At 35.8% G+C, this 288,358-nt stretch overlaps 1 protein-coding gene across 1 annotated transcript; it reads left to right on the top strand.

Annotated features, from left to right (window-relative positions):
• The first annotated feature begins 25,292 nt into the window (after nucleotides 1-25,292).
• LOC149529410 (DUF1365 family protein) lies at nucleotides 25,293-165,984 on the top strand. Its single transcript, XM_089810694.1, has 5 exons — nucleotides 25,293-25,758; nucleotides 31,932-32,043; nucleotides 99,787-99,879; nucleotides 124,213-124,410; nucleotides 165,393-165,984. The coding sequence occupies exons 1-5, from the start codon at nucleotides 25,436-25,438 to the stop codon at nucleotides 165,642-165,644; spliced, it is 978 nt and encodes a 325-aa protein (XP_089666820.1). The 5' UTR covers nucleotides 25,293-25,435; the 3' UTR covers nucleotides 165,645-165,984.
• Nucleotides 165,985-288,358: the final 122,374 nt, after the last annotated feature.

The raw sequence follows: 288,358 nt of genomic DNA on the forward strand, positions 1-288,358 counted from the left end.
AAGAAACTAGAAAGGTATAGAAAACATCACTGATCCAAATCACAGATTTCACCAATACGATCATCCTAAAAGGACTGATCCAAAATCAAGTAAACATAAACCAAACCATATCATAATATGACATCACCAAAAAAAATTCATTTAATCACATCAGTCCTATTTAAGCAACTAGGAAGCCATCAATGATAATTAATCAAAGACTCAAAGGTTATATCAAGAAAGACACATCATCCACCTCAACTTCACACAAAAACACTAGAAAGCAATAATCATCATTATATTAAACTCATCGTAGAAACACATGACACATCACCAATGTTGCGTATAAAAGATCATATACAAACACCAGCATGACATCACAGAACAAACTCCCAAGCCTTTGGTAAACATCTTGACTGGTCAAAGCTAAGTCAATGTCGAAACCCATAACAGTAAACCACATGTCATAAAGAGTACATACACAAGTCATTTTCATAATTCATTAGGTTTTGGAAAAAACACAAGTTTAATTTTCACTATGGGTTTTCAAGCTTTTCATTCCCATTTCCAAGTGTCATAAATACTAAGTTAAACTCGAAACCCAACACAAGATACATCATACATTTCATCAGAAGTTTAACAACTATTTTCATAGATCATTTGGTTTTCAAAACACAAAAGTTCGATATACTTGTATCAAAGTTTTAGTTTTTATTATCATTTTCAAATAATATAGTACCTAATGTTTTCGATCTCAATCAAGGTCTTAGTTTCTATTTCTCTAGTTGCCAGATTCACTAAGGTTTTCGAGTTCACTAGAATATTAGATGATTTAATGATTCATATAAAGTTGTTTAAACATTGTTTCATAGTTCAATTCGTCATCAAAACATAAGAATTAATTGTTAAAGTGTGTTAATTACTAAGGTTTTTCGAATTATCAAAAGATATAATATATCTTCCCTTAGTAATGGAAATCATTCCCATAATTACATCATCAAGTAAAATCCGAGTTTACTAAAATTATCATGTTCCCAATTGTAAACCTCAAATTTACTTTCCCAAAAATATCTTAACAATAAAAGAAAACTTTAATTTAAACATAATAAGAGACAACAATAATTATTAAATTACTAAAGATAATGATCATTTATTTATTAATAAAATAAAAAATATATATATATATATATATTAAATTATTAATAAAAATAATCATTAATCTCTACATAAAATAATAATTATTAATAATATAAAAATATCATAAAAATTTAATATTAATAATTTATTAACATTTAATATATTAAAAATTATTAATATTTAATATATAATAACTACCAGTCATTACAATTAACATTAATTAAAATATTAATAAAACATTAAATAAAAAATAAAAAATAAAAACAAACTTACCTTGCCACGTTTATAGCTTGCCGACTTTAAGGCAAGCTGTCAATGGCAGCTCTAGCTATGATGACAGCCTTGGCTGTCGTAGCAGCTAAGTTGTTGACAATAGCCCTGGCTACCTTCACAGTTAGTGGCTTGCACAAGGAGGAAGGAAGAAAGGTGGGTGGGGGGTTGGTGGCCCCTGTCCACCAAAATAATTATTTTTAAATTATTATTAAGAAATAAATTCGCCACCTAAAAAGAAGAAAGGAGGAGGAGGTAAGGGGGGTAGGGTTAGGGTCTCGCCTCCCCATAACAATTTAATTTTATTTATTTTTAATAAACAAAACCAATCACATCCCCCGTACGATTTCAGAAGGTAAAGTGTGATACAAACTATCATATATATATATATATATATATATATATATATATATATATATATATATATATATATATATATATATATAACCAAATTACATAATAGATCAAATAGGAAGAACACAAACAGTCAAATGAATTTATATATTAAATTCTGATTCATTTTCCAAACCCTTCCTGAAAACACGAATTTCTTAATTGATTCAATCTACGAATTACCAAATTAATCAAACGAGGGTATCAAATTAACAGTCCATATATAGATGATTTCAAAATGAAGAACAATAATATCACGAACAAGGGTTTCAGATTCAATTCATATACAAAGGTTTCTAAATCAAAGAATGATAAAATCACATACAAGGGTTTCAACCCAGAGGAATTCTGAAAAAAGATTTGAAAACATAGAAAAATCAAAGAGCAAGCAACTACTGCACAAAACCACAAGATCCTACCTAGATCTGACGCTAAACGATGAATGCACAAAACTCGCGAACAATTCCTTTTCCTTTCGAAAACCTTTTTTTATAGAAATTTCTCCTTTGAATCTGTGTTATTACAAAATGAGCTCTAGATCTTTGATAAATAGTTCTCCCCTAAATTTAGGGCTTCGACTGTGCAATCACGCGAGAAGACTTGTTGATCTTTATCTTTAATTATATCTTAATTTTAATGCACAACCTTTTTTCCATTAATTAAAATATCTTTATTAAATAATTATCTTTCTCTCTTTAATTAATTTATTATATTTAAATTTCATACATAAGCTTTATGCAATTTAATTATAATAAACTTTATAAAATTTATGTTTTCTCTCTCTAGTTAATTACGAGATGTTTTAATAATATATTTATTAATTCAACTAATAATATTATTTAGAGTTTATTATCAAAAATAAAACTCCTAACTAATTATTATTAAATTAAATAAATATAAATATGCCTAAATTAGAACTTTAATAAAATATTTTAAATTTAATTCTTTTATTTAATTAATTTCTCAATTAATTAAACATAATTAAATATTGAATTTCTTTATAATATTTTCATTAAATTAAATCATTAAAACTCATTTGATTTGATTTAATTATAACATAAAATCATCACAGACCCATAAGACTAAATATGAAAACCCAACATAAATTACAGAATACCAAAACAAACTCTAGGGTCAAAATCACGAATTCATGTCACCTAACGAATTCATATGGTTGAAACTAACTCAGATACTTGTCCCACTTTCTAGGACAATTGGCTTAGGGTTTAGGATTCAGACTTAAGAATTATCTCCCCACTTATACCATTGAGATACTGCAATAGGGTACGCTCATCCTAACAATTCAGGGAAGTTGATACCTGGTACCTACAATCTACATAAAATCCACGCATACACATATATTCTAAACTAAACAAGCAATGGCACGAAGTGGTCATCGTGTAGCTCCTAACTAGTAGGTGACTACAACTCCCTTCCTCAACCACATTAGAAATGTTATATATAAAGTAAAACAAACAAGTACACCATACACATGAAAGTATGGGGTAAGCTACCATAAAACTGCATATAAATAATCCATCTACTAATCATCATGAAATAACTAAAATCACTGAATGAACATACATCTATCATTATCAAAATAATCATGAAATAACTGAAATAACTAAGTAACTCATCACATATATCAACTGAGTATAAAATAACATTTAATCAAATCCGGTAACCAAGCACCAATAATCATAAAACATAATCAAAAAATTGATCTAAAAGAATCTGGCACTACAATAGAAAAGTCAAGTAGTGGTAGGCTTTACACATTTTTGAAAAATATGTGTTTATTTGCGCACAAAAATGATTTTTCATTAAAATGAACAATAAAAAATTATAAAAATACAAATTACCTCAAAAAAATATGAATTTTTAACCGAAGTTTCTTTGATATATCACAACCTACAAAAATAATTTCAAATTAAAAAGCCAAGTTGTTTCAGACATATGATTAGATCTTTAAGATCTAGGAGTTTTTTTGTCTCCAAACAAATCCACATAAGCGGGTTAGCTCCAAAAATAGCCAAAACTAGCATGTAAAGGTGAGTTGCCCCACAGTGGATGCCAAAAAATGTGTGCTAAAATATTGACACACTTCTATGAGTCGTTATATCCAAGATTGCTCAAGAATGAGATCTCAAATGATGACTAATAACTCACTATTCATGGATTGCAAGGGTTTGTAATGGAGGCCCTCAGTTTGACCTAGTTTATACCCATGCAAGTACACCATAAAATAAGAGATTCAAAGAGGAAAAGCAAGAGTGCTAGTCTCCATGATCATCAAATATGCATGCAAATGAAGATGCAAGATAATCTAAATGATAACAATGCAAAGCAATGCAAAAAAGAAAATCTAATCTATGAAAGGAAATAACAATGCAAGATTAATCTATGAAAGCAAATATGACTCTAAGTTGATATGAAAATGCAAGGATGAAGTATGATGATATAAGCCATGGATGCATGAGAGAAGAAGACAAGAAGAGAGAAGTTTCAATGAAGCTACAATGTCCAAACCCTAATGCTCAAACTCCTCCAAAATTGCTTTCCAAACCTCCAACATAACAATACTATATCTATGAACATCCATCCAAATGAGAAGGAGAGTGCTCCTTATAAAGGAAAGTGTGGAGGTGGGAGGCTTCTCACAAGAACAATGTAGGATAAATCCCTAAAAAGGCAAGTAAGACGAAAAAGTCCACCACTTAGATATATGTGCAAAAAAAGGAATCTTATAAGATTTTATTTGATTTATTTGAATTATTACTTTTTTCATAAAAAAGAGAGCTTTAAGTGGGGATTTATTTATTTAATTAAAAGAGGGATTTTCTTTTAATTAAATAAGATAAGATTATTTAATTAAAAGAGAGATTTTAATTAAATAAGGTAAAATTATTTAAATAAAAGAATGATTTTCTTTTAATTGAATAAGATTATTTTATTTATTTAAAAGAGATATTTTCTTTTAATTAAATAAGATAAGATTATTTAATTAAAAGAGAGATTTTAATTAAATAAGATAAAATTATTTAATTAAAAGAGATATTTTCTTTTAATTAAATAAAATTATTTTATTTATTTAAAAGGAATTTTTTCTATTAATTAAATAAGGTAAGATTATTTAATTAAAAAATATAAATTTATTTAATTAAAAAAGAGATTTTCTTTTAATTAAATACGATTATTTATTTATTTAAAAGGGATGTTTTCTATTAATTAAATAAGGTAAGATTATTTAATTGAAAGAGAGATTTTAATTAAATATTATAAAATTATTCAATTAAAAGAGAGATTTTCTTTTAATTAAGTAATATTATTTTATTTTTTAAAATGGATGTTTTCTTTTAATTAAATAAGATTATTGATGGAATGATTTAACCTTAGGAAATATTGAAATAATTAAATTAATTGCAATTTGATCAAGGAAAATGATTTGAATTGATTCAATAAAATATTGTGATGCATTGATTCAAGAAATTGATGAATTGATTCGGGAAATTGATAAATTGAAGAATGGGGGCCCATAGTCTAGGTGACCATTTTAGGGTGCATACAGTCTCTACAACATAGGATCCTCCAATGACCACTTATGTGTCCCAACACCTATGTTGAGCCACTCACCTAGAACCTTGAAACCCTACTCCACATCATTTTACCAAAAATATTAAACATGGAACCTATTAAGTAACACATTCTTTGGTTCACCCCAAAATCTCCACATTATCATCTAGATATTCAAGACACAATTACTAGACAACAACTCGTTACAAAAATTCAAGATTTGAAAATACCACAAAATGGTAAAGACATCACATAACAATGTACACTTCCATCATCAATAAATATAAAAATACTCAAATAAACATATAACATCACTTGAAGACTAACACATAGAATCGAGGAGCCTCTAGCGACCATGGGAAGTCCTAAGGCTTACAAGGATACTTGACATAAAAACCACTATGATCAATACTTACAAAAAGGAAAATCTAAGGGTTCCATCAATAAATCGACTTACTTATCAACTCAAGTAAACCATTAACCATTAAAATTGATGGAGGTACGCTCTGATACCACTGACGAAAGGCCACACCACCCTTACCAACTCACAACCAATAATGCAACAATATGAAGACAATTTTATTATACCTGAAAATTCAATAGCAATTACAATAACATTCTTCCAAGATCTCTCAAGATCCAATCCAAACCCAAGCTAGTCCAGATCCACACTCTGGTAGAAACCTCTGAGATCTCAACTTGTGCTCGCAAACCACCAAGCAACCTCCTTGTTTCTAAACCGCAGTCACTAGCTCTTCTTCAACTTTATCCAAGATCCAAGTGTAAACTGCCTCACATTCGGCGCTCTGTCTACACACTCACAACTCCATCACAATCCTGTTGTAAACTGACTCACATTCGGCGCTCTGTCCACAAACTCAGGAAAAATCACTCTTCACTTCCTCTTTCTCTTTCACACCTTGAAGCTTTCCAAGCTTCTACTTCCCAAGCTACTCCTTTTCGAGCTTCTCCTTGAGCTTCCACTCTTCAAACTTCTCTTTGAGCTTCTACTCCTCAAGCTTCTCCTTGAGCTTGATTTAGAAATGCTCATATGCCTTGCTTAAATAGACACTTACCACCCCATGCATGACTTATCCACAACCTTCTAGAATTCCTCCACAACCTTCTACAACTTCCACAACCTTCTACAACTTCCAAAACTTTCTACAATATTCATAACTTTCTAGAATTCTACCCACTCACCTCGATAAATGGAATGACAACCATTTATTTTTTATTTTTTTCTATTATGCCACCTATGCACCTCGAAAATAAAAATCCTCTTTTCCTTTCTTTTCTCCTTTTTATTTTTTATTATTTCTCATCTAATTTTTGTCACTTTTCTCTCTCCAAATTTTTTTTTTTTTTTTCCAACTTTTTTTTTTTTTTTTCCAATAATTTTTCAATGCAAGATGCTCCTGAATCAAAAATTTAATACACATTTAGTGGGAATTTTACTCAATATAAAGTATTTATTCATTAATGCTTACTATGGTACAAAAAACACAAGTAGATTTCCCTTGTTTAACTAACAATCTTTATTAAATTTTAGTTAATAAGCAATATCAACTATCTATGTATTAATCCATAACCATAACAAAAATCTTCATATATATATATATATATATATATATATATATATATATATATATATATATATATATATATATACATGTATATATGTATATATACATGTATATATGTATATATATGTATATACATGTATATATACGTGTATATATGTATTTATACATATATATACGTATATACATGTATATATACATGTATATATGTATATATACGTATAAATACATATATACATGTATACACATATATATACATATATACGTATATATACATGTATACACGTATATATACATATATACATGTATATATATACATGTATATATATACATGTATATATACATATATATATGTATGTATATACATATATATATATATATATATATATATATATATATATATATATATATATATATATATATATATACATATATATGTATATATATATATGTATATGTATAGATATGTATATGTATACATATATATATACATATACATGTATACATATATATATGTATACATATATGTATACATATACATATCTATACATACATATATATATATATGTATACATATATGTATATGTATACATGTATATATATGTATATATATATATATATGTATACATATATGTATACATACATACATACATATATATATATATATATATATATATATATATATATATATATGTATACATATATGTATGTATATATGTGTATATATATATGTATGTATATATGTATATATATATATATAGATAAAATTTATTATATATTATTATATATAAATTTAAAATATATGAAGCATTGACTCTTATATAAATATCCCAAGTCAGGTGGAATACAAAATGAATTAATTTACTCCAATGTTATCTTGGGCCCCACTAATTACTAGGCGATCTTAAGTTCCAATCTATAAACTAACACAATAAGAAAGTAAGTATAGTGGGAGAGAGAAAGTAGGAGTACTTTTAGGAATGGATTTTAGATTTTATAAGTTTTATAATTTATTTATGAATTTTAATTTTATAATATTTAACTTATAAATTAACTTTTTACTACAACTTATCATTAAGATGGTAAAATCTCATTATTAAGAAATATTCTTAATTATAACATATCACATATTATTTTTATTTAATATTAAAAACTTTTAATATTAATAGTATCTATTAAAAAGTCAACTATAAATTAACTTTTTACTACAACTTATCATTAAGATGGTCAAATCTCATTATTAAGAAATATTCTTAATTATAACATATCACATATTATTTTTATTTAATATTAAAAACTTTTAATATTAATAGTATCTATTAAATAGTTAAAATTATTTAATTTAATGTTATTAGATATTAAAAATTGAATAGTATTATAAATAAATAGTAATATTTTTATTTAAGTCTGAATTTAATATTGTTAATTTTCTTTTGTCGTTCAAATGTCCCCTTACAAATGATACGATTAATCTTAATGGTGAATTCATAGGTTCTATCTACTAGCACTTGCACCATAGGAGGTGCAAGGGAATAACTGATATACAATTTTGTACATGTTTTAACTTAATTACCTATATGTCCAACTATGTAAAATTGAATAGATTATCTTGGCAATTCCCATTGTGTGCATCATTTGCCTCAATTAAAGAGCTTTCTTGGCTCATGAGTCATTGCATGAAAAATATAGTTGTCTAATAGATAGGTTACTCTGCCACAAATTTGTGTCATGGAAGATGGACCCAATAAATCAAGAAACAAGAAAATGGAAGGTATCTCAATCTTCTCGATTGGTGAAAATTTTAGGGAAAACCATCATGCATTATCTTGCTTCTCAAATTTATAGGGAGTATCAAGCCCATTCTCCTTCAGTGTGACATTGAAGGATGCCTCTAAGAAAATGTTGTTTTGTCTCTCTTGCCATTTGTCATGGTTGTATTGAGACAAGAGTGATTTTCCTTTTAAGCTTCAATACTCTTTACTTTATTCATAGGAAATCTGATGATTAAAAGTGACAAACTATTGAGTTCAAAAATAATTATTTAGAGCATAACCCCAAGCATCCGTTAATGTTGTGTAGTTTGTTTGCTTGATGGTTCAATATTTTGAGAATTATTGAGTGAACCCTTCACCCGTGTTGTTATCCAATCTTGGACATCTAACTCCCATTCATCCCATAGGAAGTATGGAAAACATTTTGACGACCAACTGTGAGAATCTCTTCACATAATTGCAAACATGCAGATGTAATAAGAAGATAAATTTAGAGTAACACTACTTAAAGACTCTCATTTGTAGGAAAATAATTCTTATCAAAGTTAGCTCAAAAAAACCAAGTGTTTATCACGGTCTACTTTTGATATCAATCATAGAGATGCTAATGAAACATTATGCATACAAAGTCATTAAATCCTGATCAAAAGGTTCAAAAAGAAAGCAAAGTAAATGCCAATACACCCAAAAAAAAAACCATCCATGTAATAGTTGCTTATTAAAAATGAATTCAAATCAATTGCAAGATTCTCTAGAAAACTAATTTGAACCTAAAATCATATCACATAGTAAACCAAAAAATTATTACAATCTATAACACAAGTAGATATTACCAAGTGACAATTTATCTTTGACAAAATATTTTGGGTCCATTCAAAGGGCCTTGAAACACATACTCACAAATCCTAAATATCAATGCTTGCAACAATTGTTCCATTTTAGCAGTAATCAATATATTAAATGGACAATTGATACTTAACACTATACAAAATAGACAACTACTAACATATTGACAGTTAAAAATCCAATTTGAATTTCATTCATACAAATATGTCAAATACTTTTCAATATGCGAGTCTTCTCAAATTTGTGGTTATTTGAAATACTCCAACCCTATATTTATAAGCAGAAGTTCTAGATATTCATTTTTTTTTATTGTTTATTTTAATAGTGATAGTTTTATTTAATAAAAAAAACTTTATTTTGTTTATTTTATTTATTAACAAATAGAAAAAAATTGTATATTGAGAAAAAAATATTGAAAAAATATTGATATAATTTTTAGTATAAAAATATATTAAATTTAAGTTTGTTAAAATTAATTAAATAGATGATAGTTCTTTTATTATGAAAATAAAATATTGAAAAAACTATTTATTTAATTGTTCATATACAAAAAAATTCTTGAATTTAGTGTATAAAGTTTTTCAAATATTATTATAATTTTTATTTTTAAAGTGAAGATATTATCATTGCATTTAGATTTTTTCTATTTTTAAGTTTGTTTAAATTAATTAAATAGATGATAGTTATTTTTATTATGAAACTAAATTCATATAAAAAGTAATCTTAAATATAGTATATTAAATTTTTCAAATATTATTATAATTTTTATTTTTAAAGTAAAGATATTAGCATTGCATTTGAGTTTTTTCTATTTTATTCATTCAAGAATATTATTTCAATTAGAATGAGATTTTTTATACTTTATTTGATTAATACATATATTTTTTAACCTTAAAACATAAATTTTAAGGTGTATACAATTAATTTTTATCTATTTTTTTATTATTTTATACAATCTTATTATTTATTTTAATTTTTAAAATGATTAATAAAAAAGATAAAGTTAAAAAAATATATATTTCCTATTAATGAAATTTTGATTGAGGTTTTTTTAATTAATTAAATACATGATAATTATTTTTTATGATAATAAAAATATTGACAAGATTTTTATTAATTTTTTATAACACATTAATCTTAACTTTAGTATACTAAGTTTGTTTAAATTAATTATATATATATATATATATATATATATATATATATATATATATATATATATATATATATATATATATATATATATATATATATTTATATGAATAAACATTTAGAGAAAGTATTTATTTAATTCTTAATATAAAAAGTAATTTTAAATTTACGATTTAGAATTTTGAAGATATTATTAAAATTTGTTTTCTTTAAAATGTTATCATTGCATTTATATTTTTTATTTTATTCACTCAAAAATATTATTATTTTTAATTAATAAAAAAATATAATAATTATTTTAATTAATTAAGTTTTTTTTTCTCTTTCTTTTTTAAATTTTTGAAAGAAAATTTAAATTAAAGAATAAATAAACTTGTTATACTATAGTTTACCAAAAAAAAATACATATCTTTTTAACCAATTTTTTTTTTATAAAAAAAGTATTTATTTAATTCTTAATAGAAAAAGTAATCTTAAATTTACTATTTAGAGTTTTGAAGATATTATTAAAATCTGTTTTCTTTAAAATTTTATCATTGCATTTATATTTTTGAATTTTATTCACTCAAGAATATTATTATTTTTAATTAATAAAAAAATTGTAATAATTATTTTAATTATTTTTTTTTTTCTTGTATTGTTAAAAGAAAATTTAAATTAAAGAATAAATAAACTTGTTATACTATAATTTATCAAAAAAAATACATATCTTTTTTACCAAAAATTTATAATTTTCAGAAAGTATTTATTTAATTCTTAATATAAAAAGTAATCTTAAATTTAATATTTGGAGTTTTGAAGATATTATTAAAATTTTTTTTCTTTAAAATGTTATCATTGCATCTATATTTTTTTATTTTATTCACTCAAGAATATTATTATTTTTAATCAGTAAAATGATTAAATTTGTAATAATTATTCTAATTAATTAGATTTTTTCTTTTTCTTTTATTGTTAAAAGAAAATTTAAATTAAAGAATAAATAAACTTGTTATACTATAATTTATCAAAAAAAAATGCATATCTTTTTCACCAAAAAATAAATAAATTTTAGAAAGTATTTATTTAATTCTTAATATAAAAAGTAATCTTAAATTTACTATTTAGATTTTTGAAGATATTATTAAAATTTATTTTCTTTAAAATGTTATCATTGCATTTATATTTTTAATTTTATTCACTCAAGAATATTATTATTTTTAATTAATAAAAAAAATAAAAATTGTAATAATTATTTTAATTAATTAAGTTTTTTTCTTTTATTGTTAAAATAACATTTAAATTAAAGATCCATTTGGTGGAATCTTCACCTAAATGGTAAACCTTTGGCCCTTATCCAAGGGTGCTCTGCCAGACTATGGGCCAAGAAAGGCATTAAAGCTTTTATGGACTTATTTGAATGTGATAGTATTATGACATGGGAGGAGCTGAAGGTTAAATTTGCCATCCCTGACTCTCATAAAAGAACCTATAACATGATTGTGCAAGCTATTATTGGTATTCCTACTGTTTGTCATGATGATTCTCATAGGTACCTTAAGTGTAAATGGTCGGATGGTATCATTACTACTCTTCTTAAGGCCAAGAATATTTATAAAATCATTGAGAACAATACTGATATTTTAGATCATATCAATGCTGTTTGGTATTCCTCTTTTGATGCTGATGTTTTAAAGAAGTATTTTGATATCTTATGGAAGAACCCTGTGGAACCCAAGATTAGATGCTTTAAATGGTTACTTCTGTTAGATAAGCTGTCTATGAAAAGAGATTTTACGAATTCTGATATTTGTAATTTATGTAAAGTCCCTGAAACTAGCAGACACATATTTCTTGACTGTATTTTTGCTAAGGAGATATGGAATATGTTTGACATTGTTTATCCTATTAATGTCACTGTTTTTGATATTATTTCTAGTTATATTAATGGTCTTCCTAAAAACACCAATCTTTTTTGGAATATTTTGTCGTCTAACATTCTTTGGCAGCTCTGGAAGTGCAGGAACAAGGAAAGGTATCAAGATAAGCATAGGGATCTTACTGAGTTTTTTCAAAAACTCACTTATTTTAAAATATCCTTGCAGGTGAAAGCTACTATGGTGATTGAGCGGGTTAAGATGCGGAGGTTCCTCCATGATGGGCATGCTACCTTTTACTACTGTGAGCTCAAACATGGATACCAGTGGCGAAGAACGTTGGATAACTTTCGTATCTTTGAGCTTGTGTGCAACCAGCTGAACAAAGAAGTCAGAGATAAGGGAAATGCCAGGAATGAAGAGCTTGCTATGCTGATGCAGATACAAGAGCACAAAAGTATTGTTTGGATGGAAGGTCCCTTAGGCTGGACGGCCTGGGTCGACATTCACCATGATATTCTTAGTTAGATAGTTCTGTCTTGTCTCTCTTTTTGTTTTGATGTACAACTGTTTCGGTTCCTTAGTTGTGAGGCTTGGCCTCTTTGTATGCTCTCGTGATGCTCTCATGATGTAACTCTGGTGACCTTTGGTCCTCTTTTTGATTCTCTTATATCTAATAAAAAAAAAAGAATAAATAAATTTGTTATACTATAATTTATTTAAAAAAATCATATCTTTTTACCAAAAAAATTAATTTTTAGGTTTTATACAATTAATTTTAACCATTCTACTATTATTTTATACAATGATATTTTTAATTTAAAATTTTCAAATTGATTAATAGAAAATGATAATTAGTAATAATAATTTTACTCATTAAAAAATAGATAAGAATGATTTTTTTAAATAAAATAAAATATATATAATGTTGGACATCGTTTTCTTAACATGAACAAATTTTTTGACCGCAACAAAATGGTTTTGCAAGTTTGTAAATGTTGTTTTGTGATTGTTACAATAGTTTCCCATCGTGAGATAAATTTTACTGGCAAAAAGTACAAGGGCGATCCCACATTAAAAACCTATTGACTAAATATATTAATTTGTATAACATTAGTTTTAGATTAAGGTAAAAGCAGGTTTTGAAGGGGTCCCGAAACCCATTACAACAAAAAGAAAGATAAACCATTAAGCACACCCAAGTTTTAAGAGGACATGAAACTAACCAAATAGCTAAACCAGGTTTTATAGGGACCTGAGACCGACAGATGTGACCAGAAAAAACAACCATAAGAACACTGGAACCTGGAAAGTCGATAGACTGGAACAAAGCAACCTGATACACCTCCCACACCAATTACCAACAAACCAGAAACTCGGCCAGTTCACCATCACTAAAAAACTAGTCAGCATAAGGGAGCATAAGATTTTCCTTTTGATTTGAATTTTTCCTTACGCGACTGAAGGATCATATCTAAAGGGGGAGCAGAAGACTTGGTCTTCTTCCTTTTAACTGCAATCCAACCATCCTCAAACATCGCTGCCTCAGCAACCCAATCCTCAGAAGATGACCCGAGGAATCCAGGGGACACAAAAGCCACATCATTAGACAAAAAATGGTCCCTATGAGGATCAACCGAAGCAGGGGAAGAGACCAAAGCATCCTCTTCAACCACCGACGTGGAAAGAAAACGATCCACAACCACAACATCCACAGGAGCATCTAGGGAAATCGCCAAAGCATCCACCTCAACCACTGGCTTAGAATGAATGCTAGCCACAGCCTCAAAATCCACAGGAGTAGCTTGAGATTTTTTTACTGTGTAGTGCTCAGAGGAGGCCCCAGACCACCAAGAAGGTGGTCGTCTAGACTTGGATTTCCCAACACCACAACGGGCAATAATGTGCCCCGTCAAGTGGCAGTTCCTATAACGAAAAGGGATACCCTCGAAATCCAACATTTGTGTCCAAGAACCCCTTGGGGAGTCCAAGAAAATTGCCTCAAGAAGGCCCTTAGAAACATCCAAGTCTACAAGAAAGCATGCATAGGTCGAATGGAGAATATCTGAAGTGTCAGCATCCACATATAAGAAATTACCAATAGCATTACCAATAGTTTCAAAAATTGAATCCTGCCAAAGATGAATTCGAAGATTAGGAAGCCGGACCCAGATAGGGAACTTATTAAAAGATTCCAAGAGTGGATCAAAATCTATTTGCCACGGTTTGGCCATAAGAGGAAATCTGCCCTGCCAAGAAAAATCATTGTGACACAAAATAATCTTCTTGTCATCAGAACTTTGAAACTTAGCTATAAAAAATTTTTTGCACAAGGGAAGATGTGGACATTATTTTCTATAAGTGGCATCTAGTTCTTGGAGATCCAAACATGTAGATCAGCAAGAGAGGGCCAGTAACCTCGAAAGGGAAAAATGGCAGCAAGAGAGGAAAGCTCTTCTGCCATATGAAAAATCTCTTGTATAACATTAGTTTTGATTAAGTAAAAACAGGTTTTAAAGGACCCAAAACTTTTACAAAATAACAAAAGTCTAGAGATAAAAAAGAGATGTAAACATCAAAGAAAAGGAGCATAGGACAACATGAGACAGACCTCCAAAAAGAACAGTAATGAGGTCACCCAAGACAAAGTTGGAAAAGACAGTAAAAGAACAACAACCAACCACCTAAGAAATTTTTATGACATTAGTTATTCAATTTGATTTATTTATTTTATTCTTTGCTAGAGGTAATTTTTTACTTATTATTTGACCCTACATGTATGTCAAGTATTTCCATTTATTAACATGCACCTATATATTTTAGTATAAGCTAAGGCTTTATTTCCATATTATATTTGTGCAAAGACTATGTTTAGTTTATTTCTAATTTACACAAAAGACAAAGAACATAAGGTCAATTACACTAAAGTTTACTATTTGATTGTAAAATAACTAATAAGATTGTATGTTGTTAATTACACTAATAAGATAGTATGAGAAAACTTACTATTATGAGAACACTCAAATAGCAAGAGACATAGAACAATCAAATAGTCAACTTTTTCTAAGATAGTATGTTGTATTTCTCTAAGTATGTTGATTGTCAAATAAATTCATTCTCTAAGTATATTGTTCTTTTCCAATTCATAAGGAAAATATTTTAGTAAATTTTGATTTTGTCTCTTAAAAGATTCCAACTCTTGTCGACTGGTTGTGACTTTAGTGCCACTGAGTAGAGTAAAGACTCTGTTATATTATGAATTGAGAGATTATGACAAATCTTTATAGAAATTTTAATTTAGGACTAGCAGTTGAGCAAGCGTGTAGTGCCTGCCCTCGTTCACATCTTTTTGGACACATTGTTGTTATTATTGTCGAACTATGTTAGACTAGTTTTATGTTGATGGATTAGTAGCATTGTTCGAGACTATCAGACATTATGTTATTGATTTAGTTGATGTATGATGAGATTATTTAGACTCTACATTTCATGTATGCATGATGATTATTACATTGCTTTCAGTTATTGATGATGATTAGTTAGATGGTTTATTATCACATGTGTTTTCTTATGGATACTTACCCCATACTTGCATGTGTATGGTGTGTGTGTTTTTTCTTATGTATGGCATTTCTGATGTGGTTAATGAAGGGAGTCGTAGTCACTTGCTAGTCGGGATCTACACGATGCACCACTTCCTACCATTGCCTGTTTAGTTTAGCATATATATATATATATATATATATATATATATATATATATATATATATATATATATATATATATATATATATATATATATATATATATATATATATATATATTGTATGTACATGCATGGTTTTTATGCAGGTTGCAGGTACCAGGTATCGACTTCCCTGAATTGCCAGGATGAGCATACCCTATCGCACTATCTCAATGGTAAGAGAGGGGAGATAAATTCTCAAGTCCAAATCCTAAACCCTTAAACCTTTTTGTCCTAGTGAGGTAGGACAAGTATTTGGATATTTTACCTTCTGAATGTGTTGGATGACATAATTTGTGACTTTTATCCCTTTGGACTGATTTTATGTGGATTGTTCTATGATGGGTTTTCATATTTTATCTTGGAGGTCTATGGTGAATTTTCCATTAATTAAGTCTTAAATAAATAGATTTAATTAATAAATTAATTATTTGGAAAAAATTAATATAATATCATGACCTTTAGATATTTTGATTTTAATTAATTAAAAGAGAATTAATTAAGAAAAGAATTAAATAAAAGAAATTAGAAATTAAAATTAATAATAATAAAAATAACAATAAAGTAATAAATAAATAATAATAATAAAAGTAATAAAAGAATTAAAATAAAAGTTATAAGCTTACCTAGGAGTAAACGCACCTCTTGTTGCACATATGTTAACAACATAGAGGTTAGCGCACAAATTAAGCACATGGTGTCTACAACCTTGTGACTCATTTAGAAGGTTGGAAAAGGCTCATGTTTAGTTGTCAACACCTTCTGGTTGTTTCTATGACATTTTTGCTTCTTGCACTTCATGTCTTCTTCGTGTCTTCTGAATGCTTTCTAAGGATTTTTATATCTTGATTGCATGAAACTTTCATATGCATAGATCCGATGAAATTATGGAGCTAGGGTTGAAATTTATAGTCAAACCTATTAGAAGAATTAATGGGTAAATTTAGGGAACAAATAATTTATAGAAAAATTCTTAAAATTGGAAGCCCTTTTTAAAAAAAAATTGTGTATATGTTCTGTAGAAATATACATGTTTATATATTTTTCAAATCTGCATACATACATATACATATATATATATGTATATATATATGTATGTATATATATATGTATATGTATGTATATATATATATGTATATATACATATATATATACATACATATATATATATATATACATACATATATATATATATATACATACATATATATATATATATATATATATATACACACACATATATACACATATATATATACATATATACATTTTAAATATATTTATATACATACATATATTTATTTATTTATTGAAAGATCGAATGTTAAATTGCAGTGATAAACTTTATATATAAAAATTGAATCGCGATTCATATTTGAGAAAAGCATTTTAAAAACGCTATAAAAAAATAGATAAAAATAAAGGGAGGGGCAAGTTTACCCACCCCCGACCCCACTTCCATCATAAGTTAATGGCCGACAGTCGCCGTACTGCTGTCGCAGGTACTACGACTGCCGTCGCAGGCCCTGCGACAGGGTACCGACTGCACAACCCTTTTAAATATATGAACGACAATGAAGTTATTCTGTTGTTTTTTTTTTTGAAAGAAACACATTGCCTTTGTTCTTTAATACATTGCGCAGTAAGATACATGGAATGTTTTTAAAATATTAAATGTTTATAATTATATATATATATATATATATATATGTATGTATGTATGTATGTATGTATGTATGTATGTATGTATGTATGCATGTATGTATATGTATATATGTAAGTATGTATATATATTATTAATTATTAAAAATTATATTTGATAAACGATTTAAGTTAATAGATCATTCTTTTTAACAATAAATTATTTGTAATATTATACTATAGGTTTAATTTAATTATTTAATTGACTTGAATTATGAAAGGAAGATGTCAATGAAAAGAATTGATAAATTCTCATGTTAAAATTACAATGTAAATTCGATGGGGGTCATTTTCAAATAACATTATATAAACAATATATCATTAGAATAATTGGTAAAATCAATTCTAGAGTTATGGGAAATTTTAAACTAGTACATGGGTTAGATATCAATGTACGAATTTTTCCACTCAATATCTAAATTGGAAAAAAAGAAAACTGAGACCTCCACATTTTATTCAACAATGTAATTTTAGCAAACCAAAACATGTGCTTGCATTGTGTTTTCTCTATGCTATTTATTTTGGATTTTTGGGTTGACTAGTGTTGACCAGTTATAGGACGTCTACCAGAGACTCGGGGGGGTTATGATTGTGATGGCATGATGATGTTTATTGATTCTGATCTTTATAAACCCAACCATGGTTATGTGATTGTATGCTCTATGAGATGTTTGTATTTATTGATTGTTGTTGCTTTCCAATCTTCTTGTGTGAAGCTGAGATTCATATGTATGAGACATTTGACTTAACCATTTTGAGTCATCGATCAATTATACTTGATTTACTTTCCAGTCATTTGATGGAATTAAAATTGTTATCTGATCTTGATGATGTCATGTTGTGACATGTTTTAACTCAACCATCTTGGAGTCATTCGATCAATATTATTTTGAGATGCTTTTTGGTTACTTATTAAGAACCAATGATTATTGTGATTATCAGGGATACCTTCAGTTGCCAATAGAGAATTGTTGTGGTCATGATTATCTATGGATGCTTTTTAGTTGACTCATGGAGATTTGATGTTTATATTGTGAATTATATTTTGGTATTTTGTGATTTATGATTCCATGAGCTTAGGGTAGGTTATCTGCTTGTAGTGTTGGGAAGTGGCTTGCAATGGGGGCTGAGGCCCTAAGAGGCTGCCAGGGTAACTCATTGTAAGTTGTCTTAATAAGTGAAACTATTTACACCTAATACAAACCTAATACTAACTAAATGGACCTAAATTTATTTTTTTTTGCTTCAAGTGCTAGTACAGACTAGGATGGGAGTAGAGAGAACGCTTGGTTGCAACTTTGCATTCCGTAGTATGCCTCGTTTGTATGAGAGCATACTAGTGGCCGCATAGGGATCACTAGGGGGCTGGGGTCTATTGGGAGACTACCAGGGTAACTCTAGCGTGATGCATGCAATGACACTTTCTCGCTTGCATAGTAGGTTTCCTACATGTCATTGTGTGCCTTTGGGTTTAGATGTCAATTTTTGATTGGAACCTTTGAGTTAGTATACTTTTAGGATTCCTGGACTTAGAGAGTATTTGTGCTTTGTGAATTAATAACTTGTTTGGGACTTGAGATTATCTCCTCAGCGTAGTGGGAGTGGACCATTTAGGTTCCACGTGGTCGGGTGGTAGTGCTTATCACTCTTATCATTTGAGTTCCGTTTGAGACACTGTGGCTGATGCATTCTTTATGATGGTGGACACGTATTCTTACATTGATGATTAGCATGTAGATGATGTTGTTTACTTATCTTATGCTTAACTTTTCATGTTAGATTACTTTCTGCATATGATGTAGTATGATTTAGGAGTGACATTCCTACTATGTTAATACTGATAATCTCCTCAGTGATTTGGAATGTTACGCATAGAGGGATGGCTAGGACCCACGATGGTCCAATGATGCTATTTACGATTGGGAGGAACCATGCACTTAGTTAATTATGTTTGATTATTTATGGTTATCTCTTGTGAGGATGTATCATGTATGATGTATGGTTTCATTTATATTATTGCACTATGGATTAGAATAGGATGATATACTTTATTTCACATATGTATATTCTTTTAAGCCTTTCATAGCTTGTGACATGTACAGTGGATGATTGAGAAATCTGAAATGTAATTACTTAAAGGACACTTGAATATTGTTTAAGTACGTTGGATGTATCATTATTATTTCACGAGGATGTGATGTTAGATGAATAGTTAATTTAGATGTAATTCAACGTTAAGGGATCCATGAAGAAAGTAACCTGTTATGTATGCTATGTTTACTTTCACTTGTACTATTGTTATTGCTTCCGTTACTATGTATATGTTGTAAATGGTTTTACTTTCATGTTTAAAAAAAAAATGTTACCAAACTTAGTGAAACTTTAGTTTATTTCTTTGGATCCCTTGGCGGGGCATTACAAAGCGTGATAAATTTATGGAAAAACTTCATAAGTTTTTTTTGCTACAATTACAAATGTAAGTTATAAATACTCTTTCTTTAAAAAAAATAAATCTGGTACAAATATGAGGGAAAGAAAAATGACTAAAGATGTCACAAATTCTATTTAAGGAAAAACTAGAATTTCTTTAGAGATTTGTCATATTTTTTCAAACATTCTTCCTAAATTTTTTGTTGGCATTCATCAAAATTTCTCTTACTTTAATCATAAATAAAAAATTTCTCCAAAGATTTGTTCTATTTTTTCAAACATTCTCCCTAAATTGAAGTTTTTCAACAAATTTGTCACGCTTGCTCAACCATTAGTCCTAAATCAAAATTTCTACAAAGATTTGTCATAATTTCTCAATTCATAATATAACACAGTCCTTACGCTACTCAGTGGCACTAAAGCCATAGCTAATCAACAAGAGTTCAAATATTTCAAGAGGTAGAAATCAAATTTGCTAAATTTTTTTCCTTATGAATTGGAATAGAACAACATACTCTGAAATTGTTTCCGATATTAACGCAATCAACAATATCAAAAGCAAGATCGAACTCAAGATTTTCATTTTACAAGGTGTGTTATGAGGGGGCTTAAGTTTCTTAGAAAATAAGGATTGTTGTTGCAATTGACTGGTAGTATAGGGAACCACACTCCTATTTGGGAAAAATATGAGAAAATCCTCAACAAATAGTAAAAAATTATGTGTTGTGGCCTCCAGCTAGGGCCTAGCCATTGATGGTGTGAATCTTAGGAGCAAGCTAAGACCTAGAGTTTGGAAATGGGAAAATGTAATAGCTAGCCTTCATGAGGAGTGTTCAACCCTGGTCTGTGGTGGAGCCTGTTGAGCTTTGCATGGAACTCCGTCCTCCTTCATACCTAGTGAGATGAGGGGCTTATGAGCACAGAGAGGGATTTCTTCATCTATTCTCCTTCTTCCATGCTCTAGTTTCTCACAAGCAAGTTCTTCATGGACAATCTGCACATACTGAGTTGCGAATTAGAAGATGTAAAGCAACAAGAAGAAGAAGAAGTGGTGCAAATTTTATGGATTTTGCAATAGGAGGTGTTTGGATGAAGGTGATGACAATCATGTCTTCCTCATTAAACTAGACAGAATGACACAACAACAAAATGAGACTTTTTACATTATGGTTTCTTACTCTTCCGAATTGTTGTTTTAACTTCCATATTTAATGTTTGATTTATTAAATGATCCATTTAGTAAATTAAACTTGATTACTATTATATATAATGATGATGATAATAATAATAATATATTTGTTTATGTATAATAGAGTTTACTACTTATGAAGATATCATAGGGGTATATATTTCAATGAATACACTTAACTCAATGGCCAAGATCAACCCCTCTTTACCTAAAGGTTAAAGGTTCAAAAATCATGACTTAGCTAAAGAGAGGTCTAGAGATTGAGTCAAGAGGTGAGATGTTTTAAATTTTACCTTTAGTCTTTCATTTACTTATTTTCTATTTTATTTTTGATTAGTTATTTATTTTAAATGTTGCATAATTATTTTATACAAGCACATGATGAAGAATAATAAATGCATACTCAAAACTTGAAATTTCTCTTCATTATTACCAAAGCACCTGTAGTTTAAAAGAAAATTATTAATAATTCCTCCCAACAACTACATTTATTAACTCTTTAAGCTCCACTTACGTGAGCTAACTGCCACATTGGCAGTCCAATCCACCACCCTATTAGTTTCCCCATAACTATGAGGTGTGAACTTTATTAAAGTTTTTTAGGAGCTCCTTAATTTCCAAGATAATAGATTCAATAGATTAGGTTATTGCATTATTATTATTTAATATATTAATTATATTAAGAAAGTCTCCTTCCACCTAGAGGTTCCCATATCCAACTTTTACTATCATTCTAACCACATACACAATACTAGATGCGTCAACTATATGGCTCGGAGTAATACCTAGGGGAATTGCAATAACATCCACAACTCTACCATAATAATCTCTTAAAACTCCATATAATATTTGCTGATTCCCCTTCACCCCACTCAAAACCAAAAACAAATAATTATGAGGAATGTATTGTGAAAGGGGATGTCAATAGTGAGATTGATAAAATTAGAACAAATATTGTAGGTATTGGTAAAGGGATGTACGAGGTTGTCTGTGTCATTACATGTATTGACAAAAGGCTACAAGAGGTTGCTTGTTTCTCTCTCAGAGTAATTTGCATAATTTGATGAATACTCTTTGCTTGTTAGAGTAGAAGGTAAATGGAGTGAAGTTTAGTAAGGCGGAAGATTTCAAGTTCGTCATTAAAGATTTGGCCCATATACTATTGCCCAAGCTTGGAAATTGAAAGAAGACATATAATTCTAGCCTTAATTTTTTTTGTAATTTTATGACTTTTGTGGTCTGGTCGATTTGTGATAGTCTTAATTTAAAAAAAAAAAAGATTAAAAACTCTATGTGAAAGAGCACTTCATGGTTTTGTTTTACAACTTTGAATACTCTTTATGCTCGTGATGGTTTGATAAGTATAACACTGTGGAATACTGTATATTTTATCACTATTATAGTCTTCTTTTTAATAGAGGGAAGTTTTCTCGATTATTTCTTTTTTCTTCTAATATCAAAACTATCAAGCACACTTTTTTCAACTATAATTGAAATCCGAAACATAGTCATATAATTATTACCAAGCATTATTTAATAACAATCTTAATTTTAGTTCCATCTTTACTATAGTTAATAATTTTTTTATTTGAACTATTTAGTTTAATGAAAAAACTAAATAGTTGCACCGATTCTTGCAGTCTAAAAAAAAAAAAGAAAAAAGAAAAAACTGAATAGTTGCATTCCTTTGTGATCAATATATATAATACACATTTGTGAATCTTTCAACATAAATATCAATATCTACAATAAAAAAATACTTTACAATTATAATAGTTCTATATTAAATTATTTTTATCTCTTATAGTAAATTACTATTAATTATAATTCATTTAAATATTCAATTTTTTTTTATTAAAAAAGACTCAAATTTTCTTAACTAATATAGTACATATTTTTAAAAATAAATAATTAAAAAATAAATGTGAACTATAAAAAGAAATTGACAATTTAAAATACTATAATTAATAAAATAAGTACATGAGTGCACTCATTTTTTTATACTAGTAGTTGCAAGCTTGCAACATGATAAGCCAATAGATGCTCGATAATAAAATTATTTTTTAAAATGTAGTCTTATGTGAACAAATTAGATTATTAATAATTATTAATTTAAATAATATAATATTTAATAAATATTATTTATTTAAATTTATTTTATCAAATATAAAACAATAATCATTTAAAAAATCCCATCAAAAAATCTATTATGAAAAATTAATAAGAGAAATAAAAAAATAAAATGAAAAAATAACAGTATTTCTAACAAATACTCTATTGACTAAATAAATTGTAGAAACTAAAACCTAAATCAATTTTAAAAATAAAAAATTAAATAAATAGAGATTACAACATGATGAGGTAATGTTGAGATCATAGGTAATTATTTTTTAAATAAGTGAGAAAAGAAAAATAATAGTTAAAAGTGAATATTTAAAATATAATCTTATGTGAACAAATTAGATTATTAATAATTTTTAATTTAAGTATCATAATATTACTAAAATCTTTTCAATAGATTAATAAATATTATTTATTTAAACTCAATTTATCAAATATGAAATAAATAATCATTTAAAAAAATCCCATCAAAAGATCTATTATGAAAAATTAATAAGAGAAATACAAAAAATAATATGAAAAAATAACAATGTCTCTAACAAATATTCTATTGACTAAATAAATCATAGAAACTAAAAACTAATATTCAAAGAAAAACTAAACTAATATAAAAAATAAATTGAAATAATTTAAAAACTAACATCTATATCAATTTTAAAAATCAAAACTTAAATAAATAGAGATCACAAAATGAGCTAATGTGGAGATCAAAGTAATTTTTTAAAAAAATAAATAGAAAAAGAAAAAGAATAGTTAAAAGTAGAGATAACAACTAATAAATATAAAACAAGAGTTAAAAGTGGAGTGAGATAAAAAAGTAAATAATTAACGGGAAGGATTTGCAATTTGCCAGTCAAGCTAACAACTTTTCTCCCAATTGACAACCAACTGACAACGTTTCCATAAAAAATTCAACAAATAGCCTATCGGTTAGTAATAATAAGTATTTTTATTATAATTATTTAAATACTAAAATATTTTAATTATAATCTATTTAAAATCTTAGTCTTAGTTTATTTTATTGATAGGACAATTATAAATTTCTATTGATTTAATATTATAAGAACAATACTAGCCTATAAATCTATATCAGTCCATTCTTAAATTTTAAAAATAAAAGCGTACCAAATATATATTGATCTTTTAAATTTTTAATTAAAAACAATGACAAAATAATATAACATTTTAAAAATAAAAATATTGTATAAGATGAGCCCTACAATTTGAAAAGAAAATGCCATTCAATTTGGTCAACTAAATAGACAATGAAATAAATAAGATTTATAAAGTAATTTTAAAATAAATAAAATAAATAAAATAAATAATAAAATTTAGATTACATTTTAATTAATAAAATTAAAATTATTATGATATTTTTATTAATATTAATTATGTAATTTTTTGAGACAAATTTATTGACTCATATTGTAATGGTTCATAGAACCCATCTCTTATTTAAGAAAAAAAAACAAAACTAACAAAACGCATCTTTGATGGAAACAATTTATTTTAATACTTAACCTGCTAATAAAGTAAATATTACTCATCAAATCACCGTTTATTATTATCCCACATATCGGCAACGTCTGAACCAATTGTAAATTTGGCCCCGGGGATATCCATGTATAAAGAAATTGGCAGAGCTGTAGCGACTGGTAAATTTGAGCTCTCCTGGTTTAGCAGCTGACATGGAGCTTGTCTATTTACTGGGTAGCATGATTAAAACCACAGTAATTTCATTATTACTCACATTGAATCTGCTATGGAGGAGATTAGTATTGAGTGAGAAAACCAGCTGCTCTGGAAATGAGGAAGACGAAGATTCACTGATATTGTACGAGGGGAAGGTGTGGCACGAGCGGAGGCAACCTATTGTTCACAGCTTTGAGTACACTGTGAGATATGCTCTCATCAATTTGAACAACCCACCTCCTTGGATTTTGCCTATCATCAGCAGCAACCACATGAATGCCAGCCAAGTGCAGGCCATTGCAGGGACTAATGGACCAGTGTGAGTTTTCAATTTTCATTAGGAGAAGTTGGTGTCAGGAAAGACTTTTCACTTCTGAGATAAATTTTCCAATCATCTGATTGTCTTGATTTAAGCAGTTCTGTGATAGGCCACCAGACTGTGACTGCAAAATATATAAATTGAGCTTGATATCAGTATGTGGTGGGTTGTAAAAAAGGAAATGTAACCTAATTCATGAACCTTATAGGATTTTTTGTCATCGAGATGGGCTCATTTACCACTATCTCTATTCCCCTGTCTAGGCGTCCAATGGAAGTTTCCCCCCTTTGACGAAAAGAAGGGAAGATTCATGTTTATTCGTTCTTTAGCTAGTTCTATAAACATCAGGTCTTTCAAAGCTATATAATTCCTAGCTAAGAAAAGCAGCAATGATATGCATCTCTTTAGATTTCTTGGTGGGGAAAATTGTACTCGAGGTGTGCACATCTAGTAGGGTATTAATGGATGCCTTCTTTTAACCTATTGAATCTGTAAACAAATCCGGTGGGGAGTGTGCTGTCTAGCTTATCTCCTACCATTAAGCGTTCTTTATGGTTTGTCCAAAAGTCTGTTCCATGGACTTATATTCTATCAAATAATTTGAATGGAACTTGCCACTAGTCTCATTGGTTAGGCAGGACCGTATCATATCTATTCCGTCACGGAGGAAAATCTTAATTCCTGTGTATCTATCATAGAAATATTCTTGGTGAACTTGAGCGTTGCTTTTCAATTAGAAGCTTTGCAAGATGGCTGTTTATTCTGCTTAAGTTTTCTTTTCATTATCATGTATTCTCGATTGTTTGATGGAGCTTGATTAAGAAGCTCTTCTTAACTGGCTTCCATTCCGCCAAAATATGCGCGGAACTTGAAGTCCCATCTAGGAGTTTTAGTCCGCACTATCATTAGCATTTTCTCATGAAGAGCATGGCCAATGGGTTAAATGCTTCATGTGATGTGTAATAATCTCTGCATGAAATTAGTTCAAATCTCAATGCTTTTTTTTGCAATCAACTCAAGTTTACTCTTGATCACCCACTTCCTAGAATGGGCAAGATGAGAACATACATAGTAAGAATGAGGAGAGAGAAATTATTTGAGAAATGTTTGTGGCAAGCTGACTGTTGATGTGAGTTTTGTGAACACTCCAACATGCAAAATAAAATTGTAAAGTATCCTATCTTCTCTTGAACAAGGAAACTTTAAATATTAAACAATGTAACAAATAAGTGATCAAATGAAGCAACCCCAAGGTTTACAATTCGTACTTGCAACTCTGTGCTGGATATAACTCAATTGAAATGATTTGATATTGCTAGTATCACGAGGGGACTTGCACTATTCTTCTTGGATTTTATCAATTCTTTTCTTCAAAGTAGATGGAATCTTGAATTAAACTGACTTGAACTCCAAATAAATGAAAAAGGATAAGTGTTTAGATAATCTAATCTAATTCTATGGACAATTATGATAATAAATAGTGCTTGGACAGAAAAATTCCTTATGGAACCTCTTTCTGCTCAATTGGAGATAGCTCACAACGCCATAGAAAGACTGTCATCTTCCAAGGTAGTGAAGGATTTTCATATTGTAAATAATTCATCCAAATACCCAATACTGGTGCAATCCCAATGAATATCCACAATCGAACAATGCCCAAAGTGAGGTTCAAACTATCCATGCACTACAATTTGTAGTCAACAAATTGAATGAACTGAGAAATTCATCACATATCTCCACATTTCTCCATTAAAATCAATGGACTTCAACTAAACTTTGAGAATAAAAAACATGCAATATGTATAAACAACACAAAAATCCACCATATCTTCAATGAAAGTTGTATATTAACTTCAACATGGTCCTGGCAACAATCTGATCTCCTCCTATTGCTTCTTCTTCTCTCATACTAATAAGTAATCCTCATTTACAAATGAGAAGGCCAAGCCTTTATAGATCTCTCAATTACAATGAAGGAATTAGATTGATTCTAAATCAAGGACCAATATAATTTAGAGAAACCCTAATTAAGATTAGTTACAACCACTGCTTACAAATAATGAGATGATTACATTGCTTTGAAGTATGTGCTTTTCAAGGATCAACCAATAATAAAATTCATTGTGGTAATAGATTAAATGCTTTCCACATGTCTATTTGTGAATGGGTCAATTTGGATGAACTTGGACGTGTTGACTTGGAATCATTTGATTGGTTGAAGATGAGTACGTGCCACCTCGCAATGTGTATCTTGTTATCTATGTTTCAACTTCATCGTCATAAAGTCTTTAATCTCTAGGAATATCTCCTAATACTCGACATTATTCAGCCTCTAGTTGATTGTAATGACTCATATTCCCAAATTGCTTCATCTTCACAATTGTTCTTTTTCTTTGTAGCAATCTGTCATTGCTTTGGGTTTCTTCCTTGGATGACTTGATATCTTCTTGTCAACTTCATGTCTTTCCTTGATCTTCTTTAATGACTTGGACATTAGTGATATTGTTATCAAGATTCAACTGTGTAGTTTTCAAGTCAAACTCATTGACTAATGCATCAAGAGTAGTAATTCACAATTACCCATCTCTCATGGGAACGAATGGAACACTTGCCATTCATTGCATCTAGGTGATGCTCACAGGAATTAAGGACTGGGCCTTTTTGGGAGGTCACTCATCTCAGTATTCCTCCAACTCACTCATAAGGGTTATGGTTTTTGAGTCAAACATGGGTCAATGAGTTTGACTTGAAAACCACATAGTTGGTTCCTGATAACAATATCACTATTTTACCTGCTATGCAAATCTCCTACTTATCGACTTGGACGTTATCGACCTTCGTGTTGATCTTGGATATCCAAAGGAAATCCAAGATCGAGATAAAATTCCCCATTTGTAGATTTATCCTTTATACATCTTGTATTCTATCCTCTAGGTGTGAATCTTGTCTTGAGATCCTTTCCTTGAACTTACTTTGAATCTTCTAAGTCGCCTGCTTCTTGTGTTAATCTCTTCCTTCACATTGGTTATTCTTCCTTATTGTGAAGTCTCCATATTTTTCTCACATTCCTCATGCTCCCTTCGCATTCATTGCATCAATCCTGAAAGAGCAAACAATTTGGAATCAAAATTATGAACAAAAAAATCAAATGCAAAATTGAAGAGCTCAATATATTTCATGATAATGGATTCTTCAAAGAGATTTTGATGTGGAACGTTTTTTATGGATATTGAATTGGGAAATCTATTGTGGTAATTCAATGTATTAAACAAAGGAGATGAAGGGTCCTAAAGTAGATTGACAATGACAATGTTTTTGTGTGGAGCAATTGTGAACTGAAGATAGAAAAGGAAACTTCCTAAAGAAACTAAGCTGACCATTAAAGAAACATTGCAATATTCTAATATTCTCCCTTAATGGTCATCGTTCTAACTACCCTACAAAAGACAGTTTGCAGGTCTTTTGGTCACAAACGCATAGAAGGCTGCTCCCTTCTAGTCTTGAGTGCATAGAGGAATGTTCTACAAAATGAGCCTTCGACTGAGACCTTCCCTGAAACTACACAACTTTTGGAAATGACCAAGATAACCAAAATCCTCCCAACCTGATGTTGGGAAACAAAACCGTATCTCCTTGCGGCCGAAGACAATGAGTTCAACTTGTTAAAGGGAAACCATGATTTTAAGGAAAAAACAGCAGCCCTTTTGCAGACGAGCACTACGACCAAAATAGATTGCTAGAGTATATTGAGATAACTCAAAAAAATTAAAATTTTGAGGAAAAAATTTAAAAAATAAAAAATGATTTCTTAAGGAAAAAATTGAAAAAGCCATACATGATTTTTGAGGAGAAAAATCATTCAAAACCTAGACATTGAAACATCAAAGAGTAGTTGACACAAAATCCGAGACAAAAATCAACATACAAACCTTCATTTTTTACAAAAGACGGTAAAACGCTTCTACAAAATAATTTATGTGGAAAACTTTGTGCAAAAATTGAAGTTTCCAGTTTGGATTTCGATATGGATGCCGGTTTGAGATTTGGATTTGAAAATCGTCCAATTTTTTTTGGTTGGATTCAGATTCGTTTTGTGTTCATCCATACAATATTTTTTTCTAATATATATATATATATATATATATATATATATATATATATATGCGGTAACAAATAAGCTCATACACAAATGGAGGCAAGAAAATTCTGTTTTCATCCAAAAATGCACAAATAACATATAAACCAATTCTTTTGTTCTTTTTAGTGGTCACCTTTAGAGTTGGAGGGTCGAATATGTTTTCGACATATTTGCGTTTGTCATGAATGGGTTAAGTTGTTAGTGAGTCGGTTAGTGGCTGAGTGGTAAGTCGTTATGAGGCAATAGTTGAGTTGCACCCCTTCGGATGGTATATGTACACTCTCTCTGTAGATAAGAGACGACAGTGTTATGATATGATGTGATGTCCATTGATGTAAACTTGGAAGAATAGTAATGAAATACTTGGTGGTTTCCTAGTACTCAATTGCATTTACTTTCTCTGCTATAACTTTCACAATATAGTAGTATGCATCAAACTAGTTTATCGTATGTACTCTCTCGTCCAGGTTACATATACCATCTGAAGGAGTGTGACTCAACCATTGCCTCATAATGACTTATCCCTCGACCACTAACCGACTCACTAACAACTTACTCAATCCATTCTTGACAATTACAATTATGCCAACAACAAAATAGACCTAAGTTGGCAAAAACTCTTTAGGAAAAAGTCAATAACATTGACGTTTTCAGTCAAATTCCCCCCAAATTCGTTTTGGGTTCTTCTATCCAAATCAGAAGTCTTTCAAATTTATCCAAAATTCTTATAGGGTTCTTCTAAGAGAATTTTGAGTGAATTTACCTGACTGGCAGAATTTTGAGCAAATTCAAACTGAATCTGACTTTGCAGTGAATCGACTTCCGAAATCCACCTTCCAAGAGCAAATCTGGTACATTAGATCATAAACCAGCAATACAGTAACATAACATAGAATCCAATCTTACAAACAGAAATAACAGTCAAATTGGAAAGTACATAGAAATGAACATGTAACTCCAATTGAACTCCGTCAAGAATTCACCTCCAATGTTGAACTAGGTTTGCATCCAATTCACTGAAAAGAGCCTGAAGGTTTCTGTCCTTAGGTTTAGAAAATGAAAGTTGCATGCTTCAAAGTTTCTCCAAGAGAAAACTGATGTGAAATCCAATAACCAAGCAGTCAAATGAGTCTCTAATCCTTCCTTTAATGCATCCAGCTGTGACTCTTCAGCTTCCCTTTCCTGTTTCTTTGTCTTGTTACCATTTCATCTCTTATTAACCCCCTTTAAAGTATAAAACTAAATTTTTCTTAATTTGCATTAAGCTCCCATAAGCCAATTGTCAATTTTAATATTTCATGAATTTGACTTTAAATTTCCTAATGTCCCCCAAAAAGGGACATTACTATACAAAAAGTTCCAGGATTGACCGTGAACTATAATTTTATAATGTCATAATGGAACTTGAAATACTAACATCATTCAGCCTATAGTTAATGTACTGGAACATAATTAAATGCCTTCTTAAAGTTTTCAAAAGAACAGAATTCTTTAGAAGATTGACATGGAGTTTCCTCAGACCTTTACAATTACAAAGTGCATAAATGTGGTTGGTAATCTGGAAGTGTCTTTTAAATCTTGCCTCCTCCGTCTTTGAGAGATCAGTTGAAATTGCACAATGGAGGCAGCTAGTAATGCTATTTTTAATCATTATTCTCATGCCAGTCAATTAGATAGACCACACTAAGTTCAGCTTGGTCACCATTTCAAAAATATTATTTTCAGAGTGTGGGACTTGCCTCTTTATGGTACCTTTTCTCTCTTCAATGTTTTTAGCTAAAAGACAAAATTAAATCTTGATCAATGTATTTAAATAAAAGAAAATATTGAACGTCCAGTTGTCACTTTAAGACAGATCCAGTAATATTAATCTGGTTCCATAGCTTCTATTTGTTTCAAGGGACTGAATATTTTCATTTGAACCAACCTCATGCCTGCATAACTGTTATGCTTTCTTCATATTTCAATTAAAAATTTGCAAGATTTCATGAAAAAAGTTCTGTAATCATAGTGAAAACCAAAAATTATCTTGCAGATATCTCCTTACAATGCCTACAAGTGTTGGCTATGAACAGAATCCTCTAAGTGTTTATTACTGCTGCGATGTAGAAGGACCTATTAAATTTCTCAGAAAATGCATTGCTGAGGTGAGCTTAAAAACTTTGTTGTAGTTTATGGTTCATTGATTTTAGGTACAATTGAAAACTCGCCTTGAAATATTGGAATATTCCATGTCAGCCAGTTTTGTCATCCTCTTTATAGATCTTCTTGTTGGGCTCTGCTTTATTCTTGTTTAGTACTTCATTCTGAGTTAGAATTCTTAAATGGTCCTTGGTTTCTAATAAAGTGCTGATTAGTAAAAGATGCTAAACAAAGTTTTTAAAAGTGAGCTTCTCTGAGCCATAAATAAAGTGCGATAAGTCATTGCTTGATTTTGCAGATATTGATATGACTGAATACAACAATTAGCATGTCCAATTTGAAAGTAGTAATTCACTTTATCACAAATCTTCTTCTTGGATCATCTTGAGTACTTGCCTTTATTAGGGATGGAGACAATAAGGGACTAACTTGCATGAAGACCAAGTAAAAACTTTCCATTTTTTTCAATTGTATTTGTTAATGGATGAAATATACAGATTTTTGCATAAATTACACTAGATTTAATATTTTCTCTAAAACACTTTTGGATATTCTACAATTTTAGTACACACTTGAATTTGGTATTTGCCTTTCCTATTTTAGGAAATGGAAATGTCCATATTTATTGAAGAAGAAGTTTTGCATGCTTGAAGCAGTCTTTATTATAAAACATCTCATATCAGAAAGTCCATTTAGAGTTGTTGCAAATTAGATTCAAGTCATAACATTTAACAAGCCTGCCTAGCATTGTTTGTGAATTGGAACCTTGAAAGTGTGAATAAATACATAGATAGCATGGTCTTTTAAACAATATAAAGTGAACAGATCCAAGGAAAAAAAATGAGAATATCACTTTGGAAAAATGAGGGCATTCAAAAAGCCATATCATATTCAAGGAGAACAGCTCGACTGGTTTATTAGACATGTACAACTCACTTTTGCATTATAGCTTGCACCATGGATTAGATAAAGTCTAGAGTTCTGTAACTGTATGGCCCCAAATTACCATTTGATCCATTAATCATCTGTATCTGCTGAATGGTTAACACTAACGATATCACCAGAGACTGGAGTGGTAATTAATTGAGGTCATATTGACAAGAGTGTTAGTGGTTGAAGTGTGGCTTTATGTGCTAGGTGTCCCTTGTTACCCATTTTTCACCTACTGGCTCAAATAAGTAGAGCACTTGCTTGCTAGACTGATTGCTGATTTGAATGTTTATGACCATGCATTTGGTAATGTAAAAACTTGTTTTTCCATGCATATACATTACATTTTATGAGGAAAAGTAAAGCCATCACATAGAGCAAACAAATATCACATATCTTTTCTGAAAATTTAAACCTTATTCATCAAGGGTTCATTATGTTTCACATAGGTCGTGAAACTAACTGAAAGAAAATAAACTAAAGCGTGATCTATGAACATAAATACAAATGCAGAAAAACAAATAAAAGTAAGAGGTTCATAGGTGCCAACCTTTGCCTGGAATGACTGGCTGTGTTGCTGTTTGTCTGCATCCTTATTTGTAATGACCCTCTCTATAAAGGCCACAGAAACCCTCAAACTGAACTTAGGAATTTTGTCAAACACTTGGCGTGTAACAGTAACAATATTCAGAATATGGTAATTTCAGATTTGATACTTTCAGAATATAATCACAGAATTACAATATATATAAAGCCATTGAACTATATTTCAATTACAATGCAATAAATTCTGAAATTATTTTATTACCAATTCTGGACTGATTATTACAATGACTGTATGACAACAAATTTACCCAAAAATTGACATATATTTCAGAATGCAAGAACCTAGTTTGAAGAACTATGGAAGAACACCACGTTTTGCTGCAGATCGTTGATGAAGACCTCCAACCGCACCCCCAAACTGTCCTTAATTTGCTGCTGCTGCCCAAACTAGCAGGGCCGTACCTGTACGGCTGCTGAAATAAAATAATATTAGGGTTTTGGGACCCCCAAAATGCAAGGAAAATGGGCGCCTAGGGTTAGGTAGTAACCCTGTAAAACCATAAAAAAATAACTCCAAGGGGTTGAGGAGATATGAGCAATTATGTGGTTCCGAACCCTGCTTTGCCAATTCTGAAAATGCACTTATTCTGTCTTCAAACTCTTGTCAAATGCTTCTCCAATGATAGGGCAAATCTGAAATCCTTATTCCAACCAAAAACAAACCCTAACAACGAATTCTCAATACGCTCCAATGAGATGGCTGAATACCAACTCCAATTATGCAACAATTCAGGTGATATTTCACACCCTCAAAGTCGCCAATCCAAGGGAGTGATTCGTTCCCAAAGATCGAATAATTTGCAGATCCAAAGTCCGCAAATGTCTTCACAATGAAGAAGTAGAAGAGTTCTCCAATCCAAGCATGTCCAAATGAGAGGCCCAGCCCTCTATTTATTCACTTTTCTAAGAAGTTGCTAGAACTTCTAGAAACATCCTTTATAATTTCTCATTATAATGCACTTTTTTATAATAAAGTAATTTTATAAAATAAAAAGTGCAACTCAAATTAAAATTATAACATGTGGGCCCCAATATCACATAATGATAAAATATAACCTCTTAACACTTCTTCAAGAGCAAGATGTGACTATCTGATCCGCAGAATTGACTCTCTTTCCACACCATTTGCCTACGAGAGTCTGGAATAGGCAAATCCATGATCAATGCCATGTCGAACTAAGAGGGGACATTACAGTCCGCCCCTCCTGAAATTGCTTGGCCTCAAGCAATCTCAACGCCGGGTGCTGCAAAATAGCCTCCCCCTCCCAAGTAGCATCCTCAACAGGTAAATCTTTCCACTTAACCAAGTATTCTCTGATCACCCTTCTACGAAGCTGCTTTTCTCTGCTCTCCAGGATGGATTTTGGTACTAAAATCAATTTTCCCTCATCGTCTAAAGGAGGTAATACTGCAGAAGGCACCACATTCTGACCCAACGCCTTCTTGAGGCGTGACACATGAAACACATTGTGCACTCTGCTGTCTGCGGGAAGCTCCAACTCATAAGCCACTTCACCAACTCGCCTGATAATTCTGAATGGTCCATAATAGCGTGGCTTAAGTTTCTCTGCCCCACTCTTCTTAAGAGTAGATTGCCTGTATGGCTGCAACATGAGGTAAACCATATCATCTACCTCAAAACTACGCTCAGTTCTCTTCTGGTCTGCATATTGCTTCTGCTGGTTCTGAGCTCTTGCAATATTGTCTTTGAGGGTAGCAACTATATCCTTACTCTCCTGTAATAATTCACCTGCACTGGGTACCCGGCTGTCGCTCAACAACAAATCCAAGAAACTAGGTGCTTCATAACCGTAAAGTGCCATGAAGGGTGTCATCTGTATAGTCATATGATATGTAGTATTGTAACAATACTCGCAGAGATATATCCATTTGACCCAAGCTCGCTGCTGAGCTGCCACATAATTCCTTAAATACCCTTCCACCCATTTGTTCACAATTTCTGTCTGACCATCGGTTTGTGGGTGATAGCTAGTGCTGGGTGTAAGCTCCGTGCCACATAACCGGAATACCTCCTGCCAAAAGTGACTCATGAAACGGCTATCCCTATCACTCACAATGTTCTGAGGCAAGCCGTGCAATCTGAAAACCTCCCGAAAGAAAACCTCTGCCACCTGAGCTGCTGAATGTGTAGTGGTGATAGGAAAGAAATGAGCATATTTCGTTAATCTATCTACCACCACATAAATACAATCTCGTCTTTGTACCTTGGGCAAACCTGTGATAAAGTCCATGGAGATGCATTCCCACTTCCTGTCGGGAATCGGAAGTGGCTGTAGGAGCCCTGCCGGATAGCTGTGTTCTTGTTTGTTTTGCTGGCAAACAAGACACTCTCGAACATACTGCAAAACATCAGCTTTCAGCCCTTTCCAAGTGAACCGCTCTCGAACTGACTTGTAAGTCTTGAAGTACTCGGGATGGCCTGCTGTCGGTGAGTCGTGAAGTGCTCTCATAATCAGTTGCTTAACCTTCGATCCTGGGACCAGGTAAATCCTGTTCTTGTAAATGATCAAATCATCCACAAGTGTGTATCTGGTATCAATCACTGTTCCCTCTACTATATCGGAGGCCCATGTATCCCTGGCATACTCTGCTATAATCAAGTGTCGCCAATCCTCTGATATCTGAACCATAAGAGTGAGGTGTGGCCTTCGAGATAGAGCATCTGCAACAACATTCTGAGTTCCCTTGACATATGAGATGTCAAAATCATATGCCTGCAACTTACTTACCCACTTTTGTTGGCGATCATTCAGGTCCTGCTGTCCCAAGAAATGCCTCAGACTGTTATGATCAGTTTTAATACAAAACTTGCTACCCACAAGATATTGTCTGAATTTGGCCAAAGCATGCATGATGGCCAACGTCTCCTTATCATATATACTGAATGAACGCTCAGGGCCTCTGAGCTTCCTGCTCTCATAAGCTATGGGGTGCTTATTCTGCATAAGTACAGCACCTACTCCCTCTCCAGATGCATCACATTGAAGCTCAAATGGCTTTGTGAAATCAGGTAATGCTAGAACTGGGCACGTAGTCATTATCTCCTTAAATCTCATAAAACAGTCCTGTGCCTTCTGAGTCCACACAAATTCCCCTTTTTTCAGTAAATCTGTCATGGGAGCTGCGTGTCGTGAGTAGCCACTGACAAACCTGCGATAAAAACCACATAAACCAAGGAACCCCCTCAACTGTGTAAAGTTCTCTGGTGGAGGCCAATCAACAATAGCGCGAATCTTTTCAGGATCCATCCGCACTCCCTCTGCACTAATGATGTGTCCTAAGTATAACAGCTCGGTCATCCCTAAGTCACATTTGGACTCCTTTGCATACAAGGACTCCTTCTGTAGAATGCTCAACACCGTCTCCAAATGCTCTAGATGCTCCTGCCATGATCGGCTATAGATCAAAATGTCATCAAAAAACACCAGCACGAATTTCCTCAACTGATGGTGGAAAACTCTGTTCATAGTGGACTGGAAAGTGGCAGGTGCATTGGTCAGACCGAAAGGCATGACTACAAACTCAAAGTGCCCACAATGACATCTGAAAGCAGTTTTCTCAATATCCTGTTTACGGACTCTGATCTGGTGATATCCTGATCTCAAATCAATTTTCGTGAAATAACAGGCCCCATGCAATTCATCTATCAACTCATCAATGCGAGGAATAGGATACCTGTTCTTAATGGTTCTCTTATTTAATGCCCTGTAATCAATACACATCCGAAGCGTTCCATCCTTCTTTTTTACCAAAACAACAGAAGATGCAAAAGGTGACTTACTAGGTCGGATGTGCCCCATAGCTAGCAACTCCTCAATGGTCCTTTCGATCTCATCCTTGAGTCGCTTTGGATGTCGATATGGTGTGATCATGATAGGTTTAGCACCTTCCTCCAGTTCAATAATATGCTCAATACCTCTGTCCGGTGGCCTGCCTGGTGGAATCTCAGTGAATACCTTTTCGTACTTAATCCTCAACTTCTGAATATCAGGATGATATTCCGCCTTATGTTGCTCCTCCTGTGTAGGTATCAAAGTACAAACTGCTGCCCACTCTATATCATTATGCCTAGTTAATCTCTCCAGCCGCCTAAATGAGATAGTCCTGATGTCTCCATTACGGATAGCCTTTAGCACATGAATCCTACCATTCATTTCGAATTGTATCCCCATATCCTCTAATCTCAGGGTAACCACCTTCAATGAATGTAGCCACTGCATCCCAAGTACTATGTCCATGTCACCCATGTTGACCACATGATAATCCGCCTTAAACTCATAGTTGTTCAAGCGCCAAGGTAAGTCTTGTACCATCCTGTTACAACGAAGAGTGTATCCATCAGCTACCTTGACTCTTAGTCCTTCGAACTCCTCAGTAATGAGTCCACGCTTCTCTACAAATCGTGCATCAATGAAATTATGCGTGGCACCTGTGTCCAACAATGTAATAACCTTCTGTCCAGCCAAGACTCCCCGAAGTCTGAAAGATCCCTCTCTCTGGATACTAGACAGTCGTGCTTCCTGTAAATGTAGCTTTGTTTCCTGCCTTTGCCCTGCACTGTCTATCTCCTGCTCTCCCTCTGCTTCATCAGGATCCTCATCATGATGTTCTGAACCATCTGAATCTGAGCCTTCATAATAAGCCCACATTGCCCGGTTGGCCTTCCCTTTTGGCCTCATAGGACAGTCATGGCCGTACTCATACGGGCCTTTGCAATATAAGCATAGCTTCTTCCTACGCAAGTCATTAAGTGTCTCCTTGTCCAGCCTCTTACTTTCTTCCTTAGGTAGCTGTGCCTCTCTATGAAAGGGTTTCCTATCCCTATCTTTTCCTGAAGGGAAACTCTTTGCTTGAAATTTATTTTTAGAAGCTGAAGAGGAATCCATGTCACGAGCTTTCTTAATGGCTTCCTGCAAAGTGGGAGGGTTGAGAGCTTTAATCCACCCTCTCAACGGATCAACTAACCCATCCATAAATAAAACCAATAGCCTTCGTTCAGATACATCTGTTACTAACACTGCAAGTTTCTGAAACTCTGAAATGTATGTTTCCAATGAGCCCCATTGTTTAAGCTGGGCTAATTCCTTGAAATGGAGTTCTGGATCTTTCTTATCAAAACGTTCAATCAGTCTCTCCGTAAACTCCACATATGAGGTAATGTGTGCATGACCCATAGTAATCATACCATGATGCCACCATTCGTGTGCTAACCCATCCAGGTGAATTGCTGCATACTTAATAGCTTCTTCCTCAGACATAGGATTCAATTGAAAGTATGTGTCAAGCTTTTGAACCCAAGCTCTTGCTGTAGACTTCTCCGAGCCATCATAATATGGTAACTGTAGTTTTCCTACTTTCTTTTGTAGCTCATAGTTCTGAGTCCTGTCTTGTCCACGGGGCATATGCTTCATCCGCACATCCATATACTCTCTAAAGGTGATTGCAGCTGTAAAATCTGGTCCTCCTGCTTCCCAATCTCTCCTCAGCTGATCCTGTATGTCAGTGATCTGGGGTTCTGGTACCGGCTGCTCTGGAGCTCTAGGAAGGAACGTAGGAATCATAGGCCTCGAACTTACTGTCCGAGCTTGCTGGGGGGCATGACCGAAATTGTTCCCAATTTGTTCGCCTCCATTGTGTCTCTCATCCTGATTATTCTCATTCTGATTGTGACCATTCTGATTATTTCTTCCACCTATGTTAGCGTTCAACCCCATTTGTCGAGCCATCATCTGCATCATAAGCTCCATTCTCTGATTCTGTTCTTGTGCTCTTTGTTCGGCTAATCGCTGTCCCTGTGCCAGGGTGTCTAATAACTGTAAAAATCTTTCCTCTTGGGGATCTGGACCGGCATTCCCGCCTCTATCCATATTGTAGTCGTAGTCTTGATCAAAAAATACCTCCCCTGTGTCTGTATGACTGGATTCTATGTCCACCTGGATAGATGAGCTAGACTGTTCGCTCTGCAGGTCAGAAATCCTATCTTGTCTTGCTTTGGTATTGCGGAAATTATAAGGCCTTTGTCGCATGCTCTGATTTTAGTGTTTTGACATTTCGTCAAACACTTTCCCTCCTATCCAGCTGTTCCAAATTCCCTATAAGACCTCCACAGGATGGCAGGACTTATAGCTCTGATACCACTGTAATGACCCTCTCTATAAAGGCCACAGAAACCCTCAAACTGAACTTAGGAATTTTGTCAAACACTTGGCGTGTAACAGTAACAATATTCAGAATATGGTAATTTCAGATTTGATACTTTCAGAATATAATCACAGAATTACAATATATATAAAGCCATTGAACTATATTTCAATTACAATGCAATAAATTCTGAAATTATTTTATTACCAATTCTGGACTGATTATTACAATGACTGTATGACAACAAATTTACCCAAAAATTGACATATATTTCAGAATGCAAGAACCTGGTTTGAAGAACTATGGAAGAACACCACGTTTTGCTGCAGATCGTTGATGAAGACCTCCAACCGCACCCCCAAATTGTCCTTAATTTGCTGCTGCTGCCCAAACTAGCAGGGCCGTACCTGTACGGCTGCTGAAATAAAATAATATTAGGGTTTTGGGACCCCCAAAATGCAAGGAAAATGGGCGCCTAGGGTTAGGTAGTAACCCTGTAAAACCATAAAAAAATAACTCCAAGGGGTTGAGGAGATATGAGCAATTATGTGGTTCCGAACCCTGCTTTGCCAATTCTGAAAATGCACTTATTCTGTCTTCAAACTCTTGTCAAATGCTTCTCCAATGATAGGGCAAATCTGAAATCCTTATTCCAACCAAAAACAAACCCTAGCAACGAATTCTCAATACGCTCCAATGAGATGGCTGAATACCAACTCCAATTATGCAACAATTCAGGTGATATTTCACACCCTCAAAGTCGCCAATCCAAGGGAGTGATTTGTTCCCAAAGATCGAATAATTTGCAGATCCAAAGTCCGCAAATGTCTTCACAATGAAGAAGTAGAAGAGTTCTCCAATCCAAGCATGTCCAAATGAGAGGCCCAACCCTCTATTTATTCACTTTTCTAAGAAGTTGCTAGAACTTCTAGAAACATCCTTTATAATTTCTCATTATAATGCACTTTTTTATAATAAAGTAATTTTATAAAATAAAAAGTGCAACTCAAATTAAAATTATAACATGTGGGCCCCAATATCACATAATGATAAAATATAACCTCTTAACACTTCTTCAAGAGCAAGATGTGACTATCTGATCCGCAGAATTGACTCTCTTTCCACACCATTTGCCTACGAGAGTCTGGAATAGGCAAATCCATGATCAATGCCATGTCGAACTAAAGAGGGGACATTACATTATTTCCACTGTCCCGCTTCCCATGCTTCTGCGCCATATCCTGCATATTAAACATAAAGAAGTTAGATCGAAATGATCTAAGAAATAGCTAGTAATCTCACCATCCTACCCCCCTCGCATATGCATTCATATCCAAAATTGTAACACCTGATTTATTTTCTAACTGGTTTGTGTCATGTGCAACAAATGAATTAATGACACATGGATGTAATATGTGGCTCCCACAAGGGTTCGAGCCCAACGTGTCATTAATCAATAGATACCAGATAAAAAAAAGAAAAAAAGAAGCATATAACATCAAAGGGACATGTGTTATTATGCATGAAACCTTTTATTATTCATATTGCAGATTGTGAGGAAAACAGATCAGCTAGATGTTTAAGGGACAAGTTAACATCAATTTGAAATCTTACTATTAACATTATCCAAACAATATGCAATAAGCTACAATAACTTTTTGTTAGATAACTGGGAGGGGGGGTGAATCAGTTATCCACAGTCCCTTTAAACAATTTTAGTACCAACTAACATTCATAAACATCACAAACTTTCACTGGGTGTATTCATTTAACATCACAATTAACTCATTCAACCACTTTACTCAAAACTTAGTTATTACCGACCATAAACTTAGTTGTAATCTTCAGGTTCCTTCTTGCTTTCCACATTATTCTTCTCTGCAAAATTATCAAATCTCCCATTTGCATTTTCAACCATCTTGTTAATAGCTTTGTTCAAACACTTACAAGCTTTGCTCTTAGATAAATAACCAAGAAATATACCTTCATCTCCTTTAAAATCAAATTTACCATTCCTTGCATCCTTGTGAATATAACACCTACTTCCAAAGGTTTTGAAATAACTTACATTAGGTGTATGACCATACCAAAATTCATTGGGTGTCTTGTTTGTTCCTTTCTTCAATTGAAATCGGTTGAGAGTATAAACAATAGTGCTAATTGCTTCTCTCTAGAATATTTGAGAAACTTTCTTTTTAGTCATCAATGTTCTTGCACAATTCACAACTGATCTATTTCTCCTTTCAACAATCTCATTTTGTTGTGGTGTTCTAGATGCAGATAACTGTCTTTTAATACCATTCTTAGCACAAAAGTTAGTGAATTCAACAAACATAAGTTCACCACCTCTATCAAATCTTAAACATTTCAAGGATTTGTCAGTTTTCTTTTCAACTCTAGCTTTATACCATTTGACCATATCAAAAGCATGTGATTTTACCTTCATGAACATAACAATCATCATTCTTGAATATTAATCAACAAACAATATGAAATACTTATCACCATAATAATTGTCAACACCAATTGGACCACATAAATTAGTATGCACCAATTCCAGGATATCATTTGAAGTGTGTCTTACTTGAAAAACTAGACTTTGTCATTTTACCGAGTTGACATTCTTTACACAACATTCTTTGGTTTTGCAGATTATAGCATTCTTTGGTTTTTGCAGATTCTGCAAACCTCTTACTCTTCTATTTCTACTAACTTTCACCATATTCTCAAAGTTTACATGACACAACCTTTTATGCCATTACCACACATCCTCAACTTTAACAAATAAGCATGTCTCAACAGTAGGATCAAGATAGAATAAATTACCTTTTGTTTGCATTCCAATTCCAATCAAATTACTTTCATCATCAAAGATTTTGACTTTTCTATTTTGAAACTCCAGCTTGTGACCTGAGTTATTCAATTGTGCAACACTCAAAAGATTGTACTTTAGTCTTTGTACCCAATATGCGTCATCACATCTGATCTTATCATTCAACATTAGTGATCCTTTACCTTTCATTGGACATGGAACATCATTACCTAGCTTAATAGTTCCACCATCATCAATTTCTTCAAATTTATCAAACTTACTTAGATCACCAATCATGTGATGTGAGCATCCACTATCAATAATCCATGAGTCATTCTTGCTAACATGTGAAATAAGGGCAGTTTCCTTTCATACCTTTCTCCATTTGGATCTTCTTTGATTGCAACATATACTATCTCAACTATTTCCTTGTCATCATCAAAAATGGACTCGATTTGCTCTTTTTCAGCAATGTAGCATGACTTATTCCCTTTGTCTTTGTAATCTTTGTTCTTCCTGTACTTGAAATCTTTCTTGTCTTTTTTGTCATTCTTACTTTTTTAGGACATTTAGCAGCAAAGTGACCAACCTCATTACATTTGAAACAAATCAGGGGCAGTTTACCTTTATATGTACCTTTTCCTCTTGACAATCTACTTGCAAGCAACGGTTCAAGTTCCTCTATATCATCCTTAAATTCAGATTCATTTTCTTCTTTACTTTTCTTCTCTTTCTTGGAATTTCCAATGGTTAGTGAAGATTTGAAAGAATTTCCAATTGTTACCATACTATTGTCCTAATTGCTCAATTCAAATGCAGTCAACTGACCAACTAAACTATCAAGTGTCAATACATTACTAGGCATAACTCTCACTTCTTGAATAGCAGAAACTTTGATAGCATAAACAGGCGGAAGAGTCCTGAGAACTTTACTTACAATTTCAGAATTAGTGATAACTTCTCTAGCAACTTTGATTGCGCACACAACTTCTTTGATTCGGTTTACATATTAAGCAACATTCTCACCTTCTTTCATTCTCATATCATCATGCTTTCCTCTAAGACTTAAAGCTTTGGCTCTCCTCACATTATCATCTCCTCCATGTACAAGTGTCAGTGTATCCCACATCTGTTTAATAGTAATGCAGTTCTTGAGATCATCAAACTTGGCATCATTGAGTACAAAAGCAATCTCAATCATCAGGCTATTGTGATTTCTCTTTTCATTCATTTGCTCCATAGTCAGAGGACCAAGAGGGGTAGTGTATTCATGTTCCAACCAATGTGTGACATTATCTCCAATTCGAGATAGATGCAGCTTTGTTCTGTCCTTCCATGATGAGAAGTTCGCTGTGTTCAGTATTGTTACTTCTCTCTTATACATCTTGTGATCTATAGCTCAAGTTTCTTTAAACTTCTTCCTCCAAGCACTTGTGCTCTAATACCAGTTGTTAGATAACTAGGGGAGGTAGTCCCTTCAAACGATTTCAGTACCAACTAACATTCATAAGCATCATAAACTTTCTTTCAATGTATTCATTCAACATTACAGTTAACTTAGTCAATCACTTTACTCAAAACTATTCATTCTTTGTACAACAATAAAACTTAGTTATTACTGACCATAAACTTAGTTGTTACCAAGTTGCAATAAAATGAAAATAACATGAAAAATAACTTGCAACATAACATTCACACAATTAACACCAAGATTTTTTAACTTGAAAATCCTGTTATGGGAAAAACCACGTGGGACCGACAACCCATAAATTTCATTCTTCTGAAGTGAGTTCTGCTAGGAGCCAACCTTGTTAAAGGTTACAATACATTGTTAATGTGACCTTGTTAGAGGATTTAACCAAAAGATCATCTGGAGCTTATCACTTCTTGATCTTGTCTAAAGAGTGGCCTACTCTAAAGGACTTACAAATACTATTAATCGACATTACCATATAGGATTTCACAGACTTGTTAGGTCCACTCGGTCTATGAGATTTTTTGCTACAATGATTAGAAAGTAACAATGTAAAACTGATCTGTTTGGGTATAACACTACCTTGTTTGTTCAGATCTCCTTTTTGTTCTTGTCTTTGTCTGATCTCTGTCTTTTGATCTTCTTTCTCTGTTCTCTTGACTGACTGATTCACTCCAATTCTTTGTACTTCCTCAACTCTACTTGATTTACTTGGTTCAACAATCTTCTTTCACCTTCTTCAATAGTTTGCACAATCACCACCTTAACCATAAAAATAGCAGCATGAAAACTGCCTCATCCTCCTTAAATAGTTGTTCTTGTGCTTCCATATTCTTCCATCTATTGCCACTTAATCACAATCGTCAATCTCAGATTCAATGTACTCAACCACATAGAAGATAGAACTTCGTGCTCATTTGTTGATCTTGCAACAAACTTTGACTCGCGTCTTTGACCATCTCGAACTTTCATATTTCCATCAGAAGTTGGCTTTAGATTCCATTTCTTTTAGCTTGTTCTTCTTGCTATTAGCTGGTGAATATAACATTTCACTCGGGTAATATAGTTCTCGGATAATACTAGACTCGCTCGGGCAATATTGAGTTCCCTATTACTTTGCCAACTACTCGGTGAATACCGTAGTCACTTGGCGAATACAATCTTCCTATTTTAACCTTGTCACTTGGTTAAGCTTGTGTAGCTCAATACATTACAATATTACATGATTATAATACAATCAAACCAACATTAGATTATCATTGTCCAACTCCTTCAAGTGCTCATTGTATACCATACTTATCAACTTCCTCTCCAAGATACTTCTTCAAATCCTCTTCATGAATCATAATGATATATCACTCTACTGAGTTAGCATAATGTCTAGCCAATTAAGACTTTGACATCAGTGACAACATAACAACTAATATGACTATTTTACATATATTCATAGCATTACCAATTACATTATCAGTTGGGGCCAACACTTTTTCAGAATTATGAAGTTCATTTTATGTGCAATCAACTCTAAATTGACATCAACGAGAAGATCAAGCAAATAGAGCAACAAAAGATTGGATAATACAACAGCTTGAAGACAATTGTTAATAATGTTGGCATTCAGCAGGTAGATGGCAGTTTCTTAGGTTCCTGAGTGTGCATCGGATACAGGGGAAGAAATGAAGTGCTGAAAGAGGCAGTTTTGGGCACACAGTAGAGTATACAAATATCATCATGGAGTGTAGCTGCCATAACTGAAAGTTTGTTTTAGCCGGTATCCCAAATAGCAGAGATAATTGTAACACTAATAACAATGACAAACTGTGAAGCTGCAAGAGTTCATCCCTAGTCAAGCAAAAATGAGAATGCACTTTCTTTTCAGCAAACAGTTATGTAGTTTATTTTAAGTGTCTAAGAGACAACTCATCAACAGGAATGCTGAATGCATCACAAGGAAATAAAATATATACAAAAATTTGAATGCATATGAGCAAGAGCTTACAGTACTATAAAAAAAGGGTGCTCAAAATTAGAAGAGATGCTGAAATCTTAAACACTATCGAATGCTATACCAAATGGTGGAACAGAGAAACACAATATTGCATACATATCTTGAATAAATACTAGTTTGAACCAAACAATAGAAGTCGAATGTGTATACTATTGATGTGGCATGCTTCAGAAAGTGCATAACAGCTACATGGGTTTTCTTTTCAGTGCAAAATCTCAGGTCACAAGGAGTGGGTGAAAAAGTGCAGATTTATAAAAGAACATCTTCCGTACCTGTTATATGGATTGTGAAAAGAAAAATCCAGATCACACTACATTATGATAGCCAATAAAGATGCAAAGAAATGAAAATCGAAAGTGAGAAGAAATATGGCTCTAATGAATAGGTAAAAAATAAGACAGCAGTGCTGCTTGGACCTTGCATAAGTACAGGAAAGGTACACAGTATTCATATTATCATTGGATAGGTTACTGTAGTTATGATAGTTATAGAGGTAACATATGCATAAAGCAAATCATCACAGTGAGCTGATAGCTTGGCAAAATTCAGAATTAATGGAACAGAGAAGAGAATTAGAAGTTTTAATGGAGCAAATCAGCAATGTTGCATTTAGCAGATGTTTGAGCTATGTTTTAAACATATACATTCCAACAGAAACATACAAGACAAATGCATAGTTGTCATGAAGATGGGTAAAAAACTAAACAGGAGAGGACAATAGTAATGCTTGGGTCAGAGATGTGAGATATCCACAAGTATTTTGGCCAGAAGCAGTAATAACGTTCAGATGTGAAGTTTTCTGTCCAACATGCCAGGCAGAAAATCTTCACAAAACCAAATGAGAATTAAACTAGAAAAGGTGATTTTTTAGTTGAAAGAGCACAAACCATTATTCACTGCATACTGTGAGCTTAAAATAGATACCCAAATATAAGGAGAATATTCTGTGCTAAAATGGACAAACTCATTGCTATGGCCCCATAGCCTCCCATAGAAGTCTCAATAGAGGAATGCCAGGTTTTGCAAATAGAAAGACTGAGCTGGTCAATTTTGTCAGAGGCAAGGAAGTTTTATTTCATATGAATGCTTGTATTTAAAGTAAGAAATGGAAGCTCCTTGTTTCTAACGCAACAACAGTAAGGGTTTAGTCCTGCAAGTAGTATTAGTATAACGAAATCCTCGGCAAATCAAAGGTAAAAGAGCAAAATTCGCTGGGATAATGTCACATCCCTATTTTAAGATAGAATTTTAATAATAATAATTAGATAATACAATGTTATTAAATAAATAATGATAGTAAAGTTATATTGAAATTAATACTTAAATATAAAAATAGGAAATAATAATAATTTAATCTATATTATCAATGAAATTATATTTAGTATGATATTTTGAATAATTTAAAAATAATAAAATTTCAATGAGTAAAGAAAGAAAGCAAATAGTACAAGAGACAATACTGTAGAAAGTATGTTAACTTTTTAAATAGAATTTAATAAAAAATAATAATAAACACAAATAAGTAAGTAAATAAATAATATAATATAGAATAATGTAAAATAATTAAATCTAATGAAAAGTCAAGAGATGCTTAGCAAATAGACACAACTCCTTAAAATTAAGATATAAAAGGGAGGAGAGTTTATTTTAGAGGGGGGAAAAAAAGAGGAGAATATAGAAGTTCAAAAAGGAAAAATGGAAGAGGAAAGTAATATAAAGAAAATAAGGAAGTGACTTTCTGAAAAGGTATCAATGATATTGAAAGGATGTGAACCTTCGAAAGGGTCATAATTATGAATAGTTGCGACTCTTGAAAAATATTGTGATTATAAAGTATTGAGACTTTTCCAAAAGATTTTAGCTATGAAGTGTTGTGACTTTTCGAAAGGATTATAACTATGAAGTGTTGTGACTTCTCAAGGGATTTGTATTATGAAAGGTTGTGATTCTTGGAAAAGAAGAAACAAAAAATAATAGTTTATCCTTTCCTTATAATTAGAAAAGGAAGAATTTTAGATAGTAATCATAGAGTTGAGATAATCTAGAAGGAATAATTCATTAAAGGGCCGACTAAGGATAGAGCCACATGGACCCAGAAAAGAAGGTAAGAAAGGTATGTTTATAGATTATAGTTGTTTAATTATGTTTATGAATTTATTTATATTAATGAATAATACTTCTGGATAATACTGTGAAAGCTCATGGGGTTAACACAATGGATATTAATGAGACTCGAAGCATGGGGTATGTAAGATGTTAAGATCTCCATTTGACCACCATGGCCGAGAATCAATGGATAATCTCCACGTGCTAGAATATTCTAATGATGTCAACATATGCATATGTGATTAGCTTTGGATAGAGGATGTCCCATCCAAGAATAATTTTAAGGGGTGCGCTCTTGAGAAGACGATGAGGTAGCTATGAGCTAGGAAGCCTGATCTGGAGACGTCCTTAAGATTGGGGTTAAATTAGAGGGTAGAATTATATAGTTAGTTTTTCTATTGTTGTGATTCTAACCATTATTTTGTAGGTATTACTTATCCCAAACTAACCCTTAATAGTGCGGACATTACAATGGTATCAAAGCATGATCTTGCCAGGGTTAAAGAGGATCTAGAAAAATAATTTATATAAAAGACTAATGTAGAAATTTAATGACTATTAAAAAGGATTCAAACATATCTATGATTGCAACCTAAGAATTTGGACTAAAAGAAATATATATTTCAACTCAATAGAAGAAATTATCTAATTGCTTGAGGACAAGCAATTTAAAGAAGGATGGACTGTCATATCCCCATTTTAAGATAGAATTTTAATAATAATAATTAGATAATACAGTATTATTAAATAAATAATGATAATAAAGTTATATTAAAACTAATATTAAAATATAAAAATAGGAAATAATAATAATTTGATCTATATTATCAATGAAATAATATTTAGTATGATATTCTAAATAATTTAAAAATAATAAAATTTCAATGAGTAAAGAAAGAAAATTAAATACAAGAGGCAATATTGTAGAAAGTATGTTAACTTTATAAATAGAATTTATTAATAAATAATTAAAAATACAAATAAGTAAGTAAATAAATAATATAATATAGAATAATATAAATTAACTAAATCTAATGAAAAGTCAAGAGATGCTTGTATTTAAAGTAAGAAATAGAAGCTCCTTGTTTCTAACACAACAACAGTAAGGGTTTAATCGTGGGGTTTCCAACAAATTCATATGTAACAAACCCATATCAAGAAATGAGGCAAGTAATGAATTTCTATAGCTGAAAACCATCTATTCTCACAAGTCGAATGTCGTGGAATAGGTGTAGAGGTTTAAAAAGAATAACAATGATTCTTTCCTAGCTAATAGAAAAAATGTAGAAGACCCAGTAAATCTGTGAATCTACGATGGGCTGTTAGATTGAGCAAAATTTTCATTTTTTAGCTTCTTATCTGTAATAATAAAGCTTCCAAGGTAGTGATGTAGTCATCTCTAGCAGAAATGTGGGTGTAAAGATAAGAAAAGGAAGAATCAAGCCATGTTTTCGTAAGGAGCAGAAAACCCTGCAAGATGTTGTGGAAGTATGCAAGTGACAAAGAAATTCACAAGGGTATTGCTTTAAAATTGTAGAAGATTTAGAGAAAATTGCCAAAAGACAGACAACATTGCATCTACCTTGTAGCGAATAAGAAGATTTCTTCATAAATGATGGCTCATCTGCATTCTAAAAGCTACTAGGAAGGTGAAAATCCTTGTAAGTTTCTTTCCCAAAAGGTTAGCCATTTTTTCTTACAGCCTCTATGTGGCATACTTGTGAAGATGAGAGAAGGTCGATTCCTATGAGTTGCCATAGATTAGTGAGAAAAATCATATAAATTAGAAAACACTGCAAAAAGTGCCAGGAAAAATATTTTGTTGCGTGTTTGAGAAGATCTCACCTCTACGTGCCATGATACTGGCAAAAATAACAGAGTAATTCTCAAGAAATTGCATGGAGGCTGAATATAAGAACCAAAGGATAGCTCAAACCCTAGAAAGAGTAGTTCCATATTCTCAAACTCTCTAGATCCTCACAATGAAAATGAAATGAGAGATTTTTAGGGTGGAATGCATAATGTTTGCGTCTCATAACTAAAGCCTAATATTTATGGAGTCCATAGAGCATTATAGTGGGATTTTATTCTTTTTTCCTAAAGTGTGTTGTGAACATGGATAGGTTTAGGGTTTTTTTTAAAGACTTTTGAATAATATGTATTTGCACAGTCCTTATGATGTAAGTAAAACTATTTAATGGTATTTATAAACCATTTTATACTTTTATTATCTTTAATGAAAACCTTTATTCCAAATGCAAAATGTGTCATGGTGAGGAGTCAGATAGAATTATCATTATGTGTTAACCAAATAAATGAATCTATTTGGTAACATCTAGAGAGAATATAGGATTCAGGGGGTCGAATTTGACTTGTCTAAGGCAGTTAGGGGGGTCTTTATTGCCAGTTGGAGTGTTTTATAGACAATTTTTGATGAGTCATGGGTGTGTTTATGACTTAGTGGGGTTTAGTGAGTGGTTTGAGTTCATTTTGGAGGTTCCAAACCCCTCTTTTGCTTGCTTTTTTCATGGATCCGACCTAGCTGTTTGAAAGAGGGTACTTAGTGTATTTTTGAACTGATTTATTGTTGAGTTCTGATTATTGGAGAGAACACTTAGTGGTTTCGACTATCCTTTTATCTTCTAGTCTTTTTCGGTAACTTAGTTTTGAAAGTGAATGCATGAAGGCCTATCTTTTTCCAGAACAACAATTTTGTCCTACTTATTATTTCAACTTAGTATGCTTTAGTGATTGATAAGATGGAAATTTGGAGTTTTGTCAAACCTTCTTGTTCAACCCTTTGTCTCATGTCTTTGCATCTTTCTGTAAGTGATCATTGTGCAGGTTATTATCCGTGTTAATATTTTGAATGCTCAAGTATTGTCTTGTCAAAGTCATCTTTTCCTTTTCAATTTTCTGTCATTTGCAACTAATTAATGAAATATTTATGTGCAAAAGGTTCATAATAAGTTGTGATTTTGGAATTATTTCTGCACTTAGATCAGTGTCTGCAGGTGTTCATTTCTTTAAAGTTGTTTCACTATAGGTTTGTTCATGTTGTAGGTTTTAGTTCATCCTGTTGTTTCCATATCTGTTGTTTAAATTCAGGTTTTTCTCTATCCCTTTTGCTGGAAATTTCAGTAGTTTAGAACTTTAGAGTGTAAACCAACTAGGAGTTGGCCTCATCTAGAGATTCACACCTGTTTATAAGTAACCCATGACTTAAGAGTGTTTCCATGTTTCTTTGAAACGCTAATTTTTTTAGTCAAATTTAACAAGGGTGCTGTTTTAAGCGATAATAGTTTTTGGCATGCTCGGTGGGACTGTCAAACAGATAGTGTTCAAGTTTTTCATATTTGCTAGTTTTACTGTGCAACCTGCAAAATATCAGGCCTTTTAGAGGTGTCCTTAGCATAGTTGGCGACTAAATTGGTGCAGAATTGACAAAAGCAGTGGTGATAAGTTTATATGAGAAGAGTACATACAAGAAGTTTTGAAAACTTTCAGTACAGAGAGTTGTCTCCGCATATTAGAGGAAAAAGAACAACTGAAAAGGTTTAAGAAACTCTTGTTTACACTAGGAGAGCAAGGTCACCACCTCTTGTAGCAAGAGCTAGTGCAACAAGAAGTAGTTCGATTTCTTAAATCCAAATACCAAGAAAATGGAGAACTTTACCAGCTCAAATGGCTAGAGCTTTTGTTGCATTTAATTAAGGCAGCCCTTTGAACTTGACCCAACATGATGACATACCAGTGGCAGCCCTCAAAAGCTTTCCTTGTTTCTTAGGAGAGGACCAAGTTACCCTTGTTGAGCACATTCAAGATCTAGCAAATCTATGTGCATTGCATCATATCGCAGAAGATAACGTTGTTGTGAGGTTGTTAGCAGCATCTTTTAAAGGGAAGACCCTAGAATGGTATAGGAGACTGGTTGCAATATCAATTTCAGACTCGGACCAACTTGGTACAGCTTTGTGTGACTTTTTTAAAGACGATTCAGATCATTTTTCGTTGGTTCAACAACTAGCCATTATTCAGAGAGCACTGTATGAACAAGTCTTTGATTTTTATTTCAAATTCCAAAAGACTCGGGAACAAATTCCTACAATAGTAAGGCCAACAATTCAACATGCATTTTTGTATTTGGGAACAAATTCTTGCAATAGTAAGGCCAACAACTGAACATGCATTTTTTTAGTATTTGAGAGCCTTTAACAATAGTATTGCTGTTATGATTTAAATGCTGGGAGGCAATATGCTACCTGCAACTTACCGGCTAGCTATTAGAGAAGAAAATAATTTAATACAAGTTGGTCAAATAGTTCCAAGGCCACCCATGCCCATTTTTCTTGTAGCACCAGTTATACAGCCTGTTGTGCCATTACAAGAGGTTCCATTGGCATTGATACTGCCAGCACTAGTGCTTCTAGCACCAAGTACACAACAAGAAGTAGTTACAAGTAGTGTTTCAGCCCAAGCAAATGATTTACAAGAAATCAAATGTATTTTACAGTGTAACACCAGTATTGGGGTACGTCGGGATGGTGGGACGAGTTTCCAGGACGCGGGGAAACTGGGTCTCATTTTCAGGACAATGGAGGGACGACCAAGAGGCAATGGGAAGGGGAGGACGGGGTAGAGAGGGATGTTGTATCATATACATATAAAACTTGAAATGCTAGTTATGAAATGATGTTTCAATAGAACATACCAAATCAAAATACTTGAACACAACAAGATTACAACATGAATTAGAACCATTGAACATTCAACATAGTAACATATTACATACCCAATAGTAACATTCAAAAATCAAAATTCAAATAGGAATTCAAGTACCCATCTCAATGGCATCATGGTTGCAGAATGGCGGAGGTGGGGGTACTTGGAGACTCAAGTACTGAGTGCGGGGACGTCTTAGGGACAAGTACTTCGAGGGTTGGGAGGGGGGTTCGAGTCCCTGCATAACACTGGTATTTTACAAACATTTGGTAATGAGTTGACAAGTATCAAGAAGTAGCAATTCCAAACTACAAGGCATCACTAGCTGAATAATAATTTTCAACAGCAAGGTCAAGGTGCTTATCAAGGTAATAGGCAGAATTTTCAAGGTGGTTACCAAGGAAATAGGAAAAATGTGAACCCAAGGCCATTTCAAGCATACAATCCTACCATAGTTAGCACTACTAAAGATTTAGTACTTGCACAAAGTAACCTCCTTGTTGACTACGAATGGGGTTTTCCATGCAATCAGCCACATGACCAGAATATATGTTCAAATGGAGTGATTAATCAAGCGTTGATGGTTCAAAGTATACCAACGACACAACAAGATCCACCTCATTATGAGGCTTCCCAACAACATAACCAACTTCCAAATTAGACTGGCCTTCTTAATTGGCAAGGGGAGGAATTTTGTGGTGTGAAAATGGTAATCCTCCTACTACTGTCTATACTAAAGAAAATAAGAGAGCTTTTGTGCTTGATCAAGCAATTTATAAAACTCAAGCAGCCGATAAGTCACAAACACTAGATAAGATACAAGCAACTTATAAAGGCAAAGCAATTGCACAATCATCCATGCCACGCACTACACAAATACATGTACTACAAAGAAATCCACCCGTTGCATTTAAAGGACATCCCCATGTACAAGTTGACTGTGATGTGGGGAAAGCTCATCAGAAGGTGAACTCTACTGCGCCATTTAACATTGTGGACAACATGAAAAGGTTGAATGTAAAAATGTCAATATGGGACACCTTGTTAATTCCGAGGCAAAAGGATATGCTACAAGTCGCTTTGGAGGATTTGAAAAGCGAAAATGAGTCTACAACAGGTGTAAGTGGCAGTGTGCTTACAATGTGATGTTTCTAACCTCCGAAATAGTTGTTGGATGCACCTTAAGACAACAATGTACAGTATGCAAGATGTATGACAATGACTAGGTTGGGGTCTATATGGTGGAGGAGAGAACTAGCACCGTACGGTGATAGCAAGGTCGTATGGTATATATTATTGGTCGTATGGTAGATGGAAGGCAAGGGCCATATGGTATAATGGTCTTACGGATGGGAGATGTGGGGTGGTCATACGGTGGGTGTATACAAGACAGTTGTATGGTGGAATAATGGAGGTTGTATGGTTATAGACTAAGCAACTTGCCGAATGGAGGGGCTGTACGGGGTGATGTACTGAGCTTGGAGTGTACAACGATGTAGATAACAAAAAGTATACAATATGCAAAGAAAACACAAAATGATTGCCAAAGATTTTATTCATTCAACATCAAAAGAGTTTGATCAAATTAAACATAATGATTTCTCCAATTCGCAATATGATGGTGCTCCGATTTGCAGATCCGAGTGAAGTATCATAGGTGACGGAATAGGGTGAGGGTTGATTCCCACCAAGACCGAAAAGCCAAATAGGGAAGCTCTTTCACTTTCGAAATGGTGAACAACAAAGAATCCCAATAGGAATTCGCAGTACAAAGAAAATAATCCAGGATGCATACCTAACGACTACCTATAAGCCGTGCTTGAATACCCGTCGGGAAAACTTTCTGAGGGTGTACAAAGCTAGCCGACGGCTACACATACCTACAGAAACAAAAATAAAAAATGAGTTTGCGATATACTAAATCAATTGGCCTATTAACAATAGTTTGATTAATAATTTATTTTATGTCGGGAACATTACAGTCCTTCCATCTCAGATTTTGCTCGTCCTCAAACAAATGCAATGCCAAATGTTGTAGAATGTGCTCGCCCTCCCACATTGCGTTGTCCAACGACAAGTGTCACTAGTGTATCAAATATTCCTTCATCGTGCAGTTCCGCATGGTCTTTTCACATGCTTCGATGATCTCGACCAGTTCCAATATGAGCTTCCCTTCATTGAATGACAAAAGGTTTGCAGCTACTGTAACGTTCTGTCCCACGACTTTCTTCAGGCAAGAGACATGAAAAACATTATGAATACAGGCCCCTCCAAAAGTTCCAGCTCATAGGCAACTGCATCCATCTGGTGAACTACACAATAAGGGCCATAGGGTTGTGGTTTCAATTTTTCTTTTCCCTTTTCCTTCAATGAGGATTGCTGGTATGGTTGAAATTTGAGATAGACCAAGTCTCCCAATTTGAAACTTATTGTGATTTGGTGTTTGTTGGCGTACATCTTTTGTTGATTCTGTGCCCATTGTAAGTTTTCCTTCAAGCATCTCAGGATGTCCTATCCCTCTTGTAGCTAGTCCCTCGCCCTTGGTGCACGACTGTCACCCAGAACTGTGTCGATGAAGGAAAGGGGTTCGTACCCATATAGTGCTTTGAACATGTGGTAAGTGGTATTGTAACAATATTCCCCTAGGTGCATCCATTTGATCCACGCCCATTGTTGTGCCGAAATGTAGTTCCAAAGTTAGCCTTCAAGCCACTTGTTCGCAATCTCCATTTGTCCATTTGTTTGAGGGTGGTGACTAGTACTTGGCGACAATTCTGTTCTTGCTAGCCGAAACAGTTTTGTCCAAAATATACTGATAAATCGTTCATCCCGACCACTAACAATTTTTCGGATTAAACCATGTAGATGAAAGACTTCTCTGAAGAACAGATCGACCACTTGTACGGCCTAAAAATCTGAGGGGATAGCGAAGAAATGTGCGTACTTTGTTAGTTTGTCTACCACCACGAAGATACAATCCTTTCCACTCACCTTGGGAAGTCAAGTAATGAAGTCCCTCAAGATGCTTTCCCGCTTCTGTTCTGGAATAGGCAGAGGTTGTAGTAATCCGATGGGTAGAGTATGTTTTGATTTTTTTTGCTAACAGATGACACATTCTCTTACATGCTGCAATACGTCTCTTTTAAGACCTTTCCATGAAAATCTCTCCCTAAGACGTCTGTAAGTTTTGAGCCTCCTTCAAGTTTTTCTACTTCAGTTTGGATTTTGGCACTAAGTATATCCAATTCTTAGAGTAAATGATGTCATTCACCACCTTGTATTGATCATCCTGAGTGTTGCCATCCATTAGCTCACAGGCAAATGTGTTTTTAGAATATTCCACCAACAAATGTGCTTTCTAGTCGGTTGAAATCTGTGTTAGTAAGTAGCTAGCGGGTTTCCTGGACAAAGCATCTGCAACCACATTGTTTTTCCCTTCACATATTCAATGTCAAAATTAAAAGCCTGAACCTCGCTTACCCATTTTTGTTGCCTTTTGTTCAAGTCCCGTTGCTCCAGGAATTATCTCAAGCTATTATGATCAGTACAGACGACAAACTTGGCATTGACCAGATACTGCCGAAACTTGGTCAGTGCATGTACGATGACCAAAATCTCTATCATAAATAGAATATAAGTGTTTGGTTTGTATAAGCTTCCGACTTCATAGGCTACGGGGTGTTTATCTTGCATTAGTATTGCACCAATGCCTTCTTCAAATGTGTGGCACTCTTGAATGAAAGGTTGATTGAAGTTAGGTAAGGCGAGTACTGGACAAGTGCTCATTGCTTCTTTCAACTTATCAAAAGTGAGTTGCGCCTTTTCATTCCATTGGAAGGAGCCCTTTCTTGTCAGATCTGTTAATGGAGTGCTAAGCTGAGAGAATCCTTTTACAAACCTCTGGTAGTAATTGCACAGTCCGAAAAACCCTCGCAACTCAGATTGATTTTGGGGGAGGCCAATCAAGGATAGCTTGAATCTTCTCCTAATGAACCTAAACTCCATATTTACTGACAATGTGCCCTAGGTACAATATTTCTGTCATACCGAATTCACACTTGGATTGCTTGGCAAACAAGGACTGATCCTTCATGATCCGTAGGACTTCATCTAGATGCTTCAGGTGCTCTTCCCATGTCTTGCTATAAATAAGAATATCATCAAAGAATACCAGTAAGTACTTACACAATTGTTTGTTGAAGATGCGATTCACGCATGACTAGAATGTAGCGGGAGCATTCGTTAATTCGAACGACATGACCAAGAGCTCAAAATGCCCACAGTGACAACAAAAGGCCATCTTTTCCATGTCTTCTTCCCTCGTGCAGATCTGATGGTATCTAGAGCGGAGATCTATTTCCAAAAAATAAACCGTGCCATGTAATTCATCCAACAACTCATCGATCCTTAGAATAGGATATATATTCTTTATCGTCTTTTTATTCAATGCATGGTAGTCCACACACATGCATCATCCTGTCCTTTTTAACCAATACCACTGATGATGCAAAAGGGCTGTAATTGGGATGGATGCATCCTTTCTCAAGTAGTTCCTGAATTGTCTTTTCAATCTCATCTTTGAATTTCTTAGGATGGCAATAGGGTGTGGTTATGACAGGTTTGGTGCCTGCTTCCAGCTTAATAGTATGTTCGAACCCACGATGGGGAGGTATGCCTAGAGGAATGTCCAAAAAACTTCATCATGAGCACTCAAGATATTCTAAAGATTGTCATCCTGGGGAGGTGTCCGTTGTCCTTTTATGGGTTCTGCAAAGACAAAATAGTGTGCAACCCAAGTAATGTCATCATGCTGGAAAATTGCCTCCATCTGATGTGCTAAAACTTCCTTCGGTCCCTCATTGGCCATTCCGTAGAGAACAACCTTCTTCCCATCGACAACAAAAGTGAAGTCCATTTGTTTGAAGCTCTGAGTGTATTCATCAAGTGTCTCCATCCACTGTATGCCCAGAATAACCTCCATATCCTCTAGCTCCACTATGAAGAAATCGTCTTTCACTGTGTGATTAGCTGTTGTGATACTTAGTTGAGGAACATGGTGTGTGTAGCGCAGAAGAGTCCCTTCGGCAACCTTGACTTGAAATCCTGTGTGCGTCTCTATAGGTAGACCTCTTCCTTTCACCAGAGATGAGTTTACGGAGTTCAGAGTGGGTCTGGTATCTAGCATCACCATAACCCTTTGTCCTTGAAGGGTTCCCTGTACACGAAACACCATGCACCTTGGGCTCCCGGCTAGGGCAATAGTTCCTCCATGCCGTACCAATGCTGCAATTCTTTTCGTACGGTTCAAACTAACCATTTTGGTGTCCTCATGGGGTTGGTTGTCTTCAGAGGGTATATCTTCCTGTTTGTCCTCATCACTAGACACAACCTCAATGTAGTGGATTTTTCCTTTCCTGAGGCATCTGTGCCCAGGTTCCCATGCTCCCTTGCAGTTGAAACATAGTTTCTTCCTTTGGAGCTCCTGTTTGGTAGCTTTGTCCAACGACGGCTTCCTTGGCGGAGGTTTATTATCTTTGTCCCTCGGAAACATCAGTGGTTTGGAATGTGAGTAACCTCGAGAGAATGACGTCGACAATGATGCCATACTCTATGCCTTCCTGATGGCCTCTGACAGGGTGGCAGGATTGAACCCTTTTATCCAACCTTTTAGTGGTTCTATTAGTCTGTCCATGAAGAGCACTATCCGTGTTCTTTCAGAAATGTCTGTGACCAAAATAAAGAGTTTCTGAAATTTCACAATGTACTGGTTAAGATCTAGTTTGCCTCAGCTGTGCCAAATCTTTGAAATTGAGTTCTGGATCTTTACCATCAAATCGATCTATCAATCTCTCATTGAATTCCGCATAGGTATTTATTTGATGTCATGCCCAAAACTCGAGGGCATAAACACACACTAATTTTTTTTTTTTTTAAAGTTAATAATTAAAGATACTCTAAGTTTGATATAAACATTTGTTTCACTATTTAATTTCTGACTTGTAAAAATAATTTGCAACAAACATTCAATCAATGTTTATAAAACATTTAAATATACCAAAAACCTAAACATATTAATTAAGTTACCAATAAATTAAAACTAATTCATAATTAAAATTACAACTAAAACTTAACATATATATTAACAAACTAAACAAGATAATAAATAAACATAAACACTAATATCTAATGATCTCTAACTTTTAACCTTTTATTAATCTATCATACTTAAACCTAATATGTAAAACATCTTTCAAATCAAGACTAATATTAAGTAATTCAATATAGTTAATTAAAAACACAAAACAACAATGATGCTCCATTTAATTAAATCTATTTCATTCTCTTTTATATTAGTCAAATTGATAATCAAATAACATAAACTATTATAACACAATAAAATGTTAATCTTAATTTACTTAGTTAATAAATCATACATTTAACTATAACTAATAGTCATCAAAACTCAACTTACATAATTATAATAAAATCATAAACAATCAATATTAACATTTCTCACAAACTTCTAATCTAAATCTTTTGACATTTAATCAATTAAAGAACGTACTAAATAAATTATCATTTATCGACTAATCACTCGACTGACTTAATAATACATCTACCAACTATTTTATCATTCTCTAATTTATACTAAGATTGAAAGAATGAATTTTAAACTAGAACATACTAAGACACTAATATTATAACGTTCATGCTAACCCAACTTATACTTACAAGATTTCAAACCTAAACTAACATTTCAACACTTATGTTGAATCTAAAATTAATCATAAATTTTAAACCGACTAATCTTTAATATATACTAACTAAATTTAACATATACTATCTAGCTTTAATATAAACTAATTAACTAAAACTTAAACTAACTTTCTAACTAATCTATAATCTAAAACTAACAATACAATCTAACATACTAACTACACATAATATACAAACTAACAATCAATTACATACTAACTTAAATAACTAACACACTAATTAAACTATAAAACAAACTATCCTAATTACTAACTATACTTACTAACCTAATCTACAATTAATAAATTTAACTAACAATAAAATAAACTAAAACAATACTAATCCCGCCCCCCCCATAAACTAACCTAGACCTTCTAACTCCCCCCCCAACCTTATCCTACCCTATCCCCATGACAAGAGGCCTGTGCTCAAGGACAGAGCATTGCCCCACGCACCTGCGTGCTGACACAGGCCTGTCCAAGCGCAGACCTGCTCCCTCAAGAAGGTGGCGACCAAGTTAAGATGGACCCAAAAAAAACTTAAAGCAAGTCAACAAAGGTGGGTTAGATTAAAGTAAAATTTAATACAATCCTTCACTCAACCAAAAGCAACGTCCAAAAAGAGACTTGGCAGGTGACGTCATCACATCATGATGACACTTGACTTTGGTCAAAAAGAAACTTTTTTTAAAACATATCCAAAACTGACGCCCACCATGGAGGAGTTAATGCTAAAGTTAAATAGGTAAGAAATAGATTTTTAGTTTAGTTAAAATTTCTTTTCTTGTTTGATGTTTATTTATTTATTTTTTTTACTATTTTTAATTTTAAATACAATATACAATAAAGTAAAAAGGATAATAGGGGAATCCTTTAGATTCTCTGTCACCAAAGGGAGAATAAATTTATCTCCCATACAAAAACCAGAGAGTTTTTTAACTCTCTTGTGACATTTTTTTTTTTGCCTTTATTTTTCTAAGTAAAGATTTACAAAGCAATGTATTTTTTTTCAAGGTGTATATTTTTGAATAGATTTAAAACATAGATTCAATAGTTGTGTCACAATAATACCAGATTTATTTGATCTCCTAAACAAACTTGAATTGAAATATATCAACCATAACCATTTTTCTTTCCTTAACATAATTTTCATTTTTAACATATAAGGAAACTTGAAAATTTTGCTTAACTAAACCATCATCATTTCATCCTATTTTTGATGTGCATCCATCTAATTGAAAATTACGATTAAATCTCATGATAAGCAATATTACTCAATCACCATTTTATTGGCAAACATGATTCAAAGGCTTAGTCGGGAAAGAACCAGGAAGAAATCCCGGCGTCGTTGCCATTACACCAAGGTTTTGAAATGCAAATTACATAGGATTCCAATTCCAAAATTTCAACAATTTAATTGAATTTCCTTCATGACCCTCATCAAGGGTTCCATATCATTTCTGCAACACATTTCTAAGAACCATGGAGGGAACAGAATCTGATCAGGTATCAACAAGCATGACCAAGAGACAATTCAAACATGCATATTCATACAAGGTTTTCACAATAGGATTCACAAAGAATCAAAACTAGGGAAAGGTGGATTTTTCCAATAGGAGATGTCAGACACAACACCAAACCAAGTGCCCAATCGGGGCTATAAATCAAGAACTTCCGTTCTTCCATTCTTACATGCCAAAACTCATATGTGGTTTGTGCTGACAGGTAGGGGCCCATAACACCCTACCCTCTCTCTCTCTTCTCATCTTGAGAAGAGACTCTACACTGTTGGAGTCCAACTAAAAGGACCTTTCCCAAAATTGGTCACTTCTGCCCTATCCAAGGGTGAGTAATACCAAAACACCCATACAAGAAAACTTCAAGATTCAACATAAACATGAAAGGAAAACATTCAAGAAACATGGTTGCAATCCTTCCCAACATACCCAACATAAATACAAGCATCCAAATAACAACACCATAGCTCAAGCATGAAACAGGCATGAAAATCTGAACAAGGGAGATGAAGAACTCCTACCTTCACAAAGAGGTAATGGCAAATGAACAAATTTGAGTATAGCTTTTCCCTTCCTTCCTTCACTCTTCCAAGACTCGTCTATAGAAGTAGAGATTGGGTAACAACCTAACCTACTCCAAGAAGGGCCTCTAAATAAGCCTCAAACTCAACCACCAAAAGACAATAACTTCTCCTCACCCACCTACAAATCTAGAAGTTCCTAACTCAACCCATACTATGGTTAACCACTAAGTGGAGTTGAGGTGATGCAATTCATGATAGCCATAGTCAATTTTCGCACAAAGGAAAAAAGAGACTTTTTGAGTGATCTCAAAAGTCAATAAAAGGGGCTTAGGGGTTGGAAAAGACCCCCAACCCATACCCATACCCTTTGGGTATAAATATTTCATGTTTTAAAGCCTTAGGAATAGGTTTGGAAGCAAACAAAAGCTAAGAAATATTTAGGACCATCTAACAACTCTAGAAATGCAGATTAAGCACTAATCCGGATTAGGGTGACTAAACTCGATTAAGAACCAAAGTAGCGAAAAGACACTAACTTAATCCGACTTAGGTCCAAAGGTTACACAGTTAACCCAATCTAGCATGCTGAAATGCATATGCAAACTCATGAGTGTCAAGCGACACTAAGAACACAGTTACGAACATTAACATTTACTGATCACGGAAAGATACATTTATACATCTCACAATAAAATTAAGTTACGAACAACAAGGTTTCCACAATTAGCACATAGGGATCAGTTCTGTTCCTCTGTCGGGTTTCTCGGCTAAATATCTTGCACACTCATTGCACACATCAGTAGTCCCATAAAATCACATGCACATATGTATATACGCATCAGGAACTCACATAAATTAAAACATACATCTATAAAACAATCAGGGTTTCTCTCATCCTATTCAATTCTTAACCATTCAAATCTCTTAAATCAAAGTGTTAATCCTTCATTTACTTATTTCATCAACATATATATACATAAAACATTAAATGACAAACATCAAATATCTGAAAGTAACATCACACAACATAAAATAATATAATATGTTCAAAGCATCAGATAATGTCTCGACATCTCTAGTCGTGAGTAACAAAATAATAATGTATTAACTATGGCTACGAAGGGTCGGGGCAAGGTCTCACATTTGATCATGCCTTATTGTGATGGTGTCGTGATGTCACCATTCATACACTACACCCTCCAAGTGTAATGCCACAAATTTAATTGCTTCTTCTTCTGGCATAGGATTACTTCACTACCCACACTTGTGCAGATATGGACCCAGATTTGTCAAATGGAGACAAATTTACTTTACTCAACTTCCTTTTGAGGTCGTTGTTAAAATATCCTCGGTTTCCGCCTCCGGAATATCTCATTCTTAGATCTGCATAGTCTTTGTAAGATATATTTTCCTCAAAATACGCATTCTTCCAGTCCTCTCTCAACTGTTCTTGAACTTCCTCAAAAATTGGCTGCTTCCATCCATGTGGTGCCTCTGTTCATGGGGGAAAAGATGACATGGAAGGTTGTGAGCGTGCTGGATGAGGGTTTTCTTTACCTGACACAGAGTCTGCACTGTGATTATTCTATTCACCAGATACTTTACTGTCTGCCAATTTCTTGAGAGTTTCTTCCATGAGTTGCTGAGTATGATTGATCTGTGCCTAATTCCTTGCAAGTTCTCTTAGTAGCACTACATGTTCGGCAGCCGTGGGTTTTGGTTTTGCTGCCATTCTATCAATCGAATGGGATCTTCTTCTCTTCCAACTATAAACTCTCATTCACTATCCACAGGTTGGTAGGATTGAAGCTCTGATACCACTATGATGTTCCTGACCTTCGGAATACTTGTTGGATGCACCTTAAGACAAATATATGCGTTATGCAAGATGTACGACAATGATTGGGTTGGGGTCTATATGGTGGAGGAGAGAATTGGTACCGTACGATGAAAGCAAGTCTGTATGGTAGATGGAAGGCAAGGGCCGTATGGAATAATGGCCATATGGTAGAAGGAAGCCAAGAAGGCCGTACAGATGGAAGATGTGGGCTGGCCGTACAGTGGGTGTATACAAGATAGGCATATGGTGGAATAATGGAGGCCATATGGTTATAGACCAAGCAACTTGTTGAATGGAGGGGTTGTACAAGGTGATGTACTGAGCTTCAAGTGTATAGTGATGCAGACAATGGAAAGTATAGAATATGCAAAGAAAACACAAAATGATTGCCAAAGATTTTATTCATTCAACACCAAGAGAGTTTGATCAAATTGAACATAATGATTTCTCCAATTCGCAATATGATGGCGCTCCGATTTGCCAGATCCAAGTGAAGTATCACAGGCGATGGTATAGGGTGAGGTTTGATTCCCATCGAAACCGAAAAGCCAAATAGGGAAGGTCTTTCACTTTCAAAATAGCGAACAACACAGAATCCCAACGGGAGTTCGCAGTACAAAGAAAATAATCCAGAATGCATACCTAACGACTACCTATAAGTTGTGCTTAAATACCCGTCGGAAAAACTTTTCGAGGGTGTACAAAGCTAGCCAATGGCTATACATACCTACGAAAAAAAAAAAAAAAAAGGGGTCCGAGATATACTAAATTAATCGGCCCATTAACAGTAGTTTGATCAATAATTTATTTTATGATGGGAACATTAAATACGAATAATCCACAAGACAACAATGTCGTATCGAACAAAGAGGTAGCTAAAGACCCTAAGCCTCCTTTGTATTTGATGCTAATTGTAGGTGATAAGTTAATTCACAATTGCATGGTAGAGAGTGGTGCTAGTAGTTCCGTCATGCCCAGGTAAGTAGCTGATCAACTAGGCCTTAAATACTAGCCATTAGAGAAGGGAGTTGTTCAGTTGGATGGGACAACAGTTGACACCTTAGGTATCATTAAGGGTTTAAAACTTTAAACTTTTCTTTTCATGCTTTCCCAAATTTTGCTGTTCCTAAAGACATCTATGTCATTGACTTGCCTCCATAATTCACCATGTGTCTTTCGAGAGCCTTCACAGCCAAAATAGGTGGTTATTTGTTTGCTGATTGGTCACACATGCTGTTTAGGACCAGGTATGGGACAAAAGTCACCATCAAATCTGAAAGGTAGCCAAGGATCACATATAGCCAAGGATCACATATAGCCTTATCATCCTAGTGCAGTTAATATTGTTTCAGACACATCTGTAATTAACCAAGCTGGTATAGATAGTCCAACTGTTGTTACAAATGACAACCAAGAGGATGCTGATATTGCAAATATTCTATCACGTGAATGGGCTGAATAGAACATTGTAGACAACCCAAATGATCTAATTGTTGATACCAGCATGGGGAATTATGTCATTCATGAGATTGATGCCGTCATTCCAAACCTAGAGAAAAGCCAAGAAGAGCTCTTTCGTTAGCAAAATGAACTTGGGAACTGTTTTTTGATGGGTCTCGTAGTAGGAATAGTGCTGGTGGAGGGGCCATGCTTGTGTCACCTCAAGGTGAGAAGTATTTTTCAACTTTCTGTTTTGCCTTTTCTTGCACAAATAATATTGTAGAGTATGAAGGGTTGATAGTAGGCCTTGAATGGACAAGAAAGTGGGGAATCAAATGTGTAAAGGTTTGTGGGGATAGTGAATCAAGTTAGAGGCCTGAATGTTGCAAAGAACAATATTTTTTAAGTGCTACATGAACAAAATGTAGGACTTGATTAAAATTTTGAATACCTTCAATATTGTTTTGATTCTGAGAAGTCAGAATAAACATGCAAACCGACTAGCTGCCATTGGAGCCCAGTTTGATCCAGTGGAGGATATTAAGAGAGAGAAAGTACAACATCACGTCAAGCTAGTTATCCGACCCTCTATTTGCGATAATGACTAGCAGGTTTTTAGCAACGATGAGTAGATTTTGACATTTTTGTTGGGAGAGGAGCATTTTGCTGTCACAAATCAGAATAAGATAAAGCAACAATATGATGGCCAGATTATTTAGTTGAAAACTAATAAGGTTTCTAAGGGTCTGGTTGCATTAGAGTTTACTTTTAATAGTGATGACCAACTCAAGAAAGTAAAGGTTGGATTACAAGTTAAAGAAGATCATTACGAAGAACTGAAAATAGTAGAAGGGAAGTTCCTTAAGGTAGGGAAAGTGTGTTCAGCCGAAGACAAACAACTGTTTGAAGAGTTGTGTCAAGAGTTTCCTGATGTATTTGCTTGGCTGTATGCTGATCTGAAGGGGTTTGACCCCAGTGTTGCTAAACATGCTATTGATCTAGATTCAAGCTCCAAACCTGTAAGGCCAGGTGAAGGTATTACCATTTGCAATCTATTCCATATGTTTTGTTGAATGATGTCCTGTTTAAGAAAGACATTAATGGTATGTTGCTATGGTGTATCGATTCTGATCAAGTGGAAAGAGTGTTGAAAGAGTTTCATGATGGGGATTCAGGTGATCATTTTGCCCCTAGAACTACAACATGGAAAATCATGCATGCTGGTTACTACTGGCTAGATTTGTTTAAGGAATACTATGCTTGATCTAAGAAGTGTGTCAAATGTGTGTTATTTGCTGGTAAGGAGAAGCTTCCAACCATGCCCTTGCAGCCAGTTCAGGTTGATTAACCTCTAATGAAATGGGGCATTGATTTTATAGGACCAATTAACCCGCCATCTAGCACTGGTCATAATTGGATACTTACAACAACGAATTATTTGACAAGATGGGCAGAAGTTGTTGTCTTAAAAGATTCAAATGAGTCTACAATCCTAAGTTTATATGACGACATAATAATCATGTTTGGCATTCCGGAATCCATAGTATCTAATAATGCTTTGGTGGTTGTTGGTTTGAAGATAATTGAAAGGCTTGTTAAGCATGGTATCTACTTGAGTACACATTCAAACTACTACCCTCAGGGAAATGGTTTGGTTGAGAGCACTAATAAAAACCTGATAAGGATAATCAAGAGGACTATGGAAGAGAACCAAAGAATTTGGCATTCCCGCTTAAAAGCTACATTGTGGGCAGACCTCATAACTCCTAAAAGGTCAATAGGTGACTCTTCCTATATGTTGGTTTATGTTAAAGAAGCAAGATTGCCATTATCGGTTGAGCTTCCAGCTCTTGATATTATACATCAAGCTGCAAATGTTTGAAGAAGAGGACCCTATGGTAGTTAGGTATGCTGAATTAATGGAATTTGAGGAAGCTAGGAGAAGGGTTATGGACATATTGGAGTATCATCAAATTCAAACAAAGAGAAGATTTGACAAGAAATCCACTCCTAAGGTTTTTAGTGAAGGAGATGTGTTGAAATAGGACATGTTGAAGAGTAGGCCAGGTAAGCATATGAAGTTTGACAACTTCTGGAGTGGTCCTTTTGTGATTACCCAATGCAAGGAGCATAATGTGATTCAGTTATCTACTATGGAGGGTGATGTTCTACCTATTCCAGTCTATGGAATACACCTCAAGCATTGTTTTGAGGTTTGATCTTTTTGTAAAGTTGATTTCACTTTTCAATAAGGTGTTCTTGCACCATGTTTTGTGTGCTATTTTTTTCGTAAGTGCTGCTACGCAGTTTTCCTGCTTTCAATAAAAGTTTCCAAGTTTTTTGAGGAGTTAAGTGAAGAAAACAATGCTACATGAATGCACCTACCTTAGCCACCTAATCACACTCATACCTATGCTCACAAGACAATCATTAAGAAGAAAGCTCACAATTTCCTATGCAACATATATACCAACATGATCACCTAAGATACCTGCACACATCTAACACTGCTCTTCTTTGCCTATCCATGTTGTTAAAGTGTTTCATAGATGCGAGAATACACCATTATTCCCTCCAACTCAATGTCATGAACACAACTCATATTGATGAGCGGGAGCCTACTTCATCATTACAACCCATGCAAACCACATTGAGTTGAAAGTAACCATCACATATTTCCGCATAGCTGACTTGACTCCTAGTCCAATGGAATGATAAAGCTACTGCTTTTCATGTCTAGCAGGCAAACACCCATCGGAGGTCACCTAAAATGTTACCCATTTTTCACCTACTTGCTCGAATAGGTAGAGCCATTGTTGGTTAGAGTGGTTGCTGATTAGAATGTTCATGATCATGCATTTGGTAATGTAAACACTTGTTTTTCCATGCATATAAGTTCCATTTTATGAAGAAAAGTAAAGCCATCACATAGAGCAAATAGATATTACATATCTTTTCTAAAAATGTAAACTTTATTCATCGAGTGTTCATTATGTTTCACAAAAGCCATGAAAGTAACCAAAAGAAAATAAACTAAAGCCTTCTTATATGAACATAAATACAAATGCGAAAAACCAATCAAAGTAAGAGGTTCATGGGTGTCAGCTATTGCTTGGAGGTTGGAATGACTGGCCGTGTTGCTGTTTGTCCGCATCCTTGTTCTTGCTGTTCTGCTTCCCATGTTCTTGTGCCATATCCTACAAATGAAACATAGAGGAGTTAGATCAAAACGATCTAAGCAATAGCTATCAATCTCACCATCCTACCCCCCTACATATGCATTCATATCCAAAATCGTAAGCCCTAATTTATTTTCTAACTGGTTTGTGTCATGTGCAGCAAATGAATTGACATGTAGACGTAATTTGTGGCTCCCACAAGGGTTCGAGCCCAGCGTGTCATTAATCAACAAATACCAGATTAACAAGAAGAAGAAAGAAGCATATAATATCAAAGGGACATGCATGGTTATGAATTAAACATTTTATTCTTCATATTGCAGATTGTGAGGAAAATAAATCAGCTAGCTATTTAAGGGACAAGTTAACATCAATTTGAAACCTAAGTAGCTGAATCGCTCGGTCCAGGGCATCGATTCTAGGTACGAGTCGATTCAGAATCTGAAACTGAGTCAAATCGACTGTGGGCACACACAGGGTACAGATTTCATCGTCGTTTTGTTTGCCTTCGTTTTGCTGATGACATGGGGATTCCACATCACCCCATTTGACTTTGACCATCGACTTTAACCTAATTTTTTTGCCTAACTTTATGCGGCCGCCGATTTTCCTTTATCATTTTTTCGTTTGCGCGTGTTTGTAGCAGCATTTCAGTGAGTTTGCAGCTTTGGGCGGCGTTTGTATCTGCGCGTTTGGAATTACGACCTCCATCATCTAGTGTGAGTTTGCAGACGGCCGAGGAACTCCATCATCCAACAGACGATAGACGACCTCCTTCAACTAGTGTTTGTGGCGACCTTCAAACCTCCTTCTCCTACTTGCGTTTGTGGCTAGCGACGGAAGTTGCAGGTTTTTGCCGTTTTTCATTGCGATTGTTTTAATTATTTTTTTATTTTGGTTATTTTTAACAAAGCTATAGTTTATAGTATTGTCTACCTTATTTAGATTTTATTAATAAGGTTTTAATATTTATAATAAAATATTACTATAGGTTAAATTTATTAATTTTACTTAGATTTTATTTATTAAGGTTGTATTACAAAAATAAAATCTAAGTATTAAGATTATATTATAAAATATTAATATAGTCTAAGTAGTATTAAGGTTAAATGATGAAACGTTAATATAGCTATGTAAACTTATATTTGAATGTTCAAACTTCATATTTATAATTTTGTTTGTCATATTATTATATATTTAAATTATTTAGATTTTATTTATGTTTTAAATTTTTCAACGTAAAGTTTAAAGTTTATTTAATAAGCTATTGTAATTACTATTAGTAAATCTAAAATACTAAATACAATTATTAGCTGTTTTTTATTTCAATTTATTATTTTAGTAGTGATATTAAAATTTATTTGTTTTAATTTTTAAAACTAAAAGTTATATTTGTATGAATTACAGGTGTTAGCAGCTATAACAATTCATCATGGCAGGCACGACTCCTCCCTTCACTATTGACCCAGCTTCACCATTATGGAGGCATGTGCAAATATTAGAGCATGTTCCTGGTGGAGGGACATGTATTTGAATATGTCTTGGGTGTGGCGTATGGTATACAAGTTCCTATAGTCGAGTGAAAGGGCATTTGTGTGCAATTCCTGGAAAGGGAATCAAATCTTGTCCAGGAAAAGATCATGTGCCTATACCAGTTTCTAAAGTAGAAGCATACATTAAGGAACAAGAGGAAGCAGATGCAAGGGTTCAAAGTAGGTCGGGACATCCATTGCTTAAAGGAAGGGGCTCACAGAAGTCACATGCTTCATCATCTCACAGTCATACACCTAGTGCTGCTCCTGACATTGTGGTAGAAAGCCATCCATTTATGAGGACAAATGAAGATGAGGGTATAAATCCGAAGAGAGAAAGAGGACCATTGGAGATGGCATGTAATATTGATGCTAAAGATATTGCGGATGAAGTAATTGCTAGGTGCCTCTATGCAAACGGTTTATCATTCAATGTTGTCAGATCATCCTATTGGCAAGACATGATAAGAAAAATAAATGAAGCTCCAAAGGGGTACACAGGCCCAAGTTATGAGAAGGTTTGTACCACTTTATTGACAAAGGAGGTCAAGCATATAAAAACTTCATTGGCTCCTATTAAAGCCTCATGGAAAGAAACAGGGGTGTCCATTATTTCTGATGGGTGGAAGGATGTAAAAAATAGACCCTTAATTAATGTGATTGCAATGTCTTCTAAAGGGGCAATGCTTCTAAAAACTGTTGATTGTGAGGGCGAAGTAAAGGATCCACAATTCATTGCTAACATTCTCATAGAATGCATTAATGAAGTAGGCCCTCAAAATGTTGTTAAAGTTGTAACAGACAATGCAAAGAACTATAGAGCAGCTGGTATGTTAGTTGAGAAACAATTCTCACATATATTTTGGATACCTTGTGCTGTGCATTCACTCAACCTCATGCTACAAAAGTTGGGTACTAAAATAGCTTGGATCAAACAAGTTTATGATGAAGCTCAAGATATCCAAATGTTCATAACGAACCACCACTTCTCCCAAGCTATTTTTAGATCATTCTCATGACTGGAGCTATTGAAGGTAATCCAAAATTCAAATACTACAATTTTATGTTTTACGTTAGTTATAACTTATTATCTTATTTATTTCAGCAAAACTATATATGTACATATTCTTTATTTTTAATTACTTGTTTTTTAAATTTTCAAATAGGTTGCTGAGACTAGATTCGCATCAAATACAATTGTCTTGAGACGGCTTGTGAATGTTTGAGAGGCGCTTTCTAGTATGGTGATCAAGCACCAATGGAACACATGGAGGCAATCCAATAGTGAGAGGGCAACTGATATCAGGAGAAGGATTTTGGATGAAACTTGGTGGAGTCATGCAGAATACCTTATTAGTTTCACAGAGCCCATCCTACGTATGATACGCTTTACTGACATGGATAAGCCATGCTTGGGGGAGGTTTATGATGGAATAGATTCAATAATTGAGAATATGAGATCTGTCATAAAGGCAAAAGAGCAAGACCCTAAAGAAACCTTCTTCAAGGAGGTGCAATTAATATGTGTTGAGCGATGGAACAAAATGACCACCCCACTCCATCGTCTTGCCTTCTCATTGAGTCCCAAATATTATAGTGAAGAGATTCTTGCTTTGCCAACAAGGGTGCCACCATATCGTGATGCAAAAGTAGGTGAAGGGGCTAGGAAAGCTATTGCTAAACTCTTCCCTAATATTGAAATGGAGGATGCAGTTACAAATGAATTTGCTGATTTTGTATCATCCACTGGTCATAGTCTTGCTGCTGTTCATGACAAGTATAGGAAGGATGCTCACTCTTGGTGGTACCTCAATGGCCACAAATCGCCAAACTTCCAAATTCTGGCAATCAAAGTTCTATCATAGGTAAGTTTGTATATACTGTAAACTCTAAATCTGGTTGTCATTTTGAAATTAACAAACTCATTTGATTTACTTAAATTTTAGAGACTCCAATGAGATCTTCCTTTGCTTCATTAGGTTGCTAGTTCATCTTCAGCTGAATGAAATTGGAGTACATACTCCTTCATCCATTCAGTGAAGCGCAATCGGTTGGCATCAAGCAAAGCTGAGGATTTAGTCTATGTGCATTCAAACTTGTGCCTTCTTACTCACAAATCTGATGAGTACAAGGAAGGGGCAGAAAAATTATGGAATGTAGAACCGGAGTCTACTGACTTTGATCTTCCTATTGGTGCACCAACTTTACCAATGGAGGATTTAAGTAGCCAGCATATTTTTAGTGCAAATACCAGTGGGATTCAATCATCTAATGTCAATGTTGATGACAATCTTTCTATTGATGATGACCCATATGGTTCTGATTAGTGAGCTGATCAGTGATACTGATTTCTAGTATTATTTCTATTGCAAACAATAATTATATTTCATGACACTAGCTCGATCTTTTTTGATATCGAAAACTGAATTTCAAATAAAATGCTTATACTAATTAGTACTTATGTTTCAAAATCTGAAATTTATAATGGTTTTGTTTAGCTGCTAGCATGTGTGTTAGTATTTGAATTCTAAATTTAATTTGCTTTTGATATTGGTATGTTTTCTAGCAGCACACACACACACACATATGTATATATACATATATACATATATAAGTATATATACATATATAAGTATATATACATATATATGTATATATGTATATATAATATATGTATATATGTATATATGTATATATACATATATACATAGATATGTATATATACATATATACATATATTATATATGTATATATGTATATATACATATTTTTTGTATATATATGTGAACATATCCGTACCTGTACCCAACACCTAAAAAAAATTCTGCCGTACCAGCATTTCGTACCCACGTACCCATACCCGATTCAGCTACTTAGTTTGAAACCTTACAGTTAACATTATCCAACCAATATGCAAAATGCTACAGGAACTTTTCAGAATTATGAAGTTTATTGTATGTGCAATCAGTTTTAAATTGACATCAATGAGAAGATCAAGCAAATATAGCAACAGAAGATTGGATAATACAGCAGCTTGAAGACAGTTGCTAATAATGTTGGCGTTCAGCAGGTAGATGGGAGTTTTCCAGGTTCCTGAATGTGCATCAGATACAGGGGAAGAAGTGAAGTGCTGAAAGACGCAGCTTTGGGCACAGAGTAGAGTATAAAAATATCAGCATGGAGTGTAGTTGGTATGACTGAAAGTTTATTTCAGCTGGTATCCCAAATAGCAGAGATAAATGTAACATTCATAACAATGGCAAACTGTGAAGCTGCAAGAGTTCATCCCCAGTCAAGCAAAGAAGTGAATGCACTTTCTTTTCAGCAAACAGTTATGAAGTTCATTTAAGTGCATAAGAGATAAACTCATCAACGGGAATGTTGAATGCATCACAAGAAAATAAAACAAATACAACAATTTGAATGCATATGAGCAAGAGCTTACAGTACTATCAAAAAAATGGTGCTCAAAATTAAAAGAGATGCTTAAATCTTAAACACTATTGAATGCTATACCAAATTGTGGAACAGAGAAACACAATATTGCATATATATCTTGGATCAAATACTAGTTTCAAACAGACAATAGAAGTCAAATATGTCTACTACTAATGTGGCATTCTTCAAAAAGAACATGACAGCTATAGGGGTTTTCTTTTCAGTACAAAATCTCAGGTCACAAGGAGTGGATGAAAAAGTGCAGATTTATAAAAGAATATCTTCAGAACTTGTTATCTAGATTGTGCAAAGAAAAAGTCCAGAGCACCCTACATTATGATAGCCAATAAAGATGCAAAGAAGTGAAAATCGAAAGTGAGAAGAAATATGGTTCTAATGAACAGGTGACAAATAAGACAACAGTGCTGCTTGAAGCTTGCATAAGTACAGGAAAGGTACACATTATTCATAGCATAATTGGATAGCTGACTGTTGTTATGACAGTTACAGAGATAACATACGCATAAAGGGAATCATTATAATGTGCTGATAGCTTGGCAAAATTCTGAATTAATTCTACAGAGAAGAGAATTAGAAGTTTTCGTGGAGCAAGTCAGCAATGTTGCATTCAGCAGATGTTCGAGCTATGTTTTAAACATATACATTCCAACAGAAGCATACAAGACAAATGCATAGTTGTCATGAAGATGGGTAAAAAACTAAACAAGAGAGGACAACAATGATGTTTGGGTCTGAGATGTGAGATACACACAAGTGTTTTGTCCAGCAACAGTAATAATGTTTAGATGTGAAGTTTTGTGTCCAACATGCCAGAAAGGAATTTTTCACAAAACCATGTGTGTATTAAACTGGAAAATGTGACTTTTGGCTGAAAGAGCACAAACCATTATTCACTGCATACTGTGAGCTTAAAATAGATACCCAGATATAAGGAGAATATTGTCTGTGCTAAAGTAGACAAACTTGTTGCTACGACCACATAGCTTCCTATATAAATCTCAACAGAGGAATGGTAGGTTATGCAAATAGAAAGAATCAGCTGGTCAATTTTTTCAGAGGCTAGGAAGTATTATTTCATATGAATGCCTGTATTTAAAGTAAGAAATAGAAGCTCCTTGTTTCTAACGCAACAACAGTAAGGGTTTAATCCTGCAAGCATAATTAGTATAACAAAATCCTTGGCAAATCAAAGGTAAAATAAAAAGGAAAATTTGCTGGTATAAAGATAGAAAAATAACCATTCTAGGTGATGTTCTTTTTTCTAACAAATTCATATCTAACAAACCCATATCAAGAAATGAGGAGAGTTGCGAATTTCCATAGCTGAAAATAATTTTTTCTCACAAGTTGAATGCCACAGGTTAGGTGTAGAGGTTTAAAAAGAATGAACTATGATTCTTTCGTAGCTAATAGAAAAAATGCAGAAGATCCAGTAAATCTGTGAACTTGCGATGGGATGTCAGATTAAGTGGAACTTTCATTTTTCAGCTTGTTATCTGTAATAATAAAGCTTCCAGGGCAGTGATATATTAATCTCCAGCAGAAATGCGGGGTGTAAAGTTAAGGAGGAATCAAGCCACGTTTTCATAAGGAGCAGAAAACCTTGCAATATGTTGTGGAAGTATGTAGGCGACAGAAATTTGCAAGGGCATTGCTTTAATATTATAGAAGATTTAGAGAAAATTGCCAAAAGGCAGACAACATTGCATCTACCTTGTAGCAAATAAGAGGATTTCTTTAGCAATGATGGCTCATTTGCATTCTAAAAGCTGCCAGGAAGGGGAAAAATCTTTTAAGTTTCTTTCACAGCCTCTAGGTGGCATGCGTATGAAGATGAGAGAAGGTTGACTCCCGTGAGTTGCCATAGATTGGCGAGAAAAATCATATAAATTAGAAAACGCTGCAAAAAGTGCAAGGAAACACATTTTGTTGCGTATTTGAGAAGATCTCACCTTTGAGCGGCCATGATACTAGTAAAAATGATGTTTAGGGTGGAATGCATAATGTATGCATCTCATAACTAAAGCCATATATTTTTGGAGTCCTCAGAGCATTATGGGGGGATTTTTTTCTTTTCATAAAGTGTGTCGTGACCATGGATAGGCTTGGGGTTTTTTTTAAAGACTTTTTGATATTAAGTATTTGCAGTCCTTATGATGTAAAATAAAAGTATTTAATGATATGTATAAACCATTTTATACTTTTATTATCTTTAATGCAAACCTTTATTCCAAAGGCTACACATGTCATAGTGAGGAGTCAGATAGATAGAGTTGTCATTATGTGATAACCAAATAGTTGAATCAGTTTGGTAACATCTAGAGAGAATATAGGATTCAGGGGGGTCGAATTTGACTTGTTTGAGGCAGTTTGGGGGGTCTTTATTGCCAGTTGGAATGTTTTATGGACATTTTTTGATGAGTCATGGGTGTGTTTATGACTTAGTGGGGTTTAGTGAGTGGCTTGACTTCATTTTGGAGGTTCCAAACCCCTCTTTTGCTGGATTTTTTCATGGATCCGACCCAGGTGGTTGAAAGATGGTACTTAGTATATTTTTGGACTAATTTATTGTTGAGTTTTGATTATTGGAGAGAAGACTTAGTGATTTCGGCCATCCTTTGTTCTTCTAGTCTTTTTCTGTAACTCTGTTTTGAAAGTGAATGCATTGAAGGCCTATCATTTGCAGAACATCAATTTTGTCTTACTTATTATTGTAGTTCAGTATGCTTCAGTAATTGATAAAGTGGAAAGTTGGACTTTTGTTGCAGTTTAGTATGCTTCAGTGATTGATAAAGTGGAAATTTGGAGTATTGTCAAACCTACTTGTTCAAACCTTTGTCTCATTTCTTTGCATCTTTCTATAAATGATCATTGTGTACGTTGTTAGCCGTGTTAATTTTTTGAATGTGTTGTCCTCAACTTTGACTTCATGAAATTGAGGCAATCCTACGCAATTTTTGTAATAACCCCCAACAGGTTATAACTTCTTCAAACACCAAAAATCTTTATAGTTCAGTTGTTTGACATTTCGTCAAACACTTTGCAAGCAAGGGTCCTCTGACTGATGTAACTTTTCAGATTGCTGCAGTGATTCTTGTTTGGATTTGCCTCAAAGAGAATGCTTACAAAAGACTCCAAATTGTCTAAACAATGACCTAACATAAATATGCAACTAATTTTGGCAATAGTGAATGCATATATGAGTTCTAATCATGAAAATGATCACCTACAGCCAACTGGTATTTTAACAAACAGTTGGTATGCAAGCTAACTGGCTGATAAAAAAAATGATATATTAACGCTCAAAGACAACTATTAATGACCAGCTATTGTATCTCCTTAATTGAGAATGAGTATCCAAAACAATATTCATACTAAGTTAGCCAAGACTCTTGGCATTTACAAAGATATCAAAATATGATGATTGCTGGTAAAGTAATATGCACCTACAGCTGCCAATGAAAACTAATGCAATACTAAATATCTAACTTTAATACTCTCCTACAGCAGTACGCTAATCACATGCATGATTAATTACAACTAAAGCCATAGATTGCTGATACCATTGTGAGGAATGTAAAAATGAATGATGTATCTATTAATGAATGATAGGTCTGATACGAAATGACAATTACAACAACACTCTATAGTGAAAGGCAAGTATGAAAATACACATCAGACCTGGCATATGAAGTCGCCTTAGAGAATAGATGTATTGCAATACCATTGAACAGAAAATAACCTCCTCAAGTGCCCAAGTCGTGCCTCTCTAGCTGTCGCCCCTTGATTGTAGATGGCTGTAATAATTTTCTTTGCTTTTTCGAATTTGCTTTTTCGGATTGCTTTTTTTTTTTTTGGATTGCTTTTCTGAACTTGCTTTTTCTGCTTTTTCGGTTCTGCTTTTTCGGCCTGCTTTTTTCGGACTGCTTTTTCGGCCTGCTTTTTTCGAACTGCTTTTTCTAACTGCTTTTTCGGCCTGCTTTTTGTACTCAAATATTTTTCCTCAATGTAGCACAAATAGAAGATTGAAGTATCTTCCTCCTAGCTGCAATAATTCAAGTGATATTTCACACCCTCAAAATCGCGTACCAATTGAGAGTTTTCGTTCTCAATGGCCACAAATATTTTTTCTCAATGTAGCACAAATAGAAGACTGAAGTATCTTCCTCCCAGCTGCAATAATTCAAGTGATATTTCACACCCTCAAAATTGCATACCAATTGAGAGTTTTCGTTCTCAATGGCCAGTTGTGACTATTGCAGAAACCCTAGGCTCCACAATGCACATCAACAAACATCAACATCAACAACAACAAATCTGGATGATTAGAATGAAGCCCGGGGTGCCTATTTATTCTTTTTCCTCCACTTTCTCCAGAAGCTTCTAGAATATTATTTTATTTTATCTATTAAGTGACTTTATAAAATATTTTATAATTCAAGTCACTTTATTAAATTAATTAAATATAAAGTTACCTTTTAATATTTATTTATTTGATAACTTTATAAATAATTAACTTAATAGCACTTATTTATTTAATTAAAATAACTAATTAGTCATCCTCATAAAATATTCATTATTTTGGACAACCTAATTAATTAAATTAATAAAATCAAATTGCCTCCAAAATGGGGACATGACAGTCCGCCCTTCCTGAAATCGCTTGTCCCCAAGAAATGGCTGAACAATAAACCAATCAATCCGCCTGGATCCCAAATGTAGTCATGTACTATACTGCTATCAATCAACACAGGCTCCTGCAATATCCTCTGCAATATAACCAAGATGATCCATAATCAAACTGACAATTACAGCTCAACCAAGCTCCAAAATCACAACTGCCATAGTCAGAAACCCACGAGACACAAAGTCCTAGAACATCAGAACCCAAGTAAAGTGGACAAATCAAACTGCCAACACAGTAAATTCCATCAATGCATCCCACTGGCCTATACGGAATGTACAATCCAACTCTGCAACAATGGTGAACACTCTCGAATGAAACTGTACCAAGTATGGAGAATCCACACACTGTACAACTCTTGCAGTCAACACAACTCTGCAGATCACCAGCCACTATCTCATATCGATAACTCCCATGCACCGGTGATGTTGAAAAGACATCACAAGATTAATAGCAAGGAATGGAACCCAAACCAAATCTGCCTACCATCAACTCCTCAACATAAGGATCAAATGCTAACTGATGTACATACCTTGCAGTATAATGCTGATAAAAAGAACCAACCTCAGTCAATAGCTCACCATGAACAAGTGATACAACCCACTGTGACTGATCACCAGCTAAGTTAGGAGATGTCATAGCCAAAGGAGTAGAATCAATAACAACAACTACTGAAGCATCACTCCCAAACTCCTGCTCTAAGTCATGTATTATCAAGCTGTCAACTGCAGAACCTATCGCCATGTCATGCCCATCACAACTCTCATCCCGAGGCATCAAACTGTCCCATAACTGATGACAAGCACTAGGAACCAAAGTACATCTCTGTATCATCATCTCATCAACATGGTCATCAAAGGTAAATTGATGAGCATACCTCATAGTGTAATGCCGATAGAATGCGCCAATCTCAGTCAGTGGCTCAGATTGCAATCCAGATGAAACTAACTGCAATCGATCACTAAACAAGTTGGAACTGACTACTACCTCCGAAGACATCGCCAAGGGAGTAGTATTACTAGTAGGAACCATGCCAACTGTCGGTTCACCAACATCACACATGATCTTTGATACAACATCTCTAGTCTCCGTGCTATTAGTACTAGAGGTCACCACCATGTCAGGCATACAACAATCTGCTGCAGCACCCAACTCAATTGAACCTAACTCTAGTGAAAACGAACCTGATATGCCAATGTTAGTATCAAGGATGGATGCATCCCCATCTCCACTGTCTCTGATAATTTCGACCATGGACATCCTCGGCTCACCAGACACCACAGCTTGTGACTGTACAGAATCTAGTAAAGACTGCAATCGCTCTAACTCCATGGTCAGCTTAGCCAAATGAAGCTGTGACTCCTCGAAAGCCAACTGTGTACTTTCAAGAATCTCAGAAGTCACCTCGAGCTGCTGAGTAAGCTCACTCACCTCATCTTCCTTGGCCAATAATGCATCGTATGCTGTACTCCCCCACTTCATAAGATAATCTTTGTCGGCTACCAGCTGCATATAATTCTGTCTCAGAATCCGAATAGCCTCCCATAAAGAGTGGATCTCTGTCAAGGAAAAATAACTGCCTCCCTGCTCATCACTAGTAGGAGAACCCCATCCATAAACTGCTAACAACTGACGAGCAGCATCGAAATGCTAGCAAGCGATAGCAATGTCTCGCTCACTAATTCTCAACTGACTAGACACATGATGGCACTAGCTAGATTGTCTCCTACAAACCTCTTCTGATGCACTGTCTAAAGGAGTATCCTCAAAGTTATTGGTCTCTAGAGTATTACCATCCATATCCTGCGAATCAACTCCAAAGCTCATATCAACATACGAAGTATCAAAAACTGTAGCACTGCTGTCCAACTCCTCTGTACCAAAAGAAACTGCCAAGGAAGCTAAATCTTCAAAACTACCCACTGCATCCCCCTGGATGTCATCAAGGCCAATATGATCCTGGGACTCATCTGTACACACTGCCAAATATGAAAGATCATCAACACATTCCAGCAAGAATGGTCGACTAGATATATGAACAAAGCCCAACACCGATGTATAAAAACTAATACCAACATCGGACAAGTTGCTGGCACAAGAAAAGACAACACTGTGCAATCTGCTAATCAAATCCATGATAGCACCCAAACAATCACTACTACCAAAAAGTGATAAAGATCTCCAGTCAACTGAATCCCAAACGCCAATGAAACAATCTCGAGTCCATATCCGTAAACTAGAATCAACTGGTAACTCAAGCAAACTCCTCACCTGAGTAATATGACTAATACCAACTAACTCCACATACCTGTCTGACATTGTCCCTGTATCCTAAATGTGAATGCAAGATGAACTTACAACATTATCAACGACCACATATGATCCGTCTGCTGCAGAAAACTGAGTATCAGGAGTGCAAGATGAAACTAAGCTCAGCTCCATGCCATGCTTATTCTCATGTCTCTCCCAATCCTGTAATGCCAATGGAGTATTCATCCAAGAAGCTCGAATGTCCTCAAGCTCGCGAGAAAGCTTGTCAACTTCCTCCTCCTTTCTCCTCAAGGCATTTGAATAGTCTCCGACAAGGCTAAGAAGATGGTCACGATTTGATAGAAGATGTAAATATCTCAACTTCATCGTTCACATTCCTTCCCTAATCACCTGTAAGTCAACACAAGAAGACTTCGCTTGAACTCCCTTATGTCTACCTTGTAACTGAATCATCCGAATGTGATCCTCTATCATATCCCGCATCCTGTCATGATGAGATAATGAAGTCACAATACTATCTTCGCTCACCTTCAGCTGGCTGGACAAATCATGTGAAGTACTACCAGCCTCAACCTCATGTGACGAAGCATCTATCTGTGCCTAGTACTCTCTCTCAGCAAAGTCATGAATGCTCAATGTCTGCTCATCTCTACCAAGTATCTCACCATCATGCACAACAACATCCTCATAATCATCATTTGAACCCACTACGTTGTAGTCATTGCCTGTTGGAACTAAACCATCCCGAGTCCCTGTGACATCACCCTCTGACGACCTGTATACAATTGTCTCAACTTGAGTATCAAGTTGACCGTTACTATCAATCTGCGTAATAACCATTCCCACTACCTTCTGAAGTATTGTGTGCCCAACATCTTCCTCCAAGCTAGTCTGATTTTTGTCCTCCCTAGATTCGGCTATATGCTGGTCACCAATTGCTGCAAACTCCTTGTAGAGGTTTCTAGATACCTCACTTGTAGAGACCTCTTGTTCCTTTGTCTTTGTTCTGTGATGTAGTCCTCTTAAATATGGAAACCATCAATTCATTCATCCTTTTCTGACTTTCATCCAACCTTTTCAAATTTTGTTTAAGCTTCTTCATATCCTTGTCCCACTGCTTCTGGGTACTTGAAGTAAACATGATTAACTAACTGATTCAATGTCCAATCTACCCAACAGGATGGTAGGTCAATAGCTCTGATACCACTGTAATAACCCCCAACAGGTTATAACTTCTTCAAACACCAAAAATCTTTATAGTTCAGTTGTTTGACATTTCGTCAAACACTTTGCAAGCAAAGGTCCTCTGACTGATATAACTTTTTAGATTGCTGCAGTGATTCTTGTTTGGATTTGCCTCAAAGAGAATGCTTACAAAAGACTCCAAATTGTCTAAACAATGACCTAACATAAATATGCAACTAATTTTGGCAATAGTGAATGCATATATGAGTTCTAATCATGAAAATGATCACCTACAGCCAACTGGTATTTTAACAAACAGTTGGTATGCAAGCTAACTGGCTGATAAAAAAAATGATATATTAACGCTCAAAGACAACTATTAATGACCAGCAATTGTATCTCCTTAATTGAGAATGAGTATCCAAAACAATATTCATACTAAGTTAGCCAAGACTCTTGGCATTTACAAAGATATCAAAATATGATGATTGCTGGTAAAGTAATATGCACCTACAACTGCCATTGAAAACTAATGCAATACTAAATATCTAACTCTAATACTCCCCTACAGCAGTACGCTAATCACATGCATGATTAATTACAACTAAAGCCATGGATTGCTGATACCATTGTGAGGAATGTAAAAATGAATGATGTATCTATTAATGAATGATAGGTCTAATACGAAATGACAATTACAATAGCACTCTATAGTGAAAGGCAACTATGAAAATACACATCAGACTTGGCATATGAAGTCGCCTTAGAGAATAGATGTATTGCAATACCACTGAACAAAAAATAACCTCCTCAAGTGCCCAAGTTGTGCCTCTCTAGCTGCCGCCCCTTGATTGTAGATGGCTGTAATAATTTTCTTTGCTTTTTCAAATTTGCTTTTTCGGATTGCTTTTTTTTTTGGATTGCTTTTCCGGACCTGCTTTTTCGGCCTGCTTTTTCGGTTCTGCTTTTTCAGCCTGCTTTTTTCGGACTGCTTTTTCGGCTTGCTTTTTTCGAACTGCTTTTTCGGCCTGCTTTTTCGAAATGCTTTTTCGGCCTGCTTTTTCGAACTGCTTTTTGTACTCAAATATTTTTCCTCAATGTAGCACAAATAGAAGACTGAAGTATCTTCCTCCCAGCTGCAATAATTCAAGTGATATTTCACACCCTTAAAATCGCGTACCAATTGAGAGTTTTCGTTCTCAATGGCCACAAATATTTTTTCTCAATGTAGCACAAATAGAAGACTGAAGTATCTTCCTCTCAGCTGCAATAATTCAAGTGATATTTCACACTCTCAAAATTGCATACCAATTGAGAGTTTTCATTCTCAATGGCCAGTTGTGACTATTGCAGAAACCCTAGGCTCCACAATGCACATCAACAAACATCAACATCAACAACAACAAATCTGGATGATTAGAATGAAGCCCGGGGTGCCTATTTATTCTTTTTCTTCCACTTTCTCCAAAAGCTTCTAGAATATTATTTTATTTTATCTATTAAGTGACTTTATAAAATATTTTATAATTCAAGTCACTTTATTAAATTAATTAAATATAAAGTTACTTTTTAATATTTATTTATTTGATAACTTTATAAATAATTAACTTAATACCACTTATTTATTTAATTAAAATAACTAATTAGTCATCCTCATAAAATATTCATTATTTTGGACAACCTAATTAATTAAATTAATTAAATCAAATTGCCTCCAAAATTGGGACATGACAATTTTCTCATGGATTCATAGGCGCATCCTCTTTGTTATAAAGCATTGATGAGACATCATCTAAACCATAGTTCAAAATCTCGCTCTCTGCTACTTATCAGCAAGGCAAAAAAACTTTTCTCGACAAATATCGGAGATAAATTGGTAACTTCTCGGGGAAATATCGGGAATTTAAAAAATGACTTAAATTTAATTTAAAATGCAATTTTTTGCAAAATTCAATAAGGAGATGCATCTAATAAGTCAGCAAATGAATAAACAAACCAAACAAATTGATCTATAGATATTATATAAATGCAATATGTAACTAAATCTCATCCTTATGTGGAATTTCGATGGCTGGCAGCCATACTTAAAGACTTTGGAGTCTGAGGCAAACTAAAAATAGAAAATTGTCATTGTAAAAAGATAAACAAATACAAATGTCAATTACAATATAAAATTAGTCTACATCTTCTTCCTCCCCTTCCTAGTGGCTCTAGTAAAAATTATGGGAGTGGGAAGTGGTCTAGCCCTAGCAGTCCACTGTGGCTATGGTTGTAGTTTTGTCTCAATATCCATCTTAGATGTAGTTGGTGTTGGCGCTAGCAATGACACCTCATCTTCTATATCCTCACTCTTAGTGTCCTAAGTGTCCTTACTCTCACTGCACTCATCCTAATTGTCATCCAATCTTGGTGCAAAACCTCCCTCTTTTGAATCGGTATTTTCTTCAAAAATCTCTTTGAATCCACTTCAAATCTACTTGCAATAAATCTACAAGGCTTCCAATGACTATTTCTCTCCACCAAACCAATTATCCTGTCCAAAGGCTGCAAATTTTAAAATGGGCCACTAAATGGTATTTTGTTGGGTTGCTGGTGAGATTTTTTCAACTTCTTGGGAGAAGTATGCTCTTGGCAATATATTGCCAATTTCTCGGCTAAGATTTTGGCATGAAAAACTTGTATTTCCTCGCCACTTCAAACTTCTCGCAAGAAACTGATATATTGGCCACTTATTGACGCTATTTTGAACTATGATCTAAACAATTCATTATCTCCGAATCGTACTCTATGTGATCCTATCTCTACATTCTTTTTGAAAGTTTTCTGTCGAGATTATCCCCAATTGTTTTTTGGTAAGAGTATTTCTTCTCGTAATGCAAACACTCGATTTTTGCTTAACCTTCTCGTCTTTTCTTTGTTTTGCTTTGTGTTGTAAATAGTTTTTAGTTTTGTTTTTGTCTTAGGTGAATAGCTCGTGGAATTCTGCTCGATTCAAGCTAACTCAGGTCCAAATCGGAGTTGTCTAGCTCAAGTTATAGGCGAAAAAGTGGGAGTTTTTAGGTCAATTGCATATTTTTATTAAAAAGCTCATAAAAGTGGGCTGTTTATTGGTAATTACACGATATTAAATTATATTTAATATTTAGAGTGGATTTTGTGGTCCATTTTAAAATTGCAACTCATTCTGAGTTGATTTGACTATAGTTTTTTATGTTTTATGAAAAATAACCTATTTCAAGACTATTTTTCATGTTACTTTATTAAAAACTATAGTTAGATATTAAATATAAATACACGAGACATCTTAAGTGCATAAAAGTTGTAATATACCCGTTTTTGGTAGGTCTATGTAGTTGATAGAGTTAGCTCATCGTAGCGACCCTTGTAAGCTGACAAGGTGTTTTGGGGGTTTTAGTTGTGAACTTACTATTTTTAGTAAGTCTATTTTGGCAGTTGCTAGTTTTAGCAGTGCAGTGGGTGGCTTCAGCAGTTGGTCGACACCTGCAGTTAATAAAGTAATAATTGCACGAGCACTTATTTATTTATTAATCATTGAGTTTAATTATTATAATAATGACATTAAGAGATATTTCTAAAAGGCGTGTTGGAAAGTTTCTAGTGTTGAGTTCTTTTGGGAAACTTCCACAATTTTTGAGGTGGAGTTATTTAGGAAACTTTGGCCAACGAAAGATTATAAATGAGAGCTCGGGAAAGACACGCTTGAATATATATTTTCTTTTGTTGCCTTTGTGGCTTTTCCTAAGTTTGAATTGCGTGCCCTTGCTAAAGTATAAGGGCTAAGTCTGAGTAGTTCCTGGCAATTGTGCTAGAGTATACAGTTGGCCAACATCTCCTACTGTATTTACTGTAGCTAAGGAGAATAAATTTGATTATCATATCCTCTTTATTAAATAATTGGTTGGGGGTTGGTGAAATTCTGAGAACCAATTCTAAAGTATTGTTTCTGCTATATAACAATTAGTCGGATTCTTCCTATTGTCTGATCTGTGTCTAAAGAGGTGCACGTGAAGGGAGGATTGTACAAAGTCTGAAGATCGATTGGAGGGGTGAAGCTGCTATTGATTGTTACACCATTGAAGGGAGCCATTTTGTGAAATTGAGAGCTGCTGAATGCAAACTGGGAAGTAGCGTTTCATTTGAAGGAGGCAACATTTTGCATATATTCGTTATTCTGAATTTGTATATGAGGCTGCCGATTCAGTCTATGGCAGTAGTTGAACATATTCAAAGTTGCTTGCACAAATCAGGTTTCCATTGTTTTTTAATCATTTCAGAATTGCTTGTATTTAGTTGAATGCAATCAATTGAAGTTTCCAATTGCAGTTGTTGTGATCTTTATTTGAAATTCTATCTATGTTCAAAACTACAAAAAACATATATTCAAAAAATACATAAATCTGAAAGAGCAACACAAAATCCAAAATATTTCTCATTTTCATTTAACAAACAAGTATAGAGCCGGTTGGGATTTTCACAATGGTGTCAGAGTAGTTTCCTGCCAGCCTACAGGAATTGGGCTTCCATATCAGTTGTTAGTGGTCAGTATGTGATCCATAATTTTCTATCATGGCTAACGATAGGAGATTTGTGCTGGGTATGCACTATACCCTAAGAGGACGTAATTCTCCTCCCAGAGGAGAGTCTGAGATTCAGTTTGGTTCAGTTGGTAGTCCGGGTGGTTCTGGTGGCATTGGACTACGATCCATAGATGTTGAGGTTGATAGAGATGCCCTGCAAGCATTTAGGAATATTGCAGTTAGACAACAACAGATGATAGATGTACTGCAACAGTGGTCTAATACTCTGTAGTAGATAGCACTTCCTCGAGGATGGAGTAGGGAGAGAGCTCTAGATGTTTCTGTTGGTTCTCATAGATCTCAAGCCAAGGATAGAACCCGAGATGGTGTTAGGTACAGGGATGCAAATCGGGTTTGAGTTGAGGATTGTGGTGGATTAGCTGACAAAGCTAACATACATACTAGCACTCATGATAGGTTGCAGAGGCCTGTGTTTCTAAGACCTGAGGTGGATGCGGTCAGTATTGAGTCTGAGGCCGCTCCTTTTGTTGATGACGTGTTGGCACACTTTATGGAGTGGGATGCTTTACCACAGGCTATTAAAGATCATCTGAATTTTGATAGGTTCCTGACTGAAAAATGGGAGCATTCCAGAGCAAGGTCGGCACCTGAGAGACAATGGCCCCGACAGATTGAGATATAGCAAGTTGCTAGTAAGATGACGTTGGAGCAATTTGATGGTACTGGGAGAGTTACAACTCGAGCTTGGATTCATAAGATCAACACATATTTGGCTTTGCATCCTATGTTAGAGGTAGACGCTACTAGATTTGGAGTGTTGCATCTGGATGGAGTTGCCCATGACTGGTGGTACCATGGGTTAGTTTCTTTGCAACATGATCAGATCACTTCTTATTAGGAGTTCGTGGATAGCTTGATTGAGAGATTTGATAGGAAGGATCCAGAGGTGTACTTTCGTGAGTTGGCTCAGCTGAAGCAGTTTGGTGGATTGAAGAGTCACATCAGTGAGTTCCAAAGGCTTTCAGTCATGGTTTATGATATTTCGGAGCGCAGACGTGTAATGTTATTTATGAAGGGATTGATTGAGCCACTCCGTGAATGGGTGAAGTCATTGAACCCTTCTTCTCTATAGGTAGCAATGCAGAAGGCACGAGACTTGGAGTCCTTCTCGAAGCAAGGTTGCTTTGAAAACTTCTGCTCTTCTGCCCGATGATGAGTCCCCACTAGCTGTTGAGGACAAGGGCAAGTTAGTGGGGAGATCTGATGTCACTTCGAGAGAGGATTTGAGGAGGCGTCATCTTTTCTTTTGGTGCAAGGGGCCTTTCTCTAAAGTTCATACTTGTGCGTTAAGGCCAAAGGGAGTAGCGAATTGTGGTATGTGGGTTTACACTGATGTGTTTGAGGATGAGTCATCACAATAGCATGAGGATGAGTCATCACAATAGCATGAGGATGTTGATGAAGATGATCATATTGATGATAGAGTTTATAGTGTAATGAGTATTTATAATTTGGTATTTGACTCACATGTTCAGAACTTGCGTCAGGTTTAGAGTTGGTTTGAGCATAAGCTAGATTGTCTGCAAGATGATTGGGTAGGCATAATGAATGGGAGTGTGTTGAGATCTCCTAAGGATTTGTCTGTTAGTGATGACCTAACCTTTACATCACCAACACAGGTACTTGGTGTTGTGTTGCAGGTCATATTATTGGTTCTGTTGATGGTTTTGGCATTCTGTTGGTTCAGTGAGGACAGGGACATGACTTGCTTCTTATGGGATCCCGGTGGAGGTTTTTGTATGATGCTAGATTGCTTGAGGACAAGCAATCTTGGGGAGGGAGGACTGTAATGTCCCCATTTTTGGTAGGTCTACACAATTGATAATGTTAGCTCATCATAGTGACCCTCGTGAGCTGACAGGGTGTTTTGGGGGCCTTAGTTGTGAACTTGCTATTTTTAGTAAGTCTATTTTGACAGTTGCTATTTTTGGCAGTGCAATGGTTAGCTTCAACAGTTGGTCGACACCTGCAATTAATAAAGTAATAATTGCATGAGGTCTTATTTATTTATTAATCATTGAGTTGCATTATTATAATAATGTTTATATTATTATAATAATGACATTAAGAGATATTTTTAAAAAACGTGTTCGAAAGTTTCTAGTGTTGAGGTCTTTTGGGAAACTTCCACAATTTTTGAGGTGAAGTTATTTAGGAAACTTTGCCCAATGAAAGATTATAAATGAGAGCTCTTTGCATTGGGAAAGCCACACTTAAATATATATTTTCTTTTGTTTCCTTTGTGGCTTTTCCTGAGTCTAAATTGTGTGCCCTTGCTGAAGTATAAGGGCTAAGTCTAACTAATTCCTGACAATTGTGCTGAAGTATACAATTGGCCAACATCTCCTGCTGTATTTACTATAGCTAAGGAGAATAAGTTTGATTGTCATATCCTCTTTATTAAATAATTAGCTGGGGGTTGGTGAAATTTTGAGAACCAATTTTGAAGTATTGTTGCTATTGTATAGCAATTAGTTGGATTCTTCCTACTGTTTGATCTGTGCCTAAAGAGGTGCATGTGAAGGGAGGATTGTATGAAGTTTGAAGAGCGATTGGAGGGGTGAAGCTGCTATTGATTGTTACACCATTAAAGGGAGCCGTTTTGTGAGATTGAGAGCTGCTGAATGCAAACTGGGAAGCAGCGTTTCATTTGAAGGAGGCAACGTTTTGCATATATCCGTTATTCTGAATTTTTATATGAGGCTGCCGATTCAGTCTATGGCAGCGGTTGAACATATTCAAATTTGCTTGCACAAATCAGGTTTCCATTGTTCTTTAATCATTTCAGTTGCTTGTATTTAGTTGAATGCAATCAATTGAAGTTTCCAATTGTAGTAGTTGTGATTTTTATTTGCCATTCTATCTATGTTCAAAACTACAAAAAACATATATTTAAAAAATACATAAATCTGAAAGAGCAACACAAAATCCAAAATATTTCTCATTTTCATTCAACAAACAAGTATAGAGCCGGTTGTGTTTTTTACAAAAGTGGGGATTTTATTACATATTGCATACATTCACATACAAAATACTTTATGAAAATCCACTCCCAATAAATTATAAGTCCAAGATTAAAATTAAATGGACTCTTTATATGCAATAACATGTTCTAATATGTTAAGTGGGTTTTTAATATGTATTTACATATTTTAAACTTATTTAATTAATGTAAGTGGGAAAATCTAACCCATTTACATATATTGTTGCATGTATAAGTTTATTTTAATTATATTAAAGCATTTAAATGGGATTTTCTAACCCATTGCATATACATCTTTTAAAATTACCACTTAATGGACTTTTTAAATCAAATAGCATATTTTTACATGTAAATGCATGTCTAAAGTGAGTTTTCACTTAACTTAGATAGAAGTGGCGATTTTGGACGCAATTGCATGTGTATGTAATACTTAAAAACCCATTTCACTTAGCCCAAGCCAAAGTGGCATTCTTTGGCCTAATTACATTCATTTTAAAATGTGTTTTTATGTTCTAAAAACCCCACCAAGCTAAAGTGACGATTTTTAGCCCAACTACATATTTTTAAAATACATGTGAATGGCCATGAAAAATGTGTTTTTAATGACTTATATTTCCACGAAAGCATGGTGGCGATTTTTGGCTCAAATACATGCAATTTAAAACATGTTTTTGTGTCTTTAAAGTCCACTAAAGCAAAGTGGCGAGTTTTAGCCGAGTTACATGTCTTTTAAAACATGTAAATGCCTCCCAAAAGTGTGTTTTGCACTAAGTTATTAATCAAAAGCTCATGGTGGCAATTTTTTGAACCATTGCTTATGTTTTTAAAACACGTAAATGCAACAAAAAAGTGTGTTTTACTTCATAATATTAGGCTTTTTGATCAAACACCTCAAAGTGGCGATTTCTAGCCCAAAAAACATGTTTTGGCTCTCAAACTTCACTTTGTTGGGCATTTTTCTCCAAAAACAGGTTTTCCAGCCTTCAAATGCTCATATTTGGAGCATTTCTTGGCCGGTTTTGCCTAAAATCACCAAAAGAACACATTGGGCTACTAAAAAAGGGAGTTTTTTGTTGAGTGTTTTCTTTATTTTTAAACCCATCAAGGGTACACTTTTGCTCAAAAACGCCCTTGTTTTGAGCAATTTGCACCATTAAAACAACAAGTGATTGCATCAAGGTAAGTTTGAAAGCATTTCCTATCCTTCCTAGCTTGCATTCAAGTCTTTTAAATCACTTGATATGCTTTGGACGCCATTTTCCAAATTATTTGCATGTTGCACATTGCTTGTTCAAAATGGTTGCTTAAATGATGCAATTTTTTGCTCTAACTTCTTACACTTGGCAAGCTATGAATTTTGACTCATCTCTTGCAAGGATCGAATCAAGTTTCAAAGTCTATTTAACACTTCATCTTGCAATCTTTCTAAATCCAAGAAATCTTTTGGATTGCATTTTCAGATTTTTCACAAGTGTTTAAAACGACTTCTTCTCTTGCCTCTTGATAAAAGGATATGATTCCTTATTATTTTTCATAAGATTTTTGTTGTATATATTTCTTATGCTGTGTATGCAAATCTCATCATTTTCATTTTCAGATTTGCATATGTTTTGTATATGTCAAGTTGCTTCTTTTATTCTTCCGTCTACTTCTCTAAGTTGCATATGCAAGGTCACATTTACTTGCATATGCAGTTGGGGATAAAATCCTATTCTAATATGGAAGGAAATCCCTCTTTTCCCCTCATGAGAATACAAGTGCTAGTCCCACCAATATGTATTCGATGAACCTCCATATGGCTGCCCTATGGTTGGAAAAGAATTTTCCACATGCTTTCCGGATACATAACATGACTTATGCCTATTAAAGCATGCTATGCTTCTATTCCATTACACTTTACTCCTCATTTGCACATTTTAAAGCTTGTTGTGCACATATGCAATGCACTTCAAAAAACACATTTTTGGCTATTCTAGTCATTTTTGAGTCATTATGAGCTTGACTCATTTGCTCATTCGCTATCCCTAAACTTTCCATGTCCTTTCCCTATACATACATTGCTTGAATCCAAAGTAACGAGAATCGAAATCGGATCGGAATCGGCAAGGCTGAACCGAATCGTGAATCCGCCATGAATCTCCTATGAATCGGCAAATTAAAAAAAATCTTTTAAATTTAGAGATTTTAACAATTTAAAACTTATTTCATGCACCCTTTATTGAATATAACTTAAACACACTATAACATCATCAAATAGAAGTTAAAAATTAACATACATAAACATGGAACATAAATGATATATCCATCACATACGTAACTATGTTACATATAAAATATAAATTGTAGGCTAGCTGAAGTAAATAGAAATCATATGATCATAATGATTCAAATCATAGAATGTATGTAAGATGAAGATCCATAAGACATCAAATCATAAATGTATGTAAGAATCTAAGATGAAGATCCATGAAACTTATGTCTATTAGTATCAAATTCTGTAAAGAAAATGAAAAAACAAGGCTCCAGCTCAAGCCTTACCATCATCCTCAAGCTCGGTCGTAGCCTCAACCTCAGCCTCTAAGTATCCAGTCTGCCTACTAGAAAGGTGTCTAAGGTAGGTCCTAGAGGACTGCCGAGCCATATCCCCTGTATGTAAGATGGGCTCACGAACAACATCGCTACGACCTGTGTTTGTGTGTGCGTGTGTGCGTCTACCAGTGCCTGAATGTGCTCTAGCTGCCTCCTCTACCATGGCCACAACCTTAGCCTCAATATCCACTTGGTCAACCCACTCACGGTCTTTCTCAGTGAAGACTGGATCCACAGCCTCTGTAAGCCACTCTGATTCTGGATCAATCTCCTCCAGAATGATTGGAGAGGAGTCAGGGCTCAAAATCTGTTTGATCCTAAGACAAAGGTTGTACTGAACAAAGACAAGATCGTTCAACCTCTGCATAGTCAACCTATTTCTCCTCTTCGTGTGGATGTGCTCGAACATGGATCTACTGTGCTCATATCTAGAAGTGTTGCTTGGCTGACTCAGAATATTGATGGCAATTTTTTGAAGTTTTGGGTTGTGGGCCCAAACATTTGCCACCATCTATCTGAAATAAGGGAAAGAAAAAACAGTTAGTCTCATTTACAACATTAAAATTACATAATCAACAATTAAAATTTAAAATGCATAAGTCATAAACTTTAGATTCATGAATATATTATTTAATTTTTACCTGGCTGTATTGTTGTCCGAGCATCTATGGCCATCCTGCTAGAGAAAAGTGGCCCTTTTTTATTATTGAAATTGTCAAGCTCAATGATTGCAGCTGTGCTATCCTCATCACTACTCAACCTCTGGATCACTGTATATAAGCCGGTGAGAACCTCCTCATCCGCCTTGAAGTTAGGATGGGAACGAAATGCCGGATTCAAAAAGTAAGCTAGCTGCTGTATGGATGGGTCAGTGGAGCTGATTCTACCATCTCCTATCAATGATATCCCATATAGGGGCATACTTCTCCTGCACTCTTGCATACTGGGCTCTAATGGTCTCCTTGGCCTTATCCATGCCCTCATATATGTAGCCCATAGAGGGCTTCTCCCTATCAGCAGTTCGTAGGAGAGATACAAGGGGCTCAGTGACCTGCATATAAAGTAAAACGAAAATTTGAGTCAAAACTTAAATATAAAATAATATAACTTAAAGTAAAATTAAATCATTAAACAATTAGATATTAAATATTAAATAGTAAATAGTAAACTGTAAAATACTAAATGTTAAATTGCAATAAATTTACCTTAAGGATTTCTTTAGTAGGTTTCCGAAAACCATCATCATCAAATATAAAATTCACCACATCTACCCCTGCAGTGGTCATAGCATAGGAAGATGAAATCCACTTCCGCTCAACAAACATGCTTCTCAAATCGTCCTTTGATGTCAACAAGGACTACCGTGTGATGAAATTCAAGGCAAACCTCGTGATGCTTGGATGAGCTAACTCCTTGCCTCATGTGTACTTCCTCATTGTGCTAAGGACAAATGAATGATTATAAATAAACTTGCATTTATTTTTTGCCCTTTTGACACATGACTTGACCCACTCAAGCTTGCCAATTTCCTCCAACCTAAGGTCAATGCAGTGTGCCGCACAAGGGGACCAAAATATGGTGGGGTGCCTCTCCATCAAAAAATTACCTACAACCATTTTAAGTTAATTAGAAATTCAGACATGTTAGAACTTAGAATTTAGGAAACTTAGAATTAGAAAAAGTTCAAAATTTAAATAAATTTATTTTCAAAACTTGAAAAGTTAAAAGTTTACCTGCAACAACATAACTTGTTGCATTATCCGTCACCATCTGCATCACATGTTGTTCCCCCACCTCTGCTATGACTTCCTCAATAACCTCACATAAGTATGTGGCATTTTTTATATGAGCGGAAGTATCAATAGATTTGAGAAACATGGTATATCCTACAAAACATCGAATTATAATGGATCATCAACAAATCAAAATTTGAAATATTTAATCATGATTCACAATTATGTATGTAGGAAAGTAGAATAATCAATCACCTCCACAGGATACAAGAAAATTGAGAAGTGTTCTATTCCTCCTATTTGTCCAACCATCAGTCATGATGGTGCAACCCTTTTCAATCCACTTTTTTTCGGTTCTCCTTAAGCTCAACCCTCATATCCTCTACCATATCATCCAAGATGTATCCACTCAACTCAGCCTCAGTCGGGGCTTTAAACCGCGGACCACAAATAGCAACTGCATCTATCATGTTTTGCCAATAAGGAGCCCTATCACAAATAGATAGTGATTAGAAATTTAGATGTCAAATCATTATGTAAGCTTGTAAAGCGAATCTATGATTAATCAATGAATCATAAAACAAGTAGATATAATTAACATTTTACTTTTAAGTTTAACCTTAAAGAAAACAAAGAAAAAAGAATCAATTACCTAGCTACAACAAATGGAATGTTGCAAAAGTACCAAAATTTGCAAATCTCTTTTCTAGCAGCATCATGAATCTCCTTGTTCAAACCCATGCCCTCAAGTATGGGTTGTGAGCTAGGAGTAGTGCGGGGCACAAAGTATCTATCCATTCTATTTATCCGCACTCTAGGCCGCAATAGGTTGGAGTTGGACTCAGTCTCAGTATAAGACTGACTAGCACTAGCACTCGCATGAGCACTAGAACTAGGACGAAAAGGAGGCCTAGAAGAACCCTCTCCAACACAACCTACAGATGTTGAAGCTGATGCAGATGCAAATGTGGCTACAGGAGCATGGGAGCCAATGGTCCTTAACGCTTCAAGTTGCATTTTCTTATTCAATTTCTCTTGTTCATATTTTTCTAATGCCACTAAACAAGTGCGTTTTGCCTCAGCAGTTTGTTGAGTGCAAATTGTAATATCATGTCTAGGTATAGCAGCAATTTGAATCTATAAATACCTCAAGAATTTATTTCTTTACAAAACATACATTTCGTTTGAAATTTGTTTCTTCCAAGAAACTCTTTGGTATATTTTCAACATTCATTGTTTTTACCCTTTGCGGAAAATGAAAGCAAAGGGCTGCTGCAATAAGAAAATTCATGTAAAATATCAAAGTTTGAAACTAATAAACAAAAGCTACAAAACAACAAACCCTAGTTTGCAATTTAGTAAAACTAAAAAACATTCAAGATTTGCAAATGAAAACTAAAAAAATTTAACAAAAAATGTATAATACTTTAACATGCAAAAAAAAAAATCAGCACTTACCTCTTGCAAATGAGTTGAGGAGTGTTGATATTAACTTCTTAATGCTCCCAATGCAATTTATGGCCTCCCCAGATAGACTTCCGATCTCTTTGGTGCTCTTCTTTTTTGCTGGTTGGAAACTTGTGGTTTTTCTTTTCTCTTCTTCTATTTCACTTTTCCTCTCTTCTACTCATGCTTAACAATTAGAAGGCCCTTTAAGGTTAAAACAAAGAGGAAAGGCCAAAAAGAAAAGAAAAAAATTGTGTTTAAAAAAAAAATTAAGCCAACTTTATGCCATGCCGCGGCTGATTTTTGGTGACAATTCAGGCCATTTTTGCCATGAATTGCCTGAATCGACGATTCAGGCAATCCATGGCAAAAAATCGGCCAAGACAATTCATGGCTCCAAAAAAATCGCCTGGCCTGAATCGGATCACTAAACTGGCGATTTTAGGGCGATTCTGGGAAGTATGCTTGAATCTATGTTTTTACACACCCAAGTTTGCTATGGAACCTTTATATGATGATGTTCATACACTATGAAACTTTCATGTGACAGTTGCGCAAGCATACCATTTGACAATGTCAAGAGAAGTTACACCAACAAAAGGGAAAGAGACTACTTCTGGATAAAATGACATTTTCAAGTCACTCAATCATCAACTCAAGTTGCTAGACGAAATCTTGGTGCTTGGAACATGATGGAGATTGGTTTGGACGTCTTATGTGAGTACGAAGTCATCATGTCTATTGAAATGTACCATGATTACGTACATGTGATGACCAACAAAGAGAAATTTCTACAAGGACTAATAAAAGATGCAAAGGCAACATTAGCTAGGATAACTAACTAAGAAAACATGATTAGAAAGGCATTTAGAGGGCTATCATTCGAAATCATCACTCAAGATAACGAACTCAAGAATCAAGATGTTCTTACAAAGTTCGTAGAGGCCATTCGCTTACAGCTTGAAGTGGATGACTTCAACATTAGTGTGTTGGATACATTTGCAAGCTAGAAATATTCATTGAAGAATCTGCAAAATCAAATGAAGATTTGTAACAAAGAGATATCTGGAGCAACAAGCATACTCAGGAAGGTTATAATGATCTTGCAACACACCAGTGAACTAGATGTTGCAGTTGTACATAAGTCCTTGCGGAAGTTTGGAGAGTTGGTTGATACCATGTGAATTCTATAATGAGAATTGGCATTGTTGTGGATCTTAATCTTTGTGTTATTGTTTACATTCTGCTGTGTAGTTAATTGCTAGGGGCTAGGAAATCTCCTTTGGCGATTCTCCTGCCTTGTACTGCATCTGATAGTTACATGTAACTTAAAAGGGATGGCTTTAGAGGCATGGTAAATACACCCTCATGACGATCAACCCCCTAGGTAGGGATTTCAATAAAATAAAACATAATTTAATGTTATTTTAAATAAGTATGAAACCCTAAAAGGTTTGATCCATGGAAAGGAGGAAAAAAGAAAGTTAAGATGTCAATTGGCTTTCGAATTTTCATTTGTTCCATGTTATTTTCAATTGCATGTTTCAAGATGGAGCTTTGATAGAGAGCTTGCAGCCATATTCATACACTGAGAACATAATCTTTCATAAGATTGAAGACTTGTAGGTGTGAGGGATCACCTAAGGGTCTTAGTTTGCACAGAATAGTCTACAGATTAATTGGGCATCAAAACTGGGCATATTTCTACAGATCAAAATTACTGAGGAGGCCATTGGATGCTAATATTTGTAGATTGGGGCTTACAGGAGAGAATCACATCGATTATTTAGTCCATCCTAGCTGTATTGCCTAGGGCTTGATCATGCATACACCAGCTTGGACACAATCTGGGAAAACTCAGAACATTGTTACAGTGATTTGGGGGCAAAAGCAGAAAGAATTGGGCCTGGCATGGTGTTGTAGCAATGTGCAGGAAGAGTTTGATATTCAGCCCAGATGTACACCTTTAAAATAGCCTCCCTTCAAGATCTGGGCGTCAAAACTTGTAACAGCAATAACAATTTAAAGTTGCAATCTGAAATACAATCAAAATACCTGGTATGTGTTGTAACAATATTTCTTTGATGAAATCAGAACCAAATTGCTGGTATAGGTGTTAGAGTTTGTTTGAATAGTCATTTCAGAATTCTTTGTAAAAAAGATAAGCTCTTCTCCTTGTTGGTGTGAATTTAGTGGTGAGTTTCGGCATTATTTGTTCCTTTTATCCTCAACATTTCCAATCATTATAAAATTAAAAAAGCAAACAAAATTATATAACCTCAAAAACCAAAAATCAGAAATTAGGAAAAAAGAAAGATTTGGCAAAATTCTAGACTTGAGGTGTATATTACACTGGTATCAGACATTCTTACCATCCCATTAACAACATATAGACTATTGATGAGTGATCAGCACATTCCAACTTACACTAGGATACGAAATCACAGGACAGGTTTTAGAGTCAGCAACACTCTTATAGACACCATGGCTGGGAAGGAGGACGAGAAGGCTAGATCTCTTAGTCTCAATTCTAGGATTGAGAGAAAATTTGATACTATGATGGATATGATGTCTTAAGCTGTTGGGACAAATGGTTAAACAGTCACGAGAGGAAGAACCTCAGCACAGTACTTATACATGTGAGACTAGCAGGCTACAGGGTGAGTGTAGTTCAACTTCAAGTTCAGTTCCGAGGCCTCTACAACCTGTTTTCCCTCCACAGGAGGAATCACCTACTCCACAATGACGAGTGCCTGAGTTACACATCTCAGTAGTAGAGAAGATCCGACACCGTTACACAGAATATATGACCTTACCACCTGAGATGATGGAGTTATTGACCCTTGATTAGTTCATTGGACAGAAAAGACACAGGGCAGGTTCAGTAGGTAGAGCAAATCACAGAGCTCGATAAGGTAAAAGGATTTTCCAATAGGATGTGGGCAAGTTGATCTTGCTACACTTTGATGGAGGAAATTGATGTTTAGCTTGTGCTTGGGTGCGGCAGTTGGATAATTACCTTTCTTTGAGGCCTATGCCAGGGTTGGAGGCAATTAAGTTTTCTACTTTACACTTAGATGGTGCAGCTCATGAGTGGTGGTACCACGGATTTAAACTTTAGATGGCAACACATTGCATGATACATCACTTCAAAATCAGGCCATTAAATTGTACTTCAAGGTGATTGACAATGACTTTAAAGCAGTGACCAAGAAAGGCATTCAAATCAGGGGACAGATGATGAAAACATTCTTGACATCATATAATTCATAGTATCTTATTCAGAACCCCACTTTTTTTTCTCTCCTGGCAAAAGTTGAATTTCTGAAATATGCCTTTTGAGAAAAGTGTTGTTTTGAAAGTCAATATCGATGCAGTGGGGTCAATGTAACAATCTGGTAAAACTTCTGTTGCAGTTCAACTCAGAAAAAATCTCTCCTGCTACTTGCTCATTGCCATTAAAATTATCTCTTTTGAAGTTAAAATTCTAACGCTAGAGACTGCCCTGCCCTGGTAGGTAGTGTCATTAATGGATGAGCTGCTGGCAAAACTCAATGAATGTGGCAGTGGCATATTAATAAAAAAGGCTTAAATTTCACAGAAAATGGGGTGGAAAACTTAAATGTTGCTGTAACTTAACAGAGGATGATGTCAAGAACTGCAATGGACAACATTTAATAGATTAACTGGTTTATCTTCTCAAATTCATTTTCAGAGTCTGTGAATCATAGGAAGACCATTAAATTAGAATTGTGACCAAAGAGAAAAGGGCTAGATCCTGGTTATTGGCAGGTTTATCTTCTCAAATTAATTTTCAGATTCTGTGAATCATAGGAAGATCATTAAATTAGGTATGTGACCAAAGAGAGAGGCTAGGTCCTGGTGTGGGCTTCAGTATTAATTCACACATAACTGACTTTGATGCCTGCAATTTTTGTTAAGAAGGCCTTTCTTTCTGGACCTCAAACTCCATGGTTAAACACGATTGTTACAACATTGACTGGAGGTGATTAAACACAATATTTGAATAATCTATGATAATGGTGGTTGGCCAAAAATTAATGATCTTGATTGTTTTATTGGACATATTTTATAAACCATATAAAATTATAAGTACATGAAAATGGCCTGGCCTGTGTTATCTATGACAAAGGCTAACCGAGATGCTACCACAGTATTTGACTTTGAGAAGTCATCAAAGTTAAATTGAGTGTGTAAAATGGAAAATTTCAGCTTTGGTGTTGATACATGGCTAGGCAAGGATAGACTGATGGTAGTTTACTTGCCAGAATTGTCATATTATCTTCTGAGCTTGCATGTACCAGTCATAGGATGTATTTTCTTATGAGGGTGTCCTATAGTCATTTGCCTGAGATTGGATCGCAGCATATTCAACAAAGATGCAGATTCAATGTTGTTTCCTGAGATAATTTATCAGTTTTTAAATTGTCATATTTCCCAAAAGATAAAGACAGGAATCATCGTCTATAGGATATTAACAAATCTCAAAAATATGTGGCTAATCCATTGTATCTATTCACTGCTGTCCAAATTTTCTGGTAAGAACCAGAAATTGGCAACAAATGATTATAATCTTATTTGTCTGGCAGAAGGGACCAAAAACAATGGGACATGTTTCACGTTAAAGTGACTAAACAACTATATCACTACCAACTAAAGCTCACAGTGAAGTAACTGCTAAGTTCACTTTCATAATTCATCAGCTCAATCTGTAAAATGATTCTATCTGCTTAAATCATGACTACAGTCTGCCAGTAGTAGCTGCTGTGAGGGAGACAGTTTGTCTGAAAATATGAGCCATCACTTGTAGTCTTTGTGTTAGGTTAGACTAGGTGATTGATGAGGCTTGATAGTGAGATGGGTTATAGAAAATTCTGAGTTGATTTCCATTTTGTGTTTCCTGGTAACACGTGATTGTGTATGCAGATTGTTTATACTAATATGGTTGAATTGTTTAGGAGGAATTTTGTTTATTTTTCATATCCACCTCAATGTTGTAATTTCCAGTAGTTTAAAAGACAACATACAGTTTATTTCCTCTTATTTATTTTCTTAGCTATTTTGAACATCTGTCAAACTAGAGAAAGAAGACATTCTCTTGATTGTTTTAAAACAAAATAGGGATTTAAACTAATGTGTTCATTATGGCAGGTAACAAATACACCTTGGGGAGAGAGAGTCTCATTCATTTTTGATCCAAATTCAGACTTGGTTGCAAAACCTTTGCATGTTAGTCCTTTTATGGTAAGTTTATTTATTTAATTAGCTGCTTCTTGTGTGTTGTTTAAGGTTTTTTTGTAAGAATCCCAACTGGTTCCAACTTTGACAAACACTGAATTGCCTTACTCTTCAGCTTGTTGACAATTTGTCAAACACAGTGCATGCAAGCTCTATTTCTTTTTTGATTTTTACAATGTCTGAATTCTTTTTCAGATATATATGCTTTTAAAGATTTAAGAAAGAAACAATCATAATGCATGAAAATTTTAAAGAAATTGCACAACCCAGCACTCTAAACTTTACTTATGCATGAAACAATTATTTTAAACAAATTGAGGAACCTGAAATTTGAGATTATTTTATCAAAGTAATCTTCTAAAGAAATACAGTTCTCTAAGCATGGAGCTTCTTGATTATCAACGGTGAAGCAATTGTGGAAGACACTTCCCCATCCAATATACCTCCTTTCAAAATGCAAGCCCTCTGAACTAATCACTGCCGCCAACAAAAAATGTCATCCCAAAGAGACTATGGCAGCCTGTCAATTTCCAAATGCTGCCTCTCCAATGAAGCCATCTCTCCTACTAGTCATGGCAACCTGTAGTATGCTAATGCAGCTCTTTATTTATTGCTGTGATCTTCAAACAACACCCACAACTATGTATGGACTCTCTCTAAATGTGATGTTGATATACTTCTCTCAAAAAACGATCCCAATTAGAAGCATATAGTGGCTCTTTGTTGAGTTGGTGCCCAACACGTCCTTGGAGATCTGTTGTAATATTCCCTTTATAAAATAAATCATTGATCAAATTATTGTTAATGGGCCAATTGATTTAATATATCTCGGACCCATTTTTATTTTATTTCCGTAGTTTGTGTCGCCGTCGGCTATCTTTGTACACCCTCGGAAAGTTGTCTCCAACGAGTATTTAAGCATGACGTGTAAGGTGTCTTTAGGTATGCAATTTGGATTATTTCTCTGTAATGCAAATTCCTGTTAGAATTCTCCGTTTTTCGCCATTTTGGAAGTGAAAGATCTTTCCTATTTGGCTCATGTGGTTTCAATGGGATTCAACCCTCACCCTATTCCGTTGTTGCATGTAATACTTCGCTTGGATCTGGCAAATTGGAGCACCATCCTTTGGCAAATACTATTTTAAGGTTATTTGTATTCTAAACTCCATTCTTGTTTGGTTCGATCTAATAAATTGTGATCTCTAAGTTTACAGTGACATCTCGAGACTTTCCCCTCCATCCGTACTTGGTCTACATTCCACACATTGCCTCCCTCTGATGTCGTACGACCAATATTAAGTATGGCCATCATATATTCATCACCGTACTGCACTTTCTTGTGCCGTACAGCCTGCTACCTCCCCCCATACAGAATGAAGATATATCTTGTCGTATGGCCTACACCTTCCACTGTACGGAAGACAACATACACACCCATCGTGCGACCTTTTTGACACTGTACGATTGTCTCTGGTAACATCGTACGACCTTTCTGGGCATTGTCCTAGCACGGTACAAACATCTTGGATGCCATAAACCAAATTTCCCCTCCTTTCTCCACCGTAAAGATACCTTCATCTACACTACACGGTTGTCCTTTCCACACTACGAGTTTCTGAGCTCATCCTCGTCAATCATCCAGCCCTTCCGTACTTGGGAACATTACAGTGGTATCAGAGCTTCGATTTTGCCAGCTTGTGGATAGTGAATGAGAGTTTATAGTCGGAAGAGAAGAAGGACGCATTCTGTTGATAGAATGGCTACCGAACTGGAACCAATAGCTACTGAACTTGTGGCACTATTGAGAGAACTTGCCAGGAATCAGGCACAAATCATTGATACTCAACAACTCATGGAAGAGACTCTTAAGAAGTTGGCAGACAATAAAATATCCGGAGAACAAATGGTAATAGCACGGATTCGGTGTCGGATAAATAAAACCCTCCTCCAGCACGCTCTCAACCTTCCATGCCATCTTTTCCCCCACGGATGGAGGCACCACATGGAGGGAAACAACCAACCTTTGAAGAGATGCAAGAACAACTGAGAGAAGATTGGAAGAATCCGAGTTTTGAGGAGGACATATCCTACAAAGGTACGGATCTGAGAAGGAGATATTCGGGAAGTGGAAACCGAGGATATTTTAATGATGATCTCAGAAGAAAATTGAGTAAAGTAAATCTGTCTCCATTTGATGGATCCTGATCCATATCTGCGCAAGCGTGGGTAATGAAGACCGATACTTACTTTCAACTAAATCCTATGCCAGAAGAAGAAGCAATCAAATTCGCGACATTGCATTTGGAGGGAGTTGCGCACATTGGGGCATGATCAAATAAATACTTACTCGGAATTCACTGAGAGATTGATAGATCGATTTGATGGTAAAGATTTGGAACTCAATTTCAAAGATTTGGCACAACTGAGGCAATCTAGATCAGTCAACCAGTACATTGTGGAACTTCAAAAACTCTCTGTGTTGGTCATGGACATTTCTGAAAGAAGACGGATAGTGCTCTTCATGGACGGAATGATAGAACCATTGAAAGGTTGGGTAAAAGGGTTTAATCTTGCCACCCTGTCGGAGGCTATTAAGAAGGCACCGAGTATGGCATCATCATCGACATCATCCTCTCGATGTTACACCACAAACCACCGACATTTTCGAGGGACAAAGATAATAAACCTCCACCAAGGAAGCCATCATTGGATGAAGCTACCAGACAGGAACTCCGAAGGAAGAAATTATGTTTCAACTTGAAGGGACCGTGGGAGCCTGGCCATAGATGCCTCGAAAAAGGAAAAATACACTACATTGAGGTCGTGTCCGATAATGAGGATGAATAGGAAGAAATGCTTGCCGAAGATAACCAATATCACCACAACACCGACATAGTTAGTTTGAATTGTACGAAAATAATTGCAGCTTTGGTATGGCGCAGAGGAACGATTGCCCTAGCTAGTAGCCCGAGGTGCGCAGTTTTTCGTGTACGGGGTACCCTTCAAGGACAAAGGGTTATGGTGATGTTGGATAGCGGAGCCACTCTAAATTTCATAAACTCATCGCTGGTGAAGCAAAGAGGTCTACCTATGGAGACGCATGCAGGATTAGGTCAAGGTTGTTGGAGGGACTCTTCTGTCATGCACGCATCTTGTCCCTTAGCTAAGTATCACAATGGTGAATCACACGGTGACCAAGGATTTTTTTATAGTGGACCTTGATGATATGGAGGTTATTCTAGGCATAAAATGGATGGAGACACTTGATAAATACACTCAAAGTTTCAAACAGATGGATTTCACTTTCATTGTCGATGGAAAGAAGGTTGTTCTCCACAGAATAGCAAATGAGGGTTCGAAGGAAGTTTCTGTGCATCGGAGGGAGGCAATTTTTCGGCGTGATGACGTTTCTTGGGCCGCACATTGTTTTGTTTCGAGAGAGCCTATAAAAGGGCAATAGACACCTCTCCAGGATGACGATCTCCAGAATATTTTGAGCCACCATGATAAAGTTTTTATAGACATTCTTGTTGACATACCACCGCATCGAGGGTTTGAACATACAATTGAGTTGGAAGCAGGAGCCAAACCGGTCATAAGCACACCGTATCGCCATCCCAAGAAGTTCAAAGATGAGATTGAAAAGATGATTCAGGAGTTGCTAGAGAAAATATACTTTTAAAGGTAAGAAACTCGAAAAACATTGTTCATTCCAAACAATGGTAGTTGTAGAGCATTCCTATACGGAAGTGGGTGGATCACTTCTAAAATTTCAAAAGGTCCAACGTATCTAGGAGCAAGTTTCGAAGATTTGCCAAAGGGTATTGCACTTTTATGGGGTTTTACCCTTACTAGTACTTTTTTACAAACCACAAAGTGGCAGGGTGTTCATTTGGCATCAGCGTAACTTTTTCGCTGATCCGTGGCTTCTACCAACCTTTGCTAATCAATTTGACCTACTCTCCAATCTCTGACAATATCTTTGGGCCTAGTACAATCATGTCTTCCAACTTATCCCAGCTGATAGGAGTTCTATACTTTCTGCCATATAATGCCTCAAAGGGAGCCATCCTAATTGAAGACTGATAAGTATTGTTATATGCGAATTCGACCAGTGGTAAATAATCCCCCCATTTGTATTGCTGATCCATGCAATACATTCTAAGTAAATCTTCCAGGATTTGGTTCACTCTTTCTGTTTGCCCGTCCTTCTCAGGATGATAAGCTAAACTTATTTTTAGCAATGTTTCCAATGCTGAGAAGAAACTCTGCCAAAACCTAGAAGTCATACAAGTGTCTTTGTCAGAAATTATCTTCTCAAGAACTCCATGAAGTCTAAAGGTTTCTTGCACAAACTTGCACGCAATTACAAGGGCTCTATCTATTAGATTACCTGGGATAAAATGGGCTACCTTGGTAAGAATGTCCATGACTACTAATATTGTGTGACATGGGTAGTCCTTGAACAAAATCCATACTAATAATCTACCACTTCCATTCTAGAATAGCATGTAGGTGGAGTAAACCGATCGGGTGGTGGTGTTCGGCTTTAACCCGTTGACATTCAAGACAACTAGCTACAAATTTGGTTGCATTCCTCTTCATGCCCTTCCAAAATTATAAGGGTCTTATATCAACTAAGAGTTATGTGACCTTGGAATGCCCCAAGTAAGGTGCTGAATGGATTTGTTTGAAGACTAAATTCCTTAGTTTTGGGGAGTTTGGAATATATGTATGTCCTTGAAATCTAAGTATTCCGTCTGGATCAAAATGGAACCCATTATATCAATGATCTTTAGGGTTTATTCATAGCACCTTTCTAACCTAATAATAGTATTTATCATTCCCATAACCAAATAGAACCTGTTGTTTGAAGTTCGCTTGTATGGATATTATAGCGGAGATGTGTCGTCTTCGGCTCAAAGTGTCAACTACCTTATTTTCCTTTCCCTAGATAAAAACTAATTTCAAAGTCATTGTCGAAAATTAGTTCTAGCCGCCACTTTTGTCGCGTATTTAGATTATGTTAAGTAAAGATATACTTCAAGCCTTGGTGATCAGATCTCAATTCGAATGCTTTTCCCATCAAATAATGCCTTCACTCTTGTAATGCATGCACTATGACGACCAATTTTAAATCACGAGGCGCATAATTTATCTTGTAATTCTTGACTTTTGGAGACTTATATGCTATAACATGACCATCTTGCTCAAGCACTGCTCCAAGTCCCTCTCCAGACGCATTTGTTACCACAAGGAATTGTCCTTTCGGATTGTGTACTTTCAAGATCGACGCAGTGGTTAGTTTTTCCTTGAGTAACTCAAAAGCTTGTTGGCACCTACTTGTCCGTTTGAATCTCTTACCCTTGTGTTGCGGGGAGGTAATAAGGAAAGTAATTCGTGAAAAATTGAGGATGAATTTTCTGTAATAGCTTTTATTTTTGAAGGATCCACAACTATTTCGTCTTTAGAAATTATATGACCTAGATATTGGATTTCTTGTTGGAATAACACATTTTGCTAACTTCCCATACAACTTATGTTCTCGAAGATGCTGAAGGACAAAGTGCAGGTGTTGCAAGTGCTCTTCTTTGTCCTTTGAATAGTAAGTATGTCTTCGAGAAAAATTAGGACAAATTTATCCGAACAATCACAAAAAATATTGTTGATCAAATTCATAAAAGCAGTAGGCGCATAAGTTAATCCAAAGGGGAGTACTGTGAACTCGTAATGTTCATAACAAGTTCTTAAGGCTCTTTTGTGAATGTCTTCATCCTTCAATCTCAATAGATGATATCCTGATTGTAAATTGATCTTAGAGAAGACTATAGCTCCACGCATTTGATTAAAAAGATCGTCGATGCACGGTAAGGGATACTTATTTCTAATAGTTATTTTATTTAGCATTCTATAGTCGATGCAAAACCTTAACATTCCATTCTTTGTCTTAACGAATATCATTAGTTCTCCCTAAGGTGAAACACTAGGCCTAATCAAACCCTTGTCTAACAACTCCCGTAGTTGAGCCTTAAGCTCCATCAATTATATTGTAGTCATTCTGTATGGTGCTTTTGAAATTGGGTCGACGCCTGGAACTAGATTGATAGAGAAATTGAACACCCGCTTCGGGGGTAGTCCTGGAAAATCCTCAAGAAAGACATCCTTGAAATCCTTTAGATAAGGGTATTTATCTTTGAATGATTCTTTTAAACCTTGATCTGATGAGTTTTCCACATCGAAAATCAGGTACTCATCTGAATGAATACCTTTAGTGGGTTTTGGAATCTCCTCCATCTTAACCATGTATAGTTGACATCCTTTCTTCTCACTTTGCTTAAGTTGGGATGCAAAGAGTTGTCAGAGTTTCATATTTTGTTTGACTCCTTGGACAATTATAGGATTACTCAAGTTGTCTAGACACTCGACTCTTCCAGGAAAACACTCCACATGAGCTTTATGTTGCCGCAACCAATTTATTCCTAGAATAGTATCATACGACCCTAGGGGTGTAGTGTATAAGTTGAGCTTTGTAGTGAATCCTAGAAGTTCTAACCTAGCTTCGAATAGGCATTGCTCAACTCAATCTTTGGATTGGTTTGCATATTCTACGGTCCATGAGTTTCCTATGAACCTAGTCCTTTTTGGAAAACAGATAAGAATTCTAGGGCTAAAATTTTACTCTGTAGCCCCTATGTCAATGAGAATAGATACTCAGTTCATGTAAAGCATACTTGCCACCTCTACAGGTGCCACCTAAAAGTTTGCTTGTCAATCATTCACTGCTGCGTGAATTCTTTGTTGGAAGGCATTTGCTGGTCAGGTAGTGGATTTTTTAGTGGTGGTACATTTTGGGTCCTGATCGGGCATTGTTTAGCGTAATGCTCAGCTCTGCATGTGAAACATTCATCTAGAGGCCTTCTCTTCTCTCCTGCCTTAATTGTTGGCTCAATAGTCTTTTGATTTCCACTCTATTCCCTGTTAAATTTTTTATCATAATTGTTACTCTTGTCCTTTTTGTTGCTACGGATTTTGTTTACTCCCCTGTTTTTTGTTTGTTGAATTGATTATTCTAACTCCATTTCTCTTTTCCTCAACTCGTTTCTCTAATGGAGTCATCTTTCTTTAATTTCAGTTCCTGTCGGATTGCCTTTTCAGAAGCTTCCATTGTGGTAGCCGGACATAGTACATCAATAGGTACCCCAATTTGGTTGTTGAATCCCATAATGTACTTTCTGAGTCAATAAGTTCATTGTCCTGAAGTCTAGGAATGTATTTCAGCAACTTGTTGAATCTCTTGGTGTATTTGTGCACCGATTAATGTCCTTGCCTAAGCTCCTGAAACTTGGCCAAGTTTTGTTCATAAAACAGTTGTCATAGCTACATCTGCCTAAATAGTTGGACAAACCTTGTCCATGTGAACGTTGTCCTAGTTAACCTCATTTCTACCTTCTCACTTTCGTACCAACCGATGGCTTCTCCATCAGTTGGTATGAGCCCCAAACTGCCTTCTGAACCTCTGTGTAGTCCCAGATCTCAGTGTATTTTTCCATGCCCGTTAACCTGGCTTCTGCTGCATCTCCCAACACAGCTCCATCAAACTGGGGTGGTTTGACTTTCTTCATGTCATTTGTCATTATTCCTAAACCCAGGTTACCTTATGCACCTCATGTTCAATTGCCCTTCCCGATAGGAGTTTGTGTGGTGAATATGTCCCATTCTTTGTTCTTCCCTATAGGAGTGGGTGTGGTGAGTGTGTTCCATTCTACTCTAGGATCTGAAAATCAATCCCTCATTTTCTAACCCTTCAATGGTCTTGAGTTTATCCTCTATGGATTTAGTCTATCTTGAGTTTCCATCATCAGTGAGATGACGAGTTAGGCAACCCATCTTGGTTTTCTCCCATTCTAATCTATAGGAAACAAGTTTATTATTATTTTCTCTTTTCATTTACTAAGATTCACTCTAATAAGATAAACAAAGACACAAGCATATGACAAAAGGTCGTGCGCAACGAAATTGGTTTCCCATTTATTCATAACATTTGCAAACTTTCATTTACATTGTCTTCAAAGGATCACAACAAAATTTTATGTACATAACTCCCTTTTGGAGTATTTCTGTTCTCTAGGTGTCCTTACTAGGTACACCCCATGTATTGTTCCTCGCCCTCACAATCCGTGATAGGCTCTTCTTGGTTCGGAATGTCTAATGGTATTAGATAATATCTAGGACATGGGGTAATAGGAGCAGTTGTTACCATGGTATTTTGAGTTGAAGCATCTTGCTTCATTTCCTTAGTAAGTGTTATGTTTGAGACCTGTTGGTTTATGCTTGACGTTTATGGTACCTGAACTAGTTTACCTTTGGCAAGTACTGCAGTCTTGACTTCTGCTCTCACCTTAGTTGTCCACTTGCGTCTGTGATGCTCAATCCTCTTGAGGGCATTGGCCATGGTTTTGTGATCTGACAAGGGCTCTACTTGAGAATAGTCGAAGTCTTTGCAAAGGGCATTTACTATCCTTGCTTGGCTTGGGTCACGTGACCTCTTCTGTTTGGTATGGATAATGACAAGCATCTTGGAAAACACCCACAATGTCCATGTCAGAACTTGGTAGCTGTGATACCATATGTAACAACAATAAATTTGATAACAAAGTTCACTAATTTCCTAATGTACTTTTTAAAGTTTTGAGTTGAGAGTGAACAACTAATTTATTTTTAAACAAGGGAAAGTAAATGAAATCTCATATTCTAAACTACAACAATTTACAAGACATAAACAGAAAGGAATTAGCATGGGCTACTTTAAGAAACATAATACAACATTTCCAAAATTAGTTCTATCTATACTTTTCAATTATAAACTTGTAACAACTAGATAGAATACCCACAATGTTAGGGAAGTGGTTAAGAGCCATTTTGGAGAGGTTCTGCGTGATTATGTGCTCTTGAATCTCCTTCTTGTGTCTTGATCAGGAGGAAGAGGTATCACTGGGGTGTTTAAGCACCCAGCCATGGATCATATTGGATCCCCCTTGTCTACTTCGTGACCCAAAGTAGACCCGGTACTCCACGAGGGATGGTAGATGGCAAAGTCAAGACTTCTGGGAATCTGGTGTAGAATCACCTACAACATTGTTGGTCATACCCTGTAGTCATCTGCTACTCTGGTATGACAACTAACTTGGTTGTATCTGGTGACTCCATTCTGACTGCCATTAATTCATACCTTGGCCAAAGATTTCCATATCTGGAGTCAACATCTCTTTGGGGAAAGGTTTTTAAGCATTTACCTAAGGAGTATGTTATGTTTTCTAATTTCCTCCTAATTATCTTTGTTCTGCTCATGGGATATTGTTTCATGATGCCATAGGTAATAGTGAGTTATCATTCCTCGTTTGAATCTACTAAGTTGAGTTATTAACTTTTGGGTGCAGCTGTCCTACTGCCAAGGTGTTGTTGTGGTCGTAGATGTGTAATAGTGAATTATCAGCCTCTTCTGACTTTTAATAAGCCGACATGGGATGTTCAAGGTCTGTTTCCTGCTGTTTAAGATGCTGATGAAACATAACTTCCCGGAGCTCTGAGTTTGTAACAAACTTGGATCAAAGGATACACTCTTGTCTAATTGATTAGTTCTGATAATTTAATGTACAATTCTTGTGATTTAAGGATAAGCTGAGTGGACAGTTTTCTTTCGTACAATTATTCTATTGGGTGTTACCCAATTCCCTTGTGCAAGGCTATTAATTCTAATTGGCATTGGGATTAGTTTCTTGATATGATTTCATGAATATCTTTAATGAGGTTGGTACTCAATAACTAACTTGTAAAGTATTGACAAAATAATTTTTTTAGAACTAGAGTTGCAGCAGTTTATGGTTTAGTTCAAGTTGCTACTACGTTGCACATACACACAACAGTCATGCCATTAACTTAGAGAAAATTGGTCTTGAGACTGCCTATTCACCAGACCTCTCTTCTCGTCAATATAAAATGTGTTGATGTATTTTATTGATAGGTCTACAAGTATAAGAGTCTGCTATCGCTACCTGATGCTCAGAGGAAATCTTGGCATTGACTGCTCACACAATACAAGTACTTAATGGTTAATTCCTTCCTTCCTTAATTGGATTATTGTGGAAACAAGTTTTCTTCCTTTTTGCTACTTCTAATGACAATAGACTTCATATAAACTTCTATCTCTATTCAATCTGAGTATCGAACAAGCCCAAGAACGAGTAGTAGCAAGATTAAAACCAGTCTTTTAATGATACGAATTCGTAGAAGAAGTTTTATAGTCAAAAGCATTTCTCTACACACCTAGTGTGTGTGCCAGTTTAATTATAGGTAAGGAGTTTTCTAGTATTCCTCAATAACTTCTATAAATACAATAAGGAAGTTTAGAAATACAATGGTTTTAGGATTCTTTCAAGCTTTCAGCTAATTTAATAGATAGCTCTTTCATGTTCAATACATGACTAACAAAGTAGATTTATAATGACAGAAGAATGTGTGCCTTCAGTTTTCTTTCTATCAAGGTTGACTCAGCAATGCCAATGTCCACACTCGGCTTTTGCATTGTTCTCAGTCATGAAGTATTTGCTGTGGGTAAGCAGCCCGACCCTTCCTGCACAACTCTTCTACATTCGGTTTTCCAACAAGACTTCCCCCAAAATGATATCCTCCTCTCCATTGTCCCAATGAAAAATAAAAAAGGTGGTATCTGCAATGCAAATTCATTTCACTCTCTTCGCCCTAATTCCCTTGTCTTTGTACATCATGGCATTGTTTTCAATCCACACCGTCTGATTGTCTTAGGTGGTCCTTCTCCTCCATCAACTTCTGATCGTTCTAAGGCTCCTAACATATCACAATAAGGTCTCCTTTCTTTAAATTTTCATAAGGTTTGTATTGACACAATGTGAGAATTCCTTAAATTAGGAACATAGGAATATAGTGTATGGTTGGTGATGAATGAATTAGAGAAAGTGTAGACAGCCCACGGAGAAGTTTGAATCCAACGTTAGACTCATGGAATTAAATAAAAACATTGTTGAAGTCACCTAAGGGTGTAGGGAAAGCTTCCATGGTAAAGATAAATTTTCATGATAACAATATACTAGTGAAAGGAATCCCTAGCAAGTTTTACTATGAATTTATTATAATTTTAAATTTCTAATTTTTTTTGTAGTTATATTAAAATTCCATCTTCTATTTAATATCAACTTTATAAAGGCGATAATAACATCACATTCGGAAGAACCCTTTATTAAGATAGGATAGGCTATTTGTCAATCTCCATGAAACTAGATTGGTCAAGAGGAATGTTTAAGATGATAAATTGTCCATTATGTTAGGAGGAAACGTAGAGGTGCACCCCCAGAGTTTAGTCACCTTGGCCACCTAGGTACAATTTGTCAGATCTTACCACTCTAGGTTGTTTGGAACTTGACCATTCAGCATTCCCTTTCTCGGTGATACCTTTTCCCCCTTTGAGTTGGCTGTTGTACTTCCTGCATCCAATACAGAATAAGGTGGTTAACATTTATGATGAACCTGAGCAGTAAAATTCTCAACATGTAATCACATTTGTTTGTTTGTTTAAAACCATTACTAATTAGAATTAGTTTGATTAACATAACTAATTGTTAACAACCTTAATTACAATTTGAGGCATAATCAAATAAACTTAAATTTGAGAAATTTAAATTTGCAATATTCAAAATTTTGAAACCAGAATCCCCTAGGGCATAATCTGCAAAACCAGAGTTAGCTGATATAAATCACTTAGGGCACAAAAGTTATACCACTATATCATAACAACCAATACCATTTAGGGTAACAAAACCACTATTTTGATTATATCTCTTCCCACTTAGGGCACATTTACAAAACCATCAATGAAATAGAGCAATTCATCTAGGGTATCAAATAGCAAAGACGTGTGCATAGTAGTATCAAATAAAGGGGTTGTGGCAGATTTTATGCTTGGCCAGATGAGGGAAATTGTGTGAGAGAGGAACCCCGCTTTGGCATTCTACAATGGGCACATTTGGCCCATTATTCAACACAGATTGGACAGCCTAAACACTCCCCTACACATGACTGCTTATGCATTGAATTCGAAATGGTACATGCCTAGACTTGGTAGAGTTACATCAATTCAGGATGATGAGGTGATTCATATCATGCCACTCATTGTAATCATCTTTATGTCTTGTACATCTTTACATAACTAGCATCTTCTATTTGCCAATAATTTGAATTTTTGAATTTTGAATTTTTTCGGTGAAGAAAGGGTTCTTCAAGTGCATTTATAGGATGCATGACTATGCGACTGCTAGGAAGGTTCGCACTGAGTGGACCCAATTTTCTACTCTTAGGTGTTAATGGGCTGTGGAAAAGATGGACTTAAAAACTATGGCACAAGAGGATCTGATTTTGTGGTAGACTTGTCATGGATCAAAATTAGTGACTACCACACTAGCCATTCATTTGTTGTCTTAGGTATCTAGCTCCTCAACATTAGAACCTATTTATTATGTAGTAAAGTAATGTTTTGACTTATAAAGTTTTAAGGTTTTAAGGGAACATAAGAGTTTTAAACTTTTCTCACACTAGTCATTTGACTGCTACCTCAAGTATCTAGTTCTTCATCTTCTTAAAGGAACTGGTCTACTTGTAGCTTCATCCACTCTCTTAAGAGGAACAAACTTACCTCTCATAAAGAAAAGAAGTTAGTGGTTGTACATAGTCTCTTGCATATCATTTATTGCATGACATATGTGCACAGACTACAAGGAGAGCCCAACAACACGATGGGATGTAGGGTAGAGTATCCATCACAACTTGATGAGATAGGGCTGGTTGGTATTCCTTTTGTAGCTCTTGACCTTGGAGAGTCTGATTGTTCTGATATGGACAAGTCTGCTGACCTCCCAAGAGATGATTAGAGGCCTCCACTGCATTTTGATTTTGTAGTTTGCACTTGTTTTAATATATCATATTGCTGGGGAGTTGAATAGTCACTAGACCAATAGACCTATAACATGAGGAAAGATGGTGCTACCTCATGAGAACATAGTCCTTGTGCTCCAACCTAATCTTGGATTCCAAGACGATCAGGAAGATGTAATCTCATCTCTGAATACATTTGTTTGGAGGAATAGGAGAAATACAAAGCACTACAAAAATGCGAGCTAGGTATTAGAAGAAGAAGAAGAAGCTAGAGCCGAAGCACTAGAAAGAGCTATTCAGAGGAGAGAACTCCAAAGAGCAGAAAGATAAGTAGATTGTGAAGCTCAGAGGCGAAAATTAACTCAAACACCCTGGAACAAACAAGATTTCTTAGAAGCACCAAAGACCAAGGTGGGCAAGACCCTATTTTGAAAAGCTTACAGAACTTGGTTTCCCCATCCTAGAAGTATCTCAATGAAAGGGTGATAAGAAGAGTACGAGCAAGCCACCTTCACCCCCCAAAAATCAAAATTCGTCGCACAACACTTGCTAGGTATTAGCCTTAGGAGTAGCTACTCCTCCAGTTGTCAATTTTTCACTATATCTTGCTAGGACAATTATGGCCGCCCCTTGGGCCGCAACAACAATTCCACTAGCGCTTATGGCGTATCATCCACTCCCATTTGGTTCAAGAAAGAACTTTCCCAAATTCTTAGGCGATGGAAGAGTCACCACTGATGAACATATCAAAGCCTTTTTCGCAGTGACTCACATCCTGGGAGTGGCACATGAAGATGTAGCTGTAAGACTGTATGTAGAAACTTGTCATGTCCCCTTTTCAAATAATTAAAAATAATAATCTTTGCTAAGGCAGGCAGGCCCAAAAAGGTGAAGTTTCGGAAAAAGGGAATAATCTTTGGAAGCTAATGGACTAATAAATGAAAATTATTATTAAAATATGTTTTATTAACCCCTCTTGGATGTGAGTTAGGGTTATGCCCTCTTTTAAGGGGTTTGGAGGCATTTTGGGCTCATTCCAAAACTTGATTTTTGCTCATTTCTTTGTTATTCTTCAGAGGCTGCCAAACCTGTGGAGGAGGAGACCCAAGAACGGGAGTTTGCAGGTTTTCAGGAAGGCTAAGGACGGGAGTTTGAAGCCATTCCATGTGCATGCTCATGCAGAGTTTGCCTTTGTGCTGAACAGTGCAGATTTGTGGGTTTTTGAGTGTGTTTTTTGTAAGAGTTTGGTGTTTTCAGTTGAGTATTTCATATCAGTTTGGGTTGCTGCTGTATGTCAGACTTTTAGATGTTAAAATTGAGTTGAATATATTTATTTGGTCGTGATTATACTTCTGTGATAGATTATTAGTGTTTTTGTGGTGTTTTCGGGCTATTCTATGTTGTTTTCGGGAGCCCGATGAGCATTGTTTTTATCCTCCATTTGGGAGCTGTTGTGTAAATGTTATACAGATCTGGAAATGTCATTTTGTAGGCTGTTATGCTGCTGAAATTTCTATAAGAATGTCCACTTTCAGATTTACTAATAATATGTGAAGCTGTGAAGTTTTTGGCACTATTTCCGGCATGCCCGATTTGAGGTTAATTGAGAAATTGGTGGATCTTTGAAAGATTGGTTGTTTGATCTTAAAGATCTGATTAGAGGCTTGAAATATCATATAAAATCAAAAAAGGGACATTACAGTGGTATCAGAGCTATGATCTTGCCAGCCTGAGGGTTTGTAGAAGTTTGCATGTCAGTTTTGACAACTACCCAAATCTTGCATGTCAAAATTTATGGTTGCATGCTACTTCTAATCATTTGCATGTTAGTTCTTGGTGAATTTGGTGGTTGCATGTTGCTTCTAATCAGTTGCATGTCAAAATCTATGGTTTCATGCTACTTCTAATCATTTGCATGTTAGTTCTTGGTGAATTTGGTGGTTGCATGTTGCTTTTAATCAGTTGCATGTCAAAATCTATGGTTGCATGCTACTTCTAATCAATTGCATGTTAGTTCTTGGTGTTCCAAGAAGTTATAACCTATTGGGGTTACACTCTACTTTATCCAGAATGGACAGGTATAGTACAGAGTCTCAGAGGACACGATCTTGGACAATTGATATCCAGAGTCAAAACAGTAGAAAGGATGGTTATTTAGACATTTGAGATAAACTTAGGAAAATAAGCCATGACATGTCTGAACAGTTGGTTGAGCACCACCGTATAATGAATGACATGTTGTCCGACCCAGCTAAGGTGGATAAGTTGACTGGATTTCTATTTGGCAGATCTTCTCACAGGGCAGATGACACAATTACCAAGAACTTGCATGAGGAGTTTGAGAAACTAGCTTATAGCCAGGTTGAGGTCTCAGATTCTACTCCGCTACAGGAGGTAGTGAGAAAGGATATTACGCAGATTGATAGTAATGGTCAACTTGATACTCAAATTGAGACAATTGTATACAGGTCGTCAAAGGGTGATGTCACAGGTATTCAGGATGGTATAGTTACAACAGGTAGTGACTACAGCGTAGTGGGTTCAGATGATGATTATGAGGATGTTGTTCTGCATGATGGTGAGATACCTCGTAGAGATGAGCAGACATTGAGCATTCATGACTTTGTTGAGAAAGAGTACTAGGCACAGTTAGATGCTTCGACACATGAGGTTGAGGCTGGTAGTACTTCACATGATTTGTCCAGCCGGCTGAAAGTGGACAAAGATAGTATTGTGACTTCATTATCTCATCATGACAGGTATGTGGAGTTAGTTGGTATTGGTCATATTACTCAGGTGAGGAGTTTTCTTGAGTTACCAGCTGATTCAAGTTTACAGATATGGACTCGAGATTGTTATATTGGTGTTTGGGATTCAGTTGACTGGAGATCTTTAACACTTTTTTGTAGCAGTGTTTGTTTGGGTGCTATCATGGATTTGATTAGCAGATTGCATGGTGTTGTCTTTTCTTGTGCCAGCAGCTTGTCCTTTGCTAGTATTAGTTTTTATACACCAATGTTGGGCTTTGTTCATATATCCAGTTGACCATACTTGCTGGAATGTGTTGATGATCTTTCATATTTGGTAGTGTGTACAAATGAGTCCCAGGATCATATTGGCATTGATGACATCCAGGAGGATGCAGTGGGTAGTTTTGAAGACTTTGTTTCCTTGGCAGTTTCTTTTGGTACAGAGGAGTTAGACATCAGTGCTACAATTTTTGATACTCCATATATTGATATGAGCATTGGAGTTGATTCACATAATATGGATGGTAATACTCTAGAGACTAGTAACTTTGAGGATGCTCCTTTAGACAGTGCATCAGAGGAGTTTTGTAGGAGACAGTCTAGCCAGTGCCATCATGTGTCTAATCAGTTGAGAGTTAGTGAGCAAGACATTGCTATTGCTTGCCAGCATTTTGATGCTACTCGTCAGTTGTTAGCAGTTTATGGATGGGGTTCTCTTACTAGTGATGAGCAGGGAGGCAGTTATTTTTCCTTGATAGGGTTCCACTCTTTATGGGAGGCTATCCAGATTCTGAGACAGGATTATATGCAGTTGGTAGCCGATAGAGATTATCTTATGGAGTGGGGCAGTACAGCATACGATGCATTGTTGGCCAAGGAAGATGAGGTGAGTGAGCTTACTCAGCAGCTTGAGGTGACTTCTGAGATTCTTGAGAGTACACAGTTGGCTTTCAAGGAGTCACAGTTTCATTTGGCTAAGGTGACCATGGAGTTAGAGCAACTACAATCTTTACCAGATTCTATACAGTCACAAGCTATGGTGTCTGGTGATCCGAGGATGTCCATGGTCGAGATTGTCAAAGATAGTGGAGATGGGGATGCATCCATTCTTGATACTAACATTGGCATATCGAGTTTGTCCCCACTAGAGTCAGGTTCAGTTGAGTTGGGTGCTGCAACAGATTGTTGTGGTATGCCTGACATGGTGGTGACCTCTAGTACTAATGGCACGAAGACTAGAGATGATGTATCAAAGACCATGTGTGATGTTGGTGAGCTGACAGTTGGCATGGTTTCTACTAGTAATACTACTCCCTTGGCGATGTCTTCAGAGGTAGTAGTCAGTTCCAACTTGGTTAGTGATCAATTGCAGTTAGTTACATCTGGATTGCAGTCTGAGCCACTAACTGAGATTGGCGCATTCTATCGACATTACATTGTGAGGTATGCTCATCAATTCACCTTTGATGACCGTGTTGATGAGATGATGATACAGAGATGTACTTTGGTTCCTAGTGCTTATCATCAGTTATGGGATAGTTTGATGCCTCGGGATGAGAGTTGTGATGGGCACGACATGGCGATAGGTACTGCAGTTGACAGCTTGATAATACATGACTTAGAGCAAGAGTTTTGGAGTGATGCTTTAGCGGGTGTTGTTATTGATTCTACTCCTTTGGCTATGACATCTCCTGACTTAGCTGGTGATCAGTCACAGTGGGTTGTATCACTTGTTCATGGTGAGCTGTTCACTGAGGTTGGTTTTTTTTATCAACATTATATTGCAGGGTATGTACATTAGTTAGCATTTGATCCTTGTGTTGAGGAGTTGATGGTAGACAAACTTGGTTTGGGTTCCATTTCTTGCTGTTTATCTTGTGATGGCTTTTCACCATCAGGGGTGCATGGGAGTTATGGTTATGAGACAGTGGCCGGTGATCTGCAGAGTTGTGTTGAGTGCAGGAGTTGTACAGTGTGTGGATTCTCCATACTTGGTACAGTTTCATTCAGGAGCATTCACCATTGTTGCAGAGTTGGATTGTACATTCCGTATAGGCCAGTGGGATGTGTTGATGGTATTTACTATGTTGGCAATTTGATTTGTCCACTTTACTTGAGTTTTGATGTTCTAAGAGTTTGTGTCTCGTGGGTTTCTGACTGTGGAAGTTGTGACTTTGGAGTTTGGTTGAGCAGTAATTGTCAGTTTGATTATGGATTCCTCTTGGTTATATTGCAAAGGATATTGCAGGAGCCTGTGTTAATTGACAATAGTATAGTTCATGACTACATTTGGGATCCAGGTGGATTGATTGGTCTATTGTTCAGCCATTGCTTGAGGACAAGCAATATTTGGAAGGGGAGGACTTGTCATGTCCCCTTTTCAAATAATTAAAAATAATAATCTTTGCTAAGGCAGGCAGGCCCAAAAAGGTGAAGTTTCGGAAAAAGGGGATAATCTTTGGAAGCTAATGGACTAATAAATGAAAATTATTATTAAAATATGTTTTATTAACCCCTCTTGGACGTGAGTTAGGGTTATGCCCTCTTTTAAGGGGTTTGGAGGCATTTTGGGCTCATTCCAGAGCTTGATTTTTGCTCATTTCTTTGTTATTCTTCAGAGGCTGCCAAACCTGTGGAGAAGGAGACCCAAGAACAGGAGTTTGCAAGTTTCCAAGAAGGCTAAGGACGAGAGTTTGAAGCCATTCCATGTGCATGCTCATGCAGAGTTTGCCTTTGTGCTGAACAGTGCAGATTTGTGGATTTTCGGGTGTGTTTTTTGTAAGAGTTTGGTGTTTCTAGTTGAGTATTTCATATCAGTTTGGATTGCTGCTGTATGTCAGACTTTTAGATGTTAAAATAGAGCTAAATATATTTATTTGATCGTGATTATACTTCTGTGATAGATTATTAGTGTTTTTGTGGTGTTTTCGGGCTATTCTATGTTATTTTCGAGAGCTCGATGAGCATTGTTTTTATCCTCCGTTTGGGAGCTGTTGTGTAAATGTTATATAGATCTGGAAATGTCATTTTGTAGGATGTTATGCTGCTGAAATTTCTATAAGAATGTCCACTTTCAGATTTACTAATAATATGTGAAGCTGTGAAGTTTTTGGCACTATTTCCGGCATACCCGATTTGGGGTTTATTGAGAAATTGGTGGATCTTTGAAAGATTGGTTGTTTGATCTTAAAGATCTGATTAGAGGCTTGAAATATCATATAAAGTTAGAAAAGGGACATTACAAAACTCTAATAGAGAATGCACCAGATTGGTTTTATCATCTGGCGGATGCCTCAATCACAAACTAGGATACGATAAGAACGACATTCAAAACAAGATTCAAAATTGCAGAAGATGAACACGTCTTGTTCACACAATTGATGTCTATAAAGAAGCAACCTACTGTAAGTATGAGGGATTTTGTTGCTAATTTCAATAAGATCAATAGTAGAATCCCTACTGCTGATAGACCTAGTACGGGTAATTTAAAAACATTCTTCATAAGCTCGATGCCAACAGATATCAACTATGACCTAAGGAAATCCCATCCCACGAACTTGGTGGATGCTCAAAAGAAGGTAGTGGACTAGAGGATGAGTTAATCTCTGCTAGAAAATGGAAACAAGAGCTCCAAACCAAAGGGAGATCCAGTAATACTACTTCATCAGATGAGATGTTGCAAAAATTGTCAAACGAACTTGTTGCTATGGAGAGGCAACTTCTCATATTCAACAATTCTTACCAATGGAATTACCAAAGTCAGTTGGGAAGAAATACTGATGGAAAGTTTCCATAGCTTATTGGTCCACCACAGATGTTAGCTATAGAAGTTACACCTAAGAAAGGAAAAATGTTTGTTTTCCACTTAACAACAGATCATGATAATGAATGTTGTCCCAAATGACCCATATGATGCAATTGTTGTCTACTAACGAGTTGAATGTCGCAACTTTTGGTTCTGAGTCAGATTTGTACTCAAATGGCAACTCTGAAAATTTATTTTTAGAGTTTGAATTGGACTCAGAAAGTCAAGGCGAATGTTATGCAACAATTGATGGAACTTCATACACAATATTGACTAGAAGCCAAAAACACAAAAATTAGTCTTCCAATCAGAGCCCAGGAAGTGGTAATGCCTCTCCTTCAGGTACCAGTCATATTTATCAAGGAGTCACAACCTCTCAATTAGGTAAGGATAAAAATCCTTTTGATTTTATCCAATTTTGTAAAGACTCCGGCATTCAAATTTCCCCAATAGACTATTTGAAATCTCATCCTTTCGAGTTAAAAAGATTGGCAGAACATTGCAAAGAAGATAGTTTGACCTTGAACCACAATGTTACCACTGAAAAGGAAGACGAGGCATTAACAACTAGCCTTTTTGATCAAGAAGAGTCTACAATCCTAGCAACTTTCCCTGGGCAGAAACCTGATCCATTCTACATATCATTATATATTAATGGGTGCAAGCTGAGCAATTGTATAATTGATTCGGGTGCCTTAGACAATGTAATGCCTTATCCTGTAGCTAAAGCTCTAGGCCTCTCTTACTAAGGTGCATGGTAGATGTTATTCTATGGATGCCAAACAGGGCCCCCTACTTGGGAAAATCAAGGATACTCAAGTAGCACTGGCCTCCTATCCAGAATAGTTGGAGTTGTTGTCATGCAAAAAAATTTCTCCAATTATCTAGATAGCTTAACAGAGAAATCTTCCGATCACCATAACAGAGTGTTAGAGCTCCAAAGGCTTGGTGGGTGTGTATATGTGGCTGTGGAAGAAATGCAAGAACGGTTGAATGCCATAAAAAATCTAGCTAGAGAGCATTCCAAGTGGCTCCTAAGACACATTAATGTTCATGTTCATAGACATGAGGAGTTGATCCAAATCATTGTTGCTGCCAAAGCCTACAGGGCAAAGTCAGAAAAGGGAAAGAAGGCAAAGTGATTCTTATCCCGCCCTTTCACATTTTGATGTAATGATTGTAACTGACAATTGGCTCCTTGCCATTTGTCAATTTTGAGGAGATGAACCGATTTGAATATCTTTTTGTAATGGTCATCTCGGAATCCTATATGTATCTAATTGAAAGATTAATAGGTCGGCTAATTTTTGGCGTGAGATACTTAATATTGCAAAGACAAGTTGAATGTATTTTGTGTCGATTATTTACTGTTCCATTGTTTTGTGATAGCTTAGGATATCTCTTTCCGTTGAATTGAGTTGAGGAATAAATAGAGCTTTGTTCCCCTGTTTAATGCAACAAGCTGTAGATAATAATAATATGATTGAGAGTTTAAAGAGGTTCTGTTTTGTGTTTTTCTTCAAGTTAGTCTCTTCCTTATTAGAGTTAGAAGCTTTCAGTTAAGCAACTAATTCATAAATAGAATTCATTAGCATTTCATCAATTTCTGTGAGTTCATAAGATGCGTGAGTTCACAGACTTGATTAGTTTTAAGACCCAAATCTTTACCTAAGTTAGTTCCTGTCTAGGCCTAACTTGGTTTATCTCTCCTGTTCTCCGGTCAAGAACAAACCCCATTTAGATTTAGGAACAAACAAGAGTCATTGCAAATCACAAAATCCGAGGGAGCTGTACCTAAGAATTCAGAGGGAAGTCAATCACTTAGCTATGATTTCCCAACTGTTGTAATCAGATATTGTTCAAGAATATTGGGCATTCAAGAGTAGAATAAAAGAACAATTTGTTTACCAACACATATCCTACTACTCAATCTAATCATCTTGATGATGAGTACTCATACTTTTGATATCTATCATATGATAAAACTTTTCCATTTGCTGATTCAAATATTTAAAGTTATATTGTTCAATGTTCAATGTTCCACTTCCATGTTCAATGTTCAGTGCAATGTTCAAGTATTTAAGTAATTTAGTAATTTATTGTTTTATATCTTTATGTCTTATGTTTTTATACATCTTTTCATGTCTAGCATTTTAAATACCACATGTATAGTATATAGTATATACACCCCCTGCCCCCTGCTGCCATCCTGAAATTGAGGCACCTTTGTCCCCCATTACAATGTCCCCCTGCCCCCTTAGTGTGGTGCAACTATGCTTTTAAATCATCATTATGCTCAAGTGGAAGACTGCTGTCATAAAAATCAGTTCTATCACTATGGATCAGAGACCCACTTTACCACAAAAGCGGATCATCTATTAGCCACAAATTATGATTGATCTGGTGTTGTTCTTGTTTAAGGTCTTTCACTAATTTCTCCACATTGTTTGCCTTTTCCTTCTTTGGTAGAACATGAAGGTATGTAACAATCTTCCATCCTTAATTATAGCAATGAAACTAACTACTACCCAACTAAAAAACAATCCCAACTGTAGGGTGCTGATTGCTCAACTTTTCAAATGTGAGCTCAACGATTTCCGACCCTAGTAGGATGGCAATAATCCGCTCTGATACCACTGAAATAACCCCTCAAGTTATCCAATTTAACAACTTGCAAATGTTTGTGTTTTGCTTGGTTTTGTGGTGTTTTGCAAATTTAATAAATAAAATGAAGTTGCCAGGAAAAAATAATATTATAATGACTGAAAAAACAATGGCTGAATACAATGACTGAATAAACAGTGGCTGAAATATTATTTAATGATTAATGCATGATCAAATATGCTTTCCAACATTGATGTTCATACCTGAAAGTAATATAGAAGACTTTGGCAAAATCTAGAAACAATAATCAATACTCAGGAGTACTGCGACAACAGCAATTGATCCAACAAGTTCCAACACCTAGACTGCTGTGTGAACACATGGTATTGCTGGAGTAAATTCAGACTAATAGTAAATGCCAAATAATCTTTTGTCGTTACCTGCATAGAAATCCCTTCTTTAGAGATCTGGGTGAAATGCTGGACTGCAGCTGCAATTTGATGTTTAAAATCTGGTTTGATTGGCAGCCAATGATGAATATTTGAGTCTGTAAGTAATGAACCTTCAGAAACCTTCAAACCCTTGATGCATGTCTCCAACTAAAGTGCAATTAGAACTCCTATATGAAGCCCTCCAAAGCAATAATTTGGTTAATTTTTCACAACCTCACAACTGTAAAAACAATGAAGATTGAACAATCTCCAGTGCTCTGGTACAACTGAAACCCTTGTATAAATTGTGCAAAATCCAATGACACCAAATTTACAAAGACAAATGATCATCAATAATGATGAGGTTGCTTTGATTTTTAATGTGCCTTTATAACCCCATTCTCCTTAACAACATTTAAATCCACTCTTAGGTTTTTATAAAACTTTATAATAAGTCTTAAAACTTGGGTGCTATATTCATGAATTATAAATGCACTTAAATATCATTTAAAATAATGTAATTGGTGTGCACATTGACTTTATAAAAAACTAATTTTTTGGCCTCTAAAATATAATCTATTGATTGAACTTAAGTCACTTAAATAAAGGGTCGTGGCCACATTTAACATTATAAACAATTATTAATAATCACTTTATTAATAATTAAAATAACATAACTTCAACAGAGAATCATTATCGCTTAATTCTGTTTGAACTTGGGAGTTATCCATTGTGTCCACTGTGCATCCAACTGCCTTACTAAAGATAGCAAGGGTCCCTCTCTATCAACTATTGACTTACTATGAATAGTAAATCCCTCATTATCTAATCAAACCATGTATTGCAATCATAGCATGTTCAGTTGCTCTGCTATAATTGGTAACCCTGACTTTCGTGAAATAGTCACTTACCATAAAATAGTAAATGAACCAAATTGAATCCAATGAAGGCCAAACCTGAACATAAATTGAGCTCTAATGAAGAATTATGTGTAGCATTACTTTCAAATCTCTGCACTAAATTTCTATAGCGTTTTAAGATTTTTTGGATCTTTGTTTAGTAAATGGTAGTTTCTATCAAGGTTGCATGGGGAAGGGGGTACTTGGGTACAGGTATGGGAACCACAATTTTTCAAAACAGGAGACAGGAGGGTACTTGGGTAAGTCAATTTTTTGAAATATAATTTAACATTTCATAGAAAATCTGAAAATATAACTCATGACAATGGGTTTTGAAAACAAGAACAGTGATAAAGTTTGCAGATGTAATGTATTATTTTCAGTTTCAGATTTGCAATATGTGTGTAATAATAATTCATGCTAAATGTTTCGATGCATAACAGAGAAGACAAAATTTTAACATGAACAAGAAGATCATAAATCATATGACAATCACATATTGCAAATGATAAACTTCTGACTTGAGCATTGATAAAGTTTATTGTTAATCAGATATTGTATCAAAGTTTCAAACTGATTACATATTGAATTAATCTTGATAAATGGCAAGCTGATATGCAAACAAAAAACTGAATCAAAAACCAGAAATGTTAATCAAGTTCCTTAGATATATGCTCTCCACTGAGTACCCACTAAGTATTGAGTACTTGGGGTTTGTGTACCTGGTACTTGGTTATGTGGGTATGCGTTCCAAGGGTATGGGTATTAGTACCCATGCAAATTATGGTTTCTATCAAAGAATTCTAGTTTCTAATTTTGATCATCAAGTTTACTTTTAGTAACCATATTTGTGAAGAACTGAGCTGAATGATACATCTATTATTTTGCAGGATATGCTTGGGAATTGGAAAATGCATGCAAGTTTTCCTGGAAAGAGTCTTGCGTTAACAATTTTGGTACAACACCCGGATTATGGTAACTATTTCACTGCAACCCTACAAGCAAAGAAGGTGGAGCAACTGATGGTAAATCCAGAAATATTTTTATGGTTGATGCCCCACAAAGTGGCAATTTGGATATATTGGCAGGTATAATTGGTAACATTTAGAGGGAACATGAAAGTTACAATTCTTTTACTTGTTATCTTTCTGTTTTCTTGTGTGACAAATAAGATCAGCTTATAAATTCTTAAAGTGAATTACTGTGCTAATTTCTTTGACTTTCAAACTTAACATTTCTTTCCATAGCTGCATTCCTCGTAGAATCTAGGAATTGAAAAAACAAATCTATTTCTTATCTTTCACCGAATATCATGTAGAGTATATACGCATGTATTTCTTAGCTATTTGCTTGTTAGTTTCATTTACATATATTTGAGTATCTCATGCTTTTATTAACTCCTGTCCACAGAAAAGCATGTAAATTGCAATATGGTATGGGTCAAGAAGCTAGACGAAATTAGATTGACTACCATTGCACTGCACATTAAAAGAGTTTTATAAAAAATATTTAAGGTTACATTAATCTTGTATTTCACTACCAATCTAGACACTGGTTTGGTCTACGAGGCCCCATTTTAGAAGCCCATAAGAGAATTGTTTTTCACTAACCTTATAGTGTTGTGCAGATTTTGTAATCATGACCAAGGAAAACTCAAAGGTCCCAATATATATCAAAGCTGCAATTAATTATAAATATTTTGTGGTTAATCATTTTGAAAAGTTGTGATTAAAACCTGATGCCTCTGTAGAATTCTAAGGGAAGCAAGAAATTAATGGCAAAATTGTGAAAAGAGAACAATACTCCACATTAGTTCATTTTGAGATGTTTTTAGTGAGGTACTATGCATAAATGTTTGATTGAACTAGGTAGAGAATGGTGGTCATACAAGTTAGCTAAATAAGTACATCATGCTATCATTCTAACTGTTTTGATCAAAGTAACGAGAATCGTAATTGGCAAGGCCGAATCGAATCGTGAATCGGCCATGAATCGGCAAATTAAAAAAAACTCTTTAAATTTAGAGATTTTAACAATTTAAACTTATTTCATGCACCATTTATTGAATATAACTTAAACACACTATAACATCATCAAATATAAGTTAAAACTTAACATACATAAACATGGAACATAAATGATAAATCCATCACATACGTAACTATGTTACATGTAAAATGTAAATTGTAGGCTAGCTGAAGTAAATAGAAATCATATGATCGTAATGATTAAAATCATAGAATGTATGGAAGATGAAGATCCATAAGACATCAAATCATAAATGTATGTAAGAATCTAAGATGAAGATCCATGAAATGTATGTCTATCAGTATCAATATCTATAAACAAAATGAAAAAACAAGGCTCTAGCTCAAGCCTCATCATCATCCTCAAGCTCGGTCATAGCCTCCACCTCAACCTCTAAGTATTTAGTCTGCCTACTAGAAAGGCATCTAAGGTGGGTCCTAGACAACCGCTGAGCCATATCCCCTGCATGTAAGATGGGCTCACGAACACCATCGCTACAGCCTGTGTCTGTGTGTGCGCGTGTGCGTCTACCAATGCCTGAATGTGCTCTAGCTGCCTCCTCTGCCATGGCCACAGCCTCAGCCTCTATATCCACCTGGTCAACCCACTCACAGTCTTCCTTAGTGAAGACTGGATCCACAGCCTCTGTGAGCCACTCTGATTTTGGATCAATCTCCTCCAGAATGATCGGAGAGGAGTCAGCACCCTGTCTGATCCTAAGATGAAGGTTGTAATGAACAAAGACAAGATCATTCAACCTCTGCATAGTCAACCTATTTCTCCTCTTCGAGTGGATGTGCTCGAACATGGACTAACTACGCTCACATCCAAAAACGCTACTTGGTTGACTCCGAATACGGATGACAATTTTTTGAAGTTTTGGAGTTGTGGGCCCAAACATTTGCCACCATCTATTTGAAATAAGGGAAAACAAAAATAATTAGTCTCATTTACAACTATAAAATTACATAATCAACAATTAAAATTTAAAATGCACAACTTATAAGTCATAAACTTTAGATTCATGAATATATTATTTAATTTTTACTTGACTGTGTTGTTCTCCGAGCATCTATGGCCATCCTGCTAGAGAAAAGTGGCCCTTCTTATTATTGAACTTGTCGAGCTCAACGATTGCAGCTACGCTATCCTCATCACTACTCAACCTCTGGATCATTATATATAAGCTGATGAGAACCTCCTCATCCGTTTTGAAGTCAGGACAGAAACGAAATGTCGGATTCAAAAAGTAAGCTACTGCATAGATGGGTTGGTGGAGCTGATTTTTCCATCTCCTATCAATGATATTCCAAATAGGGGCATACTTCTCCTGCACTCCTGCATATTGGGCTCTAATGGTCTCCTTGGCCCTATCCATGCCCTCATATATGTAGCCCATAGAGGGCTTCTCCCCATAAGCAGTTCGTAGGAGAGATACAAGGGGCTTAGTGACCTACATGTAAAGTAAAATGAAAATTTGAGTCAAAACTTAAATATAAAATAATATAACTTAAAGTAAAACTAAATCATTAAACAATTAAATATTAAATATTAAATCCTAAATATTAAATTGTAAAATACTAAATGTTAAATTGCAATAAATTTACCTTAAGGATTTCTTTAGCAGGTTTCCAAAAACCATCATCATCAAATATAAAATTCACCACATCTACCCCTGTAGTGGTTATAGCATAGGAAGATGAAATCCACTCCCGCCCAACAAACATGTTCCTCAAATCATCCCTTGATGTCAACAAAGACTATAGTGTGATGAAATTTGAGGCAAACCTCGTGATGTTTGGATGAGCTAACTCCTTGCCTCCTGTGTACTTCCTCATTGTGCTAAGGACAAATGAATGATTATAAATAAACTTGCATGTATTTTTTGCCTTTTTGACACATGACTTGACCCACTCAAGCTTGCCAATTTCCTCCAACATGAGGTCAATGCAGTGTGCCACACAAGGGGACCAAAATATAGTGGGGTGCCTCTCCATCAAAAGTTTACTTACAACAATTTTAAGTTAATTAGAAATTCAAACATGTTAGAACTTAGGAAACTTAGAATTAGAAAAATTTCAAAATTCAAATAAATTTATTTTCAAAACTTGAAAAGTTAAAAATTTATCTGTAGCAACATAACTTGCTATATTATCCATCACCACTTGCATCACATGTTGTTCCCCCACCTCTACTATGACTTCCTCAATAACCTCACATAAGTATGTGGCATTTTCTATATAAGTGGAAGCATCAATGGATTTGAGAAACATGGTATATCTTACAAAACAACGAATTATAATGGATCATCAACAAATTAGCAATCAACAAATCAAAATTTGAAATATTCAATCACGATTCACAATTATGTATGTAGGAAAGTAGAATGATCAATTGCCTCCACAGGATATAGGAAAATTGAGTACTGTTCTATTCCTCCTATCTGTCTAACCATCAGTCATGATGGTGCAACCCTTTTCGATCCACTCTTTTCGGTTCTCCTCAAGCTCAACCCTCATATCCTCTACCATATCATCCAAGAGGTATCCACTCAACTCAACCTTAGTTGGGGCTTTAAACCCTGGACCACAAATAGCAACTGCATCTATCATGTTTTTCCAATAAGGAGCCCTATCAAAAATATATAATGATTAGAAATTTAGATGTCAAATCATTATGTAGGCTTGTAAAGCGGATCTATGATTAATCAACGGATCATAAAAGAAGTAGATATAATTAAGGTTTTACTTTTAAGTTTAACCTTAAAGAAAACAAAAAAAAAAAATCAATTACCTGGCTGCAACAAATGGAATGTTGCAAAAGTACCAAAATTTACTAAACTCTTTTCTGGTAGCATCATGAATCTCCTTGTTCAAACCCATGCCCTCAAGTGTTTGTTGTTAGCTAGGAGTAGTGCGGGGCACAGAGTAACTATCCATTCTGTTTTTTCGCACTTTAGGCCACAATAGGTTGGAGTTGGACTCAGTCTCAGTATAAGACCGACTAGCAGTGGCACTCGCATGAGCACTAGAACTAGGACAAAAAGGAGGCTTGGAAGAACCTTCAACAACACAACCTATGGATGCGGAAGCTGATGCAAATGCAGATGCGACTACGGGAGCATGTGAGCCAATAGCCCTTAAACCTTCAAGTTGCATTTTATTATTCAATTTCTCTTGTTCATATTTTTCTAATGCCACTAAACAAGTACATTTTGCCTCAACAATTTTTTGAGTGCATATTGTAATATCATGTCTAGGTATAGCAACAATGTGGTATTTGAATCTATAAATACATCCAGAATTTATTACTTTACAAAACATACATTTCGTTTGAAATTTATTTCTTCCAAGAAACTCTTCGGTATATTTCCAACATTCATCTTTTTTACCCATTGCAAAAAATGAAAGCAAAGGGCTATTGCAATAAGAAAATTCATGTAAAATATCAAAGTTTGAAACTAATAAACAAAAGCTACAAAACAACAAACCCTAGTTTGCAATTTAGTAAAACTAAAAAAATTCAAGATTTGCAAATGAAAACTAAAAATATTTAACAAAAAATGCAAAAAAGAATCAGCACTTACCTCTTGCAAATGAGTTGAGGAGTGTTGATATTGACTTCGTAATGCTCCCAATGCAATTTATGGCCTCCCTAAATGGACTTATGATCTCTTTGGTGCTCTTCCTTCTTGCTGGTTGGAAACCTATTGTTTTTCTTCTCTTTTTCTCTCTCACTTTTCCTCTCTTCTACTCATGCTTAATTAGAAGGCCCTTCAGGGTTAAAACAAGGAGAAAAGGCCAAAAAGAAAAGAAAAAAAATGTGTTTTTAAAAAAAAATAAAGCCAACTTTATGCCATGCCATCGCCAATTTTTGTTGCCAATTCAAGCGATTTTTGCCATAAATTCCCTGAATCGGCGATTTATGCCAAAAAATGAGCCATGCCGATTCACAGTTCCAAAAAAATCGCCAAGCTTGAATCAAATCGCCAAACCGGCAATTCAGACGATTCTTAGAACTATGGTTTTGATTGACACCTTTTAGCTGATAGTTGTAATTTTTGGATAGTTACACCAACTATCGAGGATGGGGTGACAAGTTTCTAAGAAGGGGGGATAAAAGGACCTCAATTTGGGGACTGCGGGGAGAGGGGGGGTGTGGGTGTATACTATATAGTAATATACCATAGATGTACTGCTGGCAGAGTACTAGCCAAGTTGCAAAAAAAACAATTGAATTTTTTGGCCTAGTGAGTTTTTAAGACTTTTGCTGGCACCAAAAACTCTTCGAATTTTTGGTAAAAATTGGTCGAGTACTCTTCAATTTTTTGCCAAAAACTCAATCGTAATTTTATAGCAGCACTTAAAGGAAAAAAACGACCCAAATTAGTTTCATTTCTCATTTCTTCACTTGTATTTTGCTTAGGTGGGGGGATAGTCTTCCAAACCCTTGCAAGCTGATTTCTATCAATTTGAGGAAGATTTGAGGTGGATTTGTGGTGGTTTTTTTGCAATGGAACTCAATTGAATTAAGAAAATATTAATAGAATGTTCAAATTATCATTATATATTATATTGACAATAATATCTATTGATAATAATTTCTCCTATAATTTCTTTTTAACAAAACAAGGTGACTTTAATTAATTTTAAAGATCTTAAGCACTATCACCTAACAAATATGTTCATACTAACATTATTGTTTAAAAATGACCAAAAGCAATAATACAATAAGGTCAAACCCAAAGTGATTAGTGAATTAAATAAACCACAAATTAAAACATGATCTGTGCCAAGTGATGTGGCCATGGGTCATGTCACTAAGGGAGAAAGCACACATATTAAGGCCACTACGTCGGATAGAAGGATCATCTGGTTTTTTTTCAAAAGCATTCAGAGCAATTGAATTATATCCAAACATGAAAGCATGCAATGAAGAGAAAGGTCAAGTGGACAATGTGGAGAGTGGACAGACTATTACAATAGGCGACATAGAACCTCTGGAACTGTGACTAAGCATTGGCCCACCTTACCGTATCACGTGTGGATTAGACTGAACAAGAAAGACAAGTAGAAACAGGAGTACGATAGCCAAGGACATACATAAATATTATTAGTGGTGGGTCCACATGATGAGCAATACGATCACCACAAGGGAGGTAAATAATATTTGTTAACAATACACTTCAATGATGTTTATAATATAAAGGGATGGTACATATATAATGTAAATTCAATTATTTCTTTTGGTATTTTTGGAAGTGAATAATATTTATCTGATAAATTAAGATTCTAAAGATTAATGAGCTTCGTAAAGGAAAGGTTACAACTTCTTATGTCGGTATCAGAGATGGGTGCACTCCCATTTGGCTAATACAATGAAGTAAAATTATGAACTCTTATCGTCAGTATCAGAGATGGGTATAATCACCCATTTGGCTGACATAATAAAAGAACGATATATATTTATTGTGTTGGTATCAGAGACGGGTATGATGCCTACTTGACCAAACACAAATAAAAAAGAATACAACCTCTATAATCTTGGTATGTGAGATTTATCTCCATCTAACCAACATGCCTGAGGAAATATAATTGAAAGAATGTTCTAAAGATGTCAACATATGCATATGTGAACCTTAAAGGGTGCGTTCTAGAAAAGACGGTTGAATAACTAAAGGTTAGGAAACCCGATCTAGAGACGTCTTTAAGGTTTGGGATTAAAATTAAAGCTAGAATAGTATAATGAAATTCATAATTATTATGATTCTTATAATTGTTTGTGCAGGTTTCCTAACTCGTAGTAGCGGGAACATTACATTTTTTAAGAAGATGACATCAGTGATTTGGAGAGGCAAGCTATGGAGGAGGGTGGTGGACTTAGTTTAACATTGGATAACATTGAGTTAAATTGGAGGACAAGCCACAGCCTGTGTTAGACATACTAAACGAGGAGGTACAGTCATGCCCATTAGAACTAGACCCTCAACTTCCACCTCTCCCTTAGTTTTTACTAGAGTTGGGAAGAGGATTTACACAAATGTAACATTTAAGTATAAGTTATATATGTATAAAATTTTTCAAGATGTTTGAGATAGGTTTTAACTTCATAGAAGTTAAAACAGAGATTCTAGATTTTGGGGGTTTTAAAAATTCCAAGCTTAGCCGAATTTCAAGATTCAACATGCCTTTGGTAGTGTTGACTCCCACAACCTGTCCTGGCTATTTGAGGTCAACTTGAAGTTGGATTAAGGATTTTCTAATGATTCTAGCTCATTTTCTCATAAGCCACTTGGTTTCGATTCTATATTCCTGAGTCCTGACAAACTTAGCTCAACCACTTGCTCACACCCAAGACAAGCACTACTTTTGAGCAGGCCAAAATTTCCCAAACTCACTCTTGGACTACTTTGCTATGATGTATTTACTTCTAGTTTTATAGAAACTATTTACTATTTTGCTTCTTGCTATCAACATTCTGCATAAGAATGTGATTTTGTACCTGCTTTGCATTTATATATATCTAAATTATGCTTGTTTCTTTTGTGTTATCATTAATTAACTCATTGGATGCATCTTCTCATTCAATTTTGCAAAAAATATGTATTTTTAATTATCGTTGAGCTATTTTTTAGGTTTCGAAGTTTCTCCTCGATTTTTTTTTAAAATTGGACGAATTATTCTCGAGTTTTTGTTGACTGAGAGTTTTCCATTTATGTTCAATACTAAATATATGGTACATAAAATGCTAGTTAATATGAAAGGATGTATAAGATTGTTAACTATTAATAAGTAGAATAGAAAAATTGCAAATGCCACATAGAAAATAGTATTTTTCAACAATTCACTTCAAAAAATTTGGAAAAAGCTTGAATGTGATTTTATGTTAGAACTGTGTAATCAATTGACAAGGTAATATTATATGAACCCAAGCCAAATTGATGCAAAGTTGATACTAATTAGTTAAAGATCCCACTACATGAAGTGCCTTAGAATTGTATTAAATTTTAAACACTACAACAAGATATGAATAATGCCAACATTATTGCCAATAATATTATGAAGCATTCCCTTGTTTTAATATATGTATTCTCATTAAGAATTCTTGTAACAATATGATAAAATGTATTTGGCTCAATGATGGAACAATTTCTTATTGGACCAATCTGATGTGAGGTGAAAATTTGTGTACTTTGCAACTACTTTATATATTATGCACTCATTTTAGTGTCCATGCCCTTAGTGAATATAAAAAGACTCATTACCTATCCATTTAGCTAATCGCCCTTCATAGGTCTACCTATTTGTTATTTTGCATTTTGTCACCACAAAATGTTGGTAACAGCACAAAACTTTTTCAAGCTAGTTTCACGTCTCTTTAAGTTGAATTTGATATTCAATTGCTTAATGTTGATCGATCAACCAACTCCAATTCGTATATCAAATTGTTTTACTGAAGGCTTTCATCAAGTTTTTTTCATTTTGTTTTCTATTGAGCATTTGCTTGATTTTTGAGGCCTTCATTGTCATTTTCTTTTCTTTTGAGTTTGTGCTTGTTCGTTTTTAGTCCTTTGGTTTTGCTCATGTCATGACTTTCGGTTTCCCCTTTGGTTTGATCTAACCTAGAGTGTAGTCGAAGTGGTTAGTCAAGAGATATAGTCGTTTTAGTGCCTCAAAAGTGGACCTTTTTAATACAACTACACAAATTAAAAATATCATGTTATATTTTTAATTTGACATTCACTTTTTGAAAAATATTACTTAAATTCACTTTATGTTATGTTTTTAAGTTACTTTATCATTTAAATTTTCACTTAAAGTAATTATAGTGCACTTTATTTTATAATTTTAAGTTGAGTTACTTTTTGATTTTTCACTTAAAAGTGACTATATTAACTATAGTTCAGTTTAATTTTTGATATTTAAATCAAATGCTCATTTCAATGTTACTTTTTAAATGATATTTATATGTTATATTTTTAATATGATATGTAAATATGGTTTATGTCTTATTTAAGTCACATCTGAATGAAATTAAATTGACAAATGCTTATTTAATCACTTTAAGTTATTAAAAGTGGACATTTTACATGTCACTACATATAAAACTCAACTTAAAGGCATAAAGTCATCAAAAGTGGACCTTTTTGGTGTCATTGCACCAAAAGGTGAGTTTTATGACTTAAATATGCTATTGCATCCAAAACATGAGCTTTCACTTAAAATATGCAATCCATCCCAAAAGGTGTGATGTTAACCAAATGCATATTTTAAAACATGTCATGCCTCCCAAAAGGTGCAATTTTCCTTATGGGGAGTTTTTAAAACATGTAATCCATCCCAAAAGGTGCGATTTGCATCTTATGCATATTCTAAAACATGTATTGCTTCCTAAAAGGTCCGATTTGCACTAAAGTTCATGTATTTTCTCCTAAGAAACCCGATTTTGGAAGAACACATGCAATGAGCCTCCAAGAACCCGATTTTGAAGATTGTGAGAGATTTACTTAATGGTTTTCCATGAGATATTCTCTACTAGGGTCTTTCTTGCTTATCCATGGATTTTCTAACATTGAAAATAGATTCATCTTGCTAACAAACAATTTTTCAAGCTTCCTCCAAGGGTATGTTTTTGGAAAAAAATTCCAAAATGCATCATTTCTAGCTCATGTTTTTGCTCCAAGAGGAATCGTTTTGGTCTTTTTTGTTGTTTGCATTGCATATTGGTAAATGTTTTGGTGTTTAACAACCAAAATGTTTTGATCTCATAACTTTTTCACAAAAAACATCCCATTGCATGTGCATGTCAAAAACGTTGGATTTTGGAGCAATGATAGGGCACGTTTTTGGCATCTCCCACTAAAACGCCTTGTTTGTTGCCTTCTCCCATTTGAGTTTGCAAAGTTTGAAAGATTCAAAGTGTTTTTGAAGAAATTCTCAACATTGGAGCATTTTCCTCCATCATTTTTGGTACTTAATCTTCATGTAAGTGGACTTATTCTTTCTTGCTATTTAATTTGTGCTTATCTTGTTGATTTTATGCACATTATTGCTTGATGATTGCCAATTGTTGAAACTGATACCATGGAAAGTACATTTTCATGTTTTTAGTGTTTCTCCAAACTCCAAATTTGAAATTGTGTGTTGACATGTTTGAGTCACTTTCCAAAGGTATGTTTTTCTTTTGAGTTTTTGTGTTTTGTGTGCTTGCTTTCCGGTTTTCTCCACTTTGGAGAAGTTGCAAGTTTTTTCTCAAGAACTTGCTGTTTCACTTTATGTGAAAGCATCATCACGTTTCACTTCCATCTTCCATGTCACAAAACTTAACATCTCATCCAACAAATGTGATTACATGTTTTCCATCTCATTCACCATCCGCACATGCATGTAATCCCGTTTTCTGCTTCCATTTTTACTCATCTCACTTTTTGCATTCACTCGCACAACACGATTACACAAAAATCCGTACGTGTAATAGTATCTCAAAACTCCAATTTTGACTTAGTCACTTTTTGAAAAGTAAAAAAGATGTCATTTTCATCTTCCATGTACTTTGACTTCACCTTTTCACCAAAGATGACTATAAAGTTCATTGTCCCTCTTCCATTTTGCACCTTCATAACACTTCATTCTGCATTCTGTTTATATTTCATCTTCATTCATTGCATATGCATATGATTTCTTTTTTAGATCATTTCATCGGGTTTACAAAGTCTCCAATGTATTTTCGAATCTTTGTTGCTGATCATGAATCAACTTGTATGACGATTCCTTCTGATGGTGTGTTTATGTTTTGAGATTTTTGTGTTGCAGCGCAAACGCAAGAAATGCCCTTTACCTATTCAGTGGCAACAAAAAGAAGGTACATCCATCTTGGATAGATTTCAATCCATTTTGGTAAACACCAACAAGTGGCCAAAGATTAAAGGCCTAAAAAGAGTAAATCTTAAGATGGGTTTGTATTGTGGAAGTTTTAGCCCTCCTAGAAGGAAGTCACTACTAGAAATTATAGGGAAAGATGGTGCCTCATCTTTTGACACTAAGGATTCCCTCAAATTCAAATAAAAGGGTGGAAAAGGATCTAAGTCATCTTAGATCTTTGAACTAGTTCAAGAATTAGAGGAGGAACTAGAGACAAAGTCGGATGAAGAAGATATAGATGAAGAAGAGGAAGTCATGATCATATCTCCCCCAAGGCCTGCACAAACTCGTGCACCGCTTATACATGAAGCACCTTTTTTGAATGAAGTAGATGATGATGTGGATTCATTCTCCACTACTTTCAAACCTATTCCAGTTTCAAAAGTCAATACAATGACTCTTCCTATTTCTTCTGCTGCTTCTCTAATCCTCGCAAATGAACAATATGAGCATTTGGCAAATGTGTTTGAGGATTTTCCAACTCTTACAAGTGGTTAAGTTTTCCAACTTGATACATCTTTGACAAGTTTTGAGCTTTTCATGACAGAGGCTTCTCATAATGCTCCTATGCCTTTAGCTGTGCAAACTGAATCTTGCTCAGTCACGACGGAGATACAATTTGGATCAATGCCAATGGTCTCCACTATACCTATTTCCGTGGATGAAAGTTTCAGCTTGCTTGCATGGTTGAGCTGAATAACAACAAAGAGAAGAAAAATGGTTGTACCTCCGGATAATCTCCCTGTTAAGAAAACCAAATCCAAGTGTTTGAAAGATAAGATTGTTTCAAGGATTTTGGTAGATTTGGATAAAACCAAATTTGTTGAAGTTGTTGAACCTTTGGTGGACAAACCTGTGGAAGAACGAACTTGTTCTGATTACAGGTTTACTAAGGTTGAAATCGGGAAACAGTCACATTTGAGTTGTTTACAAGATGCTCAAGATGCATTAGCTAATGTATCAAAAAGAAATCATGAGCTATGGGAGAAGAAAAATCAACTCAAACAGGAGGTTTCTCGCTTGAACAAGGTCATTCGGTAACAATCTTCTCAGAGTGCAGTTGTTATGCCTCAAACATCCAAGGAGAGAAAGTTGATTAAAGCTGCCAAGTCTTGGATAGGGGAAATCATCTCCGAAGGAGTTTGAGTTTGTTGACATTAAGGTCAATTTGTCTATTAGTGACTCAACACTTAGTCAAATTGGTTATATTGCTACTGAGCTCTATAGTTGCTGTCGAGCTTATCATTCAGTTTGCAATGTTAACCAAGTAGTTCAGTTTTTCTCGAGCTAAGTAGGCAGTTTGCAGTGTCTACCGAGCTACATAGTGTTTATTGAGCTTCAGAGACAAAGTTCAGTGAAAATCGAGCATAGCAGAGGATGCTGAGCTAGTCAGTGGAAGTGAAGAAGATTGTAATGTTAATTGATCTCTTTAGTGTTAACTGAGTCCAACAATATCTACCGAGCTCTTAGAGTTAACAAAGTGGATCTAATGTTGACCGAGTCATACAATGCCGACCTAGTGATCCAGTTGCTACCGAGTTTCTCAGAGTTCACCGAGTCACACAACGCTGACCGAGTTCAAGCTACTTGGAAGTACTTAGTATGGACTGAGCTTCAAGTTCAATCGAGTGCCAAAGATTGTCGAGCGTTGACAGTGTTTGCTATGTATCAGAACATCATCAAGTTTGTCTACAGAACCCGAGTTACAGCAGTTGGGCGGATTTTGTGGATTGTGATGTAATTGGTATTATAGCCAACTCCAGTCAGTTGTAATTTGGATTGGTATATATATAATATATTATATCATATCCAAATATGTATGTGAAGAGTATATGATAAGCAAAAGTGTGAATTGAAGAAGACTACAAGCAGTATAAGGGACAACAAAGTATTATTTATCACAGTCAGGTGATCATTGTAATACAAGGAATCTCTACTCGCAAATTAGAGTTGTAGATCAAAGATCAGCCATTGGTTCATCCTAACAGGTGCATTAGTCAAATCTTTTAATAGGGTAGACTTGACAGTCTTTGCTAAATCTCTTAACCGAGTGCATACTTCATTGTATGTTTGTAAATCCTTTTAGAAGGTGGACCTTACAGTCCTTATTGCTCCTAATAGGGCAGATCACCAGAAGTGGTCAATTGTAAGCCTTAACAAGTTAACTTTATACTGCAGTACTAAAACTTGTGGGTATCATCCCCACCCCAGTTTTGCTTTCTAATTGGAAGGTTTTTGGGTCACCATATCTTGTGTCAAATTGTTATGAATGTTTATTTTCTTTCATGCATGGAATTAGATCAGAATTATACGAAGGATTAATTGGTGAAGTAAGATAAAGTTTTATTAGTTCCTGATTCACCCCTCCCCTCTCAGTAACCTTGCCTACCTTATATTTCCAACAGAGTCATCACGAAGACATTTGCAATTCTTAGGTGTGTCAAAGAGATGAATGAAATGGAGCAAAACTTGATCTCTTCTTTGACTTTAGAAGTTGATGATTTGAAGGAAATCCTAAATGATTGGGATGAGATGGCAAGATTTGATCTAGATGCCTTGGTCTCATGTAACATTCTTCCATCATGTGAAATGTTCTGTAGATTTCAAGTACTTATTGGCTACAAAGAAGAAACATTGAGGAAGTTGATTACAAAGTTGCAGACAACCCTTGGAGATTGTCAAGCAATTGAGACAACTATTACTTGTGATTTGGAACAAATGGGATGCCAGGTTCTTGGTGAATATGGTAATCTCATTGTTGTTTAAAGGGTAAGTTCAAAATATACAATCAGGATCAATGCTGATGTGGATTCTAAAGATTTGGGTTCACACACAATGAACAAATTTGTCTTGTATAAATTCTTGACAAAGCACTTGTTAGATTCTTTGGCAACAAATTCCAAGGTTGTACAATCAGCGTATGCAGATGTAGTAAGGATCAAAGCCACATCAAAGACAATAGAAATTGTGATCTTCTCACAGTGTGTGATATCATCGTCAAATTCAAGGCATTGAGAAACAATCTTGAAGATTGTTGTTTTTGTTTTTAGTTCTGCTTGTAGGTTACATGAAAAAATGTAATTACATATAATGCGAGTTACATCTGCATGAAAAGATGTAATGCAAGTTGCATGTGCAGTTGCATTTAACCCTATAATTTCTCTTTTAGTTAGATTAGGTCAAAGTTGGTTGAGATGCTCGCACTTTTTCCTCCATCTTTTTCTCAACTCCTGTGCGTATATAAATGAATGTCCCCTTATTGTAAAAATCATCTTTTATCTTTTATTATATGCAAGAGAGCTCAAGAGAAATTGTGCCAGCAGAACTTTGTTTGTGTAGCACTATTTGAGAGAAAAGTGAATACAAAGGAGCATTTGAGACTTAACTTTGATTAAGTGAGATTGTTACTTGTGTGAATTATAAGCCTTGTCTATAATTCATCTAAGTTATCTTTGATTCATGTTATCTTGCGTTCTTGATAATTGAATATAGAAGAGTTAAGAAGCAATTGGAGCCAAAGCTTTGACTAGGAGCAATTGTGGAAATATATAGCTAGAAGCTTTGTTTGTAGCTTATACTTCTCTCTTAATTCGCAAAATAGTTAAGTTATTTTTATTTTTAGGAGTATTTGTGCCCTAATTGTAAAGTTTTTCCATATAGAAGACTTAAAGCCAAACTAGTGCGCTTTTAGCTAGCCTTTGAGTTAGTGTTAGTTTATTGGTATCACCGTTTCCAGCTTTAGATAGAAGTGTAGTTAGAGATTCACCCTGCCCATTATTCGCTCCACAAGTAAGTGGATTCTTTCTTGAAAGTTAAGAAGAAAGAATATTGGTAACACCCATTTTACAAAATCTCTCAACTTCTTGCTTACCTTGAGTTGATCCAAGCAACAGTGAGAAGGGGGAGCCTTCCCTTTAAGGTAGGAGAGACTTTGTCTCACGCTATGGCTGGTCATCCTATTTTGTGACTGAATTTTTACCCAAAACTGTCGGTTGCAAAATATCCACCCAACACTATTTACACTTGTTAAGTCTTTGCTTAGGTTCTTTTTTTCTTTTTATCTCACTTCATGTGTCTGAGACACATGTACTCACCTTTTCAAACACCTATTGCATGCACTCTTTACATATGCTCACACACTTGTCACACGAGCATACTTGTTTTGCAACTTTGAAGGCTTGTTTAGTTGTTCAATCCTACCTCTGTACCTCCCCTACCTTGCCTATATATGCAAGGTTCACATTGTATATTTTGCACTCTCTTTTTTACATGATAGACATTGTATTGTGCTTATATTGTTTCACTAGTGGCATGTTATTTTGGTTCATGTAGAACTTGGATTCTCCAACACATAGTATGTTATAGTTTGCACTTACTGGGATCTTCAAATTTTTAACACTTAACATGTTATAGTTTACATCTAGGTAGTTCTTCAAATTTTTAACTGATTGTCAGGATGCCCAAGAGCCCCAACATTCTTGTTTTTTGCGTTTGAACATTTTCCATTTTTTCTAAAAGTTTGTCCACTTGGAGTTAGTGTAATTGTTGTAGTGGTGTTGTCCTACATTTTGTCACCACAAATGTGGGTAACAGTACAAAACTTTTTCAACTTAGTTTCACATTTCTCTGAGTTAGGTCGTTATTTAATTGGAAAACATTGCTCAATCAATCCACTCTAATTGATGTAACGAATCCTTTTACTGAAAGCTTTTGTCTAGCCTTTTTAGTTTTTCTGTTTGTTCAGCCTATGCTTCATTTCTGAAGCCTTCAATGCTCTTTTTCTCATTTTTGAGTATGTGTTTGTTTGCTTTTAGTCTTTTGGTTTTGCTCAATTCATTGCTTTCGATTTTTCCTTTGATTTGATCTTAGGGCCTAATCGGAGTTGGTAATCAAAATATATGATCATTTTAGTGCCCAAAAGGTGGACTCTCCAGGTGCAACTACATAATCACTTTTCGGAAAATATAACATAAATCACTCTATGTTATGTTTTTAAGTTGAGTTGCTTTTTAATATCTCACGTAAGTGACTATATTAACTAGATAGTTTGATTTAATTTTTTAGTTTTAATTCAAAACATCTTAGTAAATATTACTTTTTGAATGATATTTGCACATTATATGTTAAAATATAGTGTAAATATTATTTATGACCCAATTAAGTGATATTTCTTCAAAAGTAAATTAAACATGTGCTTAGTTGATCACTTAAGTTGTGCAAGCATGTCTTTTAACCCATTTACATGAAAATGTGCAACTGCCTCTAGAGACCATGATTTTGAGCTAAAAAGGCATTTTTAAACACATAAAACATGTAAATACATGTATTGTAAAATGTGCAAAGACCCTCCAAGAGTGAGACTTGCATATTCAAGTGTTTTTAAAAACATGCAATGACCCCTAGAGAGTGATTTTGCTCTAAAGGCCATATTTGAACACATTTTTCAAACATGTAATGCACTCTCTAGAGTGCGATATGCACATGGAGTCCAAAAAACATGTTTTAAAATATGCAAATGCACTCGTAGAGTGTGATTTGCATGAGATCCCATTTGATTTGTTTTAAAAACATGGAATCTCTATCCAAGAGTGCAATTTGTCTTTGGATACATGCATATGCCTTCATAGAACCTGATTTTGAAGATTGAGGGGAAGACTTCATGCATTTGCTCCTTAAGAACACGTTTTTGGTTGAAATCTCCAAATCCATCCATTCCAAGTCAAGGAATTCTTCTACCTAGGGTCATTTTTGCATTTGAATGCATTCCCATGCATTTGGTGTCCAAATCCATAAAGAAATCATTGCATTTTATGAAGATTTGAAGTCACGTTTTAACCTTAAAATGTCCATTTAAGGTATTTTTTTATCGCGTTTTGGGCCAAAGAAGAATCGTTTAGGCCTTTTGATCTATGTTATTGCATATCAAGATCACGTTCTTGCCTTCAAATGACAAAAGTGACTCATGTCCATCCATTCCAAGAACATGTTTTTTCTAAACAAACGTCCAAGAACACATTTTTAGGCAAAAATGATTTGATTTTTGGTTTTTGAGTATGTTTTTGGCATCCATATTATTCAATGCTCATTAATCATCTATCACTTACAAGGTTGAAGGAGTCAATATAGTTGTTTGTGGATTCAAATTTGTAGGAGAATTTTTCTTCAAACCTATTGTGGACATTTTCAATCTTGCTCATTAATTCATGCTTATCTTGCTATATTGTTGCATATTTTAGCTTGATGTTGCACACTTGTCCAGATATATACCATGAAAAGTGCATTTTGCCTTTAAATATGATGAAAACTCTCATTTTCACACTTTTGGAATTTACTCTCATTTTCACACTTTTGGAATTTTCCCAAATTCTAAATTTGGAATTGCACGTGAAAGCAATTTGCTTATTAGAATGTTTGAGTATAAGATCAAAGGTATGTATTTGTTTTGTGCTTATTTTCGTTGTTTGTTTTTGTGATTTCTTGTTTTTCTTCTTTTGGAAGAAGTTGCAAGTTCTTTCCCAAGAACTTAAGTACTTTCACTTCACTCCATTTTTCACTAACACATGCAAGTGCATCATTTCCCTCTGTATCCACCATTACATGTCGAGGCACATTGCATCCATTCCTTTGATGTCCAATTACATTCCAAGAGAAATTACGTGTAGTTCTATCTTCCATTTGCATTTATATGTAATCTCACTCTCCATCTACATTTACATGTAATCTCACTCTTCATCCGCATTTACATGTAATCTCACTCCATCCTCATTTACATGTAATCTCATTCTTCATATGCCTTTACACGTGATCTCATCCTTCATTCCTTCTTACATGCATTTCCATCCTCTGAATCCATTTGCATATTGTGATTACATGCAATAGCATCCAAAGAACCCGATTTTGACTAATGGTCACATTTTTAAAGTCAAAAGTTAACATTTGCATGTATTCCCATGCATCTAGCTTTCATTCCTTGAAGCATATACATAAGAACTCATCCTTTACACATGTTTCCATCTTCCCAAGTTGCATTTCAACCTTGCATGTGTGTTATCTCCTTTCAAGATCATTACACTAGATCTTTGAAGTATTTAATCCATACTCCAAACCTTTGTTGCTGATCAAGAATCAATGTTTTTATGGAATTAGTACCCTCTGATGATGTGTTCACATTTTGGGATTTTCATGTTGCAGCACAAGAAATGCCCTCATCCACAAAGTCAGAAGGAAAGATGCAATATCAATGTAACAAAGAGTTGGCTCATGCGACTCCATCTCATATCTTGTCTATTCTAGACAATGTTTTTGACACAGAGATTGGGCATGTTAACATGACTATTTTTTGCAAAGGATTGAAGCTCCTTCAAATCGAGAGATGAGACATATCAAAAGGAGCAATATTCACTTAGTGTCTAATTTTCCTATGGTCGATTTGTTTTGAGATGTGCAAAGCATTTCAATACAAAGACCAAGACGATAAAAAATGAAGATGGATAGGTGATTCTTAGCCTTGATCCCAATGTTATTGAACAAATCTTCAAATTTCCTCAGAGTGCAGAATGTGTGGATCTGACAAAAGACATGTCATAGGAGATATGGGAAGATACTGAGGCTACTTATGAAAAATATGTAAACTCTTATTGGTTGGATTCTAAGAGAAACAATTTCTCAAGATGGCCTAAAACCCTTCACAGATCCAATTTTAAACCAAAATGCAAAAATTTGATTACTCTCGTTAGCAGAATATGTGGTCTCAACGATTCCGGTGATTTTGAGCCATGGATGTACAAATTCATCTTTCAGATCTATGACAATGATGAGCCTATCTCCTGGGGCGAGCTTATTAGTACCACTATTTGTGAGTTGTTGCTTAATGTGAGAACCTCAATGCCATTCTACATGAATTCCTACTTGGTCTACATAGCTGCATCTATGGGATCTTTCTTAAGTCTTTCCATTAAAGGGGATTGGTTACAAGTTCCTATCTGGGATTACTATTATCAAATCACCTTGACAAACAACAAATATCATTACAAGAGAGTCCAAGATGCATTTTTTGGATATTTCCGATGTTTGTTTGATAAACAACTAGTAATTAAGCGAGTGTCAGATGAAGCTTGGTATAAGGTTAATCAATATGGTTGTATCTTTCTTCAATTTCCAACTTTAACTTATTTGAAAGGTGGGTATTTCAAAGGGGAACCATATACCTTACCTAGGTATGCAACTAACAAATTCATTCTAATGGAATTGGCCAAACAACTCATGGAAGTACAGTTTTATCAGAATTCTCAGCATAGATCAGGTTTTGGTATCACCTCCGTCAGACTTTTGGTAATTAGTCATTACATGATCAATTCAATTTACAAAGCCAAGTCCATGGAGGCAGAACTTCAACTAATTACAATGAAGAAGTTCAAAGTCAGATACGACTTTGACTACCATGGGATGAATTCAAGGATTAAGAGAGCATTCACTCATATCCATCGAATAAAAGATATTTGGATTGACATGCGAACAGAGCTATATCATGAAGATGGATTACTGTAGGCTGACACTATAGTAGATCATTGATCTTAACGTGCTTGAAATCTCATCTAATCTTTAGATTGAAGATGATGGTAACATTCTTGAACCATAATATTATCAAGTTGGTTTTGACAAACATTGTCCTTTTCTTATACAGTGACAACAAAAAGGTGTTTCCATTTTTTTATAGAGTTCAATCCATCCTGGCAAATACCAACAAATGGTTGAAGATCAAAGGTCTGAAGAGAGTGAATCCTAAACTTGGGGTAGATTATGGAAGCTTCGGACCACTTGGAAGGAAATTTCAGCTGGAAATTTCAAGAAAAGATGGTGCATCTTCTTCCGTTGCAACGCAATCTGTCAAGTTCAAATTGAAAGGTGGAAAGGCATCTAAGTCATCTAAAGAACCCTCACAGGAACCTATGCAAACTCAAGAACCTGACGAGGACGAATTTGGAGAAGAACTTGGTGAGCAGGATGAAGAGGAAGAAGGAGAGGTTATGATCATCTCCTCCACGACCAATATATCAGCAAGGTCAATCTACTTAGGAAACACCTTTTGTAGGTGTCATTGATGATGACGTAGGTTTGTTTTCCACTGTTTTCACATCTACCATCCCTATCTCAAAGGTGAATACATTGGTGCTTCCTATTTCTTCAACAACTCCTATTTTGACAGTTGAGCAATGCGAGAATTTGCGAAATATGTTTGAAGATTTCCCAGCATTTACAGAAGGTCAAGTTTCCCAACTTGATACTTGAATAACCAGTTTTGAAGCATTCATGACAATCTTCTCAACAAACACCTCTTTCTACAACAGTACAAACTAAAGCCTATGCAATCACCATTGAAATACAATCAGGATCAATGTCAATGGTTGTTATTGCTCCTGAATCAATAGATAAAGGTTTTAGTTTTCTTGCATGGTTAGGCAAGATCACCATGGAGAGAAGGAAGGTTGTATTGCCTCCAGATAACCTTCCTATCAAGAAAAATAGGTCTAAATCTTTGAAATATAAGATTGTTTCAATGATTGTAGTTGATTCCAACAAGACTAAGTTTGTGGAGGTTGCTGAACCACTAGTAGACAAACCGGCTGAAGAACTTAACCATTCAGATTACAAGTTCACACCAAAATTGAGCTTGGAAAACAATCGTGGTTGGGTTGTTTACAGGATGCTCATGATGCACTTGCCAATGTATCAAATAGTAATCATGAATTGTGGGAGAAGAAGAATTAGCTCAAGCAGGAGGTTGCTTGCCTAATGAGGTTATTCAAAAACAAGCTTCACAACATGTAGTCGCTACATCTCAGACACCTTGAGAGAAGTGGATCGTGGGAGTCGCTAAAGTATGGTTTGGAGAGGTTGTCTCAGAAGGAGTGTAGGCCATCAAAGATGTTGTCAAAGTTCTTGAACACATTAGAGAGATTGAAGAAGCTATACATGACTTGATTATTTCTATGAATCAAGAGACAAGCGCTTTAAAAGAGCTTTTAGTAGATTGGGAGGAGATAGCTAATGCCAATTTGGATGGCATGGTGGCGTGTGAAGTGATTCCATCATCAAAGATGTTTTACAGATGCCAAGGTCTCATGGGACATAAGGAAGAGACACTAGGAAAACTATTGACTAAATTGCGAGCAGCCTTGGAAGATTGTCAGACATTTGAGACAGATCTTATGTGCGATTCGGAACAAATAAAATGCATTGTTTTCACTAAGCATGATAATTTGATCTCTGCGGATGAAATGGCTTCAGAATACGCAAACAAAGTCAATGTTGAACTTGATTTTGAGGAATTAGGCTCACAAACGATGAATAAAGTCGCAACATATAAATTAGTGGCAAAGCATTTACAGGATTCAATTGCAGCAAATTACAAGATTGTAAGATCAACACACAACGATATAGTCAAGATTGAGGCCATCTCAAAATCAATGGAGATCTCAGATCTTCCTACAGTGCGTGACTGCATCGTTAGATTCAAGGCACTTCAGAATAATCCTTAGGATTATTTCCTTCATGTCCATTTTTTTCTTTATTTTCATGTTTGTAGATTAAAGAGGATGTATTATATGAAAATGTGTAATTACATGTAATACGACTTGCATGTCCTTATGACATGTAATCCAATAATTTCTCTCCGTTGATAGACTGGGTCAAAGTTGGTTGAGTTGCTCCCACTTTTTTCTCCTTTTTCTCAACTCTTATATAAAGGAGTGCCCTCTCATTGTAAAAATCATCCTTTATTGTATGCAAGAGAGCTCTGGAGAAATTGTGTAAGCATAACTTTGATTGTGTAGTACAATTTTGAAACAAAAGTCAATACAAAGAAACAATTGAAGTTGAACTTTGATTCATTGCAATTGTGACTTGTGCAAGTTGTAAGCTTTGACTGTGATTTGCATTTGTTATCTTTGATTCATGTGTTTTTGCATTCTTGATAATAGAGTATAAAGAGTTAGGAAGCAATTGGAGTTGAAGCTTTGACTGAGCGATTGTGGAGATATATAGACTAGGAGCTGTGACTATAGCTTGTATCTCTTTTTTAATTCACAGAAATAGTTAGAATTCTTTACTTCTTGAATTGTTTGTGCCTCAATACTAAAGGTTATTCTTATAGCGTAAATTAAGACCAAACTTAGAGCCAAACTGGTACGCTTTCAGCTAGTTTTTGAGTTAGTGTTGGTTTATCGGTATCACTGTTTACAACTTTAGATAGAAGTGCAGTTCGAGATTTCATCTTGCCCATTACTCGCTCCACGAGTAAGTGGATTCTTTTGGGATAGTTAAGAGGAAAGAATATTGGTAATACCCTTTCAAAATCTCTCAACTTCTTGCTTACCTTGAATTGATCCAAGGAATAGTGAGAAGGGGGAGCTTTCCCTTTAAGGTAGGAGAGACTTTGTCTCACACTGTGGTTGGACTACCTATTTTGGGACTAGATTTTACCCAAAATTGTCGTTTGCAAAATATCCACCCACTAGTGGCGTAGTGACAATCATGATTATTGTAGTGCCTATGTGTAAAGAATTGTTTTGAAACATTTAAAATCAGAATTCTTTGGAATTTGGCATCTTAGAACAGTTAACATTTGCACTAGCTTCTTAAGTAAGCCATTTTTACCTTCATGTTTCACCTTTTGATTTTCTAAATACTCTTATAACAATCTTTTGATTCTTCTTACTTTACTATGGATTTAGTTAATGTTCCCTCTAACACCATCTTTCTGAAGTTTCTTTTGTTTTTCTTTGACTATTAACCTTTAAAGCACTTCTTCCATTGCCTCTACAACTCTCCTACTGCCACCATTATGTTGTACCCATAAGTAATATTTCATCCTGCATCAAGTTTCAAGCCAAACTTTGATAGCTTTGTTAAAAGAGTGAATCATGTTCAGAGCTTGGCTTTGTTCATTTATGTGGTTTGTGTTTTATCTTATATATATCTTTGCAGAATCAATGATCAATGTTTTTGAAAGTGTCACATGCTAATCATTAACGGTAAAAGTTTGATAAGTTTACTAAATTAACTAAATGTTTAAGAGTAAAACTGACAAGATGCTTACAGAAATAGAATTAATGCAAACACATGTAACTTTTTTTTTTTACATAAAGAAGAGTACATGATAAAATAATTACTAAGCTAACCTATCATTATCAAGTATACATTCATGATATGGAATTAACATCTCAATTATTTCTATGTAAAGAAAGAATTGTACTACTATGTAAACACATAGTACAATTAATTTAACTACATACTTTTCCTGTTCATAATTCTGAAGTAATATGCAGCTAACTAGAGTCAGAGTACTCATGTAATGTATACAGAGGATCGAGCTGATAGAACAGATTTTGTCATGAGCTTGGTGGCAGTCTCCAGCTTGAATCATGAACTAGGAGGGGAAAAGGCATCACTGGGGCATTTAACCTCCCAACCATGGATCGATATTGATCCCCCCTAGGCTGCTTGAGATCCAAGCAGACCCAGCCCTCCGCGAGGGATGGTGAATGATCAAGGCATGTTCCCAGGAATTTGGTGTAGTAAGTGCTTACATCGTGATTAGTCACATTCTGTAGCCCTCGGCTACTCTAGTACAACTTCTATCAAGGATGTATCTAGCAGCTTTAATCTGACATCCAATAGTCATACCTTGGTCAAGGATTTTCTTTTAACTGGAGTCATCGTCTCACCTTCCCATTTGATTCTAGATTTAGGATATTCTCCCTTGAGAGTTTCATCTGGAGGTTCTTTTTATGGCTGTTATGTTGCCAGATTCTTTTATGGTTTATGGTTTCACTAGCTGGTTACAGTATGCCATATGACCATTCTCTAAAGATCTGTCTGTAAATAGAATTAATGTCTTACGACTCGAGTGTTAGTCTAAATCTCTAAGATGAGCTTAATGTTATTTCCAGTTTACGTCAGTTTTAAGAGGATGAAGCAAAAGGGGTTCTAGTTTTGGTTACAATTCTTCTAATTATTACTGTATATTGCATGACTGCTGTTTCCAGTTTTCATCTGGTTCTGGGGTCCATTCGTGATGTGCAGTAAGCATGCTTCTTACTGATTTTATACAAATCATCATATGCATTGTTCATAGGAATGAATTCACTAATTTTCAGAGAGTACAACTCCATTACCAATCAGCTGTACAAGAACCGTACTAGACTAGTTGTTTTTCTTCATGGGTTGCTAGAGTTATAACTGAACAGGGGCTGCTAATCTTTAACAGTATCAACATGCTTAATCTCTTTTCCAATTGCCACCGGTTCTAGGCTTATTGTGTCTCAGTTTTAGACTTTTACCTAGTTCTCGGTTCTTGTTTTCAAAAAGGTCTGAATGAACTATCAAGAACTCATTAGGAAATGAAAGACAGACTTGAATTAGTAATTACGGAGTCTGCCATACCTCTAGCATTTAGGAAACTCTTCTTTCCCTTTTGATATCAACAACTCGTTAGTTTTCTAATTCGAAATTTACAACAGTCCTTCATTGTCAATCAAATGAACTTCTAAATTTCTATTCCAGTGTGCAAGGAGGAAGATGATCGTATAAGTAATTAATAGTGGAGCAGTACTCAACTACATTCATTCAAGATTTAATGAAATAATGCGTTTGCTATGGAACATTTAGTAATTCAAAACTCAATTATTCTTTTCAAAAGAAGAGAGTGATTTCATTGAGACAATTCAAAGAGCAGTCTGTAGGTATCAGGTTGCTTGCCTGATTAAAATGTGTGTCTCCTAGTATGTGGTGAGGCTATCGCTGCTGTCTCTGTTCCTTCAACTATCAGTGCTTCTGTTACACTCTAGACAGGTTGCCTGCTATCAACAGTGTCTTCCAAGAATGTATAACTTTTTTTTTGGCTTTCTTCTCTCGTGAGGTGGTGGAAAAAGAATGCTCACATACACTAAGTTTTGGTTTAAATATTTTCCCCCTTCTTTCCTATGCACACCAAGGAATCCCTAAGGTGCCTAACCACCCCACCCAATCCTTCACGTGGCTCTATCTCCGGCTCATTCCATCATGTCCCTAATACAATTGCTTGCAGTTAATATTATAAGGCAATTCCTAATGTTGGCGAGGTGTAAGTCTTCTTCCCTAAAAGTAAACCCAAGGTTTCCAATTTCCATAAGGTCGGGTCATGACAAAATAGAGATGAGAGAGACGATAATAAGAATTATATCCAACATTAGAGTTGGAAGGTAGTGATTAAAAACAATTAAGTGGCTTAAAGAAAAGGAACGTATCTTAGGAAAGTAATTACCATGATACTATTTTATTTATTTATGGGAGAATGGCTTAAGCCAAATTGGTGTTGGTCAGATATACATTTTCTAATGTTTTCCTTATATTAAGACTTGATTTAAACTAGTAATAACTAAATTTAGTGGAAATTGTTTTGTGTTTTTGATTGAGGAAGTTGATATGAACAATAGGATAGAGCATAAGTTGGTTCCCATAACTCTTGATTGATCAAGGTAAATTTTGAGATAATAATTGCCAATACTTAGGATGAAATGGAATGGTGAAACCCTCAAGTTGCAGTTACCTTGGCCATCTAGGTGTAATTGTCAAGTCTTACCACTTCCAGTATTTGGAACTTGATCATACCACATCCCCTTTCGGGTTTTTGTCATGGTCTTCCTATATCTAGTCTGAATGGGTGCTTAAACCTTGCTATTATGTACAAAACATTATTATTGTATCCATGAGCATTCTTGCTAGCAATCATCAATCTGATCCACATGATAACTAAGAGGTTATTTTGATCATAATTAAATTACGATTACCTAAGCAAATTATGAGTTTGAGTTTAGAGATATCATACATTCCAAAACCAAAATCCACCTAGGGAAAAGCTTGCAAAACCATGATTAGTCCACATATACCACCTAGGCCACAAAAGGCTATACCACTGTATCGTTGTAAACAACACCATTTAGGGCAACAATACCATTTAAGCCATTTATAAAGGTGTAAGCATTAAAGTGTCAAATAAAAGGGGTGTGACATAAAGCACCTTATGTCAAAGATTGGAATGAAACAATATGAAGGAGAAGGAAAGATTTGAGGTTAAGAGTTTTTATTACCTTATTAAGTGCGCAAATGTGAAATATTCTCTTTTATTTATTTCTGGACAATTCGTGAAAAAAAAAATTGTTTTTTAAATTTCTACAAATTTCCAGAATATATATTTGTATATGATTTTTTTAATATTAAATAAATAAAACAAACTTGAATGTAAATTTTTTTATTTTAAGAATTATGTGTTCAAATACATAATGGAAGAGTGATTTAAATAATATTTGATAAAATACCAATCGATAAAAAGAAGAATCTGAAAAGGGAGATTGTTGAACACTTGTATTCTTATCATCCTTTGTAGTTGTAATTGAGCTCCACAAAGTAGTGCAGCTAGGCAGAAAAAACATAACTGTTGATAGCTGCATGTAAAAACAAAGAAAAAAGCCTTTCTTGAGCCCTTTAACTTGCAATGAGCATTGGGAGCTGATTTATTTCAAGTACATGTGTGTCTCCTCTTAGAATGGATTCCTTGGCATTGATAAGTGGTGGTTGCTATGTAACAATGAGACTCGGACTTGAATTTCTATCATTTAAATGTTTCCTCTCAAACTTTAGACTTCAACACTTGGCGAATAGGAGCACTTGCTAATAATTGCTCAATTGTTTCACCTTTCAATCCCAAAACAAATGGCTTGGTTGGACGCATTGAATCTTTAGTTAAATGCCATGTTTCCTCATCAAACAATTCTACTGATGCTTAACGCATGAGCTCATGTTTTCCTTTTTTCTTAATAGATTTTGTTTTTTGTTTGGTGGTATGGCTGGCCCAAGAAAAGTAATTCCCTTGAGGATTACTACTAGTATTACCTAACTAGTCACTAAATTTAATCCTTGAATTATTTGATTATAGAAATACTTGTGAAATAGTAAATAGATTTGGAACTTCTTATCTATGCAATAACCTGGTCAGTGGTGTCCAATTTTAACCTCCGAACAAAGCCAACATAATGAATTCAAAGGTTTTCATTTCCAGCTCCCAATGATTTAGAGGGTTTTCATCCTCAAGGAAAAATGTTGAGCCAGAGCTTTGCATAGGATGTCTGCCAAACTAATAATGATGGATCCAAGCCTTTTCCAATGTTTTCCCTTTTTATACTTTTCTACCCTACCCTTAAAAGTAAGTTTAGACTAGCGATGCTTATCTAGCCAACCCTTGTTCAAGGTAGCAATGCTTTTCTAGTAATGCTTTTATAACTTATTCTCTTGTAGTATTGTCGAACTTGTAGCAATGCTCCCCCATGTAAAGTCATTTAACCCACATTGACTACTAACCTACCGCATAGATTCTTAAGTGCCCTTTATTCAACTTATTAGTAGTTTCTCTTTGTCCCTCATCGTACCCTTTGTTTCACAGGTTCTTTGCTGGGGTTGGGGCTTTGGCCTCCTAAGAGTTGTGTGGACTCTTTGTTGAGCTCCACTTCGCTCCTGTTGTTTCCGTCCCTCTTTCCTTGTTGGGTTGTAGTTTTTTCTTGCTTCTTTCTTCTTCAGTCACCGTTTGGTGTCCCTGTTGTGGGCTAGCACCTTGTTTTACTTTTGGCAGTCCCTTTGGACCATTTTGTGGTCATTTTTTGGATATTAATAATTTGATCTTATCTTATCTTATTTTTCCATTTGTCTATAAATGATAACTATACTTGGATTCAATTTAGTACCTGTGAAGTGGAAAAGATCCTTCGGAAACAAAACAAGAAACTATTCCTATTACTCCTAATGTTCTTAGGTAGACTGTGTAACGTAAACAACCTCTGAAGAAAATCAACACCATGTAGAACCTTATGCTCTTGGGAGTGGCGAAAAAGGGAGCATATTTGGTGAGTTTGTCCACCACAATATATAGACAACTCTTACCCTAAGCCTTGGTAAGTCTTCTCCATGCTAATGTTTTCCCATTTTTGTCCTGCTATAGGCAAGAGCTGCAATAAATCTGCTACAAAAATATGTTGTGTTGTATTTTACTTGCAAATCATGCACTCCCTAATGTATTGGAGAACTTCTTCCTTGATCCCTATCCAAAAGAATCTTTTCCTTATTTGCTTATAAGTCTTGAAATATTCTTGATGACCAAACAAGGGTGTACCATAGAAAGCCTTGAAGAATTTACCCTTAATTCTTGATTTGGGGACTAAATAGATCCTATCCTTGTAGAGGATAAGATCATCCACTACTGTATACCTATCACATATGATTTTCATTTTAGGATCTTGTTAGTGAAGTTATTGTTCACATACTTAGCTGTTATCAATGTTTTCCAATCAGCACTATCTCGGATATAAAACATGGATAAGGCTCCTAGATAAAGCTTTGCCACATTATTTTTGGCTTTTCTTACATGATATATCTAAATCATAAGGTTGAATCACCTAATTTCATTACCAATTGTTTAAGTCCTTTTGTTTGAGAAAACACCTCAAATTGTTGTGATTCATCTTGACTACAAATTTACCACATACTAAGTACTATGGGAATTCAGCTAATGCATGCATGACCTCCAATATCTCCTTGTCATCAATAGAAATCTGTGGTTTTTCTTGTTTGAATTTACAAATCTCAAAAGCAATGGGGTGCCGCTTTTGCATTAAAACAACCCATTTTCCTTTCCTTAGCACATCACATTCAAGCACAAACAAAATAGAAAAATCTGGGACAGCAAGTACTAGGCAAGAACTCATTATTTCTCCAAGTTTTTCAAATGTGGATTGATCTGTTTCAGACAATCTAAATGCACCTTTCCATGTCAATAATGTCAAATGTGGCTTGACTTGTTTCAGACCATTTTGAATGCACTTTTCTTTGCCAATAATGTCAATGGAGGAACAAGTTGTTAAAATTCTTTCACAAACCTCTTGTAATAACTACAAAGTCCCAAGAAACCTCTATTTACTACTACATTTGATGAATTACATACATGGAATAATAACAATATGGTAGTGCATACCAGATCTAGAGTAAAACACATCTTTGTTCAGTCATGAATTTATCAAAGTGATGAAGACTAGAGAAGGTTAGCTAAGGATTCTAGTTCACCTAACTATACCATGCTACCTTACTTGATAGTACACAACATATTCAAAGGACCTAATGGTTTCCAAGAGGAACGCAATTGTCAACCAACTTAATAGAAACAATTAATACATTGTTGGATAACCAACAATAGGGATTGTATCCTGACTACATCATCCCCACAACCAAAAATTTGTCTTCCAGATGAGAAATATTCAAGTAATATTCTAGAAGACTAATGAGGAGACAGTCGCTTATATTGTGCAAACTCAAAGTTGTAGTCTACTTAAAAAATCAAATGAGGGTCAAGGGGCAGTGCCCCAGGTGCACGCCTTGTTGTGATCCAAGTGGGGTTGAGGGGTGGAGTTGTGGCCAAGCCCAAATTAAGACCTCCAAAACCACAGAAAACTTCATGACACATAATTTTTGTGACTTTTGAAGATGCCAAGAATAATGTTGAAGAAGCTAGAAAATAGAGATTTCATGGCATGTCGAAATTGGAATGCATAAGTTGTGAAAGCCATATAGTAGTGAACTTATGATGTTATAACTCCCCGACCCAATGACTTGACCACACTACACTCTCATTGCTGCCAAACTTATCTTGCCAAGGTATTGTTATGTTGTTACCAAACTATTCTTGCTAAGATACTACCAAGCTATTGCCAAGTCTTCGACAATATGCCAGACCCTTCATCAATATGTGCTTCCTAGTTCCATGTTGTTGAAAATAGTACAAAAAGTTCAAAATTATCTTCCTTACTATGAATGGCAATATAAACAGAGAAAGAAGGTTGAAGGACAGTCCGACAATGATAGAGGAAGAATATAAACATATTACAAGAAGCTTCCCTGTACAATCCCAATCAAAGGCCAATGCAATAAAACAAATGTTGCAGGCCACGGTACTAGTAAGGGTAGCCGACTTATTGGATGCATTACCTCAATTGAAGGTAGCAATTTCCAAGATGGAAGAAAAAACCAAAGAGAAGACAAGCATGGAAAAGATGGCAGAAGGAATAATATACTAGAATGATCATCAAACCCGGATCCAATGTTGTTTTCAATGGGAATAGGGAGAACTACTATAGTGGTAGAGACAAAAAACTAACTAATACCATCGTGGACGGTGGATCGGGAGTTAATGTACTTACTGAAGAGACATGGAAGACATTGGGGAAACCCACCTTATGGCCACCTACCTTCCATCTAGTGGGCATAGACCAACATGGCATAAAACCGCTAGTTATGCTAATGGGCCAAAAGGTGATAGTAGGAACACAAGAATTCTTCTTGGACTCTGTGGTCATCACCCTAGAAAAGAAAGGGTATGATGCCTTGCTCGGTAGAGAATGGTTAAAATTGCTAAAGAAAATCATAACTAGAAGAAGAACACTCTATTGACCTGCAGAACTAGATATTAAGCCAAGACTTGGTGTCTTATTCAGAATCCGAAGAAGGAGAGTATGGTAGGAACAGAGAGATGGAAACGGATGAGGAAGGAATCCTAAGACTTGGTAGTTGTTTGGAGGATAAGATAGATTCTCTTAAAGGACTGTTCCATTGGCAAATGGAAGAGGATGAAGTGTTCTAACCAAGTTGCAATGTATTTAAAGTAGCTAAAATGAAGGAGAATGGCAACACATACCCATGAGAGTACAATAAGGAGGGGACGACCAGGTTAGATGACACATTGGTGCATGAATTCAAAGAAAACAAAAAGGTAAAATACAAGGAACATATTAACTCGCATGCAGAAGAGGAAACCACAATTTCTAAGTAGGAATTGTATGGCGAGAAGGTGCTAACAAGAAACCAGCCCGTACATGTATGTGTACATGTTCGTACAAAAAGAAGAGAATTCCTATCCGTACGCACAGAGAAGATCACACACACATCAAGAGAGAGCTGATCCATATGCATACACCCTCATACAATAGGAGGCATAAGATTGGTCATTCGCGTACGGACACTCACAATAGGTGGCCCCCATACGAAACCCAACCGTATATGCATGAGCAGTAGAGGAGGTCGTACGAATGGTAGGGAAGGCCATACAAGTTGTAGGGAAGGTCATATGTGTCACAATGAGTCATACAAATGGAAGGGAAGGTCATATGGATGGCAATGCAGGTTGTACGGATGGCAGGGAAGGTCGTACAGATGATAGAGGTTGTACACATGCTAGCAGAGAAGGTCATATAGATGGCAGAGGAGGTTGTACAAATAGCAGAGGAGGTTGTACGGATAGTAGAAGAGGTCATATGGATGCTGGGAAAGAAGGGCGTATGGGCACCAATGAGTTGTGTGCGGGTGGTAGAGAAGGTCGTACGGATGCCACAATTGACATGGTAAGATTGAAATCCATAGTCAATGGAGAAGGAACTGGCAAACGAGTTGGCAATAGACTGGATCTTTGTAATATCTATCCTGGATATTTGCTAATTTCTCTTTAAAACAAAATAACCAGAACTAAAACCTTGTAGATGTATTCGAACACAAACGAATATAGTACAATAGCCGAAAGATGTTTAACAAGCTTCTTCTTAATAATCATATATTCAAACTCAGAAATAGGCAAATGGAATACAATACAATGTTTAAACCAAAAAAGTCTTCACCAATTAATAACCAGTTCCTTTCAGCTTTATATTTAGAATTTCAAGCATAGGTAGATGTAATACGAACAGCAATAAGAAACTAGTATTTTCCCAAATAAATCTGTTTGTCTCATAATGATATTAAAGATTCAAGCATATAAAAATGTATTACAAATCAGAAGGACAAAACCAGCAGTCCTTCAACACTCTTAAACATGTTATTGTATTATATAACAACAATACAATAACTAGTATAGAACCCCAATCATAAATACAGATTTAACAGTCGGATTGGAATGATAGGATAAGAACTTGTAAATGCGAATGAAACACTTGAAGTGATGTTTCCCGAGATAATGGGTTTGCGTCCATTGCCTGCTAGCACAAGGGGCTACGTCCTCCACCTAGCTGAAAGTTGAAGCTTTCTGAGACTCTCGTAAGAGAGGAAACTGAACTGAATAATAAATCAAGCATGCCAACAATGAGCCTCTTTCTCCTTTTAATACACTAACCACATCTCTTTGGCTCCTCTCTGGTTTCATCTTATTCCCTAAGGCATTTCGTCTTGTTCCCTTTACCCCTTTGTCCTTAATAAAACATTAAATCGACCCTTTTAATATTTTGAGCTTAAGTCTCAAGGTCAATTTTAATATTGCATGAAATAAGACTTCAGTATTTCTAATGTTCCAAAAGGGAACATTACAAATCTCCCCTCCTTAAAATTGCTTGTCCTTAAGCAATTCGTACTAGGATCCCATACAAGTCTGCAGGCAGCCCTGTAATCCAAATTGAAAAACAATTTTGACCATACTGCGAAGCTAGATGTCTCTCTGCAATCTATCTCTCAACCGGATCCCTGGATCCCATATAACTCTCTGAAAAAAAAACTCAACACCTGCACCTATAAACTGCTCAACACTGATCAACACCATGACCACAATAAGATCCTTGTCCAACTATAGATACAATCTACCAACCCCGGGATCCCAAACTCTATTGCCCTGCCTCGATGCTATGATGAGATAGAAATATATCCAGGGTCCATGTATAATCCAGTAGAATGTGAAGACTTGACCTAAATGGATGATGTAAGAAATGAGCGGCTCAAAAGTTGAAATCACCATCCCATAGACATCAAAATTCATACTGTCGGCATAAACTTGGAGAATTCCCAAGCGCATAGGTGCTATGAATATGAAGGATGCTGAGAATCTAATCGCAAACCTCACATAAATACTCCACGAATAACTATTCAGAGGCTAATGAAGAAAATTCACCCAACTCCTAAATGTGGTGAAATTGAAAAATATGTTGGGGCTGATCAAATGATAAGCAACAGAAGTTGATTCATTAGTCCCATGCTAAGATCCGGATTCCCTGCTAGGATCTAAGCCAGGATCCCAAAGTCTGAAATCAAACTCTTCCTCTTCATGGCAAACAAGAGAAGATCCATCATGTAACACAAAAAGAGGATTGTCGGAAATCCAATCGGTAGCAACTTCAAACAAAGGGTTGTTAACAAGCTGAAAGGGTTCTGAAGCTTTGCTACTTAACTGTTTGGGGCAGCTATCCAAATCATACATCTGCTGAATGCTCTCAAATTCATCAATTACCTCTAGAAAAAACTCCTGCCTCTTTTTATCCTCTTACTCTTGAGAGTGATTTATGATCCTAATCTGATTTTCTGCCTCCTGAAGAGAAAATCGAGCATCATCTAATGCCTCATGGGTATCTTTAAGCTCCCTTTTGAGCTCCATAATCTCATTCCTTTCTTTATCCAGCTGACCAACATGAATTTCAGCAACCTTAAGAATGTTATCCCTATTAGAAAGCAAACGCAAATAATCTGATTTCATAGTCTTAAGAGCTGTTATGATTGCTTGAAAATCAGCAACAAGCCAATCTCCTTCCACTCCCTTTTGAACCTTTCTGTATAGATCTTCCACCAACTTATGAGTGTTGTCATAACGTACCAAAGAACAATAATATTTTCATTAACCTTCAACTGACTCCTTAAGGTGTGCATTTCATGATTGTTATTTCGAAATGGTTCATCGTTTTGTAGAGTCATCTCGATATGTTCTTCTAATCTTATGTCATGGGCATCAGAATTTAAAGATTCATTATGCAAAGATTCCAACCAGCAATAATCTTGAGTGCAACTGCCCTCGTCCACCTGTTTGTCAATGCTTACCTCCATTTCACCAACATAAAAACTTGTACCTTGTGTAACACCTTCTATGTGATCACGAGAAGGCTGCCCATCTCTGGTAGTTGTCTACTTTTCAATTTCAAGATCATCCAAATGATAATTCTGGCCTATCAGAATTTCTTCATACACCCCTGTGTGTTGTTTGTTTGCAAAGAGATCCTGGGCCCACTCCAAATACTTTCTTTTTGCCATATTAGTCAGTTTTTTCTACTCAAGATAAAAATCCATATAATCATTGAATGGTAAAACATTCTGAATTTTGGTAGGAAGTTTTTGATACTCCCTGAAAATGTTGAGTATTTCTGTTCTTATATATGCTGATTGTGGCACATATAGATGTGAAGTAGAAGAAAGTTCTCTTTTTAGGATTAAGCCATTGTCAAGGCCTGAATGGTTACTTTTCCTAGTTAAGTCTCTAATTTCAATCTCTACCTTGTTTGATACATCAAACCTCTTCTACTCATCAATTGAAGTTTCCAAATTTGAAATGAATTCTTTTGATGGTCGTCTGTTGAAAGCGGCTCCTTCCTCCACAATATGCAACTCTTGTGATGGCATGTAATCAGATGCATGAGACCCATGCTCAGTAGATTCAATACCCTCAAGTGCCTTACCAAAAACGAAGTCGTATTTTAAAACTCTGGCTTGTTTGGGATTGAATCTAGGCCTTTCCTGATCCCTTTTGTTTGATAATCCCTCCAGCATAGGAGATAAAACAAGTAGTGGATTTGCACTTGCAGGTCTAAGTGGTTTACCATGAAGAATAGATGGCTGAGTATAATCACCCCATCCCAAAGGTGTAGACAGATGAATATCCTTGGATCTATTGAAAGTGTCTAGGGTAAGTTCTCTTGCATTTTCAACCCTCTTTGCCTATTTCTTATCTACACTTCCAAATACAAATTGTTCTTCCAAGTTGCAAAGTTTTTTGTGTATTGGATATGCTTCAATATAGTGGCAATGCTGATATCTATCTTAATCAGTCCTTGCTGTCCATTCCTAGCACTGCTAAATTTATAGTTTTTATAGTTTCTGGTGATATGTGCTGCCAATTATGTTTTCCCAACACAATCAACAGTGCTTCAATATTCTGGTGATGAATATTTTTCACATAAACTTCACATCTTCTATCTAAACTCCATAGCTTTTGTACCACAAGATGCTTCTCAAACTAAAATGAATATATTGTATCAGATGAGAATAATGTTGAAAGTTGCCAAAAAAAATTTCAGACCCTACGTTATTCTCATAAACTGATACAGTGAATACTTGGTCGGCTTTTCCTAAACTAGTTTTAATTGTACCTTCCGTTACTTCTGCTACACACAAGTTGCACTAACTGACGACCTAGTGATGTTTGCTGAAATCTCCTTACTGCCGGCAACAATTCCTGACTCCTAACCACAAAATGCCACCCTGCAATATTTCCAACTTAATAGTGGTTACACCAACACAAACATTTTCAAAGTTTTTGATATTCTGAAAACCAGCTGCACCATGCCATGAATAAATTTGTTGATCATCATCACCAACAATTGAACTACTGCCTCCAAATAGTTATCTCATCTACTGAAGAAAGAGAGAATAAGATATACACTAGAGACAAATTTCCTGTTTGTTGTGATTGGTGGGACTCCCTCGACACCTGTCAATATTGGATTTTCGGTCACTTGTCTCATCTTGACTACAATGTAACTAACATATTTTCGTTTCTATGTGCTCCTCCATTAGTTGCGCTTTCGGTTGTCCAAGTACTCTCAACTGGCATTACAAATCCCAAGTTAATGCAAAACCAATAGTTGCTCCTGCTAGGCGGTTACTCCAAAGGTAGTTCATGCAATAAAGCATCAAAATTGCCTTGTTCTGACTTTTCAAAGCTCACGGCTAATATTCCTCCAACATCTACATTATTTGATGGAATAAGAACTCCTTCCATTATGAAACATGCATTTAAATTTGGTTGGTCCTGACCTGATATGTAATGGCTTCCCACATTAGCTCTACAAAACTGTGATCATTAGCCGCCGGTTCATAATGCAAGAATCCCGACTGGTGAAGTCTTTAAGGCTCTTGCAAAAATCCACACTAATGAAATTTGGTATTTTGCATTTAACTTTGTCATACACGATAGTAGTCCTTCCTTAAACTTGGAATGCACATCAGTGCTAAAGTCTGATGATTTAAACAAAATATAGGTAAGGAAGAGAAGTAGTGGACCTGTATCTATATATTGTCTTGAATGCGTTAATAGTAGTCTATATGTCCGTCACCTTGGTTGGTGCTTCATTTGCCACCCGAGCACGATATTCTCTACAACTACCTTGGCTACTGGCAGAGTGTATGCAATCCGCTTGGAGGGAAAAAGTCACCTCGTGACCCATGTCTTCAATGACGTGAGACCCTGTCGCTGGATGGAGTCTAACCTGTCCTGATCTCTTTGCCAGACGTGAAGTTTCAGACGTCTAATACTGGTGGAGACTGCATCTCGTGAACCATGAAGTAACTCACAGCTCTCAAAAAAATAACACCAGTCATTGGCATGAGTTCATCTATTTTGGATTTGTCTTCTACTGCCACAGACAAAATATTGGAACCCGATAGTTGGATTTCGATTCCTCTTTTTAAAATAATACTGAGCGATTTTTAATCACAAGAGGCTATTGTGTTTATTGAAGATGTCTTCCTTGTTCGTTTGTCGAACATGGGAGACTTGGTATCATAAACTTTATTTCCAAATGTTGATGGAACTGAGATACAGCATCAATATTAGAACTACAGAGAATTTTCTTCTCCTTTGGATCTATCTCCAAGCACTCTACTTCCTACAATCTCACGTCTTCCTTTTTTGGTAAACAATGTGAGTCGCTTGATTTACGTCTAGCTTAGAGCTTTCGTGGACCTGTGATTTCACACCAGGAAACAACACTCCACAATGCATAGAACAATGGGCTTATCTAAATAAACTCAGTCGATGGTACCTAATGCAATTTTTTCGATCTCTTATGTTATACTGCAAGACTTCCCAATGCTAAGTTCCTGAAATCAATAGCTCGGCTCCAACTTAACGCATTATTCATAGTTTCCGAATTCTTCAAATAGGTTTTAAAATCAGTCCTGTACTTCTAATATTCCAGAAATCTCTCCAGACTGTTATTGAACCTCACAGGTTGGCAAGACCTTTGGCTTTGATACTACTGTAATATCCTGATCCTGGATATTTGCTGATTTCTCCTTGCAGATGTATTCGAACACAAACGGATATAGTACAATAGCCGACAGATGTTTAACAAGCTTCTTCTTAATAATAATATTCAAACTTAGAAATAGGCAAATGGAATACAATATGATGTTTAAACCAAAAAAGTCTTCACCAATTAATAACCAGTTCCTTTCAGCTTTATATTCAGAATTCCAAGCATAGGCAGATGTAATACGAACAACAATAAGAAATCAGTATTTTCCCAAATAAATCCGTTTGTCTCAGAATGATATTAAAGATTCAAGCATATAAATGTATTACAAATCAGTATGATAAAATCAGTTGTCCTTCAACACTCCTAAACAAGTTATTGTATTATATAACAGCAATACAATAACTAGTACAAAACCCCAATCCTAAATATATATTTAACAGTTGGATTGGAATGATAGGATAAGAACCTATAAACGCGAATGAAACACCTGAAGTGATGTTTCCTGAGACAATGGGTTTGCGTCCACTGCCTGCTAGCACGAGGGGCTACGTCCTCCAACTAGCTGAAAGTTGAAGCTTTCTGAGACTCTCGTAAGAGAGGAAACTGAACTAAATAATAAATCAAGCATGCCAACAATGAGCCTCTTTCTCCTTTTAATACACAAACCAAGTCTCTTTGGCTCCTCTCTGGTTTTGTCTTATTCCCTAAGGCATTTCATCTTGTTCCCTTTGTCCTTAATAAAACATTAAATTGACCCTTTTAATATTTTGAGCTTAAGTCTCAGGGTCAATTTTAATATTGCATGAAATAAGACTTCAGAATTTCTAGTATTCCAAAAGGGAACATTACACTCTCACGGATCGGGGAGCGAAAAGAAAAAACTTTATACCTTCTCAGATATCATCCATGAGAAAAAATCCCAAATACTGAAGTAGGGGATTTGAGGCCTACTAAGGGAACAACGCACAGAGTACGCATTACCACCCCACGAGGAATTGAGACTTTACAACCGATTGCACTAGCAGTGGCACTTGCAAGAGCACCTGCCAGCTAAAAAATGATGACACTTGTATCCACACCACCTCCAATCACTTCTCTAGCTCCTACGCCTACTGTGGAGGTAGTAGAAAGACAACAAGAATGACGGGACGTCAGTACTATGGACATAGAGGCAGATAATTTACTTTCCAAATTCTAGCTAGGAGTAAAGGATATACCGCCACCTTCCCCAACTCTAATGGGGGAACCTTCTGTACAATTGCAAGGAGCAAATGAGGACCTATAGATGGAGCCTATGGGCATAGAAGGTGAAAGTCAGCACATGATAGAGGGAGTAGCCACTAGATTGATGCACTTTTAGGAATGGACTTAACGATTCCTGGCTGAACTGGAATCCATGAGGGCCACGTAGGAAATAAGGAAAGAAGCTAAGGAAGCCAACTTATCGCAGAGCCTTGTGCCAAATGTGGAAGTAGTCTTATGTCGGAAATGGAATGTGGTTTTATGCCATACATGGAAGTGTTTACCTACTAGGTATGGAAGTGATTGCCTGACATATATGGCATATATGGCAGACTACTGCCAAGTACGGAATTGTATACCAAGTCTAATTACCAATGTATTGCAGCATTCATATTACTTCTTAGAATAGAACACATAAATGGCAAAACGTATCTTTATTAATTGTACCAAAGAGTTACATTACCAATACCAATGATCTCCAATATTATCATATCCTTTGCATTCCAAATGGTCTCTACATATAGCACTCAGGTTGGTTACAAGAACCATCCATATCGACTCTTGGTACAAGACTCTCCTAGCAACTACTTAATTACTCTAATGACATAATTACCATCTACAATAAGTGCCCAATATTTATCAACATTAATGTCTAATTCATTCACATGTTTAAAGCAAACATGCTGAAAAGCCTTGTGAAATCCCAACTCTAAGATAATAAGATTTATCTAATCAGGGGCTCCAATGTTAGTAGAGAATTTATTTAGTGTAGATATCAAGATACTGTTCGAAACTAGAAGATTGTTCAGATCAATTGAGTGTTAGAGCAGATCTCGTTTGGGTCTCTTTACGGCCAGATCAGAGAAATGGATCTCTTTAATTAAGTGCACCTCAAGTTAGTGAAACGTGGGGATGCATTTCTCCCTTGGAGCCCCATATTTCCAAGATGGGGACATCGTGGTGACATGGTTAGTATGTCTTCTGCCGTCTTGTCACTATCACCATGATGGTCGGGGATGGCCAGGAATCTGTGGGATGTCTTAGGGATGCCCAAGAGTCTTTTGAGAGTTTTCGGAACTTCTGCAAGTCTCCTGCCCCGAGATATCTAAAAATTGTTGCTTTAAAAAAAAAAAGTGTAAGCATTTGCATGCAAATCAGATATATACAATGCTTTTGGCTGATTGAAGGACATTTTCAGATCATTTGCAAACCTAATATGGCAATTATGAGGGTTTGTAACTTCTATTGCATACATTGCCACTGACTGTGCTGACTACCCTAAATAAAAATCAGAACTGGAGTTTCTATGTTTGTGATTCCATGTTTGCAATTCATGCAGTACCACTTTCATATTTATCCAACAATTCATTAGCCAATTCCATTTCCATATATGGTTAATTAATAATTTCAATGTATAGGGGTTTCATATAATCCGCAGTGAATGACAGTATCACTGTCCATAAAATATCATTATATCAGCCATAATCAACAGACATATTTGACACAATTCATATCTTAGTAGTTAGTAATCATGGCTTTTCTATTTTACTAATTTGGCAAAGTTTCATTTTAAATGTAATTCTTATACATCTTTCTTTTCATAACTAGTTTTTTTATTACCATATGTGTACCAGCAAGGGTCCCCACTACCTCCCCTCCACCCTCCCCTGCCATCCCCAAACTTAGGCCCTTTGCCCCTCTGTCTGCAATGAATGGTGGAACACTGCCTCCAACATATCCATTACAATTATTTTAAGATCTTATTTCCTACTCACTTGAGTATATTTTGGAGGACATCTGTTCTGAAGGTATTCCTTCAAGGAAAGACATTATTCTGTGAAGAAAATGGTTTTCCAGCTATTGCTAGTAAAAAGTTGATTAATTGTGCGGGAAATCCACTATACTTTTCCTAGTGGGTTCAATCATTTCTTGTAAAAGGTTATTAGCCAATCGGACCAGTCCCCAACTACCTAAGCAAGGAGCTTTTCAAACAGGAAGCAACGAATTTTGAAGTTGGGGGAACCTTGCAGAGAAGCTAGAGCTATTGTGGTTTGGTGAACAAAGCTGGAGCTAATAGGTGGTGAACTAAGATTGTATTGTATTTAAGTCAAGCATTCTCATCATCAAGATTGAATTAAATTCAGGCCAAAAACTTTCTTTTCACCGCACTATACCTATAGATTTTCAATCTTTAGCATTTAAAAATGGGTGTATTTTGAACCTCAAGGTAACTAATTTGATGAGTATACTTCTTTTTGATACTCGTATCATTCAATTACAATGGATGCTATAGAGAATAATTTGTCATATGAGAAAGTTATTCTTTAAGGCTACAATTTGAGGACTACAAGTACAAAAAAAAAAATCAATATCATGAATATTTTGATTTAATATTTTTTATTATTTCATTCTATAAAATAAACAATTACTATTCCAAGTTTTCTAGTTGCATACAAAAAACTAATCTGATAGATCAGTTTAAGGCAGTTATCCTACTATCAATTTCATCCTTTCACCCTGCTTATTAGTGCATATTTCACTTAATTGTTAGTAATTAAGATTGATCTCTTTTAAAACCAAAGTTTTAATCCTAATGCATGCCTCTTCACTTCCATACACAGCATGAAAATTGAACTTAATAACTAAAATATAGCTTTACTGACTCATACACAATCTTAACTTTGAAATAAGAAAAGCTATTTGATGTATAATAAACTAAATACTGGAAAACTCATTGTGTTTTCCCTGCAGGCCCTTCAACTATGGTGGAAAGGTGCGTCTTTCGTATCACACCCTAAGTATTCAAATGGCAACACTTACAGAGATCAAGCTCTGCAGCGTGATATTCAATTGCAATCCACTCCAGGATGTGGCCAGATTGAAAACTTGTGCCAGAAAAGGCACGAAAGCTTTAGCCAAAAGTCTGTACCTTGCTTGAATAAATGTAGCACCGAGTGTGGAAGATGGTTTGTTTGGAGAGATGCTCGGTGGCCATGGTCATAATTGATCAATTCTAATTCCTTGATGCAGTGCAAGATTTGTTAAAGGATTGACATGTTTTATTAGCTTTTCTATCTATTTAATTTGGATTGTCCATTTCATATCTTTACACTCTATTTTTAACATTGTGCATGCCTTTATGGAACAACCTCAGCACTGTGATTGTTAAGAAGTTGCAACATGCAGTCTACTGGGTAGAAAAGCTTCAGGAATACTGTTGTAGAATTTGCTACCACTGCATTTGGAGATTACTAAATTCCACATAATAGCACAAGCTACTTATGAATGTTTACAGTAAAAGTGGAAGAAATACAGAGACAAAAAGAGGGCAAATTCTTCTTTACCACTTAGTTTGGGTAATTATATGTGTTCCTTTTAAGGGATTTGATTTTCAGCTGATAGTTTTTTGTCCACTTTCTTGCATGAAGATAAGACCACATTTATCAGGAAAATATTCTGGCACATATGAATTGAATTAATAAGTTTGTTTTCTTTGACATTGTTGAGACTCTGAGAGAACAATTCAATGTGGATCCTTTTGAGATCTAATAAAGTATGCTCTTTCAAATAACTTAGAAGCCTTTCTCAATCAAATTGTTGAGGAATCGAGAATCCACCTAGCTCTGCATCTTTATATCACTGTTCCTCCTTAATAGTGTGAATTCTGGTTTTCCATCATTATATATTTTCCTCATAACCCAATAGACACGTTATATGTAGTGTTTTTTTCTCTTAGATACTCTACTGTGATAACTTTACATTGTGTGTGTGTTTTATTGAGAGCATATTTCCTACCCTTGTGATCAACCGTTTCTAGCATAACATATTGGAATATTTGCATGGTATTCAGCTAGTGTTATTTTAATTAATCCATCTTTCCTGTCTCAAAAAAGTATCATCTATATGATTCAGGACATTTAAAGTGCTCTTGACTCTAGTTATCTTATAGATAACTGTTGTGAAATCCAATTATCTTGTTCTAATTAATCCTTTATACCTTTATCATATTCTTTTTAACAAAATTCTTCATAGCAATTGTCTTAGATTGAAAAATATGATATACTCACCTTGCTTGTTTTCTGTTGTTCCTTACATACAGAGGAAGCTTTCTTCCTCATTTTTAAGAAACTCATAGGCTTAAGAAGAATAGTTAGAAGATTCGCTAGAACCAACACAATTGTTAACCATTTAATGTCACTAGGGCCTTGGTATTATTTCTTCTTCTAAGCTGGAATATTTTCTGTAGCTTTTCGTTTACATAATAGAAATAGGAAATTGTAAATAGCTCAATTGCTTTTTCTCCTTTACCATCTCATTCTCATAACCCACTTTTTCTCTGGCTATGCAAATGCCTAGATAAAAATGGACAAGCTGGTGATTATCATACCAAAGCTCTACAAATATTTTACAGGCCTTTGCAATTAAGGTATTATTGCCCCTTATGTATTATTATCCTTATTGCATGTCACCATTATTTTCTCAAATTTGAATTAGCTCCTTTTAAGTTGTTAATTACCCTCATTGCGGTCTTTTCACATTCGTTGGTTCTCAAATTGATCTATTGGTCGATCAACCTTTTCTTTTAGGTGTTAAGTCTTGTTTATGTCTAAAAGTACCCAATCCTTTTCATATCACTGTATCACTATATGGTGGAAATGCCACTTTATCGTTGTTCGGTGGGACTGCATTCATTAGTTTCCAGTTTTCAGTTTCTTGTTCCACTCGATACCTGATCGCCAACAGTGATATGTTAATGGGTTCCTCATGAGTCTTGTATGGGTCGATCGCACTTCGTCATTCCATTTGTACACACCTCTCTTGTTCTACGATTCTGAAAGGACATGATACCCTGATGTTGTGATAGTGGCAGCCTCCTGAGTGGCAACTTATGCAGTGACGTCATCAAAGTACTAGTTTTAACTCTTGATTGATAAGACATTAATTAAATGTTTTATTTCGAATTTCAAAGTAGTACTACAGTTGCCGAAGTAAATGGCTACCGGCTCAAATAGAATTCTAGCAAATTTGAAGGAACGCTGAAAGGAGAACACAAAAATCAGGTTTGAAATGAGAAGCCTTTTTGTGTCTGGATTTTCCAAGAGTTTTTATTTTTCCTTGTTTTCGTTGAAAGGGTAAAAGATGAACTGTTAAGCTAGCATTCATGAGCACTAGTTCTTGCTGTGATTATCCTCCGTTATATTCCTTCAATTCTTACCCTAGCTCTTTGCTCTCTTGCTCCCATAGCTCCCAAAACCTCTCAACCCATTGAAAAAAAAATAGATCACATTGGAGATACAAAGGTGGAATCATTAGTAATGCACGATATCAATAGAAGGTTGTGGTGCCCGCATAATTCCCTCATTACTTAGAAAGTTGTAAAATCGACATTGTCTAAAGCCGGATGCTATCCTTCTCTTGGTGCATGTCCAGAATTAGTCTTCACTTATGTGCCACATTATCATCCCAACTCTCGTGAGGCCCGCATCATAGACCAAACATTGAGAGCCAGAACTCATGCAAATACTGTTTCTCTTGCACTCCATTTCCATGATAGGGAAGAAGAGGTGAATTTGTCTCTGCAATCAAGCTGGGAATTCTTCCATAGTTAGGTAGGCTGGTGTCTTGACACTATTGCTTAGAGTAGGTTGAAAATTTCTCTGGCAAGAAATTCTAAATTGCCTCTTGGAATAAAATGTACATATCATTTTTGTTTTATTGTGTCGTCTAGTTGGTAGGCCTGAATATGAATATTTAGAGGAATGGATGTCTCAGTTTATCCTTACTTTTTGTGATGACAAGAACCAGGTTAGGTGAAGTTGATAAGTGGCCTGCTGCATGAGTAACTTGTAAACTTTAATGAAGACAATCAATTCCACTATGCTATGTGCCTGTTCTCGGTAGACCCTGTTGGCTGTGCCTAAGACAAGAGGGTAACATTGGAGAGCAATGGCTATTTAGTCGGTTATTAGATAATGTACCAAGGGAGAATTGGTCTACTTAGTTTTTAAAGCTTCTCTTTGGTAAGCTATCTAAATAACTGGCTGCATAGCCATTGTCACATTGCAGAGGGCATAGTTTAAAAAAACTGTGATATATCGCTAATATGGTGAGATATTGTAGGCAAAACAGCTGATATAATTGTCAAATAAATCACCGATGATATTTTGAAAAAATCGCACTGCATTTGGGATGAAAAAATCACAGATCTTTCGATTTTTGGATCAAAAAACTGATGATTAAGTCAACTTGAAAAACAATAAAGTTTTCTAAAAAATGTTTAGAGTTTTTTTCATTTTCTCACAGGCTGTGATGGCTGCTGAGGAAAGGTGTGATTATTGAGGACTATTAAGGCACACAGATTTAGACTGCTGAGTAAACGTAGAAGCACAAATTCAGAGACAGGAACTATTTCGACGATATGCCTCAAAGATGTCATCACATGGAGTGCTAATTGTAGGATACACACATAATGGTTTTGCTCTTCAACAGGGTATAGAAAACATTTATGGAAATTTAATGTAAATTTGTCTAAGTATGCCAAATTTCATCCCCAATGACTGACTTGGAAAGTCAACGCATATTAGTCAAATCTCCTCATATACACATCACCATTATGCTCATGTATACACATCAACATCACTATATATATTTTTATAGAGCTATAAGTTGTAAATTTATATAATTTATGAATTGATGATTATGAGTTTATAGATAAATTCATAATATACAAATTTTAATTTATTTGAACTGGTTTTGTAAATTTATAATATTGTATAATACAGATTTATAATACTATATATTAATACTAAAGTAGTATAATATTTTATATTAATAAATTCATTATAGAGAGTTATAAATTAGTATAAATTAATAATTGTATATCTAATAAATTATAATACTGTATATTTATTCTTAATGCTAATATGCATATGCATTGTTCATAAACAATATTTATAAGTTTATAATGTTTATAAATTATAAATTTATTAATATATATATTTATAAAATTATATATTTTCAAATTTTCGGTAAAAGTGTCGATTTATTACCAATTTTTTTTCTGAGATTTTGGCAATTTTGAGTTTTTCAAAAAAATTGAGCTAGTTAAGATATTGCCGAAACCAAGTTTTTCAACTATGGCAGAGGGTGACCCACTTTACAATTATTTTCCTTGATTATAAAAAGAAGGCATGAATGGTTTTCTACTATGTTTATGATGCTTTCTTTATGACACTTATGAGAGTTATTGAGGGATCTCCTAAGAAGACATACTTTATGCTAATGCCTTGTGCAAAATTGTAGTAGCTTCTACATATAGTTCATAAACTTTTCATATTTGAGGGTTAGAGGTTATGAGAAACCATCATTGATACTACTTAGGTATATCTTTGATTACCTTGTTTTCTTTGAGCTTTTTAGCCAAATGGTGTTTGTAAATATTAAAAAAGGTCAAATGAGGAAGAAAGGATATTCTTTTCCAATGCTTTGTTCCATTTTTTATGGGAAAGCAATGAATCTACCAAGTTTTCTTATAATAACCCTATCTACCTACAAGAACCCAATGGATTTGTCTTGTTTTCATTAGCACAATCTATCTACCTACAAGAACCCATTTTAATAGTAAAGGATATGTCAACAAAAAATTCTATTGGTCTTCATAATATGTCCACATACCAAGTGAGAGGAATTTTGGGAAGATTGTGCTAATGAAAATGAAGTTTTTAGAAGGAAAAAAAAAAAAAAAAAAAACTCTATGAGGTTGACTTTGGGCCAAATGATTACTTTCGGGGTTATTTCGTCTATTCCTAAAAACATTAAAGGTGAGAGTACATATATTATTGATGATTCATATACAAATGTTGTTCTACCTCCTTTTCAGTAGTTAGAAGGTGGTGAAGAAATAGATATCAAGGTTAGAATTGCTCAAGTATTGCACATATTACATGTATGGTGGCACAAAAAAGTTCAAACTCGTTATGGTTCTTCATCACACATTGGAATGCCAAAAGAAACAAATGTTGATGCCCAAACACTCTAACACATACCTACGAACTTTGCATTACTAGATGGAGCTTTTTGAACAAATTTACAATATGGTGGAGGTAATGACCCTTAGAGAAGAATATGAAATTGAAACCTATATGTGAGGTGAGTATAGTGGCGTTGCCAAAGAAAATGAGAGCACTACTACAAATGAACTTAAATGATGAGGATGTTAATTTCTTAATCAATTAGGGGACCAAGCTCACATAATCTCTCTAGTAGATGAAGATCTGAAAAAACCCTATATCCAATGATTATATGTTGTCATCTTATTATGATATCAATACTTTGTTAGTCAAAGCTCCAACAAGTACCTTGTCTACTTCATGGCTCAAAAATCCATTGACAAGAAGAGGAAACAATATTTTCCAATTGTGGAAATTGAAGTCAAGTACAAATGCACACCTTTTAGGTGAGACTCCCAAGCCAAAGAAGGCAAGGTGAAATCTCAGGATGGTTGTAGACCCCTATACTTAACACTGTGTTAGAAATTTATGATACTAATGTGGATAAGAATGAGCATGAGATTACAAAAGGGGAGTTTAATATAACCATATAATTAACGTGGGACCCTCAACCACTAAAGGTGATATATACCATCTTGAGTGTTTTTTATTTGTGTTGTCTAAAAGAACTAAAGCTTCCAAAAAGAAAAATTGAGAACTCACCCAATATGTGGACACTCATCTCTTTCATCTAACATGTCTTACATACTAAAAATGCTCCAATTGGCTCATCCTCAAGGGTATCCATTACATAGCTTATCAACTTTGATAAGTTGGAATCTGCTACAAGAGCTCAACTAATTGCTAAATCAGTTGATGATTTGTCATGCTAGACAATTGTCAAAGGATTGCCTCTCATTGAATGTGGCTTAAAAAACCATGACACTCAAGGAAACAATCAATCTTCACCAAGTGGAGTTGTGGAAGGTGAAAAAGGAGACTAGTAAGCTATATATCGCCTTCTTAAAGATGTAGGAAATAGATAAAATACCCCCTTATCTCTTAACATCAAAGGATACCACTTATTATCATGATCCCAATAACAACACGCTTTGGGTAGAAATGTTAGATGGAAAAGACCATGTTGCAAAGGAACTTTTGTCTAGTCTTATAGAATCCATAGTTAAAAACTTGAGTCTCCAACATGATATGATAAGTCAATTTTCTACAATTGATATAAATATATTGGGGGATGATGGGAAATAAATGTTAAAAATAGAAATTATAAAGGATTTTTTTTTGTCAAGAGGATAGGGACAACCTCTCATTGAATAAGGATGACTTTAGATGCCTGGAATGAATGAATCAGGATGACTTTAGATCTCCATTAGTGACGAGGTCAGAGACATCCCATGGGGTATTGTGGGTGCTAGCTAGAAGATAGTGAAGTGTTGGAGCTACATTTGAGCCTCTTGAAGAAGAGATATCACCAGTTCTTATTAAATTCAAGGCATGTAGGAAAAGGAAAAACCCGTTGGCAACACAACACACCTAAGGTGATGGAGTAGATGCAACAATGTAGATGCAACAAGACTTACATGAGCTAGACGAACTCAAAGAAGAGGAAGCAAACAAGGAGACTTGTTAGTTAGCACTCTCTAGTTGATTCATTCCATGCATTTGATGCTCCAAAAAATATAGGCTCTAGAGGGCCATATTTATATTTAATGCTATGTTTGTTTGAATGATTTGTAAATTCATAAGTGGGTCTTTGGTTAGTTATCTTCAAGAAGCTATCAATTTTCGAAGTTGGTTTTGATACTAAATGCTTAAATATAGTTAAAATGTGTGGTGCGGAGTGGTTAGAAAAGAAAAATCTTAGAGGAAATATTTAATGAAATAGTAATTTGTTGTGAATTGAGAACTAAGTGTTGCATTTTATGGAATATCTTTCTTCCTATGTTGAATGACTTTTACTATAAGATGTTATCATTAGTCTCTTGATTTATAAGTTTAGTTGTTTGATTATTATTGCAATTTACAACTTTCTATGAAATTGAAATGACAATGTATAGATGTTTAAATGAATCTTATGGTTGAGGAAACTTTGTGTTTCATTTGTGTTTTTTAAAGTTGGTTATCGTTCACCTTTCAAATAACTTTTTGGCTAAAATTCCCCTGCCTTATTTTCTAATGGGTTAAAAGCATACTGGTTATTTTTAATTTTATTTTCAAATCATAACAAAAAAAGTTGTACCTTCTGAAATAAGTAGAAAGTTCATGTAGTTAATCATATTTGCCTCAATTGTTGACTCATATTGGCACTTGCTAGACACACCATATTGTAAGACTTAAGTGGTAAAAATATGCAATAATTATTGCCAAGGGCACTATGTTAAACAAGTATACATCTTGGTATTGATGGTACACAAATACAAGTAATGTATTTGACATTGATATTGGCAATTCCCAAATTTGGTTGGTATGATTGATTGGTGTATATTTATATTGATAGTGACAGTTGTGACCTATCCTCATGGACATTGGCATATAATTTCATAGTGGATGCACATATATAACAGCAATGTGTATGACAATGTGGTTGGAAGATTTAGTTGTATATGCTCATATTGATTGTGACTCTTGTGGGATATCATCCTTAACATTGGCATATACTTGCATATTTGATGCACATATATACCAATCACGTGTATGATAATGGATTGAAGTACATGGATAGGTATAGTGAGAGTGGATTCATGTATATGATTGAAATTCATATTCAGATTGGTATGCTTTATTGGTATTTGTAGACACCTAAATTTGATTACACTATTTTAGTAATCCTATTTAGTTATCTAAAAAGGGCATTATTAATTAAATTTTTATTTAATTAATCCTTTGTCATCCCCTAGTTGATTAATTTAATTAATCATCTATAGTCCTAATTGATAAATCAAATAATCTATTATTTATCAATTAAACCCTATTCTTCTATCTAATTCCAAAAATCCCCATTTATTAAATAAATCTATTTGATAAATGAAATCCTCAAATTCAGAAACCCCTAACCTATCTCTAATCCTCCATTTAGCCTAATCCACCCCATCCACCCATACTAACCAAGCTTAGCCACTAACTCACCCACCCTCATTAATGCCATCCACTTGCACATCTCTAACATCTCTAATCTAATCCTAAACCCAAGCCTAATCCACCCCCTAATGTTGTCACATTCCTTAAACAAGTTTAAGACTTTCCTAATCCAAACCAAAGTCTCCCCTCAAAAAACCCAACCACTAAGTCATGAGTGCTCTTACAAAACATAAAAGACTCTTACAAGCCCACTCATGACTCTTACACCCATCTTCCACACTCTTCCCTCTTCCACACTCATTCCTCTTACATCCCTCTTACATACTCAACCCCACTCATCATGCCTTTAACCAACCCTTTACCCTACCCTCTCACACTCATCCTCCTTGTGACAAGTGTCACCTTCCCATTGGTGCTAAACAAGCACAATCCATGTGCTTTCCTTTGAGTGCATCCTAGCCCTCCTTAATCCTTCATCCATCCTTGCATCTAAGCCCTCCATCCCTCTACCCCTTAGCCTATAAATTGAATCCCATCCCAAGCCATTTCATCAACAATCTTTGAGCTAAAGTTACCATGCTATTTTGAGAACCAAAGCCGTCAACCATACCCTTATAATGCCAAATTGAGAGCTCACAAAGCTACCAATTTGCCATTACCCATCTCCATTAAAGAAGCTTTTGAGCATCTTGAGCATACATCCACAGCAAAAGGACACATCTACAGAATCAAGAAAGCATGGAGTGTTTTCTCTTGTGAGGTTTGCACTTCTTGTTTTCTTTCTTTGTCTAAGCATATATGTGAATTTAGTTTTTGGTTTGTGAATGTTTACTTTATTTGTTAATGTTCTTTGCATACTAATTCTTGTTCTACAGTATTCATTCACATGGTACCTTCATTGATATCATTCACATGGTACCTTGATTGACTTATGGTCAGCAAGTATTCATTATCAATATCACTAGTATTGACATGCTTTGATCACTTTTTGGCACCAATATGTGAAACATCTTTCAATTTAGGTGTGACATCTATGACATTATTCAATAATGGCACATTTATATTCATTGATTTCAATGAATGGTACTTGTATTCGTTCACATTGCAACATTTTTTATTTTAGACTTTATTGATAGCGTACTCATTTATTGTGATTTTATTTGATTTGTCCTTGTTATACATTTTGTGGTAAAAAAGGGACACGTGCAATGAACAAATAATAATTTTGGTTTTAATAACTCACTTGTAGAGTACATACTGTAGGATTCGATAATGAACAATTCCACATATCCCTAGATAGCCTGCATGCAAATAACCTATTACAAGGAAGTAAGAAAAGCAGAGATAGAGAAGGGTTTGCTCAATAAACAAGAATATTGTATCTACTTGTGCAAAACAAAATGAATAAATTTATAATCGATCAATCCTTATAAAGGAGATTGAAAACCTAAAAAGGAAACCCTAAGAGGTAAATGGTATTTAATAATTACTAATTAATTAATAAATAAAAATCCAAGTGCATAAAGGAAAATCTTAAGAAGGGAGTAAAGGTAATTTAATAAATTAAATTAAATTAGCCTTTTATTCTAATACCCCCTCTTAAGATGAGCAACAATGTAGCTACAAACAATGCAAAAAAAGAAAGAAAACTATAATGCAATGCTAAAAGAAAACTTGGGTCCTGGTAACAAGGCCTGATGAGGTACCCAACCACAACCAAATCTCTATAAAATGAAAAAATAGCAAAAACTGCGTGGGAATAACCCTACTCCAAAAAGAGATAGCAAAGAAAAAACTACAAATGATATGTCTCAAGAGACTCTCTTAAAACCATAAGTACAATGAAACCCCCCCTTGATAGAGGCTTGAGACTCCATAGCCCCCCTAGAATGGTAGAACTCTTGTGTCAATGAACAGACCAATGTAGCTCCAATCTCAAGGAAACAAAGGTAGTGGAGAACAAGGATGAAATCCCATAATATAAGGTGAAGCTAGAAGTCCTAGGTGATCTTCAAAGGTGATGCAGGAGCATCCAGAGGTATAAGGGCAATCTTGTGTCACCCAAAAAAAAATGTACTTACACTTAGTTTCTATTTCATGTGTTTTCATTTTTGGATACCCATTTGGGTCAAATAAAAGTTCCAACTCTCACAGTTCCACTATCAGTGTTCTAGGATAGAGTATTTGTACACCTTGGGATACGTGTAAATGCCAAAAAAATAGGAGTATGTAATTGAGCCATCATTTTGGTTAACTAGGAGGTGTAAATTGGCCAGATGAATGTAATTGTAATTTAGAGCATTCCAGAAAAAGAATCAGGTCAAAAGGCCCCATGGTTTGGAAGTTATCACAGTTTTTCGAGTTTTGGAGACCTCCTAAGAATGCTTCAAAGTTAGGTTAGGGGCATTAAATGACCTTGAAAAGGGCCAAAAAATGGGGGATGAGCAAAGCTGGTCCTTAGGGCTATAGAGTGCTTCGAGAGCTTTTCGAAAATGTAAACGGTTCGTCAATCGGAGCTACGGTTCAAAAGTTATGCCTCCCGGAAGTTCGGTTACCATTGTTTGGATTCTTTGAGATTTGCACCAACTTCTAACATGGCTTCTGGAGCCTTCTACTTGGTCGGTGGATGCCTACTAGCACTTTCTAGAATGTATTCCTAGTCCTTAACCCTCTGGAGTCTATTTAAGGACATTTCTAGCATTGTAAAAGGCAGTTCAGAGTGGATTCAGAGAGGAGGTACTGAAAGGAGAAATTATCTCCAGATTTATGTTATTGTAAGCCCTTAGGGCATGTTATAAAGTCTATTTTCTTTGTATTGAATGTACTAGCTTATTTTCACAGTTAATACAATTTCCCTTTTCCTGTTGTGTCCATTCTGTGCTTGGGTTGTGTCCCTATCAAGTGGTATCAGAGCTGGTTTTCTTGAGTGTGTAGACAGAGCGCCGACTGTGAGGCAGTTTGCACCAAGACTGTGTGGTTGTGGGTTTGAGTTAAGAAGATGCCTCCACGAAGAGAGCGTGGTGGAAGGGCCGGAGCTGTTAATCCTGAGGAGGTTAGAGCCCTCCAAAGGCAGGTACAAGCATTGCAGGAGGAGCTTCGTAGAGGAACAAATGTTGCCACAGGTGACGACAGTGAGGATGACAATGAAGAAGAAGAAATTGGACCAGAAGGGGAATTTGACAGGGAAGTTTTGAATCAGGTAGAGGAAAGGCTTTTTAGGGCCATTACTAAATTTGGGAAAAAACCTACAATTGATGTGGGTGTATTTTCAGGAAATCTAAAACCAGATGAGTTGATCGACTGGATCAATGAACTGGAAGAATACTTTGAGTATGAGGATATCAGGGACCCAGATAGGGTTAAGTTTGCAAAGGCCAAACTGAAAGGCCATGCCAAAATATGGTGGCAAGAGGGTCAATTGGAAAGAAACAGAAGAGGAAAGGAGAAGATCACAAGGTGGGATCGCATGGTGGAAAAATTGAAGAAGCAGTTCATTCCTGTGGACTACAAGCTTGATTTGTTTAAGAAGATGCATGGGCTAAAGCAAGCAGGAAGATCAGTCCAAGAATATACAGAGGAGTTTTATCAACTTTTGATTAGAGCAGGGCATGCAGAAGAAAATAAGGAGAAGGTTGCTCATTATATTAGTGGGTTGCGACCTAGCATCCAGGAGGAATTAAGTCTAGTAAGAATGACCAGCATTGAAGAGGCATACCAGTTTTCCCTACGAGTTGAAGAGAAGTTGAATAAGAGGTTTGAAGGGAGACAAAGAGGGCGTGGTCAACGAGGAAAGGGAAGCGGTAGGTCATTTGGAGGTCAAAATGAAACCCAAAAGAAAAATGAAAATGTGGGTACTAGCAGGAACCAGAGGAATGAGGGTTTCAACCGCTCCCGTGATCAAGACTTTGGAAATCAGAGAGGAAGAGGTAGAGGACGTGGACAAGGAAGAGGAGGCTTTTGTGGTACCTGTTTTCATTGTAATGAAGAAGGTCATCGTGCCTTTGAATGCCCTCAACGACAAGGAAGGACAGATAGGAGAGTTGAGGGTCAAGCTAGGGTTGCTCATGTGGATGAGGATGCACAATCATCACATTCAGAGGATGTAGAAAGAGGAGAGACCTTGGTGAATGAATGGGTCCTACTAAGTGGTGAGATTGAACCAGGACAAAGGAGGAGTTTGTTCCATACCAGATGCAAGTGTAAGGATAAATGTTGTGACGTGATCTTTGATGGTGGTAGCACTGATAACTTGGTATCAGAAGAGATGGTCTCTAAGCTGAAGCTCAAGAGGGAGAGACATCCCCAACCCTATCGGATTGCTTGGGTAAAAGATGATCATAAGGTCCTGGTACGTGAACAATGTCTCGTGAAATTCAAAATTGGGAGTTACCATGATGAAGTTCTCTGTGATGTAATTCCAATGGATGTTTGCCATCTATTGTTTGGTAGACCATGGCAGTTTGATAGACATGTAGTACATGATGGTCATGCAAACACATATTCTCTAACAAAGGATGAAGTTCGCCACAAACTGAAGCCCATGAAAAGGGAAGGTGAAAAGGTATGTAGCAGTGCTAGGATTTGTCTTATTGATGGAAGGAAGTTTTTAGATGGAATGAAACATCAGCGTATGTGCTATGCTTTGATTCCTAGGAAAGATAAAGAAGGTAGTAGTGAAATGCCACTTGAAGTTTCAGATTTACTAGGCGAATTTGGAAATATTATCTTTGATAATGTTCCAGAAGGATTGCCACCAGTAAGGAAAATCAGTCATCAGATAGATCTGATTCCAAGAGCAAGTTTGCCTAACAAGGCTGCTCACAGGATGACTCCTACTGAAACAAAGGAGCTAAACAGACAAGTTTAGGAGCTGTTGAGGAAGGGCTTGATTCGGGAGAGCCTAAGTCCATGTGTAGTACCTGCAGTACTTGCACCAAAGAGGGATGGAGAGTGGAGGATGTGTACAGATTCTCAAGCTATAAATAGGATAACCATCAAATACCGATTTCCTTTGCCAAGGATGGATGATCTTATGGACTGCTTGAGTGGAGCTCAGTACTTCACAAAGATAGATCTCAAGAGTGGCTATCATCAGATATGGATACGAGAAGGAGATGAGTGGAAAATAGCCTTCAAGACCAAGGAGGATCTTTATGAGTGGTTAGTCATGCCCTTTGGATTGACAAACGCCCCAAGCACCTTCATGCGGCTTATGAATGAGGTATTTAAGAAGTTCTTGGGAAAATTTGTTATTGTCTATTTGGATGATATTTTAGTTTTCAGCAAGACTTTGGAAGAACATTTATTGCATATTCGTAGAGTCCTTGAAAGGTTAAGGGAAGAGAAGCTATTAATTAATTTGAAGAAGTGTATCTTTGCAAAAAGGGAGTTAGTCTATTTGGGATTTGTTATATCACCTAGAGGTCTCAAAATGGATCCAGAGAAGGTAAAAGCCATCTTGGAATGGCCTACTCCAAGGTCTGCTATTGAGGTAAGATCATTTCATGGTCTGGTTAGTTTTTACAGGAAGTTTATTAAGAATTTTAGTGGCATATGTGCACCCCTAACTGACACAATCAAAGGGGATAGAAAAGAGTTGAAATGGATTGCAGCAGCTGCTAGAAGTTTTGAATTGCTGAAGAAGAAGGTGACAGAACAACCTGTGTTGGCACTTCCAGATTTTAGAAAGGTGTTCTAGGTGGATTGTGATGCTAGTGGCAGTGCTATTGGGGTTGTATTGAGCCAAGAAGGTAAGCCTATTGCATATTTTAGTGAAAAATTGAATGATGCAAAGAAGAAGTATTCTGTTTATGATCAAGAGTTCTATGCAATAGTTCAGGCCTTAAAGAAATGGAGGCATTATTTATTGCCAAAGGAATTTGTTTTGTGTACTGATCATCAGGCATTACAGTACCTAAATAGCCAAGGTAAATTGAATTAGAGGCATATGAAGTGGGTAGAGTTCTTACAGAGTTATACATTTGTGTTGAAGCATAGAAGTGGAAAATCTAACAGGGTTGCAGATGCACTAAGTAGGAGACAGTTGTTGCTTACAATAATGTAGGCTGAAGTAGTTGGGTTTGATGAACTCAAGAATTTGTACCCTGAGGATCCTGATTTTGCTGAAGCATGGAAAGCTTGTAAAGAGCCTGTTGCTGTAGATAGAACCAAGTGGTTCAACTATTTAATTCAGGATGACATGTTGTTCAAGGGTAGTCAATTATGCATTCCAAGGAGTTCCATGAGGGCAAATCTGATTAAGGAGAAACACAATAGAGGGATGGCAGGACATTTTGGTCGAGATAAGACCATCGTCATTCTTAGAGAACATTATTTTTGGCCTCAGATTTCACAGGATGTGAAGAAGTTTGTACAGAGTTGCCAGGTTTGTCAAGTTGCCAAGGGATTTAGTCACAATACTGGACTATATCAGCCATTGCCTGTTCCATCAAGGCCATGGGAAGACATAAGTATGGATTTTGTTCTTGGATTGCCAAGGACACAACGCGGTAATGACTCAGTATTTGTGGTGGTTGATAGGTTCTCCAAAATGGCACATTTCATTCCATGCCACAAGACTCATGATGTTGTCCATATTGCAAACTTGTTTTTCAGAGAGGTGGTAAGACTACATGGTCTTCCAAGGAGTATAGTTTTTGACAGAGATATTAAATTTGTGGGGTATTTCTGGAGGACATTGTGGAAGAAGTTGAGAACAGACTTGAAATTCAGTTCCATGCATCACCCACAGACTGACGGCCAAACAGAAGTGGTGAATAGAAGTCTGGGCAATTTGCTGAGATGTTTAGTTGGGGATAAGCCCAAGGGATGGGATTTGATTCTACCACAAAAAGAGTTTTCTTACAATAACTCTATAAATAGGAGTATTGGAAAATCACCATTCCAAATTGTATATGGAAGTAGCCCAAGGACTGTGCCAGAATTAAGGAAGATAGAGCGAGGGGAGAGGACAAGTGTTGAAGCTGAAGAATTTGCTGAACATATCAAGCGTCTACATGAGGAGGTTCAGGCATACATTACCAAGATGAATCAAGAGTATAAAGCTGGGGCTGATCAAAGGAGAAGACATAAGGAATTCCAAGTAGGGGATCTAGTCATGGTGCACTTACAAAAAGAAAGATTTCCATCCGGTACTTACAACAAGCTAAAAATGAAAAAATTATGCCCCTGCAAAATTTTGAAGAAACATGACTCAGGAAATGCATATGAAGTGGAGCTACCAGATGGTGTTCACATTTCTCCTATTTTCAACATTACAGACTTAACAGAGTATCATGATGATGGTGCCGATGAGGAGTTGGTCTTACAACAATGTCCAATTCCTACTTCTAAGAAGGAGGAGATAGAAAACATTCTAGATCATCGTGTGGGTAGAAGTACCAAAAACAGGCAATATGAAGAGTATTTGGTCAAGTGGAAAGGACGGCCGATAGAGGACTCAACTTGGATTTCAGTAGCTGAGGTTTCCCATTTGGGATTTCCTCTACCATTCATAAAGTGACAGGGTCACTTTTCAATCTACCCTGGGTGTCTGATGCAGGAGCATCCAGAGGTATAAGGGCAATCCTGTGTCACCCAAAAAAAAATGTACTTACACTTAGTTTCTGTTTCATGTGTTTTCATTTCCGGATACTCATTTGGGTCAAATAAAGGTTCCAACTCTCACAATTTCACTATCAATGTTCTAGGATAGAGTATTTGAACACCTTGGGATACGTGTAAATGCCAAAAAAATAGGAGTATGTAATTGAGCCATCATTTTGGTGAACTAGGAGGTGTAAATTGGCCAGATGAATGTAATTGTAATTTAGAGCATTCCAAAAAAAAATCAGGTCAAAAGGCCCCATGGTTTGGAAGTTATCACAGTTTTTCGAGTTTTGGAGACCTCCTAATAATGCTTCAAAGTTAGGTTAGGGGCATTAAATGACCTCAAAAAGGGCCAAAAAATGGGGGATAGGCGAAGCTCGTCCATAGGGCTATAGAGTGCTTCGAAAGCTTTTCAAAAATGTAAATGGTTCGTCAATCAAAGCTACGGTTCAAAAGTTATTCCTCCCGAAAGTTCGGTTTCCATTTTTTGGATTCTTCTAGATTTGCACCAACTTCTAACGCGGCTTTTGGAGCCTTCTACTTGGTTGGTGGATGCCTACTAGCACTTTCTAGAATGTATTCCTAGTTCTTAACCCTCTGGGGTCTATTTAAGGACATTTCTGGCATTGTAAAAGGCAGTTCGGAGTGGATTCAGAGAGGAGGTACTGAAAGGAGAAATTATCTTCAGATTTATGTTATTGTAAGCCCTTAGGGCATGTTATGAAGTCTATTTTCTCTGTACTAAATGTACTACCTTATTTTCACAGTTAATACAATTTCCCTTTTCCTGTTGTGTCCATTCTGTGCTTGGGTTGTGTCCCCATCAAAAGGAGAATGTATCAGAATCTTGAAATGGAATCTCCAATGGAGGTGGGATAACGTGTGTATTGAATCTTTCATCTAAGAAGATATGTGTTTCCTCTGATATATCATCAACAACTACAGTAGGTGGTTTGATAGTGGACCTACAATGGTAAGTAATGTTGAAGAGAAATCCTATGCAATAGATGGAATCTAAACATGAGGTGGAGGTGTAAAGTCAAAACATTGGTCCTAGAAACAACACATAAGTTCAGGTGACCTGACTTCACCTCATTAGTCTCTTGTGAAGAAGGAGAGTGAGTCTCTAATATTGGAGATAGTGAACCAAAATGAAAGAAAGTGTATAGGTGGGAAGGGTGATCAACAATCCCTGTAGCAACAATATTGTCTATCTCACTATCTTTGATGTGCACTGGATCTTGTGCAAACTCAATTGCCTTGCATGTCCCATTGTGTGTTTTGATAGATAGAGAGAAGGTTAGACGACAAAGATGGAACGCAAAGTATATCATGAAATGTACCATTATCAATGCTAATAGAACCTTTCCCCTATACAGTCGTAAAAATATTGTTCCCCATCAAATTGTGTAGAGTAGGAGAAGCCTCAAAAGAAGAGAACAAATCCTAAGAAGATGCCATATGGTGTGAAGCACTTGAATCTAGTAACCATCTAAAAGAGTGTGGAGTAGTAGTTGCACATAATGCATGACCCTTTCCTATATCTTTACCATCTAACTAAAATGATGATGATGAAGGAGATCTGTGAGAAGTAGAAGGAATATCAATGTTTCTCTTATGAAGATGAGTTGTCAAATCTGAAACTTGTTTGGCATAGCCATCTAACTTCTTCTCATGCCAATGTGACTCACCATAATTGGGCTTATTACAATAAGCACAATTCAGTCTTTGTGGCTTTGGTTTATCTCCCTTAGGAGGAGGTGGCCCTGAAGAACTGTGAAGGCTAGAATCAATTTGAGACTTTGTGGGATGTGACTTTTGTTTCTTCTCCTTTATCCCAGAAGATGGTCGAGCTACTAATGCATAAGTCTATGAGCCTGCAAGAGAATCCAACAGAGATAGCTTAGCTTGCTCTCAAGTCAAAGGATTGCAAAAATGCTCAAAGGATGGCATGGTAAATCTATTACCCAAAGCATCTTTGGTAGAATAGTAGGTAGAAGCAAAAATCTAAAAGTTTCCATGAAGCTTAGAAAGAATTAGGTAGAGGCACTCAGTGTCAGTCTTGGTTTTCCTACAGCCTTGCAATAAAGATATCTATTGTTGAACTTATCAAAAAGTCCTCAATGGAAGGAAAACAATCTGGTACAAGAGAGGTTAGCTCTGCCTCAATCTGAAATGCTCTGAACTTGTTGATGATACCAAACAAGTCATTGAACTTGTCCCACATTTCTTGAGGAGCATAACACTCATCAAGATGAAATTGTAAGCTTTCTGAAACACTTAAAGAGATCAGACCCATGGTTTCATCCATCTTATTCTTGTCCTACAAAGTTTGATATTGGCTTTGAAATACTAGCTTGCACTGTATCTAAACAAGACCGCAAACCCTTTGAACGACGAAGTCATTGCATATGAGATTTCCATGTGTGATAGTTGTGTGGGTTTATAAGTACCAGATGAGAAGAGGTCTCGACCATTTTTTTAAGGTGTTTTGAATTTTTCTGATATACTAATATTGTAATAGAAAAATAAATAAAGAAACACCCCTCACAATGCAAAAAACTAAACCCTAGCTTGCAGAAGGAAAGCTTAAACAAGAAGAGAGCAAAAATGATTCAATTTGAGAATCACATGTACCATCTGAGAAATAGTAATGAAAATAATAGAGAATCTGGATAAGGCTCAAGGAGAGCTTTCTAGCGCTTCTTTTAGATCAGAAAATGGAGCTAAAATGAGCAAGTTACACCCCCCTCGGAAGATAGAAGACATCATCTGACTTCGAGCAAAAAAAAGGTATCAACTGAAAAAAATTCACAAAATACTTGCACCATCATCTTCGTCTCTAAATCAACTTTTTGATGCTTCTTTTGAATAAAAAAAATACCCATGTGTGCTCAAGTTAGAGTGAAAAGACTACTAGGGCCTCCATAAAGCAAAATAAAATTTGCAAACCCTTTTAAAAAATTGAGCAAGGGATCATGTTAAGCCCTACCACCCCCCCCCCCCCCAACCCCACATGAATTCAGGCAGGCGAGCTTGGCGGAGTGGTGGGCGATGGAGGAGGCAGAGGTGGCGTCCGAGCGGCAGTGACCGAAATTGGAGGTGCGCAGGCCACGCAGTCGAGTGGTGTTCGCTCCACCCTCAGTGGTGGACAATTGGTGGTGCAGTACTTTTAAGACTACACACATTGTTTTAATTTTTTTTTTAATTAAAAAAATTGCATTGAAACACGTGTAGGGGGTCATTCGAACTTGGTAGGCAAAAGCAATTTGCCTCTGATTTGCGCAGTGGCCAAAATCGATAAATATTATATAAAATGAAGGGTTTTGATGCCTTCTGAATCAAACCATGAGGACTGTTTGACCTCAAAGTGTTCCAAAAATTAGAGACCCCCCTATTTTCACATAAAATGCCAAAAATTGTCATATATGTTCTGTCAAGCCCTCATTTTTCTTTTGCTTCAAACAAGAATAGGTAGGCATAGGCAAGGCTCTAATATCATATAAGATTTGATAATGAACAAACCCACAAATCCACAAATCCTTGGATATTTTGCATGCAAATAACCTGTTACAAGGAAGTAAGAAAGTCAGAGAGAGAAGGGTTTGCTCAATAAACAAGAAGTTTGTATTTACTTGTGCAAAACATACTGAATAAATTTACAACCGATCAATCCTTATGAAGTAGATCAAAAACCTAAAAGGGAAACCCTAAGAGGTAATTGACATTTAATAATTACGAATTAATTATTAAATGGAAATACAAGTGCATAAAGGGAAATCTTAGGAAGGGAGTAAAGGTAATTTAATAAATGAAATGGAATTAACCTTTTACTCTAACACATACATGATATATGCATGGTTATCATATATGTTGTTCACTATCCTATTGTCATATTATTACATTTGGTACTGTAAGCAATCAAATCTAGTTGTTAGGAATATGAAGTAAGCTAAACATTCAACAAAAAAGTATATTGTTACACTTAAGACTAGACCTACAAAATGCAAGAAAAAAAATGAAGACAATGCAAATTGTGCCCTCTAAGAAGCCTTCAGTGTGTAGTGGGTTTTTCCAAATGATGGATATATGCTAAAATGATATGTTCAAGTTTCCTCAATGATTGAGAATTTGATCAATAATGGAGATGAGTGATGAAGTTTTGGAGGCATAATAAGGTTGCGTTAGGCTATATCTTGGAATCAAAGTGGCATGGTAACAATGCATAAAAAGTGGGTGAAAATGGAGTGAAAGGTTCAATTTATAGCCAAATGGGAGGTTGAATCGATAGTTGAGATGCCCTCTTGGAAAAATCTTGAGAGTGGTCAAGATGAATTTGAGAGGAAGTAGATTGATTGAGCTTTCTCAAATGTCTTTATGGTGACAAGTGACACAAGGATAGAGGGTTCAAAATTGGAGGGAATGTGACAATTTTGGGAGATGTGAAGAGGGACAAATGTGTAAGAGTGCTTTATAGATGCATAAGTGCATATAAGGTTGACAGAAAATGCACTTGGTTGAAGGAGTGGGATGAGTTGACTTTGGTTTGGGTTAGGATTTCTTAATCCTCATGTTTATGGTTATGCAAATAATTAGGGTGAGACTAGTTTTGGATTAGAGAGTGATTAGGATACAAGTGAGATTTTATGGACAATGCAAGTGGGTACTTTAATTAATCAAGTTTAACTAATTAATTAATTAATTAAGTGGGCTTAGTATGCCTGGACTGGGTTGGGTTATGTTTGAGCCATGGGTATTGGGTTTGGTTAAGGGTTAGGCAAGGGTTACAATTCATTAAAAGGGAATTATTTAATTAAAGGGGAATTTGGGAATTAAAATAAATATAATTGTTCAATTTTTCTTTTTTTGATTGGTAACAAGTTACTTTTGATTGGAGTTATGAACTAGTGAGGTCACAAATCAAGGGAACCTCATCCCCTAAAACTAACACTCGAGACCCATGAACATAGAAGCCCAATAGGGACATTGAGCCATTGATCTAGAGAGACACAAGAGATGCACACCCAATGTGGGACTAGCACAAGGTCTGCGAGCACACCTAGTCCAGCAAAGGTATGATAGTTGGATTTGCATGAACAACAATATGTTCATCTCCATCAACAACTATTAGGCACAATGCACTTCTTGGTCAGTGATTCCTTTTGGCTTTGTGACCCTTATGTTGAACAATGAATCCTTCTGACTCTTGTCCCCATCGTTCTTTAGTTAACTCTGAATGCAATTCCTATGAGATTCAAACCAACTATGTATGTTGAACAACAATTCCTTTTGACTCCCATTCCTAGCATGCAACATCAAGCTTTGAGTGCAATTCCTATGGTTCAAACATTGAACATCCCTATTACTAGGGCTTGCAAAAACTATTGTATTATGAGCTCATGCTTAGACTTGTGCAATCATTTAGTTTAATAGAGCAAAGAGGATTTAATTAATAATCAAACTGTGGGTTCTCATATTGATAAGTAATTTGACTATAGTTAATCAATTGAATTAATTAACTAGGAGGTGACATAAATTTATTAAATATTAGATAATTGACTAATAATGGCTTAGAAGAGAACTAAATAAGATTACTTAATTATGTAATCATATTTAGGTATCTACATTTTTCCCCATTTTGACATAGTGTTAGGACTACAATATTCCAAAGATGTTTAAAATAATAGACAACATGAGGAAATTTAAAAGAAACTAAGTTGTCCTAGACTTTGTGTGTGTGTGTGTGTGTGTGTGTATGTGTGTGTGTGTGTGTGTGTGTGTGTGTGTGAGAGAGAGAGAGAGAGAGAGAGAGAGAGAGAGAGAGAGAGAGAGAGAGGGGGGGGGGGGGGGTGATGCCCTCTCAAGAAAGCAACTAGAAGAGAAAAGAAGCTTGAGAAGCATCTCGAAAAGAAATGTACCTCACTTAGCAAGAAGGATTCTAGGGGGATTACATTAGGGTTTTCCTTTTGGATTAAACCTTTAGGTTTTGGCTTATGAGGGTGATTTGTAGGGTTTGATTTTCTAATCACTAGGGTAGTGGATTTAGGATTGATTTTTGGATTGTTTTTATTTCTAATTGGATACTGATGGGATTTTGATGAGATTATTTTTGTTTTTAGCTTGAGTGTGGGGTACTCCTAAATAGAACACCACAACGTAGTTAAGCACTTAGTTTGATATAGCAATATCAAAGACTCTCCAAGGCTACTAAGAACATCAAGGCCTTCTCACCAACATTGCATGGGACTAACTCAAAATAGACATAGAAGGATTTATCCAGCATCACTTGTAAGTCCAGAAGGATTCGAGGTGGAATTGATATTGAGGAACCTACAAACAAGAAAAGTTCCATATGTGGAGCATGAAACCACAAGTTATCACATGTTTGGATGTGGAAGGATCACATCTAACTTAATCATAAGTAGAAAAGAAGAAAATGATCAAGTCCTTTCTCTAAGATTGCCCCATTTGTAGTGCACCATGATATAAATTATTTTGGTGACCTTGAGGAGGGATACAAACAAATAGCTCATAAAAGATTATCTAGAGCCAAAATTGAGATCTAATATCAAAACAAAAATCAATGAAACACCTTTAGCCAAAGAGATTGGTAGGACAAGATACATACTAGATCAGGTCAAACATGAGCAAGGATCCATCGTGTAAGAACATATTGATGGGATGTGATTCAGAACTGTGATTGCTTGACAAAATGAGGATCTACGGTAATTATTATGATAAAGAATCTTATTTAAAGACTTTTTTAGGTGCGCAACTTGAAGAACAAAGAATCTAATGATACAAGGTTTAAATGAGACAAAGGATGGGACCTAAAGACACATATGTATAAATGAGCCTAGGAGGAGACACAACTCACACTATGTACAAGAGACTAGTTACAAAGGCTTGGGGTGGTTGATGGTGGTGCAAAGAAATTCATGATGGTGCCCTAGTCAAGTTGAAACAGCAAGATAGATTGATGGTGGACAATGGAATGACATATCTAGAAACAAGACAAGGGTTGGGAAGGATGCATCCCAATGATGATTATGGGATGGGTTGATTGATGTGCAATTTTGGATAGCTAGGGGGGAATGATGGGATAGTGCATGTGATGGTAGATCTCTAGGAGCATTTGGATATGAATGGATGGTATTGGGTTGTATGAGGATAAAAATGATGAGGGATGTATCAAGTGATGGAAAGATGGAGGATATTGTGGGGGATGTGAGAATGGGAGCATTAATGGACAGAGACTGATGGATAGAAGGATTTGGATGATGGAATGGAGGAATATATGGATGGGGATATGAATGGATTGGGTATGACAAGATGGAAATGAAATGAGGATGGGGATATGGAAAGATGGACACAAAGGCTCTCCAAGGAATATGATGCCCCCACTTAAAATATGTCATGCATGCGAGGCCCTAAGAGAGATATGATGGATGGAAGATAATAGGATAAGGAAAGTAGATAGAATCTAGGATGACAAATGGATGAGGGAGGTAGATAGAGGATAATTATTATGGATGGATGAGATTGATAAAGGGAGGTAGAGGGATTATTTGGAAGGAAAGATGGGTGGATAAAGGATAGGTGGATACAAATTATGATGGGGAAATGGATGTCAAAAGGAGACCAAAAACATGTATTTATGGAAATGGCCTTTATTTTTTATCAAGATCTAAAGGAGGATGAAGGAGGTTTCAATGGCTCAAATGTGATAGTTATGAGATGGGGGAAAGGATGGATATAATTTTATAAAAGAACTTGCCCTCAGTGTGAAGAGAATTTGGATTCCACATAAAACCTATTTTCCAAATTTTCATCATGGTACTTGTCCAAGTCACCTATTTGCCAACTTTTCACCATTGGATGATTATTTTCCTCTTTATTTGACTTTTTGGGAGCTTTTGGGAGGAATTTATGGACTCAAGCATTGAGTTCAACATTAAGTTAGTAGGAGCCCATTTAGAGTAATCACTAGATGTTGCTACAACCATATGATTAGATGGTTTTGATGGGCGAGGGAGAGGGGGTAGGTGAACATGGGATAACATATATGGTGGTAGGAAGTGGTTGGATAGAATGATTGGAAAGATTGGAAAGAAGCATGAGAGGGGGATATTGTCAAGACCAACATTGGCACATGTTGTAAGGGGTGTGAAGAGAGTGAATGAGAAGTGGATGGTATATGTGGGTATGATGGAGATGTGGGATCCAAGTTTTGGGACATAAGGACCTAAAATGGATTCAGGGGTTGGAGGAGAGAAAGTACTAGCTTGTAGGTTAGCATCTTTGGATGCCATTTTGATTTTTTTTAATGCATTTCATATTTTTTGGGGGAAATCTACATAGTTTTTCTCTTTTTCTTTGATAGGCCTTTGTGGCACGTGGAATTTAGTGCATCTTTTTATTGGGTTTTTCTTTGTTTGAGTATGTCATTTAGAGTGGACATAGAAATCTTTAGGCTATTGTGGATAGTTAGCTTTATGTATATTTAATTTGGCATCCAAATTGTTATAAGAAACATTGTAAGGATCATAAGAAGTTTAATGAGATAGAGGGGATATGGAGGAACTTATTGTGCATGGAGGGGGATGGTATGTGTAGGTATGTTCCTTTGTTGATCCTAAGTAGGAATATGAGGGGTGGGATATTTATGATGGGTGATAGGGGTATGGATTTGGTGGATGAATGATTGAGTAAGATAAGATGTGGACTGATATTTTGAGATTGTTTAGGTGAAAAATGGAAGAAATGAATTCAATCATGTACACTAGATGAGACAAATTCACTAACAACACACTTTCACACTAAATAATTCAATATAGGAGAAAGAGGGGCTTCCAAACATAAATCTCAATATAACTCAAGTTAGACTAGAAAAAACCCAAATAGGATGAAGGGATGCCAATACCAAACCCAATTTGTATTAAGGAAGTATTCAAGCAAGTCATCTTTCATGAAATTTTAATTAACTTTAAATGTGAAATCTGAATGTAACTTCAATTAATTGATTATATAACCCGATTAAAATAGATCTAGGTGTTTTTTTTCTAAGATTGTTGTAAATATAATAGCACTTCCATAATGCTTTGGTATGTCTTTTCCAAATGGAAACGACCTCTTATATATATTGAGATTATATTAAGAAGAGACATGTCCCTTCATTAAAATGATAACACCATAATTGTGTAATGATATCTCATATATAATATTTATTAACTAACTAATATAATAATTGATTAATTAACTTTGGTTTAGTCTTGTGAGTTTATCCAACTGAAGCTACCAAACATCAACACTCCCTCTTAGCTAGGGAGGATAAACAAAAGACATATTACACCATTGGTAATATTTGGAATGACAAATTTTAAGGATAACTTTGATTGGAAGATATCCACCATTTTCATATCACATTTGATATCATGAGTATTGGCCTCCAAGATATTAATATATAGTATTCACCAAATACTCTAAGTAATGGTTTGCAGAATATCAACACGTGATATTCACCATTTTGAAATCGCATGAGTATCGGCCTCCAGAATATCAACATGTCATATTCACCAAATACTCTGAGTAATGGCGATCCAGATAATATAGAAGATCAAAAATTTGAAAGTATTTTTTTCATATTTTAAAAAAAGTTTTTGTATGTCTTTTTATTTGACCTTTTCAGAGGTCTTCTGCTCAAAATTTCAAGATGAAAATTTCATCAATCCTTTAAATTAGGTAGTCATAGGTTGGCTATTTTAGGGACTAAAATTAGATTTTTAGTTCTTCTTTCCAATGGTGTAAGCAGTTTCGAAATCTGATTTTATGGTCAAAAGTGATGACCCCAACAAGTTGGGGTAATTAAACACCTAGTTTTAAATAGTCTTAATTTAACTTTTATTATTATTATAGCCACTTAAACATTTCAAATTCATGGTTATGGTGACTGTCGATATTCCATCATTGTATATATTCTTTCAATTTCAATTAATAAGATGGCTTTTGGTTTGCATACAACTCTTTCACGTTTTGCAAGATTTTTCAGAACTTGAACATTGGTATTGCAAGTATTTTGATTCACTAGATATCATGTTTGCAGCCCACTTCTTAAATTCAAATAAAATGGCCTACAGAATATCAACATATGATATTCACCATGTACTCAATAAGGTTTGATATCACATATGATATCATGAGTATTGGCCTCCAAAATATCAACGTATAATATTCACAAAATACTCTTTGAGTAATGGCCTCTAGAATGTTGAGACACAAGCTATTAATCAAGTATTGTGAGTAATGGCCACCTGAACATCAAGTCACATAATATTCACCAAGTACTCTATGTAATGGCCTCAAGAAAATTAATTTCCATAACATTCACTGTGTACTCAAAATATTTATGAGGTATGTGCACACATACTTTCATAATATGTACCATATAAAAATTCACCATGCTAAGTATAATCTACCATAATTTGCATAGACATCATTAAATCTCTGTCATAATAGAAAATTAAGTTATTATAAGATCATCACCTTTCAATACCTTCAAAAAATACAAGTGACATCATTTGGAAGTCGTCACTTCCTCATGATCTACATAGGGGATAGGCCCATTAAAATCACATAGTCATGAGGTATATTCATGAATCATAGTCCTCTTGACTACTATAGTTTATTGATTACTAGAGAATCCATCAAAACATGGTTTGCTCCCTCTAAATCAATATGATCAAGATCAACGAAGGTTGTTTAAATCATATCCTCTATCTGCTCCCTCTCTTTCATAATGCACATAGGGGATACGCCCATTAAGGTCATACAATTGCACACAAGGACTTTCAAACTCCCTCGGAAAATCAATCATTTGAGCTCCTCAACCAAAGTTGCCTTTGATGAACTATCATACTCCCTTTGAATTTTCTATGATCAAGATCTTCAAAGATCAACTGAAACATATACTCTATCTGGTCCTTCAGATGAATGTGTTAGAATCCCTCTAAACATCAATCTTCTAACCTCCTTTACCTTTAAAGAAGTGTCAGACTCCCTCTGAATTTGATATCAACCTCTCTTTTCCCTTTTTGTTTCGCTCATATGATGAATCACCCCATATCAACATTCCCATTTAATTCCACTTACATCTTGGTGGATTTTTTATATGAAACTTTCTTTATCTACCTCTCTCTCAATTAGTGGTGGATCCCTCATACCCTTTTGATATGCGATCGAGTCGAGGAGCATCTTTTGTAGGAATGTTACAGCAATTAAGGTGTTGTGTTCTTATTGTAGACACCTAAATTTTATTACACTACTCTGGTAATCCTATTTAGTTATTTCTAAAAGCATCATTAATTAAATTCCTATTTAATTAATCCTTTTCCATCCCCTAGCTGATTAATTTATTTAATCATCTATAGTCCTAATTGATAAATTAAATAACCTATTATTTATCAATTAAATCCTATTCTTCTATCTAATTCCAAAATCCCCATTTATTAAATAAACCTATTTGATAAATGAAACCCTCAAATCTAATAACCCTTAACTTATTCCTAAACCCTCTTTTTAGCCTAATCCACCCCATCCACCCATACTAACTAAGCTTAGTCACTAACTCACCCACCCCCATGAATGCCATCCACTTGCAAATCTCTAACATCCCTAATCTAATCCTAAACCCAAGCCTAATCCACCCCACAATGTTGTCACATTCCCTAAGCAAGCTTAAGACTTTCTTAAGCCAAGGAAAGTCAACAATCTCAACTCCCCTCAAAATATCCCAACCACTAAGCTTTGAATGCTCTTACAAAAGCCATAAAGACTCTTACAAGCTCTTACAAGCTCTTACAAGCCATAATGAAGGGTCTTTATGAAGATATTATCCTTTGGGCCTCCTTTGTTGACTCATCCTTCCCTTTTCTCCCATCCACTCACCTTGTGACATGTGTCACTTTCTGATTGGTGCTAAACAAGCACAATCCATGTACTCCCTTTTGAGTGCATCCTAGCCCTCCTTAAGCTTTCATCTTTCCTTCCATCTTAGCCCTCTATCTCTCAAGCTCTTAGCCTATAAATTGAATCCCCTCCCAAGCCATTTCATCACAATCTTGGAGCTAAAGTTATAATGCCCTTTTGAGAGCCAAAAACCATCAACCATACCCTTATGATGCCAAATTGAGAGCTCACAAAGCTACCAATTCGCCATTTTTCATCTCCATTAAAGCTAGTTTTTGGGAACCTTGAGCATACATCCCAATCTTTAGACCCATCTACCAAGCAAGGAGCTAAATCCCATTGGGAGAGTCCATTCATTTGGCTCACATTTCCAATTGGGGTTTCCTCTTTAGTCTCTCATTTATGTTGTGGTTATATGCTAGTTAATGCTTTTGTTTTTGAATAGATTAGTATTACTTGCTAACATATTTCTCATATACATTTTGGCACGCCCGGTGGGACCCCACTATGGGTCATTTAATCCTCTATTTCTATCTATATGTTATTTTTTGCTAATAATCTAATGTTTCTTGTCATTTGAGTGAGTTGTAGGGTTTAATCTTGTTCTTGCAGGTTAAAGGAAGCATTAGGGAGAAAAAACAAAGCTTCAAAAATCAAATTCCAAAATTTTTCTGAAGAAAATCCGCGCGCTTTAAACCAAATTTTGCGCAGTGTCATCTCTGCATATCGACGTCTCCGACTGGTCGACTGTCGTCTCTAAATCCGAAACTGTCGTCTCCGAAGTGAACTCTGTCGTTTGCGCAGATTAGCGTCTCCACGTTTCAGCGTCTCCACCTGGCTTTTAGCGTCGTCTCCACCTCTAACCATCATTTCCACTTGGCCATTTTCTTATTCAAAATCCATTATGTCATCTTCGCTGTCGCCATCAGCCATTCTGTCGTCTCCGCTGCCGCCAGCAAACATACTGTCGTCTCTGCAACCTAGACTGTCGTCCCCGCCATCGCCAACTTAATCTGTTGTCTCCGCCTCTTCCTCTATCATCTGCGCAGATTAGCGTCTCCGCAGTCTGGTGTCTGCGCCTGATGAACTATTGTCTTCGCCTACCATTTTAAGCATTTTTATGCATAGGAAAAACAACAAAAAAAAGTTAAAATTTTTTTTTCCATAGTTAAGCTTTCTTTTTTTGAAGTTTTTGGTGACTAATCAATTTCTTTTTTATCTTATTGCAGGTTGGAGCAACTTTTTGGGTGACTAATCATGTTTTTTAGGTTTTTCATGGAATGAACCTGAATGGTTAAACACATTTTCTATTGAATGAATGTTGCTAAAAAATACACTCTTGAATGCCATGGGTTAAAATCAAATTTTTCTTGAATGCATGATTAAAACAACAAATCCAATCTTGAATGCCAAGGATCAATTAACCATTGCAATATCAAACACTTCATTTGGAGCTTCTAAAAATGAACAAAACAAATCTCTTTTCCACATGCAATCTAGGTAAAGTTTGATTTTTGGACATTTAAGAAACTTTGTTAAGTTAAAATACAAATTTACAAAAATCAATTTGAGTAGTTCCTTGGACTCACCTCTTTTCTAATCACCCATCAAATATTAACCATTGGTTGCAATCTCAGCGCCATTTATGGGGATGGGTCTACTTGAAAAAGGTGTTAAATGTTCCACAATCTAACTCACTCACTTGGTCTTTGAACGTTTGCTTTAACTTTACCAAAATTCTTAAATGATCAAAACTCTAGATTAAATCGATCACACTTCAAGTTTGGGCACTAAAATTGAACAAAAACTAACATGGAGAGCCTCCGGGGGTGCGCTTGAAATCGAATCTCACACATCTTTGCTTTGGGCTTTAAAACAAACTCACACTCAATCTTGAATGCCTTAAAGAAAATTAATCGATACTTGACGTGGAGGATTAATCGATACTTGACGTGGAGGGCCTTTGAGCGCGCGAGTTTGCTTTTGTTGACCCTAACTCTTCTTTTTGTTTGCATTCTTCGATCGATTTACTTTTGTTAGCGCTTCAAGTTGGAATTGAACATTGTCTCTTAAACATGAGTGCTTGCAAAGTCTAGATTAGCACACATAAGAGTCAATTGGTAAAAGAACAAGCGTGTTTTTTAGCCCAAGGTCATCCAAGTCTTCTCTCCCCTTGTCGTCTTTCGAGGCCATCTTGGGTGCATAAGATTAAGATCCAAAACCTTGTTTCTTTTTAGGAGGCCTACTTGGAGATTTCATCACCCCTTGGATGACCTCAACTCCAGCGTTCTGGCGGAGTATAAGAATCAGGAGGTGAATCGAAAGACACCTCTCTTGCGATCAAGATTTTGTCACTCGGGCTAAGCCTCAAGGAACTTTATACCCTTGAGAAGTGAAAGAGGAGAAGTGGGTTACCGCTCCTCTCGGCTGTGTGACATCTTTTTGGTTTCATCTACAGATTTGGGCCTCACGTACCTTGGGTATATCGAGGACTCCCTAGCTAAACCAACTGTCAGCCTTGTAGACAACCATCTAAGATGTTAATGTGTTTAAAGTGACTGATCGAAACATTTGTAGAACACACACACTCCTTGGCGCAAGTATCACATTCTAGAAATCAAAACTTCTATCTGGTTGTTTCTATCTATTGCTTGGTCTTTTACTTATTGAATGCATGTTTGCCAAACTTGGTCAATCCTAGCTTAGGGCATACTTAGCGTAGTCACTGCCTATTCCAGAAGTTGAACAAGTTGAAGCAAAATAACTGAGGTCTCTCAAAGCCAAGAAAATTCAAGAATTCATGTCAGAGCAACCCAAACCCAAACAGAAGTTCCACAAAGTTAAACTCAAACCATCTCTAGCATACCAAGAACTTTCAGCCAAGAGAAAAGAAATAACACCAAGCCCATGAATTGCCAAACTCCACAAAGCAGAGGACAAAGCTGCTGACGAAGCAGTCCAAGAGGCCTGGTTAGAGCGCACCATCAAATTTAGCCAAAATTCAGGAGTTAACAATGCTTATGCCTTACCAAGTAGGCATGATTTCTATGATTAGACCCCCTTGTTTCTCCACATCTTCTTGGATAAGCTTCACTTTAGAGTCATCTTTGTAGAAAATCCAGCCATTTTAGGTTATCCCCTTAAGCATTATTAGCTCATTCATCTCATTTAGAATCAAACCATCTAGCTAGCAATCCAAAATCTGCACATCCAAGCCTTCAAAATTTGTTGTCACCTTGCCAAAAGTTTGCCATTCCTAAAATCTTTCAAATCCACCAATCTCACCAAGGTTATCCCTTTGACAGAGCTTTGTCTAGGGTAATCTAGCTTTGTCACTTGTTATCCCTCATCACCTTGAGCTAAAGGTTGGGATCCACAAGTGGTCTATCTTGTGTTCTTCCTAAAGGATCATCAGTCTATCCTTAAAGTTGACACAATCACCACCAAGCTTGCACATAGGAAAGCAGACCTTTTGTTCTTTCGCAACATATCTTTGAAGTTAGAATCCCAAACCCAATCCTCCTTAGGTTTTTTCATATAGCTTTGCCTCAACCTAGGAAATCATTTGCATAGAAAAGCTTTCCCCCCTTTTTTGCATCCACTAGCATTTGTTGCATCCCATCCCTAGGAACATTTTTCATGCCACCCGTCACTCACTTAGCCAGGAAGAAAGAAACAATGGAGCCCTATCATTTGGATCGAACAGCCTCACCCCCCTTGAGCACTCAGCCATCCTTCAGCCTAGAGAAAGCTATGCCATCACCTACTGACATTGAAGCTTTTATGAACCAACCAGGAAATGCAGTATTGGTAAACACCATTATAGACAAGAACAAAGAGACAATCATGGCTAATTTTCAAAGGGACAATGTAGGAACCTTTGACTTTGGAAGACCCCCTCCATTATCAGATCCATCTCACCCGTTGTTTGGGCAGCTGCCACCACCCATAGGCCCTTATGATCCAAATTATCCTCAATATATGCCTAAAGAAGAACCTCTAGCCAATCCATATGATCCAACAGACCCAAACATACCATCATCCACCCAAGTTGAAATCTCCATGCCGCAAGCCAACCCAGCCACCACCACTCCATCCTTGGTTCATACCTCTCCGCTCCAAACCCCCTTTACCCAAAACAACTCACCGTTCACCCCCTTCACTATTGCTGCTGCTGCTTCCCAATCTAGCCTTCCAAATCCACCCATCTCCCAAATCAGTGCTAGCATCTTTGGCCAACCTAAGCAATATACAATAGGGATGCCACCCATGGGGCCAAGTAATCAACCTTTCATTACCCCCAGCTTGTTCACCGTAGCCCAAAGCATAATCCCATCATTTCCATTAGGTCTTGGGAGCTCAATACCATTAGCCACAAATCTACAAGCTACTACCCTCACTCCACAAAGCTATCAAATCCCACAAGCTACTACCAATTTTCTACCAAGCTCCCAAGTGACCCCAGCCCCTGCCACCACTCTACCAAGCTTCCAAATCCAACCACAAAGCTATCAAACCCCATCAGTTCCATTCCCAAGCTTTCAATTCCCACCACCTCCACCACCAACTAATCCATTACCTCCAATTACCAACTACTTTTCAATGCCACTTCTAGGAGGTAATCCACCACCCCAGCCAACCACCAATTATTTGCAGATACCATCCCAAATGGGGGCACAACCCACATATATTGGTCAAACCCCACAAGCCCCCCGATCCTTTCTCCAAGCCTCACAACCATCTTATACCTTACCTCCATAAAGCAATCCATTTATCCCACAACCAGCTTATGTTCCTCAATCCCAACCTCAAATCCCATATCAACAACAAGCCTCGCAACACATGCAACAATATGCGCCACCTCCCCCTCAGCAACCTGTCATCCACCATGCAGCTGCCCAAAAAATGTACAATCCCTATCAGCAAATCCCTCACAGCCATCCATATTCAGTGGCCCCATCCAGCACATACCTACCTCAAGGCACTCCTACATTAGGGGCACCCCAGCAAGCACCTATCAATTCAGAATGGGAGCAAATGAAGATAGCTCTGAAAGCCATCCAAGAAGGGAATGATCCAAAGACATTCAAGTTTGAGAATGTGTGTCCTTACCCATTTGATAGAGCCATTACCATGACACCATTTCCCAAACACTTTGAGGTACCCAAATTTGACAAATTCAGAGGAAAAGGAGACCCTGTCACACATATCAAAGAATTTTACATGCACTGCCAGGACGTGGCATACAATGATGTCTTCCTCTTGCACATTTTTCCCAAAAGCTTGGCTGGACCAACTCTTGAATGGTTTTATAGAATACCCTATGGCACAATTAAAAACTTTGCTGAATTATCTGAGGCATTTGTAGCCCAATATGCCCATCTTGTTGAAATAGAGCTATCAATAGTTGATCTTGTCCACACCAAGAAAAAAGGTGGAGAAAGCCTTGTTGAATACCTGCAAAGATGGCAAACCCTTACCACCCACATATCCTACACCTTGCCAGAATGCCATGTGGTGAAAATGTTTATTGATAATGCCCATCCTAGCTTGGCTCACCACATGACCATGAACTGTTTGCAGACCTACAAAGATATCAAAGAGAAAGGAATGATCCTTGAGCAAGGACTCATTAAAGATGGTGTGGTCAAAATTTACAAAGAGGCCAACCAAAATCAATCACATTCCAATGACAAGTCTAGGTATTGGAACAAAAATAGGCATGTTGCAACAGATGGCGTCACTAACACCAGACATGTGAATATTGTTGGTCCTTCTCACAACCAGTCCAACCTACCATATCAACCATATAATCAACAAGCTATCAACTACCAACAGAAGAATCACCAAAGCTATCAAGGCCACAATCCAAGACCCAAATTTCAAGGGTCTAACAATCAAGCTAATGCCATCAATGTAGCTGCAGGACAAAAGCCCAAATTCCAACCTGCACCTAGAAATTATACACCCCTTGGTGAGCCATTGGATGTCATTTTTGAGAAATTAGTCAAGGAAAACCTCATCAAATTTCCTCCTACCCAGCAAATTGACCCAAGCCAATCCAAAGCTGCATGGTACAAGGACAATGAGTACTGCAAATTTCATAGGGTAAAAGGTCACACTACCCTCAGATGCATGAAACTAAAAGACTATGTGTAAGACCTTATTGATCGGAAGGAAATCACTGTTGGTGCTCAAACCTCTCCAAATGCAGGCTTACAGATCTATCAAAATGCTTTTCCTCCTCACAACAATCAAAATCTTGGAAAAGCACCTATCCAAACCAACAACAACAACACCAACAATCGTCAGCCAAACCAACAGCATGGGAAGAACAATGACCACACTTCATCCTATATAGACTATGGTAGCCTTATAGGTTATATATCCAAGAAAGAGCCTTCCATCAATGTTATCAATATCCAAGGACCAAACAATCAGTGTGCAGTCACCACTCGAAGAGCGCAATTTAACATCACAGGCCCACCCGTTACACCAACACCATCAGCTCCATCAAAAAGCCAGTACAATATCTTGGAACACCTTGGGAACATGCTAGCCCAAATCTCCATTTTAGACCTTCTTCGCACTAGTCCTATGTACAAGAACATCCTTGACAGTGCTCTCATAGAATCCCGTGTCCCTTCTGATATCAATGCTACTGATTTTTGTAATCTTGTTGGACACCTCTCATCCTCATGTGCCCTATCGTTCAAACCCACCGACATACCCGTGGTCGAGCCAGATCACACCCTTCCACTTCGCATAGCCATCATGGTATCCAACTTTGCTGTGAAAAGAGTAATGATAGATAATGGATCAGCCTTGAATATTTGCACCCTAAAATTCATAAAACAAGCTGGGTATACTGAGGCAGATATCATCAGTGAGGTTATCACCATCAAAGCTTATGACAACTTGGAAAGAACCACAGAAGGAACTATTTTGCTGCCAATCAAGGTTGTGCTAGTCATCCAAGAGACACTCTACCATGTTATTGATCTAAACCTACCATTTAACATCCTCCTCAGTCGCCCATGGATTCATGCCATGAAAGCTATTCCATCCACTTACCATCAGTGCGTCAAATTTCCGCATCAAGGCACTGAGGTAACCATCCATGCCGATCTAGAACCCTTTTCTTACTGCAATGCGGTTGAAGCTTCATATACAAACCATTGCCATGGAATTGATATCGGCACATCCATCGGCAGCTCATCCCACACTTATAATGACCCAAAAACCATCCTCACATCTACCCTGTCTACCGTAAAGATCAATAACAAAGGTTGTGGAGAGTATAGTCTGTCGGATGCATTTGCTGTCGGGGCACTCCCACTTGATCCACATGCCCATGGACGATTGACATATCACAAAGCTAAGGAGATTCTACCTGCTCGATACAAACAGTTTGGCCCAACAACCTTTGTATCCTCGAAAGTCCCTCTTCATGAGGAGCTCACTCCAGATATCAACAAATGGTTACATAAGGATGCACCTCAAAGAAATCAAGCATGCCTTGATCACTTCAGCCAAAAGTATCCCCAAGAACATAAGCTCATCACTGACAAATGGAACTATCAAGGTGGTGGTCTAGGACCAGAAGAAAGAGGCATGCAGTGCCCCATCGACGCACACAAGTGGGAATCGAAGTCAGGTCTCGGCTTTGGCATACCCACAACTGGGGGCACCAATGAGAACGGTCACACTTTTTTGAACATTCACCGCAACCTTGTCAAAATCGAAGACATTTCTGAGGAAGTTGAAAAGAGAGCCTACGACGATATCCTAGACCAAATCTCCCTCGGAGACTCTGTTCTCCAAGAACTATCCATCCACCTCATTGACCTACCACTCGCCCATCCACAACTCATAGATTGGGACCAACCAAGTGTCATACACATCGATGAGTTCACATCAGAGGAGGCATTTCTAAGATTCATGGGAGCTGAAACTCCTCACAAGAAAACAAAGCTAGATTCTGCCTATATCTACAAGCTAGATCCCAAGGGGTATTTTGGAGAAAATCCCCAACCTAGTTCTGATACACCCAAAACTGAAACTAAGGTGAATCTGGGACTAGCTAAGGTAGCGAAGAGAACCCCTCAGCAAGAACATCCAGAGCCACAAGTAGAACATGAGGATTTAGCATTGCCTCCTCAAGATAATCAACCAGAGATATCTTCTATTCTAATTGAGGATACTAGGGAAGTCAACATCGGTTCTTCAGAGATCCCTAAGCTTGTTCACATTGCTGCATCCCTATCACAGGACCAAGCTGACCTCCTTTTTGAGGTCTTAAGAGAGAACATTGGTCAATTTGCATGGTCATATCAGGACATGCCAGGGCTTGATCCAAAGCTTGTAGTTCATCATCTTGCAGTCGATCCAAAGATCAAGCCCGTTAGACAAAAGCTTAGAAAAATGCACCCCAAGGTGGCATTATTGGTCAAAGCTGAATTAGAAAGAATGTTAGCTGTTAAGGTTATCCGACCTATCGACTACTCAGAGTGGATCTCTAACATGGTCCCCATCACTAAACCTTCTGGTGACATCAGAATCTGCATTGATTTCAGAGATCTTAACAAAGCTTGTCCAAAAGATGATTTTCCCTTGCCCAACATAGATATGATTGTAGATCTTACAGCTGGACATGAAATTTTGTCCCTCATGGATGGATTTTTTGGGTATAATCAGATCAAGATTGCAGAAGAGGATCAGCATAAGACAGCATTCACTACCCCTTGGGGAACCTTTTGCTACAACATGATGCCTTTTGGCCTAAAGAATGCTGGGGCTACCTATCAAAGAGCTATGACAGCCATTTTTCATGATCTCATCCATAGCATTTTGGAAGATTATGTGGATGATATCTTGGTCAAGTCTCATACCTTCATGGATCACCTTGCTGACCTGGAGAAAGTCTTTGATAGGTTAGCCAAATATCATCTCATGCTGAATCCCAAGAAATGTGTCTTTGGGGTCACATCTAGCAAGCTTCTAGGCTTCATAGTTTCTAAATGAGGTATAGAGATCGACCCCAAGAAGGTCAAGGCTATCTTAGACATGCCTCCTCCCCAGACACTGCGACAGCTTCGCTCTCTTCAGGGAAAACTTCAATCTGTCCAGCGCTTCATCTCCCAACTTGCAGATAAGTGTACACCATTTTCACACTTGCTAAAGAAGAATGAGAACTTCAAGTGGGATCTTTTATGTCAACGCAGCTTTGATCAGCTCAAGCAGTATCTCACCAATCCCCCTATCTTGGTTCCACCAGTTCTTGGTCGTCCCTTGATCTTGTATATATCAGCAACACCTACTGCTCTAGGGGCACTTCTAGCACAACATGATGATTATAGCAGAGAGAGAGCCATCTACTATATCAGTAGAACCCTAGTTGGTTATGAACTCAATTACACTCCTATGGAAAAAGCTTGTTTGGCAGTTGTTTTCTCAACTCAAAAGCTTTGCCACTACATGCTAAGTCATACCATCCAACTAGTCTCGAAGATTGACCCTCAAGTATATGCTCTCCAGAACAACACTTACAGGTCATTTGGCCAAATGGGTTATGCTCCTTAGCGAATTTGACATCCAGTATGTGGACAGAAAGGCAATCAAAGGGCAAGCTATAGTAGATCACCTAGCTGATGCACTTCTAGTAGATGCATATCCTTTGCTCACAGAATTCCCAGACGAGCATATCTGCCTAATTGAAGAACAACCCCCATGGAAGCTTTATTTTGATGGTTCATACACATCTCATGGATCAAGGGCAGGAATATTATTAGTTACACCTCAGGGAGATTATATTCCAAAAGCCTTCAAGCTATAATTCCCTAGCACCAACAATATAGCTGAATATGAGGCCCTCATAGCAGGATTAAAGATAGCTACAGAATGGAACATTGCTAAGTTACAAATCTTTGGTGATTCTTAGCTCATCATCAAGCAAGCCCTAAATGATTATCAAACCAAAGATGAAAAGCTATTACCCTACAAAGAGCTAGTTGATTGGATAACCCAAGATTTTACAAAGCTTCAGTTTACACAAGTGCCTCGAATACAGAACAAAGCAGCAGATGCTATGGCTACTATAGGCTCGCTCTTGGAAATTCCCCAAGCAGCTACACAGTATGAGTTTTTAGTGGAGCAGCTCCTCACACCTGCCTATGCGAATGAGGATTCAAACTGTGTTTGTATCTTGGTTGGTCCCCAATCCCCTTGGTATCATGAGATTCATGCTTACCTTAACGATGGTATCATATCCCCTCACCTCACACGTACCCAATGCTAGAACCTCATCCGAAAATCATCCTGCTATGTTATCATAGCCAATACCCTATATCGTCGGGGTTATCATGATACTCTCTCTCGATGTTTAGACCAAAACAAGGCCGCGATGGTGTTAAAAGAAGTACACTCTGGACTTTGCAGTGCCCACACGAGTGGTATTTTCCTAGCGCGACAAATCCTTAGAGCAGGCTACTATTGGCCTACCATTAAAGAAGACTCCTGTGACTTTGTCAAAAAGTGTCTCCCATGTCAGTAGCATGCAAATCTTGTGCACGCTCCAGCACAGGATCTACAGCCTATTGCACCACCTTGGCCTTTCGCTTGTTGGGGCCTTGATCTAGTTGGAACTATCACACCCCTCTCATCTGATGGACATAAATGGATAATAATAGCTACAAACTATTTCACTAAATGGGTAGAAGCAGTCCCCCTCGTCTCAGCTACAGGAGTTCAGGTCTCCAAATTCATCTTATACCACATTGTTTGCCGCTTCGGCATCCCATCCACCATCTTCATTGACCACGGAGGTAACTTTGAAAATTTCAACATGGAAGAATTATGCACTTCCCTCCGCATCCATCATCGCTTTTCTAGCCCATATTTCCCAAAAGGTAACGGCCAGGCAGAGGCAACTAACAAAACCCTCCTCAAAATCCTAAAGAAAGTTGTCAATGATTCTGGCTGTGATTGGCACCTACAAATAAATTCAGCCCTATGGGCCTATCGAACTTCCTTTCGTACATCCACAGGCACAACTCCATACTCCCTAGTCTATGGTGTCGAAGCGGTATTACCTATAGAAGTTGAACTTCCCTCCTTGTGCATATCTTTGCAAGGGCAAATATCAGATGAAGAATACAAAGTAGCTCGGCTCACCCAACTAGATCTCTTAGATGAGAAGCGACAACAAGCCTATGATCATCTCACAGTCTATCAGACTTGTCTCAAAAGGAATTTCAACAAGAAGGTGCTTCCACGACACTTTCAACCCCGTGACATGGTCCTCAAAGAAAACATGAAAGTCCAAGCAAATTGAGAAAAGAAAGGCAAGTTTGAACCTACATGGCTCGGTCCTTATGTTGTCACTGCTTCCTTTGGCTCCAGAGCCTATCAGCTATCTACACCAGAAGGAGAACTCTTGAATGATCCTACTAACATCATTCATCTCAAGAAGTTCTATGCTTGAAGATCCTTGGTATACCCAGCTTTTGAAAAATACAAAAGTACAAAAAAAAATAGTAAAGAGAAATAAGCGTCCGACGGTGAAAAGTTGGCAATTCAAGCGCCTTGGATAGGTACCTTGGTGAAAACTTGGTAATTCAGGCGCCTTGTGTACTAAGACTAATCCATTATCTATCACTATCCTATCCCTCATCCATTCACCCACCATCCCATAAAACACCCGCTTGTTCCCTTGGTGTTCCAACCAAATATCCAAAATCTAATGGAGCTTGTAAATACCTCCTGTACAGCTTGTAAAATCTTGTACCAAAGCTTGTATTATACCTTGTAAATCTTGTACCATACCTTGTATATCCGAATCTTGTCCAAATCTTGTACCATACTCCAGCTTGTAGATAATCTTTTATCCTAGCTTGTATCCTATCAAATGCACACAAAGAGTCCCATTTTCCTTAAAGCTTTTCACAAACCATCTACCTAGCCACCTATCAACTATTATAGACATCCCATCCTTCACAAACATTTCCATCTCACAAAAAACCAAAACATGAACAAGCTTGTACATTTGTAACCTATCTTGGTCCGTCAGCCTGTACATCCTCTTTAGCTTAGTACCATTGTATTTATCCAGCGTTCGTGTTAGTTTGTCTTTGATCAGCATCTTGCACACATAGCACAACCCTTGGTTAGCTATTCCAATGCATCCTTTAGCTAGATCTCCTGTCACCAAAGTGTTATCCTTCTTAGTTCAGCTTGCCAGATGCATCACTCATCCAAATCCACCAGCTTAGGTGCTCTCCGATAGGTCCTTGCAGGATATAGCTTTTCTCATGTCTGATCTTGGTCCATTAGTACCTTGCCCTACCCATCTCGTTGGCAAACAGTTCTCTTTTGGATTTTCACTTTCTTTTGATTTGGAATCTTTCCTTTTGGGTCTTGAAGTATCTTTTCCAAGCAATCTCCTTGTTCCCTCCTCAAGGTTGCCACGATCTTCCATATCATGGTATGCTACAAATGGGGCAATTAGAGCGTAAGGTCTTGATCATGTCTTTGATTTGTTTTTCTTTCTGCTTGTGGGTTACCCAGTGTCGGTTCCGCACTGCTTCCTCTGGGATTCATGTGTGATGCTGGGGCAACCCTTGCGTGTTTGTTTCGAGTCAGTTTGTCAGTCCTCTGGATAGTTGGTGATCAAGCCTTGATGTTCTTGGTAACCTTGGCAATTAACCAATAGTCCTATAGCAAATCAAGTGCTCAACTACATGGTGGTACTTCTCTTTGAAGTATCCCCCCGCTCAAAAAGCTTCAATGGATTCCCTTCATCTCCATTATCCCCCATCCATATCCAGCACCTACCCCAGCTTATGCATCAGTATCTCTTTGGATCACTCCTCACACTTAGCTATAGGGATCCACAATCCTAGTCTTAGGGATCCACCAATCCTATCAATCCACCAAGCCTCATCTTTCGAGATCCACAATCCTAGTCCTAGGGATTTCCGAAACCCATCTCCCACCAATCTAACTCTTTGAAATCTTGTTGGATCAGCTTTTTCCATCCCATCATCCATCTTCCTATCCTGGATTCCTTTTTATAGTTCTTCGCTCCTCCATCCTCCCCCCAATCCTAGAGAGTCTTAAGCTTGTTTCCTCTTGTACCCCTAATTTCCCTTTATCATTCTCCCGTAGTGAGAGTTTGAGCTAATTCAACCCCTTCTCTTAGGCCAATCTGAGTCTCCTTGTTCATCTCAATTTCTTGTACTTTTCAAGAAGTCGTCGAGCCTCATTTCTCTCCCTGTCGCCTTCTTGAGGGGGCATCATCTAAGTCTAGTCTCTCCTCTTCTTATCCGAGACTGGGGCAACCTCGTTGCTAAAACATCTTCCTCGTGTCGTCTTCATTCGAACTTCTTTGAAATAGTGTTGTCTCAACAGTATGTCAAAGAGAGGTAAAATGTAGACACCTTATTTTGATTACACTGCTCTGGTAATCCTATTTAGTTATCTCTAAAGGAATCATTAATTAAATTCTTATTTAATTAATCCTTTGCCATCTCCTAGCTGATTAATTTATTTAATCATCTATAGTCCTAATTGATAAATCAAATAACCTATTATTTATCAATTAAATCCTATTCTTCTATCTAATTCCAAAATCCCCATTTATTAAATAAACCTATTTGATAAATGAAACCCTCAAATCTAATAACCCTTAACTTATTCCTGTTGGAGTTGAGGAAAGCCAACTCCGAAGACGCCAAGATCACCTGCATGCGAAACCTGTCAAAGAGAAGCCATAGAAGGGAAGAGCATGGAGCACGGGCAAAAACCCTAAACGGACATGAGAGACATCATAATGCAAACACAAGAAGAAATGTATTTACAATAAGAAATGATATGATGATCATCATGTTGTTACAATGAGAGAGAGCCCGAATATAAAGAGCTCATGGAAGCTTGTAGAACAAGCTGGAAGGAGGTAGAAGATAAGATTGACAACTCAGCACACATCCACAAAAAGTGGAATATGCTAAAAAAGGAACAAACTCCCGAGTTGTCAACAACTAACCACTACATGCATTAAATATAAAATATTAAATAAATGCATGACCTAAGTAAGCTTAAGTAATAGAATAAATAATTAGATATTAATTATTTACTCTAACACCCCCCCTTAAGTGCAACTTAGGGAAATGCCTTAAGCTCACAAAGCTAAGATGAATGCATAATGGGTCCCGGCAACGAGGCCATTTTAGGTACCCAAGTACAATGCAAGAAAATGCAACCTCTGTAAGCAGGGAAAAAGAGAAAACCACATGGGAAAAACCCTCCCCTAAAAAGAGGTAAGAACCCAGTGAAGAGCTGAAGAAGTCTCCAACCAGGGAAATTGTCCCCTAAAATAGGAACAAAGAGTGATCATGAAGAAGCAGCATCACTGAAGCATGAAGAAGTCGCAAATCTGCCAAACTGCTGATCTGAAGAAACCTCCATGGAAGAAGAAGGCACGAACTAAGCATGTCTATATGGTAGATGATCCATCTCACCGAAATGCATAGGTAGCCAGCCACTGCAATCGCCTTGTATATAGGATCAACCACTGAATACATAGTTCACACTATCGAACCATCGAACCATGGATGCATTAGAACATAGCATAACCCCCCCTTAATGTAAACGGGGTGTGATGACAGGCAACTGAGAAGGTGAGCCAAAATCTCCTGCAAACGAACCAAGAACGAGGAGAGAGGGAAAGAGGTACAGACACCGATAAAGACACGGTCTAACTGACTCTGCATGGGGCTAATGTCGTGGAAGGGACACTCACTTGACAAAGGGAGAATGCCTAAAACAGCAAACAAATAATCCCCCCATGGTGCTTTATAAAAATAGTGCAAGTACACCTGACTCAAAACAACGTTCATGACTCCCAGAATGCAAAAGTGACACTTTATCTCAGTGCAAAATAGAAAAGTGCTTCAAAAGGATAGCTACAATGATCAGAACTAAAAAAGACCTGAACCAAAAGAAAGTACAGCCAAAAAGAAAGCAAACCATGCCAGGAAAACGATCCTCGGGCCTAAAATACTCAAAATATCCACCATAGAGAAAAAATGCCAAAACTATGATAGAAAGAGAAGAGGCCAAAAATGAAGAAAAAAAACTACTTTTCTGAAAAGAACACAGAACCAGCTTTCCAGAAATATAAAGTTTTCAAAAAATTGACATGGGATGTAAAAGATATGCATGCCGGAGTCAAAAATAGGACTTCAGACTTCAACAGAAAACACGAGCAATAAAAAAGCATCAAAACCTAAAAATACCTGCACCAAAATCTCCATCTCAGAACCAGCTTTCCGGCGCTTCTTTCGGATCGGAAAAATACCTCCGTATGCAAGAGTTATGGCCAAAAAACCACAAGTAGGTCCAAAAGAGAACTTGAAGGAGAGTGCAAGCAAGGATGATGACATAGGGATGACGTCATGCTGATGTCAGCAGACCCTGAGATTTAAATTGATGGCCCGTCAGCCGTCGCAGCAAAAAAAGAGTGTCACGTGGCATTGCCACGTGGCAGTACTGACGTGGCAGGGGTGACGTGGCGGGTCCACGTGGCAAGGTGCCACGTGGCGCCCAGGCCACGTGTCACCCCCGCAGTGGCTGACTCGGCTGCAGATGTGCCGCAGAGTTGTCAGGTGGAGCTGTCGAAGCAGCGGGCGGAGAACTGGCGGAGGTGGCCGCAGGGGCGGCGGAGGCAGAGGAGCCACCGGCGGAGGGCAGCGGACGGGCGGCTGTCAGGAGGAGGCCGGGCCGTGGCGGAGCGCGGGCGGCGCTGCCTACTGCGGCCGCTGCGCGCAGGTGGCGCGGTGGTGGCCCGGCAGTGATGCGGTGGCGGCGCCCGAAAAATATATATATATTTTTAAAAAAATCCGTCGCTGCGTCCGTACGACCGTACGGCAGACTCCTGGAGGCCTCAAAAAATCGCAAAAAATGCCCTGTCTCCAAAAATGAAAAGTTTTATATGAATCCTGACTGCAAACGGCCTTTCGGATCCAATGGTGATGTCCGTTTGGTCCCAAAGTACTCCAAAAAATCGCTGATCCCTTGATTTGAAAAAAAATTGCACAAACAAACTAGGGTTTGTGACTTCAAATCACAGCTTCAAAATTTCTTCAACGAAGCTGCAGCAGGAAGGCTCTGATACCATGATGGAGTTGAGGAAAGCCAACTCTGAAGATGCCAAGATCACCTGCATGCGAAACCTGTCAAAGAGAAGCCATAGAAGGGAAGAGCATGGAGCACGGGCAAAAACCCTAAATGGACATGAGAGACATCATAATGCAAACACAAGAAGAAATGTATTTACAATAAAAAATGATATGATGATCATCATGTTGTTACAATGAGAGAGAGCCCGAATATAAAGAGCTCATGGAAGCTTGTAGAAAAGCTGGAAGGAGGTAGAAGATAAGATTGACAACTCAGCACACATCCACAAAAAGTGGAATATGCTAAAAAAGGAACAAACTCTCGAGTTGTCAACAACTAACCACTACATGCATTAAATATAAAATATTAAATAAATGCATGACCTAAGTAAGCTTAAGTAATAGAATAAATAATTAGATATTAATTATTTACTTTAACAATTCCTAAACCCTCTTTTTAGCCTAATCCACCCCGTCCACCCATACTAACTAAGCTTAGTCACTAACTCACCCACCCTCATGAATGCCATCCACTTGCAAATCTCTAACATCCCTAATCTAATCCTAAACCGAAGCCTAATCCACCCCCTAATGTTGTCACATTCCCTAAGCAAGCTTAAGACTTTCTTAAGCCAAGGAAAGTCAACAATCTCAACTCCCCTCAAAATATCCCAACCACTAAGCTTTGAATGCTCTTACAAAAGCCATAAAGACTCTTACAAGCTCTTACAAGCTCTTACAAGCCATAATGAAGGGTCTTTATGAAGATATTATCCTTTGGGCCTCCTTTGTTGACTCATCCTTTCCCTTTCCCCCATCCACTCACCTTGTGACATGTGTCACTTCCTGATTGGTGCTAAACAAGCACAATCCATGTGCTCCCTTTTGAGTGCATCCTAGCCCTCCTTAAGCTTTCATCTTTCCTTCCATCTTAGCCCTCTATCTCTCAAGCCCTTAGCCTATAAATTGAATCCCCTCCCAAGCCATTTCATCACAATCTTGGAGCTAAAGTTATAATGCCCTTTTGAGAGCCAAAAGCCATCAACCATACCCTTATGATGCCAAATTGAGAGCTCACAAAGCTACCAATTCGCCATTTTTCATCTCCATTAAAGCTAGTTTTTGGGAACCTTGAGCATACATCCCAATCTTTAGACCCATCTACCAAGCAAGGAGCTAAATCCCATTGGGAGAGTCCATTCATTTGGCTCACATTTCCAATTGGGGTTTCCTCTTTAGTCTCTCATTTATGTTGTGGTTATATGCTAGTTAATGCTTTTGTTTTTGAATAGATTAGTATTACTTGCTAACATATTTCTCATATACACTTATCACAGTGGAACTGGCATTACCATGTCATAACGTTAAGGTTCATATCCCTTAAACCATTTGTGCTTTCATATTATTTTCATTTGTTGATCATTGTAATGTGATGATTCCATTTTATATTCACTGCCAACAATCCTTTATCTTTTGGTCTCTATTCTAGACTACTTATATTCTCTTGAATGCTAATAGAAATTATTGTTGTAGACTTATATTGCCTTTATTTCATGATAGTTTTAAAATACTTTGTTGATACTCTATTTTATTTTTGTCAAAACATTGTGGACCTATGTTTACCGAAACCTACGATAAACCTATGGGTAGATACTATGCCATCTTTTGCTAGTATATATATATATATATATATATATATATATATAATGCATCAAAATGTGTTTTCTTATATTTGAATTTAACTTGAAAATGCTTATTTGCATTATCTCTATATTATAACTAACCTATTAGCAATGAAGCTGAAAGATGATTGGAAGAATTTAAAGATGAGCGCCAACAACATTCAAGGAGAAAAGAACGCTAAGGTGTAGCCATGGTGGAGGAAAGTGTAATGGTTCCAAAGGACACAACAGCGAGTATGGAGGAGCTATCAAGACTTATTGCATTCTCTACATTTATTCCTATGGCAAGTGGATGCTTAGACTTTATTATTCCTGCCTTAAGTCATTATCTTTTCTTCCCACCTTGAGTTGTTATTTTCCTTCTTTCTCTCCCGTGGATTTATAGCTAGGATACTTACTTTTCTATTATGGGAATAAGTGTCAATCTCCTATATAAGAATCAGCCCAAGTGTGTTAGCTTTAGCTAGTTAGAAGAAAGAGTTTATGAGAATAGACTGTTAGCTTTTATAGTTGTGTTTTTACAGTTTCTATGTATTGTTCCCATGTAATGAATTTCTGAAATGTAATGAAATAGTTTTTGGCTTCTATCTTGTGTTAGTAGTTTAGTTGAAGCCAACCAAGGGGGCCCACTTGGAAGGTGGATTATATTAGGCTAGTATAGATTTATTTCCAAGCATTCTCAGTATTGTAAGTAGAAGTTGTAAGTTCCTTCTTGTAGCATCGCACTTCGTGAATGTTCCTGCAACATATGTGAGAATAGTTTTAGTGGATGAACTGAGTTGGAATATTTGTTAGCCTTTCATTGTATTTCCAGTATTCATAGAGTTAAGTGTGTTAATTTCTTGCAGCAATAGTGTAAGTTCTTTTCCTTGCATTTTACTTTCCTACAGCATAAGTTTAGTGACTCATTAAGAGACCTAGTGCACATACTGTGCCGACCATTTCAAGTATACGTCCCTGGATTGATAAGATTAAATGTACCTCATAGTGGGAAAAATAGTCCTTAGTTTGAATATATTATTCCTGAGCATGGCCTAGAGCATGACTATGATACACCTATTGTGAGGTGGACCATTTTTGGCACCATTGCTAGGGATGGTGTCAAGCTAGGAGCATTTTTTAGTCATAGTTCTTAGATGATTTTTTTAATAGAAATTTCTAGTTTTGAAGCTTCTTTCGCCAGTGTGAAAAGTTTAATTGCATTCATTGAAGAGGAAGACGATGGGATGAATATGGTACATTCTTCCACGGGAGTCTATTGATTTGAACGAAGAAATTGAAGAAGAAGAAGTTGAGTTACCTTTTGAAGATGCAAGCCTTGTTTTTTCCACAACATCATCATCAAGAGTTGAACCAATAGATACAAGTGGTCTTGAACCTTTTATTGAAGTTTTGGCCAATTTTCTTGATAAAACTGCTATAAATCCACTAGTTGTTAATCATCCAGTACCGAATGTCCCTTTTTAGCAGCAACCTCATAATCTAATACCTCCAGTAATGGCACAACCTAATTTTCCATTTCCTCTCCCAAGCATTGTAAATACTAATAATCTCAATAATATACTGATAATCTCAAGAAGAACCTGATACTTTTTTGTTTGAGTTTGACATACTTTGTCGTAGTTTTGACTACAACACTAATACCCATAAGCTCAAATTGTTTCCAGCAACATTGAAAGAATTAGCTCTGTGATGGTTCATGGGCTTAGGAGCCAATGCAGTAGGAAGTTAGGATGAAATGCAAACTCTATTTCTGGATAAGTACAAAGACTATTGCAAAGCATCTGGTTCAAGAGGAGATGATGTCTTAAGGATATCTCAGAAGGAGGAAGAAACATTGGAAGACTATATTTCACGTTTCTTATATACACTCTAGAAGAACCCTCAGCATGTGTTGTCCGAGGATTCACAAAAGCTAGTCTTTCTAAGAGGTGTGAATGATAACTATCTAGAAGCACTAGATCTGATGGTTGGTGGTGATGTATATCAAGCTTCCTAGGAAGACCTTAAGAAGATTTGTCAGAACTATTCAAGGTCAACCATGAAGAAAGGTCGAGGACCTCATTCCATAGTTACTAAAGGAATCACTTAAGGTATTTCAAAGCTCGAGATATCTAACTTATTGTCAAATTTCAAACAAGACATCATCAACGATGTCACTATACATCTTGACACAATGACTACAAAGAAGAAGTATGTAGAAGCCGAGCTACAACTAGTTGAATACTGCCCTCATTGCTGGAAACAAAAGAAGGATTGCCAATGTAGACTAGTTGCAAGCATGGAGAATCAACATCTTCCAACTGAGTACATCAAGATAGATGGGGACGATGAGAAAGTATTCTTTGTTGCTCAATGCTGACCATGGGCCCAATGTCAATGTATGCCTCAAGACCCTCTACAAAATTCAAATTCATATGGTAATCAATTGCAAAACCGTAATCCCCAAGGTCCTCCACAATATCAACCTAATTGGAACAATGCTAGGCACCAACCACCCTGGCCTAACCAACAGAGTAACCAATGGTAGAACCAATAGAGCTACTAGCAGAACTAGTAGAACCAATGGCAACCTCCCCAAGGGAATTGGCAGTCTACGAACCAATGGAGGGGATCTCAAAAATGGCCTAACCAAAATACTGGTACTCCACAATTACCACCTCTAGTTCAACAACTTGCTCTAATGCCACCACCTGTGAATCCTAGACCTCAAAACTAGACACAGTTACCTGCACAACCTCAACCAAACACAAATAGCCAACAACCACAACAACCCATGTATAGTGTTGATGCTTAGCACTAGCCTGCTTACACTTTCGATGTTGTAGATAGACATCTGAGATCTAGTACAACTTTACTAGCTCTTAAACTGCCTCTTATAACTGAAATACTAGACTCTCCTGTAGCATCAGAACCCTCAGTTACTGAAACAGTTGACCCAACCAATGTTACCATGTCAACCCAAGCTCAACTAGCAGTGGAACCTCTTTTTCTAGAAAAATTATACAAAGTAAACCTATACAAGTAGAGGAGCAACCTTTTGATATTGTTGATCAGTTGAAAAACATACATGTCTAAATACCCCTGTTTCAAGCCATTAAGGATGTTCCAGTTTATGGAAAAGCCATTAGAGATGCTTGCCTGAAGAAGCCTAGAAGGAAGATAAAGGACCCCACCACAGTCCATATTGTGGGACAACTGGCTGACATCATGTTAGGGAAATTGATCACACCAAAATATTCTGATCCAGGAAGTCTAGTAATAAATGTTAGTATAAATGGTTAGTTTGTCAAAAATGCTTTAATAGATCTTGGCATTGCTATAAATGTCATGACCAAGGATACTATGAAGAAGTTGAAAATAGGACTAAAGGCTACACCAACAATTTTGCAACTTGTAGATAGTTCTACTATCACCCCTGATGTGATGATAGAAAATATATTTGTAACCTTAGATTCTCTAGAATATCTTGCAGACTTCATGATTTTATCCCCCAATGTTAATCTATATGGCTGCCCTGTAATCCTAGGTCGACCATGGTTAGCCACAACAGATGCAAATATAAGTTGTAGATCAGGGAATATGACCATATCAAATGGCCAAGCAACAAAGAAATTTATTTTATATCCTCCAACCCAACCATTACTAGATTTGAGCACATCTGTTTGTCTAGATTTAGGGGATGAAGAAGAAGAGTTAAATTCTATAGTACAACTCATGATGTTGCATAGACAATATTTTCTAAAATTGCAAGAGGAAGATTCAATACTTCAGAGTATCCTCACTAACAATTGTGTGGTAGAAAAAGATGTATCTAAAAGTTCTGTGTCCGAATTAATCACATGTGAAAAATGTGATAAGAATTGTACTTTGCTCAAAGAACTTGATATTCTTCATCCATAATTACTGTGTGAATTAGAAGCAAGTCCAATCTCTGAAGCTGCTATGATAGAGTCCACCACTACTGTTGAACTCATTAAAGGTCATAATCTCCATGTTAATTTCAAATTAACACCCACACAGATGGAACAATTAAAAGAATTGCTTCAAAGGCATGAAAAAGCCTTTGCATGGGACTATAGTGATATGAAAGGGTTAAGTCCTATAGTATGCACCCATAGGATATACATCAATGAAGGTTGCCTACCACTCCATCAACCCCAGAGAAGGATAAATCCAAGCCTTAGAGAGATAGTTAAAACTGAATTGCAAAAATTTCTTGACGCTAGTTTTATTTATCCTATATCTAATAGTAGATGGGTGTTACTTCAGGTCATAGTGCCTAAGAAGGGAGGAAAATGGAGAATTCGTGTAGATTACAAAGAATTGAGTAAGGCCACCAAAAAGGATCACTTTTCTTTACCATTTATAGACCAAGTTCTGGACACTCTAGCTAGAGAGAAGTATTTCTCTTTTCTAGATAGGTATAGTGGTTATAACCAAATCAGTATTGTTCCTGAAGATCAAGACAAAACCACATTTACATGCCCATGGGGTACTTTTGCATACTTTGTTTTACCATTTGGTCTATGTAATGCTCCTGCAATGTTCCAACGAGTAGTTATTAGCATCTTTGTTGATATATCACATGATTGTATGGAAATATACATGGATGACTTCACAACATCTGGAGTCACTTTTGAGGAAGCAATGGTGAATCTTGAAAAGGTTTTGGTAAGATGTCAAGAATATAATTTGACACTTAGTAGTGAAAAATGTTTCATGCTCATGTAGAAAGGTGAGGCACTTGGTCATTTCATATCAGTTGCAGGAATACAAGTGGATCCAACTAAGATAGAGGTAATTCAAATAGTGCCCATACCTACAAAATCAAAAGATGTAAGATCTTTTCTAGGTCATGCTAGATATTATAGACATTTTGTAAGAGATTTCAACAAAATAGTTGGTCCCTTGTATAAGTTACACATAAAAGAAGTTGAATTCAATTGGACATTTGAATGTGATGAAGCCTTCCTACAGCTTAGGAAACTTCTGACTACAACCCCAGTTTTACAAGGCCCAAATTGGAATTTACCTTTTCATATATATATATATATATATATATATATATATATATATATATATATGCCTTTGATTATTCCATGGGTGTAGTCCTAGTACAACAATCCCAAAATCTTGAAAATGCAATCTATTATATTAGTAAGAGCCTTCATGGACCATAATTAAACTACACAGTGACAGAAAAAGAACTGCTAGTAGTAGTTTATGCGCTGAACAAATTTCAGCATTACATAACTGGCTATTCCATATTTGTTCATATTGATCATGCAAAAATTAAATATCTCATGAATAAACCTGCTATAACCAGAAGATTAGCAAGATGGTTACTGTTGTTGCAAGAATTTGATATAACTATTGTTGATAAGCCTGGAAAAGCCAGTGTTGTAGTTGATTATTTATCAAAATTCCATCACGATGATACTGATAGTACTTTGGTAGATGATGCATTTCTGGATGAGAATTTATTTCATATTTCTGTTCAAACTCCATGGTATGCAAACATTGCTAATTACTTTGTAGTTAATAAAATACTAGAACATTTTTCTTACAAGGAAAGGAAGCTGCTTGTAGAGAAAAGTGTTTGTTTCTCCTGGATAGATAATCTCTTGTTTTATACTGGACCTGATCAAGTTATGAGAAGATGTGTGTGAGAAGATGAGACATATGATATTCTACATGTGTGTCATAATGAACCATGTGGAGGACACTTTGCAGCAAAAAGAACAGCCTTGAAAATCTTGACAACTAGTTATTATTGGCCTGGACTTCACAAAGATGCAACCAACTATACACGAAAGTGTGACAAGTGTTAAAGGATGGGCCGACCAACAAGAATGGATGAAATGCCTCTTAACCCTTACCATTTGACAAATGGGGCATGGACTTCATTAGTTCAATTGATCCTCCATCTAATGGGAAATCCTATATTCTTGTGTGCATTGATTAGCTCACAAAATGGGTTGAATATAAGGCCATGAAACATGCTCATGATGAAAAAGTTGCTGAATTTCTGTATGAATTTTTTTTTACATGCTATAGTGTACCCAAAGAGCTAGTCACTGACCAAGGTGCACAATTTATCTCTAATATAATTTCAGAGTTGATGAAATAGTATAACATTAGGCACCAAAAATCCAATCCTTATCACCCTCAAGCTAATGGACAAGTAGAGGTCACAAACTGTGAACTAGAGAACATCCTAACAAAAATAGTTCATCTACATCGTAGGGATTGGACTAGTAGATTACAAGAAGTTGTTTGGGCTTAGAGAACAACATGAAATACTACTATAGGATTCACACCATTTGAGCTCCTGTATGGAAAGGTAGCAATGCTCCCCATTGAATTTGAACATAAAACTTTTAGAACTGCAATGGAGCTAGAAATTGAACTTCTTGTAGCACAAAGAGAATGTCTTCTACATCTTAACTCTCTAGATGAAATGCGCAAATTTACTTTGGAATGCACTGAACTTATACAAAAATAAAGGAAACAATGGAATGACTCCCATATTATTAGTAAATAATTTCAAGCTGGTGATTGGGCACTACTATATCATTCTAGATTTAAAGATGGTCGGGACCATATGAAATTAGTCATGTCTTTGATAATGGAGTTGTTCAATTAACTATCATTGATCTAGTATCTTTCAAATTATTAGTCAATAGTCACAAACTCAAATTATATAAATGACCCCAAACAAAAGAAGACTTCCTGTAGCAGTTTCAGTGGTTGAATTCAAATACAACTGAGGTAACTCTTCTTGCAGCCAAAGGTGTCAACCTTTTGCTTGCTGCTCTTCAACATTAGTTTCTTTATGCATACTCATAAAAAAAACTTTATGACCGCATAAAGTTCACTTTCTCATTCCATCTCATCTCTTTATCTTCCACCCATCCACCTCATCTCATTTCTTTCCCTTCCATCCACCCACTTTCCACATCATCAATTTATCATGTTTTCAATAAACCCTGTGAGATGCTGACATATGTTATCGTTGATATCACTTCTGCCACCCTTTTGGTATGTGCGACAATCATTTAATAGGTATAAGGTTTTCAAATTATAATTCATTTATAGTCCATAGATTTTTTTAATTATATTTAATACTGCATTCTTTCTTTGATGACGACGTTATGCCAGTCCCTTACCCGTACTAGGTCTGACAAGTGTGGACACTTGTCCATATTTAGCAGGGGGCAGAGAAGGTCACTAATATCCAATGGCATTTCTATTTATTCGTAAAGATTTTTCCAAATCTTCATATTTCCTTCATTGATGGAATTTAATTGCCATAAGTACACAAGTGGGGCATCGTACCCCTTATTTTTGAATGATTTTATTGTCAGGTTGTGATGTGACTTGTGTTTAAATTTTATATGATTTGAACCTTATTTTTAGATGATTCTCACAAATATTCATGATTTACCTTCATTAAAGTCATGTTATTGTGCATAACAATTCGTTATGACATTAATTACCTGTTAAAACAAAGAAATGTGAGTTGAGTTTGTAAAACAACAAAGTAGCTTGAATTCAAAAGGGGGGAAATAGAGCAGATAGAGAAAGTGTTAAGAAAATGGGTGGACAATTGCAAAGGAGAGAACTAGTGGAACATACTATGCTACTCTCAGATGTAGAGGTTGTAAGAAGGTTTAATACATGTGGATGGGTAGGTTATTTCCTAAGTTTGACTGCATTTAATGAGGAGGCAGTCGTTGAATTCACAAGGACATTTGATGAAGGTTAAGTTTTTGTTTGGGGTTTAATGGTGATTACAATAGAGGAATGCATTAATGAAGTAACTAGGTTGCCTTCAATTGGAGAACATTATCCCATCACACATGATGCGAGGTCAATAGGAGCTCAATTTACTAGACCGACTGATCCTCAAATGGATATTACAAAGCAAGGTTGCAAGAGAATGTCATTGTTGCCGCCATATAATGAATTAGTCATGCATATTATTAGGTACTTTACATGTGAAGGGAAATTCTCATACTTACATGCACATCATTTCAAATTACTTAGTTGTATAAGGCATAATCTTTCAGTAAACATTCCAAATTTCTTGTACAATATGCTCTATATTAGTGCGAAAAAAACTCAAAAAGGAAAAGATAATTCCATTACCCATCATGCCCTAATTAAATTACTAATAGAAAGGTTACTTAGGGATGTGTCTCTCATGACATGGGATGAATTTGTACAAGCCAAAACTCTGCAAGCCCAAGCTACCCCTAGTGAATAGCCTAGTGAGGAAAATGTAGTCCCCACCAATGAGCCTATTGAACAAAATAACCAAGAGGCTAAAGCTGAAAATACCCAAGAAAATGTGCAAGAGACTATCCATGTTCAATAGACAGTACCTTTACCTATTCAAGAAACCTAGAAACCTATTTCTAGCAGAGAAAAGAGGAAACAAAAACTGCAAGAAGAAATCTCTGTTCAGGAAAAGGAAGACCCAAGCCCTATAGTTGTGAGACAAAAGAGAACTAAGAAAAGTCCTGCAGCAACTACTCCTACAACAGAGACACCCAAAGAAAAAGGTAGACAAAAGGCCATGATACAAGAAGAAACCCCCATAAGGAGAAGCCCTAAGATGAGAGGGAAAGCTTCTAAAGATTCTACTTTGTCCAAAACATCTACTAAGGAATCTCCTGTGGAAATTGTCTCTAATAACTCTCCTCCCCATCCTGAAATTGTAAGCATTCCCAAAAATCCTAATGAGGAATATAGGGATGAAATCAAAGAAAATCCAAATGATACCCCAACAGGTCAATCAAATATTTCAAGTAGGAAAGATGAAATTGTTCCTAAGAAAGACTATCCAAACACTACCCTAGTTCTCCATAAATCAACATGGATTACTGGTTTTGTAGAAAATTTATGGAAGGAACAAAGGAAGAGGAAAAGAAATCATGAAGAAGATAGTAGTTCTATTACACTGCAGAAACTCCTTTTTCAGTTGTTTGGACAGCATATGTTTGTTGAGGCCTTATGGGAAGAAGAGAGGAAAAAGATGAATAAATTCATAGCAGCTCAAGGTGAAGAAATCATAGATTTAAAGGAACAATTAGCAAGTCAAAAGTAATGGATGGATCATGCCCTCAAGTTGGTTGATTAGACACTTGCTTGTAGATCACTGCCAAGAGTTTATGCTCTCTGTTTAAAAAAAAACAATTTCTTTTGTTTCAACTAATGTTAACTCTTAAGGATATTAATGCAAAATTCAAATCAACACAATAATTTTATGGATTATATTAGACTCTACCACCCTGGCAGTAGAATTTTCTTTGTGAATTATATGTTCATAATTTTTTTATCCCTTTAGAGAATCAATGGAATCCCTTGCTCTATATAGGGGATATACATTTAAGAGCCCTCATGTCCTGGATGTCCAATGAAGCAAACTATGATAGGTAGTTGAATAATTACATGGATGAGGAAAGGATGAAGCCCTTGCCTTTAAGATCCAAGAGTAGCAAGCTAGATGAAGTTCTCAGGGATTGGTTCACATTAACTAATGGAAAGAAGAATCCAGAAGTAAGGGATAGAATCTTTGCTACAAGAACCAAAACCTATGTTGATTATGAGAACTTACCCTATTTTTCCTTCCAGAGAGCTATGACTGGTGTTAGAAGTAGATGGGCTAGATTGCCTAAGTCACTTAAAAAGTCAGAACCACATAGTCCCATCAACTTGGAGGCAACACTTCATAGGGTTCCAAAGTATTTAGAGTTAGGGAAGTAGGCCAGACCAAAATTGTGGTGTCCCCTAACCATGTAGCCTCCAATGCTCCTATGGCCTTTATATGACATTAATATCGATAGACTCGACAAGCTGCAGGAAGATCACATAAGGGAAGTGTGGGAAAGAACAAGAGAATTTTACTATACCTTCAAGAGCAACAAGAAAGGAAGGACTAAGATTGGAGAGTTTAGGTCATTAACAAGAAAGTGCAATGCTTGAGGACAAGCATTAGTTTAGCAGGGGGCAGATGATGAGACCAAATATTGCCTTTATTTTATAATAGTTTTAAAACACTTTGTTGACACTTGTTTTATTTTTGTCAAAACATTTATGGACCTATATTTATTGAAACCTATGATAAACCTATGGGTAGATACTATGCCATCTTTTGCTAGTATTATATACATTATGTAGTATTTCATATAATTATCAAAATGTGTGTTCTTATATTATAATTTAACTTGAAAATGCTTATTTTCAATTATCTATGTATTATAACTAACTTGTTAGCAATGAAGCTAAAAGATGATTGGAAGAATTCAAAGATGAGCGCCAACAACATTCAAGGTGAAAAGAACGTTAAGGTATAGCCACAATGGAAGAAAGTGTAATGGTTCCAAAGGACACGACAGTGAGTATGGAGGAAGCTATCAAGACTTATTGCATTCTTTGCATTTATTCCTATAGCAAGTGGATGCTTGGACTTTATTATTCCCGCCTTAAGTTGTTATCTCTTCTTCTTTCCTTGAGTTGCTATTTTCCTTCTTTCTCTCCTACGAATTTATAGCTAGGATACTTACTTTTCTATTGTGGGAATGAGTATCGATCTCATATATATAGGAATTGGCTCAAGTGTGTTAGCTTTAGCCAATTAGAAGAAAGAGTTTATGAGAATAGACTGTTAACTTTTACAGTTGTGTTTTTCCAATTTCTATGTATTGTTCCCATGTAATGAATTTCTGAAATGTAATGAAATAGTTTTTGGCTTCTATCTTGTGTTAGTAGTATAGTTGAAGCCAACAAGGGGGCCCACTTGGAAGGTGAATTAGATTAGGTTAGTATAGATTTATTTCCAAACATTCTGAGTATTGTGAGTAGAAGTTGTAAGTTCCTTCTTGTAGCATCGCACTTCGTGAATGTTCTTGTAGCATATGTGAGAATAGTTATAGTGGATGAACTGAGTTGGAATATTTGTTAGCCTTTCATTGTATTTTCAGTATTCATAGAGTTAAGTGTGTTAATTTCCTACAATAATAGTGTAAGTTCTTTTCCTTGCATTTTACTTTCCTGCAACATAAGCTTAGTGACTCATTAAGAGACCTAGTGCACATATTGTGTTGACCATTTCAAGTATACGTCCCTAGGTTGACAAGATTAAATGCACCTGATAGTGGGAAAAATAGTCCTTAGTTTAAATATATTATTCCTAAGCATGGCCCAGAGCATGACTATGATACACCTATTGTGAGGTGGACCACTTAGACTTATTAATGTCTGTGTCTAAACCCTTATTCAAGGCATGTCATTCATTGCCAGGTGTTATGTGTAGGGCCCATTTGCCGTTGCACCAAAAGCCATGACTGTTAGTGAACATGGAAAATCACATAATTAACCACCTGTGGGCAGGGGAGCACGTCGCATCACCCAAAAATCTCCCCCTCGACGCGCATACCAGGAGCTTACCCAGGTCGGGAAGGCACCGGGGAGATTTGAACCCATGACCAAGCCAAAACCAGGCTCGGATACCAATTGTAGGGCCCATTTGCCATTGCACCAAAAGCCATGACTGTTAGTGAACATGGAACACCACATAATTAACCACCTGTGGGCAGGGGAGCGCGTCGCATCACCCAACATTATGATGTGTATACTGCAATCTAATTAGGTTTGACATGTTTGGTCTCATTATTGACTTTATCTAGAAGTTCTCATAATGTGGTTTGGTCCACCTTAAAGATGTTGATTGACCGATGTACTTCTTCTTGTTTTAATTCAACAACACATGTCTTTAGTAAATTCTCCATCACATATCTGCAACTTTGATTTTCTACATTTTCCTTTTAGTCTACACATTTAACACTTCTCAACAATCCCATATGCAATTGTTGTGGAAAGTCATAATTGTTTTATTAGCTCATTATATAGCTTATTGTGCCAAGGACCATTTTTTATGAAATAATGAATCTAGACAATCTCACTCTATCTTATTTCTGAGTGTATGATTCAACTTAATGCTCATGTTGAATGTTCTAGTTTAGGTTGTATGCACAATATAAATTATTTATGAATACTATGATGGTCATCTATATGTATTCCAATATTTATCCTTCGTTTCTAACCAATTGAATTGATGAAAACTTTCTACCTTGAATCACTTGTCCTCTACATCTTCATACATTCCCAATAGGTTATGACACTAGCCTCCTCTCTCTACAAAATGGAATGTGTTACATCGATGGATTTTTATTCTATATCTAGAATTTTTCAATGCATGTCTCTCTCCTCCTTATTTTTCCCAATTTATGATTCACTTATTGTTTATTTTATTTCCCATGTTATTGCTTGATATGAAGAGTTAATGCCTAACATCACATTGTGGTCTCACAATGCATGCCTTTTTTTGAGTCACAAAATGGGGATCCCCTAATTTTAGAAACCTCTTAGAGCACCCAATTAAGTGACTTGGTCTTTTAGGACCCTCCTCTAGGTCTAGGTTAGTCCTCGATCCTCGATCATGCATGATCAAACAATTTTACAAGGTCAAAAAATCAAATTCTGGCCTTTGAATGCATAAAGTGTGCACATACATATATGCACATGTGCACACCCTTAGAGGTGTGCATCAGATTACCAGGGTCTATAAATATCCCCTCCCCTCTATTTTTTCACTTGTTTTCTTCATTTACAGTTATCACACCTTCACACCTCTGCTATTTGTGCTCCTTCACATGTCCGCACCTAGACTTCACCTTTTCTAAGGTATAAACAACCAACTATTAAGGTGTGCACATGCGCATCTATGCACCCTCAATAGGTGTACATGTGCGCTCAAGGAAATCAACTCCCCCTCCTTTAAAGAAAAAGGAAAACACATGCGCATGTGTGCATTATGCACATGCGTAAGTGTACAAAGTGCACAACTGTGCACTTTATTTTGAAAAGGCAACATTGTAGTGCATATGCACACCATGTACACCTCTGCAAGTGCACTAGGTGTGTATGTGTACATTTCAAGAATTGGGGGGATCTTGGTCTTTTTGTCTATTTTGGGTCAGTTTTTCATTAATCTGGGCCCTTACCAGAGTTGTTGTAGTCTTCTGATATCATAATATTGGCATTTCTCCCTTTTTGTGCAAATATAATGGCGTGATCCTCATCCTCCATGGAAGAAAAGATGGCACCAAAGCCTATGGCTTTCAAGTATCAAGGAGCACCAAAGAAATCTTGTTTCCAAGATAAACACACTTTGATCTGAGACACTGAACTAGGACACATTGACTGGAATGTCTTCCTCACTCTATGCAACAAACCTAAAGAGAGGTAAGCTATGGTATCAGCTCTAATCCAAAGTGGGTTGGTGAACATGGCTTGTCACCCAAAATCAGTTCAATCATCTAAACTAGTCATGACCTTAGCACATCACTACGTACCTAAGGAGAAGGTCATCAAGAGTGTAACTAGAGAGATAGTTTTGGATCTGAGACAAAGGAAACATTGAAAAGGTCTTCCACCTTCACAAGGTAGATCAATACCTTTAGATAACTTATGAGGGCATGGACATATGGTACAGGGAGAATGAAAGAAAGGCTAAAGATTTGGTACAATCAAAGTACCTGATTGATAGGACACCCTTGGGGAGAAGAGCTGACAATGTTGACATGACACGTGGTATATGGTAGATGACATTAACTACTCTATTGTTCTTCTGAGTAGAGTCATGGACCTTCCCATAGCAAGCCATATAGAGACATGGATGGTACACTTCATTGAAACCATAAGAACAACCAAGATGCCTATTGACTAGGCAACAATCCTGAGTGATAACTTGGATGAGCAATTAGTTTTGGTGAAGAATGACCCTTGCTTCTAGATGACATCATAAATGGTATACCTATTGGTAGAAAGAACTACAGATTATCCAGGGATATATAGAAAGGGAAGCATGCAAGATGCAAATGCTTGGCCTTACATCATGTACCCACAGCTGGTAAAGAAGAAGCTCCCATTGCAAAGTGTAGAATATAGGGTGGTCAATGATGGTTTCATATTTTCCATCATCGGGTTTATTGAAGGGGAATATGCAAAGAGGATGTCAGCAGAAGTCGTAGTACATATATCACAAGTTAGCACTTACTACATCCAATTTTAGACCTTCACTTATCTCTAGGTAGCTAGTACTCTCTTGTGCCCTAAAAATCTCTCAAGGTACCCATCAGATACTCTTATACTATTAGAAATAGCCTGACAACTTGCCTCTACATACAACAAGGTAAGAAAATAGCATGAGAAGACCTAGGTATGGTTGATCACCATTGGAGCCTTCGAGGTAAAGCAAAAGAAATATATTGCTACATTTGACTCAGAATGGGATCAATATCCTCTTGGGGATTATCAAGCACCTCACCCATATTTTGACAATCGAGATGGTGCAACATCTAGTGGGGAAGACATTTGTACCCGAAGAGGCCTTGAAAGACCATTTGATGAATGTCATAGATGACTATGATGTCTGCATTAGGGACTATTGTAGGATGAGTGTCCAGCTCATAGAAAATGTCTTGAATATGGAGATTCCCCTCAAAGCCTAGGACAAAGATGTCCTTGAGATCTTGGATCCTTTGTATAACAAAGACAAGATCTATGAAAGAGCCATTATGAATGCATAAATTGGGAATTAGGAGAACGATGATATTAATCATTGGGGTCAACATGTGGTTGAACTAATAAGGGAATGGATTAGGAAACCTTTTTGGATGGATCCAATTCCCCAAGCCCTAGCTCTTCAAGATACATTCTAGCCAAAGAAAGGGAAACCAAATCACCAGTGAGGCTGAAGATAGTAAATCGGCATGAGCTACCAAGTTGATTACTTTGAGGCACAAAAGGTAAAGGGTAAGAAGAGAAAATAAATCCTTAGGATAAGAGAACAATGGGTCGAGGCTCAAGCACAATTGGCTACTCAGGGAGAAGAAGCTCAATATGAGAAAGAACAAGTGCAACCAGCATAGGAAGGAGTTCCACCACCTCAAACATTAGTAGAATAAGTCTCCCCATTGTTTCTTAAAAGAGCCCGAATAGAGACAATAGTGGTAGATGTGAAAAGGGGGAGACTAAAGAAGAAGAGTATTCCCTCACCTCAAATGCCAGAAACTATCCCTAAGGTGGAAGATGAGGAGGAAGGGGGAAAAATTGAGTTTGTACCTTTGAATAAGAGGACTCACTTAGCTACTGTGACTAAAGAAGAGAGAAGAAGAAGTTTGACTTAGACACCGCCTTCTATCCCTAAGGAGCCCATCCAGGTTGAGACCTCCGAAGACGAGCAATAGAAATAGATTGCAAAAATGAAGGGCAAAGGGGAAGATATTTTTGACCTCTTAGATTTTGATTTCATGTCTATAGGTATTGAGATGGTAGGAGAGAAAATATGGGACACCCCTAGGAATGAGCCATTGGGGGAAGATTGGAATCGACTACCTCCGCTACCACAAGAACCTCTTGGCATTCCTCCTCCACTAGCACATGATATGCCCAAAGTAATGGATCAAGGATGAATTTCTCCACCTCCTCTAATAATTGAATGAGAAAGTCAAAATTGAAAGGAAGGAGAATATGTGCAATTACATGCCGATGAAGAATTTGAGGAAGGACATATAGTAGAAGAAAGATAGCAAGCTCCTCTAGATACAAAGGCTAGGTCCCTAGCCTAACATAACACACAAGCTCTCTTTGAAGTTCTTCGTTGACATGACAAGAATTTGAAGAGGAGTGATAAGGGAAAGGAGCTTGCAGAAGATACTACCTCTTCAACACAATACATGTCACCAATAGGGACAACACCATCGTTGCTTAAGACAGAGGTTGTGTTAAAGTGATTAAGAAGCTTGAGCCACCTAAGGGTGATGCAAAAACATTGGCCTTCATAATGAAGAATCAAGATCATAACCTTCTAGCAGACATTTCCATTCCACCCTCTCATGTAGATATAGAGGAATTGACTCCTAAGGACTACCAAATAAAGGACATAGTATTAGGAAAACCCATGGTGGACACAACGAAGCTTCTAATCACTACATGTCTCAAACAAGTGTTCACACTTTTGGACAAAGATGAATCAAATCTTTTGATGTTGAGGAAATAGAATGAGCTATTGAGACAATATTTGAATAAGGTAGTAGGGCCGATAGACTTTGAAAATCCTAAGATCGCTCTTGGGGCTACATTGGAAAGGAAGTAGATAGGGCCACTAATGGATTCATTTTGGGATGCTTGTCAGAAAAGGTGTCACAATTTTGAGAAAAAGGGAGTGCAAATAATGCAAGGTAATTGGAACATTCTACACAACATATAGACTAATGCTGACAACTTGGTATCTATTATAAACAAGGATTTTGGGCTGATGGATGAAATGCATACGTGGGCCAATGATTTGCAAGCACTAAAATCTATAAAAGGGTAAAGGTATCGAATGCTAATGGAGATATACTTAGCAGAGGAATTAGATACGTTAGATGACTGGATAAAGAAGATATCTTATGGGAATAAAGTCATGGAAGAACTACATGAAGATATTTAGTAGGTAAAGAATAAGACTCAAGAGAAATTTTTGGAAGCGGATAAATACTACAATGCTGCCAACCTTGAGATTTTTGAAGATGAATCAAAGACTAAAATCTCCTCAGTACAAATGGTAGTTCAACAATTCAGGGATACATTCGAGACAACTTCATCAGAAGATGATATCAGACAAGCTTTCAAAACAAAAGAAGCATTGTTGGAACTAGATTCTAAGTTGGAGGATTTTTGCGGATAGGAGGATATAAGTGAGAAGCTATTGGCAAGTAGTTCAAAATAAGTGTAATTCATTGGATTTATTGGAGGCTAAGGAAGTAATGGAGATAATGGAGAAATTCAAAAGCAAGCATCTAGACATCATTTTGGTATAAAGAGGAAGAAAACCCAGATGTTGGAAATCGAGTTTTGACACTTAGTAAATTTTTTGGATGTTTGGGTCTTGCCACTAAGGTATGCTTTTTGAACGTGTGCTTTTCCAAGGTGTGCTTAACCAAGATGCACTTTTTGAAGGTGTGCTTCACCAAGGTGCACTTTTCAGAGGTTTGTAGATAATTTTGAAGAAGCAGTGCACCAACAATTAACTTTCTATTGCTAGTTTAGACCATTCCATGCATCAAAAACACATTTTGATGGCAGTTCAACTCCCAGAGACACCTAGAGAAGGCCAAAATTCCATTTTTAGAGCTCTCAGTGAGGATTCTATCTTCTTATATTCTCATTCTTTTATTCTTTTATGTCATGTAAAGGCTCATGCACCCATTAATTGATATACACAAGGGTGGGGACTTACTTAGCATGATTTAGAGAGTCAGTTTGTATGTAAATGGATTTATTTTGTTAGTTTTATACCATGAGTTTCATTAGAAGATCTCTCAATCCTAACACAAAGGGAGGAGAAGATTTTTTTAAATACATGGATGTAATATGCACTCCAGACCATTATTTTGATGCAATAATATATGCTATTGGCGCTATCATTTTGAGTGTAGTAAATCTTGTTAGAGTGTGTTATTTTTGTGAATGCATGTTCATGAATAATAATGGAGCTAATAGTTTTATTATGTTGTTATGATTGTGTGAACTTTTAGTTTGGTGTTTTCCTTATGATTAACAAATTTTGATGTTGTGACAAATTAGAGAAAGGATCACTATTGTTCTTACATAGTGTTTTGTCTCATGTGAGTGCACTTTTTGTGGCCTCACGATTTGATGAAACGTGAAACATCTTTCGATTTTTATTGAAGCTCCCATTGACGATTGCATCAGTGGAGTTTAGGAAGCATTGCTCCTAATTTCATTGGTTTCCTACCAGATCCTTTTGATAATCTAATTCATAGATGTGTTGTTACTTTGGCTAATGTCCCTTAGGAATTTCCCTTTCAGTAATTTTCTTTAATCTCTTGTTACTCTATCTTCATTATTTATTTTTCAAACACTTGGTTAAAATAGGGATTCATATAGTTGTATTGATTAGAAATTGCATATATCATAAAATAGAAAATAAAAAAATTTATCTTTCTTTGTGGTTACATTTCAGCAAAGTTGCGCAGATTGGTGGGTGTCATCAAAGACCTCCCTGTGAACACACACATTTATCTTCAATTCAGTTACCTCCCAGGTTGAAAAAAAACCATCCAAAACCTTGGACTTGGTCATTGATCATCTTTTTAAGAGAGAGATTTGAAATGATTTATCTCATTAAGCATCGTGCAAAACGACCACTCAACACGTCCCTAGTTATTTAGTTTTTACTCACAATGATTTTTATTTGAGCCAAACAATCATTACATCCCTTAAAAGGATCGTGTGACTCAGCTTGAGCCCCTTGATATATTTATTTCTCTTTCTTACACTTGTAGTCCATCTATGATAACATGTTTTTTTAGGAGCGCTACAAATATAATAGCATTTCCTTGATGTTTTGGTGTGTGTTTTCCAAATGGCAGCAACCTCTTATACTGGGATTATATTAAGATGAGACATGTCCCTTCATGAGATATGTCTATTCATCAAAATGTAACAACAACAACAATATATATATATATATATATATATATATATATATATATATATATATATATATATATATATATATATATATATATATATATATATATATATATATATATATATATATATATATATATATATATATATAAAATTTATTATTTAATTAATATAATAATTGATTAATTAACTATATATATTATATATGATATAAATAATTTATTATTTAACTAATATAATAATTGATTAATTAACTACACTAATATGTGTGTGTGTGCGCGCGCGCGCACGTGCGTGTGCGTGCGTGTATGTGTAACTTCAGTTTAGTCTCATGATTTTATCTAACCAAAGCTACCAAACATCAACACTAGGAGTTATATGTGTGTAGTCAACCCAATTAAAATATGAAAACAGGTCCATGATAAGAGATTTAAAAGGGGGGGTGGAAAAGTGACTTGGAAATATGCAATGAAAAATTCTTTTCTACTCCAAAAATCACAAGTCTAAAACTATAGTTGAGAATCTGATTGCAAATCTGCAATCAGAATCAAAAATCCTAAAAACCTTGAAAACCTTTTATCTCCAAGTACTGGTCAATTTGGGTTACATCTAATAGTAGTTTTACAAGATGAAAAATTTCTAGAGCATCACAAAAAATTCAACCCATTTTTTTCCAAAATCTTATGACTGATGCTTTCCAGATCCAAATTCACAATTTCAATACCCTATTCATGCACACATGAAAAATAATTTTTTTATTGGGGGAGGAGGGACCTGACTTGGTCAATCCCTCATTTAGGAATTAACCTTGAGGGGAAATTAAATGTAAAGCATGTAAGGAAGCAATACAAATGTAAATGTTCACCTTTCTTGATTGAAACTGTTGTTGATAGGGATTATGCAATGCTTGAACATTGTAGATGTTAAGTCTTCGATGAAGTATGTAGGAAATGCCCACAAATGTAATGGATCTCACTAGCACCAAATCATGGAGCTATGGATGTAAATGCACATAATAGAAGATGAAGAAAATGAATTCCATAATGTAGATCTCCTCCCTTAATGACCAACAAAATGCTAGATCTTGAAGAGGAAATTCTCACAAAGGGTCCTTGAATCTTTCAAAATACTTTGAATTCTTTAGTAATGCTTGAAAATTTCTTAAAATAATCTAGCTTGAATGTCCTTGTGTGCCTAATATATGTCTTGTGAGGTGTTGAATTGGTTTTGATTGTCTGATAGGAGATGTATGGATGAACTCTTCATATGGGATATATGGATAGTTGTCAGACTCTTTAAGGGGTATTGATAGACGGAGGATGAAATCATGAGGTTTATTGAATGGAGTTTTCATAATTCTAGGATGAGGATAGGTGGATTGCATTTGGATGGATTCAATAGATGGGTGGGTTTCAGTGATGGTATAGGATGGAAGGGGATCAATAAGTGACATGGATGAAAGAGGGACTATAGGTGTCAAAGATAGAAGAGGAATCATGGGTGTGGGAAATGGAAAGGCCTCATAAATACGGACTTAACATAATGAAATGAGATCATATGACTCATTGAATTTAGGAGATGGATTCTCTATTGGCTTCCTTGTAAAAATCATTATAGACTTGTGTGTCAATGGGGGATTGGTAGATGTAGATGTGGAAAGATAAGATAGTCCACATATGAAGGTGTGGTTGTAGATTGTATGCTTGGATGAATGAATGATTGTTTAGAAATGGGTGTAGGAGATGAAATTTGTAGATAGTACACATATGAATGCATGGAGGTGACTTGTGATCTAGAATGACTAATTAATGGAGGAGGAGTGACGGATTGGGGTATAGAATATGAAGTGAATTGAGGGATGTAGGTGGATTATGGAAGGGAGTTTGTGGAGATATCAAAGGGAATGGATTATATTAGACAAAGATAAGATGGAGGAGATATTTAGGATAGAGTTGATAAAATTAGATTGAAAAGAGTGGGGGGATTAGGATGATGCATTTCATAATAAATTGATTTGAGGACTTCGAAATGGATTAGAGGATATTGAGATGGTGGATTTAGACTAGGGACGTAGATAGTAGTATTTTTGTCGAAAGGTGGAGATTGGTATATGATTACAGAAGAAGATGGAAGCATGAATGTTGTGTGAGGGGGATATGGGGGTGTATCATAGGAATGCACTATGAATGAATGCAATAATGTATTTCCCTTGTTAATGGTGTGATAAGGAGTACTAGTGGGTATGCATGAAGGCATGGTGGGGTAGTTTGAAGGAACGATTAGATTTTGGAGGATGTTTGGATATAGATTTATAAGGTTTTTAATGTACTCATTATGGTCAAACAAATTCTTATCATCATTGGAATAGGATAAAGTGAGAGAAAAAAGGGACAACCAAACTCATCATAATAGAATTATGAGAACAATATTTGATGAAGATTTGGATAAGGATGAAGGATCCGAATGGCTAAAACACTTAAACCAACATTGGGATGAATTATAAGCTCATACTTGTATTTGGATTAATCTCATAATGGGAGAAATTATTGACTTGAAATAATATGGAAAGGATATGGGAAATTATCAGATAACTTTTCTATCCTAGGATATGGAGAGAAAAGGAGGACTTGATGGAAGACTAAAAATAATGACGCTAGAAGAAAATTATGCAAGATGATAGAAATGATGTTATTATGTGATTGGGTTGACAATATTTTGGAATCTTGGATGAATCTCTAATGAGGTAGTGACTATGCGAAGTTTCCCCTAGTTTGAATTTGAGACAACAATTTTGGAGCAAGTGAACAAGGAATCCTTCAAAGGACAAAGTAAATTTGAAAGAGACAAATAATGGATCTCTTTTTGCAAAAGGATTTTGGTAACCAACTTATAATGTGTATGTTCAACAAAAAATAAATTCAAAAGTTCATTTCACAAATAATACACTTCACACACACTTTAGCTTAAATTCATATTGGTTTCAATATACTATTCATAGGCCCACTAAGAGGAGCCCAATCTTTGCGTACTTGGTTCTCATCTATCACGTCCCTCCAAATATAAGAGTAAATGAAAAATATTACACATGATAGAATATTCAAAGTCATGGAAAATAGAATTCCCATTTATGTGGGGTTAATAATCTTGGAGATGAAGCCCAAATATCCTTATGCCTACAACCAGGGGTAACACAAATGGTAAGTAAATTCAAAGGATGACACAATCTTCTTGCACTACGAATAGTATACCAAGGCTAAAAGGGTGAGTACTAAGTTATTTCATAGTAAGATTTGTGGCATCTTCCAAATCAATTTGTACACATGTAACTCAGTTAAGATCCTAGTTGACCATGCTCACTATTGGGGGATATTAACTCGATTTATACTATCATCTACACGCATTGCCCAAGCTTGATAATATAAGATGAGAGTTTACTCAACACCTTGTTTATATACTTAGAGGGATATTGGTTCAAGGTCATCTTCTAATGGGTAAATACACATGTGTAGAGGAAAACTTGAATCAACCACCCTAACCATAAATGAAGGGGGGATGCCAAGATTCACCTCCTAATGTAGGCCTGATGAACACAAAGGGGAGTTTCATTTTGTAACCTAATATAAAAGGGTGAATTACATGGAATTTCTTCTCCCTCACCTCCACTTTAAGAGAGTTTTACGAAAGTAGATATGCAATGCAAGGCTGAAATGTAAGGAAATGAAAATGTGTATTGAAATGAAGAAGGAAAGAAGAATCGCCTTGGAAAATAAAAACATGTAAATGGGCTATCATACTATCTTTGAAACTACCAATTCCTATGGTCTGGAATGGAACTATGGGATCTAAGAAACCCAAAAATTATTTGGTTTTTTTGGTAGGGTCAAATTTAGTCAACAAGGTCAACTTTTAGTAGAAGGGTTAATTGGAAGGGATAAAGTGTGTCCTTAATCAATAGTCTCCAAACGTGAAATAATTTTTGAATCTCTAAAGTATGGAAAAAAGGTTATTTGAATCTACAACATTTTCTTCCTTCAAATATCCACAACTTGCAAGAAAAAGAGTTTTTTTTTTTGATGGGGGGTTTTCTTTGGTCAAACTCCTATTTAGGAATTCACCTTGAATCAAGATAGAAAATAGATAATGCTAGCAAGTAGTGAAATTATATCTAACATGAAACAATGAGAATCTATGAATATGCTCTTGAATTCATAATGTAATCAAGTATATAGATGGAATAGCCTTGAATCAACTTCAAAAACTATAGGAAACGATATCAAAGTAAAGTAAAAGCTTTGTGAATGAATGAGATTGAAATTCTCCTTAGGAATGAATGGAAGGATGAATATAGAATATGAACCAAAGGATCTTGAATGTAAGAAGGGAAATCTTGAATATTGAAAATGCTAGATCTTGCATAAATTTCTTCATTTGCTTGAATGTTGGAATCCTTGATCTTTGATGGAGAGCTTGCTTGAATGTCATGAATTCCTTGAAGATTATTGAGAGCTTGTAAACAAATGCTATAATATGAGATGAATGTGCTAGACTACTTTTGGATGCAAAATAAGGCAAATGGATGGGTTTATAAAGAGCTCAAAATAAGCTTTCTCTCATAGGTCAATTCTACTCTAAATTTTGCACCTCAGATTAACTTGACTAAGGATCCAAGAAGCATACCAAAAATAGGTCCCAAGAAGGGATGCACTACATCCTTGATTGGGGTAGAAGGGACACACTATGTCCTTGATTGAGAAGGGGTACACCACATCCCTACTAATCAGGTTGAATAATTTTTGGGAATCCCTTAGGGTCATAGTCTTCAAAAATCAGCCACAATTTTCTAGAAAATGTAGTTTCAGTGTGAAAAATAGATTTTGAGTGACTGGAGGAAGGCAAGAGAGGACTCAAATGGATAGATCCCACCTCAATCTTTGTGTCATGAAATAGGAACACTAAGGAGGATCTATTAGGTCCTACCCTAATTCTGCCTAGGATGAATAAAGAGAGAGGAGAAGAAAAGGGAGAAATGAAAATAATTTATGTAACACATTAAATAGGTGCTAAACCATAATTAAATTAAAGTTCTTCCAATATTAGATGGAACATTTAGCTCCCACTTTAGTGAGAGTGTGGATCAACCCATACTCACGGTAAAGTAGAGAAGAGAAGAATATGACAAAATGCAACAAGATAGAAAATCACTTAGTCAAAGGGAATAATCCTCCAAGACAAAGGGTCCTAGCTCCACATTCATGTAGAAGGGTGGAAAATTAAAAAAAAAAAAAAAAAAACCAAGAAGACAAAGATGGAAAAAGGGGTTAGTACTGAAACAAACCCAAATCAACTAGTGAAAGAGACCTCAACTAAAGAAATATCTCACCTACTAATATCATATTTGGAAGATTATTAAAAAAACATAAGTGATGATATAAGAAATGGAAGAAAAACATCATTAATAACATAGCTTTAAGATCTATTTATACTAGCATGAGAGAGAGAGAGAGAGAGAGAGAGAGAGAGAGAGAGAGAGAGAGAGAGAGAGAGAGAGAGAGAGGTGAATACATCACCCAATAAGGTGGCTACCTTATTGTGAACCACAGGAAGAGATTCTTGCAAAATATAGCATTTAATAGTCTAACAAGGTGGTAAATGACTAGTCAACCCACCAAAGTTCCACACATAGTTCAACTTCCTTTATATCACCATGGCATGGTCTTGTAAAAATGTGTGACCTGTGTATGGTACTTAGCATGTTGTGCTTGAATGCATTACCTATATATGAGATTGAGCATATCCTTATGCATTACCCATATATTCTTTAGCATATATGTCTAGAATGTGTTACCCATATATGAGATTTAATAAATTTGTATGTATTGCCCATATACAGGATTTAGCATATGTGTGTGTGTGTACAAAATAGATGAAGCAAAAATGAATAGATTTGAGGATAACCAAGAAAGTGTACCAAACCTCCAAGGCTATAGTACTATAAGACAAACTTAGAATCCATGTTTTCTAACCCATGATTACTGAAAAAACTATGCACAAAGAGGGCATATGTATGCCCCCCTCCTTATCTTGTCTATATAATAGACATGAGAAGAAATTGAAAGAGGATACCTTCTTCTCGTAGTAAGGATATATCCTTAAAGAAACAATACAAACAATATTCCTATAGAAGGGTAGTGACCCTTACCATCTAAGAACATAGACAATCATGAAAAGGATATATCACTTATGGAAAAAGGATCCTCAAAAGGGATAAATATTGATGGCAAGACATCTACCTAAGAGTAGTGTTTGATCAAGATTGAGTCTCCAAGAGATAGAAGAGGGGAAAAAGAATAAGAATGTTTCTATTCAGCCCCATGTTTATAGGTGGAATAAGGATCCTTGGATGAAAGATGACAAACTTTAACCCAAAGAAATGGAAAATGTTTATAATGGACACAACTATATTTGATAAAGAAGAGGTGATGACCTATGAGATACACCTCTTACAAAAGAGAGAATCCATAGTCAAGACACAATTTTTCATAAAGGAACAATGTCGCATAATAAACAAGTGTCACTTAAGCTCAAGGAAAGTAGATCATTAGAAAGAGAGATAAAGAATATACAAAGCATCTTCCCCCTAGGCATGAAGCAAGAACAAAAACATATGGTAGATTATATAATAAAATATTGTAGGATGCAAAGATGATTTGGAAGAAGAGACCTATAGCCATGCACAAAACACAAACACCCTATAGCCAATGAGAAGTATCATACAATAATGCAATACCATAGAGAAAAATAAAGAAAGAAAACATCATAGGGTAATAAATTCGAAACAATTTGAGATGCTAGAAAATATATCATAAATGAAGTAAGCTATAGATCTGAGGCATGATAAGGCATTTGTTAGGCAAAGACACACAACCTTGCATGTAAAAAATCATGACACACTGTAGATAAGAATGTACCATAGAATAATGTCAAACTATAGAGAAATGAAATAAGAAAATGAAAATATGCCACTATATCACCTAAATAACATCCTACAAACATAATAAACATACTGAAGAAAGGAATCAACACCCATATAGCTCATATTGTTGTAACATGTAGAGATAATATATCCAAAGAAGGAATAAAGAACATCATCATGAAATTAGGAAATACTATCAAATAACATGCTAGAAAGAAAACCAAATTACAAGAATACACAAGGAGAACATACTAGTGCTTGAGGTGGTTTCCATGGAAAAGAAGCATAATTCCTAAGAGAGAAATTGAGCCCTTCAAAATATATAAGAAAGATGGAAAAGAAGTGATAAAAAACTAATCTCCCATACAAGATTTCAAACATAAATTTAAAGGAAGATAAATAGATCTCGACAAGAAAGGAAAGAAACAAGAATTCATTTCCCCCATCTAAGAGGCAAGAAAAGGAGACCTATAGGAAAAATTCTAAGTGTGAATTATGTGACATAATAGGGAACACATCCAATATGGTAGAAGGATGTGAAATTATGAAGAAGTTGTAACACTTCCCTCATATAAAGGATAACTCATAAATAGACTTTATCCTTTACATACAAATGCAAAATGATACAATCAAGAACCATATCAAAATAATCATAGTGAAAAGGACATGAAAATTTGGAAATAACATCCTCAAGAGGAACACAAAATATTTTTATTTCAATAATAGCTAATTCAATATTCACCTTTATAAATACATCTTTATGAGTACCAGAATAATCAAGATCTGGAGTGGGTAATAGAAGATGAAGAGGAGGTCAAATAGGATAATACACTACTTTAGAGTGAGAAATTCCTAAACCATGTTTATACTATTGTAGTGCCTACCTGTAGTTTGCATTTTATTATTATTTCCAAACTCTTTTAGGCCAATTTTATGCTTGATGATTAGTAGCATTATTTTTTAGATTATAAGACATGGTTTCACATTAAGTTAATTTTATGATGAGACTACTTGTTACTATTTACTTCATGTTGTATCTATGAAATGTAGGCCTTTGAACCTCAAACACACTTCAATGTGGTCATTACTTGTGAAGTAATCTTGGAATTAACATTGAATTGTTCATCCAAAACATTTGAAAACACGACCTGTTGCCTCCTATCTAAAGGGATTTTTCTTGTTTAATATCCTCAGAGATGAGGCTTAGGTAACTAGACCCTCTAAGAATGAAGGATTTAATATGAAACTAATCTATGTGAGAATGCAATGTAATCTAAAATGAGATATGAACTTAATCTAAAAACATCTAAAGGAAACTAGATTAAACATATGCATATTTAAATTAAATTAAACATATGCATATTGAAACTAAATGAGATTAAGCTAGGAAAGTAAATGTGTGCAAATATATGAGCTAAGTGAGTATGAATTTCAACAAAAATTCGATATCAATTTAATTCAACCTCCTTAATGAGGAATTATGAGTCCTTTAAATAGAATTCTTGGAATCCATCAACGGGTGAGATCAACTCGGATCGACAGTCAGGATTGAAGCAAAGATTCAGTTAAAATGGAAACTTCCTTGTGTAGGTGAAGTTAATTGTTTATGATCTGAGTGTGATGAGCAGTTAATTGAACTTGCCATGGGTGTGAGATCAAATTAACTAGATTGATTCCAATTTGAGAGATAGTTCACTCAAAGTTTCCATTTAGAACTGAAGAGAAGATTTTGAAGATATTATTTAATTTAATAAAGTGAGATATGATCTCATGAATGCATTTTCTATTTAATTAAATAATCACATTCAATTAATTAAAACAAGCATAATTGTTAAATTAAATAAATTTAATCCCTATTAAATTAGTCTTAGGATATAATTTAATTTAATTAAAGTGTAAATACTTTAAATTAAATTAAATCTTAATAAGTAGGTTTCATGTGACTAATATGAGTCCATACTTTGGGAATTAAATAAAGAGCATGATTAATGTAGATTTAGGGTTTTTCTGCATTTAACAATTAAGTCAAGTAGTGACAATCAGAATGAGAATTGCCTAATTAAATAGGACTTTAGAATTGATCAGATAGACCAGAATTGGTATAATGGTGTTGCCCCATTTTTCACCATATACAAATTTTTCAAGGTGGAAAGCAAACTAATGTCATGTTTTGTCAAGTTGGGTCAATAGGTTTTTCCTCTTTAGATGCTAAGTTTCTCCATCGGGTTTTCATCTTTTCCCTTCTCCCGTGTCACATATAGCCCGAGTGGGTATTTCTTGATTGTCGTGAGCCTTAAAGGGTAGTTTAGAAACATACTCGATGGGGATTCTCGAATTATGCTACATCAATTGTTTTTCTTGCAGCTCGTTTGATATGGAAATAGAGAAATTGAATTGGTGGAAAAATAGGTTTCGGCTTCTCCTTAGCAGGGTTTTCGCACCCCAAAGGTGAAATTTTGCAAAGACTAGCAAATGCTATTGGTGAGCTTTATTGAAGTAAGGTGAATCATGCTATGAAAAGATCATTCAAATGATGTCATGTTTTCACAACGAAAATCATTTTGAAGTCCAAAAATGATCGGAATAACAATTGGCAAAAAATCAGGAAAGAGCTTCTCCGTGGTGGACTCTGAAGTCAGAAATCAATTTTCTGAAGAGGTGTATGTAAAGGAATTAAGAGAGCCATGGGCCCCACCTCTCACTTGCGAATTCAATTTTGTGTTTTCTGGAGGCTTAAAATAAAGTGAATAGGGCAGAAGAAGTAAAACAATGGGCCTGGGCAAAAAACAAAGTTTCTTCTCCATAGTGGGTTTTTGCACACAAAAGGTGAAACTCCGCAGTGATCCATAAATGTTATCTGTAAGCTGAAAATAAGAAAAGGTAAGCCATACTATGATCAAATCATTCAAAATTATCAAGTTTCATAGCAGAAATTACTCAGAACTCATTAAGATGATAAGGATAAGCATCATCGAAAAACTCAGAAGTAGCTTCTCCTCAGACAAATTTCAAACCAAGAGGTAAATTTTTCGCAAAGGTCTAAATAGAAAGGTAAAGTCACTAGCGAGCCCCATTTTTCACTCGTGAAGCCTCTTTTATGTTTTTCAAAGGTTTATAGCAAAGTGCTTAGGGTAGAAAAGGTAAAAAATTAAAGCTTAAGAGGAAAATCGAAAATCAGCTTCTCTGCTGCAGGTTTTCTACCCTCGAAGGCCATTTTTTGCATTTTAACAAAAATCATTCCTGCAAGCATGGTGAGTATGTGAGTTGATTGCAGATTATTTTGGGCAAGTAAATAGAAGAAAATCAGTGAATTGATAAGGTTTTTACAAGTAGAATTGAGTAAAATTTTGCCCAAGGAAGTACTTTGTTCTTATTTTTTTGAAAGATGGATGAAACAGAACGTAAACTAGTAATTAATGAGAGTTATCGTTGAGCCAACGAAAATAGTGAAAAGACAAAGATAAATTCATTAGAACCTTTACATCCACCAATCCAATGGATTTACCCTTAATTTTTCTTGTGTGGCACGATTTATGAAATTCAACGGGCAAATCTAGGGTTATTTTATAAAGAGGGAAGTAACAAATTTTTAAACTACCATTTTACTATTATACTATTGTACTAGATAATGCTTTCAAGTAATTTTCAAAGTTACAAAGTTTGCTTCTTGTATCATATGCAATTGTTTGAATTTTTGCTATCATACATCAAATAAAATGGCAACAAGATTCGTGGGTTTTGATGGATTGGATGGAATAAAGTCAGCGTGGTCGACTATCACAGATACTTCACTCCAATTTTATGATATGCAAGATTTTCAAAGGAGATTAAGAGAAGAGACAATTCATCCCATAATGGAAAAAATTCAAGGAAGCGGATTAGTAGAAGTAGCTAGATTTCCTGTAGCAATACAAGCCTTGGAGTTAATTTTGGAATGCATCAATCATTACAACCCAGTTACAAAGCAGATTCTATTGCCTGACCAAATAGTGTTGATTTCAATTGATTGTCAAGCAGTAGTGAATTGCTTGTGAATTCCAGAATGGGAGGAGTTCTCTAATTTAACAATGAGTGGAGCCATGTTTGAGTACTCTTTGAAGAAGATGGTTTGGAGGAGGGAGATCATGCAGTCTTGGTTTCAAAAGCCAAGGGGAGCTAAGAGTAAAGTCCCTAAAACTCTTTTTGGCACAGACCTCAAACTAGAAATTGTTGACATTTTGGTTCTATTGCATCAACTCAAAGGTGAGGTAGAAGCTTTTAATTTTGTAGAGCAGTACTTCTTTTTGGTGCAATTTATTTGCTCAAAAACACAATATATTGACTAGGCATATGAGGTCAGTGAGCATCTTTCTAGGGCTCTCAGTGTGGCCAAGTTTTATAATTCATTTTATATGTCCTCTTTCTTGATATACATGTTGGCTTCTCTTCAATTGTGGCCGGGACTCCCTAGAATTGAGAATTTTCCTGATAATGTAAAAAGTTATGAATTTTATCCATGCTTGCAATTACAGAATAGTTGTATAGAATACATATAGGTAAATGGTGCATTCACCATGAGGATTTGTAGGGAGCTCCAAGGGTGTCCAGAGCAGAGATTCAATTCGGAAGAGATGGCGACCATCAGTCAATTTGGCAGTTATTTCATTCAGTTCTCATCATTTTCTTATTTGTGTCTTGCAGCATTTGATGGATTTCCACTGAAGCTACCCAGGTATCTAGATGATATGATTGTGCTCATGGAGATAGTAAGGCAAGCAATCCAAGTGAACATGTTGAGTGCTAGCTTGAGGAAGAAAGGGTATAATTCCCTATTAAAGTTGGAGCATACAGTTGTGAAACTAGATTAGATGCAAAGAATATACTCAAAGCATTTGAGAGTAAATACAAATTGAAAGAGTATGAAGCAGTAAGGCCCCTGTTTGATCCTAATGGATATGCCAGAGATGTGCTCCAAATTAGAAGCGTAATCAAACATGTGACAACCATGGAGGATTATTGGGCAGATTGTAAAAATGAACTGGAGAGTCAAGATCTTGCCTTTTCCAGATTTATAATTGATCAGGTAAAGATATATGGTATAAATTTAGATGTGGAGGGATTGGAAGATGATGGTCAAAATATGTATAGTAATACATATTTGACTAAGTTGAGGAATACTCCCATTAGTTTCAAACCATATGTTGACATAGAAGAAGACTTCGATGTCAAGATGGCAAGAATCATCAAAAGGACTGGGAAGTGGGTTGATTGGACAGCTAAGAAAGGCTAGAGCAAGAGAAAAACTACTCAGGCTTCTCTAGCTGCAGCTACTCCTGCTTCATCTCAAAGTGCCACACCTAGTGCTACTACTGCACCTGCTCAAGGCTTAGCTCAATTTGTAGGCAGAGGTGATCAACCCCCAGTGAAGAATGTTCCAATAGCCCCAACTTGTCAAGGTGGATCACTACCAGTCATTCGAGCTCAAGCTGAAGCTGAAAAAGAAATAGAAGAACAGAAAGATGGATCTCCTGCTCTAGTCTCACCTCCACATGCCACTCTCCCCCCATCTCCTCAAGCTTCTCCAACTCCATCTCCTCATGTCGCCCCTGTCTTATCCCCTCATCATAGCCCTACACCATTTGTAAGTGCTCTTGTTCTTAAGCCCACTGGCTGCCCTATTCAAATAGTAGAGATCAGAGATAATAAAAGTAGTAGTAGTGAATCCACTGAGGCTGATGAAGTTGTGAAGAGAACTCAAGAAGAAGAGAAAGCTTTAGGTTCATCTTGGCTTCTTTCTCGAGATTCAAAGAACCTCTTTTCTATAGCTACAGTGACAACGACTCCAATAAAGAGGAAAATGTTCAGCATTGAATCACTTGGAATAGCCTCCAAAGTGATTAGTACAGAGTCTTGGCTCGAGGATACTTTGGAAAAGAAGAGGAAAAGAAAAGATGAAAGTGTTCCTTCAAAAGATTATGTATCTCAAGCAGTTCGCTCAAGATCTGCCATAGTGAAAGCTAAAAAGTAGAAGACCTTGTCAATTCTGGGACAAGATCCGAAAACAGGGCACTTAATTCTGGAGGTAGCAAAACCAAACAAGGCAGGGAGAATTGAAGATATGACACCAGAGGATTTCACTCTACATTCAATTGATCTCAGGGAAGCTAGGCATGATACAAAAGTGGGCCTATGGAGATCAAGTAACGAGGTGATAGAAGAACAATTGGAGAACCTCAAATTGTCAAAAATTAGAATGAAAGCAGAGATTGAAGAATTGAAAAGATTTATTAGGCAATTAGTTGTTCCATTGGCAACCATTACTAGCATACTTGCTACTAAGAATCCTACTGTAGAAGAAGTGCAAGCCTTCATCTCATAGCTCCAAAAAGATAGACATTTTGGCCAGATCAGAAAAGAATGGATTGAGAAGCTTAGTACAGATGGAACCATTCTGATTGATCAAATTGGAAATGTTATCCTTTAGTTAGAAATTGAGAAGGATAATATCACTTCTAATCACAACACTTTGGCCGCAGAAAAGGCAAGGTGTGATGAATGCATTTCTCTCCTAAATATGGTCATCTAAATGAAGGAAAAAGAGGCAATTGAAGTGAATATTCTAAAGAAGGGGACTGAGCCTCTATTCGAATGGCTTCAAAACATGCAATTCAAGCAAGAGATGATTCAAGAGGTAGAGGAAGGACTCAAAGAAACAAAAGAAAAGGTGAAGAAGATCCAAGACAGAGCATTTGAGCTCATGCGAGGATTACACACTGATCCACAAAATAGTGGTCAAGGAAAGGCTCTCATTGGGGTGGAAGTAATGAAAAATAACTTCTCCACATACTTGAGTAATCTATCTGGGATGATTTCAAGTGATCAAAACAAAGTGGTAGAGTTGCAGACACTTGGTGGGTACGTACATGTGGCGTCTGAATAGTTGACAAGTCACCTAAATGCAGTAAAGGAGTTGGCTCGAGAGCATTCAAAGTGGCTCTTAAGATTCACCAATGTACATGTGCCTAGTCATGAAGAAATGATCCCAATTATAGTGGCTGCTAGAACATATAGGGCAAAAATTAAAAAGGGAAAGAAATCTAAGTGATTTATTTAAAACTTCCTTTTCTATTCCCTGATATAAATTTTGCAAATTTTGTAAATTTTTGTAATCTAAAAAACTGGCATCTTGTCATTTGTCATATTCAGAAGATGAACTAATTGAAATTCCTATTGTAATGGTCATCTCTCAAATCCTATATGTATGAAATTCAATGATTAATCAAAGGTTGGAAAAATTTTGGTGTGAAGTACTATTTGTTGCAGAGATAATTGAATGGCGCTTCATTTCAATCATTTTTTATTCCAATAGGTATTGTGATTAGTTAGTATTTCCTTTTTGTGTTACGGAGAACTAAGGAAGAATAGAGTTTCGTTTCCTTTGTTTTATAGAACACGAATGAATGTAATAAGTATTGTTACAATTCATTCGATGAAAGGATGTTGTTAGTTTCTCTTTTTCCAATTCATCAGTTGTAGTTTAGATTTGATTTTAAACTTATTTTAGTTTTGTGCGAGTGGATTTATGAATTCATAAGAAATGTGGATATGTGAATCCATTTCAGTATTGTGAAGTATTCTTGCCTAAATTAAGTTCTAGTTAGGCTTAATTTGGTTTGCCTCTTCTGCTCTCGGGTTAAGAGCACATCCCAATTAGATAAGTAGGAGAAAACATATTTCATTGACTATCATTCATATAGGGAGTTGTACCTACCAATTCAAAGAAAATCCAGTAACTATAAAATGGTTTTTCAACTGTTATGAATAGATATTGTTCATAATCTAGGCATTGAGAGTCATATTTTCACAGAAAATAAAAGAACAAATCTATTTACCAACAAATGGCAATGAACCAATTTTGGGGTATTACATTTTGCCCCTCTTTGAATGAATGTCTGAGTAGCATGTTCAATTCAAAGAAAATCAGAAAGCATGATGTGAAGATGAGATTGGTTCCGAAGTTGATGATACAGAGACCAATTGATAAGCTTTTAAGAACCATCTCCAGAATGGAGCTTGATTTTAAGGAATCCAAGAAGAACACCTAGATACCCAAATTGATGAGAATTCTAAAGGTTTCCATCAGAAAAAAGTTTAACCTTTAAGGATCTAGATAGAACATCTAGATACTTGAGATCGATAGCATTTAAAAGATTATCTCTAGAACGAAGCTCAATCTTTAAAGATCTAGACAGAACATCTAGATACCTGAGATTGATAGCATTTAAAAGATTATCTCTAGAACAAAACTTAATCTTTAAGGATCTAGATAGAACACTTAGATACCTAAGAGTGATAAGAATTTAAAAGATTGTCTCTAGAATGGAGCTTAACCTTTAAAGATCTAGATAGAACACCTAGATACCTAAGATGATAAGCATTTAAAAGATTATCTCTAGAATGGAGCTTAACCTTTAAGGGTCTAGATAGAACACCTAGATACTTGAAATGATAAGCATTTAAAATATTATCTGCAAAACAGAGCTTAACCTTTAAGGATCTAGATAGAACACCTAGATACCTGAAATGATGAGCATTTAAAAGATTATCACAAGAATGGAGCTTAATCTTTAAGGATCCAGATAGAACACCTAGATACTTGAAATTGATACAATCAGCTAATAGAAAGATGAGATATATGACAAAGATGCCGAATAGAGGGGAAGGAGATACCCCTAGTGATGAAATGCCCCAAGTGATGAGGACATAAGATAGGGACAAGATGCCATAAGTGATGAAGATTCGGATCGATTTGGATTTTAAGTTCAATGATGTAATCATCCTGCCCCCTTGAGAGTGAAATTGAAAGATGACACACTAGAAATATGAGGTAAGGAGTATGTTGAAAGATACAAAAGAAATCCCAGATTTAGCAAAATATAGAAGAGATTAGAACGATCAGAAGAAAATTTAGAGTTGATTTGCAGTGATTTCAAGGTTGAGAAGACCAAGTTTGATCAAAAGTTAACTAGATTTGACCATAGTTGACTTGAGTTGACTATTTCCAAAATGAATTTTGAAAATATGAAGAATTTTGAGTTGAAAAAATTCTAGGAATCCCAAAATATCAAAAAAATTTAGACTACACAAGCATTCGATTGAGTCAGTCCCCAAAACTTTAAAATGCATTTTTGAGGCACTTAAGTGTGTCAGATTTTGAATTCGATCCTGAAAATGGATTCAAAATGGTCCAATTAGGCAGGGGTGATTTTTGCATAGATCGGAGCACTTTGAAAAATTAGTTCACCCCCTATATAAGGGCCCAAGGGGTCATTTTCAATTCATTTGTGCATTTTGTCTTTTAGTGAATTGATCTTTGAGGGAGGTATGGTAGTGAACATGCGAGATCATCATTTTGAGTGGTCCTGATGACACAGCCAGTCGACGGACTACAAACCTTCGATGAGTCATTGATTTCCCAACTTTGTACTTTCATTTTCATGCTTTATGTTGTCATTTATTGCATTTTTAGGCATGTTTTGAATTAGGTTCAATTGATCTTTGCACAAGACTGTACTTTCTTGCGTGGAGAAATGCAGATCGGTGTTTTCTCATTTGCTTTAGTGGAGGTTCTCGCATGGGAGATACTCACTTCTTGCGCAAAGAACTTGAAATTCCTCTCAATCTTTGCACATGAGATCTCATTTCTTGTGCGAGAATTTGATTTCTCATGCAAAGAAGTGAATTCTCACATGAAGAGATGAAATATCATGTGAGATCTTGAGATTTTACGTGAAATTAGTGACAACAAAGTGCAATTTTTAAATTTTTTTTTTGTGTTTTAACTTAGAATTTGCATTTTTTTTTCATCGTTCAACTGTATCAACTGAGTACTGATTGTTTTCTTGTCACTGTTGATCGTGTATGCAGGAGGTCTTCGACAATGTGTCATTTAGGTCTCATTTTTTGCCCTATGGAGCTCTGATTCAGAGTCTTGAAGCTACTGACATGGCACATATTGAGTAATTGGGTCTATCTTCTCTATGCCGGATCCCAACAGTGCTAGTGAATAATGGCCTTCTCATAGCCTTGGTGGAGCATTTCCATTCAAAGACGAACACCTTTCATCTACCAGTGGGGGAGATGACGATCACCCAGAGGACATCTGGAGGATATTGCAGATCCCATTCCATGGATTGAGAGTAATGTATGATGTGGTGCCCTGGGAAGGTACAAAGGCTCTGTCTATTGTGTTTGGGAGGTAGTTGGCTAGTGGATGAGCCATGACCTTGGATGAGATGGTACACACCTATGGGCAGATGCATAGATTGTTAGCAGTGTTAGGGATCTTTCTGAGCTATTTTTTGATGCTGGATAGGGGACAACATGGCTTGGAGTGTGGTTGGAGGGTTATGCTACGTTGAATGGCAGAGGCCTCAGAGATATTCGGGTGGGGCCAGTGTATGTTGGCACACATGTTCCATGAAATGCATGAGATAGTATTCCATGGGAAGAAGACTATGGCTGCTACGGTGTACGTGCTTCAAATTTGGGCATGGGAGTATCTACTAGTATGTCAGCCCATTCATGAGGATGCCTACAAGCCGATGGAGCCATACATCTATCGATACTAAGGACACATTACCTAGGTTTCCCTGGGTAAAATTGAGCATTGGAGGACCTGTCCTGATGACCTAGTCTCCATCGTATGGTAGCCTTGGCAAGAGATAGAGGATTAGGATGATGCCCCTACTGAGCTAGATTGGATGTTTTTCTCATGACCACTACTAGGCAAGACGACATAGATCATTGAGAAATTTGTGATTTCACAGGTGTGGAAGCAGTATGACTGACCATAGGATATATTATAGAAGTATTGTGCCTATGCTAGACTGGCGAAGGACATAGAGCAGGGATGGCCTCCATGACTAGACCCAGGGCGATCAATGATAGATGTGTGCACTTAGTTGTGACACAATGGGACTATGTCCTAGATGTGGCAGGTGTAGGGATAATGCCTGCATACCAAGCTCATTTGATTAGCCACCCATTCCCATGATTTATAGATCCCTTGGGGATGGCTACATGAGCTCCATAGCAACAAGCCCCACAGTAGTAGGAGGCACCTCAACCGCAGTAGTAGTAGTATCCATAGCCAGAGGTCTGTCATAGGACTTAGTAGGTACAAATTCCTTGCTGACAGATGGGATATGATACTAGGGCTAGAGACAGTGGGATAGCGCAGGGTCAGTGATGGAGGCCAAGGACTGAGGAGTAGGTACCATAGCAGTAGACACCTCAGCAATAGGGCCCATAGTTACTGGATGAGGAGATGCCTAATCAGCCTGCTGTTGGGACATAGGACATAGTTTGACGCTATCAAGAGTGGATTCGTTAGGCCTCTCGACAGTTGGGAGATTTGCAAATTCAAGTAGTTGTCAGAGATGAACAATTGGCAGAGCAAGATCAAGAGATTGGTCAATTGAGAGAGAGAGTACAAACTATCAAGTAGAGGGCACGGATACTGCAGGACAAGGTCTGATTATAGGCGTCTTGAGCAACTTATTATTTTACAACATACTTGATAGTGGTGCTTGATGAGGCTCTACAGGGTCAACGATTCTCACAGTATGCTCATGAGTCTGGGGGTGTGTGACCTCCTACCAAACCTAAAATGCCATTGCCTCCTCCTCCACCTGTTGCTCCTGCTCCTCCTAAAGATGAGGGTACAAGACAGAGTTAGATGCTATGTTCCTGGCTCTTGATTTTTTTATCTGGCTATGTATCAATTGGTGTGCCAACACCATTTTGTATCATTTTGATCGACAGTGCTCGAGTAGCACCCATTTTTTGTACTGATCCATTATATATATATATGAGATTTTGAGTCGAGTATCATTGTGTACATGCCATTGTCTATGTCTATTTTACTTTGATGTACATGAGATATCAATGAGATGAATGTGTTATGTGATGGATGCATGTTCACTTTGATGTGATGTGATTATGATTATGTAGAGTAGATGATATGAGTATATGGATGTAATGCATATGGAAATGAACTGACATCTCATGTAGTTTTGTGTGTTTTTGCTTGATAGTGATAGGTCTTCCATCAAGGAGCACAAGCCAATGAACCAAATGCTTGTGTAGCCATAGAGAATCCAGATACATTTGAAGAGACCCCCAATCCCCCATCATGAAGGATAGAAACAGAATCAAAATTGAATTGTGTGCTTATGAAAGTGAAGTATGTAATGCAAGATTATATTAAATGAAACCCTAGATCTAGTTACCAAGCCTTAATAATTTATTATCACTGGACTTAAACAAAGCTTATATGTCCCACAATTACCACTGACTTTGTAATCATGGATTTATGAATAGGACATATGTCATAGGTTTTTCAGGATTAAATGTAAGCATTTGAGGCACAAGAAGCTATAATGAATAGAACATTTGTCCCTTTTAATATAACAAGTTAGCATAAGGATCAGAGCATAAATGCTAGGATGACCAGAATGTTGCTTGCATGTATACATGCCAAACACATGGAAGATCCTTCTTATGCTAAGTAATCAGTAAGTAGTATGCCCAAAATGGCCTTTGCATCTGTATCCTAGGACAACATTCGTAATTTTTACTCATAGTGACCCATACATTCACTTAGCAAGACGAGTATTAGATATTACTAGAGCATAAAGAATTCACTTCAACAGACAAGGAAAAGTACCAATCTTATTGATTATCCAATTAAGAGGAGTCGAGGTACACATGGCCATCCAACACGAGATGGAGGCTCTTAGAGTGGACAACCCTCTTTCATGAATGTTTTAGATGTTTTGGAACCAAACAAAAAATAGAAAACAAAGAAAAGATCACGCCCCCAATAATTACTTCTCTAGTTAGAAATGACATCATCAAGTTTCTCGAGGAGACATGATAAAGTGAGAATGAAGCAAAAGAAAACAAAGAAAATGGTTAGCATATCCAAACAAGTATGTAGTTTTGAGTTCATTTTTATGTTATAAGATTGATGTCAAGTATCAATGTCCAGAATATGTTTGAAAGAAATCTCTTTAGTAGGGTGACAATAGTAGGAAGACATAGTCAGAACAACTAGTGACTAAGGTCAAAGAGGAATCTTCGAGGTGAAGAACATAAAGAGGACTGGGCGAGAGTAGATAGACATAGCCAGAATGACTAGTGACTGACGTAAGAGAGATTGTCCATAAATGAATTTGGAGACATGACCCAAGCAACAATAGGTAGACATAGTTGAAACAACTGGTGACTATTGTAAAAGAGATTCTAGTAGGAGAATCTTGAAAAGAGTGACACTAGCAACAGTAGGAAGACACAACCAGAATGATTGGTGACTGTCATGAAAGAGATTCTATGAGGAGAATCTCAAAAAGAGTGACACTTGGGGGATGCCCTCAAGCTATGAAAAGACTCAATCCATGGATACATGAGCAAAAAATAGGAAAGTAGTAAAGTAACTATACAAAAAGCCAGAAGATGCATTGTGAGATGGAGCATTATGAACAAGAGGCACCTGTTTACCAAGTTTTCACATTCTTGGCAAAGCTTTCATTTTTTGCTACCATGATGCCTATTTCTAGGTTTTCACCCATAGCACTTTTCTTTTTTTTCAATTTTTTTGTATTCTCTCTCTCTCTCTCTCTCTCTCTCTCTCTCTCTCTCTCTCTCTCTCTCTCTCTCTCTCTCTCTCTCTCTCTCTCTCTCTCTCGTGTTACCAAGGTGCCTATTGCTCGATTTTCACCAAAGAGCTACTGATATCAAATCAACTATAAAATTGCTTCAGGTGGAGAGTGTTGATAGGTTCCTTGAGCACTTCTCCTTCAGTTGTGGAAAGCTGGTAGGTGCCGAATCCATATACTGCAGTAATGATGTAAGGACCGAGCTAGTTTTGTTCAAACTTCCCTTTTTGAACTCGTTGTTGTTGATTCTTTGGGTTCTCCCTCAGGACGAGATCACCTAGCTAGAAGTCACGTGGCCTAACCCTCCGATTGTAGCTTCTTGACATTCATTGTTGATATGCTCATAGATGATCACATGCCACTTGTTGACATTCATCTAGTAACACTAGCTTCTGAAGTTGAGCTATCTTGTAGTCATCATTAGTAATAAGACCCTTCATAGAGATTCTCAAGGTAGGAATCTCAACCTCTATTGGAAGCACAACATTCACTTCATAGACCAAAGAAAAGGGAATCGTGTCCGTTGGGGTTTTGATGCTTGTCCTATATGCCCACAAGGTTGGATTAATCTAGAGGTGCCAGTCTCTCCCTGATTTACTGACTGTGCGATGAAAGATTTTGAGGATCGCCTTATTGGATGCCTCAACTTGGCCATTACCCTAGGGGTAATAAATGAAAGACCAATGTTGTGTGATTTTGTATTTCTTAAATAGTTCCTTGAGGTCTTTTTTCTTGAATTGTCCTCCATTGTCAGTGATGATTGAGGATAGTACAACATATCTGCAGATGATGTAGTTTGTGATAAAAAGAGCTGCAGTTTTGCCATTGGCAACTGTGAGAGGTACTACCTCTAACCACTTTGTGAAGTAATCTATAGCTATGACGATGAACTTATGTCCATTAGAAGAGGTTGGGTGGATTTGACCCACCAAGTCAAAAGCCCATTGTTGAAATGGCCATGTTGTAGTAGAGGGAATTAGCTCTCTGGTTGGTGCGTGGATTAGATTCACATGTGGCTGACATTGCTTGCAGGATCTAGCATACTTGATAGCTTCTTGCTCCATTTTATGTCAATAGTAACCAGCTCTAAGGAGTTTGTGAGCTAGTGTTAGGCCATTTGAGTGAGATTCATCAATGCCCTCATGAACGTCAATTAGTGCACATTTGGACTCTTTGGGTTCTAAACACCTAAGGAGTGTTTCATCAAGACCTCTCCTATATAGATCGTTAGCAATAATGACATAATGTGAAGCATTACAGATTAGGTAACATTTCTCATTCCAAGTCAGACCTTCTGGGATGGTGTGATTGCAAAGATAGGAATAAATGTGATGGTAGTAGGATGATTCTTGTCCTACAATAGAATAGATCATCCTAGAATTAGGGGTGTCATAGGCTAGGTAGTGTGACAGTTCCACCAAGAACTCATGTCTGAGGTCATTTTTAGGCCTCTGTAGCAGGGAGGCCAAAGTAGCTATGGCATTAGCCACTTTATTATCTGCTCGTGGAACTTGCTGGAAGGTAATGTACACAAAATACTTCTTCAAGTCATCAACCATGCACTTGTAAGGAATTAGTTTTTCATCCTTTGTTTGGTACACATCATTAACTTGATTGATGACAAGCTAAGAGACACCAAAGATGTCTAACTAATCCACTCTCCATTCGGTTGCAATTTTCATGCCATTGATCAGAGCCTTGTATTCAGCAATTTTGTTTGTACAAGGAAACAAAATCTTGTACACTTTGGGCAATGAATATCTTTGTGGTGTAATGAAGAGTAATCCAACACTTGATCCCTGTTGTGTGAAGGACCCATTGAAGAACATGACCCACGTTTGGTGTGTTTGTTAGGATTGACTCATCAAGAAAATAAATGTTCATTGGCAGAAGGCTCTACATAGGTGCATTAGTCAGCTGATCTATAATTTCATGTCCCTTGATAGCTTTGCGTTCAACATATTGGATGTCAAACTTATTGAGTATCATAACCCATTTAGCCAATCGTCCCATGAGAGCTACCTTACTAAGAAAGTACTCGAGTGGATCTATTTTAGCCATGAGCCATATAGTGTGGGCAAGCATGTGGTGTCTTAGCTTCTGGGAAGCAAAGACAACTGCCAAGCAAGCTTTCTCAATGATGCTATAGTTCCTCTCATAAGAGATCAGTGTGCGACTCAAGTAGTAGATAGCTCTCTCTTTGTTTTCGTTGTCTTCTTGAGCCAATAGGATTCCCAAAGATGTTTTAGTTGTTGAAATGTATAAAAGCAAAGGCTTCCCATGGATAGGAGGCATCAGAATTGGCAGATTGACAAGATATTGTTTGATCTGTGTTAAGCTTTGCTCACAATCCTGGCTCCAATTGAATTTCACACCCTTATGTAAGGTCTTTGTGAAGGGTTGTGATCTATTTGCCAATTGTGAGATAAACCTATGAATAGACTGGAGCCTTCCCTATAGACCTCTCATCTGACTAATGTTCTGAGGTGGTGGCATGCCCATTATTGCTTTTACTTTCTCCAGATCCACCTCAATTCCTTTTGCAGAGACAATGTATCCTAGCAACTTTCCTGATGTGACACAAAATGCACATTTCTTAGGATTGAGCCGAAGACTAAATTTTTCCATAGGATCTAGGATGGGTCCCAAATCTTGCAGATGAGTATTGCATTTAACACTTTTGACCAAGGTATCATCCACATGGTTCTCCATGGTTTTATGCATCATGTCATGGAAATTTGTAGTAATAGCCCTTTGATATTTAGCACCTATGTTCTTCAAGCCAAATGGCATTACATTTCAGCAAAAGGTTCCCCATGCACATGTGAAATCCATCTTCCCTTGGTCTTTTGGCACAATTTATATCTAATTGTATCTAGAAAACCCATCCATAAGTGAGTATGTCTCATAGCTAGCCGTCATGTCCACTATCATATCAATATTAGGAAGTAGAAAATCGTCTTTAGGACATGCCAAGTTGAGATCATGAAAGTTAGTACAAACCCTGATAGATTCATCATGCTTGGAGATTGGAACAATATTGGATATCCATTCAGCATAATCAATTGAATATATGAAACTAGCTTTTAGAAGTTTCTCCAATTTCTCTTTGATGAGCAATGCAACGTGAGGATGCATTTTCCAAAGTTTCTATTTAACTAGTTTGATGCTTGGTGCTACAGACAAGTGATGCATGATCAGATCAGGATCTAGTCCTGGCATGTTAGAGTATGTCGAGTCAAAATTTACCTTCTTTTCTTTGAAAAAGGCAATGAATTCTTCCTTTTCTTTAGGTGATAGTGACTATGCCAGATGTATCATATGAGGATGTTCTTCTGTGCCTTGATTAATTGGTTGTGTTGGCTCTATCAACACTAATGATCTCTCCTAAAAGTGACTTGGAAGCACATCAAATATCTCATCCACAAGCGCCTCCAAGAGGTTTTCAACCTTGGACATGTCTTTTATTTTTACTTTTTTGGGTTCTGACACTACCACAATGTTGTTTTCACCATCAGACCTTTTGCATTTTTTCTTTTTAATTGTATGACTAAGATATTTGATGTTAGCCTCAATCATGTTGATGCTCTTCACATTGGTGGAAGACGTTACAGGTTCGATAGAGTTTAGGTATAGGTGAGAGCATAGTCATTTGGGAACATGGGGACTTCACTAGATGCATTAGGGTTCCAATCTATAAGCTCAGGATGTGTGAGTGAAAGAGTAGTGGCTAGTTCAATTGTGTTCACAGTATAGTTATTAAGTTCTTGGACCAGTAATTTGAGACCTACAGTGACTTCATCCATAGATGTGTTTGAATGCCTCTGAGTAATAATGTTACCAATTGAAAACTCTAGGACACTAGTTGGATCAGACCCATCCGACCTAATCCAAGACATTTCACCCATTTCAATTTGGTTCTCTTAGACATGAACTTGGTCAATGTCTTTATTAGTAGTTGCTTCTGAAAGAGATTCAAACTCATATTCCTTAGAACCAATGCTACATGGCGAGAGACTATAGAACTCCCCAATAGTGATAGGGACATACTGGCCTTCACCATCTAGGTTCTTACATAGATACTCAATACATAATGACTGACTAGACTCCCCCTTTTCTGAATGATCTATAGGTTGCTCAATGTTGTCCTCAGAAGAATCACTAGTATCATCCATAGTGCTAACACATGGCACAAAGTCATCTAGCTCAGTGAAGAATTTAGTGAGATTATGAGGAATAGGATGAGGATAGGAATCCTCATCATCAGATTGTTCCTCTTGAGTATCTGAATTAGCTTGTGACTCATTTCCAGATGAACTCTCAAGTTCTAGTATGAATTTATTAGGTCCCAAATGGAAAGGAACCTTCTTAAATCCTAGGCCAGTTGTATCATTGTTGCTTTGAGCTATTCCTTTGATAGGATCAATTAGGCCATTGTTATTGCACCCAATAGGGCTAGTTCCCTTGTAACCAAACTGCTTCATAAGCCTAAGACTAGGCCCATATTTCTCGAGCTTGCTCTGTTAAGTCTATTGGAGCCTCTTCTCTGTAAAGCCATGCAACAATGGCTCTTTTTTCACTTTCATCCTCTAAGGGAACTGTAGCCTTGACAAAAGTGCCATTATACATGGTCTGAGGTGTCAGCACGAACGACTTCTTTGCCTCTGAGGGTCTCCCATAATGCCAAGAAGATTTTGGGAGAGATGTTAATGACAGTTTGGTTCAATATGATACTCTCCCATGCCAATTTCTTTTAGTTTGAATGACTGCTCGATTTGTTTCAGCTTATTGTCATGATAATCAATGGATTCATGGTTAGCAGGGACGAAAGTTTTAGCAGCTTTGAGAATATTGCAGGTATAGCTAGTAGTGGTAGGAATAGTAACTTTAGAGCCATGAAATGGGAACTTGATGCATTGGTGATATGTGGATGGCACAACACGCATTTCATATATCCATGGTCATCATAACAGAATGTTGTAAGCCAAGGGAATATCAAGCACCTGATAGGTGACATCCCTTTCTATAGGACTGATGCGAATGGGTAAGACCACAAGACCTAGAGACTTTCATTCCACTTTGTCATATTCTTTGATGGTGATCTTATGTCGAGGATCAATAGAGTCCTCAGAATAATTCAATTGTCTAAGTAGAGTAGTAGAGACAATGTTTAGGCCAACACCATTATTGATGAGTACCTGATGAACACATGTTTGATGGATCATAACCTCAATGTGTAGAGGTTGATTGTGAGGGTGACTTAGTGAATTATCATCCTCCTTAGAGAAGGTCATAAGATAAGGTGAGGTCAGGTGTCCTACCATTGATTGAAATTGCTCAAGATCAAGATCTTGAGGAACATTTGCCTCAGTGAGGGCTTTGTCTAGAATCTGCTTGTGAGCAGGCAAGATTTTAAGTAGATCAAAGATGAAAATCTAAGCATTAGTTTATTTTAGTTGATCGAGAAGACTATAACTAGTTGTCATTAAGTTTTGCACCTTTGCCCGATGGACTAGCAAGGGCTTTGTCCTTGTGTTGTTCAACATTATAAGTAGAAGGCATAGGGCCTTTGAGCACCAACTTGGTGCGAGAATGAGTAATAGCATTAGCATAGTGTTGCAAGGGTGTGTTATCCATTGTGTTGGAAGTAGGGCCCCTCAAGACAAATGGTGTCTTGGGTTTGTCGTTATCTTGTTTTCCCTCAATGGTAATGACATCGCAGTATTTAGAATCCACAGGTTCAACAATGTTGATCATGTTGTCATCATTGGAATATGTATAGTTGACCTTGTTGTTGAGTTTTAGTTTTGAAGTCTCTCCTTTTTCATAGGCTGGGAAAGGCTCTTTGAATGCCTTGTGAGCCTAGTTTTTGTTATGTCCATCTACCACAAGTTCACCAGCATCAATCATGTCCTGGACTTTATGGCACAGGTTTATGCAGTTGCTAGTTTTGTGTCCCTTATTTTGGTGATACTCATAGAATGAGGTTTCATTCCACCATGGTGGATGTGGTTATGGATCATAGGGATGAGGGTTTTCCATTGGCGAAATAAGCTTATGTTGTAGCAATGTTTTGTAAACCACATCCAAAGGTTCACCCAAGGGTGTATATTCTCACTTAGGGCATGTGGCCCTTGAGTTTCTCGATTTGTTCCCGTATGTCTTGTTGTTAGGAGGAGTCTTCTCAACATTTTTGGTTGCATTGAGGCCATCTATGAGATTAAATGCCACCTTAGCAGGTTTGGGAGTGACATTGTCAACAACTCCATCATGTACAATTTCTCGGTTCTTGTTGACATATTTGGTTTTATCCCAGTTGGAGGTAGAACCTTATTTTTTGTCCTTCTGAAGGGTGAGTTCACTTTTCTTGACCATAAATTCCTCAATGTGGATAGCCTGTGTTATCATGTCTTCAAAAGTACATAGAATTTGAAGTTGGACTCTATACCTAAAATTAGGTAGGAGATTATTAGTGAAGATGTCAAGCTTTTTTGTTTTTGTAATTTTGCTAGAATACTTAGCATAAAGTTGTCTCCATTGTTGGAGGAATGTGAGAAAAGGTTCTCCAACTTTCTACTTAAGGTTGCATAGATCTCAAATTTTGACAGGGTGTTGAATCTTATGAGAGTACTGTTGGACAAATAAATTGGCAATTTCATCAAACGTCTTGATACCAAGAAGTAAGTGGGAGAACCATTCCAAAGCTTGACCACCTAGGCTCATCGGAAATAAATGCATGAGGTATGTCTGGTCGTGTATAAACTCCACAGACAAGGCTCCAAATTCCTGCAAGTGATCTTGGGGATCAGTGGTGCCAAATTACTTTTCATACTTAGGTAGCTCAATGCCTCATGGGAAAGGAGGCATGTTTATGCTTTTGTCAAATGGAAATGGACAAAGAGCATCTAATGTGTACATTTTTGTGGGTTTCTCTTTCTCATGCATCATCTAAGCCAGTTGATCTTGCATAATTTTCAATTTTTTTTGGAGTTTGGAAGTCTCGGTTTCTTCTTCAAGCATGATGATGTTTTCTACATTGAAATGAGAGGGCAACTTAGCTCCCTCTTGGTCAAGTTTGAGAAAGTACTTTTCTTTCTCTTCATTGAGTAGAATTCCCATGACCTTTTGAAAGTTTTTGTCTCTTTGACATTTTTCTATGTGTTGAAGGAGTATTTCCACCTCTTCCTATTCCTCATCAGTGTCATGGTCTTTCTCTTTCTCTTTGTCATTCCTAGGTGGTTCTTGATGTCTACCGTGACTACCATGTTCAGGTTCATGATTAGTCATTGTAGGGACGTGTGCAGTTTTAGCATGTTGTGTTTCGAAAGGTCCTTTGAAAAGGAAGTCAAACATCATTCTTGGAGATACAAGACCTCTACCAATCTAAGGATCCTCTTGATACAAAGGATTCCTAGTTTGTTGTAGATTTATGGAAAATGTTTGCTGGACTCGAGGTGACCTGATAGGTGAGGGAGATCATGAACATGCTTCACTAGATGAACTAGATGTAGACTGTGTAACAAAAGGTAAGCAACCTCTACCATGATTTTGGCCCCTAGCACAACCTCGCTAAGTCTAAGAGGATAAAATACGTTGCCACTCCTTGTCACTATAGTCATAGACAAGGGAAAAGAGAAAAAAATTGAACAAGTATTGTACTTAGAACTAAGTCTCAAAAAGGACCAGATAAAAAATAAGAATGCTATCTACTAAGGCACACATAGTCTGATTTAAAGGATAGAATAGCCAAAGGTTATGACTAATGTAACATAGAGCATGATGAGCATTAAAGAATGAAGGTAAAGACAACTCAAGGCACGAGACTAGTCAAAGCACAAGACACAAGTCTTTAGCTAAGCGAAGTGTCACTATTTAGTACTATTTATAGACAAAGGACAGTAAATCGATGTAGGAAAAGGATAGTGTACAGAATGTAGATAGCAAAAATAGATCAAAACAAAAAAATGCTAACACAAAATTTCACATGAAGAAACTTTACAGGCCACGCGAGGAAGTACTTAGGACCGTGCCAAGACTTATGACAAAAACAAGATCTCACACGAGAATCCTTTATAGGCTATGCAAAAAAAAGTTCAGGCAAAAAAAAAGGTAAGACCCAGTAGCAAGATCTCACATAGAGAGGTGAAACTATTCATGCAAGAACTTGGATAGAGCCATGCGAGAAAGTGCAAGGACCAAAAGATTTCATGCAAAAAGTTGTTCAACTGTGTGCAAAAATGTAGACCAGATCGACAACAACATTTGATTTCAAGGAGTTTTTTGACTGTTCAGACAAACTGGATAGATTTGTTGGACTAATTTGATTAGATAGTCAGCAAGGTTAACTCTAAAAAATGTTTGAACAATGTTTCAAGATCCAATTAAGGCAAAGTGTTTGAACAAGACAGTGGGAAATAAGAAGTAGTCGAATACAATCCAACTGAGGGCAAAGCAACTTAGAGGGATGAGGGAGTCTTGACTCTTAGTTTGTTTGAGGAAGTTTAGACATGTTTTGGACTCAATAAAAAACACACTTTATCCCTAGAAATAGAAAATGCTAGAGAAGGAAAAATCTTTGTCCCACATCTTATGCACATGCGTGTACCTCACACAGCCATGTCACTCCCTAGAGGGCGCCCGTGTTTTTGGTATATTCAAAGGACTCAATAGTATACACTACATGAGCACCCTTGTGGTAGGGGATGAGCACGTATACCACCTTCAAACATCCAGCAGCATGCCTATGGTGAGTTCTATAGGAGAGATTCTTCTCCCTCCTTGCACAAAGATTATGCCTCCTTTTGGAGGTGAACCGAGTAGCTTCTAACTAAGAGGTTTTTACTTGGCTTTTGTTTGTATTAATTTATGATGGCTCTGCAAGTGGAGTTGAGACTAGTAGCCCACTCCAGCATCTAAAAGTGCACACTACTTGCTTAGCAAGCCAGGGGCCGGCATCAACCAATGCATAGATAGAGCTTCCCCTTGATATGTGATATCAAGAATCAAGGGAAAGAAATTAATCTGGCTTTGGAGTCTTTTTCTCTATAAAGCATCTTGATTATAGTGAGTTGGAATCTTCGGCAAAAGGAGTGTGCTCACCTGGGTTGTTCCCAGAGGTTGGATCACTCCAGCAGGCCCACTAAAGGATTGACATAGACTGGTGGTCTAGATTTAAAGGCCCGAGTTTCTAATTTCCCTCAAGGGGAAAGAGCATAATCCTCTACCTTATTTTCTCACCCAAACATGCAAAATAAATTAATTACCCACTTAGCTTAATCAATTCAGACTCATTCTTCATAAAGATTTTGATTCCCTTAAAAAAGGAAACCATCATCTCATCATAGAAAAGGACAAGCACTGGAGAACCACTAAGCTACTTACCTCCCTTGGAATGTTGTCTTTCAGAAGTGTCTAGGTTTCTGATTCACCCTTGGTCATGACCTCCAAGTGGTGAAGAGCATAATCCCCTATTCTTCTATCTTGCACCCTAAGGAGTTCACAAGCCCTAGTTAATCTATGTTTTGAAAGTAATAAAGAAGACACACTATTTTGTGAGTTTTAAAAATGGTCTTCGTTAAACGTATCTTTGACAATCGTCCTGCAAATAAGGGTTAGTTTCTATTTGAGTGGGTTTTACAAGGAGTCTTCATCAAGCATCCTACAAACAATAGTTAAGCTACAAAAAATCAAAGAAACATAACAACACAGATTCCAAGAAAAAAATGTTAGCAAAATTGAATGAATAGAATGCTGAAAAATGTTGAAATTGTACTTGCTATTGTAGATTTTTGCGTGAAATCTTGCACAGGGCCATGCAAAATCTTTTACTAAGTCGAGTGAGAAAATGATGTGTCATGCGTAGACTTGTGCAATGGGGAACTTTTTCGCATGATAAGTTCTAAAACTTCGCGTGAGAACCTTCAAATCCTTGCATGAAAATGGAATGTCTCTCTCGAAGATTCGAGTAATGGTATGGAATAGTATGAATAGAACACTAAATAACATTAAAAAAATGTAGATGAGGCTAGAGAAATTGATTTCTTCGGCCCCATGGTGGGCGCTAAAAATGTATGTATGAAATGTGGGCCTCTGAACCTCACACACACTTTAATGTGGTCATTACCTGCAAAGTCATCCTGGAATGAACATTGAATTGTTCATCCAGAACACTCGACAGTGTGACCCGTTGCCTCCTATCTAAAAGGATTTTGCCTATTTAATATCCTCAGAGATGAGGCTTAGGCAACTAGTCCCTCTAAGAATGAAGGATTTGATATGCAACTAATCTATATGAGAATGCAATGTAATCTAAAATGAGATATCCGCTTAATCTAAAAACATGTAAAGGAAACTAGATTAAACATATGCATATTTAAACTACATGAGATTAAGCTAGGAATGTAAATGTGTGCAAATATATGAGCTAAGTGAGTATGAATTTCAACAGCAATTCGATATTAATTCAATTAAACCTCCTTAATGAGGAATTATGAGTCCCTTAAATAGATTTCCTGGAATCCATCAACAGGTGAGATCAACTCGGATCGACGGTCAGGATTGAAGCAAAGATTTAGTTAAGATGGAAACTTCCTTGTGCAGGTGAAGTGAACTATTTCTGATCTGAGTGTGATGAGCAGTTAATTGAACTTGCACTAGGTGTGAGATCAAATTAACTAGATTGATTCCAATTCAAGAGATAGTTCACTCAGAGTTTCCATTTAGAACTGAAGAGAAGATTTTGAAGATATTATTTAATTTAATAAAGTGAGATATGATCTTATGAATGCATTTTCTATTTAATTAAATAATCACATTCAATTAATTAAAACAAGCATAATTATTAAATTAAATAAATTTAATCCCTAGTACATTAGTCTTAAAATATAATTTAATTTAATTAAAGTGTAAATACTTTAAATTAAATTAAATCTTAATTAGCAAGTTTAATGTGACTAATACAAGTCCATACTTTGGGAATTAAATAAAGAGAATGATTAATGTAGATGTAGGGTTTTTCTGCATTTGACAATTAAGTCAAGTAGTGACAATCAGAATGAGAATTGCCTAATTAAATAAGACTTTGGAATTGATCAGATAGACCAAAATTTGTATAATGGCAATGAGCCAATTTTGGGGTATTACACATGTATGTATCATGGTGATTATTACAGTGATTTCAGTTATTGTTGATGATTAGTTAGATGGATTATCATACATGGTTTCTTATGGATACTTACCGCATACTGCATGTGTATGGTGTGCATGTATGTTTTCTTTATGTATGATATTTCTAATGTGGTTAAGGAAGAGAGTCGTAGTCACTTGCTAGTTAGGATCTACACAATGCACCACTTCTTGTCATTGCTTGATTAGTTTAGAATATTGTGTTTGTACATGCATAGATTTTTATGCAGATTGTAGGTATTGAGTATTGACTTGCTTGAATTGCCGAGATAAGCGTACCCTATCACATTATCTCAAGTGAATTCAATTAAATATATTTTATATTGCAATAAAGGTGCATGAAAACATAAAAAAAAGATAATAAATAGTTATAGAGTTGTACGCAAGGAGTCCTCTCGGGTGATCGCACAATTAGTGCCCTGAATTTAGGAGAGAACTTCTTATCAACAATTGAGGGTTCATTTTCAAGGGACCGTGAATTTTGGAGGAGAAATTTTTGGAGAGAAAAGGTCTTGAGAAAAGAAATTTTTCTCAGAAATCTTTTGGGTGTGTGCCATTTTAGCATTAGAACCAGGTAGATTCTTGTGTTTTGATTCACCCAGTATATTACATTGTTCAATAATTTTGTCTTCTTCATGATTGTGGATTGTAAATCATAGGTACTCACAAACTTACATTGACTCAAATATTTAAACCTTATTGTTGACTCAACAATGTATTTTCAAAATCAAACCAAACTATGAAACTACTATGTTGTTTGTATGTTGTTTGTACTTTGGATTTTGGGTTGACTAGAGTGCTGACCAATTTAGGACATCTACCAAAGGCTTAGGAGTTCTACATTTGTGACATTATGATGTTTTGATCTTGATCTTTTAAACTCAACCATGGTAATGTGCTTGGTAAGCTCTACGATGATTTTGAATTTATTGTTCATTATTGCTTTCTAGTGCTCTTGTGTGAAGCTGAGGTGAATGTTATGACATATTTGACTTGACCATTTGAGTCTTCGATTAGTATTTTTGAGATGCTTTCCATTTTCTCGTAGAGAAATAATGTGTTATTGTGAATTATCTTTTGATGGTTTCTAGTCACTTGTATAAGATTGAGGTAATTTTATATGATTCTTTGATTTATACTTTTATGAGCCTATGGTAAGTTATCTATATGTAATATCAGGAAGTGGCTTGCAATGGAGGTCATGGCCCTAAGTGGTTGCTAGGGTAACCCATTGTAAGTTGTTTAATAAGTGAAAACACTACACTAAATGATAGTAAAATGAACTAATAAGAGTCTTTGTATGTTCTTGACCATGCCTCAAGTGCTAGTATAAACTAGGATGGGAGTAGAGAGAACACTTGGTTGCGACCATGCATCATTAGTATGCCTTGTCAGTACGAGAGGATACTAGTGCTGCATAGAGTCACTAGGGGCCCAAGGTCAAGTTAGACTGCCAGGGTAATCTAGTGTTGATTTGTGCGATGAAACTTGCCCACTTACATAGTAGATTCCCTACATTTCTTTGTGTGTCTGTGGGTCTAGATATCAATTTATCTTGGAACCTTTGAGTTAGATTAGTTTTAGGGTTTCCTTTACTTAGATATTACTTTTGATATTTGGACTGATATCATGTTTGGGACTTGAGACTATCTCCTTGGCATGGTGGGAGTGGGCCTTTTGGGTTACCACATGGTTGGGTGTTAGTGCTTTTTACTCTTACCAGTGAGATTCATCCATTGATGTCATGGTTGGAGTTCCTTGTTTGCATTTCTTCCATTTCTATCTTATGCATTATAGTGGATGATTGTATCTTTATGATGGATGCTTAAATCTTTATGATGGATGATTTCACTTATTGTATTGTTTCTTGTTTCATGGATTCAAAAGGGATGATGTATCTAGTTTATAAATGTATATTCTTTCAACCGTTCATACCCTGTGACATGTACAGTGGATGATCGTGCATTCCAAATTTTATTGTCAAGTGGCATTCGAAACAAATGTATATTATTTAAGTGGACTTGGAATTGTAATTATTCTTTCATGTGGATGTGGTATTTATTAGACTTAGTATTAATTAAATTTAAATGTGACTCAACGTCTTGGGATCCTTAAAGAATATAATTCGTTATGTTTTCTTCTTTATGATTGTATGTTATTGCTTATGCTACTTTATGATTGATGTGCATGTTATTCTTTTTTTTAAAAATGTTTAGAAAACTTATAAAACTATGAGGTTAATTCTTTTGGATCCCTTAGCGGCGTTACAGCTACTTAGGACAAATATGAATAGGATATTTAATACCATGTTCACTAAAACCAAGTTGTAAGCCTTTGTAACCTTGTTTAGAAAGAAATTTATATCCATTAGTATATGTATCTTGCAAAGCTTTAAGAGGAGGATGAAATGTCCTTTTTCTAATTTTATATGATATTTCAAGCCTCTAATCAGATTTTTAAAATCAAACAACCAATAATACAAAAATTCACCTATTTCTCAATAAACACCAAATCGGGTATGTCCGAAATAGTGCCAAAAACTTCACAACTTCATATATTATTAATAAATCTAAAAATAGAAATTTTTGCAAAAATTTTAGCAGAATAATGGCCTACAAAATGACATTTCCTGATCTGTATATCATTTACACAACAGCTCACAAATGTAGGACAAAAACTATGCTCATCGGGCTCCTAAAAACAACACAAAATAGTCGAAAACACCACAAAATCACTAATAATCCATCACAGAAGTATAATCATAGCCAAATACATATATTCAACTCTATTTTAACATCTTAATGTATGATATACAACAAAAACCCAAACTGATATGAAATACTCAATCAAAAACACCAAACTCTTACAAAAAACACACCCGAAAACTCACAAATCTACACTGTTCAGCACAAAGGCAAACTCTGCATGAGCTTGCACATGTAATGGCTTCAAACTCCCATCCTTAGCCTTCTTGAAAACCTGAAAACTCCCATCTTTGGGTCTCCTTCTCCATAGGTTTGGCAGCCTCTAAAGAACAACAAAGCAATAAGCGAAAATCAAGTTCTGGAATGAGCCCAAAATGCCTCCAAACCCCCTTAAAAGAGGGCATAACCCTAAATCATGTCCAAGAGGGGTTAATAAAATATAATTTAATAAAAAAAATTATTTATTAGTCCATTGGTTTCCAAATATTAGCCCCTTTTTTTTGAAACTTCACTTTTTTGGAGCCTACCTACCTTAGCAAAGTTTATTATTTTTAATTATTTGCAAATGGGACATGACAAGTCCTCCCCTCCCAAATATTGCTTGTCCTCAAGAAATGAAGGTTGGAATTCTCAAGAATATGTGCTCCTTCCCAAGTTTCATCCTATAGTGGTAATCCTTTCCATTTGACCAAATGCTCTATGACGCTTCTGTTTCTCAATCTTTTATCTCTTGTATCCAAAATCTCTTTTGGTATCAAAACTAATTTTTCTTCATCATCAAGAGGTGGTAATTCTATAGATACTATAGTTTGCTAGCCTAGAACCTTCTTTAGGCAAGATACATGAAAAATATTATGTATTTTGCTATTTGGTGGGAGCTCCAATTCATAAGCTACCTCTCCTACCTTCTTGATGATCTTATAAGGCCCATAGAACCTTGGCTTGAGTTTCTCTGCCCCACTCCTCTTCAAGGTGCTTTTCTTATATGGCTACAACCTAACAAATACCAAATCTCTTAGCTCAAAAGATCTTTCAATCCTTTTCCTATCAGTATATAACTTTTGTTGGTTCTGTGCATGTTGTAGATTATCCTTGAGGGACCTTATTATGTCTTGGCTTTGCTTGACGAAATCACTTGCTGCAGGTACTCTGCTATCGAAAAGTATTAAATCAACAAAGGAAAGGGCATCATAACCATAAAGAGCATGAAAAGGAGGCATACCAATAGACATGTGATGAGATGTATTGTAACAATACTCCCCTAGGTGTAACCATTTCACCCAAGCATGTTGTTGATTTGAAACATAGTTCCTCAAATATCCCTCTATCCATTTATTAACTATCTCTGTTTGTCCATCTGTTTGAAGGTGATAGCTAGTACTGGGAGTGAGTTCAATTTTTTCCAAATGAAAGAGCTCCTTCCAAAAAGAGCTGAGGAATCTACTATCCTGGTCACTAACAATGTGTCTAGGAAAGCCATGTAATCTAAAAATTTCCTTGAAGAACAATTCGGCCACTTGTGATGCCTTGAAATCAGACGTGATAGGAAAGAAATGTGCATACTTAATTAGTCTATCTACCACCACATATATGCAATCCTTACCTTGAACCTTGGACAACCCAGTGATGAAGTCCATGGAAATACTTTCCCATTTTTGTTCAGGAATAGGAAGTGGCTGCAACAACCCTGCGGGAAAATTTTGCTCACTCTTGCTTTGTTGGCATACCATACATTCCTTAATGTGTTTAAGGACATCCTCCTTCATACCCTTTCATAAAAACCGCTCTCGAATTTGCCTGTATGTCTTGAAGTATCCCTGATGACCAACCAAAGGTGTGTCATGAAAGACCCTCAATATCCTCTCCTTATTTTTTGATCCTGGCACTAAGAAAATCCTGTTCTTGTAATAAATCAGTTCATCAACAAGCTTGTACCTGTTATCATCCACTAACTTATCCAAAATCTTGGTGGCAAAGGAATCATTAGCATACTTTGAAATTATGGAGACTTTCCAATCAGCAGAGATAGATGTTAAGGAACACAAAGTGGGCTTTCTTGAGAGAGCATTAGTGACCACATTATTCTTTCCTTTCATGTATTCAATATCAAAATCATAAGCTTGCTTTACAATGAATCTCCCACATACCAAATATTGTCTAAACTTATGAAGTGCATCCATGATTGCCAACATTTCCTTATCATAGATGGAGTAACCTTTCTTTGATTGATTTAATTTTCTACTCTCAAATGATATTGGATGTCCTATTTGAGTTAGGACAGCCCCTATACCTTCTTCAGAAGCATCACATTCAACAACAAAAGGTAAAGAGAAATTTGGAATTGCAAGCACAGGGCATGAACTCATTACCTCCTTAAGCTTATGAAATGTTTTTTGTGCCTCTTCTGTCCAAACAAAAGCTCCTTTCTTTTTCAAATCAGTCAAGGGGGCAGAAAGCTGAGAAAATCCATTGGCAAATCTCCTATAGTAGCTACACAACCCGAAGAAACCTCTCAATTGTGTAAGATTAATGGGTGGAGGCCAATCCAAAATTGCCTGGATTTTTTGTTGATCAACCTGTACTCCTTTAGAACTTATAATATGTCCCAAATATAGGATCTCTATCAAACCAAACTCACATTTAGATAGCTTAGCATAGAAGGATTGCTACTCCAAGATTCCCAAAACAGTGTCTATGTGCTTTAGATGCTCTACCCATGTTTTATTGTAAATCAAGATATCATCAAAAAATACCAAAACAAATTTTTGAAGATGCTAGCTGAATACCTTATTCATACAAGATTGGAATGTTGTAGGTGCATTAGTGAGGCCAAATGACATAACAAGAAATTCAAAGTGCCCATAGTGACATCTGAAAGTAGTCTTTTCCACATCTTCATTCCTCATTCGAATTTGATGGTACCCTGATCTTAAGTCAATTTTTGAGAAGTATACAACACCATGTAACTCATTAATGAGTTCATCTATGCGTGGTATGGGATACCTATTTTTTATAGTCTTATTGTTTAGAGCCCTGTAGTCTATACACATTCTCATTGTACCATCCTTTTTCTTGACAAGTACCACAGATGATGCAAATGGACTAGAGCTAGGCCTTATGAATCCCATGTCCAGGAGTTCTTTAATAGTTTTTTCAATTTCTTCCTTATAACCTCTAGGATGGCAGTATGGGGTTGTTATAACTGGTTTGGCACCCCGTTCTAACTCTATAACATGCTCAAAACCTCTATCTGGTGGTAATCCTGGAGGCAAGTCATTGAAAACTATACTATGCTTATCAAGAATATTTTGAATTTCAAAATGTAAATTACCTTGATTCTTTGGAGAGCTTGTGGGATGGATTATGACTCTTGCTTCCCATGCTACTTGACCTCTTCGAAAATTCCTCTCCATCCTCTTTGCAGAGACCGCCTTAGGTGCTCCATTCGATAAGCCTCTCAATATGACTTCTTTTCCATTGGAATGAAATTTAAACTCCATAGTTTGATGGTTCATGTAATAGCCTCCAATAGAGTGCAACCATTATACACCCAATACAAGATATGTCTCCCCAATACCAACCACATAGAAGTCATCACATAACTCATAATCTCTTAAGGTCATCTTGAGTTGTTTCACCACCCGTGTGCAAGGCACAGTGAATCCATTAGCTACAGTAACATTGAATCCCTCAAAATCTTCTGCTTTAAGCCCTCTTTTCATGACAAATCCCTCATCAATAAAATTGTGAGTTGCCCCACTATCAAGAAGAACTGTCAACCTTTGCCCTACTAGTACCCCTCAAATTTGAAAGGGATGGTATCTTGGGACTCATGATAATGCTGCTAAAGTGCCATCCTTGCTGATTTCTTTTTCTTTCTCTTCTTCTACCTCCTCCTTAGTGTCATGAAATTCCTCATGCTCATCTAAATCAGATTCTAAAGAAACTTCAATATAGTGCACTTGACCTTTCCCCAAACATATGTGTCCTGGAACCCATGGTTCTCTATAAGTAAAACAAAGCTTTTTCCTTTGTAATTCACTCCTAGTCTCTTCATCTACCTTCTTTTTTGCCACATTTATCACATCTTTTGGTGGTAGTGTTGGAAAAGTCTTTTTTTGAAAATTTCCCTTATGTTTCCAAAGATTTGAGGGTTTTTGATTAGTGACTAGTTTCATAGGCACACAAGTTTCAAGTTGCAAGCTTCTTTTGATAGCTTCTTGTAAGGTTGAGGGTGAGAAAGCCTTAACCAAACCTTTAAGAAAATCTTCTAAACCATCAAGAAAAAGATAAACAATCCTCTTTTCACTCATATCAAGTACCATAATAGCCACATTTTAAAACTCTTCTATATACTCATTAACTGATTTGGTTTGCTTCAACTTTGACAATTCTTTAAAGTACTCTTCATCATCCTTGAGGTCAAATCTATCTATCACTCTTTGACTGAAATCATAATATGTAGTTACCTGATCATGACCTTGAGTAGTCATTCCATGATACCACCAATCATAGGTTGCATCTTCCAAGTGTAGACTTGCAAATTGAACAGCATCACTCTCCTTCATGGGGTTAAGTGTGAAGAAAGTCTGTAATTTTTGTAGCCATGCTCTAGCTGAAATTTTATTTGTTCCATCAAAAGTAGGTTCTGTAAACTTGCTTATTTTATTTTTGAGCTCTCTTCCACTTATGCCATGCTCCCTCCTATTCTCTTTCTTTGCCATCAAAGTGTTCATCATATCCACATATTCTCTAAAAGGAACCGAACTGCGAAAGTCATCATCTAAGCCATTGTAAGTAGCTCTTAATGCAATCAAGTTACCTGTAACCTCTTCCATAGGATTAAGGGATAGATTCGGTACTACTAGCTCATCTGCAGGCAACATAATAGTTTTAGTTGATTTAGATGGTGTGGATTTTAGATTTTTTGGCTCCTCTGAAGTGCTCCCTTTCTCATTAATAGATGCAACTCCTTGCAGTTTTTTTATCAATATTCGCAAAGCCTCTCTAGTTTCTGCCAAACTCTCCACTATTTGCTTCTGAGTATTTTAGATGTTTTGGAAGAATTTCTTTGCCATCTCATCTGGATCAGCCATACTTTTCCCTTCCTTTGATTTTGTACTTTTACTTTCAACTGGAGGTTTGATCAAAATTTCTTTATTCTTTTCTCGTTGCAAATATCTCTTTTCTCTTTCACTTGGTTGCACGCAAACTTCTACAAACCCTCAGGCTGGCAAGATCATAGCTTTGATACCACTGAAATGTCCCTTTTCTAATTTTATATGATATTTCAAGCCTCTAATCAGATTTTTAAAATCAAACAACCAATAATACAAAGATTCACCAATTTCTCAATAAACACCAAATCAGGTATGTCCGGAATAGTGCCAAAAACTTCACAACTTCATATATTATTAATAAATTTGAAAATGGACATTTTTATAGAAATTTCAGTAGCATAAAAGCCTACAAAATGACATTTCTAGATCTGTATAGCATTTACACAAAAGCTCACAAACGTAAGACAAAAACTATGCTCATCGGGCTCCCGAAAACAACACAAAATAGTCGAAAACACCACAAAAATACTAATAATCTATCACAAAAGTATAATTATAGTTAGATACATATATTTAGCTCTATTTTAACATCTTAATGTCTGATATACAGCAGCAACCCAAACTGATATGAAATACTCAATCGGAAACACCAAACTCTTACAAAAAACACACCCGAAAATCCACAAATTTGCACTGTTCAGCACAAAGGCAAACTCTGCATGAGCTTGCACATAGAATGGCTTCAAAATTCCATCCTTAGCCTTATTAGAAACCTACAAAATCCTATCCTTGGGTCTCCTTCTGCACAAGTTTGACAACCTCTGAAGAACAACAAAGCAATAAGCAAAAATCAAGTTCTGGAATGAGCCCAAAATGCCTCCAAACCCCCTTAAAAGAGGGAATAACCCTAACTCAAGTCCAAGAGGGGTTAATAAAATATAATTTAATAATAATTTTTATTTATTAGTCCATTGGTTTCCAAATATTATCTCCTTTTGTCGAAACTTCACCTTTTTGGAGCCTACCTGCCTTAGTAAAGTTTATTATTTGAAAATTGGACATGACAAAGGATATTTTTCATGGTAATCATGAGAAAAAATAGTATAAGGTAGAACAATAGGTGGAGAAGGAAAATTAAATTTTCACTTATCCTTAATATCATCATGAATAGGAGGAGGAGAAGGTTCATCAAAGAACCCTTGGACATTCTCATCATGAATTGTGGTTTGAGCTTGAACTTGTGTCAAAGAAATGCTAGGGGTTGAAGAAGGAGAATGGGGAAGATGATTAGGATGATTATTCAAAGGATTAGGAGGATGATTAAGTGGATCATCAACAAAGGTTCTCACAAATCCAAAGAAGAAATAATCCAACCACATAAATACCTAACCATAAATTTGAAAAAAGGAAAATATGTATTCGTTAATCTCATAATAGAAAAAGAAAGCAAAGCATGAAGAGCTATAAATGCTAATAAATTCAAGAAAATATCATATAATTCATAAGTTTTATAAAGAGATGTAAGGAAAATAATATTGAGAAATACAAAAATACACCAAAAATCTCCATATCAAAAAAGTGTAAACTAATGAAAAATACACAATCAAGGTCACCAAAGAGGTGAACACATAATGATATGCAATCATATAACTTGAAAAATAAACAAAGGATGAAAGTGTGTCAGGTTCACTAAAAGAAGTTAAAGACCTAATGGAAAGAGCTAAATCCAATTAGGAAAAGGCATAAGTTAGGTTCACCAAAATGTGTAGGAAAAGAATAGAATCAACCACCCTAACCATCAATGAAGGGCGAAAAGCCAAGATCCAACTCCTAATGTAGGCCTAATTAAGACAAATGGGAGGGTCAATTTGTAGCCTAATGAAAAAGGGTGAATTACTTGGGCTTACTTCTCCCTCACCTCCACTTTACAAGGGTTTTAAGAAAGTAGATATGCAATGAAAAACTAAAATATAAGAAAATATAAACGTGTATTGAAATGAAGGAAATAAGATTTAGCTCATAAAATAAAAACTTGTAAAAAAGTTGTCAAATAATCTTTGAAACTATCAAATCCCTTGATCTGGACTAGAAACTATGAGGTCTACAAAACTAAGAAATCATTTAGTTGTCTATAAAGGTTGACTTATATCATCAAGGTCAACTTTCAATAGCAAGATCAACTTTCAGGAGTAGGTTTGACTTGGCAGGGGTGAAGTGTGTCCCTACTCAATAATCTCTAAATGTAAAACAATTTTTGAATCTTAGAAGTATAATGAAAAGTGTATCCAAATATACGATATATTCTTCCTTCCAAGATCTGCAACCTACAAGAAAATGAGCTTTTTATTTTGTTGATGGGGGGTTTGTCTTGTTCAAATCTCAGTTTAAGAATAAACCTTGAATTAAGATAGAAAATAGAGAATGCTAGCAAGTAGTAGAAGTAGATATGACATGAAGTAATGTAAATATATGATTATGCTCTTGAACTTAGAATGTAATCTAGTATGTAGATACAATAGCCTTGAATCAACTTAAAAAGTTGTAGGAAAGGAAATCAAAGTAAACTGAAACCATCGTGAATGAATGTGCTTGAAATTTGCCTTAGGAAAAAATGAAAAAATGATTGTAGAAGATGCAACAAAGGACCTTGAATATAATAAGAGAGATCTTGAATCTTGAAAATGCTAGATCTTTCATTGACTCCTTCAATTGGTTGAATGCTTAAATCCATGATCTTTGATGGAGAGCTTTATTTAATTCCTTAAATGCTTGAGAGGTTGTGAATGAATGCTATACCTCGTAGCTAGTCACCTTGGAATATGGATGGTTCATTTCAAAGAAACCATCAAGAGTGGTGTAGGAGCACCTAGGGGTAAGGTAAAACCCTAAATTAAGTTTTGGTATCAAATTTTCTAACCAACCATTTCAAGAATAAGGACTACATTTAAAGTCCCAAGGTAGGTTTTAGAGGTTTGGTTAGGTAAGATTCTAGGTTGGGTCAAGTTGTAAGTAATTTGGTGTTAATAAGCATAAAAATTGCTCAAAGTGGCTCTATGAGGAAAAACTTGGAAAATTCCTAAAATGGGGCAAGAAATGTTCAAAGGAGATCATTAGAGGTCCTAGGTTCAATTTATGAAGGTGGAAACCAAACTAGTCAAGTTTGGAGGCTTAAATTGAAAAATTGCAAAAGTTGTCAAAATTGCTCATTAACAACTTTGCAATTTTTGCAAAATTGTTTGGAAGAAAGGACAACATGGGTAGTCATGGATTGAATGAAAGGACAAGGTGGTTAGGAGAACCTATAAAAAAACCTTTCAACTCATTTATTGGGGTTGGAGATTCATCTGTACGGACAACACATGTGTGAAGAAGAGTTTTTGTTTGACAAAAAAAAAGTTTGGAGAATTGAGAAAAGAAACTTGATCGAAAAGCTTACTATTTTGAATGGAGTAGTGTCTTGAGTTCATGTGTTAACTCCATGCTAGATTTTTTTGATCCTGGGCATTTATTTTATAGGGCTTGCAAAATTAGCTAATTTTTGTGCTCCTGTTGTCTAGTTTTGAATGACCAACATTCAAATGGCTAGCCCCTATAAATTATGTAAATAGTTATTTTAGGGTTTTTGGAAGTCAAGTAGTTATTTTTACAAGTGAGCCCTAGGCAAGCAAGAAAGGCTTGGCAAGGTGCAATGAAGGCTTGTAATGGAGTTTTGGTGAGAATAGAGGATTGGCACATGCCAATATTGCATAGGAAATGATGGAGTAGGAAATAATTAGTCCAAAGTCTAGAGGAGAAGGTTGGATGAAGAGTTTGAAACAATTTGAGAAAGTTTTACTATCATTGCCTTAGAAACCCTCAAAACAAGGGTTTTCTAGAGCCATATTGTATGGATACCATGGAGGCCTAAGACCTAGAAAATATTCAATTTTAGGTTATTAGGAATAAAATTTCAAAAGGCATCAATAGGCCTTGTTAAGAGGTTTTGGGAGTTATTTCTAGTTCTTTGTTTTTAGCAGGGCTAATAGGGGTTCTTAAGGCTACAAGGGAAAATAGAGAAAATTGGAGTTGTGGGTATGATAGACCTACCGAAAAGATGAAGAATGATGTGAAAAGAAACAAAAACCATTGAAAGATGGCATAAAATTGATTTTGGCCCTTTGAATGCATTTGGTGGGGTTTTGGCTTAGTAGGTCAAAAGATGCATAGTTAGGGTTGAGGAGTGTGAAGGAGTGAAACCTAAGCTTGATTGGTGAGTTTCTTGAAGAGAGGAGATTGGAAGAGAATCCTATAGGTTGGGGTTGGAATAGTGACCCTAGGTAGGCTAGGATTAGCCTTGATAGAGAAGGAAAGCTCTAAAGTGAAGAAGCTCCTATAAAAGAGGAGAGGATTGTCAATCAATTAGTCAATGATCATTAGAAACAACTTGGATAAACAACTCATTTTAGTGAAGTCTAACCCTTGGTTCCACATAACTTTCTATGTTGTGTATGTTCAAGCAGCTAGGCCAACTAATTATCCAAGGTTGGTAAAGAGGGGAAGCATGTAGTATGCTAATGCATGGCCATACATAGTGTACCCTCAATTGGTACGGAAGAAGCTCACATTCAAGAGTCCAGTATATAGATTGTTGAGTGATGGTTTTTTCTTTTCTATAATCCAGTTCAGTAAAGGGGATTATGAAAAGAGATTACTTATGGAATGTGTATCCCAAGTAGCACAAGTGGGTTCTTGTTTCATCTAAGTTAACACATTCACATATATCTAAATAGCAGGGACCCTCATGTGCTCAAAGAAACTTCCCCACTATCCATCCAATAGGCTGATATTATTGGAGATAGCTAGACAATTGGCCTTTTCCTATGATAGGGTGAGGAAATAGCACAAGAAGACATGGGTATGGTTTATCACCATTGGAGCTTTTGAGGTCAAGAATAAGAAAGATATAGCCACATATAAGATGGAATGGGATATGTATCCCTTAGATGACTATCCAATGCTACGACCCTACTTCAGCAACATAGGGATGATCCAACATTTTGTTGGAAGGAAGTTCATACTTGATGCTGCTATTAAAGATCACTCAATGAACTATGTAGATGACTGTGATGTTCAAATTGGAAACAATTGTAGGATAAGTCTACAACTTGTAGAAAGCTCCCTCAATCTGAGTATTCCTTTGAAGATATGGAACAAAGATATTCCTAATGTACTAGACCCATTATACAATAGGGACAAAATATTTGAGAGGGCTATAATTAATTTCAAGATCGGTCAAGAAGAGAATGATGAAATAAAACATTAGTCCATGCATGTCATTCAATTGACTAAGGATTGGGTGAGGAAGAATTTCCAATTGGAGTTGGTTCCTAGTGCATCAACATTGAAAGCTACAACAAGGCCTAAGAAAGGTAAAGAAACTAGAGTCATAGTTTCAACCTACCAAGAGATGTCCCTAGTGAAAATAATAACTATGTACATGCATGAGTAGGAAGTAGCATACTTTCATAGAAATAAGGCCAATGGGAAGAAAAGAAAGGTTATGTAGGAGGAGGAATCCCAACCAGAAGAGGGTCAGAGAAAATAAGCATGGGCCCAAGAAGAAGAAGTAGGGATTCTAGCTATAGAAGCCCTAGCCCATATAGAGGCCTCTCCATTAGTACCTAAGAGGTTTAGGACCAAAATGGTGGTGATAGGAGAGAAGAGGAGTAAGCTAAAGAAGGAAAATTGAACTCCATCTCCTCAAATCTAGAAGACCATACCTCAAGGAGAAGAGGAAGAGCAAGGGGAAGAGATTAAATATCTCTTGCTCAATAGGAAAACCCACTCAGCTAGGGTTGCAAAAGAAGAAAGATAGAGTGTGTCCCTAAGACCTCCCTCCATTCTAGAATAGCCAATTAAACTCTAAGAACCTAAGGATTAGAAACACGGTGGATGGACCAAGTCTGTAGAAGGAGATGGCTTAGATGTCTTCAATCTCTTGAATTTTGATTTTATGCTAACTATGACTCATTTAGAGGGAAGAATGATAAGGGACACTCCATGGAGAGAATTTTTGGGTGAGGATTGAAACCAATTACCTCCACTTATGCAAGGACCAGTGGGCATACCACCGGGAAAACTTCCATTGCCTCCTCCTTCTTTGACATTAGAATAGGAAACCACACCTTTGTCATTATCAATCACTGGATTACATAGTTAGATAGTTGGCAAGGATAACTTCCAACAAATATACATCGATGAGGTTTTAGAGGAAGGAAAAATAACTAGAGAGAGGGAACAAACACCACCTATCCATGGATCAGAGACCTCTCCTCCAAGGATGATAACAACCACTCCATTAGTTGAACCATCAAGAATGGAGAGGACACTAGAGAGGAGTAAGAGGGGCAAAAGGTGAGTTTCAAAAGTGACCTCATCATCAAGAAACTATATGTCCCCCATGGGCACTATTTTGGCATGGTTAAAGTGAGAGGTACTGACTCGCCAAATGAGATATGTAGAATATACAAAGGTAGAAGGATTGGAGGCATTGACAAAGGTAATGAAGACACCAATACTCATTCATGGTGATCCTAAGCAACTAGTCTTCATTATGAGGAATTAAAGTAATGATTTTATAGCACATATAGCTATTCTTCCTCCCTATGTAGATGTTGAGGAAATTTCTCATAATAACTATCAGGTGAAGGAAGTGGTATTGGGAAAGGTTAGTCAACATATAGCCAAAATTTTTACTACCATGGTGACTTAAACAAGTGTTCTGACAATTGAATGGGGATGAGGAAAAGATTTTGGAGTTGATGAAATATAATTATTTGTTGTGGGAATACATGAAGGAGGTAGTAGGACCATTAGATCTTGATCATTCTTAGGTTACCATAGTAGTTAGCCTTGACGAACAAGTTTTGTCAGAGAACAAGGCGACTCATTTTTGCATCCATGCAAGAGGTGGCATTATAGTTTTGAAGGCAGGGGTATACATATTATTAAGTCTAATGTGGACTCATTTCTAGTTATATATAATAATGTTGCTAGGTTGGTTACTATAGTAGACCAAGATTTGGGGTTAATGGACGAAGTGGTCACCTATACCAAAGACCTAGAGGCATTGTGGACAATTAAAAGCCAACAATTCTGGATGTAGTTAGATATATATTTAGTAGAAGAATTAGACAAAGTAGATGATTGGATAGATAAAATAGAAGTTGGAAATAGGGTAATGGTTGGGTTATAGGAAGATATTCAAGATGTGAAGAAAAGGGCTCTTGATCAAATTTTGGAAGCTGATAAGTATTATAGTGCAGCCAGTTTGGAGATTTTTTAAGATGACTCTAGAACTCAATTGTGTCTAAGTGAAATAGTAGTGCAATAGTTTCAAATTTTTTTTAAGATTATATCTTTAGAAGATGATGTTAGGCACATTTTCAAAACTAAGGGAGCACTCACAGAGTTAGACTCCATAGTAGAGGATTTTTCAGGGATCAAGTAAGAAGTTAACAAGTATCACTGAGAGGTGAGGACAAAGTATGAATATTTAGGCTTCCCTAAAGCCCTAGAAATCACTAACATAATTCAAAAGTGCAAGTCGACACATCCATGAATTATTTTGGTGGAAGGGTCACAAAACCCATATGTTGGAAGCTAAATTTTGACACTTAGATAAATTTTTCTAGTGTTGGTCTTGTCACCCTTGAAGGTGCATAGGTGTGCTAGTGTGAAGGTGTGTTAGTGCGAAGGTGCACTATTTTGCAAAGTACACATGTGCACTAATTTTTTTGGATTAGTTATGATAGTGTTGATATTTAACTACCAATTATATTTTCTAAGTGTTTCATGCACCAAAAACACATTTTGGCAGTAGTTTAACTAATAGCGACATACAATGGAGCTTGATTTTGCATCTAAATAAGTACCAGAGACTCCCAGATTGTCTACAATCCTCGTTCTTCTTATCTTCTTCTTCTTTAGGACTTTTTGAGTCATGTAAACGTCCATGCACCATGCAATTAATGAAATAAAGAGTGCAAGCACACTTAGCACCTAGTTAGGAGTCAATATGTACAGAAGTAGATTTAAAATAATGATTTTAGCATGTTTTTTGCAAGGGAAAAACCCTAGATTTGATAATTGCATTAAGGATGGAGTTTTCTATAAATACAAATATCTAATATGTATTCAAGGTTGGTATTTTGATGCAATAAAGTATCCTAATTGTGCTCTCATTCTATGTGTAGTATTTCTTGTTGGAATGTGCATTTACTTTATGAATTTATGTTCATGAATAATGATGGAGCCAATGGTTTTATTGTGTGATAATGCTAGTGCAATTTTTTAGCTCTTGTGTTTGTCATTCGCTAACAAATTATTCTATTGTGACGAATTGGATAAAGGATCACTTTTAAGTTCTTGCATAGAAATATGTCTCATGTAAGCACACTTTTTGTGGCTATACAATTTAATGAGTTGTGAAATATCCTATGGTTTTCATTGTTCCCTTTGACTATTGTATCAGTAGAATTTGGGACAAATTTAACTCGTAAAAGCTTAGTTACTTTGAATCATGTCCATTAGGAATTTGATTTTCAGAAATTTACCCTAACTCTATATTTTATTTTGAACATGTGGTTAGAATTCAAATTTAGATAGTTGCATCATTAGAACTTGCATTTATCATAAAAATAGAAAATACAAAAAATGGATTGGCATGTGGATTGTATGTCTTCAGAGGCCTCCTTGTGAACATTCACATTTATCTTCAATTGAACTACCTATTAGGTTTAAACACAACCATCTGGAACCTTTGAGTTGGCCAATTTGATCAAATTTTCAAGAGAGAAATTTGTAAGAGTTTTAGTTGTTGGCATCATACAAACAACTGCTCAACAAGACCTAATATCCCTTTGTATCCTATTCAATGCTTTATTAAATATTTTATTAAATTATGTCACTTATTTATTAAAGTTCTTCTTAATGTTGGTTAATTCATGGTTGCAAAGGAAGTATCATTATGATCACCAAATTTCTTAATGAATTGCTTTGCAAAATCATGGCAACTTGAAATTGATTTGTCTAGAAATCCCCTATACCATTATGTTGTATCTTTAGTCAATGATTGAATAAACTATTTCATAAATACATCTTCATTGTCTTCTTCTAACTCTTCAATGGTACTCTTTAGGTTAATCACATTTGTTTAGTTTATTTTGTTTCATTCCTTGAGAACTTTGGAATAGATGTCCTCAATTCATTTGAAATTGGATTGGGGTGTCCAACTATTCTATTGAAGCCTACTTTCTTATATGTCCCAATCAAAATATACACCTTTACTCCTTTTCCCAATTTTTATTCGCTAGCATTTTCTCTTTTTTGATGATTTCCCATATTCTACTAATTGTGATCATTTGTATTCTAAAAATGTTGGTTCCTATTATGGTGATGTTGATTCTCTGTATTTTCAACATTTTAATTTTTTCTCCAAAGTTCAATATTGCCTCCATTTATGTCCCTAATGTATGGCTCAAACAAAGGATTGGTATTTCTAGTATTCAATACATGTCCAATGTTCTTTCTATGAGGATGGTTGTATTTGGATGACTTGATTGTCCTTTCCTCTCAGATCACATTATCTCCTCTAGGAGTCACAATTTCATTTCTATATATTAAAAGCCTCCCCAACATTTCATCAAGAACTCTTCTAAGACCTCTAGTTTATTTCTCATGAGATAGGATAAACAAACTTTAACAAATAGGATTCAAATTTTTATCACTTTTATCGTTATCCTTTTCCATTTGTTCTTCTTCTACTTGATGGATTTCTTGATATGAGGTTCCATTTACCTCATGAATATGAAATAGAGGTTTTATTATCCTCATTACTTTCATATTTTTGATGCATCACTTGAATATCATCTCTCTCTCTCTCTCTCTCTCTCTCTCTCTCTCTCTCTCTCTCTCTCTCTCTCTCTCTCTCAACCTCTTATATCTAGTGAATGACATGTTTGATGTATTCTTAATTTTACACAAGTTCTTATTTGGGTTTAATTCTATGTAATTACTATCTCATTTATGCAATGATATTCTCCCCCATTTGAACATAAGTGAAAAATTCTAGGTTCCCTTATTTCTCTTAATGTAAATTGAGGTATTTCTCATAATTGTATCAATCTAATTATAGAGTCACCACCCTTTGTTGAAGGGGAAGAATTTTGTTCAATATTTAAGTATCATTATCTAGTAGATTTTATCTTTCCAAGGATTTTGAATTAAATCCCCAGTAGTGTGGTCAAAATTTCAGTTGAGTGACTTGAATGGAGCAAACAAAACTATCAAAATCTATGGAAGATCAAGATTAACACTTTGAAAATATCTTATGAATAAATCCTTGGAAGAGTCACCAATTTGTTAGTTCCTAAATCAATAGATTAGAATTCCTACAATATTTCTAACTCAATTATTGAATTTCCAACTAGCTCATCCCCTATATTTCAAGCTCTGTGGGACCTAGGCGGGTGACCCTATACCTCAAATCTTAATCTATTGGTGTGAGGCATTTTATAGAAGATGGAAGTTATGTAAAGATTTATTATTTACATCCTTCAAGATGAAAATTTACTTTCTTGAATTGTAAATATGATTCTTTAAATATTTTTAAATTGAATATATTAATTACTTTTTGTATGAATTATGCTTTAAGTGAAGGTAGTAAATAAGCCAATATCCTTATCAAAATAGTTAACTAGATTTCTTTAAACTTGATATAAAAAAACACTCTTCAATAGACTAGTGCCTTTAATATATCAAAATCTTCTAGTATATGTGATAGATACTATATATAACCTTGTGCAATAGTATTACATCATCAACCAAATGGTTTCTATATGCTTTGATGGTTTAAATATTTCATAATCAATAATACAATAGATTTTAATTTTATTCAAAAGGCCAATATGATAGACTAAAATGTGATAACCTCTCTTTTAGTTTAATAATCAAAGTTTAAATCATCCAAATCAACTCCACATAATGTCATTCATTACAAATTTGTTTCAAAAGAGCAATTATTAGAAAGAACTTATTCACTCAAAAAATTGTCTGCACACTTCTACATATAAAGAAGCAATTGATTTATTTTGATAGAAAGATGATTTCATCCATTGAATAGTATATATGAAAATAGGTCTTTCAATGTAGCATTTTTTGGAACATCATTTCTATTAGAGTAATAATATATTTTTATTAACTCTAGTTTTCTTAAGGTAAACTCTAGGCTCATGATAATTAGTTCTTTTATTAATTATTATCATGCAACATAGGATATTTTTCTTTTAGGGTTTTTACCTTTTAGGTTTTACCTTTCTCCTTTTATAAGGATAGCAATTGTAAATCTATTCATTCTCTTATTATAAAATTTTGTAATGTCCCCATTTTTTTAGCATCTCAGTGGAGTTGTTAGCATTTACATTCTCCAAAGGCTAAGTGGAGAAATTGATTAAATTAATTTCTTATAAAGTTATTAAATTAATTAAAATTAAAAGGTGACTTTATATTTAATTAATTTAGTTAAAAGTGACGGAAGTTAAATAAATAAATTAAAAGAATCTTCTAAAAGGAGGAATTTAATATTATTTTATTTCTTCTAGGAGGTCCATCTATTGGAGAAAAAATAAATAGGGAGAGTAGCTTCATTGTTGGTCATTGAATGTGTTTCCATCTACTCTTTTGGATAACTTGTGGAGCCAAGGGTTTCTGCAGTTGCTACATTGATCATTTGAAACAAACACTCTCATTGATTTGCATAAATGAGGTGGTGAAATATCTTCCAAAGGGTTGCGACTGTTAGAGAAAACAAATCAATCTTTTCATTGTGCCAGATTTGTGGAGTAAGAAATAAGTTGGATATTGCTACATCAACTTTTCTATAGTACGGTTGCTATAGTACCATTGCTACAGTACCATTATTACAATGACATTACTACAGTGTCATCGCTACAATGATTTGCTACATTGATTTGCTATAGGAAAATTCATATTTTTGGAGCAATTCTAGGTTTTTAACTACTAAATTTTGCATTGTTTGAGAGTAGATATTTAGGGCATTGATAGGGTTTGTAAAAAATGTTGTAATCTAATTTGTATTAGAGTTTTATATCAAAATTTGTTTCCCTAATGTCTTATTGATGTAGATGCATAGTTTCCTATTTGTAATCATTGTTATGCAAAAACAATTGCTTCTTCCTTGTTAGATGTTTGGTACATGTTCTTTGCAAGCATATTTATTAAAGTTTGGCATTTAGAAAATAATTAGAATTTAGATATGCAATATATCTCTTGCTTGCAAAGTGTTTGACGAAGTGTTAAACAAGTGAATTAGAGAAGACTTTGTGTTTGATGAAGTTGTAACCTATTGGGGTTATTACAAATTTTCTCTTTCAAATAAATTTCTTTGATCTCCATTCTTGTCTTGTGACATGCTTTTGCATACAGGTGTTCATCGGTTCATAATATTTGTATTTCTCAAATCTAACATGGTATCAGAGCCAAATCTACTGCATCTTGTTCTTGATTTTGAAGAAGTTTGGATTTTTTGAGGATTTCTACTTTCAGAGGTATTTTTCATTGGATCTAGGCAAACCTTCATTTTGAGTCACTTTGAGCCCAACCATATATCACCATTGAGCTCAACCTATCCAATAACCTTCATTCCTATACAAAACACATCTAGTTTGGACACTATTGACTTCTGAGGAAAATATTTTGGCCAAGGTTATACAGTCTTTGCATGAATCCTGAGATGATGGTTTTTTAATTATTTTACCAAAAAAAAATCATTCTTTGTTTAAAAAATGCATTTTTTAAAATGAAAAATCACTTTTAATAAATGTAATCATTTTTAAAAAAAAGTGAATAAGAGGAATAATATTATAGGGACTTGTATTCTACGGACCTCATGCGGTAGGCCTATGTAATCTTGCACAATAGTTGACCCCACAATACTCCCTCCCTCCCCCCTACTCATACCTTCATGCCACCTGCACATGCTCCTCCATTGAATTTTTAGGATTCTCTAGCTCCATTTTCAAGCTACTAATGATCTTGGGCTTCCCCTGTCAGTCTTGGGCCCCACACATTTTTTCTTGGGAGTTGTGCTACTATCTTCTCTTTATAGAGCCTCAATCATGCAAGGTTGGTGAGGTTCTCCTTTTAGGGTTAGAGCTCTTTTGGAAGCGTTGCTTCCTTCTCCTACATGGTTTTTTTTAATGGTTCATGCCCAATTTATTTTGGAAGGGCCTAGTATGTATTCCTTAGCATGAATGCTAATGGTATTCCTTTGGGGAGTATCCTAAGTTGTGTCTGTCATTGATGTCAACATGTCATTATTTATGTGAAGACTGGAAAAGTAGTAGTAATAGAATGAGGTCATACAAACTATATATTGATAATAAAGTCAAGCGTAGTTGAGAATGTATTCTACATTGTGTCCTAATGAAGTGGAAAAGTGTGTGTATAGAGAGTCAAAGACATGTGGAAGTTATTCATGAATTACAAAAGATAGTAAGTAGATAGAGTACTTGATAAGTGGTTTTTGATGTTTGTATTGTATCTCTTTACAGAGATAGAATCATCATGAATGCAGTTAGATAGTGATAGTAGACATCCTGATGATGACATTAGTAAGTGCGTAAGGTCAGCAGTCACACAAGTGAGAAGTTGTGAAAACTATGAGCCAAAAATGTTGTGTAATTGTAACATCTTAATGGGGTCTTATTATAATTAATTGGGAAAGCCTCAATGTTGACTCAACGAATTATTTTGAGGATATGGTATAAATGATGGATATTTTCCTTGTTGTGAAGTGTGTGATTTATGTAAGAAGTGTGAATTGTATAAGTGATATGTGAAGTTGGTATATGTGTGTAGGATTATTGGATGTGAGTTGGAAGGTCTAGTATTGAGATCTAAAAGAGGATAGAGGAGTTGAAGATTATTTCATTTCTATTATTTTGTAAGGAATAATACAGAGACCAGTTGGACCATGAGTTTGGTGGTCTTTCCTCTGAAGTTGTTTGGACAATGGGCCCTTTTGCCTTCTACAACTCCTAATATGGTTGGAGTCTCCTAACAAGGATTCAAGGTCTCCTAACAAGGACTAATATGTAATGAATGTATTTCATTGGCTCCTAACAAAGTACATCCTCATACAAGGAATTTTATATTAGTAAATCATTTTGTGGGTACCATCCCCACTAGGGTTTTCCCTCTAATCAAGGGTTTCCCTAGTTAACATATCTAGTGTTATTGTTTATGAGTATCTTCTTATGGTATTGGTGTTTTGATGTTTTGATATTTTTTTGATTATTTTTTGATGTCAATTTTAGGATTTCTATTTTGCACTTTGAGAGACATATCTTCAGCATCCAATCTTTGATTTGGGAATTCTATACTCTTTCCAATGATGCTACTTTTATTTTATTTTATAGATTCTACTCTAGATACATCTTATTTAGTTTTTTGCATTTTTTGCATTCAAGTAGATATCTTGGTTGTTTTAGGTCCTAGGATTAATTTTGTTGCTTCAGATGATTCTTCATGGATTCTATTATTTGTTGTATAATCCTTATGACTCTTCTAGTCTTTGTACTCTTTGTGGACTCTTCATGGATCAATTTTATGACTCTATTAAGGGAAAAACTACTTGGGATTGGTAACCAAAATTTTTCTCTCTTATGAAGTGGCCTTTGTTAGGAGCCAACCTTGTTAAAGGTTACAACATAGTTTTAATATGACCTTGTTAGAGGATTTCACCAAAAGATCATTTAGACCTTATCACTCTTTGATTATATCTAAAGAGTGACTTGCTCTAAAAGACTTACAAACACCACTAATCGATGTTACCATATATGATATCATAGACTTGTTAGGTCCACTTAGTTTTCTAAGATTTTATACTACAATAATTAGAAAGTCATAGTAGAAATGATCTATTAAATATATCAAGTACCTTTTCTTGTTCATATCTCTATTCTATTCTCTTTCTCCTTCTGATATATCTCTTAGTTGATTCGCACCTTCTCTTTTATCAACTCTTCTCATTTCTTTCCTCTTCTCTACTTAGTTCACCTTGCTCTATTCTTTTTCTCAATAAATCACATTCACAACAATACCAATCAGCAACCTTAGCAACATAAACAACAACATGATTAGCAACACGATCAACAACTTAAAATTTTTGTGATCTCCTCCTTTAGTTATCATTGAGCTTCTAGATTATTCTATCTAATACTGCTTAATCACAATCATCGATCATAGATTCAATATATTCAACCATATAGAAAATAGAAGGTTTCTAAGAACTTTGTACTCTCCCTTATCTTTCTTTAATCTCCATCATCATATCCTTATTGAATTTTCCTAGTTGTTGATCTTTCAACAAACTTTGAATCATTTCATCGACCATCTTGAACTTTCCATATTTCCATCAAAATTCAGCCTTAGATTCTATCATTTTCACATTTTATGTTCTAGTTATTACTTGGTAAACATAAAATTCACTCAGGCAATATATAACCCAGTTAATACCTAGATTTCTTAGGAAATATTGAATTCTGATGTAGGAGCATCTTGGGTGTAAGAAAAATCTTGCATCACCCAAAAATATTTCCTTTTTGTTTCATGAATTAGGGTTGTCTTAGTGAAAAGTTGTTGTCTATAAAGGCATTCTACTTAGCAAGTTAGTCATACAAACTCAGAATGTTTTAATTTCAGAGGTGGATGTTCATCTCAGATATATCAAATTGATAGTTAAGGCTCAGTGTCATATCATGAGTATTTGTGGAGGTGTTGTGAATTTTTGGTGTGCAATTTTGATATAAAAACTCTAGACTTACTATTAAAGACCTTAGAGGCCTCGAACAGGCTCCAAAATGGAGTTGGCTAGAGGTTGCACAAGTTGGCTTTTGTAGATTAGAAGGTCGGGATTCTAAAAAGTTGTTATAATAGCCAATAGGGGCAATGACTTCGAAAGTTATGGCCTTCCAAAGTTGGCCCCACCAAAATTTCCAAAATAAATGTCAAAGGTGTATTAGGCCGAATCTATATGTTATTTTAGAGTTAGTTGGTCTAAAGGGTTAGGGTTTGATGTCTAGAAACTTCGTTGGTGGTGTACAAATGCTTATTCAAGGAATTTCTAGACATTGTCTAGGACAACTTTGGATGATAGTTCATAGATTTATGTTGTAAATTATTGTAAGGAAGGCGTCCATGTGGGTTTTCATATTGTGTTTCAAAATTGTATAATTTTGTTTTTGCGGCAATAATAAGAAGCTCATATATTGTTCTTGCCAATTTCTATTATTTCTTCAATTTTATTATGTGTTTGTAGTATTAAGGGGAGAACCCTTCATCAAGTGGTATTAGAGTAGGAGTTCTCAAGTGTGTAAATAGATCACCGATTGTAAGGTAGTTTGCAATAGGGTTTGAGTGGAAGTGTTAAAATGCCTCCACAAAGAGAGCATGCTGGAAGAGTTGTAGGTGTTACACCTGAGGGTTTTAGATCCCTCTAGAGACAAATGTAAGCATTGGAAGAACAAATACACAAAGGAATAAATATAGTCGTAAGAGATGAAGGCAAGGATGGGTATGAAGAAGAAGAAGAATATGTTGAAGTAGAGGTGGTTTGGAACTAGAGGAAGAGAGGCTTTTTAAGGTCATCTCTAATATTGGAAACAAACCTAAGTTTGATTTTCCCACATTTTTGGGAAATATTAACCTAGAGAAGTTGACTGATTGGATCAATGAATTGGAGGAATACTTTGAGTATGAAGATATTGAGGATCCTAATAGGGTCAAATTTTTGAAGGAGAAATTGAAAGGACATGAAAAGATATGGTAGTGGGAGATTCATTTGGAGCAAAATAGAAGAGAAAAGGACAACATCACCAAATGAGACTAGATGATAGCTGAATTAGAGTGACAATTCATTCCCATGGATTATGAGCTTGATCTATTAAAGAAAATGCAAGGGTTGAAGCAAGCGGGAAGATCCATTCAAGAGTTTACTAAAGAGTTCTACTGAGTTCTCATTAGAACTGATGAGAGCCAATTACAACCTATTTAATGGCATATTTCATTTAGTTTCATACCCATTTCCATTTTCCATTTCCATCCCATTTCGACCCATTTTACTATTTTATGTTGCATATGATTTAATATATATAAGTAGTATTTAATGAGGTTTTGGGATTAAAATATGGAAAATGCATTATTGATTTGTTTTAGTAATTGTTATAATTACAGCATGTTGATTTATGAGTGTAGATGTTCATGTTGCCTATTTTACAAGCTCTTCATGTTGCACTTTGGAGAATGAACCAATGATCATTTCTATTTACCATATTATCTGGGTGCTATAGCTACATATATTAATGCATCATCAAAATCATCTATATAGCTACATTTATCAGCTGAGTTACTATTAAAAGATTATTTTACCATCTTATGTTTATGGCTAAGAAATCTGCATAGTATTCCTACCATGAGATTTAAGGGAGTTGTTTTATCTTTCAAATTATTAAACTCCTCTTATACCTAATTCAAGGAGGAGAATTGGATTAGATATTGTTGTAAAGTGGAGAAGGTAAAACCAAATTTATGTCTAAATATGTTATTTCATACATCTAACTTAAACCATCAATTATTTTAGTTTCATACTTACGATTTCAACATTTGTAGTTTGTTGGCCTCTGGCCAAAAATATACCACATTTTTCTATATGCACTTTGTATGTGATAGCTATATAAGAAATTTGATATAGAGATGTAGAAACAATTCTGTACTATTCCTCTAAGAAATAAAATATTGTCTATTGTGCTGATCAACCCCATGCTTAATGTGTTCTATCTCACCACTTGATGGACTAAGGAGGAGGCCCACTTCTCGGGATGTCTGGTGTGTTTTCTGGTTTTATTTCAATGTGGTATGTTTGTATTTCATTAATATCAAGTTTTTTTTGAATTAGTAATTGATTTGATTGTTGTCTTTGTATTAGTTGGTAATCTGATTTGTATTAATATGATATGCTTGTTGTTCCTTTAGCAATTTGTAATCTGATTTGCATTGGTATAATATGATTTGTAACGCACCGTCAAGGGATCCAAAAGAATTAACCTAAAGTTTTTACTAAGTTTGGTAAACATTTTTTTTTTTGAAGTAAGAAAGTATAACATACACATCAAACACATAATAGCAAAAGAAATAACATGTAACCATCAACAAACATACATAACAGGTTACATTCCTTAAGGATCCCAAGATGTTGAGTCACGTTTAAATTTAATTAATTCTTAGTCTATTAACTACCATATCCATATGAAAGAATAATGAAAAGTCCAATGTCCATTTAATATACATTTGTTCCGAATGCCTCTTGGAAAATTAATTTGAAATGCTCAATCATCCACTATACATGTCACACGGTATGAAAGGCTTAAAATAATATACATCTATAAAAATAGAAGTACATCATCCTCTTTGAATCCATGATACGTACAATAAAATAAATGAAATCATTCACCATACATGATACATCCATACATCCATAATGATAAAACATCCATCATAAAATCTAACCATCCATCATAATAATCCATGAAAAGAATGAAGGTAAATGCCAACCAAGAAAGCTCTAGCCACAGTGACCACAGATGGATCTCAATAGTAAGAGTAAAAAGCACTACCACTCAACTACGTGGAACCTAAATGACCCACTCCCACCATGCTAAGGAGATAGTCTCAAGTCCCAAACAGGATATCAAAATACAAAACACAAGTACTCTCTAAGTTTGGGAAATCCTAAAAGTACACTAACTCAAAGGTTCCAATATTGATCAACATCTAGACCTAGAGGCACACAAAGACATGTAGGAAATCTACTATGTAAGCAAAAAAATGTCATTGCAAAAGTCACACTGGAAGTTACCCGAGCAATCCCTTAGGGATCTCGGGCCCCCTGTGA

Source organism: Cupressus sempervirens, chromosome 11 (assembly GCF_028749045.1).
Source record: "Cupressus sempervirens isolate cs-2001-9-10 chromosome 11, ASM2874904v1, whole genome shotgun sequence".
Taxonomy (NCBI): domain Eukaryota; kingdom Viridiplantae; phylum Streptophyta; class Pinopsida; order Cupressales; family Cupressaceae; genus Cupressus; species Cupressus sempervirens.

Excerpts from the sequence above, each read along its gene's own strand:
- LOC149529410 (XM_089810694.1), top strand. The coding sequence starts at position 25,436 with ATGGAGCTTGTCTATTTACTGGGTAGCATGATTAAAACCACAGTAATT. Across the intron at positions 25,759-31,931 it reads GCAGGGACTAATGGACCAGT|ATATCTCCTTACAATGCCTA; the intron begins GTGAGTTTTCAA and ends ATTATCTTGCAG. Across the intron at positions 32,044-99,786 it reads TCAGAAAATGCATTGCTGAG|GTAACAAATACACCTTGGGG; the intron begins GTGAGCTTAAAA and ends TCATTATGGCAG.